Below are 243,793 nucleotides of genomic sequence, written 5' to 3'. Positions count from 1 at the left end.
AGAAGAGGACGGCCCGCTGTGAGACAGACGGAGGAGGGCTACGAGGCTTTGCCTCCAGGGGGCTCCTATAAAATGGTGGCCGGGGCAGACATCTCCAGGCTCCCCGGCTGGCAGAAAGGGGGACAAAACCCCAAGTAGGGGCCGTTGCAGTACACCATGAAGAAACAACCAACCTGCATTACTGCTGCCCCCATCCTAACTTCAGTTTGTCGCTACGATGATCCTGGCATGCAGGGCACTATTTCTCCTATAACCTCCTATTCTTGTTCCCGCTTGCTCAGTTTTCGGTGTCTTGCTGACACCGCTTAGCTTGGTTAAGTAGCACGACTCCGCTATAAAACTCAGGTACAGCCCTGTTCTAAGCAAGTTAGACCAAATGGCAGCTAAAACTCTGGCAACTCCCCGCAGCCTGCCTGCAGGAGGACTCTGACTTTTCCTGCCTTTGGTGGATTAAAAAATCAGTGGGAGGCAATTATTGTTATTTTTAGCAGAAAGCAGAGTGCAGGAACCATAAACTGGCTGGAAAGGTCTGAAATGTGGAAAATCTGAAATTATACAAAGGCTTGTTTTCAGTTCTCATTTATTATCATAAAGCAGCAAAACCTGATTCTCTTCCTATCACCGAAGCTTTCTTACTGACTAATCTGCCGCATCTCTGTTGGCGCTTCTCACCACAGGTGTCCTTGACCCAACGTTTCTATCTGTGATTCAAACAGTAATGAAGGAATACAAATATTTTAAATATCGAATTATTTTGGATTCAGTGTGATTTTTGAGCACTTTTGGATTGTTTGCCTTTAAAAGAAGCAATAAAGAAGGAAAAAAAAGAAAAAAGAATCTTTTAAATTTATCTTTCTGCACTAAGGTGATTAACTCTCTTCCATCCCACTTTCCCCAGTCACCCTTTGTTTTTACTGTAGTATTTGTATTACCACTTTGAGAATAAGTTCCTTATGATTTTGCTTTGTGGAAAACTATGCGCCAGCTTTAAAGCTTCTACAGTAAGTTTTTATTTATGAGTCATTTGTACCAAAACCACACACTTTTGGAACTGAATGCTGCCAAGTCAGGACATCTAAGGAAAACAAAACTGAAAATTTAACATTAAATCTTGTTAAAGTTCCTTACAATAATCTGACAGTAGAAAAGCTCCCGCCTCTTGTGATATTTAGAATTTCATATTTTGTCATATATTTGCCTAACTGTATTGAAGTAGTCAGACGTGATAATTTCAACTTAGGTACCATGCCTGTGCTTTTGCAACAACTTAAGCATTATTATACTTGAGATTTTAAAACAGGTGTTGCCAAGAAAATTTTTGGAGCAGTTGCCCTTTGGCCACACGTACACGTGTGCTGATGTGGGACAAAGGTTGTCTCAATGGGAGCCCATACTTTCTGCTCTACCCAAACCTATCGGAGACCTTAAAGAACATTTATTGTGCTGGTCTAAGTTGCTCTCTTTCTGTCTTGCCATGATGAGTGCAAGATCAGAGCAAGTGATGTCAAAACCCCAAAAGTTCATACCTGCAGCGCACTGTTATATAGTCCCGCTTTTTCCTTGGGTCCATCTCTCCCAGATGTACAAATCATCTTCTACATAGACAAGAAAATGAATGAATGCAATAATCAGTAGAACTTTGTCAATCAGAAATGACTTCTAGTGTGCGTTTCAATCCATCCTTTTGCAAGTGCAAGTACAAGTTTTTTTACTGCAAGGATGTAGGGAAGTTAATTAGCAGATGTGACAGATCTTATACTGATGATAATAAAGACTAAAAAGACTTACGGCTTTTCAAACAGGCAAAATCATATAACATGGTATTTCCTATTTGCATATTTTTAATACAAGACAAAGCATGGACTCTCTTGGCCATTCAGTTCCTCTTAGTTAATAAAATGCTTCTGGATTAAATATGAATTAATCTAAAAAGCTACATATGTAGAAAAAATAGGAGTCTCTCCACGCCTATTTTTTAATTTAAGACAGGATTGGGATGAAAAAGAAAGCCAAAACATCTCACAGTGTAACACAAAAAGAAGAAAATACATCATATCTTCATTAAGTCAATCTTAACAGCTTTACGCAAATATTTCTGAGTGACCATAAAGATTCTTAATATTCCAAAGGGAATGGGACAAAAATCACTGTTTCAAAGTTTCATGCAAATCAATTATACCTCCTTCCAAATACTCTGAAGTCTTTCAGAAGCAGAAAACTGGTTAAAAAATATTCTTTCCAGATCTTTCCATTAAATCTTTCAAACATTCACTTTGTCAGATAAATTGTACTCACTTGCTGAGCATAAAATATCTACACAAACATCGGTGAAGGTTTTTGCATTTGTGGAATTTAAGCTACTGCCCCCCAAGAGCCGAATGATGCAAAGTCACACTGGCTGTTGTTTTACTGGATTGCTCATTTGTTTGCTTGTGTGCATTTTTTTTTAGGCAAAACCTAACTTTTAGTATCTCCGTGGTTCCATCTAAGTAATTAGGTGCTACTGTATGGGACATACGTCACTACTTCTGTTTTTTATTATTTGCTACTATCTTTGTTTCTCATGAGGAATCCAAGTCACTCACCATGTTAGATGGAAAAATACAAGTTTACTGAAGGCTGCAACTGAGTTTTGACTCCGAGGAAATGCAGTTCTAACTAATTTCCTCAAGTGCCTGCCTATATATTTGGGGGTGGCCAAAATACACAGTTTATACCATTCAGGCATTCTCCAGACGTTCAAAGTGGGATGCAATTTTCTTTAATCCTAGATTTGCCCATTTTTCCACTTCGCCAGCCAAAAAAACGTGTTTAGAGGATGCGTTATAGGTGCCTGTGGCAACTGGGTATGTTTATCAGGGCATCTGTTGTTCCACCTTTTTACTGCTCTGTCAGAAAACTATTTCCTTTTATTACAATTGGAGTTTTCAGTTTTCTTTCAAGAAACCCCTCCAATATTCAGAGAGCCGTTCGGTGTGTGCTATTAGTGCCAAAAAATAAAGTTTTACCAGACCTCTTCCCAACATCTAATTTATATGCACCACTGCCTATTTTTTATTAGGTGTTATTTGGTATCTTTTCCACGCTATCCCTCCCCACACAAGAAGAATGAGTCAACCCTTTTCTCTTAGTCTCTGCTGCTTATACGTATTCAAGTTTCAGGCCAAAACTGGGCTTTGCAACCGTCATGCATTTTTTCCCATAAACACGCAAGCTGTAAATTGCCAGTTTTAACGCTACCTGTGCGACAGCACAATCTGAGCCTCCTCTGCAAGTCTACTGCCATTTGTCTTTTAATTTTGCAGTTATGGTCTGTATTTCTATAGGGAACCTCCCGATTCATTATCTTTCCCTGTACAGCGGGGCAGCCCTTCCTTTCATTGCGCCTTTCCTGGCGCTCCGATGCTCTTAAGCTGAGGGGAACTCAGCAGGAAAGGTTGTAGCAGAAATGGCCAGGGAAATCCCTGCCAAGGGCTGTTTGAAGGTGCTGTGTCCTTCCTGCTCCGATGTGTCGTGGTGCCGGGCTGGGTGCTACCACGGGCACCGTCCCCACTCAGCCCAAGGGGGAAATGGGGCTTGCAAAGGCTTTACTGAAGGTTGTAAAGTTCTGGTGGGGTTGGACCTCACTGGGAGGAGAGAGACAATTGAGCGGGCCAATCACCAGTCTCGCAGCTTTTTGAGAAAACCCTCAGATCTGGTTTTCTAGCTTGACTGCAGACTTTCCTCCACACTACGAACACGCTCGGTGATCGCTGGGCTGTGTAATGACCAGGGTGTTTGTCTCTGGACCTGATCCTGAACTGCAAACTCAACCTGACCTCAAACCTGTCTCATCACTACGGACTTGCCTGGTGATCCGGATGCTCGGTCAAACTCGGCTCCCGTCAACGGACCCTCACTGCTCATCTTGCCGCATCCCGGGGGCTGCGGGACGGTGCCCGCACCAGCCAGCTCTGTGCCCTGCCCCTGCCTTGCCACCAGCCTCACCTCCCGGCTCACCCTCCCTCGGGGGAAGACACCCTGCCCTTGCTGCTCCCCGACAAAGGTTTCCCCTCTGATCTAAACGCGAGGACACTGAAGCTTCTCAAAAATACTGTTTTTTAAAAATACAGAAAAAAAGCAACTGCCTTTTTCCTCCCTAAATTTCTCAAGAAGACATTTTGAATGAAACTTTTCAGAAATAAATCATCCCAAGAAGGGGCGCCTGGCCTGGAATGTTTCGCCCCAATGGCTGAAACATGGCAGGTCTAAAAATCTGCTCTAAGCGGCTCTGAATTTTTTCTAAACGCTTCCGTGCCATTTGGCAAGAAATGGATGCAGGAAATGAGGAGAAGGACGGGAAGAGGGGACTGGGCGAGTCAGTGAGGCATTGTGAAGGAGCCAGAGGAAGCAAAAGGAGCAGAAGGTCAGTCTTTCCTCTCCGAGAGCCCCGGTCACTCCTATGAAAGGAAAACGAGCTGAAAATTGACTCAAGGTGCTGCAACCAGCTTGGATTCACCAGCAGGGTGTAAGAGAGCAGGCAGGAATTTTAAGTGGCATCTTGACCAGTCATACTCAGAGCTGACATACTTTTGGGAAATATGGACGAACGCTCTGGTTTAGAGAGCTAAATATTATTCCTGCTATTGCCATGGGATTGTTTATGCAAGTGAATGTCATGCAGAAAGGGCTGAGAAGGAATGAAGAGTATGACAGCCTGTAAGTCAAGATACTAAACTGAGTAGCTGAAGTGCAAGTGTCTCTTAAGTCAGACTCCTTAACAGTAGCCTTTGTTTAAGTTCAGTGACTAATTTAACTATGGGGAAAAGAAAGCCTGTGTTAATGATTTAATCCTTTGCCTTTCACTGAAAAAGCTCGTGCATTTAATATACAAAACTCATAGAGCAACATTGAGAAATACTAGCCCTGGTGTTTCTTATATTTGCAATTCACATGTAAGTGTGTCATCTTAGCAGTAAAATGGAGCTGATGGTGCCTAAAGCAGCTGTAACTTTCCCTTCCCCACGTACCAGAGAACCAAAAACTGGAGACCTCCCTCCTGGAAAAGTAAATGTTTTCAAAAATACTTACTTTTCTGTGTTCTGTTCAGCAATTTTGCTTTTTTTTTTTTTTTCTTCTTCCTTCCTTCCTTCCTTCCTTCCTTCCTTCCTTCCTTCCTTCCTTCCTTCCTTCCTTCCTTCTTTCCTTCCTTGCTTCCTTCTTTCGCATGCAGCACAGACCATTTGCAAAGAGAATTACAGGTGGCTTCCTGAGAGTAATGATCCAGGAGAAGAGGAAAGGGACAGCAGCCTTAGGATGTTTTCTATTTACAAATCCTAACCAAGAGGTTTCTGTTCCCTCTCATGCAACTTTACAAAACTGTCTTGCAAACAACAACGAAGCCACAAAATTATTCAGCTACTACTTTTCCAATATTACTATGAAATAATTCAGATATTGCACGCCTTAGTGTTTTGGGGTTTGGGTGTTTGGTTTTGTTTTGTTTTGTTTTGTTTTTTTTTTCACTTGTGTTTTGTTAAAGAATGATTTTTGTAAGGCTGACCTAATGTATTTGTGATTTCCCTCTGGGACTCTTGAATGGAAGTGCTAGGGAGAAAAGCTTTTTTGTGGCTTTCCCTTCCCCATTTTTTCTGTGCTGATCTAAAACCATCTGATCTTGGCTTGTGCCTAAAGGCAAATAGACCAGAGCTGTAACTGCGGTGTAATGGTTTCAGTGATTTTACAGGAGGAGGTTTCATCACGATGTTCCCCCTTCTTCCCAAATCTTGAGTAACAAAAAAACATAAACCAAAGAAAACAACACTGCAGAGCAAGGTGAGGAGAAGCCAGGAAATGGTTTGTGGTGGCAGGAATTAGGGGAACTTAGTTGAAATTAGAGATGGTAACATGTATCGCTATCGCTCCATGACTTAATGAACTTCAACAACAAGCCTGAATCTTTTTAAAGGCCCTTGGGACAGCAGAAAAGAGGATTTCTGATCTCTGAAAACACCAAAGAAGTTTAACTGTCTTTTTTTCCCGTCAAATTACCAGCTGCTATGGTTAAAAACAAATCCTGCCATCATCTATTTTGTTAATTCTTTGGTTTTTCAGAAAAAGAGTATAACTTGTCGACCAAAACCTTATGTAGGTCACAAAGGTTGCATAAAATACTGTGTAAATGCTGTCATAAACCCAAACAAAGCAAAATTATTCTGCTGTAAATAACATGTGGTTACCATTTGTTTACAATTTAGCCCAGCTATCAAAACAAGCTAAAGATTTTGATAAAGGGTTCACAGTCATTTTGTAAAGAATGCAGATTAGGGGAGGTATATCCAACATCTGCTCTTCTAGTGCCAGCAGTACCGCTGAACCTCAGCTCCCTCTGCCTGGGCAATACGCAAGCTACCAGAGCGCTGCGGGGTCGGTCAAGCTACATAGGCGAATGGTATATGCTGCTCACCGCACTGTCCACTGATGAGCCGATTCCACTGAAGCCATCCCAAGAGTTTAAAGGAAAAGAAAGAAATGCAATGAATTCCCTCTCCGTTTCATTTAGTTCTTTATGAAAGAAAGGGTTTGTAAAGAAGAGTGGGATTTGGGGTTGACAACAGCACATCATTTTCCTAGCACGCAAATGACTTAAGATCGGCAATTGTAATTTGTCTGGAGGATAAACACGGAAATATTTTGTGCTAAAGAGCTGTTGGAAGTCATGTGCAGAGGGGGAATGTCTGGTTGCCTGTGGAGGCTGAAGGGAGGCTTGCTTCAAAGCCAAGTTTCAAAAATCATCTGTTTTCACTATAACACTATGTAACAAAACAAGCCCCAGTAAAATTTTCATTTAAGTGGGAGAGAATTTAATTGTTTTGCTTTTTTTTTTCACTGTCATCTCTCCTTGAATTCAGAAAGATGTTTGAAGGAATTTTGTTTGCTTGGGTCTCGGACATAAATAAAGAATGCGCACTGCTCAGGAACAAATGAAGTGCTGCAAAATGGAACTAAAAATGTAAACACGTTGGGAAGTTAGGAGCGTGTATGTGAGAACGTGTACCTGTGGATGCACTTTTTGTGAAGTGAAAGAGTTTATATAATAAAAACTTTCAGAATCTGAGGATAAACGTTCTGTCTGTAATCAAGTTAACCACCAACGAATGCTTTTTCTCTCTCCTGCTCACCGTATTTTCATACGTAGGCCAGAGAAAAAGAGATCAAGAAAAACTATTAAGCGAGGACTGGCACTTAAGTGAATCTGCTATGCAAACCTCAAATCAGAAATGCTGTCTGTCTTCTAGCAAAGTACGAAGTGCGCACGTTATTGGAGAAAGGACAGAAGTTGCATTGCTGGACAATTGCTTGCAACCAACAGATACGAAACCTGGAAGGGGTGAGGGAAACGACTGCTGATCATAAGTTTCTCTCTGAAGGCAGGGTGATACTCTTGGCAGGTGAGTCCTGTGAGCCTCACACAATAAGGTCGCATACTGAAAAACAGCCAAGGTATGGCATTCAGAGTTGCATGGCTAGTGCCTGAGCTGATCCTGTGACATTAATTGTGGCTGTAGCTTACTTGTATGCTCAGCGTGTGAAGAAAATGGTAGTTAAGTAGTCCAACGGAGACATACTAAAAGATAACAGCCAAAAAAAGCACCATAATGTCTTTGAAAAAAGGAAGCCCTCCCGGAGGAAGGTGGGGCTCATGGCTCCTGGGGTCAGGTTATCGGGTCCGCAGAGCCCCGTTGTACATAGTCTGGCAACCCCCCTCCCCGCCCTCCCCCCCCCGATAGCACGTCCATTACTTATCACGCTGCCCTCTTGAAGGCATCTGATGAAAGAATCCAGTGTCAAATACTTGGGGAAGATTGAGCAATCCAGTCCCCAGGAGAGGTGAGGTTAGCAACACGCGGTGCAGCAGCCAGCTGGGGCCTGACGGTCGGTAGCTGCGCGTCGAGCTGCTGGTGGCTGAGGCTCATGGTAACGCCTGGAAATCCTGTGGAGGGCAACAGCGTGTAATGGAGCAAAGGGACGGATGCCCGGGAGAGGCAAGTCCTGGAAAAAACAGCTAGTGCAGCCTGTGCTGATATGTATGACGACACAGATGCAATAATTGAAATGGAAAAAAACTGTCCAGAACAGGAGAAAGACAAGTTCGGTTACGCAACCCACTCTGTTTATATGGCAAAAGTAAAGTTTGTACTCCCACCTGACCTTCTGAGGACAGCCTTACACAACAGTAGCACAGCGTGGTCCACTTGTGAGCACAATATAAATAATTGCCAAAGAGAGCTGCCCTATTGTTCCTGTCCTCTCTGCCAAAGCTTCAGTTGCCACAAAAGCATGGCATCTCTCTCCATCCAAGCTGGTCACATTTTGAAATGTTTTCTGGTAACTGCATCCTTACAGCAAGAAGTTCAGGGAAATGAACAAGATTTGATTTCCTAGGGAGCTTGAGCATGTGCCTGATGGGCTTTGACTTCTAAGATGCCAGCTCTATGTGTACATTTCCTATAGCAGGGCTACCGACCGACCATGGCTTTAAGCTCATAGAAATCTGTTGGAGACAACGGAAACTCAGCTTAGCGAAGTTCAGACTGTAGATGCTGGGCAGACTGGTTGCCACTGGTAGCGTATCGGTATTATGCTGTTCTGCTGATCGACCCATTGCCTGAACAAAGAAAATCCAGGAGACAACCCTAGAATTGAGTTAGGGCTGTAACCAGGGAGGTCTAAAGGCTTTTCTGGCTGACAAGAGGGCCTAACCTTAAGGGAAAAGCAGAAACGGGGTCTTTATAACACCCCTTTCTGACATTGATCACCTGGGGTCTTAGGAGGCTTCAGCCAGGGATACAGCCTTTCAGCAGCTCAAATGCTATCACATTATCTCTCCCTTTTACCCAGTTATTTCATTTCAGCAAACCCACAGGGACACCAGTCTTTGAGACGTCTTCCTCTCTGCCCTACCAAACTGACTGAAACGAGCTGTGACTGAAACGAGCCAATAGGTTCCGAAAGTTGAGGAAAACTAAGGACAGACACATGTACAGAGTGATGGTGTACTTATAGTAAATCTGGCTGAAACACTTCCCACAATTAAAATACTATGCAGAAGCTATCATAGAGTCATCCTATAAAATGGAAGAGCTCAAAAGAGAGACTGGCATGGTTGTAAACTACAGTAACGGGTCAACTCAACAACGTTTGAAGAGCAAGGATGCCAGGAGGCTGGAAGAACAATAACAAAGCCTAACGTTTACAATAGAAGAGGAGGCAGACGCGAAAGCCAAGTCAGAGGCGAAGAGAAGTTACAGTAAGAAAAATACTATCACCCCCCACCCGCGATACTTTAACTGTATTCAGCTGCTTTGAAATTGTCTTCTCGATCTATGCTTTTGAGCAGGCAGGCCAGCTTTTCACATCAGTTCCTTAACAAACACCAGACACATGATAAAGCATTATGAACGGGTTTTTTTCACCTAACCCATTATTACAAAAATATTGGCTGCCGTCTATTTCACCCTTCATTTTTGATGATGCCAGGCATCATGCTGGGCAAGCAAGACAATGTTGTTCAAGGTTTCCTGGAAAAAAAATCTCTGTTATTATCATTTGGCAGTTCCCTAAAAGCACAGCACTGAGGAAAAAGCAAATGATGAAACAACTGAGAAAAAGACGCTCCTCGTTTTCTCTGTTCATCCCCCTCCCCACTTTACTCTACTTTAAAAGTAGGTGAACTGGATCCAGAAGATCAAAGGAGCATCTCTCCGTGCAAAGGGATTCCTTTTCAAAGAGCTGTTGGGAAACGGTATAGAGAAATCGACACTGTAAGATGTTCATTGTGAACAGTTTAGCTCTCAATAGGCAGCCCCTGAAAAATGGTGTAAGCTATGCTACAAGGAATCACAAAAGGCTTGCGGAATTTCTTGGGAGCACGGGGTCAGCTGAACGCTAGAAATCTCTTGTTTGAAAGCAAAAAGGAAAATCACAATTCTTAGGAGAGTTATCATTGAAAATGTGCCTTACAAGTTTTCCCCACTGTCCAGTTCTTCACAGAAGGGTTAATTCCGGTGTACTCAAGTTCTCACCACTACAAGTGACATAAAGGGTACGGTTTATTAAACAGTTGATGGTAATCACCTATAAAAAGAACTGTTAGTATAAATGTAAAAAATTACTCCCAGATCCCTTTCTTCTGACCCGTCCTTTTCAGCACTCAGATGCATGCTTTTTCCAGTAAAAGCCTGGTCCCCAGCCTAACATCCACTTTAATACAACTTCTGACTCCACGGACCAGGATCGAAGGTGATGATGAAGCACAAGAAGGGATTTCTAGCGTACAGGGAACAGCATGTCCTCAGACAGAGCAGACAGTAAGGTAGGACACACAAGAGCTTGATAAGCAAAAAGTATATTGCCTAAATCAGAGAATACTATTACTTACCATTGCATTCCTTCAGGTAGAGGATACCAGTTACAAAGTCACATGCAAAAAAAAAAATAAAAATCAACTGTCTGCAAAGTGAATGTTTGTTCAGAATTTTCCTTTCCACCCATTTACCTGAAAATGGGAAACACACTCAATGAGAAAATAATCCACTTGTTTTAGGTCAAGACACTGACTTAAACAGCTTTTTTTTAAAAAAAATCCAAATAAAACTGAGTGTTTCATGCTACATCTGTCCTCACCCAATGACCCGCATTTTAATTAATAGCCATTTAAACTTGCTTCCTCAAAATGAGCATAAGTATGTGGAGACACTTCCTATGCTCAGCTTGTTTCTGTCACTCATTTTCTGTGTGGCATGGGGTACGTTATATCAATTTTCTGCTTCGTTTCCCTCATAACGAACTAGCTCACGGAACTCCCTTAAAGCAATATTGTATTAACAAAGTTAGACAATCAAACACGAGGCAGGAATATCCAGAGCTTCCCAAATTAATGAAATCGTTTTTGGAAACACTAACAAACTTGTAATTTAGCACTGAACGTCGATCTTCGCTCACAGCTGGAGTAAAAACTTGGTGGCAGGAAAAGGGACTGCCCGAGCACTGCGGTACTCCTCACGCCTTCTGCTGAAGTATTGCTTTTTACCAGAGACAGAATTGCACCATGAGGTGAGCCACAAGCCTGGGCTAACGTGGCAGCTCTGGTCTTGCCCGTGAAGTGGTCTCAATGGAGACACCATCCCATGAAGTATCACGAATAGAGATATAGAATAGAGAATAATGCGTTGAGCACTAGTGCCAGCATTTGACCTGCAGTCGCCATTTGTCTCTGACGACAGGTTGCCAAATTTTCTCAAGAGTAAGAAAACACATGTTCTGTTTTGCAGACAAACCCATTGTAACGCTGTAACCTTGTATCAGCTTTTCAGAGATAAAACTGGATACCCAGAAAGCTTAAGACTGTGATGAACTTCGGCTTCTTGCTACATAACATCATGGAAAGCAAAATCGACCTGATGACGTCCAACTCAAAGTGCTGACCTTAGCGATATTCTCTTTTTGCAAGTACAGGCTATAGCTTCTCATGACTTTTTTTCACAAAACATCAAACTATACACTTAATCACTAGTGCAAATAACACACTGGGAAGAGAAACACGAGAAAGGAAGAGACCCAGCTAGGAAAAAAAAATCATCAATTTTCTTTTCAAATGTAGCTGAACAGGAGAGCTGAGAGGGACCAGATTAACGATTCAGAGTGCTAAACTAGGACTTCACTATAAAGTTATTATCATGTCCAGATGTTATTTTTGCATTTAACAGTTGTTTGAGGTTTCACTTACATAAATACAGATATGCATCTAGTTTTAAGGCACCTATGTGCCTTTAAAATGCCTGTAATATCTTTAAGAAGCTGACCTTTATACATTCTGCACTCCACCTGCAAAATGAGGACGATGGTGATGGGGTAAAAAAAAAGTTTGTTTAACCACTGAGTACATTATTTACTAAAAGTACATAATTAGTATTAACAGATGCGTCCAACAGTTACTCCAGCAACAAGCAGAAGTAGATCTCATGCCTACAAATTGTAATATTGCCCCAGATGATGATTTTAAATCCATGTAAAATGTGGGTATATTAGATGTGTACGACTGACAGGTCTTAATGTATACGGCATCTTTTAAAAGCTCATTGCTGTTGGAAGCTCTTTAAAAATAAAAGTCACTTAAAAATGGACTTCTGCCCTTGAAAGTACTATGTATATCTGATTACTATGCAGCCAAGTTGAAATACTCCCTCCATCTTCTATTCCAAAACAGATGGCAAATAATGAGCAAGTTGGAATATTCTCTGCTTATAGTATTTAGCTTGCGGTTAAGGGCTTTCCAACTTTCTGGGTTAGCACCATCTCACTAGAAAACGGCTGTAGATCAAGGAGGACTAGCACAGCTGACATAATTCAGCCTCAAACCAACCTTCCCATACTTAATAGCTTCTTGTGGCAGCATGTGTCCTAAACTGAAACATCTCAGAATGAACTTGGCTACAACCTAAAAGTACAAGGATGTATTTAGCAGAAGAGACTGGCAGGAACAGAGGAGTTTAATGCAGTCAGAGGTTCCGAAGGCAGTGGAAGCACTATGGCTGCTGATGCCCTGAAGGTAAACAGTGAAGGTTTTAGCTTTTTCTCCCTGGTTCCTCACGGTTCAGCCACTTGGATTTTTACTGTGCAGTGTGCCATCAGTTCAGTGGGAGAGGAGACAAAGTGGCAAGATTTTTCATAGAATCATGCAATGGTTTAGGTTGGAAGGGACCTTAAAGATCACCAAGTTCCAACCCCCCTGTCATGGGCAGAGACACCTCCCACTAGACCCAGTTGCTCAAAGCCCTATCCAACTTGGTCTTGAACACTTCCACGGATGGGGCCTCCACAACTTCCCTGGGTGACCTGTTCCAGTGCCTTACCACCCTCAGAGTGGAAAATTTCTTCTTAATACCTATTCTAAATCTACCCTCTTCCAGTTTGAAGCCATTGCCCCTCATCCAATCACTACATGCCTTTGTAAAAAGTCCCTCTCCAGCTTTCTTGTAGGTGCCCTTCAGATACTGGAAAGCCGCTATAAGGTCTCCCCGGAGCCTTCTCTTCTCCAGACTGAACAACCCCAACTCTCTCAGCCTCAGTTTCTTAACATTTCTGCAAGCCTACCCAGATTGCACTATTCCAAATAAACAGCTACCCTGAAAAAAACCCCACCAAGTCTTCAGCAATTAAATGCAGCATGCTTACTAATGAAATTGTTCCGTGACATATGAATATGTAATTACCAATTAATTATCCCTCATTATAACAAGTGACAGTAGGCTAGAGGTTTTCTTTTTCATTTCACATAAAAATACATCTGTAGCGGTGTCAAAGACAATCGATTTTAGTTTCTTCAGACTAAAATTACACAAACAGCTTCTTCAAAATTAATAACAATGGAAATCATACCTCCTTAAATGTGTTTCGGTAACCTCGTTTATTTCTTTTAAAAAATAATTAACTACTACGTCTCCAGTCAACTCTTTAAGTCATGCTTTTTCCTTACATAGATGAATACCAGTTCAAGGGCATCAAACATACAGTTCTCATTCATTTTGGTCTTCCTTAAATTTTCTTGTTAGAATAGCAGTTATGGGATGTTCAGTTCTCCTCTAGTCAAAGTGCTAACGGGGCTCAGGTGAAACTCCCAATTCCCTATTTTCAAAACACTCCCTGCTTCAGCTAGCAGACTGATGCAACTTCAGTATAACCAGTTTTGGAGAAACATGTATTACAGGGACTCTAGAAGAATTTTCATCGTGTTTAAAACAACATATGGGAATAAAATAGAACCACAACTTTGGTTTACAAAACATAGCTTTAATTATATAGATTGCTTCTATGAGTTTTCAAATATAGATTTCAAAAAGTCACCAGTGTTTTAATATATGCTTTCTGAAATAACATTCTAACATTTACTTTTGAAATATTTATTGCTAATATGTTAATATTTGCTGAGTTTTACCAAGTGTTAACTACTGAATATTTCTGTTTAAGTGTTCAATAATGGTTAACTCCTCATCGAAATGCCATTGCTAGACATTTGCTAGTGCATCTATGCTTTCATAGGGATTCAGGTATTACTCAGATTTACAGGTTATGAAGAGCTTAACTATGTCTGCTAGACTCAAATGGGAGCCATGCTTAAGTTACAGGACAAAAAAAGCAGCAAACCTACTGAAGTGGCATAAATAACTAAGAGAGAAGATAATGACTCGGTCATAAAAGCTAACAAATTCATATACTTAGAGCTTCAGTCTTAGTCTTTTCTTGGTCTCAGGAAGAACGTGAAATACCAGAAAGTGAATGATTGCCTGGCCCACAGCATGTGGTATAAACACAATAATCTGGGGAATTGAAATAGATTGTGAAGAATTTCATGTGGAACAAATTATATTAAAGAAGATTCTTTAATGAAACATCATTTTTGACTCATGCGGTAGATTAAGTACTTTGGAGGGAAGTCTTCAGGGCCAGTCAGGCTCCAAGTGGATTTCTTCATCTTGTTCCCCTATGCACACCTCAGGAGGCAGCAAGGCAGTTTTATCATCATACAAACTGAATTTTGGCTTCTTTGCTGAAATTATCAGCAAGGGCACTGATTTGGAGGTGCAAACTCCAAACCGCTCAGCCACAGCTCCTTTTGAATAAGCCCAACAGCAGTCAGAAAGTCGTTTCTCCTGACCCATGTGACAGTGAACAAGTAGTAAGAATCTGGTGTTCCCTTAATAATCTCCCAGTCGCTTGTGTCTTTCACAGTGTCATTTTCAATCTTTGAAGCTTTCTACACCTCTGTAACCTGAATTTGATAAATCAACTCTTCTACGGAGAAGGAATTTCATTAACAACTTCATAGAGACTCTAATGGGAAACAGCAGTATATACTTTGAAAACAGATTCACATTGGGTTTTAATATATTTTTCACTTGTATTTTAGTTTCTCTCAAAACAGAGTATCACTAATTTGCAATCACCATAAGATAGCTGACTTCTGTGTAATTCTCGTTCCGCCACTTCAGAATATAGTATATTAGAAAAAAATACAGTTCATCAGATTACAATTAAAGCAACTTCATTTTGAAAAGTTACTTTACCTGTATGTTATAGGACAGAAAGAAGGCAACTTAAGTTGAAAGTGTTACATAGCAAATCTAATAATGGATAAGAATGCAGTCTCAGAGACCTGGATGTTTAGAAGCGTGGACTTTTTCAAGTTTTACAAACTAATTTCAGAGAATCAGAAAGGCATCTGAAATGATGCAGCTTAAAATTGCAAGGATCTCACAATTAATTTACATGGTGGAAAGGATCAGGTTGAAACACGCTGCTTGTTCAAACTTTCTGGGAGCCAACATGGAGGATCTTAGTTCTTAAGAACGCTGTCAGATAAACCACATCACTCATGATCCCCGCAAAACCATTGTTTGCTAAAGCTCCAAATACATTAGCACTTAACAGAGGTTTCCAAAGGCTGAAATCAGTCTCTTTAGTCACTAAATGAAGATTCGCTATCAGAACTGTCTTCTGCTTTCCCGTCATCTCCCCAGGCAGGCACAGGGGCATCTGGGGTCCTGCAGGCAACAAAAACGTTCTATGTTGTAAATCCTGGAAGGCGGCTGAGAACACGAGCAACATAGCATGTAATGCTCATGTCCTTTCACCACAACTGCATGCACTTTATACCCACAACATTTAACACATTAACTGTTGATGATTTACAAACTCGCACCTTATTGGTATTGCTTCACTTACAACTGAAAGGTCAACACTAGAAAACGTTAAGTCACTGCACAACAAAACTCTGTGGACATCAGTTTGAATGCACACCTTTAAGGTTATAGGAAACAATGACAGATCACTAAGAAGTGGCAAACGCTTGTAGAAAGAGTTGAAAGCAGGCAATACTGATTAATTCTTTTTTTTTTTTTCAATTTTCAGAGGTACTAGGGCTGAAAGGAACATGCTGTACACCATTAAGCAGTGTAAATAGTACATGAAAAAAATAAGACAGGAAATGAACAATATTGTATCCAACTAAAACTGCAGGGATAATTTAGAGAAGCAAAAAAGAATTACTCAGAGTGGAATTTGGCTAGAACACCGGGTTAAATTTGACATGCAAGAGCAGCCATGGGATTTTTATTGACTATAAATGATTAGATCTCTTGTATTTAGTTTTGAAGAGAATATTTAAGATGGATCTTAACATCGTGTCAAAACATTTGCTCAGGGAATCTACTGGGAATGAAGGGAAGAGAAGCAAGCCGTCTAAAGACTAACTAACACTACTGACTGAAGATGCTGGCTCTCCCTGGAGCCTCCCTCCTAAGTACATAATGAGTTTGACAATACAAGCAAGACCGAGCCTGGTAAATTCTGAAAGCAAGGTAGAAAATACACACGCAATTACACTTGGGGAAGGGGAAAAATCTTTACAGAAACTAGCTTCCCATATGACAGTTAACTGCTCTCTGATAAAATACTACATTTTCAACTAAGCCAACAATTGTGTTATTTGTCCTGCTGTTACTTAACTTCAGGCTACCCCTGTGTCTCATGCCACAGAATTTCTTTTCCAACTTTAGCTCTGTTTCTTCTAATTTCTCTGTTGGAAATCCCTGAGGCACCTTTAAAGTGTTTCTAACCATTTGGGTGCAAAAATGATAAGTGCGTTAAAGAACTGTAAGAGAGTCTTCTCCCTCCCCCCTGCACACCTCCAAAATAAATTAGGAAAGCGTTTGCTTTCTCATGCAAATACCACTTCACAATATTATTCCTTGTTGCTGTGGTAATGACAAAACAGAAAAGCCGTGCAAAGACACGTGACCTAGAGAGACCAGTGCAAAAACTCTCCTCTAGTAAGGAGAGGAAGATGGCAATGAATTCCTTTAGTTCGTGAGGGCAGGACAAACTCTCCTGGAATCGCAGACAGGCAAGAGAGGAAAGATAAGAAACAAAAGTTAAAACCAGATAAATTGGGAGCTTGATCGATAGGCAGTTTTCAAATTCTGCAAAACGTTGAGAAAGGAGCAATAACAAAAGTAGAAGTAAAACAGCCAAAGGAAGAGCATATGAACAACTCCACATTATAAGAATTAGCATCTCTGCAGCCACCACAGAACCACACTCAGTCACTGGCAAGTAGCTGGGAGAGTCTGCAGTAAGTCACTGAGCATACAGCAATATGTACATTTTCCTAATTTTCACTGGAACTGAGTGAGCAGGCCTAAGGAACCTGAAGACACAAGAAATGTGGTGTCAACGGTAAGATACATATGTAAGTAAAAAGTCTATGATATTCAGACAAGAAAGCAAGAAAATTAAAAGAAGGGTCACCCCTGATTCCTTTAAATATTATGCATTATGCACCTGGCCAAATAACTAGCTTTCATTAACCAGGTAGATTTGCTATACAGTTTTCAAACCAATAACATTATAAAGAAAATCTACCTCAGCATTACTGTTGCACAGAATCTTTGAAGATGGACTTTGAGACTAAACACCAGACGTATTCCATGAGCCTCAATCCACAGTAACAACATTTCTGTCTTAACCCAAATCAGACAATCCAAAAGCAGGTATTTTTTAAAAAAAGCTTTTAAATTTTAACCTATTATCTTATTTTTGTCTACTATAAAAATCCATCCAAACATGAAGAAATAGCAGCATTTACAGAAAGGTATGGACCAGAAATGTAGAGTGAAAAATACAACACATTTCACATACATACAGTAAAACCATGTTTGATAAACCCATCTCAGACTTGCACAGGTCCTTCCTTGTGTTCTTTTTCTTATTTCTCATTTGGTCAGTAAAAATATAAACTGAGGAATTACTACTTTAGGCATATTTTGACACTAAGAAGTAGCTGGGAGATAAAGTGTCTCAATGTATGACGATACTTCAGCTTTCCTGTATTTTTTTATTAAGTATATTTTATTAAACACATTTTCCTGTATTTATTTTGTTAAACAAGTTGCTGGTTTCAGAATAAGCCTTTCCAAAATGTAAAAAGACTTCACTGGAAAGGAGAAGCAGACTTCCTAATACATTGACAGTTTCTCAAGAGGATGCGAAAGTGTTTCAAACAGTTTAGTGGCTGTAATGAAAGTTAATATTTTCATCAGTTTAACAAATTCTGTGAAATAGTACAGTAAAACTAAATTACATGTCAAATGTAAATTAAGCCTAAAATTCATGCTAATGGTCAGACAAGTAGCTTTGAAAATGAGTATCTATTCTTAGTAGTCCTCACAGCAGGTTAGCTCAATCAACAGTCACAATTTTGAACCGCTGACTTCAATTTACACTGTCAATGTTGAAGTCAAATTGTACACTCTACTGAGGGAATCTGGAAACAACGGTGTTGTCCCTCATGCATGCGGCAAAATAAAAAAGTCTGTTCTTATTACTTGACAATGATGACATTTTGTTATTGAAATGCTGAAAGAAAATATCTGGGAAAAACCTCATACTCTAAACAGCACAGTGAAAATGGCTACTGATGCATTATTTGATTCCTCGTCGCTAAATGCACATTGTCAAATGTCACCTTGTCATTGCCTGGCTTGGAAGAAGTCCTTCCGTTTCCTCTCAAGTCTCAATGGCGAAGTCCTGCAACTTTCTGTTTGGGAGGGTGCAGTACCTACCCATTTATATTCCAGTCTCTGTATCACCTGGGCCTTGCCTCAGACTCCACAATACTGCAAAGACAGCTCATACTCGAGACTGCACCCCCTCCTCCTTTGATATTAATGGCCCACTTCAGACCTATAAAATGCTAAAAACGCCTTTTACAGAGGACTTCAAAATCTGTTTTAATGCTGATAACTTAAATAAACAAGCCTTTCTAAGCATGCTTTTTTCCAAGTTTTTTAAACACATGGTTGAATTCCAGCCCTACTGAAAGTTACAAATTACTTACTCGAGAAGATCTGGATTTAGCCCTTCAGAAATCATTTTGTTTCGTATTGCCATTACAGGAACACCCTGTGTAGGAGTAGGAAGAAAAACATGAAACTACTAGACACAAATAGGTGAACTAAATTCCACGGGTGCTTCCAGGCTATGCTTTCATACAAATTTATGCATGTCACTTGTTGAACAAGAGCATGGAATGATAATCTCAGTTGCCATCAGTATGAACCTAGAAGCGAAAAATTACTAAGATCAAAGGCCCTTTTAATCTTTCTTATATTTATGGCAAAACACCTAGAGGAAGCTGCAGAAGGACTGGGAATGGAGAGATGTATTTGTAATTCATGCAGACAAAACCAGGAAGCTGAAGCTATGTATGTAGATGAGAACGTGAAGAAAGCACAAAGACAGCAGAGAACAATTGTGCTAAAAATATAAGGAAGACTCAGACGTGCTGAAGGTATAGCCAAAGAGGGAGGAAAATCAGGAAAGTGCATGCGCTACAGCTCTGGAACGATACCTTAAGGCAATGCTAAAAATTGGAAAAGTCTTTAAAAAGCACGCAGAAAAAGTCAAACGGGACATGAGAACAGAAGCACAATTTAGAAGTGATTCCTCTAATACAAGTGCTTCTACAGTCAGGCTTGAATCTTCTATGACTTGGGGACAGATTTTAGCCAACTATGTACGTGTTAAAAAAAATTCCTTCCCTTCACTGCAAGTCCTTCCACAGCTTCTGCACTTTATTTTATTCAGCAACACCTAAATATCCCCTCATCTTGGACTGCATACCCAAGAACACTTTGACCCACGTCGTCTTACGAGATACATTCCAACAAACTGCTCCTATGTTTCCACTAGAGTTGCTCAAAGACAACTTGTTGCTTTGCCATCCCCTGGTGCAAACCATCAGAAACACCACCTGGACCACTGCATGCCAAGAAAGGAGGGGGAAAAAAAAAATAAAATTGTGATTTCCAAGGGACAAAGCTACTGGTGGTTTAGGAAAGTCAGGAGAGGCCTCACAACCTAAATGAAAAGTACTGTAGGATTCTTTTGGCACAGGACAAATATCTGTTGTCCAAAGTAAGTAAAATAGTGATAAAATAAAGGGCAGCCATGATTAATGTTCCAGAGAAGCATGTGGTACTACTGACAGTTGCGGTAGCTAACCTGGCAAAGTGAGAACTAAGGTAGCCGTCTTACTGTGTTTTCCTTGCACACTTTCACAGTAAGAATCTCAACCAAGACTTTTGCTTGAAGATTCTGGAATAGCACACAGACAGGTACGCAGTTTTAGCAATCTACTAAGCATATTGCCAAAAATGTGACTCAAATAGTTGCGAGGCATTAGCTTGAAATAAAGAATTTCTCAGTAATTCACAACTAACGTACATTACAAAGGGGAAAGCATTTGAGTATTTCACGACGGTTTCAAATATTCACTTATTCTATTACAGATTTGGACATGAGGGATTGTGAGTCTATACACCGTCTCATACTATCTAATTTTTTTTCCTCGCTTCACTGCTTTTAGCGTTCCTTTCCCTAGCTTAGAAGTCACTGATGAAGTGTTTATGCATCCATTCAAACCATGTGAAAACCAGACTGAGTCAGATCAGGCAAAGCAGAATCGTATTTGCTCTCAATGAAACGGAGCTTGGGATATGAACTTCTGAGAATGGATTGGAAACCGTTAAGTTTTTATGTTCACACTTGGGGAAATGTTTTATTCCAAAATTGTATGCATCAAAATACGTAAGAAAAAAACCTCTCGCTACCCTCATATATCACAGATTTACAAAACTAATCTTAAGCGTAATCAAAATGCTCATTCACAGTGCACGTTTTCCCTGAAGGAAAACACGTAAGATTGTACCTATATCTGTTTATAATACAATTAGGGCATTACAATTACTTTATCCTTCATACTTTCATAAGTTTTAATCTGGAAAATCAGAGTCTGATATTGCTACGACCCTAAATCTTACTAAAATAAAACAGACAACTATTTTAAATCTAAACAGTAAGTAGACTGAGCAAACAGGAAATGGCACAGGTGTACTTTTCTAACATAGGAGCCAATAGTAAATTTCCACCGCATTTGTCTCTGCCCAGTTAAGATTTGAAATAATCCAAATCACTACACATTCAACACAGTGTACCCCAGCCCTACTCCCAGCCTGGTCCTGCAGCTGAGGAAGCGCGCAGTTCCTGGAGAAGCCATAGTTCAAGCAGCAATGTTGTTGCAAAATAGGTTTTGGTTCTCCACAGCGCAGAAAGAGGTGACGTACCACCAGTGCTGGCAACTCCTGAAGAGCAGTGCGCTCTCCATGTTTGGTTTTTAGTTCAGTCCTTTAAAGAAAGGATGAATCTGTATCATGACAGTCAGTATCTTAGCGTCTATGCAGTCATGTTTAGTGTTTAGAACCAAGTAAGAGTTTTTGTACTTTAAACATGAAGTTTATCTGAAATTGTAGACTGCTCTTCTCACGCTGTCAATAGAAGTGTTCTGAACATTTATTGCAGCAAGTATGATACTGCTTTTGTAAAGTTTGCTTGAATATTACTGTTGTATATTTACAAAAAATATTAATTTAGTATGCTCAACTACATTCCATTGAAGTAAGTTTGCTACTATTTCATAGAACATAAATGATCACTTCAAACAAATCTTCAGCTAGAAGCTTAATTTGGGCAAATAAATGACACTAACTGAAATAGTTGACTGGATGAGAAGACAAGTTTGGCAAATACAAAAACACACATTAATTTGTAGTATGTTAGTTTGACTTTCCTACCACACTGTTTACAACTGGCAGAGGAGTCACCAGGAACTGCCAGTACAAAGGATAAATGTGGAAAGTGAGATCTCATTCCTTTTGCAGTCACCAAAAAAAAAGTTGAAGTGATTATAGCATCCAGCACTTTCACATCGACTTTGAAGTCTGGCATTAAATCAATACACTAATATAGTGTTCTACTCTCTGCTACTACCCCACTGCTAGGTTGTCCAAATGGTTTGTAATAAGCTACCCATGTAGTGCCAACTTCTGATTCAAATGAAAAGTAAGGTCTGGAACATCATTCAAAGTACCAAGCACACTAATTGTAATAATTGCTCTGAAGAGGGAGTGAAGCCATGAGGTTAGTTAACACAAGCAACGTTTTACTAATACTATGACATAGTCGTATTTCCCAGAATTATAACATATATTTCAGAGGAAAATTTCCACTGACAGCTTGAAAATACTGATTTTTTTCTTTGTTTCCGATCTCATTATTAATTCTGTGGATGTGAAAAAAGAGCTCTTAAAAAACGTCCCCAAGAGCCTCCCATTCACCTTTTCTCCCCTTCATTAGTTTTCACTCAGGTTAATCCTGAGATTACGTTAATTTATTTCCTATTTATCTGTAGAACATCCCACAGATAAAGAGGCAGACAAAACCAGCATCATGAATAACAGGAAACTGAAGTGCAACCAAGCAGTGAAGCGATTCTTGTATCTCTATTTTGAACTCTACAGAAATATCAAATACTCCTGCTCTGGACTACAGTAGCAAAGCTGCATTTTGTATCCTCCAGCAAAATGAAACTGTAATCATGAATGACACCAATTCTGCCACAATAACTACACTTTCAGTGGCATCTTCTGTGACTCCAGCTAATATCACTCTACATTTACACATCTTCACACCTTCATTTCACAAGTATATTGGCAGTATTTGTAGAAAGATCTTGCGTGAAGCTGTCTGAGAGAATATATTACATCAACTCATTTATTAGAGAAGACGTGCTAGAAATATTGTGATGTTATCCGTGCTTAAAGATTACTGATGCAATACATGTCTTCAGACATTTAATGTTCACTTAGAGCTGTGTGTGACGTTCCACCTAAAAATAACGGAGTACCTAAAGAATGACAAGAGAACTGACTTACCACTTGTACCATTTTGAGATATCTGGCATATCTTGGATCCTTGGCCACAGTTCTGACATTTTCTGTTACTACCTCTGTTTTCTGTAACCCTTCTTCATGCATATTGACCTGCTGTATACAAAGAAGATAATACTTTAATGGTTAGGCATGCAGACCAGAAGCACAGAGAGATTTCAATCCATAAAATCTGGAATTTATGGGTAAAGTGCAACCCTTCTTACATCAAGACTATTCTGATCTATGCTCATGGTATTACAGATTTCCAAGATGTATGAAGACACAAAACTCAGGTCTTTCATTATTGACTGTTACAAGTGTGACTTTCTACTTTTAGTCACAACTTTAAGTTATTGCACAATACATGGAAAAAAAAAAAAAGGCCTATTGGCCCTGTTAAGTTTGTTGTATTTAACGAATAGAACAGAACTAAATTTTAATGTTCACTTTATAAAAAATATATTTTAAGGATCATAAGTATATATCTCTCCTAGTGGTCCAACACCTTTTTTCCTCAAAATATTTATTTGATTCCCTGACAAATGTTTCATATGGGTTACATAGCTTTTAAACTATACTTTTTAGTATAAACCATTAACCTAAAGGATAACATAATGAAATCAAAGAATCCTTAAGAGTAATTAAAAAAAATATGAAAAATTACAAGAAGCTATAGTATTACTTAAAGGACAACAGAAAACTGTGTATTTGCTACAAAACTAACCATTTGAAAGTAGCATTGGAAACCTTTCAGAAATATCTGTCCCTACTGTAATATCGGAGAGGACAAACAGTTTAAAGAAAACAAAATAACTGGCAGTACCTTTCTAACATGACTGAAACACTCAATGCTAACTGTCCATTCTATCTACCATGTTGTTGGCTGCAAATTAGAGTTACAATCTTTAACAAGCAGGGAAAGGCAGCGGAGTACTCCAGCTATTGCTGCTCCACAGCAACTTCCACCGAATAAAAGAACGAGCAGAGATTGGAATTGGAGATTCCAAGAAAACAAACTGTAATAGGAAATTGGGGAAAGAACTCCATCTACAAATGAGCCTTAAAGCCTCACACAGTGAAGTCGTGATCACGGGATTTAAGTCTGGATTAGAAAACTAACCACACACACACATACATAAAAAAAAAAAAAAAAAAATTAATTGCAGGGTAAAGATCCTAATGTTGATCGCTTACAATAACTGACATTTTCTGTATATAGATGATAATATATAGAAAACATTCACTGTAATAACATCTTTAAAGTAAAGTATGCTAGAAACTCCAACTTGAGCTGAAAGCTCACATTCTAAAAGGAGAAAAGAGTTGGAATTATGTGATTCAAACTGTTATTTTCATTCATGTCCTTCCCAGTCCCCTGACATAATTCACGTTCATATTTTAGTGTGACTGAAGAAGAGGAAGGAGGTGTCGACCATTAGATTTGAGTTACTTCTAATTATTCAAGCCACATAGTCAAGAAAGTGTATACCCTTTTTTTGTTTTAAGTCACTTGTTAAAACAGTTTCAATAGTGAAAAACATAGTTCTAGATCTTTACAGTTGATTGCTCTCTTCCGATAGACTTACTCCTTCCATCTACTTCAAATTAGACTAGCAACTTGACACGGAGAGGTATATTCCTTCAATGTATTAGTTATGCTTCATTACTTACTCCAGATGGAGGTGATACAGCTGTCTGTTGATCTGTAGTAGCTTGTGCCACAGGACCATTTGTAACACTATTCATATTTGCACTGGACGCTTGAAATTTGACATCTTCTAGGCCAGGAATAGAGGATAACTGAATGTACAAAAGATCATCAAATAAGCAATGAGCATATCATAAGTCTACATGTACAATAAAATCTGCAGTACGCTGCTTACCACATGTTCCCCAGGTAGATTTCACATCAGTAAAATTGTAAGTTTTATCACTAGTTTTGGTATTTCAATCAGAAAAAGGAAAAAAAAAAAATTCCGTTCAGGTAGCTTCTACAACCCCCCCAAAACACTCCATTGGAGCTTTCACTGTTAACACAGGGTTGCAATGCAGGAAAGGCTTCAACACCACCTCAGCATTTTGCTAGTGCACTTATCAGCTACACAAGAGCCGTGCCATCTTCTCTGCTACTTCCTCTACAGTGAAAGAAATCATGACAAGAACAGCTCTATTACCTAACAGATGGGAGACTGGTTACAGATTTTGCGATTTTCTACATCTTTCACTCGTTTTTAAGGAAATGCTGAGAGTGGATATTAAATATGATGCATATTTATTTGAAGGAAATTCTATTTAACATGATTACGAAGAATTCTGCAAAAAATTATCAATACTGATAATTTCTAAATACTTTGAAATAAATAAGAGTTGGTAAGCACCATTTGTACTACTATGGATTTTTTTTTTTTTTCCACAAAGATCTTAATGAAAGGTTTCAAAATGTCCTACCCCTGCTCCCAGAAAAGCCAACTGAAATTGCTTCCATCATTATTGAAAGAAGGATTGATTAAAACTGTACAGTGGGTGTTTTTTTGGTTTTGGTGTTTCTTTTTCTTTTAGCAAATTAAATGATAATACATGACTATATATTATATCCTTTTGTCATTTCAGCTAAAGAAGATACATCAGACACATTTGTGTTAGCTTAGATCCAATTCAGGTGACGTTTCAATATCAAAAGGTTTACAAGGCATCTACCTAGTTACTTAAACCAGTTGAAATCCTTATAGTTCACTAACACTTAGAAAGATACTTTTGTTTTACAAAGGGGGCAAAAATGTCTTATTAGAGCTTCCATGGCAAATGCAATTTTGTACTGCAACCCTGCAACACAAGTTGCACATTTTAATATCAGAAAACTTCCCTCCATGTTCTGTTTGTTCCTTTCTTCCATATCGACTACACGTTCAAATGTTACACAATGGAAATGGCGAGGCATGCAAAGAATTTCCCATGTAGGCGTTCTGTATTAGCTCCTTCAAATAATTATGAAAACTTATTTACTTAATGCAGACTATGAAAAGGAAGCTAGTTCACGCAATCTAGAAGGCTGCCACCGTTAGAAGACAAAGTCTGTACACATGCATACCTTTGCATCCAAAATATTGAGTGTTGTTTCAATTTGTTGGATACGGAGAGAAAGTGCTGACAATTTCTAGAATAGAAAACAATTTGGACATGAAAACACTCCTGTAGGCCACTTGCACATATAAACCAGTTCACATCTAGCTAAACAAGATCCCTTTTGTCTTCTAATCGTTGAAGGCAGAGTAGAGCGTAAACGATATGATAACATGATGAAAAAAAATGAAGCAATGACATCCATTTTAAGTAAAGTAGTTATACTCGTCCAAATTTTAAATAATTTTACTAGGCAGTTAGTTTTCCCAAATAATGACTGACAGAACTGAAGACAGACTATGTACAAAAGAAAGCCAAAGTAAATAGGGTATTACTTTGGGCAACCGGAGAATAATGACAGACATATAGTACCCTTGCAGTTAACCAAAACATCTTTCTTCAAAGCTTTTTCCAAATGTGGAAAATGAAAAGATATGATGTGTCTGTATGTAGCAGAGCAAATACAAAGTAGAAAAATCTGATAAAGAATACAGCCGGCGATTGAAAGTCCTATATAGTCAAAACGCACAGTGAATCAGAACGAACCAGAAGCTTTATATGCTCCAGGTGCACCTCAATCAAATTTTGACACTTTTTTTACAAAAAAAATACAACTTAAGTTTTTTTTTTTTTTTTTAAATTACTCTATAAGAACTGTCACTCTTTTAACTAATCACTACCATACTCCACCAGACCTGTCCAAGTGAAGTTGGCTAGCAAGCTGGCTGGCAGGTATGTACCACTCTGACAGCTTTCTGGCATGTTGGCAAGATTCTGCCTGGCTCTGAAGCAGAACTTTAACACCCTAAAAAAATGGCAGTTCTGCCAATATGCTAGAAAAAGTAAAAACAGACTGACAGGAGTTAGTCTTTTTGGATAGTGCACTGACTTGTTTACAGATGGTTCTTTGTTCACGAAGAAGAGTTAGTTCCTACTGAAAGGAACTATGTGCCCTACATGTAGCTGGGGAAAAGGGAGGAAAGATGTACAAAAGAGAGTTATATAACTTTACGGGTTAGCTTGACTAGACAACAGCCAAGAAATTTAGAGTTAAGGATGGTGTCAGTCCTAATTTTGAATTTTTTGGCTTGTGTTGATTTACACTGGGACCTTTTGCATTAAAAACACTTCTGTACTTCATAAATGCAAAAAACTTTTCAAGGAGTTTATAAAGAAACTATTTAGTCACTTGGGTAAAAACATGCTTAGGCTAACTAATAACTTTTATTAAGTAGACCTCACAGTGTAGCTGCGTGCTCAAGATGGCTTCAAATATATGTGTTCTGATCTCCACAGTGCCTATGTAAGAAGTAATACTGAGATCATGTGACAACTGATATTCAGACAGCTGACAACAGCACTGCTATGGAGTTACGCTGTCCCATATATCAAGTTACAATCAGTTCAAAAATCTAGGAAAAAATACTTTTTTCCTCTGAAGCTCTGCATATTGATGTGGTAGCCAAATTTTATACTTGTCACGGGTCTGGCTCTAACCTTTACTAACAAATAACAAAATTTCTCAGATTACATGACTTAGTCTAATTGGATTTGACTGCTGCCCTAGCTCTGCTGGCTAGGGCTCTATAGTAGTCTCTGTTGAATAAACTAGCGAACAGTTACCAAAAAACCACTAATGACAAAAAGGTTAAGCTCAAAGCCACATTAGAAAACACCCTTTCTAGAAGAGAGGAAGCACTCTTGTCCTGTTCAGTGGACAATTTTAGTCCTCAGTCTGGTATATTTCCATTGACACTAAACTCACCACAAAAACTTATTAACACTAAATATTTTTATTTTTCTCTTTTTTACAAGACATTAAAAGGAACTGCTGCATGCTCCATACTAATCACTTGCCGAAATATCTTTTCTTCTGCATTAAAATTATTTACATTCAGAGCTTACCGTATCACCCTTTTAAATTAAAGGTGGTAAAATCTGAAAGCAAGTTTTGATACAATATCCTAGGACACAGATGAGAGGGATACTGACTGTCAAAATGGATTCAGCACCATAGGAATACAGCATCCTTCTTCCAAAAGAAGATGATATCCACAGATGAAGCTGCTCGGTAGAAATTCCATGTATCAAAAAGTTCAAAGACTGTGCCAAACGCAAAAGTTTAAGGAAACATGATTAAGTGTGGTACAGTCAGCAGTTCATGTGGATATCTTAAGGAAAAATCTGTCTTAAGCACTTACTCAAGAGAAACCTTGAACAGAAAGCAGGCTAAATTTTTTGGTTTAACCTACCAGTATTATTGCATCAAAAATATTTAAGGGAATGGTTCTCATTTCTAGGATTTTTTTCATTGTATAAATTGACAGCTGGGAAAATAATAAAAGTACCTCTTCACAAACAGTAGAAAAGCGGTTGAGGAACTGCACTGTGTGAACCACAAACTGGTTTAGAAATGCTACAGTTCTTTTCTGCTGAATAGCAGGAACCTGCATTAAAAAATATAAGAAAATTAGATCATATATAGGTGTCAATTCTCACATTTGGATTTAAAGATCTGTTAAAAAATGCAAATGTTTTAGAAAAAAAATGTATTTTAGAAATCTACCATAAGTGTGCTCACTATGAACGCATATACATACAATTTTTAATAAATACACGTATACATGTATACAAATCCTTCTTCACTAAAAATCTAACAAAATGACAGTTGAAAAGTTGCAGGATACACAGCAAAGGCAACAAGATCCACATAAATGAACAACTGTTATCTAATTAAGTAAACACTTTTAGATGAAATTGTGAACATTCCTGAAAATCAGCGTCAAAATTTTTAAAAAACAGAGAGGAAATCACTATCTTTCCTTCTGAAGCTTAGGACGGAAAAGCAAACTCAGTCATTGATACAAATACTCAGTTACAACCAATGCCATAATCAAAAATAGAGAGTAGTGAAATCGCTGTCTCGGTCTTTAGTGGTTACCTATACTTTTTCTTGTTTGCAAGCCCAGACTATCCTAAAATTACACTTTAGTGTCATTCCTCCAAGTCAGATCCAAGGCACACATACTTTTCAGACTAAAAGGTAGAATGTTATGTTTGTCAAAAACAAGCGTGGTGCTCATAATGTAACAGACAGTTGGCATTTTTATTTAAACCGTTATACAAGACCGGAATCAGGATCATTCACACAAATGTTTATGCATAAAATTATAGTGCCTCGGGGTTAATTACCTTGGACAATTGCTAAAGTCTTAAACTTCACGCAAGAAATTACTCTGTTGAATCGTAATTGAAGGAAGTGAAGGATTTACACGGAAAAATATTTGCAACCGAGCTTCAGCTGCACTGAGCAACCGTTTGTGAATATAGCGACTCTCGAGTCTCCACTTCTTCTCTGGCCTTCCATTCGTCAGCGTGGCCATTCACTACACTTTGCCAATCTTAAGATGTCCTGATTTTTTGTGGCACTTCTGTTGCTATTAACTCAAGTTGTCAGTCCGTGCACCTGTATGGCAGTGTTTGCTAAAGTTCAATTCTGCAGTTCCAAACCTGTCAAACGCTGCTTATGACCTTATCAAAAATGTATGGGGGTAGCACAGAGCACGGAAGGATCATCGGGGCAACTGGAACTGTCCTATCCTTATCCTCTGTATTTGAAAAACAAAGCTAAAAGAATGTTTTCGCATCATTAAAAGACACGAACGAGCAGCTTTGCACGGGATCTGCTTCACGGTTCTCAGACTGAAACGGCTTAGCTCTTAAATATAACGTTATCACAGAACTTGGAGCCAAAGGCCTTTGGAAGACATTACTACCCGACTCCCAGAGACGCAGCTGAAGACGAGCCGAGCCGCCCGGTCCCGTCCGCCCCCGCCGCGGGCACTCGGCCGCCGGTACGAAGGCAGCCCCCCGCACATCGCCCCACAAGCAGCTCTCCGCGCCCCGGCTGGCCCAGGGCACCGCGGGGGGGTCCGGCGGGGCCGCGGCCGGGCCGGGCCGGGGAGCGGGGGGGAGGGGAGGGGGGGGGGAAGGGGGCTCGCCCAGCACCAGGGCCAGCGCAGCCGCCGCCGGGGGAGGAAGCGGGACAGCTCCGGACCCCCGGGCCACCGCAGCCCGTACCTTGGTGAGGTCAATGCCGGAGCCCACAATGGGCAGCCCGTCCTCGTCCATTCCCGCCGGGCCGAGGCCGCGGGACGCAGAGCAGCCCCGCAACCCGGAAGCCTCCGGCGCTCCCTACGCCACCTCTTGACCTCGGCCCGGAAACAAAACCGTCACTTTAGGAGGTGCGGAGGGTCCGTGCCCGCGGGCCTGCGCATGCGCGGTCTCCTCGACCAACGCAATGCACCACGGGAAGCGTAGTCCGGGGGGGTGGATGGGCAGGGGGAGAGCCGCAGGGCCGGGGCGAGCCGGAGCCAGTCGCCCAGCGGAGCGCTTTAGTCCTCACCTCCTCCGGCCTCAAGCCCGGCTCTTAGTGACTCGCCCTGTCGCGGCCAGATGCTCCTGAAGTGCTTTTCCTACAACTTGTGTGGTTTGTTGGTCCCTGCCGCAGCGGGAAGGGGGGGGGGGGGGAGGGGGGGGCGGAGCGAGGCGGGCGCCGAGCGTGGTCCTGCTTCGGATCCCATTGATTCCCACCGGTATGGACATGACAGCCTCAGGGCGAGGCCCCGGGTGATGCGGCTTGTGAAGATAAAGCGTCTTCCCCAGCGGTGAGACATCAAACTAGTAATGAGAAAAAACAGTGATGAAACTGTTTCTGTGCTCTTATGCATCATTCGGGTGGTGAAGGGCCACACTTTGAATATGGGGAGTAAAAATAACAAGCACCGAGTGACCCCGGGATCTTCTGAAAAAAGACAAAAGGAAAGATTCCTGTACTTTTAATGCTTACACAAAAGGAAAAAAGGGGGTATGCTAAACCTAGCAGTGGCCTGTCTAATGTTTTTGTTTTGCTCAGCAATACCTATCACTGCTTTCACTTGATTCTCAAGTTTAAGGTATAAGTTCCTTTTCAGCCAAGGAAAACTCAGAGGTACTAGGCTCCAGGAAAAGGGGGAATAGTCTGTAGGTTTGCAAATGTTCCTCTGGAAGAATTCCCTAACTGGAAAATAACCAACCTCTTTTTTTATCTTTTGAGTGGTTGCTTGTATTATTTCTCTCTACAACAGATTCAAAGGACTGATAAAACTACTTAGAAGACGGGTCAAACGACTCTAATGAGTTGTGTCATCAGAAAGGGTTTCCCATTTCTCTGTCTTGCTCCCCCACTGATGGCTTCGTGCACCCATTTTACCATTTATAGGTTATATATATTTACCAGTTATAGGACACTGCCTTCCTTAAGGCAGTTCAAATGGCCGTCTTGGCGGAGAATTAGCATTAGGGGAGGGTCTGTTTTCTGCTTGGTTCATGCATTGAATCAAATCAGCCACAGTGTGTGCTGTACACCAGTCTGGTGAGCAGCGTTACCGAGGCAGACCCGGCTAACTTTGGTAGCAAAAATACAGATAACTCTGCTACCTCATGCAACTTCACCTGTGAAATTTCAGGAGAACAGCAACAGAAGTACTTCTTTGTTGGACACACATCTGGTCTTTTATGTTGTGCTTAATTGAGCTCTACTGGCTGAAACTGATAGGCACAGCAAAAGCATAGGGAGGGGACCTGATCTCCTGGTACCGCCAATTTGTCTCCATCTGTGCTAATAAATTTTTGAATGTGATATCTACAGTTATACACAGTTATATAGAAGAGATAGTGAGCTGAGCAGAAAGTGTATTTGACCCCATCTTTTATAATATTAAATAATCTGGATTCTGCATCTTCAACAGGTCTTCTATGAGCTATGACATCTATTCTCTGGAACCGATTGGCCAGACAACTTACTGGGATCAAAGCCATTAAAGAACACATCGTTAAACATTTCAGGATATGTAGCCTGTATGGAGAGTCAGGAATGGCAACTACATATAGATCATGCGTCTAACCCCCAGGCTGATGAGCTAGGAATGAAAGATTTAGAGATGACTTTTAAATCCCCAAAGACATGGCTTCACACAGAGCATTACCCACACTTGCATTTGTTAGTAAACCCCAACTGGAACAGTATATTGGGTCATTCCATGAAAACTATTGTTGCCTCTCAGAATTTATTCTCACGTTAGCCAGGAATAATCAATTCAGAAAAGAATCTATCCTTTGGAAAAGGAATGGGATGTCAAACTGAACACTGAATTCCCAGTCCTGATGTCTGGACTAAGTTTTGGAGAATCTAGGATAAGCAACGAAAAATCCTAGAATGGTGATGTGTGCTATGTTTATTATAACACTGGAACAAAAGATTACCAACAGCTCAACCTGTTAAGTAAAACTTAATTTAAATTCTGAGGTTGTGTACTGCTGGAAGGAAAAACAAATCAGGGTGATTTGGGGTCCGTGTTTACAGTAGTGCATCCAAATAGAGTGTAGTAGAGAAAATATTTGGTGAAAATTCTTTATGGCTACATCTAAATACGGCTACATTAAATAAAAAACTATCTAAATTTAGAACAGTTAAGAATCTACCATAGTCTGAAGCTATCAGTAGGAAGCTTCTCGTGATGAGATAAATAAAAACACACTAATTACTTTAATACCTTGAAGATTAGAACCCAAATGTGCTATGCTACTTTTTGTTTAAAATTTAACAAAATTCTCAATTTACTTCCAAATTCCTTGATTTTGCTAAACATTTTACAAACCCATATACAGAATCCATGGTAGCTGTACACAGAGCACATTGATCTGTTACTCAAGTTTGCATAAAATTCTCATTTACGTACTGAAGCAGCTTTTCTTTGATTTTGTATTTATTACCTTCATAATATATTTATTACTAACCTGCTGTCATATGCACATCCTTATTACTCTCTTAGTAAAATACTATAGAAAAGTCTTTTCACCCACACTGTTTGAATTATTGAACAATCTGTATTTCATACTATGTTTTGGAGCAATGACACAGTTGGCAATTTCTCACATCTCTCAAAGGATGGGGGTTAGCCTACGAAGTTTACTAGGTTTAATCTAGCTTATAGGAATAGTGCAAATTTTTGTTAGGCAAAGGAGCTGTTTGTTTAAATTCTCTAAGTGAATTATCTTGCCACCTTAATTATCTCCCCACCCCCCCCACCCCCCCCTTTGTAGTAAAGAAGAATTAATCTAATTTACCATAAAATGTCCATGATACAAATTTTCCAGGCAGTGGCACAGAAATTTAGTAATGTAACAGCTTAGTCAAATCTTATCTGAATCTCTTGGTCTGTAAAGCTGGACAAAAACCTCACAAGAATATGCTCTTCTGTGAACTTTCTGGTACTTCCTGCTTTTAATTTGGCCAAAAATACTGCACAGAAAAGTGCAACACAGCAGTTTTTCTCCCAGCTGGAATTAGGAAATGCAGGGTATGAAAAGTGAAAAGCAGAGAGTAGAGGAAAATGATCCCAATTTTTCCAAAACCTCTTGAAAATGTTTTAATTGAACTAGTTTGTTAAACTGGAACTATTAACAACTGAACCCCCAACGGGTGGATTTATAAAAAAATAACTGAGTGATAATATCCACATTTACAGTGTGTATGATTTGAAAATGTATTTTGTACTACCACCCATACTGGATGATAAATGTCAAATTAAGGAATAAATACTGTACAGTACATAACTGATGGCAGTTTATACCCTATGTATGTGTACTTATATATGCAGGCACTTAAAGATACAGTCATGTAGCTCCACCTTTCAGTGAAGAAGAGATTAAAGAGTGTTTAACGGTTACTGAAATGCAGTTCAGCTGAACGTTAGTATTTTGAAGATGTTAACCTTAGAGATGCTGAGGCTAACTTGGAGTGCAAAAAGCTGCTTGTACAGAAAACTGATCAAAGCTTTGTCTTCATCATTAGTAAAAAATATTTTGTCTTGTGATCAGTGTACGCTAAAAAGTAAAGGCAACAGCATGCGTTTCAAAGCACTGAAACTGACCTGCTACATATATTTTTATATTGCACAAAATCAGAGCCTCTTGTCAATTGCAAAACAAAACTGCACAAGCTGAAAAAACTGGCAAGTGCTACTGTAACTTACAACATTCCTATGCATTTTGTATGCTTATATACTGTTACAGGTCCCAAGAGACAACATTCTGTTAGACTCAGCACAGAACTCAAATAGCTATACAATTGAGAGGCAAGTTAAACAGAAACAAAAAGCTGATCCAAAAAAATTTCCAGACATAGTGTCACCTGATCCTCCATAGGGGCAATCGTTGTTTTTACTAAGGTGGTCCAATGAACAGCTGAAAAGGTCAAAGTGTGGATTAACATTTTTTTGATTTCCCATGGGGTCTTCTAAAGCCATTCTTGCAAAGGGTATTCTGGCAAAGCTTTCTGTATGAAATTGATATTGCCTCAATGATTTTTCCCTCAACTGAATTAAAAAAAAAAGTCTATCTCAGTAATTTAGGTATGTCAGAATATGTACAAATTTAGCAAACAATATTCTGAGAATTACCAACCCTTGACAGACAGAATGAGAAATGCAAAATGTCAGGTGTTATGTAGGTTCATTTAAAAAAAAAAAAAAAGGAAATTAAATGATAAATGGTTTGCAGTTCTCTGAAAATGGCTCTTCGACTTTCAGTTTTCCAAGTACTGTGCTGAGGCAACATCAGAGGATTAACTAATTATTTTGTTCTGTACAGAAGAACATGGGGAACATGCTAAAAACATTAGCTGCTCTTTTTTTTTTTTTTCTAAATACCCATGTTATACAGGAAAGAAGTAACACAAAGAGCCTTGAACTTGGCAAGATCATTCCAATCCTTGGTAAATAATTTTAAGTAGTCCTTAAAAACAGAGTTTTAAAAACAAGCATCCCGGCTTCTGAATTAACTACAGAACAAAAGAATTTCTGCCCTCTGCCCCCTTGAGTTTTAAGCAATTCTAAATAAAAAAAAAAAGTCTTAGTCAAAATGCACCTGCACGCAAATTGCCTTTGTCAATATGGGTACTGAGTATAGCGTATGATATCCTGCATAGCTAGATGCTATGTAAAGCTTTGCTCTGAGAGTGGACAGGAAAAACCAATCTGTTTCAGTTTCACTACACATCCAGAAGGATAGCGGTGCCCCAGTCCAGTCCTTCCTCTCAGACCCATAAAGGCCTTTAGCTGTGTCTACGAGTGAATTAAACCTGTTAAACCTGTAATCTCTGGTCAAACGATGGATACGAGATGAACAAAGTGTTGTATCTTGAAAGATCCTCCAGTCTGCTTATTTTGGAGTTTAAGCACACACCAGTCAAGGCTGGAGTGTCTTCCAAACCCATCTTAAAGTTAAGAAGTTGTATATGTTCTAGCCCAGCATTTTCAAGTTTCCTGCACACTGGGATTTCCTTTTAGTTGCATATATTCAGCCAGTTGTTTTTAACTCTTTACTGCTCAAGCCAAAAAAGGGAAAACTTATTTTATGGCTCTTAGCCAGCTGAATGCACATCGCCAACACTTCATGTGTATCAGGCAAACAGAACATACAAGAGTTCTCCAAGGACCCGAGTCTTATAGTAACAGCAGTTATTTGCACCTCCCTGGAAAAGGTCCCCTGGATGGTGGCAGGGAGGGGACAAGTCGGACTGCTGCTCAGCGCGGGAGGCATATTAGATACAGTAAGTCCGCTTGCTGCATTACAGGGGAGGAGTGATGAAGGTCCCTACACCATGGCTGCTTATCCGCACTGTGAAAGTTTCACCTGTATGCCAGTGCGTCGTTTATGTGGGTTCTGCATCAAATAGCCAGTCTTCTGGGGGGAAACAATTTAAAGCACAAATAATACATTTCAGCTAGAAATAATCTGTATTCATTACACTCACCTGTAACGAGTATGGAGATTTCCACAGAACACAGGGCAAGTTCAAACCGCAGTGAGCAGCTGGAGGCCTCCCATGAAAGGGATCTTCTGTCGTCCAAGCCACTGCACAGCAGCTAGAGGAAGGTGGGGCCTGGTAATCAATATCTGTTAACTGAAAGCCGAAGGCAGTGGAAATTCCATCAACATCACAGGAAGAAGCAGCCCGAAATTGTCAGCAGATATCAGACAAAGGCAATTTAAAAATATTGAAATAAGTTTTGTTAGGATTACCACCACTTCTACTTTACAATGTAGCATTTTGAGATGGTTTCAGGTTGCAATCTTTGCATGGGTTTTGGCCAAAAAAATAATCAGTAACTTCTAAAGAGACCCATAGATTGAATAAAAACATTTTTGAAGTATTTGCATGCAGCTTTGTCATGAAAATCAAAGGAGGCCTATTTTTATGTCTCATGCCATGATCAAAAACATAACACGTCTCTTCAGAAGTCCTTCCAGTTCCGAGGGAGGAAGGCATCTCCCCAGGAGTCTCAGGGAAAAGTTATACACAGGTAAGGGAAAAGCTCAGATGAACCACAGTGTGGTACTTTGGCTCAAAATTAATGACTCACTGGACAGAGGAGATGATACCCAAAGGCATGATGATGCTGTTTGGGAAGATGCAGCTCCTAGCTCTTGCTCCAGGACCACTGCTTGCAAGTACAGTCCCCCAAAAACTATTCCAGGATAAAGGCAACAGGCACTGGACAACTCCAACATTAAGAGAAGCAATAAGAGGCTCAGTGAAGTGGCATGATCAAATGCAAACCATTCAGTCCAAACCTATAGGACCAAAGACTGTCCACAAGACAGATAACACTACAGGAAAGATAGTGAGAATACTAACTTTTGAGACCCATTTGCACTTTTATCAACTTTTCTGTGCTACTTTGCTTGTTCTGCACTTTTGATGTTTTCTTATAGCCAGCAGGGATACCCAAAAGGGTTTTATAAGGTCATCTTCTTTTTATTATTAAATCTGTTTTGGTTGCATTGTATGTGGGTGGGTGAATGATTTGGAAAGAAAAATTGCATGCAATTGATTCTGACTGGACACTACTGTAATACCAAAATATTTATTCCCATTTAAGTCTGTTGGATACCCTTACACCAACATTACTTACCCTATCTTTGTGGCATCCAGCTATTGGATTTAATAATTTCCTTGCTTTCTGTACAAGGATCTCAAATATCACTTTAATAATTACCTCTTTCATTGAAAGCCTAGACAAGTGCAGGGTCTTTCTGATTTCAGTATTTTGGACTCCTCCAATTTCTATCTGTAGAAGTTGTTTTAAATTGGGATTTGGAATTACTTTCCTCCAAAATGAGCAGAAATAAATTCTGTGATAATTTCAGCTTTAGCTTCCTTAGTAAGGATAACTGGATATGAAGCTGCAGCAGATGGTAACCCTGCTGGAGAAAGTAAAAAAAGGTCTTCCAAATAATTTGGAATTGTGCAATTATATCACAGTTTATGGAGACAGGGATATTATCAGCTACACAAATGAAAGCTCATGATCTATGCTAATTATTGCTTGTTTGTTTGCTTGGCGGAAATATTAAGAATAGTGAGAATGTTAACATAGAAGAAAATGATGAAAACACACAAAAAGTCTTTCTTGTCTGTCTTGTTTAGAAGAGGGCAAACAAATTAAATATAGAGTACATATGACAATCCTAAAAGGTTAAAAAGACCTTCCAGGGTTATAACAGTATACATTTAATAACTATAGATTTTTTCGGAAAGTATTTTACTTTGATAAACACAATCCAATGACTGTAGTTTCTTGGAACAGGTGGTAAGCAGTTTGTTGGTGACTTGTAAATCTATAAATACAGACATTAAGAGTTCATCTTCATTTGCTTACCCACAGGTATTAATTATTTTTTTTTTTTGCATTAGAATGATTTTTTTTTTCCTTAAAAAAAAAGAAAAAAAATTACTCCATAACCCAGAGTTACTTAAAAACTTTAACAGGTATCACAGTTAGAGGAACATGCTTTAAAAGTCCAGAAAAAGCCTTAGAGGATTGCTTTACACATTAGACTTTTTATAGTGGGCAGTCAGTAGAACACCTTTGTGAGTAAAATAAACAGAACTTTAAAACCTTTGGGAAATTAAGTCCTTTCTCCTACAAAGCATGAGATTCAATAAGCAATACTGAAAATAGTTTAATCTATGAGGAAATTTATATTCGTCTTTTAGGTAAATTTTGGTGGCAGTTGGAAAACAAAATTTCTCAAGGATAAGAAATTACAAGAAACAAAACATGGTCTTACTTTTCAAAAGGTGACTAATTTCACTTTTTGCTGTCCTAATTCTGGATTGGTTGTATATGTCCAGCATAAACAGGAAGAAAAGAATAATTTAAAATCTAACCGCTGCTAATAAGGATGGCTATGATGTTCTAAGGAGCAGTTACACTAACTGAAGGTCTTGATATCACTTCACTTGCAAAAGCATTCAAAAAGGACAGTGAAGACAGGAGTTGTCTCTGTTTGTTACTCTTTTCTCTTTTATTTCATTTCTAGGTCTTGTATGGGAGGGGCAAGAAAAATATGCTTCTAGAAAGCAGAATGCCTTTGATTTTCCTGTAAAAGGCTGGACGTAAAAGGCTGTAAACAGAAAAAAACCCACGTGCTGTTTGGCATACTTGAAGTAAACCCCTCTGTCACCTTAAGAGAAATAATACTTCTAAAAATTATCATTCTGATTATATCGTTAGCTTCTTCACTGTTAGTGGTAACTAGTTGATTCAGCAAATACACTCACAGACAACATTTTATGATAGTACGTTATTGCATTTCTCTCTTATAAGGTGGTGATGGTTGGGAAAGTTAATACAGAGACAGGTGTTCCTTCTGTAGGTACTCTGGACAATTTCAAAGTATTTGAGCTGTGTTAACTGAGAAAGACTGCCAGACTGAGATTGCTAGATACAAAATTTCTTAAAAAAACCCCCACTTTTAAGAATTCGTTTCACACCAAATACCGTGTTAAAAAAGTGTACATTTTATTTTAAGGGAAGGAACCAAGTACCAGATGTATGATAACCGATTTTACAAAAGCTCTTGTATTTGCAAAGTAAAAATCAAATGCAAACGTTTCATATTTTAATTGTTCCTTTCTTATGTTCTCCAAGTGAATAAATACCAGTACAAAGAGTAAATTCCTTTGTTTTACTAGAAAAGACACATTATGCTGTAAAGTTTCATATCGAAAGCAAATGCTTATTTTACATTTCAGTTACCCAGAAGAAAATTTTATGATCTCCTCCAACTGCACATAATGGAAGAGTTCTATGCCATGTCAAACCAGATCCTACAGCTGCAGTGCCAGTAAGAATGGGCTTAAAAAAAAAAAAAGAAAGAGAGAGAGAAATATCAATACAATTTACCATATGAACAATTTCTATACCACATATACTGAGTTGAATAGAGAAAAAAACACCATAGATTTAGTACTCCTTAATAAATAGTTAAAACACAACTGAAATCCAACTGAAAAACTTGATTATCTGCTACTTAGTTCTTTTAAGTAAGATACAGCAAAATAGTGCATGATAACAAACTGTTTCAACAATTTTCATTATTATTAACATTATTATTATTTTAAAGGCATACTTTCAAACTTAGAAATCTTTTTAAATGAAGTTACTTCCTGTTATTTAAACATACTCACAACTAGTATGCTTGGAGGTAATATTTTTACTGTAAGCATTCTGAATGTATACTAACTCCAACAAAACCAAAATATTTCCTATGCTTTGCGTTCATTGTCTCTGGATATATTTTCATTAATGATTTGAAATAGTTTTTAATTGTAGCTTTTAACTATTTATGAGGCTGATTTGAAGAGAACAGATGCAATTTCAGTCAAAAGCTGAAGTAAAAAATTTACCTGGGGATGTCCTAAATGATGAACAAGCAGTTGAGTAGTTGTTTTTCCTGGATATCCAGTGGTGGCAAATAGATTTTCATTCACTCGGGACCACCTATGAATAAAATGAATGTAAATGAACGTACTTTTCACATATTCCTATCAGACTATCAGAAGTACACACAAAGTGGAGTTCTCTCCCTTGTGGTTAACTGTGTTAAGCTGTCAGATATTCCACTAACACCAGAGAAATAAATTCAGAGAAATAGCTTGTAAAAGATCGACCACTTACAGCCCCATATGCATGTTGTTGTAAAACAGAAAAAAAAATCATGGGAATGTTACACATATATACTAAATGTAGGTCATTCACAGATTTCACAAAGTTTATAGACCAGGTCCCCCTAAAAATTACGTAACTGAGACGCAACCAGATCCCTAAACTCACAACTGCTTGCACATACATAGATTTATATAGACAAACCCCACAGAATAGAGACAACACTTATACCTGAATAATCTGGCTCGATCAACATGGACAGGTCTCTTATCCTGAGGATAACTAAAACAGACATTCAAGGTAAGAAACTGTTCTGCAAACAACTACAGCTTGTACAGTAAGTACCAAAAGTATGTATCATTTAAACAGCGAAGGGGACATGTCAACTCTCTGTGAAGAAGCTGAGGGAAAACTAGAGCATTCCTGCAGCTTACATCTCAGTTTGGAGTATGAAAACTGAAGTAGTTATCCAGTTTATTATGGTTCAATAATTACATATTTATGACTTGGAATTAAGTTAGCAAACACAGAATTTACAGTGAGAGGTAAACAGTAGTGAGGTACTGTCTCAAATGGACAAAAAGACAGACAATGTTATTTTTAAATACCAATAGATAAATATGAAACAAAGAATGCTAGGGAATGATCTGTATTGATTTCATAAATCCTGATGAATGCTCATTTATTTACTGAATAGGTAATATAATACATAGTGCATTTAAGTGCTGTATTAGCAAAGTAGCCACATCTCTTCACATACTGCTTAAGAATAGAATAAAGCAAGCCATCTCACGTATAAAAATACCTGGAGCGAGTGATATCCCAGATTAGCCAATCACTTCCAGCAACTGCTCCAATTTTCAGAGTATTTTTTAAACACCAGTCTGCTGACATCAGCGGCGTTTGTTCACACTCTAGGGAGAGAATGGCCTGCTGTGTAATTAGATCATAGAATCGTATTGTTCCATTCTTCTCTGCTACCATCAGCTGTTAAGAGAAATTAATAGAATGTTACTTAGCATGTAATGAATCTTAATATTGTTATTTGTAGTGACATCTTCATCAATGACATAGACAGTGGGATCAATTGCACCCTCAGCAAGTTTGCAGATGACTCCAGGCTGAGGGGTGCAGTTGGCATGCCTGAGGGAGGAGATGCCATCCAGAGGGACCTGGACAAGCTCGAGAAGTGGCCCCATGTGATCCTCATGAGGTTTAACATGGCCAAGTGCAAGGTCCTGCACCTGGGTCGGGGCAACCCCAGTATCAATACAGGCTGGGGATGAAGGGATTGAGAGCAGCCCTGTCAAGAAGGACTTGGGGGTTCTGGTGGATGACAAGCTGGACATTGAGCCAACAATGTGCGCTCGCAGCCCAGAAGGCCAACCATATCCTGGGCTGCATCAAAAGAAGTGTGGCCAGCAAGTCGAGGGAGGTGATTCTGCCCCTCTGCTCCGCTCTCGTGAGACCCCACCTGGAGGACTGCATCCAGCTCTGGAGCTCTCAGCACAGAAAAGACATGGACCTGTTGGAGCAGGTCCAGGGGAGGGCCACAAAAATGACCAGAGGGCTGGAGCACCACTCCTATGAGGACAGGCTGCGAGAGTTGGGGTTGCTCAGCCTGGAGAAGAAAAGGGTCCAGGGAGACCTTATTGCAGCTTTTCAGTACTTGAAAGGGCTTATAAGAAAGATGGGGACAAACTTTTTAGCAGGCCTGTTGTGATAGGACAAGGGGTAATGGTTTTAAACTAAAAGAGGGTAGATTCAGACTAAATATAAAGAAGAAATTTTTTACTATTAGGGTGGTGAAACACTGGAACAGGTTCCCAGAGAGGTGATAGATGCCCTGTCAAGATGTGCGGGGGGGAACATTCAAAAGGGGCTTATTGCAGGGGGCTTCGTCTAGATGACCTTTAAAGGTCCCTTCCATCCCAAACCATTCTATGATTCTACTCTATAGCAAACCTAGCATACTTTCAAGCAAATATTAATAATAGGTACAATTTTTCACTTTGTTCCAGAAAACACTCTCCTGAGCACTCTTCCACCAATAAATAAAAAGTACTTTAATTTATATTATTGCCACGTTATTATACATAGTGATTACATGATTCTGTCTATATACCTCTTTAGGTATCTATGTATATAATTTTAGCGCTTGGAAGCACCAGTTTTTAACCACAGATGCACTGTGCTTTTAGAATTGGAAAGCAAAAAGTTATTCTTTTAAAATTAAAAAGTTCATGTTCTGACTACAAAGAACTAACTGACAGACATAGTGCTGTACAAGGAAACAACAGTATTGATTAGTGTAACTGTAGAATCTGGATTCACGCTTACTTAACTTATATACCATCTCTTGCTTCATCCTATAACAGTTTGCAACAGATTTTATCTAAACTTTTCCTATTAAAGTAATATATTCAAGTAGTATTAAGTATTGTAGAAAGGGCTTTCTGATTAAATGATGAAAGAGCTTTTCTCCATGAGGTGGTTCTCAGATGTCATGACAATAATTAAAGCAGTGTTAAAAGTATTAAAGAAGTATTAAAAACAGTACTCCAATAACATCCGAGTTTGGAAGAAGAGAGGTGTCACCAAAACATGCTCTTCTGCAAACTAAAGGATATGGTGCAATAAGCATTTTGACCTGCAGTAAACTCAACCATCAGTCTGTCAAGTTTTACTAGCTTTTTGAAGGGGTTTTTCTTTACCAAAAAACAAACAAAAAAATATCCTGTGCCTACTCTTTGATAAAGGTCAAATAAAAGACAAGCTAATATGTAAGATTGGTGTAATATTGCAATATTTTTGGGCTAATCTAGTAATTTTGTTCTGCTAACAAAGTTGTCCAGTAGCAAGAGTAGCAAACACATTCAATTTTGATACCACCTGAATCAACAGTTTTCCTAGTTTTCTTAGTAAGGACCGGATATTGATATTGGTGGAAAGTGTGGTGAGAATAGAGATCCTTCTTCCCTATTGCTATGTAAATACTTTTTTATTATTTGACTGCTTTTCTCTGTTTTAAGGGGGTGTTTTTGTGGCAATCTGAACAACTACTTGGAGCTGCTTAAAGCAGTTATTGATTGGCACAACAGGAATAATAAATCCAAGATTGCAATGACTAGACCATTAATGAAGCTGAATATTTTGGTATATATCAGCTGATTAATCTTGCCTAGTACAATAAACAGATAAGTATAAAATCACAGTTTATTGATTTGTTTTGATTTTTTCAGCACATATTTCATATATTCCAAGCAAGAACAACAACAAAAAAATCCCTTTCTAACTTCAAACAGATTCTTTTCAAAACTTGGCACATGTTATAAGAGTCTATGTTATTGGTGAACTGTGTTACCACGACTGAAAAAAACTTGAACTTTTCTCTGGTAACTGTAAGTTAATATGCAATCAACAGAACAGTTATTAGCAACAATTGATGTATGTAATCATGAAGGAATATTTATGATGGGAGGAGTGAGGAACTGAGGGTAAAATGACGAGAATGAGAATTAATTTACAGTGACTTCACATTAGCAGAGCCAACCAATATCCAGTTACAATGTAAACTAGCTCCCCAAACTTCAATCTTACTACAGCATCAACGATTCACAGTTTAGATAAGTCTACTCTCCTGTTATTTTAAAGGTGGTAAGGGTGAAGAGCTGGAAAACACTACCTTAAAAGCTTCCTCAGGATGCCAGCAAACACTCATTCCAGGAGAACGTAAAACAAAATGGGCTTTCTCATTTCCTTCCAAATCCCAGACCCTAAAGCGGGGGGGGAAAAAAAAAGGCAAAGTATTAAACTATTTATTGCCATTTGACTGTGAATACATTAACTTTCAGTGCCTCAATACATTCGCAAAGGAAGCGACCAAATGAAACAGTGTTCATGCTTTATCACTTCAAGAAGTCAGTAAAAGTGGTCAGTGCTGAAGATAATGTATTTTAACACTGATGAACTAGGCAGAACCTCTGTTTAAAAGGGCAATATCCAAATAATTTGACAAGTTTAGTTGTCTAGACATGAAATCTAGCTGATACATTCCCACTTTATTCATAAGTCAACACTACAGCCTTTGTACTATACCATAAACTATAGTAAGACAATACAAAGCAGGAAGGTTGGCGTTGGTCTAGCTGATACAAGCAACCTAGAGTGAAGTACCAAGCAACTTAAATCATCCACATTACCATGTAAAGGATAAGACCATGCACTAAAGTATTTTGCTTGTCTAATATATGAATTTCCATTTTTTCCTGGTAAGAAAAGATTGAGTAATGGAAACATAAGAAACTAAAAATGAAGCTAAGGCAAACAAAGGCATACATGGCAGAGGTAACACTAGCCCGCAAAGGGTCTTGGCAAGCTTTCAACAAAGAAATCACATGTGCCAGTGCAATCTTTTCCTGTAGAAACACATACCGTACATATCAATCAGTTAAAAAAAAGTATTTAAAAAAATCAACAATATTTGGTCAATATGGATTGACAGGGAAGCGTATGCTGAAACACCAAAACTAGGTTAGGTGATGAGTGAGTTTTCTTTGGATGCATTCGATGTGAGTGTTAATGAGCCATGAAGCTACTTCATTTATAAAATACAACAAAACCAAAACTGAGACCATTTTACCTCTGCCACTGCTCAACTGCCTCTTTTCCTACAAAATCAGAAGCTCAGTTGTAGGACAAAGATGTCACAGTTGTGAACATCAGTCTGAACTATGAGGCTGCATACTATTTATACGCATTTTCACACCGAAACATACACATATATCCTTCCTCCCTGACACGCAAAACCTTAGAAACAGCCAATTTTTAAAGTAGTGTTCTGCCCAGTCTTTTGAATTAGATGAGTGGCTATGTACTATTATTGTTTATTCTAGAGGATTTTTGCTGACTTCCTCCAGACTTTTTCAGTTTATATCTCACCAGGGTGCTTAAAGCCTTATATTTAAGAGATTTCATAAAACTCTTAAATAATACATCATAAGTCTAGACAAAATATATGGGAATAAAGTAAATATATTTAATGAACAACGTTGTTTTCTTATGCCAAACCACAACAGATCAAATATTTGTTTTCCCTGTAGAAAACACAGGGTCTCTAATCTTGAAGGATCAGTGTCCTTATTAAAAAAAGTCAAAACAAAAACTTGACAACCGTTTAAAAAATGAAATATCTACTTGATTAGGTAATTTAGAAACATACAATACTTTCTTCTACTGCCAAAAATTTTGCCTTGTAGATTTGTCCAAGTCAAATCAACACTCTCCATGTGTATTTACTGTGCAGGGAGAAAATTATGATATAACAGAAGACGGTGAATCATTTTGGCCAAAGGAGCATGCCATCATGTTTCCTTCCCTGAAGTGAGTGAGGTTATTAGGTATTGAGACAGAAATTTATGCTTTCTACCTCTCTAACTTTGTTATTTATACAATGCCAGACTTGTATCTATTGCTTTGTAAGAAAGGTGAGATTGTTAGTAATAAAAACAGCATAGGATGGGGACAAAAAGGATAAATATCCCTCATATTTTCTTCTTTTTTTCTTGATAACAAAGATGGTATCATTTAGTTTAAAAAAAAACCCAAACCAAACCAACAAACCAAACCAGGCAATACATATCAAAACAGATCCTTGTCTGAATGCATCACATCCATGCTGGTATGGATGTTTACAATTACACATGTGTTCAATTAACTCCTTTCAATATTTCTTTGTGACTAACCCAAGTAAAAAATGTGCAAAGACCAAAAATTTAGCCAAACTGAATTTCAGTTACTCAATTACTCGGTAATCATAACCAAATCAGCTACAGATGCTAAAAAAAACCTTCGAGTTTTGTACACATTCCTATCATGTAAATCAATCCAAAAAGAGTAAGCATTTTGTCTCCCATTCAAAGCCCTTGAAACTTTACTAATATTACCATGATTTTATACCAAAGCAAACCAGTATCTACTTTTCTCCAAACATCCTTATTTTTTTGCAACCCCGCAATGTGTCACCCCTCTTACTTCTCCTCCTCCCCTCACCAACTATTGTTGTATAGATTTGTTATTGGGCTTGTGGTATTTTTTTGATATTTAAAAAAGCTTTCACAATAAATTTAAAGGACAAGAGTTTGAATAACAACAGTTGAAATAATGGTCAAAATTTGAATAAAAGCCTCAAAAATAATATGTAATCTGCTTAGTGCATTCATTACTTTTTAAGTAACTAAGGACCAAGAAATTATATGCTGCAGTGCTCACAAAATTTAAATTAACACAAAATACAGATAGTCGCAAATACTGTTAAAGAAAATTCAGTTAGTACATTTATCACACACATCCTATGATTAAACAAACAAATGACAACTGCAGTTATCTCAAACCACAAAGATATTCAAGCTATGTTGGAACAACTACATTGTATGTCTATGCATGAACATAGATAACATGCTGCATATACGCAGTCATTTTATCACACAATGGACTTTCATTAAGGTTGGCAAAGTATTCATTAGAAGAACATCTGAAAACCTGCCTTGTGGCAATGGAGATGATTCTTATTTTATATTCTAACTTTCTGAATTCTGAATAATTCTAACTAGAGACCAAAACCAAATCCTAACTGAATAAACCCCATAATTTGCACTAGTAAAAGAACAAAACCATATTGCAATGTTCAGGCATTTCTCAAATACCCAGGAGATGGAAGTAAAAAAAGTATTTCTTTCAATAGGTTTCCAACAATTTTGGTGAGTGGGGTTGGGGCTAGAACAAACCTTGACATCTGATACCATTCCCAACCACAAAGCATGATCAACTATACTTGAACCATTATTCATAGATTACTGACCTACTCTTAAAAATGCCCAACGTGTTGTGTTTTTGGTTTTTTTTTTTTTTTTTTTTTTTATAGTATCTTACTTAAATAACCCTTTCTGATGTTTCTTTATATCTCCATCAGATACATTCCACGTGTGAGGAAAATACTATCACCTCTGAAAAGCCTAAAGGACTATGGAAAAGGGAGAGATTCCTGTTACAGAGATCACACAACCAAGGTAGAGTGAAGTTGTTCCTCACTGAGCGCAAGGATTGAGGAAAGGAAGATCTCAGAAAAGGAAAACGGAAATACAGAGATGAGTTAACACTGTGGAGAATACAACCAACCCTGGCCTTGTCTCAGGTCTTCTGCCAACTCCATATGGAGGTGGTTATCAAAGATCCGAAGAGGATACTAGGTAGGACATGAAAGAACAGAAGGCTGAAGTTGAACTGTAGAGATCCCCTCTAGCTGTTCAGAGAAAGAGAAAGGGGTAATATTAAAGACAATTTCTAGTAATTTATTTTACTTTACTGACAAAATAAATAATTTAAGTTTTTATAAGTCAGGTAACACACTGCCCAACTACCAGTTCATGGCTACAGGATGTGCAGCAGAATTAGATCGCAGAACTCCTTATACAGCGCACGGTGCAAAACAAGCCACAAAAATGGTTGCATGGAGAGAAAGTGGAAATTCATCTGTGCTGCTTAAGCACTAGTCCACCAGGCACAGCCTTCTTAAACTTAAACACAGCCATCCTGACTCAGCATACAGGTTCCTAAATTTGTGCCTGTAGAGCATTTCCTTCATTGATTTTTGATCTGTGGAATAAAAGCCTTTTTGTAGAATAAATGTGTAAACACTCTTTCATACAGTTGACACATGTTCACCATTTTCTTTTGGTGGTCAAAGGAAATGTCAATGCCATTAAAGAATTAGTAATTAGAGTCTTTTGGATTTTGGCATTAAAATCCATGTTACCTATAGCTTCTTGTAATATCTACTTGGATACGCAAGCATTGATATATTTTTCACTGGTAACTGTGGGTTATAATTCTGATTATCCCCTGCAATGTTGGTAGAAGTAGGAGAGGCAGGGGAGCTGCACATGTACCATCTCAAGCATCTCAACTGACTGTTCTTTGCTAACATGCATTTCAGAACGTGCACACTCGGAAGTAAATCTAAGAAATACAACTACTACTGAAATACCCTTAAAGTTATCCAAAGCAAAGCCAGAGACTAAGCAGTATTTTTGCACAAACGTGAAGCTTCAGTTGTATGCTTTCAACCAAAGAAAAATTAGCTGTCAGAGTTACCAGCTTATTGTTTTCAATGTAGACATGGAACTAAATGCTTCTGTGGGGTGACTGTTACTAAGAAACTCAATTACAATCCTGCCAATGAGTTTCTAAAATACAAGGTAACTGCAAAATAAATCTAATGCAATGATTTCTACTTAGAACAATTTATAGGCTAGACTACATTCTAGGACTGTGTGACCCTTAAGATGTGTCATAATCTGTTGCATAGGAAATAGCAACCATTTCATCTGCATATTTTGAAGACTTCCTAACTAAAGCCTTATTCATCCACACTTGAGACCAGACTGTAGTAACGTTGCAAACATTTGATTCAGAAAGTGATTTTTAAATTTTTTTCTTGTAAGCTGACTGGATACTGTAACAGGAGACAGGTTAATACTTGCATAGTGATTGTGAAGTACAACAAAAATTGTTGGTTAATAGTTGCATCATGGCTGTAAAGTATGACAGAAATTGTGTAAGACTACATTTGGAGAACATACAGGAATGCATACAAAAAGTGTACGAAGTCAATGACTAGACTCTTAAATAATCAAAGACTTTCCTTTATTTTCATCAATTATAATGCATAACTAGCTTGATAATTGTAATCAGCATACCTCATAAAGGATAAATATTTTGGTATGACCTTTCTTATATGAAGAGACACTGGGGAATTCTATCACAACAAAGAGATAAAGATAGAACGATATGACATAAGATGCCTTTTTTTTTTTTTTTAAATTTTGGCAAAAACCCATTGTTGAGTGCACTAGGATTGGGAAGATACAAGTAAAATATAATGAGTGAGAACGGCAACTCTTCAGTATAGGCAAAGACTGAAATATTTATTGAATTAACAAGGTAAGACTCAAGTACAACAAGTGCTGGCAACACATTAATGAAGACAAGAAAAAAAAAAAAACCAAAACAATCCCAAACAAGTTACTATCGACTTTCCTTCATATTGTCTAGAGAAAGACCTACACAAAATAACTAAGACATCAGAGTACCATGTAAACAAATACACTACAGATTAAAAAAACCCCAAACCAAACAAAATACTACAAGAAATTTTGAGACTCTAGTTAATTTAGTTTCCAGTGATATCAAACCTTTCCCCTGAATCTCTGTCCAGGGAGAAAAACTAAGCTTGTAATGGACTGGCATTTGTTGTATGTGCAACAGAGAAGGCTGAACTTGACAGTGACTGATAAATAAATTCACAAATTCCTTCTCTATGAAGCAACATGAGCCATGGTGTAAGTAACTGAACAGAACTCAAAAAGGAATAAAAGGGCAAGTACCTTCATGGTTAAAAGTGGAAGACACGTCAACTGTGCATTCTTTTCTATCACATACAGAGAAAGAGAGGAAGATGTTGTAGTTTAAGGAAAAATAAAAAAAAAGAAAAAGAGAGAGGGAGGGAGATAGAGGGATGGATGAGTCATTTTCAGCTTTTTAAAATACCAGCCAATCCAGCACTTCATGATCATAAGAAATTGCTATGCTGCCATTATTAAGGGCCTGGCACTGTCAATAGTCTTTCAGTTCAATGTAAGGATGAAGCATGAGGTGTTTATCAATCAGATAATTAACCTTTTAGCAGTCAGAGATTAATTTTTAGCATGCATATGAGACTAGTGGGTTTTACCAGGATGGTATTTTGCAAGAAATACTTTAAGAAACATCAGATAATGTCAAAAACTACCAACAGCAGAGGGGTGTCTGTTAAGCTCGTGCTGTTTTCCAAACATTTCCTATGTTCTTTTTTGCAGAGGCCTCATTAAGTATCAGAACAAAATGATTTGTACATCCGAATCCCTGCAGCCTCCTATGTGTTCTAAATCATAACGAAAAAGCCAGCAATATTTTTTTTCCTTGATAGTGGTGCATGAGGAGTTGCACACACAGTTCTCATTAGCAAAGTGGGATGCGTGTATTCCTACACAGAATGCAAATGTTCAAAGCGTATAATGCTTTATAATTTTAAAGAATTAAATGAAATATTCCTTAAAGGTATCATAAATGATTTTGTCTTATTCATTAAACATGGTCTTGTGATACCAAGAAATGGATGAGCAAATTACTTTAATTACACATAAATATTATATAGAATTCTGAAACTGACATAGGAAAGATAGATCATGAAGAAAAAAAACAACTAGATTTGAAGGAAAACAATTAGATTAAATCAAAGAGATAATTTTCTTCTGTCATGACCAAGTTTGGCTTTCAGCAAAAATGTATAAATACCCTAAATTTGATTTTTTTTTTTATATATACACGAGATACTTTTATTTGGTTTTGCTTCAATTCTACACAATATGTTAACACATGACATAAATAAAACTGATTCAAATTTTTGTTTACTATAACAGTAGTTATTTTAGCTATTTCCTCTGCCGGTCTTTTACTATTTTCTTTAAATTTTGCAATCAAACTTGAAAAATACTTTTATTTTCTCTAAAAAAGAGAGTAAAGCAATTATGAAATGCATAAAAGTATGAAACAGAGGATACTATCCTGCAAGTTCCTCAATATTAGTCTACTATGTATAATAGTATAAAATAAGCAAAATTTGAAAATTGCAATATCCTGCCAAAGATACAAATTAACGATATGCTTGTGAACAGCTTCATCCATCTTGTAACATAGCAAAGGAATAATATATGATATTTAGGACCCCGGATGTGAGTTTTTCTATCAACCTTGCAGATATAATTTTAGCTACAGGAATTTTGACCTTTAATATAAATACAGTTGTGAGTAACGGCAACACAGTGGATTTAAGAGTCTTCCAAAGATGTCTTCTTTCAGAAAAGCAATACTTTTTAAGGTTAGATTAGTTTTGAGATTCTCAGTGCAGAGAAACGCACGGTTACTAACTTGTAGAGCATATTTACATACCAAGACCTCTTCCCTTGTCTATGAATGCACACAACACTTTTATTCACCACTACATAACATAGATGGCTACTGCAGTTGTTGTTATGCAAGAGTATTTTTAATTCAGTTCTACTTCACAGCTGGGAAAGAGTCTTGTGTTATGAGACCAACAAGGCCGACAAAGACTATGTGCAAGAAAGAACAAAAACTCCTGAATGACATAGCAGCAATTTTAACATTCAATGTATCACCACAGCCTCTTCAACCAATATCTGACTTACACTGTCTGTCTTCCAACTAAAATGACTGAAACCAGCTCTGAGATATCACTGTTGCAGCAGCTTGTGGCAAGATTTAGTGCATGAAAACTGAAAATTTGGTTCCTTAGAGATCTCTGCTAAACTTACTACTGAGTCAAAACCAGGGAAGATCTAAACATGTTTGTATATATTCTGTACATACTGAGACATTGTATTAAGACATTATTAAGATTTAAAAGTGGAACTCTAACAGAACAATACCCAAATACTCAAAACATGTTCTTGTACTAATTGTTCTAGAACTTTGTTCCAAAGGTATTAACAGATGATATATCCTGAGAACAATTTCAGGATAGAAACTCAGTACAGACAGAAGAATTATTCCTCTTCTTAAATTACTACTGAAGCAAATTACACAGTAAGTAAGGAATGATTTTGGTAAGTCCCAGGGAATGTATTTTCCATTAGTTTTGAAAGTGTAACCTTTAAATTCAATAAAAAAAAGTCTTCATGCTCCACATGCATGAATGGAAAAAATAAGAACTCAAGTAGCCAAAAAAAATCCTACTTATTTCCCATGGCTTTTAACCAAAGCCTTTATGGTTTACTGCATAAAATGTCTTTCAGAGTTACTAAGTTGAAATCTTGATAGTACACATTAATTATATCATTTTAATTTACTTTTAATTTAGTAACAATCAGACTACTGTTTTTAAAACAGTTCTCTCTCTCTCATCCCAGGACCACTGAGCATTTCCTAAAATAAACAAAAAAAGGCCACGCATTCAAACAGCTCTTTGCTGAATAAGCCCAATATTAGTTTAGATTTAATGAAGAAATTAAGGATAGGCAATAAATCAGAACAAGCTACGAATAAGTCATACATTTCTAGTATTCATTCCTAATGATTTTGTTAGGAATATGGACATGTCTATGGAAAATCCGCCTACTGGTCAAAGCAGTACTTCTGAGTTCCCTAAGGGTGTTAAAATCACAAGGCCTTTTAGATTTTCTATTTACGTAGGACAGAGTAGCTCAACTAAAGCCACTAAACTGTGATTTATACCAGCTGATGATCAGCCCTTCACAAAATCTCATACACAGAGTAATCATTCTAAGAGGTGTTCCCTTCTCTCTTAGCAGGTAGAAGATGTCTTAAGTGAAAAAAATGACAAAATGACGTTTTTTTTTTTCCCCCCTGAGTACTACCTGGACATTTATATAGGAACTGATATGGTGGTAACGTCAAAGAGAAAATATATAATTCATAATCAGAGAAAAAACTAAAACAGTTCCTTAATTGAGACACATTTTGAATTATCGCAGCTATTACAAAGTCAAAGATGATGCTTTCTCAAGACTCTTGCTGCTACTGCAATGACTTGCAAAGCCTGCATATTTGCCCTGCTGATCTCTCCAACTGTGAGCTGCATTGGAGGAATAAGAATAGCAGCTTTATAGATGCATGTGCACTATTAGAAGATGGAGATAGGGCACCTTTTGACAAGGAAAAACTCCTGTACTACAAAACTGCAACCACCATTTTTCAAAGTATTTAACCATGTTTCCCTTTTACTTCCAGTTACAAATAACTAAGTACATGGGTTTGAAGCAGCTATAATCATGGTATTATAAGATGCCAGTACCACTGTATTAATATGGTACTGTCTTTAGGCTATGTAATTCCATCTCCGAGTAAAGCTAGTAAATTTGGGTAAGCGGACAAGTTCACATACATATATTGGTTTTAAACTTGACTAATCTGATGACAGAATTGATAGAGAGGGTCTGTACAGTTCAGCACTGAGCTGTGCATGTCTTCTCTCTCCTGTTCTCATGCCTTTTATTCCTGTCTCAGCAAGGAAAATTATAATGTAAGTAATTCCACGACAAAAGTTTTCTTCACATTGTATCTAGTTAGTTCAAAATGATGTTTTGGAAAAAAGCAACCCGCAAGTCACAACAAAAAGCCAGTCCCCAACCTATTTAACAAGACCAGTCCACTTGTTGTCCTGTTAGTGGACTAGTCTTATTAGTGAGCTATGAAGGCCCAATAAAATAAATAAGTGGTTTTAAGCAAGCATATAAAGCCTATACACACAGAAAAATGCAAACACTACTATTTCAATAATGTTTTGAAGAAAACGCGTACCTGCAGGTGTGATCATCACTTACACTTGCAACTTCTTGGCCATCTTTGGGAGCAAATACCAGATCATTAATGTAATCTGAGTGACCATCAAATGTCTGTCAACCAGAAAAAAGAAATACTTTTAACTTAGAGCTGACTGTTCCATCAATCCACAATGTATTTAATAGATCCACTAAATGAAAGATATATGAGCATTAAGATAAAGCTATCATTTTATATGGAAGGTAAAAAAAGTATTTATCGGTAACTGGAGTTCTTTAAAATATCAAATTTATGTGTAGATTCATACTGTAGGTAAAAAGATGCCCTACTATTCCTTGTAGTTACCACAGAGATCATTGAATCGCACCAGAACTTTTTATCCTCCTTTCAACCACTGAATTTTGAAGGTAGAAGATAATGAATCTCAGAAAGAAAGAGGAGAACGAGCAGGAAGCGAATGTATGCAGCATCTACGTATCTTAAAGAACTGTGATTACAGGTAAGTTAACTCTTATCTCTGAACAGTGGTTTTTACTAGGGGTTCCTGCAAGCAGCAAGAGAGGTTTTTCCTGAAGAAAAAAAGCCACTTGTCCAGTATATGCCCTTTTACAAGCAGTCAGCACACTAATTGCCTGGGAGGATACATCCACTAAAGACGGCAGACCAAAAGTCTACCTTTAGAAAAAGCAGTGAAAAAACTCTCAGTGAAAGAAGATGAAACAGAAGACTTAAGACTTTAAGAAAACCAAAAATGAGGAACAACAGTATGAGCAAAACCAAGCAAGCCATACGACACCGTAGCAATTAAGCACAATTTCTATTAAGCATTTGAGAAGAACAGACACAGTGCTTTGTGTTCTCTGCTTTATACGCTGTTGTGCTGAAGAGAAAAAAAGACGGGGTATCGTGCACGCTCTTCTTTTACTGTGAATTAATAGATCATCCATTCTCAAATAATAAGATATGAGCACTCATGGTGTGAATGTGCATGTGAACTGTCACTCAAAAGCAAACACTTCCAGTTGTATCAGAAAACATAAAGTCATTTCACAGGGAACCTTGTACCTGTGTAATTGTTCTCATCTGAAGCTTCTTAATCACAACATTTTTATTTCAAAGTACTGAGAATAATTTATGCATAATAAGAACCAACTTAGCAGCACAGCTTTTCTTAATAAAAGCAAAATCCCAGTTTTAGTAAAAATTAGAAGCTAGATAATTTTTTACATATTTTGAAGGCTTTTCAGCTACCTTGGCCATAATATCAAGACACCTTTTTTTTTTTTCCCCCTCAATTCTATTAAGTGTTTTGTACTTATCTACAGACATCAGTCATCTTCTGAGGTTTACAATAGCCTCAAAAACCTAAGAGAAAGAACTTATAAACCTTTAGTATTAAGCAAGCATGCAAAACTCATCACATTTAGGGTCCAGCTGAAGTTTAAAGTACATTCAAATTTATTCACATGGGGGCTAGGTATGAATAAATCACCTCTGGTCTCATTAGAAAATTGGTAGCTAGTTAAGATACCAGTTTTCTCCATCTGATGATTTGCCCGTGTTATTTCTCATTAACTACATCTATGGTCTTTTTGACAGAAAATTAAAATTTTGTCAGGCAAATGTCCATGTGTAGATGTTGTGTCTGTTACTGTTCCATCCTCTTCAGTCCCATGGATTAAGTCTCAAGGAATAGCTGCTTTTGTTTTGCCCAGGAAGGTATCATAAAAAGGAGATGAAAATATCCTCTGGATAATAGCATGACATGGAGAAATTGCAGAGGAAAACAAGGTCAAATGAAAACAACCAGTTCCACTGTTTTCTGAAAGGAAAACACACTATCTGTTCTCTAAGCATAGCTATTCTGGGGAGCAAACACAGAAGTGATCAAAAAAAAAAAATTAAAATCTCTCAAGCATGCAAAATAACTAAATCCCCCTCTAAAAATTTTATGAATGCCTCATCAATTCAATACAGAAACATTTTCAGCAGCCAACTTAATTTTTTCCAATAGCTCATAATTTTATTAAAACCTCGTGGATTATACTAGAACTAATACATCCTAAGATGATGCTAAACTATTTAGACAGAAATGCCAAGTCTTTTGAAAATTTTCAGCATTCTGAATTCAAATATCCTGCCTCATTTTACTTCCACAGTTCTGATGAAATATGCTTTTTATTAAACAAAATTTGAAGCAGGAGAAGGAAGCCACAATTCATTTCCAAATGAAAACCTCAAAAGAAGAAAAAGATTTCACGAAGATCCATCAGTCATATTTTACCTTTTGTTTGTTGTTCTGGGCTTGATCCAACCCATAAATTTTGGATTACTTGTGTTGACAAAGTAATGGAAAACTCACTAAGCTTCAAGTTCCTTGTTGATAATTACATCAAGACAGTTTTTCCACTGGGAAAACAGAGTAAGATTACTCCGTGTATCCCTCCAGAAGCAACACATACTAATTGTTTACTATAAAAGACAAAATGTTCAGAGATTACACTTTGACTGTAGTCACATACTTCCTTCAGCTTTGTTTGCACATTTTGTACCTCGTCTGAAAATCCCATGTGTAAAGTGTACACCGTACAATGGATCAAAGTCTTGCATGTGTTCTTCCTGAGTTCAACCTCAGGTTTATGAAATAGCTTTTCTGAGGTATCAATTGACTGTTTCTGAGAAACCACTGTATCAAACTTTATTGAAAGCCAGCTCTGCATAGGTCACTGAATATTTGGGAACATCTGAGATTTTTCAAATACTTCGAATCAGTTAGATGTTGCTTTTTCCTTGACAAGCAGTGTATCGTAGAATGATCGTCCAGGTATGAGAAATTAAGATGATCACCCAAAGTATTTTCCACACTTTTTGTCAAAAAAAACCACAGAAGATAGTCTCAAAGACAACATTTTCACTGATATAAACACACTCGTCCACATTCTTCCTTTTCACTAATGTGTTCCTCACTATTAGGTAAAAATAAGTATTTTTAGCTGTTTTCGCATTATTTTTAACATTACATCAAGCCTGACCCAGTGACAATATGGATTTTTACTTTTTTCTCAGTCTCAGTACATCCTTAATGAAGTTCTTAGGTTGTTAATTCCAGTGATGGAACTGGCATAAACAAAGCTAACAGCTTTACTGTTAAATTCAAGCCAACGTTTCTCATTTGTACTGCATAAGCACCAAACAATCTTTAGTTTTCTGTAATGTCAAAAATAAAGAAGCATCCATGACATCTTCAGCGAACAAAAGTAAAATTCTATGATACTTCTGTCTACATTAGACACTAGAGGAACTTATCCGTATCAACTAGAGTTGAATAATTAAGATATTGTAATTGCTTGTTTCCTGCTGGGGCAAAATAACTTCTATGCTTCTAGTACTTACAGCTGTGGCTGTTCAGCCTAAATACCACATTCTATAAATACCAACACCTGTTCTATTAATGCTCTGTGGCCTCTACACTCACTACCTATCATAAAAAAAGATTCTGATGTGTTATGCAATGAACATACTTTTGCAATAGAAGTTTATAACTGCAAGTCGGACCATTTTGAGTAGAAAGAAGTCCTAAGGGTACATGACTCAGTTCTCCAACAAACCTTTTTGTATGAAAAATAATTACTATCTTAATGCAAATGTAAATGTGGCATTTCAAATTTATTTCTAGGCATCCAGTCAAAACTACTGTGTAATAAATTCCCCCAAATTAGAAGTGCATGTTTTAAAGTGTCATTTGTATTAGTCAGATACCAGAAAAAAAATCTTGTCAAACTGAGAAAACAATAACCCATCAGTGAAATTCTATTCTGAAAGAACAGCACTCAGCAGACTGTGCTACTGAATTGCCCCATTTGGTTGTAATATAGATCATGCATTGAGCTAGAAAAGAATCATCTCATTGGATATATCCAAAGTTATTGTTATTTTTAAAGTGTGTTGTTTGTAATCTCGTTCTAATTCAGTAATAAACAACTTACTAGAATTCTTCATTAGAATAAACTTGCTTATTTGAACTTGTATGTTAAAAGTTTAAGCTCATGAATTATCAAAGGTGTGTTTGTGTGAAGTTATAGTACTGGTTATTTCTCTGGAAGCAATTACTTCCTAATGAGTAAAATGGCAGATCCCATTGGTAATTTTGAGTGTTAAACCCGGGCCGTATCCCACATCAATGTGGAGAGTTTGAAAGCTGGTGTAGACACGAAATCTACTTTAGAAGGTATAAAAGAGCACCTTTTGCTAAGGACCAGGTGATGTAAGGACAGGAAGAGGTATGAAAGTTACAAACTACCACAGCTGTCATATTAAATTTTTGGCAAAAACACATAAAATTGTTGATCATTAATTAACCCCCAATAAAAATAATTAACAGCTCTCATATTTATTAAACGTGTGGAAAAAACCACTCATCTGTGGCTTGAACCAGTGTCAACTGAAATCAAGAGACTTCTCATTGATTTTAGCAGACAGTCCATCGGGTCCCTTGTGAATCCAAAACAAACAAAAAAATTTAGAATTTAGATGCTGAATTTAGCTGAATGGAGCCTGTAATACCAGGTTGATTCATATGTTTGATTATTTCCATTTATTAACCATCCATCATTTACACTGTTATTAATGATTTCATTGATTCTTTTTCTTCTGCATGCTTACGAACAGTTCTATAAATTTCTCAAATTGCAATAGACATACATAATTAATAAATAACTTTACATTCTGCTAAAAAGTTAAAAGATATAATACACAACATCGAAGCCTGTTGTCTGCAATATCATAAAACTGGCAGATATTATATAAATAGGTAACTTTAATAAGGAATGACAGATATCAACTCACAAGCAAGCAGCATTATGAACTTTTAGAAATGTTTTCTCAGAAGTGCCACCCAAGTTGATTGTAACAATGTCAGTTATCCCACTGCCTGGGTGACAAAGCCAATGTGATCAAACATGAAAAAGGGAAAATAAGGGTATGTGCACGTATGAAGTAACATAAAAGGCATTTTCTTTAAAGGAAAGATGTTCTGGTTTTTAGTAACATCCATCTTTACTTCTTATGACGTGCCTTTATTCATTCCATTATTAGTATGGCTACATAAGTGACATCTGCAATTCACTTAGTTTCTGTATGACAAATATCATTGTCTTACTAATACAAATTACCAAACCACAAATGAAAGTCTATTTTCTCCTTTATACTCACTACACAACTCTCACCAAAAAAGGCAGTATCATATTCCAAAGCACTAAAAAAGAAGGAACCCTTCTCCCCTGATTTTTTAGTACTAACTAGCCTTGTTCATTCTTGGCTGAGACCTCAACAAAACAAAACTGGTTAGCACAAATACCTTCTTAATATTAGTACTTGGACTGGGACATTGTTTCAATGGCAGAATTTTGAAGAATATGTATGCATCCAAGTATCATAGGAGTTTGCAAACAAAAGAAATCTCCAGAAAACCAATTTTCAGCTCATAAAGACATTATTTATACCTGGCTTCTTTTATATCACTGTTTTAAGAACACTACCACCTACACTGAAAGAAGGGGAAGTGAAATTGTGTTTGAAGTAGACATTTGCTTTGTTTCTATCTTAGAAATAAACAAGTGACAGCCTATGGGCATCTTTAGCATACCTGTCTGCAGTTACCTACTAAATTCAGTATTCTTTCTTTAAATTTTGTATTGTTTGAAAGATTTGATGTTCATGTTTCCCCATGAAAGAGAAATTACTAAATTTGCTTTTCTTATAGAGAAACAACCACATAAAATTTTACAGGTCTCTATATAATGGAACCTTATCCAACATGGTACTTGAAACTCACCTGTAGAACATTCTGTTTATGAGTGTATTTTAGATGATTCATAAGCCTCTACTTTATTTTCTCCAATTTGGTTAAATTGTTACATAAATACTTTTAAATCAAAAGATCATGTAGCTGATAATTACAGTTATTCCCACTTAAAAGACAGAAAGGTATATACAATGCAATGATTTTCCCTGGAGATGATGGATATGGGATCTGTCACAGTTCAATGTTCTATCTTATACAGTGCATTAAAGAAAATGGGGCAGAAGGGCAGTTAAAGATTACACTTTAAAGACTAAACCCTTACCTTAAACTCATTCTTGTCCTGCAGGTCAGAAGTAAATAGCCTTAACTTCCTATCAGAAGCCGCAGTACAAAACCTACACTCAACAGACAAAGAAAAGCCCTTCAGTCAATTAACACAGCAGTAGTTGAAGTTTTATCAGTTTCCCTTCAGTTTAAACCTGTAAAGTGATGTGCAAAGGAAAATTCAGATTTTGAAAAAAATCCAGTAGCTTCTATCTTAACTTTTCTGCTTTGGCAACAAGCAGAGTTATAATTGGAACTTATCTATAATATAGTGTGTATCAACTGCCAAGAATACTTTTTCATGGAAAGAAACACAAAACATTTTACAAAGCTAAATCTGAATCAACTATCAATTACCTAAAATATCTCTCATAACTGCCATTGAAACTTCCATTGGAAGAAGTTCAGTGGCAGAGCACAGAAAAGAACCCTCATTATCAGTGTTTTAAAATACCGAAACATAAACTCATAAACCAGTTTCTTAACATATTTTAAACAAAAGACTGTACAAAAATGCAGCAGTAAGTAACCATCAAATTTTGAACAGTTTACAAGCTATTGAGAACATTTTAATTCTTCAGTGCATATTTAATAGTTAACTATCTTTCTAGATTTATACCTCAACGGATCTCACAAGTAGCACCTTGTCTACTCTTAAACACAGCCCATATTATGCAGACCATTACAAATAGTTTTATAAAAGCAGGCCATTGCAATAGTCTCATCCTTAGAAAAGTTCCTAAAAGAATTCCTTCTTCACAGATGTACAAAGAACTAACTACATTTTACATACATTAAAATAATGAATAAGGAAAAAAAAAAATATTTACTGATAGTTCACTGGGGGGAGGGGCAAGGGGCACAAGAAGTAGAGCCAAAAGAACACCCCAAAAAAGAATGAAAATGTTGTTCTACTGGTGTTCAGAGACTTTGTCAGCTTGTCAGTGATTTCTAGAGAGTTAAGATTTTACCCATAAGCTTTAAACTTGGTCCAATATTAAGGAATTAGGGAAAACAGGTAAGAGATGAGGATTGATTGTACTCATTTATTATAAATACCTTATCTGGGGAGGTAAAGCATCAAGTCTAGTTTCCGGGCTCCATGCTATTGCATCAACTCGGATTCCATGACGAAATGTTTTTAGCGTCTTGTATTGAATGCCTTCTACTTCCACATCCTCTTCCTATAGAAATATTGTAGTTAGCTAATTCAGAACAACGTCTTGATGACTTCTAACAATTCAGATTGATATGAAATTGAAAGGCTTTCAAAATTACATGTATCTAGGAACTTTTTAGATTGTAACACCCTCAAAGTGAAAAAATGGAACATAAAGAAAGTATTAACTTGAAATATGTAAGTACTTAAAAATACATGAAATTATTGCAGTCTCAAGACAGAGGCCAATGCAGAGCACAAAAAATCAGAACTCAGCTACAAAGATGCTGAGCACGTTCTTTGGACAAGTAATATCTTCACAGATACAACTAAAGCCACTTATAACAGCATGCTAAGTACACACTGCTATGAGAAGAAACAATGGGAACAAAAGCAAGCACGTCATTTAAGCTGTCTTCTCTCCAAGTCGTTTCTACACTATGGAAAAATGCTAGCACTTCTAGAAATACATTCTTCAAACAGCAGGAGCTAGAAAGGTACGCTCTGTCATCTAATATGACCAAAATTACTAACTTGTCTATTCTTCCTGCTGGTGAGCACACTGGATGGCGGGAAAGATGAAACAAGAATTGTGGACTCAGTCAATCAGCTGACCACTAAAAAATTTTAAAAGTTTCCAAAACTTCTAATGGAGCACCTCAAAGGATACTTCTAGAAAATTTTCTCTATGTCACGATTCTGCTTTAAGGTAAAGAACCTCTCCGTATGCCCTCTGCATAATGTAGAAGCTAGGAAGAACCTAGCTGAGGAAGCATGAAATTATCCAGAGTTTTTCAATGCTTCTTGAAACAAGGAGCAAGAATAGCATTTTCTTCCCCTACTTTGAAATACTCAATGACTCCACATGTGGAAGAAAAAGGAGGATATGAAAATTATAGAAAAACTACCTTGTACCCGTGGTTGTCAAAATTTTAATTAGTTTCTTTTCAAGGCCTACACCAGAAACAAGATAGAGGGCAAGGCAGATGATAATAGGTTTTTGTGGTTAGCATTAGGTGCTTTTCAGAAAACTTCCAACAGTAAGACTTTGGGGAATAATAATAATAAAAAGACCGGTTATGCTGTTATTCATATTAGAATAAGTACAAAGATAATGCTGTATAATAGAGAAGTGAGTTGAAGAAAAAAAGCCTAAAAATAGATTCCAAAGATAACAGTTGTCTCCTATTGATTTTCAAGCATCTAGGCAAAAAAACCCCTCTAATTAAAAAAACCTTATACAGCATAAAAATATACAGTATACAGTATTTTACATTTTTAAAACTTTCATAATATGGTAACTCTCAATAATTTCAAGGTAAGAAAACACATTTTACTGTTTTAACAGTCTGTGAGAGAGATCCAATAAAAACAATAGGGAAAACAAACAAACAAAAGAGGTAATTATTACTATAGTCCTTCCTTAAAAGGCATATCTATAAAATTAACAGACACTTCAGTTGCAAAGTTGGAAGTAGTTGTAATCTTTGCTGTTTCACAGGCTAGCTGAAAGCTTTAGAAGATAATTTAATCTAAATAGCAAATGTACATAGAACAAAATATAACTGTGCAAAAAAGGAGCCAATTACCCTGTGATGATAAAGAACACACAGCAAATACTAAGTCACATATTTCCAAAGTCGCACACTTAAGTTCTCAAACAGCAGTCATCAACATTATCAAGAGATACTAAAATGGGATTACTCTTTTAGGAGAGCACTCCTATTTTCTTTGCAGTCTATTCAGAAAGTGCAGTGATAGGACAAGAGGTAACAGTTTTAAACTGAAAGAGAAGAGGTTTAGATTAGATATTAGGAAGAAATTCTTGACTGTGAGAGTGGTGAGACACTGGAACAGGTTGCCCAGAGATGCCCCATCTCTGGAAATGTTCAAGGCTAGATTGGATGGGGCTTTGAACAACCTGGTCTAGTGGGAGGTGTCCCTGCCTGTGGCAGAGGAGTTGGAACTAGATGATCTTTAAAGTCCCTTCCAACCTAAACCATTCTATGATTCTATTAAAAAAGAACTCGATACCAGCAGGATGATAATTTATACCAACATGTATTTTTTATATATACACTTATATACATTTATATATTTTCTTGAACAAATGTCCCAGACTTGTTGATGTAATGAACAAGTAAAACCCTCCCCTGATTACATGGCAAGGGGAGGAAACAGAAAAGCAACCATGGTCTTTGCGCAGTAGAGGCACTGGCAAAGCAAGTTTCAGGAAGCAACTAATAAAATCAATAATAGCACAAACTAACCTGAAATCTGCATGTCCCAACAACTACGTAATTATTACCACCATATGCAATAAGGGAACATGCATCTCCACTATCAAATGGATTGAATTTTACCACGTGCACATAATCTTCACAATCCACAGTATAAGCAATGTTTCTAGTAGAGTCTTGCTTCATTTTCCGTAGACTAAGTCAAGTTATCATGGAAGTGATGTCTTCTCCAGGATGAAAATCTACATTCCTACATAGAAAGTTTTAGAAAACATGCATTATTCATTTGCATGAAGAAAAAGTCTAAAAGGTATTTGTGGCACAACAAATCAAAGTTTCCTGTAACATCATATTTAAGAACACAAAAGCTGCATTTAAGGTCACTATTTTTAGATGTAGCATGTAGTTTTATCAATCAAAAGATTAACTAACCTAACTAATGTACATTCAAAACTGTCTCTGTAGCCTACAGTAATAACTGAAGATTTTGTGCTACTGCTGGCAACCCTACACCAAGACAAGAAATCAAGTAACTGTACACACCAGGAAAGTCACATCCAGAATTTTTAAATTTTCAATCAAATTACAAGAAATGATGCATTACTATCTTCAAATTCTCTTTATTTGTGTACCTCTTTCAGGACTGTATACGTCTAACTAAAAGCAAAGTTAACCCAGGCTGCAAAACTGTAAGTGAGAATACTGTCATGTGTAATATTTAAGCATGGCTTCATGACTTAAGCCACCTCAACTGTGGACAGAGCACCTATACCTCTATGTAACAAAGAACTTGTATTTTACTGTATTCAACCAATTTTAGAGAAAATCAGGCTCCTGTGCTAGAACACAAGAGACCGACATACACAACTGATTTCAGAATTGTGCCTTTCAGTCCCAGTACAGACTTGACACTAGCTTAAGCCTCTTTGGGAAATCAGACCTTTAGTCACACACTGCGTGGAAAAACAGCTTTAAATCTCAGACCTTTGACAGTCTTTGCTGTGTTAACGATCTGAAGGTCTCAGCATCCAAGACTGAATATTTTGCTTGGGAGCCAGCCAGGTTTGACACGGGCATCACTGAGGCACAAAGAGGCTCTCCATAGCTGCAATGTTTATTTATTAATTAATACGACAAACCACCACATTAACATAAATACCTTAGCCGTATAACTTGTATAGCTATGCTGCTAAGGCCAAATGCAAATTTTAACCCTATCTTTTCTTTCTTTAAGACTTCCCATGAACACAGGCTACCCGACCAGCTCGAAGAGAAAAATACCAAGAATACCATTAGCTTCACTCCTTCAGAAAACACAATTCAGACAAATCAGCCGTGTTGGTAGCCGTTATTCCCTCCTCCCCCCCTCCCCCCTTCCTTAACCTCCTACTCCCTCCTTTCCCCTTCAGGGCCCAGCTGCCACTCCCGAGGGAGGCCGCCAGACTGTGCCGGACCCGCAGCCCTACCGGCCCTCAGGCAAGGGCGAGGGCCCGGCTGGCCCCCACAGCGGTTAGGCCGGCCCGGCTCCGGGGTCTGACCGAGCGAAGCTCCGAGGGACGGGACGGGGCAGCCCCCCACACCCTCGCCTCACACGCACCCCCGCAGCCCCAAATCACCCACCGGCACTGCCACCGCCTCTCCCGCCAACAGCGCCTCCCACCCCAGAAGCAGCAACCTTGTGCTTCCGGGTCAACGGCTCCCACTCTCTAATTGGGCAGCTGCGGAGGATTTAAATTTAAACCGCCGGCGGGGGCAGTTCTGCGCTTTAACCGCCCCTCTGCGCGAGCGCCTCTGTCCTCCTCGTCAGGCAGGTAGCGCTGCTGGAGCAGCGGGAGCGCTGCTGCGCGCGGGGGGTGCTGAGGCCGTGGTTCTCCTCTCCTCTTGCTCCGGGGGAGGCGGGGGTGCGGCGGCTTCGTGTGGTACCTGAGGCCGGGGAGCTGCGCGAGGCTGGGCCGGGGTGAGGGATGAGGGAAGGCCTGAGGCGGCCGCAGCCGGGGGTTTTCAGCTGGGGGAGCGGGAGGAGGGCGGCGACGGTAATGGTAACGTCGGCTGGTAGGGTTTAGGATTTGGGGGCTTATTTTGCAGGGTTTTTTTGTTTGTTCGGGCTGTTTAGATGGGCGGCCGGCCCGAGTGACAGGTCTTGTCCCTTGGTAACCTTTTGGAGTTGAGGAAGGGACAGAAACTTACCTAGATAGATTTTTGTCTGTCCCATACTGACTTGCACCTGCCCATCTGTTTCATCCTCTATGGCCTGTATGTTTTGCTTATGTCTATGTAAAATAAAGTAGATTGTCCTTTGCAAACATTTTTGGAGAAAATTTTGGAGAACATTTTTGTTTCAAGAAAGAACAGGCTTAAAGAATGTGGATTTTTTTAAAGAGTCATCTGTACCTGTGTCTTCACAAATGCGAGAAGGTAAAAGAGACCAAAGCATGAAGTAGTCAAATTCAAAACCAATACTGACACTCATTGCCAAAGGAAATAGGGGAGATAATTCCTTATGAAATGAAAAAAAAAAATTTGTTAATAAGTTTTAGAAATATTAAAACTCGTTTCTGATAGGTACTGCTCTGCTTGTATAGTGAATGCAGATGCTATAGAAGATACTCTCTGGGGCATTCAGACTGGCTGCTTTCAGAGACAAAAGACTGTCATACTTGTGATAATGTTTATTCTTTTATGTTAGCATAATGTACAAGGAAAATAAGGGGTCTTCATGAAAACATGTCATACATAAGCACTTTTAACCCCTTCTCCTCATAGTTGCGCTGTCATTGTGAGGTGAGTTACACTAGACTATCGGTTTAGTGGGAAGAGTTTATTCCAGGAAATAAACTGGAAGAAGTTTATTTCTGGAAGAAGATAGAATAGGGTTTGCACATGGTTTGGAAGGTGCAGGTACACATAGGCCTCTTGCATAGTTACATTAATTTTTTTCTCTTAATTATTTCTATCTTCTACTCTAGACAATGATTGCTTTCCAGCAACAAATTTTAAACTTGATCAAGTGTTTCAGAAGACAATGGCCTTTATTTTCAAACTCTGAAAGGACTACTGTCTGTGGAGCAGACTGCATGTTGATGGCGTTACAACTGTCAATGGCTGAAGTCAGTAAACAGGTTAGCATTCTTTCAGTATGTTCTTGGGATTTAGCAGTACTAACCAAAGGTCAGGTGCAGCAAGGCACTAAAATTGATATGATTAAGCGCACTGTTGAATCAAGGCTTAGAAAAAGAACCGCAACACAGATGGGAAGATGGAAGTGGTTTAAGTGTATATTTGAGTTCTAAACTTTAATATTAAATATCAGTGTATTTTTCCTGATCATGTAACTTTTGTTTATTTCCATCAAATGTTTCTTCTGTGCTATAGATCAGGGTGTGAGAACTATGGCATCTAGGATGCATCTTTTTTGTGAGTGTTCTGAGCATGCTTTGGAATGACATGAGAAGAATATGAGTATAAAACTGATTTGGTATAGGCTGCACATGTGCTTGCAGCAGTCCGTTCTCGACTGGTGTTTTTTCTGAAGCTCTTCAGATGAAGACCTATACGTGTAAGTTGTGAGTGTGCATCTAGTACCAGTAGGAAATATGTGGCCTTCTTTGCATGTGTACAAGATGTCTGTCATGAAGAATAGGAGATGCAACCCTTGTGTGCCTTCGTAAGAAGCACTGTGGCTTGTCACAGCTGGAAGATTGGGCATTAGCAGTAATCTGAAACATATCTAAAACTACTGCAACATAAAGTCAGACTTTTGCATGTGTCTCATCTAATAAGAACAAGAGTCGCTCTGATAACCTAAAGATATCTTTTTAGGTCAATAAGGTCAATTATTGATGAAAACAAATTACCATTGTTGGAAGACTTACCCAGATGTTGCATAGTAAATTAAAAAAGTAGTATAAATCTTTAGTTTAAAAAAAAAAAAAAATCCACAAACAACAAAACCTCACCAAAAACAAATCCCCAAACCAGCAAACCCCCCAAACAGAAACCCTGCTTCAGTTTGTGCACTTGTAGTTGCCCCCAACATAGGAAAGCTAAAGCTGTCCCTCATGAATCCCACACTCTGAAGGCAAAGGGGAAGGTCTGGAGAGTGGAAGATTTTCCCTCAGTTGAGGAGAACCGTGTCAGAGACCACTTGGCCAAGCTGGACATTCACAAGTCCATGGGCCCTGATGGCATGCATCCGCGAGTGCTGAGAGAGCTGGCGGATGTTATTGCTAGACCACTCTCCATCGTCTTTGAACGGTCATGGAGAACAGGAGAGGTGCCTGAGGACTGGAGGAAGGCCGACATCACTCCAATCTTCAAAAAAGGCAAGAAGGAGGACCCAGGGAACTACAGACCGGTTAGTCTAACCTCTGTCCCTGGGAAGGTATTGGAGCGACTCATTCTGGATGTCATCTCCAAACACGTTGAGGAACAGGAAGTTATTGGAAGCGGTCAACACGGATTTACCAAGGGTAAATCATGCTTGACCAATCTGATAGCTTTCTATGATGTTATAACTGGTTGGCTGGATGAGGGGAAAGTTGTGGATGTCATCTACCTTGACTTTAGCAAGGCTTTTGACACTGTCTCCCATGACATCCTCATTAGGAAGCTGAGGAAGTATGGGCTAGATGAGGTGACAGTGAGGTGGATTGAGAGTTGGCTGCGGGACAGAACTCAGAGGGTTGTGATCAGCGGCACAGAGTCTAGTTGGAGGCCTGTAACCAGTGGTGTCCCCCAGGGGTCAATACTTGGTCCAATTTTGTTCAATATATTCATTAATGACCTGGATGAGGGGACAGAGTGTATCCTCAGCAAGTTTGCTGATGATACCAAACTGGGTGGTGTGGCTGACACCCCAGAGGGCCGTGCTGCCATCCAGCGTGACCTGGACAGACTGGAGAGCTGGGCAGAGAAGAACCTAATGAGGTTCAACAAAACCAAGTGCAAGGTCCTGCACCTGGGGAGGAAGAATGCTAGGCACCAGTACAGGTTAGGGGCGGACCTGCTGGGAAGCAGCTTGGAGGAGAAGGATCTGGGGGTTGTGGTAGACAGTAAATTATCCATGGCCCAGCAATGTGCCCTTGTCGCCAAAAAGGCCAATGGAATCCTGGGCTGCATAGGGAAGAGTGTGGCCAGTAGGTCGAGGGAGGTCATTCTCCCCCTCTACTCTGCACTGGTGAGGCCACAACTGGAATACTGTGTCCAGTTTTGGGCTCCCCAGTTCAAGAGGGACAGGGAACTGCTGGAGCGAGTCCAGCGAAGAGCAACTAAGATGATTAAGGGCTTGGAGCATCTGCCTTATGAGGAAAGGCTGAGAGAGCTGGGACTCTTTAGCCTGGAGAAGAGAAGGCTGAGGGGAGACCTTATTAATGCTTACAAGTATCTAAAGGGTGGGTTGAAGGAGGATGGAGCCAGGCTCTTTTCAATGGTTCCAAGTGACAGGACGAGGGGCAATGGGCACAAGTTAGAACACAGGAAGTTCCGTTCAAATACACGGAAACAGTTCTTTACGGTGAGGGTGAGAGAGCACTGGAACAGGCTGCCCAGGGAGGTTGTGGAGTCCCCTTCCCTGGAGATTTTCAAGACCCGCCTGGATGCAGTCCTGAGCAATGTGCTCTAGGCAATCCTGCTTTAGCAGGGGAGTTGGACTAGATGATCTCTAGAGGTCCCTTCCAACTCTGATGATTCTGTGATTCTGTGAAAGATATGGACCTGTTGCAGTGGGTCTGGAGGAGGGCCACAAAGATCATCAGAGGACTGGAGCAGCTCTCCTATGAAGACAGGCTGAGAGAGTTGGGATTGGTCAGCCAGGAGAAGATAAGCCTCCAGGGAGACCTTATAGCAGCCTTCCAGTACCTAAAGGGGGCCTACAGGAAAGATGGGGAGGGATTCTTTATCATAAAGAACCATTCTATGATTCTATGTTATTTTAAAAAAATCACCAGTTGTACCAGAAGAAGCTTATATGTTGGAGGAAATATTTCCAGAAGCACTCTTTAACCTAACTGAATTCATCACCAGAAAGAGCTTCGTAGACTAAAATGTCCAGAATGGGGCACTCTCTTGTCTAAACATGAAATATAAAACTAGTCAATTCATCCACACTGTAATAAACATTGCAGCAGAAATACCAGAATCCAGGGAGTCTACATTTGTACTTCATAGAATGTAATGTATTCCAGTGAGGATCCCAATGTCCTCACAATACTTATGGAAGTAAAATTAGAAAATGATTGTGCATCAAAATGAACTCTCAGAGAACTGATTAAGGACAATAATGCAAAAGTACCTGTGAAGGCAATCACTGTTTGTCATGTTTGTTGTGATTGTCAAGGGAGAACTACAAATATTTTCCAAACCCAACTCTGGGAACTCAAATTTGTTAATCTGTTGGATGCCAAAAGTTACCAACATGATAAAGATTATATTCTTAGGGTTCATTACTACTTCTTTCCTAACAGCTTACAATAAGCTCTTTCCTTTCCCTAGAGGTAACTAGTTTATTCCACTTTCTCTCTTTTTTTTTTTCTTCTTCTCCTCCAGCAAAGATTCTTCCCCTCTACAAATATCTTTTCTTTCAGAGATTTCTAACAAAAAATAAAGCAACTATTTTCAACTAATTTTATTTTGAAATAGACTGCTTTTACTTCAAATCTGAAGAAAGACCAAGTGCTCCAAACCTAATTTGTTTTTTCTGATTATACTAGTTGGTCTAATAAGACAAATTACCAGTGTATATATAAAACTGGTCTTGCATGTGTGGATTAAAACTGTTTTAGCATTTGCGTGTGCTGCCTCTGAAGTTCAATTTCTTCAGCTGGATGTCCATTTTGATGTTTATCATGTTTGAGTGAAATGTGGCTGTTTTATTTTGTTCTGCACTGAAACTTCAAACTAAGATGCATAGTATTACAGTTGTAGGCAAGTCCCTTGTTAAATCTCTGATTTAATTACAATAATTTTGCATTGTTAATGTAACACCTATAGAATAGAAGTCTATTATGATAAAGTCAATTGCTGCAAGAAAAATAATTGTTCTAACAGGCTATTCACTGGCTGGATTGAAAAAAAAAACCCACACCACAACAAAAAACCTCTTCTCTTTCTTTGGGAGGCTGGGCGATTTTAATGGATTAGGTATTTTAACTGTTATCTGTATCTGCAGTAGAAATGAAAAGTAACAAGGCTTTTTGGGGAACACCAGAAAAGTTTAAAAGTCTCATAATTTGTTAGTTTTAAATTTCACCAAGAATAAGAGTAGCAAACAGTGTGATAAACATTGATCAAGTAGCAGGGATAAAAGGGGGGTGAAATCTATGCTTTGAATTCATCTGAAAATACTTTGTGTTGTAGCAAAGTTGTAGTCATATGGCATAAAGACAAGTGGCATATGGTCTGTGGTGAAAGTTAATACCTTTTACCTACACTGATCAGTCTAGATCTAAAATCTAGGAGAACTTTCAAGAAGAAGTGTTCTTAAGGTTTGAAATAGCAATAGCACTTCTCAAGCTGAAGTTCAGTTGAGGGTAATTGCTTTAAGTTGACTATGTTTGCAGAAGGAGTAGAAGATGGTTATGAGGACAAATAATTACTTGTCATTTTCAGACCATGACTGTTGTAGCTAGTAGTGGGGGAAACTGAGACATCATATAAAACAATTGTTTTTCCTGAATCTGTGAATTTAAATTCTCAGACTTGTCTTAAATGTTTTGTAAATCTCTCTTCTAACACTGGGACTGTGAGACTGGCGGAAAAAGTGCTTCGTTGTTGATTTTAGAAATATATTTTCCCCTCTAGAAATTTGAGTTTCATCTCTTTCTGATTCTGGATGAAATCAGTTTTGGTGTGTGGTTTAGTTCTACCCTGTGCTTCCATGAGCACATTTTATATGCTGTTTGAAGAATATGATGTTCTGTTCAGTACCCTGTATTTCTTGAAATGTTTTCCTAAATCCTCTTTTTTCCGTGTTGGTAAGAAAAATGCACAGTTGTTTTACAGTATTACTGCCTTAAACTCCTGTGTCTGTCTTCCTTTTGGTAATGAGAGACTCCTACCAAAATTACTGCAAAGTTATATGATATGTTGCTGGTAGCACATTGTAATGATGCTACCAAGAGACTTTGTCTTGGCTTTTCTTCAGCATGATTAATTTTTCACAGAATCACAGAACGGTTGAGGTTGGAAGGAACCTCTGGAGGTCATCTTGTCCAACCCCCCTCCTCAAGCAGGGCTACCTAGTGCCAGTTGCTGAGGACCATGTCCAGAGGGCTTTCAAATATCTCCAAGGATGGAGACTTCATAACCTCCCTGAGAAACCTGTGCTGGTGCTCAATCACCTGCACAGTAAAAGAATGTTTCATGATGTTCAGAGGGAATCTCATGTATTTCTTTCAGTTTGTGCCATTGCCTCTGGTCGTGCTACTGGGCACCTTAAAAAAAGAGCCGGGCTCCGTCCTCTTTGCACCTTCCCTTCACATGTTTATATACATTGATGAGATCTTCCCTCAGCATTCTCTTCTCCAGCCTAAACAGTCCCAGCTTTCTCAGACTTCCCTCATATGTGAGATGTTCCTGTCTCTTAATCATCTTGTGGATGATTCACTGGACTTTGTTGGACTCTCTCGAGTATGTCAGTGTGTCTCCGTTATACCGAGGAGCCCAGAACTGGACAGAGTATGCAGATGTGGTCTCACCAGTGCTGAGTAGACTTCTCTACAAGGGACAGGCTCTTTTTCAAGAAAAAGGTTGAAGTAATGAATCATAGAATGGTTTGAGTTGGAAAGGACCTTAAAGATCATCTAGTTCCAACCCCCTGCCATGGGTAGGGACACCTTCCACTAGACCAGGTTACTCAAAGACCTATCCAACCTGTCCTTGAACATCTCCAGGAATATATAATTGGGTTTTTTTAAAAGCAAATGATATACTGAGACTGTTCTACTGTCTTTCCCATACCCTGTGTTACCAAATCGTAAGTAAAGTTATTGTTTCTTGTATTTTTGTGTTGCTTAACAGCTGGAGTTGTTTCATCTGTGTTAAGACTCTTAATACTTAAATCTTGAGGCATCCTCCCTAGCTTATCAATAGGACTTTCTTTTCTCCCTCCCACACCCCTTCACTATAGTATTACATGTTTCTGTTTTGAGAGGTGGAAGGGGAAGCAAGGATGTGGTGTGTGGGTTTGGGGGTGGTTTTTTTTTTTGTTTTGTTTTTTTTTTTTTTAACCAAGTGTGCTAAATTTTCTAGCTTGTTTTTATTACTGCTATAGTTTATAGTGTTGACTTTAGAAAGTAATAGTTTGCTTGGATGAGTACAACTTTTACTTTGTCTGTTTCAGGATCCTGTTGCAAATACTAACTGTTCTGCTGACCCATACATACTGTAGCTCTCCAGTTCTCCTTAATCAGAGCATATCTCAACTCTCTTTGATCCTGGTACTTTACCCTTAATACACCCACCCTACCCTGCCAAAAAAATAAAAGTTAAGTCCCAAATAATTACCTATGCAAGGTATACTGGCATTTCTCTAAGCTTAGGATATTGGCCGCTAACTTCACTGGCTTTGCTTCTGGCTGATTGCAGTATAACACCTATCAGATGCTTCTGTCTATACATTTGTGTTTATATGAACTGGTTTCTAAATCTGTGCATGGCACTATCAGCATTCACTGGATTGGCAAACTTATTCAAAATGCTGCTTTATACTACTTTAATGTGCTTTATGGACCACAGTTTGGGAACTTCTCTCTTGTACGAGAGCACACACAAGCATCAAAGGCTCAGTAGGACCAGAGGTGACAAAACTGCAGAATTGCACAACACGAGGGCAATGCCAGACAGCAATGCTGCATTCCAGGAGTATGCCTGAAAACAATAGCACTAGAGACAACACCTGGTTAGTGGTTAAGCACAGCAGTCTTGAACATACATATTCCAAAAATGGTTAGTGACTATTTGTTTGGGGAAGGCAGGAGAGGACATGATATTGCTGAAATACATGTAACTCTCTTTTTTTAAAAACAATTTTCTGTCAAAATAGAAGCTGCTTTGCTATGTAGTTAGCTCTAGAAAGCTTGCAATACCTACAAAATACTAAAAAAATGGTGTCTTTAGGCATGAAATGTTGCTACTGGATTTCAGATGTTCTGAAATAACAGTGCAAGGAAACAACATACTGCACTACCAAGAAGTGAAGATACTTAATAATACTTTATTATTTCTATGCCTCTGAAACGCAATACTTGCAATGTCTATCATGGAATGAAAGTAAGGAACTTTTTGAACTTTCTTAAGCTGTTAGCCAGTTGGCATATGCTTCCTGCAAAACACCACATTATTTTTTTAATTAATTTTAAAACCAAGGACTCTTGACAAATTGACTGTATAAGTAATAGAATACTCTGTCACAGTGAACACCTGATCATGAAGGTTAATATCTGGAGTGCAATTTTATTTGGATTTAAAATATTTTTACAGCACTAATGCAAACTTTGCTAATCTCTGCAGGTCCTTGATCTGGTGAGGAAAGGTTTTGATTTATTACATACCATACTGAAGTTGTACTTTAACTTGGTACTCCTGGAGGATTTTGTTTCAAAACAAAGTTAGAAGACAACATTTTTTTTTTTTTCCAACCTACTGCTGTTTTGATCTGTTTAAATTGGTTTATAACATAATTACATGCTTAATTTTTTGAGGGGCTGAAGTGGAAAACAAGTGCTTTTCAGAAAGTATATATGGGATTTTAATATTCTGCTAATCTGTGGACTAGCATGCAAGTTCATAGTGCTGAATTATCATAATCCATGCATAAATTAGAAGGAAAAAAGGGCTCTGAAAGTAATATGCATGAGTACTCTTTCATTTTGACTCATAGTTCTTTGTCTAGGCAATATCAAAATAGTTGACTCAGGGCTTCAGAATCATATATGTAACCAGGCCTATTGGGAAAGTTGTCTCTCAGTTGCAGGGCATTTATATCATGTTACATAATGAATTACATGACCATGTAATATTGCTCTTTTTTGCTGCCATATACTGGGGAATGTTTTAGATACCAGTAGTATGAACTCTGTTTCTTTGGTGAAAACTGGAAAATTGGCTACAGTTGCAAAATTACTTCTTGCATGTGTTCTGAGGTCCAACTCAAATAGAAGGACCTCAGCTGAAAAAAGGTCAAGATCAAAGAGCTGGGTGTGGATGAAAATGAGGAGTCTAGTTGGGAAAGAGGAGGGGATAAGAGCAAGTAGTAAGGAAGTCACAGATTTCAGGGGAAAGAAGAAGTGGTGGGGAAGCTGACATCAGGAAGATGTATAATATAGTAGTATGGAAAGGTCTGCAATAAACATGGCTATGAGAAAACAGAGATTGTGATGGACATTGGATGACACACCAAGATTAAGAGCAAGGTGAAAACAGAATATGATGAGGTATGGGTGTGTAGGGAGATTAGCAACTCAGCTAGAATTTTGGAAAGGCAGAGAACAGTACAGGAGTGAAAGTCCAGGGTCAGTGGTCAACAGATGAAAAACAGGTAAACAAGTAATTAGTGAATAAAAGGCCAAATTCTGAATTACTGAGGCCAGAAATACATATGTATTCCAGCATTCAAACCCCTGTGTTTTGTTGCTGTTACCTTTAGCACAATCTAATTAGTAGCAGAATTCACTATGTATTTTCACTTGTATAAGTAGCATCTTGATGCAGTTCTTTATTTGCGTGCATAGCTTGGTTTACAGGAAGTAAAACTGATTTTTCTGTCTTCCTCAGCATTGCCATCTTTAACCATTGACAATACACTCATCTCCTTTACTGGCAGCCACAAGACACAGGCTCAGATTTCTTCCAGTTCCTTGTACTCTCATGCTGAACAGGAAAACTTAATTAAAATGTCTGATGCTCAGTGAGCAGATTCCCCCCTCCCCTCCCCTGTGAATCACTTGGTTTAAAAAACAGTACCTTACTGAAAGTAAAATAGACAATGACAAAGATTAAACAAATAGGATTATATATTGTACTTAATTATTGCTTTCTTGGAGTGCATCAATAACTGCTCTCTCCTGTATCTTCGTACTGATACAACTGGATGGCAGCTGGCTTGCAATCTACTTCCTTCAGTAACACATCACTTGATTTGTGACTCAACTAACAGGACTTTGTCACTTACTTGGCTTGTTTTTAAATTTCTGTGAATTCCAGCTCCACTATGTATTCCTCTTTGCTGTAACATTTCCACCTTTTTGCTTGCCACTTGTGCCCTGCTGCCATACTTGTAACCTCCAACTATGCCAGGTTTGCTAACAACTTTGCTTCTTTAGTTACTTCTGCTTCATAAATGAGATTACATTTAGCGTTATAGATTCTATACAGTCCCTCTCATTCTTAGTCTTTTGTATTCTCCCATGTAGAGATAACTTTTAAAGAAAAGTTTATTCCCTTTTTTCCTTTTAGTTTAGAACTGCACAACAAAACTGCAAGTTTATTGCTTTACAATTAAATGTTCACTCTTTTAAAAGTGCTTAGGAATGATTACTTAATACTGTAGTAATAGCAGATGTCCCCACTTTGATGTAAATCCTTTGGGGAAAAAAATGATAAACTAACATGTAAATTAAACATTATTTTAGTCATTTCCTTTGGTATGTTTTCTGCTTCTGTCCACCAAAGGTCAACAGAGCACTCCTCTCAACAGTTGGAAAGGAGTAAGGGACTGCTAACTGTGATACAAGTCTCTTAAGTTTCTTTGTGATGAATTTGAAGTTTCTTTTTTGCCTAGAACAGGAAAACGTTCTTCAATTGCTAGTAAAATGCTGTTGGTTATTTTGCTACCCTTGTGTGTTGTTTTCCCACTTTATCTGCTCTTTTAAATTAGCTCTGTTAATCCCTACTAATTCTGCTAATTTTCTGATTAACTGTAATTGTTTTTTTCTTTTTGGAGGTTGGGGAGAAGGCAGAGGGGCACACAGAATGTAATCTAATAATTTTGACAGGGAGAGTGGGCCGGAAGCTGGGTATACAACTATAGCCTATACTATATAGTTAATGTTAGCTATGGTACTAGTAACGGATAGGTGTGCATTGCTTTAATGTGTTTTTTAAATCCGCATGGCAACACTGTCAATGTTATGCAAAAGTATGATTGTACTGACCCAGGGAAAAAGGCTCATTTTTTTTTGGATATGGCATATGTTTTCTCAGATTACTGCTTGAAGCAAGGTAATAGAGCTATATTTACTGACTTTGGGATGTAAACACCTGGCATGCCGAAAACTATTTCTGTAAATGAATAACTTTATGTAAGCAGTAGTCCTGTGAAAGTCAATATGTCTTTTCTTATGAGTAAAGTTGAATATACATACCTGGAATTTTAAAGATCAGGAACAAATACTGCATATAGCAAAACTCAGCTGTGAAGGCAAAGCACTGGAAGAAATTCAACTATAAGTAAAACGTTGTTTATTATAAACTTAACTATTTAAAGAGTTTTTAAAATATATATATATATGTGCAACTTGTTTTAAAGTTATTTTAAAAGCTATACTGAATACAAACCATAATATTTTTGCTTTTTTTTCTGTTCTATTAGCACCATGGAGATTTCACAGTATCACTTAGTGATGTGTTGGAAACTTGGAAATATTTGTTACATGACAAACTGGGATTATCATACAAAAACATGAAAGAACCTGAAAATTATGCTGATCTAAAAAAAGCCTATCATGCCTTCTTAGAAAGAAGCAATATGTTAGATCTAATAGACGTGTATCAGAAGTGCTATGGTCTTGGACTTGTGTCTGAAGATGAGAGCATAGCCCCTGTAAGTATTTTGTTTGTTTGATCTCTGATATTATTTTGACATATTTTTGATTCCAGTTATAGATTTGTGACACTTCTAAATATACACAGGAGCTCTGAATTATTTTCAAGTTACTTTTCTCTTCTGTTGGGGAAGCAGTTGAGTTTAAATTTTAAGGAGATCTTAAATTCATTCAAATAAATTCTTTCTGTTTTCCTGCTGGATGAGTGGGTCCCACAGCTCTTCTATGAGTATATCACTCTTTGCCAGAAATGGAACTGAAAAATGAACTGTAAAGATTTGATAAGACTGGAACAAAGCTCAGTGATTAACATGTGTCATGGAGTTTTGGTTGTATGTTGATATGCAGTCAAAATATTTTTCATCGTTATCATTTTAAAAATACCACACTCTTAAAAGCAAAAACTTCCCTATACTACATGTAGATCCATGTTAGATTTTTCCAGAAACCAGAAGAGGTTCCACTTCAGCCACTCAGCAGCTTGGTTGCAGTTTATTGCAGCTCAGATGTTCTTATGACACTGCATGTGAGCCGTGTTCTAGACTAGAAAAGTTCCAGTGTGTATTCCACTCTTGGACTATGAAAGTCTATGAAAAATGAATTTGATTAATCTCGATGTTTTTGGATAAAAATACATGTAAGCAGCAATTAAGATAAGTTTGAAACACAAGCATTCTGCATGATTTTATTTGATTGTGTGCTCTCTAGAGCATGGAAAGGTCAAAAGACAAAGGATACTGATACTGAAAAAAGGTTGGAATTAGACGCACATATTTTGACCTTCTAATGAAAATTAGAGAGGAGTTAATTGTCTGCTTTTCATGCCTATTCTCAACATTTCAGACTTAAACAAATTGCTGTTTATTTCATCTTCTGAATTTGACATATATTTAATTAGATGGTCATTTTAATATGAGGGAAGCTATATCAGTAACCGAACGTTAATTGAACTAAGGTATATTATGAACATACCATGAATAGCTAGTTACAGCATGATTAAAACTGTTTACCTTCCAGCCCTAGTAAGAATTAAAAGCTTTCTCCATGAAAAAGTGGTCAAACATTGGAACAGGTTGTCTGGAAAACATGTGGAATCTCATCTTTGGAGATATTAAAAATGTGGCTTAGCATGTCCCTGAGCAACCTGGTCAAACTGGTCCTGTTTCAAGCATGAGTTTGTACTAGATGATCTCTGTAGGTCCCTTTTAACCTAAATTATTGTAAGATTCCATGACAAGTATGCTGGTAACCAGCTTGCCTACTTCTTTAAATGTTCAGAGAACCAACACTCAAATGCTCATGTGATTATTAGGCACAAAAGAGATTATAAAGAGAACTGAAGTTCAGGAAGGGCATGGAAACTGCAAATTTTTTATATTTTTTTTTTTTTCTTCCCGTTTTCATAGGGAAGATAGAGAACTTGGGTGGGTTAATAAGCTCTTCCTAAACATTGTATAACATGTTAAATGTTCTTGCTTTTAGTCTGAGTGTATTGCATAACTGTTTGAGGTACCTTTTCTAAGTTAATTTGAGTCTTACACCTCATTTCCATACTAAAACGGTTGTACTTTTAAAGACTAAACCCCAAAGTAGGTTGAAAGGGCTGCATTAACCTCAAAATGCTAGCAAACTGGTGGAGACATAATTTCACCAGGCTTTAATACTACTTTTGCTTTCTAGTCATATTTTAAGTTTATTCTAATCTTTTTATTAAAGGTTCAACTGTTGGAATTTATTTCTGGCATAATGAATGTACAAGAAAATAATGGTTCTGTTCTTTCTACTCCTTCTACACCGGTCAAAAGACAGGGCCAGGAGAATGTGAAGGTAAAAATTATTTCTCTCTTTTGTAATGTTCTGTATATAATGAAAAGACGAAATATAACATAGTTTTCTTTTCCAATTATTGGTATTAATGTGTTGCTGGTTTAAAAAACTAGAATGTGTATTCAAACTCTGTATCACTTGAGTATATTGTAGGGGTATGTATGGGGCTAAGTGCAGAAACTTATATTCTGGAAGACAGTCCTTTTATGACAGGCACTCGATGTAGATTTAATCTGCCTTGAAACACCAGGGAATAAATTCTTCTACAAGTACACCATCACTCAAATGTTGTCTTGACTAAGAGTTAAATGATTTTTCCCAGTGTTGCAAAATGAAGTGGTAGGTGAAGTAAACTTCTTCGATTTCATTTTGTTAGCCTGTACTCCCTTACAAACGAAAGAAATCTGAATAGCCACTGTAGTGGTAGCTGTAGCAAAGCAAACAAGGTTTGGCTGTCCCAGTGGAGGACTTGAGGACTTTCTGGGAATAATAGATTCTTTTCTTTTACCCTTTCAACCCCAAAAGCAAGAATCTCAGAATTACAATATAACAGTGCTTGAAATGCTGGAGTGGTAGTGATTTCCAAACTTGCTTTTCTCATAAGTGGCAATTTCAATTTAATATTTGGGTACGACTCAAAATATTTCTGAATAAGAAAGTCTTTTTCTTATCTCAGAAAGAGAAGTCTCTTTCTCATCTCCCCTAGATAGCACTTCTACCACTAACAGGATGGCTTTCTTGCTGCTCTGACTTGCGTAGTAAAAATATTACTTGCTCTTTTTTCATTCTCTTAAATCTATCTTTTCAGACTGTCACACATGTATGCTTGTTTTTTTACTGCCTATGTTTTTCTTGTATACATCCCATTGGATAAGAAGAAAGTCCATAGCTAATATAGTTTTTTTCATTATTTTTCCTTTTGTTAATGGTCTGTTTTTGGTCTTTGTTTTCTTTGCTTGTGACAAAACTGTAAATTCTTCAATTCTGGGACTGTTGTTCTTACAGGGTCCAGAACAATGCTGCAATGTAAGCAATTACAATGTTATGTTTTGGTTATATAGGTGGAGCTGTGTCACAATTTATGTCCAAACTAAATCAGTGGAGTTCTGTGATTGAAATCCCCTGGGAGCCAAAGGAAAAAATACTGAACCTGGTGCAGAGCTGGAGAGTTGTTTAAAATCTAAGCCTATTTGAAGTTAATGACAAATCCTTATGTGGTTTAATAGTGCTAGTATTTTGCCATAGGATAGAAAAGGAATATCTGTGAAGAGGTTTCTAAGTAGAAATTGATAGCTAATTTTAGTAGCTAGCGATCCAACCCTCAAATATTTTGTGAATATTCAAGTACAGTATACATAATTTTAACATATTAATCATGCTTGCTTTTGTCAATACTTCCAGAATCCCCATACATAAAGTAGCATTTTGAAATTATGCAAAGTGAAATTCTTACTTTTCAAAAAAATCATATCAGTACATATCTAATTAGCTTTCAAAAAAAATGGAACATAATTTAGCAGCAGGATGACCGATTTTTGTGATGGTTTCTTATACAGGTGACAATCCTGGCAAAGAAGTGCATGTGTTCATATTTAAGCCTGTTGGTGAATTCTAAGGATGATCTAGCATTGGCTCATATTCTAAATGTTCCTGACAGAGGACTTGATAGAGAAGCCTTCACTAACCTAAAACATGCCTCACAGAAGAGAAAAATGTCCATTTTCCTGGTATGTGTGTCAAACAAAACTTGCTCTAGGCAATGAAATAGATCTATAAAAAAAAATCTTGCTTTAATGTCATGCAAGACTGACATTTGCAAGCTGAGTCAAAAAACACCATAAATATGGATGGTTTCTAGGTTAAAAAGACACAACAGAGATTCTATGGGAAGAAATGGGTTCTTGCTAGGTCATGATATCTGAAGATGCACAGAAAAATAATTGTATGCATGTGTACCTCTTGAGCTCTAAAATATGATATCGTAAAAACAGACATCGAGACAGTTCATCCCAGACAGTGACTGAAATCCTGAAAAAGTTTACTATCTTAAACATGAATATAAGTTATGCTTTGTATTATTGCTTTTAAAATTTTGAAAATTCAGTAAATAGTGTGAAGTGAGGTCATGAGTATGCATATCAAAGAAAAGATGGCATTAGACTAGATGTTGCTGCTTACCAAATACCTCTGAAAGTGATGAGGTTGGGTTAAATGAATTTCACAAATCAGCATTAACATTAACAAAATCAAGCCAGTAACAATGCATTACAATGCATTTCAGTTTTGAAGTGCTCTAAGTATTTTGGTTAAATAGGAAACCAGCATTTTTCTGTGCATGTTAAACTTGAGACATCTGGAACCTAAAGTATTTCTGTGTACAAATTGCTTTTCTTAGAGCAACCTGGTGACAAAACCTCACCTTTGACACGTACACTGGAACAGAGGCCACAATTTGAAAGGGCAGTATTGCATTTTTTTCAGCTTTGACTCAGATTTTGGGGAGGGTAGTGCTTTCTGGTCACTTGCAGCTTGATCAGTCTTCAGATACTCTTCACGATGTGATTGGTATGGGACGTACTTGCTCATTTTATTCTCAAAGATACAGACCTGGAAAAAACCCTCAAGACAGTGGTATAGTCTTTCCTCAGTGCCCTTGTGTTGGAATATAAAAAGCTACAGCATCAACATGTGGTGCTCACAGAGGCTTGTTGCTAAAGAATCTAGTTTGGTATGTGAGATGCATTTACACTTATAGTAGTTATAGTCAGTACAGAGCCATCTCAAAAATAGTTGGAATAAAATGAGTAAGAATTCTTTCTCCAAAGAACCACTGTGGTCCCTCATATTCAAAATAATCAAATTTTGCATGCACAGTGGCCTCAGTGCAGACAACAGCAGACCAAGGAAAAACAGTACGGGTATGTAACAGTCACTGAAGCAGCTGCATTCTCAGTGTTTTATGGTTGAATAAATATGGAAAATTTGTGAAATCTTAGTTCCAGGATTAATTATTTTAGCTCCTAATGCTCTGTTAACATTGTATAAAAAAAGTATGTGTTTGGACTGGATTTATTACCTCTTCCGAACAGTTGCCAGAAGGGAAACTTCTCTACCGTGTAAAGTCGTCTTTTCTGGCATCTGTGTCTTGTAGAAATCTTGCAAAGCCAGAATATTTTCCATTGGGAAGGCAAGGTCCTATGAACTGTACTTGATCCACAGGAAATCTTTAGCACAAAGGCAGGAATACTGGCAGGTTTACTTTCTTTGCTAGAGTAATTCCAGTTGTACTCTCTCTAGTTCTAAGAGCTTTATGATTTAGCTGTATAATATGAAATTAAAATTTATATGTAGAATTAATATTACTGCATCTTTGTCAACCATATTGGATTGTTATCTTTACTTTCACCTTTCTGGAGAACTGCTAAGTCTTTTATTCTGACTGTTGCTTTAAAATTTGAGGGGTTGTCCTTTAAGGAGTACTGCTTTTGGGACATGTCCTATTTTCAGTGTCTTTATAGTATATAAAAATGCATGGAAACTTTCAGAATTGGGTACCTGTGGTGATAGAAGCCTTAACAGTCATAACTTTTCAGAAGCTTTGAGTATGCATTATTTTTATTTGCACCTCTGAAAATAAATAGTCAACTTTCACATGCTTATATTAAAATTGTTCTTGGTTCATAGACAGGCCTCTGAATATGAGTAGTTTTTGTGAGATCAGCATAAGCATTTAAAAAGCAGCAACAACAAAAATCTATAGCCTGTGTTAATAAAGTTTTTTCTGAGCTATCAAAAGGTCAATGTAAATATCAAATTAGCTGGGTCATTTTTGCTTTGGCTTGAGGTATTTTATACTGCTGCACTATTTAAGTATTGATCTTGCAAATATTTACGTACAAAGCTTGCCATTAAGAGATATTCTATTGATTTCAGTTAAATTATTTCTGCTATCAACCAGCTGTTATATACTGTTTGCAAATCTGTAGGAGAAGCTCACTTCAACACGCGTACATTTCGCGTATGTCTACAGTTTCATATTTCTGAATATTTCTCCTAATAGATGGCAACATCTTTTATCCGAACCGTAGAACTTGGAGGAAGAGGCTGTGCATCTTCATTGTTTGATCCTTTAAAAGCCCACGTAAAGGGTCTTTCAAACTTTGTTAATTTTATTGACAAACTGCAGGAAACTGTTGGTGAAATCTTAAATCCAAGGTAATAGGATTTCTGTTATATTTTTGTCTTGTGGACCACCTTTTTTTTTTTTTTCTTGTTCATGTGTCTCAGAGGGGGAAAGAAAAAATCTAATCATTTACTTATTTAATAATTCAGAGTAAATGTTTAAAACTTAAACCTTATTAGAAAATATAAATATTAAAAAAATAAATGGGGTAAGCTTATAGATTTTTGAGGTTATTCTTTGTATTAAATTTCTGTCAAATCAGTGTATGTATGGCTATTTTGTTGGTTACCTAGCTGTAAATGAACTTTCAAATATTTCAATCTTTGGGTCTGGTAAGTACATAAACTGATATGTTCTTTACTACTTCTTGCTTGTTAATGACTTCCCTTTGTATATATCATTGTATATACCTTTATATGAAGAAGTCTTTATTGCTGCTGACAAATGACGACACTGGTTATTTAGCCTTTCTCTTCTCTTCTTTTTAACTACATAAGCAAAGCATAAGAATTATTTCTTAGGAAGGCTCTGGTGAAGTCACTGATTTTGAATGTTTTTGAAGACCTGAAGTTCATCTTTTGGGCAGGCTCATAAATGTGAGATTAATTAGAGATAAGTGTAAGTGTAACACAGGAATTTGAATTGGTAAGTACTGATATTAGTACAGAGAGAAGAACAATTTTCTTAAACATTATAGAAGTTGGTAATTTTTTTTCATTTATAGTCAGTAATTTTTTTGTACAAAACGTTAGCAAATTAGCTGTAATAGTTCTGTCCTTGATACTAAAGAATATTTTTGTGGTTTAAATTGAGTCTAATCCACACAGTTGAAAACAAAATGTTACAAGCAAACCATAAGCATTATATAAATCACTGTTCAGATTGCATTGAAGCTGGAAGCAGGAAGTATTTCTGAAGTAATTTTGCAGTTTTTGTTTTACTTTTTAATTCTGCTTCTTTGTTCTTTCATTTCAACATCCTGGATGCTAGAGACACACTGTCTGTGCTGTGATTAAAGAAAACTTTTGATTCAACATCTAATGTACACTTTTTTCTTTATTTAAATCATAAACTGTACATTGATTAAAAACAAGAAATGGAAAAACATTTATGTGCATGAACTTACTTTTTGGGGTGCAAAGACCACTTTTTTCAGGTATATATGGTTCAGCAAAGTGTAACGTAAAATGCTGTATCTTGTTAATTACCATTCTGTTTAAGGCGCATTTAAGAGAAAAATCAGAGTGGGATAGTTGCTGGGAATTATGAGTTTCTAATTGGGAGAATTCTCTGGAGCTTGGAAATTCTTTTCATTCAGCTATTTATTCTTTTGCTTTCTCTGCTGTACCTGCTGTCCCATTTGTTCTGGGATATAAGTGTCACTAATGTCAGATTTCTGGCATGTTCATTAGGTTGTATGTATACCTGTGTGTGTCGTTGGCTGTGTCACTGACCAAGAATGGATGTTAGCTGTACTGTGTGTTTCTAGTATCTATTGTACTCTATATGGGCTTTATAACCTAATGGTGTAAAATACTATTATTGTTTTTATATATGTATCTGTGTAGTAGCTCAGTGCTTACAGAAATATACAAATCGGTCTTTGAAAGAATTTTTCTTAGTATGCTGAAGTTCTCAAATATTATAGGGCTAGTATACAGCTAAGTGTCACAACACTGGTGAACAAAAAGATACTTAAGTGTTTGGTAGCCATATGAGCAAAGACTGTCTGTATGCTATGCCTGTGATGTGACAGTTGTTATGAATTCCAGAAGATGTAGTTTTAAACAAAAAAAATCTCTAGTTCTGTTACTACTGCAATCTAAAGAACAGTGTGTGTGTGGGGGTGGGGGAGTGGGAAGCAGCAAAGCAGGAAAAGTTTCAGTTGCTTATTCTTTAGAAGCCTGCTGAGAAATCTAAGACCAAACTGGACAACCTATCAGTGGTGTTGCTGTTTCTCTGATGTAGAGATTAGCCAAACTGCAAAAAAACAGGTCTCAGTATTTGCAATGTCACAGGAAAAATGCAGTATTTTTGGTTGTTTACTTAATGATTAGAAGTCTGTTATTTCAGTTTCATCTTGTTACAGAGGAGATCTTATGAAACTTGAACTTGCATAAAATACAAAGTAGCCAAATAAATTCTGGGTCACTGTGGAACACGTATTTGAAAGATGTTTTCTTCATCTCCCTAAGTCAAGTTCCTCTGCTTTGCAAACATAGGAACTGGATTGAAGATACTGGACAGTGATGGAATGTGCTTAAGAATATTTTGAACATAGGAGATATGGTGCAACCAAGTATCTGCTAACCTATGGAGAGTAACAAAAATGTATTTCTCATTCCCAAGTCATTGGGCTAAGAAAGTGAACAGTGGATGTGAGGGAAGGGATAACGAAACTATGGTGATTTGATTTAAACATGGCACAAAGTGTAAGCAGACCTGATAATAGAAAAAAATGGAAAGATATAATGAACTTTGGTAGTTTCAAGGTGTATTTGCTGAGCAGAACAAACATTCTGACAAATCTCTCGAATTTTGAAATAGTTCAAGTTTGCTTTCCCTCATATTCCAAATGTCTAAGATTAGAAGAAACAACTAATCTTTCAAGAATCAGTAGCATGAACATTCCTTAAAGTTTGGGGATGCTGTAAAAACTGTAACCCTAAAACTTTACAGATTCTGTACATGTAATACTTGGACATTGGGCAATGTTTACACAGTAAAAAGAGAGCTTGGATGTTCTACTTTTTGTGCCTGTTTCTTGACAAGAAACATATCAATGTTGTATTTGTCAGTGAACTGTATGATTATTATACACCTAAGAATCTGGAAACTCTTTTCTGTTTGTATAAATGAAAAAGTGCAGTACTAATCCATCGTTCTGGAAATCCTTCTCTTTTAGGCCAGATAATAATGCTTGCATCTGGAAAGAACTTATTCCGTTTCTGGAAGGACTTTTTTCAAGTTCATAAGAGGCATGTGACTTAAAACTGAATGATGCAAAGGCATTTTTCTTATTGGTTACTCTATTAGTTGGTTTATATATGTGTGTATGTGTATATATATACGTATATATATATACATATATATACTTTAAAAGTCCCCACTGATTTCGTAGAGTGGCAAAGTTGGTATGGGCAGTAAATTTTCTTGAATTGGGCCCTGACTTCTCTGTAAGTACTGACCACTAGGTGACACTATTGCACAGCTCACATTAGTAGCTGTGTAAATGTGAAGTTAGCTGTGTTGTTTTATTCAACACAGTTGAGCGAGTGTGGTGCTTTGGAGTGGGTCTTCATTTCAGGTCTGTGAGCAGTCTTCTACAGTTGACTGTAGAAGTTATACAGCTTGAATTGATCATGCCCGTGGATTAGTGTACTAAGCTTTCCCTTGACAGGGAAAATGCTATTTCTTATGTGTTGCCTTTGTGAAGCTGTGATTGCATCTGGAGATGCTGTAGTATTTTGGGAGAGAAAGCATATGAGACTTTATCCAGTCTTGTACTGAATGTTTGAGTTAACTGGATAGCATTCACGCAGCCCTGGAGTTTTGTGTTCTGAAGTTGCTGGAAAGTTGTGCAAGTGTGTGCAAAACATTGTCCGTAGGAGTCCTTAAACATAGGATCATAGAATAATTCACGTTGGAAGGAATATCAGGAAGCTTCTGGTCCAACATCCTGCTCAAAGCAGAGTCAATTATGGGGGCAGACTAGGTTAATCAGGGCTTTATCCAGTCAAGCTTTGTGCAGTCTTCATCCTTGGAGGTTTTCAGTCTCCCTCTTGGCAACCTGTTCCACTGCTTGAGTGTTCTCATGGTGAAAAGTTTTATTTCCTTGTATCGAGTTGGGACCTCTCTTGTTTCAGTTTATGCCTGCTGTCACTTTCCTTCCACTAACTGCTGGCATGAGGAACCTGGCTCCATCTTCCTGGTTACCTTCTTGAAGGTATTGAAAATCTGTTGGTAGATCCCCCTGAAGTCTTCTCTTCTCCAGACTGAACAAGCTGTTCCTTTAGCTGCTTCTCACAAAGCATGTCTCCCTGACCATCTTGGCAGCCTTCTGCTGAACGTGCTCCAGTTTATCAGTGCCTTTCCTGGACTGGGGGGCCCAAAACTGGATGCAGTATTCTAAACTTGGTCCAATGAGTGCTGATTAGAGAGGGATAATCACATTCCTCAGACTACTGGCTATGCTACTGTTGATGCAGCCAAGGATACTGTTGGCCTTTGCTGCCAAGGCACACTCCTGGCTCACAGTTAGCTTGCTGAACGTGTACCAAGACTCCCAGGTTCTTTTGCATAGAGCTGGTCCCCAGCCTGTATCATTGCAAGGGGTTATCCCTTTCTAAAACTTTGCATGAAATTCATGTTGAATTTCATATGGTTTCTGTCAGTCCGTTCTTCCTGTCTGTTTAGGTATCTGCGTGGCAGCTCTGCCCTCAAGCATATTGACTGTTCCATCCAATTTTGTGTCATCTGCAAACTTGATGAGCATGTATTTTTATCACTGAATCACTGACAAAGATATTTAAGAAAAGTAGGTTACAGGATAGGCCCCTATGGTACTCTATTTGTTGCTGGCCTCCTTATATGGTACACATTTACTACCTTCTGAGGCTGATCATCTGACCAGTTTTCAACTCATCTGGTTGAAGTCCATCCAGACTGTAGCATCCAAACTTATAAGTTGAGAGTATTATCTGACAGTGTTGAAAGCCTGGCTACAGTCAAGGTAAATGGCATCTACCATTCTCCCCTGGTCTGCAAAGCCAGTCATTTTATTGTAGGAAGCAAACAAATTGGCATAACTTACACTTGATAAATCCATGCTTACCATTACCAGCCACCACCTAATCCTTCACATGCCCAGAAATGTTTTCTCAGAGGGCTGTTTACGTTATTTTCTCAGGGAACAAAGTGAGACTGATAAACCTGTTGTTCCCCAAACTGTCCTTTTGGTCTTTTTACGTACATTTGCTTTTCCCCATTTGTCAGGGACCTCCCCTGATCACCATGACTTTTCAAAGATGGTATAGAGCGGCCTTATGAGGACATCAGCCAGTTCTATCAGTGCTCTTGGATGCAGCCTATTTGGTTCTATGGACTTACACAGGCTCATTTCTGTCAAGTAGACCCTGACTTCATCCTTAGCCTTAGTTTTGCAAACTTTCTCTAATCAGAGGCCTGGGAGACCATGTTGGTGAAGACTGAGGCAAAGATGGCATTGAGTACCTCGGTTTTATCTGTGTCCACTGTTGCAAAATCTCCTGCCTTTCAGCAAAGGTCCCTCATTTTCTTTGTTCAGCCTTTTAATACAAAAGCAGCAGATGAAGCTCCTTTAACATTCCTTGCAAATCTCAACTCCAGCTGAGCTTTGGCTTTCCTGAAAACATCCCTAAATCCCCAGGCAGTGTTTCCAAATTATTTTATTGTAACCTGTCCCTTCTTCACCATCCTGTGTAAGGCCTTTCTGCATTGAAGCTCTGTCATCAGTTCACTGTTTAGCCAAGCTGGTCTACTGATATTTCTACACATTTTTCTGACTATTGTGGTGGACTGTTTTTGTGCTTGTAATATGCTGTCATTAATAAAACGTCGGCTTTCCTGACCTCCTTTGCCTTTTAGAACTTTCTCACATGGGATTCCATGTACCAGTTCACTGAATAAGCTGAAATCTGCTCTCCTAAATTCACAGTCTATACTCTGCTACTTTTCCTTGTTCCCCTAGGATCTTGAACTCCACTAATTCATGATTGCTACTGCCAAGGCTCCCATTGGTTATTTTTGTCATTTTTTTTTCCTCTCCACATCCCTGACCAATTCTTCGTTGTTAGTTGTTGCGGCCAGGTAGAGGGGAGCAAGCACACCGATACGATGTATGTTAGCGTCAATCTCTGCTAAGCTCCGTTTATTGTTAACACTCGGGTTACATATATAGTCATTCATATCTTGTACACGCGATCACGCATTGTTTGATTGGCTGTCTCGCTTTGTGCATGCGGCGAGCACGCAGGGTTATTTCACCCATGATTGGTTAACATTAGCATATTGTTTAATCTTGCTCAAGCGTTATTTTTCTTGCTGACACCTGTTCTTGTTTTACTCTTTCTGCCAACTTTCCTGTTATCTAGTCTCAAGGTTAAGGCGTCCTTCACAATCTGCTATACACACGGTCTATCTTCCAAGGACTAGCTCCCACAGTTAGTGAATAGCAGACCCAGCTGTGTTGCTCATCCAGTATCCATGACACCTTCTAGAAATCTTGATTGCTTGTATCCCATTTTGATGCTCTTCCAGCAGATGTTGAGGTGGTGGTGGTGAAGTGCCCTGTAAGAACCAGGTTCTGTGATACAAAGCGTGCTGAGAGTTGCTTTAAAGAATACTTTGCTTCTTTCCTTACATGTGTTGGGTTGTCTATAACAAACTGATTTACAAGCTCTCAACGAGTCTCTTGTCTGTGCAATAGAAGAGCTCCTCCCTACCTCAGAGCTGCTCCAGCATATAGATGGCACTCCCTCACCTTGTCTTTTCTGAACAGCTGCTTGTATTCATCCTTTGTAGCACTCCAGCTGTCAGGCTGTCCCCCCAAGTCTTGGTTATTCCAATGAAGGTGTAGCTCTGTAATCACAAAGAACTTATATTCCTTCTAACTTTTTTTTTGTATGTTTTACTGGATTAATCTCTTTTTTACAGTATTTGCAATGTGCTGTTTTTCAGTAAAATACTGAGAATTTAGACACTCTAACCTGTTTCTCAACTCATAACACCATTGAAATTAAGAATACCTTGGTGTTTAAATATTTACAGTGAATGTTACTGATTATATAGAATGACCCAAATCAAGACTATATTACCATTCTACCATGTTAACAAACATTGTGCTTGTGACTTAATTAAAAATGTTCTTGTGTTTTGAGGAAATAGAAAAATATCAGAAAGGCTTATGTAAGAAAATAATTATTTAATAAGAAAAAAAATAGGTTTAAACCAGACTCTTAAAAAAATTTCACTGGACTTGTTTGCCACTTCAGAGACTAATGTGCTTTAATGTAATTTTGAAGTAAATTATCTGTTTTACCTACACATTTAACTTTATAATGGAAATACTGATATACTTTAATGTGATTGTCTTAATTTAAACTTAATGTTGAGAAAGTTTTAAAATATGTTTAGAAGTAAACAATTTTTAAAGTAAACTTAACTGTGGTTTAAATTGGATTTACAAGAAAATAGAAAACTCTGATTGAAAAAGCTGATCTTTTGAGGGTAATTCTGACTTGAGATATCGCAATTGAAGTGTGGTGTCTTGAGTGCTCCAACTGTACAAAACTGCATTTAATAAAACTGATTTTTTTTTTCCTCTTTCCTTAACTTCCTAATTTCACCTGGTGCTGGAGAATACACTGACCATTATGTCCTAGATATTGAAATTCAAGTATAGTCCTGTAATTAAAAAGAAGACATGGATGGTGTGGTTCTATGGCACTTTTATATCAGTGTTGGGTTGAAAAAATGCCATTATACAGATATCAAACTACGATTTCATCTGTTTTCATGGCCTGCCTTTAATCCAGATTTGAGAAGCAATTTGGCAGCTCCCTGCCCTTAATTCCAATCCTGATAACTTTCTGTAAATTGCAGGAAAGTGATTAAGTCTAGAGGGAACTATAAAGGTGGATACGTTATGGTGGAACAATGGAACTGTATCATGGAGTCCCTCTGGATTCTTCCACCAAGCTAAAAGATAGAATTTTTTGGCAATACAGCAAAAGCAGCAGCAGCAACATGGAAAAATACTTCTCAACGGGATTCTTTTTTCTGTGCTTTTTATTGTGTATGTAATAAACTCCAAAACTACAAAGGGCCTAAGGTAGGGTCTTTGCCTAATATTTAGTTCTGTATGGTTAAAAAAAAATAGAGTAATAATGTATGTGCTCATTGTTTGAGGTGGAATTTTTGAGTACTATGAATGTTTTGATATAGTTACTTTTTTCTTTTCCAGATACATTTAAAATCTAGATAAACTCACTAATACAATTTGATTGTTGAAATTTTGAAATCTAAATTAACATGATCTACTAATTTATTAAAATTTATGCATATAAAAATTACAAAAAGCATTGGGTTTGCTTTAAAGGCACAGTTACTGCTCTGTTAAGAGCATTTGTATATTGTATTATCCCTATCTTCTACCCAGGCAGATGAAGTTCCAGTTGACATCCTGCTTCCTTGCATTTGAGAATAGAATTAGATTGCTACTCTCTTCATGTAGTTCTAAATTCAAAAATTGGATAACAGTTCAGTTCTTATCAAGTTCCAAAGTCGTTTCCTAAATCCATAACAAAGAAAAAGGCTGTGATCCCCTGCCACCCCATGATCACTTGGTGTTTATAATCTGTTTTAAGATGTTTGTTCCCACTATATAAGTTAGCTAGCTATATATTTGTCATCTATTTTTTAACCTGTGTTGGAGAAGTTGAAATGAATGAATAGAAATGTTGACATTAGTATAATAAATTTTTGATACATTCTTTTCTGTTCTTGGAATAGGATTCAGGAGTCTGCTCTGCTTTTTATCAGGTTTCAAATGTTGTCCATATCCTCAACTCTCTTTTTTTTTTTTTTTTTCTTTATGTATGCTGCTTTAGTCTTTTCCACAAAAGGTGTATTTCTAGAAAATAAATAAAAGTGCTTCTGTATCATATTAACTTTGCACCCAAAGGCTGTAATTTTGTAAGAAGGGCTGTTGCCAATGTCATTTAGATTTTAGGTAAGCAGAGGAGCTTTTTTATGTGATAATCTCAGCAGGAACAAAATAGATAAGGCATGCAATTAATTTCTTATAAATTAGTTACCTCAACATAAGAAAAGATGGTTTGATAAGGAAAATGAGATAGAAATAGGTAGAACTGGGACATAGATGATTTAAGTTAAAAGGTTTCAAATATGCAGAAGATCTGAGAATATTTTTAGTGGAAACAACCTGTGACAGATACGATTTATACAATGCCTAGTAAACTGGTAGTTTTACACTGTACTATTTTTTTTTAACTCCCTTTAGAAGCACTGATGCAAATAAGGCATTTTTAACATGTGATTTATTTTATCTTTATGTACACATCTGTTTTTCTTTGGGTACCAGACAAGTGAGATGAATACCAGCTGAACTGTATACTCCTCTCTTAGTTCTGTTTCATGCTGAAGATGGTAAGGCATTCCTTCTGTCAGTCAATCTGAAATGTTTGGGAACTTGTTAATTAAAAAAAAAGTTAACTGAACATTATCTGCAAAACTAAACACTTAGAGGCTGCCAGTGAAGTTTTAATTTAGTCACCTGAGATGCATGCATTAACATAAACTTTAATTGTGCGATCATATGCTTTCCCCTCACGCACCCATCTGGCAGTCCTGGCTTTTGTGGATAGGAAATAAGAGTGTAAATTAAGACTGTAATGGAAAATGGTAGTGTTTGGACCCTTTCCAGTGGCTGAAGCAAATAAAGGCCAAAAATGCAGGCCATCAAAGAAGGGAAAGGGTGCTTGCTTCTGCTGTGGACTCACTGTGGAATACTGGACAGAAATGATGATGGTCACATTTTGACTTAGCTGAGTCCACTCAGTGCAAGATCACCACGGTACTGTTGTATTAGTGGATTAGGCTTTTGTGTCTGAACATTCCCTGACCAAATACAGTGGAAGGTGGTTCTTTCTAAAGGGTTTGGTTTTTTAGCCTTTACTATTACTCTGATGGATTTTCTTTCTTTATTTCCATCAGAGATAAAGATAACAGTGGGTAGCTGACAGAGTTTTACTGCTAAGCGGATTTGATAAGAGTCCTCCTTCAATATGATTTAAAAGACCATGCATGTGAGACCGAAGCACTTCATCCTAGAATAGTTCATGTTGGCAGCCTATGGTCTGAATGAAACATCAGGCACCCTGACTGGAAAGGGACAAGGTCTCTCCAATTCTGTATTGCCTTAGACAAATGGCATTGTTGTGTTTAATGTATCAAGTTCATTCTTGAATTCAATTAGATTTCTTGCTCCTTTTTCAGAATTATGAACAACTGAAATTCTTAACTTTTGCTGCTGTAAAAATTATCTGAAGGCAGATAGCTCTGCCCATGTAATTCCATATTCAAAACAAACTTTTGCTGCCCTCCTAGCTGTTAGGAACTGCAAAGTGGATAACAGTTTTCAACCTTATTCTGTTCATATAAACATTTGTTTTTCTAGTACAATGCCAGATTTTTCAATGTTCACGTAAATCCAACTGATTTTCTACATAATATAATCCTATAAGAGAGTAATATCAGAGCAATCTGGCATAGGGTCTCCCTTTTGGAGAGAAAAAAAAAAAAAAAAAAAACCCAAACAAACCCAAAACCAACAAAACCCAACACAAAACAAAACAAAACCAACCCCACCAAAACCCCAAAAGACCACAAACAAACCAAAAAGCCCCCAAAAACCCGAGTTGCATTTTTACCACATTTTCCTTTTATCTTCATGCTTTGACTTAATCCTTAATCTCTTTAAACCTCACTAGCAATGAAGTCCTATTAGTGGATCTGAAGGTGCTCAGGTAACTTATTTGATTTCTTTAAATAGGGACTATTATGTTTATTGTTGAATTAATTTATAGTTTCATCTGCAAGATGGTTATTTGTTGATCCAGTGAAGTTGTTTTTTGATCCAGTTAATTATCTTTTCTGGGAAAAGAATGATTCTTTTTACCACAGAAAGGACTGTATAAACACGGACAAAGCCCTAGCCCTCCATTTGTGCTCTAGATGAAATATACAATGAAATTGAAAGAATGCCTCTCCTACTGAGACTGGCTTTACCATACTTTTTAAAACTGCTAGACATGGTTAGTTATGGCTTTCTGTAGTTAGCTTTGAAATATTCATGAAATAGCAGAAATGATGCAGATTCAGTGTTTTATAAATATATTCAAGACTAATAAAACAAACCTCACAACATAACTTATTTTGTTATATCATATCCTGGTATAAAATGGCATAAGCTATGGCACAGTGTTTCAGTACTAATCCACACACATTAGATCAGCATTTTATGTCTTGGCTTGTTTATATAAATTCTATTTGAAGTATGAATAAACTTTTCCTTTTCTTTGCTCCAGTTAGTACAGTGTATATCTGATGGGGGACTGGAACTCTTTCCTGGAAAAGGAGGAGGAATATGGGGAGAAAAAGAGATTAAATGAACTTTACTTCTAATAGCAAATATCCTTAGTTGGCATTGGGCAGTAGAGGCAAAAAAATAAACATAGAAAATGTTTTTATCACATTTTTTTTTTCTCAGTGAAAAGCTACAAGGTAATCAAGTCACATACAAAGCGTAGTATTTAAATTAAGGGCATTATTATCTTAGTTAACCCAGGTCCAATTCTATACGTATAATACTTGTATATGTATGTAAAATATGGGGTAATTATAATGATGTAGGTAAGCTCAAGATATCTGTACACAGAAAGGACTGAACCTGGCTTTCAAAGACAACTTCAGTCAATCCCTTCACCTGCTTTGTTTGTTTTCGAGTTCTAGGTTCAGCGCAGTACTTATAGTACAAGTATTACTCATTTAATACAATGCTTTTCTAATTTGAGGGTATTATTTTGGAAAGTGTCAGTTTAGGGCTGGGGAAAATAAAGCAATTTGGAGAGAAGCAACAGGAGACTTGGCTACAGTTCCTATATGCATCTCTGAGACAGAACTTTTCTTCAGCAATGCTCTCTTCTTACCTCTTGACAACTTGCACTGGATTATTTTTGCTTTTTTTTCCCCTTGAACTTTTCATTCTCTTGTGGTTAGACTGAATTGTGGTTTTTGGAGCAGAGGTACACTAGCATATCCCCCCCATCTCCCTTTTTTTTGTGTTTCCCCTAACCTGTCCTTTCTAAGATCTGGATGGTTCTTGGTCTGTGTGCAGAGAGACTTCACATGGTGACTGTTCTTTCAGCTAAGTGCATACACTGAACTTAAATTTCTGCTAAGCACAAGTTTTTCTCTTTAACTAAGCCTGCAAATCTAATGTGAATTGAATAATCTTTAATCTGTAAAAGTTAAAGCTGAGAATTGTGTGGAAATATTTGGGTTTGACTTGGAAAAAAGCCAAAAAAAAGTTTCAAGTTAACTTCAGATTTCCTAAGTTATTTATGGGAGTCTTGTTCAGCCAGAATAAGCCAAAACAGCAAGGTCTCTGGCCCGGTTCCCTACATTTATTTTAACAGGAAACAATATAAACAAACTAGTTTTCCTCTGACTCAATTCCTATTCTTACCTAGCTCTACCCACTTATTTTATATGAATGTAGACATGCAGAGTTTCATTTGCTGGAGGTTCTCCCAACTAGAATTCTAAAATTTATCTTCAGATTTTAACATGTACAAAATATACCTTTATTTCATTTTGCAAGGTATCCTTTTGAGGTAAGTAGGAAGGAACATGGAGGAAGCCCGTAAGCATGGAAGAAGTTGAAAAATTAGGCTATGTCACCTGGAGTAATAAAGTCATTGCCATGGCTTTGGGGTTTGTTTTTGTTTGTGGGTTTTTGGTTGGTGTGTTTTGTGTGTGTGTGTGTGTGTTTTTGTTTTCTTGATTTTTTTTCTTTGCAAACCTGTGATCTAAAGCATCATGGATGTATCTAAAAATTCTTCTGTAGTTGTCAATGGCAGCTCAAGACTCCAGAGTGCGTGAATAAGTATTGAGTTATTTTGTACAGTCCATGGTATAGTTAAATCAAAATTATTGGTGTCTGAACTAGATGGAATGATGTTAGATTACACTACACATGCTGTATTTCTGCTTTGATAAACCTAACTCTTAAGAAAAAAGAAAAGGTAAAAAAAGTAAGACTCTGTAATTCTGCTGTTAAAGGTAGGATTTAACAGGCTACCTTTTTTTACAGTTGGCCATCTTATCCAATTATTAGATGTTGCAGGGAAGTGGCCAGTGTTTCTTAAAGTCTGGAAAAGAAACTCTTCGTTAGTTGGAAAGGGAAGATGGTTTATGAACCAGATTGGAAAGGAAAAATTCTTAGAGCAGGAGTTCAGAATGAACAGAATTGCTTTTGTTGCTTTTGCTGCTTGCCTGACATTATACTAAGGCTTTATTTTTGCTTGTTTTGATTTAATTTTTTGAGTCACTGCTGTCACCACAGAGAATCTATGTTACTTTAAGGATATGGAATGGGATTGTAGAACTTCAAAAGAAGGGCCCACAAGCACAGGATCTTGTCTCCAACCCTGGCAATAAATATGTGCCTTGTAAGAACAGAAGAAATGTTTATGACACTTGTCCTGAGTGCTGTCTCAATCTCTAATTTCAATTCAGGGTATTTTCTGAACACAGAGCTCTACCTGTTTTTACTGGGAATCAGTGTGGGTTTGTTTTGGGGTTTTGTTTGTTTGCTTTCATTTTAAAGAATGGGTCCTTTGTGCCTCTCATTATGATTCTGTTTTTTCCTTTATTCTTACATGTGTTATCAGCTGGTATTCAAAGGTGAAAATAACTCTGTGCGTGGAAAAAGTAAAAGGGGAAGGGAATACATTAAAAACAAACACCTATAAATTAGAGCTAAAAATAAAATATTGCCTACCATGCTGAAAAGGTTGAGGGAAAATAAGCAGAAAGACAAAATGTCACAGGGAAATACCGGAGTCCTTGTATATACGTAATATTAAACAGAAGATAAACGACTGATTGGTGGGGTGAGGGGAATCTTGCTTACAATCAACTTTATTGGTCTGGATCATGGATTTGTGTTCTGAGAAGACTGGAGAATTCATGATAAAATTTCGAAACAGCATGCAACTTTAAAAAGCTTTTGGGAGGAGATGCATTATGATGTAGGAGAGCTGAGTGGTTCTTGTAATGCTTTTTGTTATTTGCCCAAACTCAAGCAATGTTAAAACATACAGTCTTTCACTTAATGATTTATGTAGGTACTGGACAAAATTATTAAACATTTAACTCAAGGGGTTTATTCTGTCTTTCACTACATCTTTACTAAAGTAGTGAAGACACATTTGCTGTCTCAGTATAGTTTTTTATCGTCTCTGAGATAAGATCTGTGATCCCCTAGCTAATTTACTTAACCTGGTTCATAGTCATAGTTCATAGTAATGCCTCATCACTAGTAATTCCTACCTATGTACCTCCATATGGCTGTTGTAACGTGTGGTCAGTAGGTGCACTTGCAAAATGTGCGATTCACTCCTAACACGTGGATTTTCCATTCTTGTGATAGGACTATGCTCACTCTCATTATAAGCTTTAAGTTATTTTATTTTATTAATTTTGAGCATCATTGTTCAGGGCAGCGCTCTTGACCCCTGAGTGGAAAGATGCACTTATAAATGGAATTCTTGAATCTGTAACTGCTTTTTCTCATTCACCAGGTCAGGTAAATCAAGGCACACTGTCACAAGAGCCTCAGTTCTGTAGCCATTTTTTGAACTCGAGTTCTTTGGGTTTTCTTGTGATGCTTCAAGAATTGATTTTTTTTTTTTTTTTTTTTTTTTTCCTTCCTACTCAGGATAATGCAGTCTACCTGGCAGCCTGTTACATTTCCATTTTTATAGAATATGTGGATCTTGCAAGTCTAAGGGAGCAAGACATGGTGTAATTCTCTCAGTACTGCCCATTGGAGCATCATCTGTGCAACTGTAACTGCTAATCTCTCAAGAGTTTCACTGGGTAGAGACCTGGTGGTTCTATTCCAAAAGTGATCACAAAAGTAGTCTTATCATACATGCAATGGGAATGGTTGAAGGTACTGGACCATGATATGAAATTAACAGTCTAAACAGAGTTTAGGTGCACTCACAAATGCTGCCTTATCCTTCTATAAGAAGGGTTGAAATAAAGCCCCTATATCAATGAGATTCAATTATTTATATTTTTGATGTCAAACTGCATGGGCATTTCATAATTAAACTACAGAGTTCTTTTCTGTAGGCATTTTTTCTCATTGATGAAAAAGATTAATAAAAGATAATAGCCTTTATAGTAAACAGTGATGTTCATCTAGTCTAATTACTAACTATTTACATAAAATTGAAAGATTGATATTTTGAAGCACTTTCATGAGGTGCAAAAGACTCAAAAATCTAATAGTCGGTTAAATTGGAATGCATGTTACAGTGAAACATTTTGTTTACGCTTAACAACTTATGAGCAAAACAGTAACTGTAAGCTTAAAGAAAGTACTTTTCTTTGAACTTTTATGGAGAAGTTAGTTTTGTGTTGCAGCTTAGAGTATTACTAAATGCTGAATTCATTACCTTTCCTTATAATTTTTTTTTTTTTTTTAGCAAACTATTATGTTGGACAATACTTCTACACTGCTGTTTGATTGAAAAGATCAAAGCTGTTCTCTGAAGAGTTTTGATTAACTGTGAAGACTGGCTATGTTCAACACTAATAGGTATACTAAAGTGCTGCCAAGATTAATGTGGAAATGACCCTGTGCCTATTTTCAGAATTGCAGGGGGTCGAATTCTGTCAACAGTGAAGATGCATTTGATAAAAGGCCGAAGCAATGGGGATCCTTTCTGTCAGGCAGTAGAGGAAGTTGTACAAGATTTGGATTTGAAGATTAAAAATATTATCGATTCACAACATGATGTCTTGACTGCCAGCACTACTGGAGTCAGTCCAGCACGGGTAATGGGACTTCTTTTGTTCTTTTTACTATTTAGGTTTACAAGAAAGCCAATGTCTTTTGCCTGATGTGTTTCTTTTTTATATTTTTTAAAGGACATTATATAGAGTATTGTCTTTTCCTAACAGTACAGAACAGTGTCATTTCCTCTACACTGTGGTTTTACACTCATTGAAAGACTTATACTTGAGGATTACAGTGCTGATTTCAAAAAGCTGATTTACTTAAACTAAACTTCTTACTTCAAAATTGTAACAAAAATGCTCTTTAAAACTTAATATTTTTTTGTGCAGTTGTTATAGATGTACATGTAAAGTCTCCTTTTTACAGTCTGGGCATGGTTTAGGTTGGAAGGAACCTTAAAGATCATCTAGTTGCAAGCCCCTTGACATGGGCAGGGACACCTCCCACTAGACCAGGTTGCTCAAAGCCCCGTCCAGCCTGGTGTTGAATACTTCCAGGGATGGGGCATCCACAACTTCTCTGAGCAACCTCTGATTTCAAGTCAGTAGAGCTATAACAAATTTCCAAAGAAAAAAACCTCATAACAGTAGAATTAAGATTTAAGAACATCTATGAGTAATTTTCATTAAAATACACAGGTTTTATTAGCTCAGCATCAAGTATTTCTAAGGGTAAGGCATTCAAAATAAAGTTAAATATGAAAGAAGTCCAAAACATGGCTAAATGTGGAGTGGGAAGAGAATAAAAATAAAAACCCAAACAATCAACATATAAGTTTTTCTTTTAGTGTTTCAAGACGCTAATGAAACTATTTATTATTTTAGTTTAATGGAAGGAATCGGGATATTGGAAGTTCTTTAAGTCAGGTGTGGAGAGCAGAATACAGGGTTTCTATTTGTGGTTTCTGTACATAGAATCTGCTCATCTTAATATTATGATCTTTTTTTGTGATAAAAACATCAACTAGCTTTAATTTATTTTACATTGTTGATATATAAAACATCTACTGTCGTGTATTTTTGTCTAGGAAACTTTTTAAAACTTGTAGACACTCTGAATGTTTGTACATTGTTAGAATGCTTTGTTTTGTAAAATCACTGGAATTGCCCCATGGTATCATAAGATTTCTAACAAATTTTAATCAGACTTCCAATATGTTTTTTTCTTTTCTATGAGAGCTAAAATCAGCCAGACTCTAGTGGCTAAACTGGTTTAAATGTGTGTTTCCACTGAGCAGATGGAGTATATATTTCATCCTTATTTTCCTGTTTCCCCTGAATCTTTCATCACTGTATTTCTGTTTCCCTTTCATATCCTTCTATTTCTTTCTCTTCCCTATCTGAAAAATTGATCACCATTATCAGTTCTGTCTTTATTTAGCTACTTGTTTTATTGATAAAAAAATATAAAATTATTTAGATCTTTATAAGCCAGGTAAAACTATTTTAATAAAAACATATTCTTCAGTGAAATTCATGAAAATACCACTTTTCCAAAAGGGTTTGTGTTTCTTATTGTTCTCCATAGGTCAAGTTCATAGTCTAATGACCCTGTAGAAATGTTTACCAGTATCCTTGTTGAGGCATAAGATAGCAAAGATGGCTGTATGCCGATGTTGTTAGGAAATGTGGTTAAATACTTAATCCCATTGACAGCAGTGTGAAGTTAATATTTTTCTCAAAATGGGCACCTGAGGGCAGCTTATGAACTTAATTATATTACTTTGAATCTGTGATTCTGTCGAAGCTTTTGGCCAATTCTTGAGTTTAAGTTAATTGATTGCTGGAACATCCTGTCTACTTATGAATGGGCAGATTCTACTATAGCTGTCCTCAGTGAGGAAACTTGAGTACATAGCAGAGGATGATGGGCTTTAAGCTAATCCTTTTCACCATACTCACTACAGTACATCCACACTCCCTGCAATATAGATGTAACTGTGAGCCATCAGAGATGACTGTGGTCTGGATGTGACTGATGTGTTGCTTGGCTTGACAAATCTAGTGCTGTATTGGGTTTATGAGGCGATGTTTTGGTAGCGGGTAGGGCTGCAGGGATGGCTTCTGTGAAAAGACACCAGAAGCTTCCCCCATGTTAGACAAAGCCAGTTCCAGCTGGCTCCAAGATGAACCCACTGCTGGCCAAAGCTGAGCCAATCAGGGATGATAGCACATCTGTGATAACCTTTAAGAAAAAGTAAAAAATGCTACACAACAGCAGAGAGGAGCGAGAACACGTGAGAGAAACAACTATGCAGACACCAAGCACAATGAAGAAGGAAGAGGTGCTCCAGACAGTGGAGCAGAGATTCCCCTGTAGCCCATGATGAAGACTGTGATAACACAGGTTGTCCCTCTGCAGCCCATGGAGATCCACAGTGGAGCAGATATCCACCCTGCAGCCTGTGGAGGACCCCACACCAGAGCAGGTGGATGTGCCCTGAAGGAAGCTATGACTCTGTGGAGAGTCCACATGGGAGCAGGTTCCTGGCAGGACCTGTGGACCCATGGAGAGAGGATTCCGTGCTGGAGCAGGTTTGCTGGCAGGAATTGTGACCTCATGAGGGACCATGCTGGAGCAGTCTGTTCCTAGAAGACTGCACCCTGTGGAAAGGTGGAGCAGTTCTTGAACTACAGCCTATGGGGAGGACCCACACTGGAGAAGTTTGAAGGACTGTATCCCATGGGAGGCACCCACAAAAGAGCAGAGGAAGAGCATGAGGAAGGAGCAGCAGAGACAAAGCATTAGGCACTGACTTCAACCCTCATTCTCTGTCCCCCTGTGCTACTCAGGGGAAGGAGGTAGAAGAAATGGGAGTGAAGTTGAGTCTGGGAAGAAGGGAGGGGTCCTATTCTGATTAACTGGCAATGAGTTACTTTAATTTCCTTCAGTCAAGTCTGTTTTGCTCATGATGGTAATTGGTAAGTGACTCCCTGTCTTCATCTTGACCCCATGAGCTTTTCATTGTATTTCCTCTCCCTGTCCTGCTGAGTAGGGGGAGTCATAGAGCAGCTTTGGTAGGCACCTGATGGCTCGCCAAGTCAACCCACCACAGATGTTTGTGGTGCCTAATGTGGGGCCTGAGAAATTAGAGATAAGGACAGTAACTGGGAGAGGTAATGGACAAGATGTGGGCTGAACATTGTGAGAGAGCGGAGTAAGTGTGGGGAATTTTTGTTTAAGTAATTGTGGTGAAGGGATGAGGGGTGGAGTGTGTGTAAATTGTCTACCTTTGTTGTTGTGATGATACTACTTTGATTTTTGGTGTGGTGAATTATTTTTTTTTGATGTAAAAGAAGTTTGCAAAGATTGTGGGATGAATGTATATTTTAATGATAATTCTTAAATAATTGATTCACAGAGTCAAGGGGTGGAGGCTTAGACAAATGTTAAGAGACTGATACCAAATTACATATTTTAGTGGAGCTTGGTGTGGCAGTACATTTTACTAAGCATAGAGAGGGGTAGGTTAACATTACTAATCAAAAAACGAAACCAACCCCCAAAGACCTAAGTTTTCCAAATGAATTTGAGCTGTAGAAAAAAAAAAAAATGAAGCATCTGTATTGTTCCCTTAAGATCTCAGTGCAGCAAAGATTAGTGCTCTGTGCCAAGTTTCACGTATATCTTGGTTTTTTTTATTGTGTTTTGCTTTTTACTTTTTAAAGAAACCCTCAAACCCTGATGCTATAATTTTTTCAGAAAAATTGTTCTGTATTCAGAATAAGTTCTGGTTTTGATAGGATGTTTTTTTTCACGTGCAAGAGACTGAATAATTTCTCTGAGTGCAAATTTAAACTATGATCTTAACTGTAGAGCTGAAAATGATGCCTCCATTAGCTCCTGGAATGCTGCTTCTTCATAAAATGTACCTGAAAAGAGTTTGTTAGAAAAATATTTTCTTTTCTCCTGGCAGTGGCAGTTTTCTTCCATCATTGCTCAGTTTTCCTGCAAATACCTGTTTTATAAGAATCTAGAGCTCCAGGAAAAGTTATTAATTTATGCAGCAGGAAGCACTACTTTGTGTTGAAGCCTGCGCAAGTGACTAATAGGAATTATGATTAACTTCTTCCTGAGAAAATTACTACTGTAAATGGAATCTGGCTGGTGTTTTTGGAACTAACCAGAATAGTCTGGAATAGCTAATGGTCACTATCCTTTAAAGACTGATTGACTATTTTCTTGAAAAAATAATGTGAATCATAATTTTCAGCTTACTAATAAACAAGGTTTTTGTGGCAGGAATTGCTGTCTTGCAGAAAGTTCTTATTATGCCTTGGACAATAGGGTTTTATTTCATGATTAGTACACCAAGTCACTTGTTGTAGTACATGAGATTTCTGAAGTTCATCTTTTGGCAGTTAGGAGGTTATGTTATATTCTAAAGATTATTATTTTTTCCTTTGTGTATAATCAGTCAAGATGATGCCAAATTTGCACTTTTCTCATTTAGACAAATTTACCGTGACACACATGACATTTTATAAAAATCTATGATGTGGTGAGGTAATGCCTGAAGAGGTTCAGAATAAATTTTAAGGAAATTAAATGGTACTGAAATAGGCCAATTCTGTAAAGCCAAGTAACAACCATTTCTGTAATTGCTATTTCTAGCTATTGATTATAACTTATAGTAACTGACTGACATGTGTTGCTATGGTTTCTTGAAAGCTACATACACTAATTGATGTAATCAAATAGAGAGAGAAATAGAATTTGATCTTTTCAAGACTGTATTTAATAGCAGTTAACTGATTAGATAAATGCAGTTCATTGCTTGTCCTGTCCTGAACAAAGTTAGGCTATTCAATATTTCTGTGCATTGGTAAATAAGAATGCCTGTAGCTTTTAAAAGTCTACTACTGTGTGTTAAGCACTAAATTTCTCTGGTGAACTCCGAGTAATTTTAAAGAAAAATATAGAAAACTTGCAATTCTTGCAGTCCCGTAGTGGCTATGGAGTTCTACATCTGTACTGCTGACCATAGAATGGAGCACTTCCAGATGTGGATTATTATTTTCTTTAAGGAATTCTTTATTCTTGTGGAAAATTGTGAGGAATTCATCCTGTTCCAAACAACAGGAGATTGTGTCAAGTACCCCTCTTGTCAAATTTTAATGGAAATTTAACTTTTAACCAACTGCTTTAGCAGATTCAGTTAGTTGGAGCTGTTGGACTTCACCAGAATGTGTTTGTGTAACCCATAGCACTCAAATTGGTTGTGAGAAAATAATTTGTTAAGTTCTGCTGCATGGTTTCATCAGATTTGTACGTTTCTGTATGACTTGCTCATCAGTGTATACCTCCAGCTGGCAGGGATCTAAGCCCTACTAATTGCTTGGGTTAAGGAAGGAACTTTCCTATGGACAGGTGCCCCATAAATGCTTACTGGAAAGGGAAGGAGGGGATTCTCACACCTTGTGCTGATATGGGTTGCCTTTGGAGGTGGGCTATTGGACTGGCTTGCTGACCTTTCCTGTTGTATGTTCCTTTTAATTTTATTTACTTTCAGCCAAAATTGCATTCCATAAATCATGGCACGGTGTATTGTGGCAGAGATACTGTAAAGGTCTTACTAGTTCTTCTGGATGAAGAAGCTGTCAATCCTCCTACCCAGAACAAAGCAGAACTATTATATAATGATGAAAGCTTAAATGTGCTTGGAGTCACCCCTGTTTTGACACTCTTCAGGTGAGTACTAGAAGGTTTTTTGTGTTTTGTGCTGGGTTGGTTTGTTGTGGTTTTCTTGTTTTTTGTTTTGGTTTTTTTTTTTTTGGGGGGGGTGGTGGTGGTGGTGGTGTGTTTTTTTTGTGTGTGTCTTTTTTTTTAAGATCTTATACCGAGTGGCTAGCAAATGACTGAAGTGCAGTCTATTGTGAGATTAGGTGGAAAGCATTCTTCAAAGTCTCAAGTTCTCAAAAGTATTCTACCTCTTCATTCACATTTTCTGTATCTTCAAGATACTTTTGTAATATGGACTTCTTGAGCTAGTACATTTCTATGCTGCACAAAGCCCATGAAGGAATATCCTTTGCAACAAACCTAAATACTCACCCCTTAAGTTGAGTTTGAACTCCTAAGTTCAAATACTGTCTGTTCAGTAGCTAATTAGATTACTCTTCAATTTGAAGATGCTGCCTTTGTCTAGCTATGACACTAGAGATTTTTGGGTGACAATTTGTGAAGACAGTTTTTAAATAGTTAAATAGTTTTTCATGTCAATCAGGATAGTATTGCACAAAGAATGTTGAAACAAATTCACATTCTTAAAGCTTTATTAGTAGTGTCTGTAGCTGATGGCATACATTGACTCTAATGGTGAAAGATGCTTTTGGGGAAGAATAAAACCAAAAAAAGAGGGAGAGGAGAGGAAAGAGAAAACTCTCCCTGGTGGCTAGCTGGGAAGTAAAGCAGCCAGGCTTCCCAAACGTCTTCTGTAGTATAGTGTTTATTTCTCCAGTAATGCTTTTCCCAGGGTAACTATATTGTCTTCATAACAACCTGCTCAACCCCCTTATTGGTTGTCTTTGCTTGTGGTGATTGGAGCATCTGTTCATCAGGGCAGGGGCTGTGTGGCCATTTGCTTATTAAGCTCTGCATGCACGTTTTTGGATTCCCTAACATAAAAGAAGATCTACAATGAAAAGGGTAGGAAAAGTGGGGAAGAAAGGGGTGTTTCTTATGCTGGTGGCAGTCATTTCCCATAAGAGCCTACCATAACAACATTATCAGAGTGTGCAGGTGCAAGGCTGTGAGGATAACAGCAAGGAAAGAGGAAAGCAGTGATAGGTCCTAAATTGGAAGACGGAGGATCCTAAAAGTCAAAGAATTTAAGGGTTCCATTGAATTTATCATTCAGCCTCTTCTATGAAACTGAAGAAATAAGCACATTCTAATAAAACTTAAAAAAACTTCTTTCACTTAATAAGAATTCTAAATAAAACTGTAATAATTTTTAATATAAAAGGCAGCTTGTAACAACTTATAGTGGAATATTCTTTCACCTCTTAAATATCTGTAGATATCTGTATCTATACATTTCTATTTCACCAGGTAACAAGCTTAAAATAACCCTGATTTCAGGTTCTTATTTTTCTATTACTTCAGATTCAGGAAAACTGATCCACATGACTTTTTAAATTGCTTCATTAATTTAATAAACCTCACCATAGTTGTATTTTTATCAGAATGAAAAGGAACATAATCAGATTCAGGTTAATGCTCTATGTGAATGGAATCAAAGCCCACCTGAATTTCTTCACTGAAAGGGTTGTCAAGTATTGGAACAGGCTGCCCAGGGAAGTGGTTGAGTCACTATCCCTGGACACGTTTAAAAGGCGTGTAGATGTGTTGAGGGACATGGTTTAGTGGTAACTTGGCAGTGCTAGGTTAATGGTTGGACCTGATGATCTTAAAGGTCTCTTCTAACCAAAACGATTCTATGATTCTATGAATTCTTTCTGAATTAAACACTGCTATTATTCAGACCTAGGGATCTTGTTGGTTTTTTGTTTTGTTTTTTAAAGTAACTCTTTAATTAAAAAGACATTTTAAACCACTTATTTCTGAATAAGAGTGTCCACTGAGTGCTTTCGTTTCACTTGCCTCAAAATCATTTGATTTTTCAGCTGAATGAATTTTCTTGAATGTTCCCCCAAAGGATAAGACATTTGTTTGACTTAGTGTCTTCTCAGTTTAGGCGTAAACAGGTACCGCTATTTGGGAATTTATATTGTAATCTAGAAAATTCTTCTGTTTTCCTTAGTAATTCTTAGTGGTCAATTTGGATTAGATTTTATTTTCCAGTATATGGGTTTTTTTTTTTAATATTATCTGTGTGCTTCCATTTAAAAATTTGAGTTAAAAGTAATTTATTCAAAGTATTGAATTTATGATGCTAAATTATTGTTTTAGGGATAAAAAACTTTGCAAAAAATGAAATGAAACTTGCAAACAGCTATTCTCAACTTTTAATAAATATTTGTGTTCTGCATTTTTCTAGCAGCTTTAATCTAAGACTTCAGTTGCTTTATTAATGCTGAACACCTTAATACTGCACAGGATAGTAGCTAAGGTGTCAGTCTGATTTGCGTTGATGTACAGGCACCTCTATAGTACAGCACTTTATTGTTACTCAAAATTTTGATCTAGAGTCCTTGTGGTCTTTTTGCCAATTGATTGTTAATAGTATATCTGGAACATTTTAGAGCATAAATGACAGTACTTTTGGCCGTAAAGTCACTGCAGTTTTCAGATTCTTTTTGTTAATCTGATTCTGTTTGTCAAATTGTTGGTCACCTCATATGTTAGTTATTGTTCTATGTTTTTTGATCACATGGTAGTTATTGTTTTGAGGTTTTTCACAATGCTTTTTGCTATTTCTAGAGATTTCATTACTGAAGAATCCCAAAATACGTGTAAGTTTGTGAGTAGTTTTGTCTGAGTTCTGGTCAGTTTGAGAGCGCGATGTTAGTTTTCGGGTGCAGACTAAGGTTAAATAAGAACATGTCTTTTACAAAACTTCATCGTTTCAGGATTTTTTCTTGCTTTGTTTTCCTCTTTCAATAAACTTCTATATCAATTGGGTAGATTTATCTCTCTGCACTGAAATCCTGCAAAAATGCTACTGCTGAGATGCAGCTATTATGTTGTTTAACTTTTTGTTGGCTTTCTTTAGTTAAAAATATTTTCATTGTGATTTCTGAAATGCATGCATGTTTGGGAACTGAAAATGTAAGCAATACATCCTCAGTGTTGTGTTGGTTTTTTTGTGGGGGGAGTGTGTGTGTTGTGTGTGTGTGTGGGGGGTTGTTTTTGTTTGTTTGGTTTTTTAGGAAGTCCTAACCAAGCTGAAGTTTTTCTTAATCTGTCATTCAGTATATCGATCAAATATTTTCCTCCTCTAAGCACCTTATTTCGGTCTTCTGGAAAATATTCTTTTTAGATTTGCATTAAAGGTTCTCTTGCCTTTTTTTTTTTTTGTGTGTGTGTATTTTGAAGCTGGATACAAAGCAGAAGTGTGCTATTTTTCCTGTAGTATTTAAAAATTTTTTAAACAAACATAAAAATGTAGTGAAGGTATTGAAATCAAAGTAAGGTGATTCTGATAAAATTAAAAATGACATTTATATTTTAGAGTTAAATTTTGCCTGGCCATGTGTTCAGTATTTTTATAACTTCTTTTGCAGTAAAGATTCTTTTTTTTCTGGTTTTGCAGATTCAACAGGCATTCAGGGTTTGGGGCAACTTTGTTTGCTGCTGCTGCTTCTTATATCGTTGCCATCATCTTCCCATCCTATTAATATTAAAGCCAGTCATTACTTCTTGCTTGTTTTTCTTACCTTTTAAAAATTTCCTTCTATTTAAGGAATACCAATGTTGATCTGGTGTATAAAACGAAGACTCTCTTGAAAACTCATTTCTGTGGGCACTGAAAAGGAAACTAACCTATCCATGCACTAGAGAAGCAGTGATGATTTAATCAGTCAGTTGCTTATCCTGTGGAATCATCAGTTGTCGGAAAAGTGGGATGCCGAGAACTTTGTCATTACAAGTTACAAAGAGGACTCATGAACCAAAACAACAGTGTAGATGGCAGCATGCTGAAGCTACATATTTTGGCAATTTAAATAGCAAAAACTTTACAAGGTCCTGCAGAAGTTTTGCATCACAGACAAATGGAAATAAATAAAATAAAGAATGAGCTAAACAAATTTTATTTATGGAATAATTGAATAGAATGAGCTAAATAAATAAAGAGTGAGTTATTTTTGAAACAACTGTCCTCATGCACATTGGCCTGCCATGGGCATAAACGAAGTAATTATTTACAGATGCACAGATTAGTTCTTTTTATTTGAAGACCAAAATTTCCCCTCTTATATGCATCAATAATTTTTGCATAAAAGGCATCAAAATTTTTCATTCTTGTACATAACTATTCACACACTGAAATTCAGGACGGTGGAAGCATTTTGTTTGTGTGAGTACTTCTATTGAAAAGTCTGTAAATATGAAGAAAATCATTCTGGATGTCAACCAATGCTATGCAAGGCAGTGTAAGTAAAATGGTGACTTGGTAACTCATTATCAGCATTACAAATAATAATACCATGGCTGCAGAACTACAGTATTGTAAACATACTGCAAAATGATACCAGAAATGGGAACTGTAGGTTTGGTTTCATTACGCTGTCTTCAGTTGTCACAGTACACATGGTTAGGGAGAAAATAAAGCAAGGCTTGGAGAGCGAAGATACTTGCCTTCCTGTTTCTGAGGAACTTGGTATGGTAACTGTTTTTCTTAACTAATTGCTTTTACATGTTCTAAATATTTCTAAATCTCTTTTTAATATAGATCTCCAGCACAACCCAATGGATCTTCTCCAAAACCTCTTAGACAACGTATTCAGAAATCCATGGATGAAAAAAAAATTAAGGTACTGTGTAGACATCGCTATGTGACTATAGATGCACTGAATAATAATTCTAAAATGAGAATACCAGTGTTACATTTCAGCCAAGTATTTGAGAATTTTATCCCATAGCTACAGAAATGTAATTGTGATTAACTTGGGGTAATTGGTCCAACTTGAACAGTGTTGTCATATTGGAAATGGAAAGTGAAGCATCTAAAACTCCAGAAAGGAAAGGCTTTAAACTTTAAAAGTACTTCCTAATGAAGATGTCTTAATGAAGATATACTTAGTTAATCTATATCTCTTCATTTAATCATCTGTGTATTTCAGGACTATAGAAATAAAAGTGAAGCTATGTGAAAACAGAGATAAAACTGAACACGGGCACCTGATTTCAGTTCTGATAATATAGGCATTCCAAAAGTATAATAACCTTTTTCATTGCATTTTTTGGGGATGCTTTTTATTTGTAACATTCGGAGGACGTTTCCATAACATTGCTTTATGAAAAATAAAATAAAGATGCTAACGTATGCTATTTTGTAGATGAAATACCAACATACTTTTGTAGCGTTCTATTGTAAGTGGCACTATTCAAAAGAACAACTTCAATGTTTCTGAAAATTGCAATCTTCGTGTACTGCATTTTACATAGTCCTTTTGTCCGCAAAGTTGTTGAACCGGAACGTTGGTACTATGGAAAGAGGCAGAGCTCGTGTCTCCCACAGCATTTCAACAGAGAGTTAAATAAAAGTAGTGACTTAATATTTTTTATGGACTTAGTCCTGACAACAGGTAAAAACACAAATGTAATAGTATATAAGGAAGAAAACAGAGGTGTTTTAAGCCATCAGAATTAGTTATAGAACAGCACAATAGAAAATATCTTTCTGCCACTGGACATGAGGGGAATTTTAACATATTATATGTTTGAGAAATACAAAGTCATTATAAAGAAGTAAAATGAAAAGCACTGCCGGTATTTCCAGCATATGTTTTAAATATACTCCCACTTCATTCTGAGTGCTTTTTTTGGAATGGGGGTGGGGTGGATGATGGGCATTTTGGGTATATGCACTAATTATGGTGAGATTTAACATATAGCTCACAGGCAAATTATGAAAGATTTGGGCTGATAAAGGTACTACATTATATTAATTTTACAATAAACAGCATATTTAAATTGCAGCTTTACTCATCAAATAGCAAAAATGTGATATGCTGTTTGCATAATACATTGAAATAGTTTTCTTATCTAAATGAAGGTTTTGTAATTGAATTCATGAACAGCTGTGTTCATTATCAAAGTACAAGAATTATTATGTAAAAGTAATTACCTGTTAAGTTTGAGACCTTTACTGGAAACTTACAAGGTTTTTGACAGAAACTATCAAGAATATGAGTCCTGAGACTGATTCATATTATGAAACTATTTTAACTGTTTTTGGAAATAGTTTTTGCTAATCAAAAACAGCAGATGAGCTACCATAATTTCTGTGCAAATATTAGTTCTTTCAGAGGTCTCTGAATAATTGAATGAGCTCTACTTCAGGAGCAGGAATTGCATGCAAAGGTTCATCATGACATTCTCCTGTGCTGCTTTTGTAATGTCTGACTCTAATAAGGACTCTGTGACTCCTATGATCCTTGCTAATAAAATACAAGAATCTGTCACTTTCTGTAGGACTCTTGTCCTAGTGTTGTTTCACCATGATTGACAAAATAGAATGTACCTGTAGCAATATAGAATGAAACATGTAGTGTTTTTAGCCAATAATTTTTGAGGTCTTTCAATCAACTTCTAGAACTGATTTTGGCGCTCACCAGGTCCCTAATATAATTGAGGATGACTATATTGAAATATAAATGACCCTTTGTCTTACGAAAACCAAAATTAAAAGAGAACAAGCAACAGGTCTAAAGCCTGTGGTTCACACTTCTAAACTTTCTCTGGTATCTTAGAATACTGTAAAGCTTGCTTAGAGTGTTATCTTTTGTAGATTAAATCTGTAATGGTGGACTCTTCCCCTACTTTAGCAATGTGAATAGTAACATGATTAACATGTTAAACTGAATGGCTGCTTGGGGCTATACAGCTCGTATCTTAGAGCAATACTGAGGCTGCTAAACTGCTTCTAGTAATCACAATCAGTCTTCTTTATGGCTTTCTTCCAGTGTATCCTATTGTACCAGAGAGACAAAGTGCAGGATGGAACTAAGGCCAAATATCTCAAGATGTTTTTCCACTTAAAAAAGTTAAAATAAAAATCATGCGGTTCGGAGTGTACATGTTCCTCGATTTGTGTATCAGCATAGAGTCCTCTTACTCAAGATACAATATCCGAGTGTTTCATGTTATGTTTGTAATTCTCTTTTCTGTGTATCAGCCAAACATTGCCATCTAAGTTACACTATATTCCTGTGAAGTCTGGAATTATTCTTCTGGTGTTCCTATATTCACTTTAGTCTTGTTTTTCCTTCTAGTCAACTAAAAATGCTGTTGCCAAACAACTAATGACTCTTCTAACTACAACTCAGATAGCTGTCTGCCATTCATCTTTGTTCTCCATCCTCTCACATAAAATCCTGCTTTCTTTCTTGAAACGTTTCTTTCATTTTGTCTTTTTTTTTCTGGTTTTATTTCTACCTTTCTAACAATTCCTACAGCATTTTATGTGCATGTTTCTACTCCTTCCTTTTCATATGAAGACTTTATAGAGCCCTGTCTTTCTCTTCTTTCTTCTTTCTGTACCTTCTTTGTGGATGAATACATCTACAAGCATAAGTTCAGCTATTGTCTTTATATGAAGAGTTCACAGATCTTCATCTGACCTAAGTGTTCCTTCTGTCAAAATTGACGTCTTTTGTTACTTCTATACTATCCTGTGAATACCCAGCTTTTGATCTTGAGGTGGTATGTCTATCTTTCCTGGTATATTTAACACTGAGGAAAATATCCTACCTGTTACTTTTTTCACTCTAACACCTCTAGAATATATTCTTCTCTATCCATATGTCCACTCAACTATGATTTATTAAAATATCATTTTGCTTTTTGGTGTGCTGCTGTGCATTTTTCTTGGACTTGATAGTTGCAGCTTTGGCCTATCTTTCTTCACTGAGATTGCTGTACAAAAAGTTACCAAAGTGATTAGACGCTAGATGCCATTCTTCTGTTTGCGTCTCAGTCTATTCCTTTTAAGTTGTAGTATGTATAAGCTACTTGTTTTAACCTATCCCAACCTATTGATTACTTTTGATTTGCTGCTTTGAGATATCTGTCCCTGCTTACATTAGGCCTGCAATACCAATCTTTATTGTTTGTAAGTTTTCAAACTAGCTCTTTCAGCTGTCCATTTTATACTGTTTCTTATGGCTAAAGAGATTTCCTATAGGTATCTGCAGAACTCATCCTCCTTTAAAACCTTTTTCAGAACCTTTAGATCAACCTCTCCCCAAAACTTAAGTGTTTTGTGTTGAGATAGGTGCCCATTATAATGACTAATTTTAGTTCCTTTCTCTGTGAATCCATAATTTTCTTTTATTGGATTGTAATGTCTCTTTGTAGAAATAAATTTTGTTCTCTTTACTGTGCAGCACATATCACAATGAATTCAATTGCCCGTAGAATCATAGAATCATAGAATCAGTGAGGTTGGAAGGGACCTTTAAGATCATCAAGTCCAACCATTAACCTACCCTGATAAAAACACCACCACTCCTAAACCATGTCCCTAAGCACCTCATCTACCCTTTTCTTAAACACCTCCAGGGATGGTGAATCCACCACCTCTCTGGGCAGCTTATTCCAATGTTTAATAACCCTTTCAGTGAAAAAATGCTTCCTAACATCTAATCTAAACCTGCCCTGACATAACTTGAACCCATTTCCTCTTGTCCTATCACTTGTCGCCAGGGAGAAGAGGTCAGCTCCCATCTCTCTAAAACCTCCTTTCAGGTAGTTGTAGAGGGTGATAAGGTCTCCCCTCAGCCTCCTCTTCTCCAGGCTAAACAACCCCAGATCCCTCAGTCGTTCCTCATAAGGTTTGTCCTCCAGACCCTTCACCAGCTTTGTAGCCCTTCTCTGGACACGCTCCAACACCTCAATGTCCTTCTTGTAGTGAGGGGCCCAAAACTGAACACAGTACTCGAGGTGAGGCCTCACCAGTGCCGAGTACAGGGGGATGATTACTTCCCTAGTCCGGCTCACCACACTATTCCTGATGCAGGCCAGGATGGTGTTGGCCTTCTTGGCTGCCTGGGCACACTGCTGGCTCATGCTCAGCTGGTTGTCCACCAACACCCCCAGGTCCTTTTCTGCCAGGCAGCTTTCGAGCCACTCCGCCCCCAGTCTGTAGCGCTGCATGGGGTTGTTGTGACCCAAGTGCAGGACCCGACACTTGGCGTTGTTGAACCTCATACCATTGGCCTCAGCCCATCTGTCCAGCCTGTCCAGATCCCTCTGCAGAGCCAATCTACCCTCAAGCAGATCAACACGCCCCCCCAGTTTAGTGTCGTCTGCGAACTTACTGAGGGAGCACTCGATCCCCTCATCCAGATCGTTGATAAAGATATTAAAGAGAACGGGCCCCAGCACCGATCCCTGGGGGACACCACTCGTCACTGGACACCAACTGGATTTAACTCCATTTACCACCACTCTCTGGACACGGCCATCCAGCCAGTTTTTTACCCAACGAAGAGTATACCTGTCCAGGCCATGAGCAGCCAGTTTCTCCAGGAGAATGCTATGGGAAACGGTGTCAAAAGCCTTGCAAAAATCCAGGTAGACAACATCCACAGCTTTTCCCTTGTCCAGCAAGTGGGTCACCTTGTCATAGAAGGAGATCAGGTTTGACAGGCATGACCTGCCTTTCACAAAGCCATGCTGACTGGGCCTGATCACCCTGTTCTCTTGCATGTGCCGTGTGATGGCACTGAGGATGATCTGCTCCATGACCTTCCCAGGCACCGATGTCAGACTGACTGGCCTGTAGTTCCCTGGATCCTCCTTCCGGCCCTTCTTATGGATGGGCGTCACAGTGACTATAGGTCTCGTGCTGTAGTAATATTTGTCACCTTCTTACACTGCATATCAGTCTTTGTTCTTATTTCATACAGCCATCTTAAAATGTGTACAGGTTGCTTGTAAAATAAACAGTTGTAAATCTTTTTATGCATAATGCACTCATTTTAACAATTGATTCAGAAGAGATACCATACATTTGTCTTTTGAATCAGACAATAGCAACCTGATGTTTCTTCTCTATGTCAATGATTCTTCTGAGAAGTTTCTCATGCAATATGTGTGATGCTAGCAATAGTTCCATAAAATTGTCATTTTTACCGTGCTGCCTCTGACGGCAGAGGAAGTGAAAGGAGAAACACTTCTCTAATTTCTTTAAAAAAAAAAAAAAAAAATCACTATGTCCTCTCCATCCTTAAGATGAACTGATCTCAAAACTCCTGCAGAATTATGTGGAGGAGTGCATATTGATAATATTAAGACCTAGGGCACAACATCGTGTGTATGTGTTTAGTATTTAAAAATATGGAGAGTGGATAAAGTAGAAGGGTAGCTGTGAACTGGAATTGGTGTTTAAAAATAAAATAAACCTGTGGGTATTTCCATTGTGCCAAAACAAATTCCTGGCAACAGTGAAAGACAAAGAAATATTTTTATCTTTCAATCCTCATTAAATACTGGAAGAGATGCAGAAAGATCACCTAACTATAGCAGCATTTGTTAGGAGGCAAAGCTGTCACTCTTATCCCTTGGGAAGAAAGAAGCCTGGGGAACTAGCGTGTTGCATTTTTTCATTCCCTCCAGCAGAAGCAGGTAAGGGTAATAAGAGGAAGTTCAATCTTCCTTTCAGAGACAATATAGAGTTTCAAGTTTGTTATCTATTGTTTAAGTGAAATGTCTTCTGGTGAATGGTATTTTGTGGAAGGAGTCTTTAATTCTGAAAGGTCTATAGAACATCTGTTGAGTTATGTCTCTTGTAGTCAGTTGTCCTTATCAGTCCTTTTTGCTTTACAAAAATATGTAGAAAGTTTAATTGGACAGGAGAGAAGTATTTTTATCTAAAGAGGTTTCATCCAACCTTATGTCTGCTTCTTTGAATCATACTTCCATTTATCTGAAATGGCTAGATAACCTATTGTTTGACTACTTATTTGGTTGATTTCAATGGGGTAGAGTAAGCCCTGCTTGTTGGTGAGAGAGGAATGAAAGGACTGTTATTGTCACCTGCTTGTTTAGGTTAAAGAGAAACTTAACAACATTGTTGCATGATAAGATTTTTCATCTTTCTTGTGCACCAGAAAAGATTAATTGGACTTTTAATTTATATGTAAAATACAGTTCCTGAACTAATGGGATCGGGTGAAACTGCAAACGTTAGGCATTAAGAAGGAAGGCATAAAAGCTATTAAGCTGTGAGCATGCAATACATGAGAGAGTAACAGATCTTTTTTTGTAAACTTAGGATTGTTTTGGCCTTTTGATACATTGCTTTAGAAATCCTGCTGCATTGTTAACACATCTAGCCCAAAACAGCTGCAAGGACTTCAGTAGTTTGGCATATTTTTTTCTTAATGTAACTGGAGACAACCTTTCCTATATGAGGCACTATTTCCCTCCAATTGGGAACATAACTGTAGTTTTAGTTTTAAAAAGAATTTGTGGCTTAACAACTCTAACAAATCTTGGCATGCTTGAAGTTCATTGTAATTTTACTGTGTATAGAAATCCTTCCAAGGAAAAAGCTCCACAAAGCAAAAAAATCCCAGTTTGCCTTTCTCATGTGATTTGTTCATGCCTGTACAAAATGACTTAATATCTAGCTTCAGGCACTGCTGTTATTTTTCATTGCTTAGTTCTGTAAATGCTGTTACTTGAGAGAATTGTTTTGCCTATTTGTGATTCCAGTTCAAATAAACTGTGACTTGGAAAACTATCAACAGGAAGTTATCGAGAGTTTTCTGTATGCCCACTGTAATTGTGAGCAGAAAATTCATAGTAATAGAGAAAAAAAGTCTTCCTCAGGTAGTAGTCTTTTCTACTGTAGCAGGAATTATTTATTTTGAAGTGGAATATAATTATGGAGAACGTTAAGCTGACTAGTAGTTTCAATGTGTATGAAATATGCTAAAAATGAGTATTGGGAGGAGAGAGAGGTAGGGGAGAAAAACTTTGTTCAGTACGAAATCTGAAGAAAGACTTTATTATTAGTGTCAGATGATAAATCACACTTGTGTAGAAAATACCATTTTTCTTTCTACAAGACCCCTGAACTACTTTCTGAGGATCCATAGCTGTGAGTTTTAAGTACTTTCAAAACCCAATAATGAAGTTATTTGAGGTTAAATGTTCTCAAAACTGTAGTAGGTTAATTTGGGATAGCAAAAGGCTGGTACAATGTCATGCTAAAAAAAAATTACAGTTTCAGTATAATAAAAGCTTGGTATTACCTGAGATATTCAGGACATTTTTCATGTTTGAATAACATGATGCTTTGGTTTGGCAATGATACTTACCTTTTATTGTTTTGTTACTCTTCCCTTTGCACTCCCTTCCCTTTTTCAACTTTCTCTTTCAACTTACCTTTAATTTTATTTTTTTTCTAAAAGGACAAGGGTAAGGGTGGACGAAAGACATTTTCTCTTTTTATCTCTTTTCCTCTTCAAAATAGTACTCTAATCGTTTGGCTAGAAAGTAAAAACATGTGTTTGTTGTTACTGATGTAGGTTTTCAAATTCTATTATTTCATTCCAGTGTATAAAAACCAAATCTCAACATTCTTAGTGACTAAATATTGGCAGTACTGTCTGTATGCAGAATGCTGGAAGGAGATCTGGAATAGATTATCGAGTAACTTTTAGAAATAAATAGAGCATGCACCATTAATATTTCATATAAAAGTGAATGTTTCATGTTGGCATCTCAAACAACTGAAAACCTTCTCTAGATATAGAAGTCAAGGTGGGAGAATGTCCTGCTTTATATACTTGTTAGGACTGCTAATTGATCTACATGTGCTGAAACACTGTCTTAAATTGTATCATACTTTCTTCCAGCTGAACAGCTATAACAACAAACCCCTTTTTCTGAAATGCAGCAGAATTTCTTTGTTGAGGGATAGCACCAACATCCCACTTGCTTGTGAAGAGGAGAGGGGATAGGAAGTCCAAGTTGACTGCATGCAAATACTTGATTAGCAAATTGAGCTCCCAACATCTTTTGCTCTCCCGGAGCTGTGGGTCATTGGGGTGGTGCCCTCAAAGCCGTGGATTTCAGGCTATTTAGTGTAAAAGAACTCGAGCTATTTCAAGCTGTCGACAGGCTTCAGTATGTGTGCTTCAATCAAGTTAAGTTGCTTTTTTTTCTTTAAAAACATTCCAGTGAAGCTCTACTTTTTAATTCAGCACGAGACTTGTGCTCTTTTGTTCTGCCTTCAGGCTATTAAAATTTACTTATTGCTACCTCACTCTGTATAATACTTTTTTTTTTATTAGTGAATGTACATTCCTAGACTAGTTGGGACATTTGACTGCTTCAAAAAATTGTCTTGCACTCTTCATTTGTATACATCCTCTAGATTACTACTGGCATCAGCTGAAACAGTCATATTTGGTAGAGCTTTGTATACTGTTTGCACATAGCTAAATGGTATGTGATGCAATACACACTGAAGTTTTGAGGCATATTTGAAGCTTCAGTGAAGCTGAAACAGACAGGTGGTTTTGTGCTGCAAGTTTTTCAGTATTTGAGCTTGACTTCTGTCCTCTGACTCCACATATTCTAATGCCTGCAAACTAAATTAGTGCAGTGTTGGATGGGGGTGGTAAAAAGAAACCCTGATGTCCCAAAAAATGTAGAATGGTAAGTGTCAGGCTTTCTTGATCAAGTTTGATGTTCTTCATCAGCTCGCCACAAATTGTAGCTTATTTGCCCCTTGCAATATGAATATGTGATAGAACTCTGCAATTTATTGTTGTGTAATTGTTTGTGTGTAGCTTGCTGAAAAATAATTAAGAATTGAGGGAATTTTAAAGGATTAAGATGAAGTGTTTAAGAAACATAGCAAATACAGGAAAATATTTTTCATTAATATTACAGTAACCTTAAAGAAAATGTAAGCCCCTTATATTCTGAATATTGTAATTGTACAATAGGATGTTGATTAAATTTAAGATAGATTAGAGTTGCATTTTCAATTATTCAAATTCTTAAGCTTATTCTGCGTATAGGTTTCTATCCTTCAAAACACTTTCCGGAAGGAGTATAAAGTTAATGACATGCACTTAATGATGCAGTAAGCTAAGGCATAAACTTAAGCACAAAAAACCTTATAAATATCTATGTATATAGTCTTACTTTACAGTAAATTTTTTAAATACAGAGTCAATTAACACTTAAAGATTAGAATTGTTGAGAGTCAGGCTGGCTAGTTCTCCCTGTTAAATCTGCCTTTCTTCCCAGACTGTTATCTGGCACAGAGAAATGGCACTTTGAGAGTGATGGACAACTGGGAAAATTGGCTTTTTTTTAACTCTTGAAGGGAATGCTGAGTTTAAAGTAAAACTGAATATGTACAGACATGTTAAGTCAGAAAAAAGAACTATGTTTCTGTAAATAATTGGGATATTTTTTTCCAAAAAGACTAGTTGTGTTCACCTGGTCAACTGCAGTATCCTGAAGAGATACTTAGGTTGCATCTCAATGAAAAAAAACTGGAGTCTGGTATCTTATATGCATGAAAACTAAATTTTGTGGATCAAGGCCCCTGTGAAAGGAAGTTTCTGGGAATGTATTCTTTTCTTTCTTTCTGTCTGAATCTGAGATTTTGAGTTGGAAGAAAAATGCATCTATAAAGTCAGACCTGAACTGTAAGATTTAAAAATGCTTGTGTCAAGAAGAAAAGTAGACTTGCATAATGCAAACTTCTTAATCAGAAAAGTGGCTGTAAACTTCTTATTTGCCAAATCATTCCTGCTATTTATATATATATAGTGTATATATATATATTTCTTCTGTGACAGTTTCTTGTTCTTTCTTTTTACTGATATTTGTGCTGTAGCACCAGTTCAGCTCAAATTTATTTGGATTCACCTGTGCTGTTGTAATAGAATTATTTGCTAAAAATCCTAATATATTGTAATTATCTGCCCTGTGCTATGCCTTTCAACATATTTTTTTTTTTAATAATCCAGTAGATTTTCAAATGGAAGTGAGTGCAGAATTTGCTTTGCAGAGTCTATAGCATTTGTGATAAATTCACCAGAAACTACAAAGCTTGACCCTGAAAGTTTAAGCTGTTGTGAAGCTGTCACTTAAGTGTAAACTGAGGAAGTTTAACCTGTAACCATTGATTCCATTAAATATGGATATATTGAATATATAGAAAAATTCTATTTAATTTTTTGTAGCTGAGCCAAATACTTTTATTTACCTGTGGTATGAGACTAGGTTCCCTGCTTCCAAGATTAGGAAGTGGAGATGAGCATGCAGAACCGGGTACAATAGTGTTCTTCAGTACTGTAGATTTCTGGCAACTTACTCCACATGGGTATGTTTTCACAAATGTGGAGTAGAACACTGGCGTTCAATGAGGAAATGGCTTTATTTTTGTGGGTAAATGGGAAATCTGAAATTTGCCAAAGAAATATCTGAAATAATGCTTTATATTCCAGTTTTAAATGTAAGTATTTTGAAGCTTAGTTTGTTATGTATCATTCCTTTTCACTGTTGCTATTATGTTTTGTTCTATATATAAATTGGTTAAGTGCCGAGACTCTGCCTATACTTGGCACTTATGGGCTGGCATCTCTAAGATGAGCTGTAGAAGTATAATAATTGACTGTAGTGGCTATAACAGCTACTTAAAATGGTAGAGTCTGCAGTCTATCAAAAGAGGGGGCTAACTTCAACAGAAGATCTTAGATTGAAGCTTTAAAAGTTGGTGTGTAACTTTCTGACAGATGAAAAAATATTTAAAAATTATTTTAGGACTTTAATAGGATAATTTATTCATATTATTGAAAGCCTTTACACTTTGTAAATGAATACTTCATAAATATCTTTTATGTGATCATACTTATTTTTCTGGTATTTTATGTGATCTAAAGCTTTCAAGACAGAATAATGGGAAAATTTATTATTTTACTAGTCTTTCAGGTGTTGTCTTTTACTTTTGTAAATAATTAAAGCTAATACCAAATTGCTATTTGCAGATGAAGCAATCTTCAATCAAATCTCAGTTTGCATGTACGTATAAAAATGAGTTGAATGAAATAAAGGGTCAGCTTTTTCTCAGCAGTAACCAAATTCCAACCTGCATACCTCCTGAACCAAAGCAACTTTTAAAAGCTGGATATCTCTCAGGTAAGCTATAGTAGGACTGAATAAGTAAATGTGATGGCTGATATTTCAAATGTTATGAAACAATGCTTTATGAAAACTTAAGTGTAAATACATTTTCAAGAAAAAAATAGGCATGTCTCTTTGCTCTACAGATGCTGTGATCAGTTAAATGTCTTTGCATTAAAATTGTAATGCTAATGCTTTGAAAATCTAAATCTGAAAAATGTGTATTGATGCTATCTTGAGGTAAAAAATTGATACGTTCTACATACATTGCACAAAGTTTCTTCATATTTTACAAAAGGAAGCTAAGTGAAATTTGTATTTTAGTCATTAAAAAAGGGAAAAAATTGTTTTACTCCACTATAAACTGTATCATATAAATAATTTCTAGGCTGTTTAAGCATCTTTTCCAATATCTTAAAGTTATAAATCCACTTCCCTGAGTTAGTTGCTGTTACATGTTTTTAAGCAATGTAATTTTAATTTGGCAGTACACTTATGAACACATAGCAAATGTAACTGCAATGACCATCATAGGTTTGTTTTACTGATAAAGTACTAGCTTTGATTAAAAAAATCACATGACAGTCCTCTGATAGAAAAAAAGATGAATAAACCCAGGTAACTTTTTATTTCTTCACATATGTTTTTGATATTCTTGCATGACAGAAGGTATGAATTCATGTCTTGATGTACCAGTGCTTGGAACTATTTCTGAAAACGTTCATCCGACTAGAAGTTATACAGAAACGGGAAAGCTGAGTTGTCAGCCAAGAAACAAGGACTCCAAGAATGAACAGATGGATTTGAATAATGACAAAGTAATCTGTGATAAGGAAAGTGAACCATCTTTGCAAAAAAATGCTAAAAGACCTAAGACTTCAAACAACCCTCAGATGGAATTGGACAGCAGAATTGGTGGAAAAAGACAACACAGCAAAACTGCAAGCAAGAATAAGTTGATTGCTGGTCAGGCAAAATTAACTCACTTTTTTCGACTATAGGTTTTTATTTTGGCATACGTGGTACGTCGACCATGGTTCAGAAGTTCTTAAATTTTGCAAGAAAAAGGTGAAATTCATTAATTCCTTCCTTTCATACTCAAATAAATGGAAGTAGCCTGTGTATAATACCAGACAAATACAAGTCTATATTATGCAGAAGTCTTTATTTTTTGATACCAATACATCATTTACATCATTAGTAATTACAGCTATGTCCCTTTTTGGTAATGAATTATGTTTCCCTCTACAATGTGATGGGAAAGGATTTCTGGATGCACGTGTATAGCCACACTAAAACACAATAACTTCAAATTACATTAAATTCATAATAAAATGTTTAATGTTCACAGAAGGTGGTGTAGATCAGTAGTTTTCAGACTTGCCAACAAGGTCGATACACTCGTCCCAGCATACACCTGAGCACTGCAAGAAAAAAAACAAACCTGTAAGTTTAAATCATCAAAGAACTAGTATTCTTTATGGCCTCTGTAAATATTAATTTAATAAATTTAACAAATGCTTCCTTCCCTGTGCAGCAAGTCACAATAGACCCAGAGTTTCTAAATGAACCTTCATCAAATTGCTATATAGACATTGCATTACACTTTACCGAATGGAATAATTTTTGTGTAAAAATGAAAATACACTTACTGTCAAAATCTCTTCTTCCTATAGGGAATTTAGCTGAATTTTCTTCATCTGCAGTCTCTCTTTCCTGTATTGATTCAATATTTTGAATTTCAGTGTCAGCTGGAAAAGCTATGGCTCCCTTCAGTGCAAGATAAGGTAGTTGCTTTCTACCGAAGTTGATTGGCATAACATGATTTAAGAAATCATGTCTGGAACCTGTATCCTGTTTTAAGGAAAAACAAGAGTAGCAGTTTATCTTTATTTAAAAGTCAGTTGTGTTCACTTTTTATGCTTTATACTTAGAGTGCAAGTATTTTCTCTTTCAAGATGATATTTTAAATGTAATGATCTGCATTCCATCTTTGGCTGAAATGGTTTTATGGTAAAGAACATGATAAAATAATGAGTCTTATATTTGGTGAAGTTAAAGTGTGGCTGCATATTGGGACATGCTGAATCAAACATAAATATAGGTGCTTTTACCTACAAGTTTTGGCTACATATAGTTCTGTAAAAATCAGATTTCTTTTATTCAACTGTCCAAGTTACGCATTTAAAATCTTGAAATTAGATACTTACAGTTCAAAACTTATTCTTGACTATAGTAGGCTAAACTGATATTTTTGCATATTCACAAGGTTATTGCTTTAAATTATTGTACTTGTTTACTAAAGGGTTATAAAGAGGATTTCCATTTTACAATTAAGCCAAAACGTAACACTGAAAGCTCACCAAAAACTTCACGTTTCTGTCATCCTCTTCATCCAAAATACTGCTGTCTTCAGTCTTATAATGCTTCAGGAAAGGTATAGCTCCTCTGTTCACAGTTCTGTCTCCATTTCGAAGAGATTTTCCTAGATTTAATGTGGTTAGCAACATATCTTCATCTTCTACCTTTTGCAGAGATTTTGAAACTGAGAGTAGAAAACCTTGAGAAAAAAGAGAAAGAGAGAGAATTAACATGTACGATGAGATACACATTCTTAGTTACTTAACGCTTGCATAGAAGTTAAGCAGTTCTCAAATTTTAAGAAAGCTTTTCCAGTTGTAAATTAAGAGGTTCTCCATCTGTGCCCACTTTATATATTTCACAGATTGAATGGAAACTACTTCAATGGTTGATGAGTTCACTCTTTTAAAATGACTCATATTAAGGAGTAACCTTTTCTATAATCCTTCTAATCCCATCTGTTTAGAACTACTTAGACGTTTCTTTAGCATGGATAATTTGTTTCTTTGTATGTTTTTAGAACAGTACAGATTAGTTCCTTCTGATGGATCAGTATAACAAAGTTCACAGAAAAAGCGATGTCCATTTGTCTTGTTTACAAAGCCTTACTTCCAGTTAAGGCAATTTAAGAAATGGAACTAATCTACATAAGTAAGCAGGACTCTTGTAAAGGTGTGATCTATCGTAGTTCTTGATCAAAACTGATTCACTAGACATTTGAAAAGCTTAGGCTGCTACTGTGTTAAACCTGAAATCGCTAATTTGTATTTTGATGTCCATTATGTCAGGTTACATTATTTAGTGCTTATGTCTAGAAATCTTTATTAATACCCAATAATTATATTTGTCTGCATTTTCTTTCTGAAAACGGACCTTTCCCAGCTACAAATATAATATAGTCAGATATACTTGCTAAGAGTGTAGAAAGAAAAGTAAACTTCAGTTTTTCATTTAAAAGGTCTTTGAAGTTTGGAAATGTAAGAGTTTCTGCATAACATATTTTCTTTTTAACCTTATCTGGAAAGCAAATGGGGCTAGCTCAAATTAGCTAATCTCTTAACGTCAATGATACATACCATGTATTCAGTGGTTGTGTGCCTCTTAGCTCGTACCCATCTCTTACATTCATGTTTGGTTTAACCGTTAGGTTAGTGCAGGGAATCAAATGTGCCGCTAGTGAAGGAGATGCACTAGGAAATTGATCAAGAAAGTGCCTAAGCAGAAGGAGTACCGGTTGCCCCTTGTTTCTCTCCCTCACTCTCCATTTTACTTTTCCTCCTCTTTGTACTGTCATACACTAGGAGCAAAATGTAATTTTTTTTATTGGCAAAAGTGATTTCTTACAGTGGTAAGAAAGTAAGATTGGTAGTCACAGATAGCAATCAATGGTAGTCACAGATAACAGGCATAAAGACAAAAGGTGTACTTGCTACACAAACTCCAAGGAGGAAATGTGAGCGTTGCTGAGAGGTGTTGAATAGTCTTAAGGAAGTATGGAAAGAATAATAGTGATTCCTGCTGAAAAAAGGCAATGATACAACACTAATCCACAGACGGAGGATGTTATGTAGAAGAACTGACCAGCGCTGTTGGAACTGTGGTATTTTTAATCACTGTTCACTGCTAAACTTCCTGGAAAAGCAAACTGCCTTGCCAAAGTAACTTATTGGTAGGAAGTTTCGCGGGAAAATATGTCCTGCTGGACTAAGCAGACTTTGACTAAGAAACATTTTGGGTATGCCCGCTTCTCCCCAGATGAGGAAAGTGCATTTAATCCTTTCTGGGCAGAGCATCTCTGACAAATAAAATTATTGTTTCATTCTTTTCATTTCCGTGCTGTAGAGCCTGTACTTGCTTCTGGGCAATTGAAGTGGTTTCTTTCCTTTGGCTTTAGTTGCCTGGCTACAGAGGAGACAAATTTGAAAGTCAACTGTATATTGTTTTATACTTCTATGCAACCTCCCTTTGCTAATTTGTATTCTTCCGTCATATTCAGTACTTGTACAGTTTGGTTCATTAATACAGCAAAAGCCATGTATGCTCTGTAACGGTACTCTTCATTTAGCTCAGCCTAAGCAGGACAGGAGCGCTTTGGAGCTGCCATTGACAGCAAACCTTTCTCTTTATATGTTGTTACATTAATTAAGAGTTGGGGACCAAGCTGTCCACCCAGTAATTGTGCATGCGGCAAGAACTTCTGCTATCTGAAACTATCATACCCACAGGTACGCAGCATATATCACACAGGCTTGCTTTCAAATGTTTCTCTTTCATTTAATACAAAGTAGCTAAAATAGGAACTGACCTGGATCAATTGGAAAGTTGATCTACAGTGTCTATTTAGTTGTCTACTTTGTCTATAAGCTGATGTCTGTGGAAGAATATAAGATCAGGGCAAACTTACGGTACTCCCGCCAGTATCCTCTAGTGCTTTTTGAACTGGCTGTTAATTTTTAAGGATTGTTGAAGATCTGAGGTGATTCTAGTGATAATTAATAGATCCTCCTAATTAGTCTAAGAAATCAATAGCACATGTCTATAAATTCAGTGACTTTTCTGCCTGTTCAGAGCAGTAGATAACACTTGTACACCTGCAGATTTGCAGTGCACTGTGCACATCTCTTCATAATGCGTTTGTGAATCCTAACACTGTTTGCGTTTTTTCCTTTTCGTTGTGAAACTTGCAATTTTAGTGAAAATGTAAAATCTTTTAATATACCAGCTTCTGTGTTTTATCATTGTTCATCAAATGGGCTTTTTATTTTTATAGTAAATAATAACCTAGTGCTGCTTACAGAGCAATAACAATTATTTTTGGAAACTTTCCTTGCTTCTACATTGCATCTTGTTACAATGAAATATGAGCTCTTAAAATCTGAAATCTGATGTGTTATATGTGAGTAAATAAAATCTAGGTGATAATGTGCCTGAAATTTGTCTCATACTCATTTTGAATTGTTCTAGGAATGCGTCATGAAACAATTGTATTAGTTTTATTTGGTCTTATAACTACTGTAATTGCCATGTACAAGTGTTGGAGCCTAATGCCTAGTATTGACTGAACAATGAATAAAACAGGTGTATCTGGTATAAAGCCAAATATTGTTTTATTATTATCAGAATTTTAAAACTTTGCAATGCAAGAGAGAGTATTTAAATAACTTTAAGAAATCATTTTACAGACTCTGTCTTGGTTTGAGGTAAAACAGGAAAAATTTGGTTCACTAATTTTGCTTCTTTGCTAAGCCTCTTCTAACTACTGAAATTAACAGCATATTATGCAGACACTGTTCATTCACTCAGAGTGATAAGACCAATTGTTTATAGCTGATGCCCAGGCATGGTATGCAGAGAGACTCTTGCTTATACTTATTGCTATAACAGCCAAGGGCATCTCACTTTGTTACTTGCCCTGTTGGAGGGTCAGAAGTGGAAAAGCGCAGTGGGGTCCCACCTGCAGAGAGGAGCAGACAGAACAGGTGACCCAAAACTGACCAACGGGGTATTTCATCCCTTGTGCCTCATGCTTAGTGTAAAAGCTGAGGGATCAAAGGGTCACCTCTCTTCCATGGCCAATGCCTGAGGAGGACTCTGTCTGTTTGTCTGCCTGTGATCCAGATCCGGAATCCAGTTCCCGTCCATCACTGAGTCCAGCCTGGGACTGCCCCAGTGCCAGCCAGTGACGTGATTGTCATCCTGGGAGCCTGATACAGTTTTGTATATATTTCATTATTTCTTTTTATTTTATTAATATTTCATTAAAGTAGCTTAGTTCCTTCTAAACTCATAAGTCTCTCTTTCCTCCTCTGCCTCTCTCTTTGAAGAGGGGTAGAGGGGAGCATCTGTCGGTCCCATTTGGGGTCCCCCATGTCCCCAGTAGTTGATTCAGCCTAAACCATGACACTCTTAAAATAGCACAAAAATACCTGGTCAATGTTAATTTGCCCGGTAGCATACTACTTCTGATCTTAAAAGGTGGTGGGGTTGGTGGTTTGGTGTGATGGTGTGGTTTTTTGTGTGGTGGGGTTGTTTTTGTTGTTTTTGTGGGTTTTTTTTGTTTGTTTGGTTTTGGGTTTTGTTTTTTTTTAGTTTGGCTCTTGTAAATTTTATACAAAAAGATGTATTGCAGTCTTTTTTGAGTGCAGTTAAAAAATATTTGTTACTTGAACCAAGAGCCGCACATACTGAGACTTTGGAAGACACATTTAAAACCAAAGTCAAACTCCTCATAATGTGCTTGTTCATTTGTGGGATCCTCTAGTAGTAAAGAAGGAAATGGAGACTATCTTTTTTATCCCTACAGAACGTAAAAGCATGGAGTTATGTTCATGAGATGTGCATTTCCAGGTCACTTAAAACATTTGGCTAGTTTTGAGTAACAACCTAGCATTTTCTTACCTTGATAAATAACTGAATGTATTAATTTTTTTTATTAGAAAAAATAAATTTGTGGCACATTTTATTAAGAGATCCATTTTGGCAATAGTTAACCATATACTTTGTGCATTGGGTCAGAGACTTAGGTGAATCTGTTTTAATTTCTCAGGCATAGATTTATTTTTTTTTCCTAATCCTTTTTCTTGTGATCTTGGATAGAATGAAAAGAATCAACTGTGGTGGTATTAATTTATTTGTGCATTTTATTTAGCACTGAGATAAATGGAGGTAAAAAAAAATCCAGAAAGGATTTATTTGCTGAAGAACTGCAGTTCCTTCTTAAGCCTTAAAGAGGAATCCTAGATTTTCTATACTGTTTTTGGGCTAGCCAGTTGTTTTGCTTCAAACTGGAATGTAAATGGAATCTGGCTAGCACATTTGACATGAAGCTGGCTACAGCCAGTCAATGGGAAGCAATGAGGTTATGAGTTGTACCTGAAATCCCAACCCCTTCTTGGGTATTAGCTGTATCACTTATATTTACCCATATATCTGCTCATTTTAGATCCAGAGCCTGGAACTCCCTTTTGAAGGTGGACATTCTTTCTTTCAGTGACAGCACCCCATTGTGTAGACCATCTATCTTAAATACCTAAGTGTGTTAGTTCCAAACACCTCCCATCCCTGATCCAACAAGCAGGTGTTATAGTGGAGATTCCCTGTGCTGTTAATGGAAAGAACTTCTGATCACCAGTTCACAGGACATAACAGAGGTAATTAGCACACTTCATTATTGACTGTAGGAAGTTAAGACTCTTGCCTAGCACCAGTTCATTGTTCCTCACTGCTGAATTGGTAGTTGCATAGAATCAACAAGTTATTTAGCATGAAGTAGGTACTATGCTGCTTATAACAGGATAGCTCTGGACTTGTGCAGGAGCACAGCTCTAAATATTTGGACAACTTAAAGTTATCTTCTGTTTACGTGCTGGGAGAATGTACAAGGAAAGGGTGGGGATGAATCCCTGCAAACTACTTGACTTTTGCTGAATTTCTGCCCAAGATCTAGAATAGCCATTTCAGTCCTCTGTTGAATTACAGTCTATGTATTTATAGAATGAAATGTTGCATTTGTTTGTGTTACAAATAAATTTCACAGGTGGGAAAACTTTAAAATATTTTCTGCTGTTTGTTATTTTGAAAGGAATTTCAGAATTTCATTTGGAGGAACTGTGTAGAAACAAACATATTTCTTAAGGAATTGTACAGCAGAACTGAGTAATGCATGTATAGTTCCTTCTAGCAAAAGGTAATGGTAGGCATGTTGGTCACTGTGTATGTCCTTTCTTAGAATTCTTTCTACTGAATAAAATGTTCTGTTCCTCTGGGAATAATTTGCCAATGCTTGAAGTTAATTGATCTGTTCTTTTCATTCCTTTTTTTTTTTTTTTAAAAGGAAAAAAAAAAAAAAACCTGAAACCAATCCCCCCTCCCAACAGCTGTTTCTTATTCCAAAATCTCTTTTACAAAACAGTCCATATGCAACTCTATTAAGGGATTCCCAATTAATCAGTAAAGTGGAAAGAAGAAGGAAGATTCCTGTATAAAAGCTAGACCACTAGGCAAAAATTGAATAGCAAAATTATAAATATTGACATACTGATTACAGCAAATTCAAATTAAATTTTATATGCTGTTAGATTCAAGGTAAATCTGTAAGCAGAGAAGGTTATTAGTATCATAACCCAAGGAATAACTTTGGACTTCAGAGTATAGGTAATTTCTTAAGCTTTATTAAACTCAGTCTGGCTTTGCTATGTCTGCCAGAATGCCTGGCCTTTGTGTATGCTTTTAGACTATTTTGTTTCTCTTCAGCCAACTGTACCTCATCAAACAACACAGGTGCCCACCAAAGCTGCTCTTGTCACTCCCCTCCTCAGCTGGACAGGGGAGAGAAAATATAACAAAAGGCTCATGGGTTGAGATAAGGACAGGGAAAGATCATTCACCAATTACTCTCACAGGCAAAACAGACTCTACTTGGGGAAAATTAATTTAATTTATTGCCAATCAAATCAGAGTAGGGTAATGAGAAAATAAAACCAAATCTTAAAACACCTTCACCCCACCCTTCCCTTCTTCCTGGGCTTAACTTTCCTACCGGATTCTCTACCGCCTTCTTCTGAGTAGTGCAGGGGGATGGGGAATGGGGTTTGTGGTCAGTTTATCACACATTGTCTCTCCTGCTCCTTCCTCAGGAGGAGGACTCCTCACATTCTTCCCCTGCTCCAGTGTGATGTCCCTCCCACAGGAGACAGTCCTCTACGCGCTTCTCCAAAGTGTGTCTTTCCCGCAGGCTGCAGTTCCTCATGCACTGCCCCAGCTTGAGTCCTTTCCATGGGCTGCCATCCTTCAGGAACAGACTGCTCCAGTGTGGGTCCCTCATGGGGTTAAAATTCCTGCTAGCAAACCTGCTCCAGTGTGGGCTCCTCTCCACAGGTCCTGCCAGGAGCCTGCTCCAGTGCAGGCTTCCCACAGTGTCAAAGCCTCCTTTGGGTGCATCCACCTGCGCTTGTGTGGGGCCCTCCATGGGCTAAAGGTGGATCTCTGCTGCACCATCAACCTCTATGGGCTGCAGGGGGACAGCTGCTTCACCATGGTCTTCATCATGGGCTGCAGGGGCATCTCTGCTCCAGCGCCTGGAGCACCTCCTCCCTCTCCTTCTTCACTGACCTTGGTGTCTGCAGAGTTGCTCCTCTCACATATTCTCACACCTCTCTCTGGCTGTGGTTACTGTTGTGCAGGTTTTTTTTCCCCCTTCTAAACTATGTTATCCCAGAGGGGCTACCACCATTGCTGATGGGCTTGGCCTTGGCCAGCAGTGGGTCAGCCTTGGCCAGCAGTGGGTTGGACTTGGAGCCAGCTGGCATTGGCTGTATCAGACATAGGGGAAGCTTCTAGAAGCTTCGCACAGAAGCTACCCTTGCAGCCCTCCTCGTTGCCAAAACCTTGCCACGCAAACGCAATACAATTGTATATGTCCCTCTTTGCACTTGCATTTGTATTCTGTAAAAAGGGTTTGAATTAGTCTGTTTCGATGTAAGAATTTGCATTTCTGAGAGAAGTCCCTAGCGCACAAAATTACTGTGGATGAGCCACAACCAATTTTTCTGAAATCAACCAACAGCAGGAACTTCCTTATAAGAATAATACAGAAGCTAAACAAGACCAGGCCTCTTTTATTTGCAGGCAGATGAGAGGATTTCAGCCAAGAAAAAAAAAAAAACCACATGAAAAAGCAGGAGGTGCAATTGCAATTTTGAAGTTCATTTGAGTACAGGAGATCTGGGAGAGGCCGTGAACTGGCCATCCAGTGCAAGTCTGCTAGAACTCCTGTGATTTCTACACCTCTACTGCTCATACAGTTTTGATAGTGCTGAGGTGAGTCATTCATTTTGCGTAACTAACACTGAGGCAGAAGACTTTCTTTAGAAGTATTGCCCGTTGAAAGTGCTGGATGAATGCTCCTGGAACCATTAGTGAATCAAATCTCTGAAGGGCAGTGAATGCTATTGCTGATACATAACGATCATAAGACTGACCATGGTTTGCATTTGGGAGTGTTGCGTTCTTGTTTGCAACTTTATAGGACAGAAGTCTGGGTAAGGTAAAGAAGGTTATTACCAATATTGTCACAGGTCAAAAAGAACTGCATTTTCATCTGGGTTGTGTCTACTAATGTTTTGTTCCTATGACAGAGTATAAGCCTTGGGTTTTAAGAATCTTGTTTCTTGTGAAGCAATAACATTGCTTTATGAGTCCGCAAAGTATTTTTACGCTGCTTTGGATGTGAGGTACGTTCTTGAGATATGCGATTTTGTAAGTAATTCTTGAAATGAAAGGTCAGAGGTGTTTACAAGCAGCTGTGACGCCTAAAGAGAACACAGAAATGCTCTAGTATACTTTTCATGTGGTAAGCTGAGTCACGTACCTAAGGCATGGGTCTGGGTTTCTTCACCTGGGTCCTAGCATGAGGAATCAGATATCTTTTTATTCTGTTCTTGTGAAGTGAAATTCAAAACCTACAAAGGACCCACCTGGTATTCTCTCTTTTGTTTGCCAAACCAGTCCTCGATCCTGACTATTCTACTGTTTCCTCCTGCCTTTCATATGGTATTAGTACTGTGGTGTACAGAACCTTAGAATATTTGTGATCTCTTAATTACAGCAGTAGGTCATTATTGCATTGCTTGTGATTGTTATCCAAGGTCTACAAGTGACGCTATGATTTAATGACTATTGTACCCTTGCAACACTTTTTCTTGACTGGTACTTTTGCCAGCAATCTAGCCAAATTCTGTTATAGCAGAAGTACCTGATTCTGTTATAACAATTACAGTCAGATCTTCCTCCAAAGCATGTGAACTTAGTAGATGATTGAAACATCTGTCTCTCAGGCTCTGAGGAAGAGGAGTTGCAGGCTGCTAATCATACAGTTTCTACACTGCATTACCTACATCTGCAGATGAGACTGCACTACCATTGGTACTCAAATGTACAGCCAGATACTTATGAAAGTTTTCAAGAGGTACTGCACAGAATGGCAGTCACACTGGAGATTCCAATGGAAGCTGTCCAGGAGAAATCACATAAGGTTCTGGACATATTATGTACCTCTATGCCAGCATGCTTTGTAATTCCCATAAATTGAGGGCCTGTTGGAGTCAGCAAAATTGCTCTGGCAGATGTCTGGTTTTTTTAGTCTTGTCTATCCAGATGGGTGGATTGTTGTTATCCAGTGCTTTCAACAAGCTTTGAACAAGTCTATAAACACTGGCGCCGGGATTGTTAACTGTGGCAGCAGTCCACCGGACAGATGAGCATCCAGGTCTACAAAGATCAATGCCACAAGATAAAGAATTACACAAAAATTTAGTTAATTAGAAGCAAAACCAACCTGCTTTAAAATAATCTTGTTCTAGTTGTGAACAAATGCTGTTTTAATCAGGGATGTCTTTCATGGGAGATAGCATTGTTGTCAGTGAAATATCGATATTTTTTTGCATTGATATAGAATTGTGAAAGGTTTGCCTTAGCCAGAGTTATATATTTTGTAAGACTCAGTTAATTTCCTAGGAAAAATTTAAATATTTAGCCTAGTATATCCCTGTGTTTAGCACTTGTTTGGCATACCTCATATTTTGAATATTAAGGGTCATTTTGTCTAAAGGCAAGTAACATCAGCTGTCTTCTTTGGGTAGCGTACTGCTGCAATGACTTTTGCCAAACGTTATGACTTCAACTTGGTCATTCATTTAGATGCCAAATTTTGGATAAAAGTACTGTTTGCAGCTGAAATTACTCTATCTCACCATTTTGGGGGATGCCGTCTGCCATTCATAGCTGTATCCACATTGATTCACATTGAAAGAATAATTACTTGCTGACAGTATATCTGATTGTCTGAGATGCTATCAGCATGCATCCCAAAACATACTCCGTTTTCATATTTGCTGGCCCTGCCAGCTATGGACATTGAGTTGTAAGTGACTTTTAAGGAAGTAAGGATTCCCTGCCCTTTATGCTATACATGTGGGTATGAGGCAGCTAAGTATACATGATATTTATATAAGAGATCATAATATTTTTTTTAACATGGAAGTGGTACATGTACACAAAGAACAGAACCAATATGAATTACAGCTTCAGCTGGATGACTTACTGCTACTTTGCATGGATAGCGATTCTTTTTGGATATTTCTTCATATTTAATGAATGGCCAACAAATGCTTATTCCGGCAAGGATGGGGTTAATTTCCCCAAGGAGCCGGCAGGGGAGGCACGTATTCCATACCACGTGACCCATGCCCCGCTATAAAAGGAGCTAGCCGGGGAGCGGGAGTCAGTCGCCACTCGGGGGCGGGTTGCGGCGGTGCGGGTCAGGTCGGTGCGCTTCGCGGTGGTACTGTAATCGCGTTCTTGTATTCCTTTACCGGTGTTATTGTTTTTCTTTTTTCTTCCCTTTGTCTGTTCTGTTAAATTATAATATTTCAACCCACGAGTTTTGCCCTTTTCTGCTGATTTTTTTCCCACGGCTGTGGGAGTCGAGTGAGCGGCTGCGTGGTTCTCTGTTGCTGGCTGAGGCCAAACCACGACAATAAGGTTGTTGAGCATGAATAGAAACAGAAGTCGAAGAAAATACAGAGAAGTCAACTCATGTGGTATAGTTCCACACTTCTTGACAGTTTTGTATGAAGAATGTGACCTACTTGACTTCTGACTCTGACTTAATTTCTGATTTATGCATAATATGTAATATGGACTTCAAACTGAATATATGTTTTCAAAATCATGGAGTAACATGTGAAGATATGAAGGTGTCCAGGGTAGATGCCAAGGTGGTTCATTTGCCACCTCCTCACATAAGTAAGTTGAAAGACAGAAAAAACCCTAATGTTTCTTGCCACTATTATGATGTTTTTATAGTAAACTGGTGTTTAAGAGCACTTACATATTAGTCCTTATTTGGCCTCTCCTTGCACCATCACTTCTGATTACATCATCTCTCGAATGTTTTTGTAGGTGAAGTCATAGATAATCTTAAAAACCAACAGCATTTTGATGTTAGAAAAATGCATCAATTGCAATCATCTGGATTTTTTCCTGTTGAATTTTCTTTCACAAACAGGCAAACATTTCTAGAATGGTAAGGAAATTGTTTATCATCAGCATACTGAAATGGGTACAAAAGCTAAACAGTTACATATGTCATTGATTAAATTGAATAAGATCATCCCTGCAGTATTTGCCACATGGTGATTGTGCAAAATCATGCTTCCGATGACATACTTAATTGCAGTCTTTTAAATATATTTTCATTAGAAAGAGGCAAGCTCTACATTTTGCTAGGTATTGTCATTACCTTTACAGATTTTTGAGCGCTGTAGTGCTTAATGAAAAACTGGTTTTAATTATCAAGAAAAGCTTGTATAACATTTCCTTCCCATTTTAAACACTAACTTGTTACTTCTTGTAGTCATTTAGAGATGAAGCTTGTCAAATCAATAATCATTTTATCAACCAAAGGAGATCACTAAAGTTGAACTTTAATTATGACTTTGACATACACCTGTTTTAAGCAAAATATGACCATCAGATAAGGAACTAGAATGGTGAAAATGTAGTGAAATAGAAAGCAGGTTGGTTTTGTATCAAAAGTAATTGTTAATTATAGTTTTAAATATAAAGATAAGAAAATTATGTTGATGACGTATTCCATTGTTTATTTTGAAAAGTATGATACATGTCGAACTAAGCCCGCAAATTAAAATGCAGTGTTTTCTTACCTTTGTAAATGTGCCTAGATTTACAATAGTTTGAAAACATAACACGTCTCTGTCACACAGAAATTTCATGTGTGGGAGGTTGAGGTCTTATGCTCGTACAAATGTCAAATCTATGACATATATAAGTAGTGTCATTTAATATATTCTGTGTATACCATCTGCTATAGAACAGTTGTTTTAAGAATTAGAAACTCTGAATGCAACTTTCTTGCATTCCTTGGTCAAAACCGATGAGACTATTGAGTTACTATTAGTCCAAAAGAGCTCACAGAAGGAATATAAATGGTCTGGTATTGACCAGCTTTTCATCAAAGTAAAACTAACTGTGTAAATGTATACATAGACAAAAACATAGTGAAGTTAGTTATCTTTGAGTATTCTGGGGCTGGGAAATGGGTCTCATTGAGATTTTTGCATTGACTTGACATTTCTAGCTTAGTCATACAATGAAATATCTGATCTTACATGTTAAAATGTTACAAGCTTAAAAAAAAGTTGGTGTATGACTGATAGAACTCAGCCTGGAGTCTGAGTATTTGGGGGGAAAATTGACATGGGGAAATGTAAATGTTCCTCTGTCAAGTTATTTATAATACTAATAACAGCAGTTACTAGTATTACTTATTAGCTTTTTGGAATCCCCAAGTGCTAGTCATGTTAGCCTTGGCAAAGGGTGACAAAAGGCAGGTAATGCAGTCAAAGGTCGGCAATAAATTTTGTAATATTACATCACCTTGAAGGGTCTAGCAATACCGGACCTCGGAGACAGCTGGCTACTTTTATAATAGAAGAGTAAGGCATCAGAGATGTATTCTAACTGTGAGCACTCTAGCTTGCAGGAGAGAAAAGGGACGTGTTCGTTACTCTGGTCAGAAGAGCGTATGTCCTTGGAAGCTTCCCAAGGGAAAGCCTAGAAGATCGCTACCGCCAGCTGGTGAAGGTGGAAAGCATCAAGTCAATAGACTGTAAGACTGCTTTGTGATTTAGAGAAATTTGTAGGTCTTGCTGATGAGGAAGGTTTATGCTGTGAACTAAATGTAGCTTTTTCCCTTTCAAGCTGATCATATATTACATCCCGTTCCGGGAAGAGCGCTTATATGTTTTGCTTACTTGAGTAAGAGTGGTTCCTTTCATTACTACTAAATTTTTATGTTCATTTTTGACTAAAAGGCCTTTCTTGATGTGACCCCTGCATGCTGAACAAACAGAAGCTCTCCCTGCTTATTGATAGCACCTTTTACCTGCCTGTCTAGCATCATTTTTGCAGCTGAAAAGAGGATCATGATTCCTCTTCTCTTCACCTTCACAAAAATTGTCATCCTCCTTCATTTTCCTGTAATCTTTTCTTATAAACATAGTTTGGTTTTAAATTGTATGTTCTTTCCAAAGATGTGTGGTTAGTCTGTAAATTAAAATCAAGCTCGTTTATTAGCTCCAGTATCAATGGAACTGTATATTGTCTGATGATATTCTGTTTGCAGAACCTAGGAAAGGAATGCACTTTTTGAATCGACGTTGAGTTGAAAATGCAAGTTAGCTCTGGAAATTCATGGAAGATGGCTCTGTGCTTTTGGGAAAAGGTGAGATAGCAGTTCTTTCTTTGATAGATAAGTCTCGGTTTAATCAGAGGTTCATCTAGCCATGTATTGTAGATTATGAACATTCCATTCCTTTAAGTTTTCGAATTAGGATGAGATTTAATTGGGAAATAATGAATCAACTGTAATGCCTAAAATAAAAAAAGTACATGCAGAAATTTATTTTTTTCTCTGTTTTGCTATGTAAAACTTTGGTCAGCATGAAGTATGCTATCTACAGTTTTTTCTATATGGTGCTTGATAGTGACAAAACTAATGAGATGTCATCCCTCTTCAGTCTGTGCAGTCCCACGTGAACTATCCAAAAGGCTGTTCTAAAAGCAAGAAATTGCAACTGCACAGTAGTTGCCTATCAATCATGTTTAAGCATGACTGACTATATATTCAGCCATTGAAAAATGTGTCCTGTTTACAAAAGAAATACCTGTATAGGTGATTGGGTTCATGCGCACATATCCAAGTGTGTGACTGGAGCCCAGTATTTGATCTTTTTATATCAGCAAGAATCTTTGGAGTGAAGAGAATAGAAGCTATATTTTTAAATTGTAACAGTAACAACTAGAACTCTACTTTTATTGTTGTCCGTCTGCCATAGGTAGGTATGCAAGAGGTATTATATTTGATTTTGCATATATTTTTCTGGCATGCAACGTGCAAAAGTTTGCTTTCAAATGTTATGAGCCATTCCTTAACTTCTACAGCTTAACCTTTATTATCATTCCTCCATTAGTGTGACATGCTCCTGTATATGCTTTCTTTATAATTTATACTTGTAGAATTCTCTAAATGATTTCTGTATCTGCTCTAGTAACTTGCCATTTAGCTAGCATATTTCAAATTCACTTTCAAAAATCTTAAAATATGGGTTAGACTGTTTTAGCTATGGGTTAGTGAAGAAATGCGTGGGGTTTTTATAGTTGCCTATGTACACTGTGTCCAAGTGATAAGAAACAGAGGTTACAAATATTAAGATAATTTTAAAAGGATAAACTAAATGAAGATAAAAAGGGATTTGGGAGGATAATTTTGACAAAAGAAAAGTTAGGAGTTATAGAACATTTGATTCCTTGTTAATTCATTTGTTTACCACATAACATATTTGCAGTCCTTGAAAATATTCTGAGTTTGCAACACTATGGAGAATTTGGCCTTCTGAAATAATAAGGCAATGAGTAGTAATCCAGCTGTAGGAGTTTAAGCTACAAATGGAAATGTTTACAAGAGGAGCTGGAGCTGTAGTTAGCTAATAAGAGGTAAATAATATAACTAGATTTGGTGTAATTTATTCATGGATTCATGGGGTTCATTTGTCACTTCTAGAAGTAAAATGTGTTAGTTAAGCACTTAATAACAGAGTCAAAATAAGGCCTGTCTGAAGCATTCACAGACATACAATTATCACATTTTAACTAGAACACTTGTTATACTGTGACCTTTCACGTAAAATACATATATATGCAGCCATAAAAATACTTTTTGTTAAGAATTTGTTCTGTGAAAGTATGTTTGTGCTAAGTGCTCCTGAAAGTGAGAGACTACCGGTAGCAGGAATACTATTTGTGGAAAGGGTGACAAAGAACTGCTGCAAACGAGACTGTAAATAAACACATCTGCTTCATCCTGTTTAGAGAATAAAAAGAGAAGTGGATTCATATCAACAAAGCACGTAACCCCATTTCTAACTCATGCAAGTCAACAGTATAGCCAGTTATCAGCTCGGGCAACTCTTGCATTTTGCAGCACTGGTCCTGTGTTACAATGATTACACTGTTCTATTGCCATCAAAGTTCCTGAAATTGTTTTTAATGTCATTGTATACCTGTTCCTCAATTGCTGTTGCATAACTGGGGCAGGTAGTCTACTACAATAGGATTGCCAGTAACATTATAATGGCTCTTTCTCAGTTTCAGTTTGATGATTTCATATGTAATCAGGGAAATTTAGTACGATGATGGGGAATGTTAGTTCTTGTCACTGGCATTTAGTTTTACCCTCAAATGAAAAACCTACATTAGTGTAATTCAACTGTGATACAACCCCGCGCTGATTTGAAAAAACCCTATTCTTTAGCAGAACGCTGGGGAACAATTACTTTTCACTGACATACACCATCCCATTCAGTTCTTAGTTTTATATCTGGCTGGCTCCAGAAACTGATGGGAAGAGCATTTGCACTGCATATTTTACATGTGCCTCACTAGACCTAGGTAGTTTGTTCACCTGTAGATTATTCACTGAGAAATGTACTTGTGGCTTAACATTGTATCTGAATAGAAGCTGAATTTATTACCTAACCTTGTCTGATCTGCAAACAGGGGGCAAAGTTCACAATATGATCATGATGCTGTTCTTCTACCCATGGCCCAATGGTCAGGCAATTTGTATACTATTTGGTTTTGATGGAATATCTTTTAGTTTTCACCAGGTGAAAATAGTACAGTTGATCATGGCTCCTGTGAATGTCCTTTCCTACTCTCCCCTTAAGCTCATTATATAAAATACTAAGAAACCCCAACAAACTTGGGGCTGATTGAGCACAAGAAGGATGTTCCACAAGAAATTCTAAGTTCTCTAACACGAAGAGGAATGTTGAAATTTCTGACATATACCTGATGATTTTTAGCCTGACTCGTTAAGGAAATAAGACTTAGTCACACTGAGTGTGTAGATTTTGTCCAAGTATGTTGTTAGCTTCTACCTCTCTGCCAGTTTCGACCAAATTTGTTTGGAGCGTGGAGGAGACGTTTAGATCTTGCAGATGAATAACTTCCTATCAGTTTCATTAAAGTAGGTGGCTAGAAGAAAAGAGGCCCATTAAGTTTTCCAGCTGAAAGACAAGCTTCTGTCTGAGTTCGTGCATTCTTAGACTCTAGGGAATGAATGTGGTTGAGAGTTCCAACTACAGGAAAAGCTTCAACTAGAACTCATAATAATGACATAAGTTTGAAGCAAACTAAGCTTTGTTAGTTCCAATACTCATGGAAGTATTTGTTTAGGTTGAAATGGAGTACTAGCTGATGCAGCACTGTTTACAAAAATGAGCATGAGGTGGAAATTTAATCCCAGCTGTCCCAGTGATTTATTCTATGACACTGGACAGTTACTTTTCCTGATCCACCCACCCTCCCGCCTCCCTTATTTATTTTTTTTTTTTCTATTTAAGTATCCTGCAGCCCAGGAGACTCTTAGCCTTCTTTTGTAGCAAGGGCACGTTTCTGGCTCATGTTCAACTTGGTGTCCACCAGTACCCCTAGGTCCTTTGCTGCCAAGCTGCTTTCCAGACAGCTGACCTCCAGCATGGGGTGTATTCCTCCTCAGGTGCAGGACTTTGCACTTCACTTTGTTGAACTCCATTAGGTTCTGGTTGGCCCATTTCTCCAGCCTACTGAAGTCACTTTGAATGGCAGCACAACCCTCTGGTATATCAGTTACCCCTCCAAATTTTGTATCGTGAACAAACTTGGTGAGGATATACTCTGCCCCATCATCCAGATAATTAATGAAGATTTTGAACAGAATTTCACCTAGTACTGAAGCTGGTTTACACCCTGGGGTGCATGGCTAGTCACTAGCCTTTAACTGGACTTTGTACCGCTGACTGTCATACTCTGGGCCCAGCCATTCATCCAGTTTTCCATCTACCTTACTGTCTGCTCATCCAGCCCATATTTCATTGCCTACTCTCTGAGGATCTTATGGGAGACAGTGATGAAACCTTGCTCTAAAGTCTAGGTAGAAAATATCCACTGCTCTCCCCTCATCTATGAAGCCAGTCATTTCATCGTAGAATGTTATCAGGTTGGTCAAGCACGCCTTCCCTTTCATGAATCCATGCTGAGTACTTTGGATGACTTGTCATTCATGTGCCTGCAAGTGGTTTCCAGGATTAGTTGTTCCATCACCTTCCCAGGGACAGTTGACCAGCCTGTAGCTCCCTGGGTCCTACTTCCTGCCCTTTTTGAAGACAAGAATGACATCTGATTTCCTGCAGTCCTCAGCCACTTCTCCCAATTACCATGATCATTCAAAAATTATTGAGTGTCCTTGAAATGCCATCAGCCAGCTCCCTCAACACTAGGGTACATCCCATGAGGGCCAGTGGACTTACATATGTCCTGCTTGCATAAGTATTGCCTAACCGGATCCTCTTCCACCAAGGATAAATTTTCCTTGCTCCAGACTTTGTCCCTGGTCTCCAGGACGTGGGATTCTGGAAGGCTAATCTTGCTAGTAAAGACTTTGGGGAAAGAAGGCATTCAGTATCTCTGCCTTTTCCATGTCCTGGGGCACCAGGGCCCCTGCCCCATTCAGCTGCGGATCCGTGTTTTTTCAAGTCTTTTAACACTTCTGTACTTACAGCAACCCTTCTTGTTGCTTTTGGCATCTCTTGCCAAATTCAGTTCCAAACGGGCTTTGGCTTTCTTAAATTCATCTCTGCATGCTCAGACAGTGTCTCTATTCCTTCCAGATTTCCTGTCCCTGCCTCTACCTTCTCTATTGTTTCCTTTTTATGTTTGAGTTTTGCCAGGAGCTCCTTGTTCATCCATGCAGGCATCCTGGCATTTTTGCCTGACTTCCCGTTCATTGGAATGGACTACTCCTGACCTTGGAGGAGGTGACGCTTGAATATTAACCAGCTTTCTTGGGCTCCCTCTTCTCTCCACGGCCTTATCCCATGGAACTCTTTCAAATGAATCCCTGAAAAGGCCAAAGTCTGCTTTCCTGAAGTCTAGGGTTGTGATCTCGCTTTTTGCACTCCTCACAGGATCCTGAACACCACCATCTCACAGTCACTGAAGCCAAGGCTGCTTTTGACCTTCACATCCCCAACAAGCCCTTCCATGTTTGTGTGTATGAGGTCCAGCAGAACACCTCTCCTCTTTGGTTTCTCTGTCATTTGGCTCAGGAAGTTACCATCAGTGGTTTTCAGGAAACACCTGGATTACATATGGCCTGGGTGTTGTTTCTCCAGCAGATATTAGGTGGTTCAAGTCCCTCATAAGAACCAGGGCCAGTGAGCATGAGGCTTCTTCTACCTGTTTGCAGAAGGCCTCATCCACTTGTTCTTCCTTGTCAGGTAGCTTGTTGCAAACACCCAATATAATGTCACCCGTACTAGTCTACTCTTTAATGCTTATTCATAAACTCTTAGTTGTCTCCATGCATTCCAGCTGTTCTGACAAATAAAGGGCACCTCCACCACCTCATCTTCCTGGCTTGTCTTTCCTAAAGAGCCTATTTCCCTCCCCATTGCAGCACTCCAGATATATAATCCATCATACCGTGTCTCCATGATCATAACAAGATCATAGCCCTGCAACCCCTCTACTCCACTCTAATGAAACCCCACATGAACTACTGTGTTCAGCTTTGGGGCCCCCAACATAAGAAGGACATGGACCTGTTGGAGCGAGTCCAGAGGAGGGCCATGAAGATGATCAGAGGGCTGGAACACCTCTCCTATGAGGACAGTCTGAGAGAGTTGAGGTTGTTCAGCCTGGAGAAGAGAAGGCTCCGGGAGACCTTATAGCAGCCTTCCAGTACTTAAAGGGGGCCAACAGGAAAAATGGGATGGGATTCTTTATCAGGGAGTGTAGTGAGGGGTTTATGGTTTTAAACTGAAAGAGGGTAGATTTTGGTTAGATATTAGGAAGAAATTCTTTACTATGAGAGTGGTGAGACACTGGAACAGGTTGCCCAGAGAAGTTGTGGAAGCCCCATCCCTGGAAGTGTTCAAGGCCAGGATGGATGGGTCTTTGGGCAACCTGGTCTAGTGGAAGGTGTCTCTGCCCATGGCAGGGGGGTTGGAACTAGATGATCTTTAAGGTCCCTTCCAAACTAAACCATTCTATGGTATGATACTATATAACTGCACACAGATCTCTTAATTCCTCGTGTTTATTCCCCTTTCAGTGGTCATTAGTGTACAGGTTGGTTTCCCAGATAGGGTTTGAAGGTTTTTTCAGAATGTTTCTAGTAGGCACTTCCTTGCTTACATACAAATACTGAAGGTAATCCTGCTTAAGCTATTTTGTGTTCACTTCCATTTATGGCGTCCAGCAAGCTCTTCAAGATGAACATGCTACCCATGGGCACAAAACAGAATGAATTTCATACCATCTTTCCTGTCCTGAGATGAGATCCTGCAATCATGAAGTAAACGGACTTAAACTTTTGTATATAAACATAAACCGTAGATAAGTGACCTGCATGTATCCATATCACGTATATATATCTATGTGCCCGTATAGATTTGATAGATAAAAGTAATAGTAATCTGAGCAAGATGCAAATGGTATGGAATAAGGGGTGGAACGTCCTGGTTTGAGATAAAACAGGACCAATTTTGACCAGTAACTTCTCTTCTTAGCTGGGCCTCTTCTAACTACTGAAATTAACAGCATATTATGCAGACACTGTTCATTCACTCAGAGCGATAAGACCAATGTTTATAGCTGATGCCCAGGCATGGTATGCAGAGAGACTCTTGCTTATACTTATTGCTATGACACCCAAGGCCAACCAACTTCGTTACTGGCCCCATTGGAGGGTCGGAAACAGAAAAGCATAGTGGGGTCCCACCTGCAGGGAGGAGTGGACAGGACAGGTGACCCAAAACTGACCAACGGGGTATTCCATCCCTTGTGCCTCATGCTTAGTGTAAAAGCTGAGGCATCAAAGGGTCACCTCTCTTCCTTCAATGGCCGACATCTGTCTGCCTGTGATCCCAATCTTGAATCCTGAATGTAGATCCAGAATCCAGTTCCCATCCGTCACTGAGTCCAGCCAGGGACTGCCCCAGTGCCAGCCAGTGTCGTGATTGTCATCCTGGGAGCTTGATACAGTTTTGTATATATTTCATTATTTCTTTTTATTTTATTATTAATATTTCATTAAAGTAGCTTAGTTCCTTCTAAACTCATAAGTCTCTCTTTCCTCCTCTGCCTCTCTCTTTGAAGAGGGGTAGAGGGGAGCATCTGTCGGTCCCATCTGGGGTCCCCCAGGTCCCCAGTAGCCGATTTGGCCTAAACCACAACACCGCTCCAGACCCATTGTTCGTCAACTGGGTCCATCAGTCCCTCACACAGCTGCTCCCTCCCCTATCAAGATTGAAGATCCTGAATCTCTTCTGAAAATGTGTCTTCATTTTCTTTATTGCTGAGGTGCTTTTGTAAGTTTTACTAAAGGAAAGTTAAAAGCTCACTTTAAGCTCACTTATTTTAAAAAAAGTCTTAGTTTTATTTTGTCTCTTAATGACAGATAGCTAGACAGATATATTAGTCATTGATTGGCATCCAAGAGTCATTCACATCAAATGTATTGAATTCATATGTCTATATCTGGAAGACTGGAGAGGGCAAAGTTTAGCAGATTATGCTTTCAGTGACAACTTCTAAATTGTTTGTAAACATTTAAAGCCACAGGAGTTCATACATATCCCAGGTGGTAGAACTTCACTTACTGATTTATATACCAGATACATCTGTAAATAACCTTGAGTAAGGATCTTAAATATGACCTGTGTTCTTGTTTGAAGATTTAAAGGAGAAGACCCACTTTGACACTGTGCTTCTCATACAATTTTTTTTGAGTTTCTGATCATTATTTTCAATCTCTTTGTTGGCTAGCTAGTCAGGGAAAAAAAAGCAAAACAGTATTCAAACCTTTATCTTCCTACTGGAAAAAACTAAGTCAGCTATTAACCTTTGTTAGACTATACTGAATGGGTTTCTACAGTTCAGTGTCTAATGTAAAATCTAGATATTACTGCATAAATTACATAGTTTATTGTCATAATATAGCCTGCAAAAGAGCAATTGAACTTCCTTTGCTCTAAGCAGTGAAGTTTAAACTTCAAAACTTTCCACCAAAATGTACATTCAGATTATGAACTTCAAGAATTCTTACACATTGTATAATTCATTGTTATCCTTTCATTTTGATTTAATAGCATGCATAAGCTTAATATACCTGAAAGTTCGAACCTGAAAATTAAAATATTATTTTTGCTGTTGCTTACAATAAGGCAGATGTTATAAAACAGTAGAGTCATAAAAATAATAGAAAAATGTAATAAAAAAAGGGAAAGCATTTTTTGTGTTCTGTTGATACCCATTCAAATACATAAAAGGTATGTTAACTCAAGGTATGTTAACTCTAAAGTAGTATACCATATGCAAGAATGCCACTGTTTTCCAACTTTTACATCAAATCTATTCAGTATGACAATAGCTCTAGGCATGAAATAAAACTTTGATTGCTGTTATTTTAAACTTATATGGAAAGCTGTTTATTGTACTCCTTGAAATAAGTGCATCAAATTGCACTTATTTCCTAGATTTATATTGGGCTAAAAGAAGTCATTAGCAATTTGCATTTTGAGAGCATTGTTGGTACAATATGGTGGTGTGAGTCACCAAAAGCTTAGTGACATAAAGAATTACAGCCTGAAGGAAAAAAAAAAATACAGTTTGCCCAGAGTACTGCATCTGATTTTAGTATATTATGATCAGAGATTTGAATTGCCTTTTTATATCTTGTTTTTCAAAATACAAATTTAGTGCTGGTAAAGGGTACTGACTCAGAGTTTTGAAACGATTCCTCTGTGTCCTTGAACAGACACAGCACAGGCAGCAGCGATGTGTCTGTGAACATAGCATAGGCAGCAGAATTGTGATCTTCCCCACATGATTCAACCCTGTGTCTTGAATATGACTTTAGAGCAGTGATGGCAAACCTCTGGGTTGCATGTCGAAGTTCTCCTGTGTTCCCATTGCCAATAGAACACAGAAAATTGGTGTTTGGTGCCTTTACTGCTGCTGTGCCAGAGTTCACTTTTCCATTGTCTGTTGCTCTAATGGGCTACTAACTATGTGAAATTGACTGGGTGATGGCAATGTTAGCAGGTGACCAAATTAACCCTTAGTTCCTTTAAGAGGCAAGATAATGCTTTAGAGACTGGGCATATCTCCATTTCCGACTTACTCTTTGCTTCTTAGGCAGCCTTAACTGGGAATATAAGAAATGTAACCTCCAGCGCTTTCTGATATACACAGATCTTTCTTCAGAATTCGTTACATATATAAAATAAGCACTAATTTGGAACTGAAGAAGTGGAAGAGACTGATTTCATTTATGGGGAGCAAATAATTAATTTAGGGTCTACCCCATGGAAATATAGTTTCTGTTAATTGACTAAACTACAATATTTTGGCCAAATACGGATAAAACAAATTATTTTGGCAGAATAATAGGCTTTGATCATCCTACCCTAGAATTCACACAACAGTTCCAAGCGGTAGAAGTTTTATCTGCACAGGGAATTTTCAGTATAAATAGATGTGAACCTGTTTTAGCAGCAGATAGTTTGGGATCTTTAGACAAAATTACATCTAGAGTTTTGTTTACTAATAGCTATTCCATACAAATATATTTCTTATTCACTTCTTACAGAAAACTGAGAGGAAATCCCCCACACCATTTTTAACTTTTCAGTTGTTTCTACTCCAAACTTCATCAACTTTTATTCTACCCAGTGTTCACAACACTATCCTGGTTAGTTCTTTTTTCCAGGAGACTTTTTGTGTTTGTAGCCTTATGGAGCATGAAAAAGAGGGAATAGTATCAACTTTTTTAGCAGAGGACCGCCAGACTGCACAGTGATAGGAACGGCTGCTGCTGTAAACCTCTGCTGCTGAGAGGTCTCATCTACTCAAACTAGCACTGTTGAAGTCCAGCATTGACTTTGTAGATTCAGTGGTGTTAACATCATTGAATCTACGTATTTGTTGATGCTTTTGTATTCTACAATCATGATATACAGTGATACTGCTTCTAATGATGTTACTTCATATTTACAACAATTCTTGACTGATTTTTCATGACTAATTTTTCATAAGCATAGGCACTTTCATAAGCATTGAATGGAGGAGAATGTTCATTAGATAGCTTTGTTTCTTCAGTTTCTTGCCATAAAATGCACATGGCTGGAGGCCATGTAGAAACTTTGAATATTCAGGTATAGAGTAGTAGCAGTGCCTCCAGTATAAAACCTGATCTTAAATTATTTTGAAGAAAAATGCTGCAATACTGGGAAAGCACGTAGACTTTAAAAGATAAAAGTTGTAAAATTTAAACTGAACAGTTTGAAACAGAATAAGGTACTGGTTCCTATTTTGTATTTTAACAATATTATCATGATGACTCATCAATACTTGCAGACTACACAGGAGGAAAAGACAGCCAAATTGCTCTATGAAAACTTTCCTGTTTAAGTTTATAGTTCAGATTATAGCTCTTCTTTCTGTTGAAGCATTAAGAGGATCTCATTCTTCTACTCATTATTGTTACATAAAACTTGTAGAAACTTACTGTCTTTGACATTTCTACACCTTACCAAATTTCTTGAAATATGCAGCCTATTCAAAGTTGTTAGAAAAAGATAGATGCACTGCTACATGTATCATGACCATGTAAGATTTATTTCTCTATTAAACCAGTATAAAAATATTTTAATGAGGAAAACTTAGTCTTTTATAGGATTTGTTCCTTTGTGTTTTATAAAAATTATCACAAGCTATATTTCATAGAATCATAGAATCATACAATTATAGAATGGTTTAGGTTGGAAATGACTTTGAAGATCATCGAGTTCCAAACCCCTGCCATAGGCAGGGACACCTCCCACTAGACCAGGTCGCCCAAGGCCATGCCCAGCCTGGCCTTGAACACCTCCAGGGACTGGGCCTCAACAACCTCTCTGGGCAACCTGTTCCAGTGCCGTACCACCCTTAAAGTGAAAAACTACTTCCTGATGTTCAGTCTGAACCTGCCCTCTTCTAGTTTAAAGCCATTCCCCCTTGTCCTATCGCTACATGCCCTAATAAAAAGTTCTTCCCCAGCTCTCCTGTAGGCCCCCTTTAGGTACTAGAAGGCCGCAATAAGATCTCCCTGGAGCCTTCTCTTCTCCAGGCTGAACAGCCCCAAATCATTCAGCCGCTCCTCATAGGAGAGGTGCTCCAGCCTTCGGATCATCCTCATGGCTCTCCTCTGGACATGCTCCAGCAGGTCCATGTCCTTCTTATGTTGGGGACTCCAGAGCTGGATGCAGTACTCCAGGTGGGGTCTCACGAGAGTGGAGTAGAGGGGCAGAATCACCGCCTTTGACCTGCTGGCCACACTTCTGATGCAGCCCAGGATACGGTTGGCCTTCTGGGCTGTGATCGCACACTGCTGGCTCCTGTTGAGCTTCTCATCAATCAGCACCCCAGGTCCTTCTCCTCAGGGCTGCTCTCCAGCCATTCCCTGCCGAGCCTGTGTTTGTGCTTGTGATTTCCCTGACCCAGATGTAGGACCTTGCACTTGGCCTTGTTGAACTGCATGAGGTTGGCTTGGGCCCACCTCTGCAGCCTGTCCAGGTCCATCTGGATGGCATCACTCCCCTCCAGCAGGTCTACCTCACCAAAGAGCTTGGTATCATTGGCAAACTTGCTGAGGGTGCACTCGACCCCACTGTCCATGTCACCGACAAAGATGTTGAACAGTACAGGCCCCATTACCGACCCCTGAGGAATGCCACTCATCACTGCTCTCCACTTGGACATCGAGCCGTTGACCGCAACATTTTCAGTGCGATCGTCCAGTCAGTTCTTTATCCACCAAGTGGTCCATTTGTCAAATCCATGTGTCTTCAATTTAGAGACCAGGATATCGTGTGGGACAGTGTCAAACATTTTGCACAAGTTCAAGTAGATGACATCAGTTGGTCTTCCCTTGTCCACTGCTGCTGTAACCCCTCCGTAGAAGGCCACCAAATTTGTCAGGCTTATTATGTTATTAGTTTGTGTATCTTTCTACCAAAGAATATTAAAAAGAGTCCTTAATTAGATCCTATTAAAGAATTTTTTTTAATGCAGTTCAAGATGCTTTTTGCAAAGTGGGATTTTTTATTATATATTAGTAACACACCAGAGAGCAACTTCTTTTTCTGTCAAGGCAAATTGTAGCAGAGCATAAAGCTTGGCAGAAGCTTGTTCCTCACCATAGGTATTTCCACAGTTTTTCTTGTAGGATTCTGCAGTCTGAGAGAGAACTCATAGGACCAGCTGATCCAGTTGCCTAAAGGAGAAAGAAGATAGCTTTGTATACTAGTGCAAGGTCCTAACACCTGGCAAAACTACTCTTAGCATAAACAAAACACTTAAAAGAGTTTATACTATTCTAACATCTCTTACAATGTGTTCATGTGCATAGCATTGGGAGGCATAAATACTCCTCCTGAAGTTACTGTGGTTTTTAAATATATTGCTTTTACAAGAAAGGATATTAAGTTCTCTGTAGCTGCTTTCTGCTGTTTACTAGTGAATCTGGATGACTGTCAGAAATCTAGAAAGCTACTAGAAGTCTAAGCAAGAAAAAAAAAGGGTACTTAAACTACAGCTGAGTTTTTCTGGATAATATCAGCTGCTTAAACAGAAAATCCCCACCAGCTCTTTTCTGAAAAGTCTATGTAAGACTTATGACTGTGAGTCTACTTGATCTAGGTGATTAAACTCATTTTCTTCATGGAATGTTTTTTTGCTTCTTATCATTTAAGTTTGCTTTTTATGATGGTAGCATTTTGATAGCAACAAAAATGAACATTTTATTTTTTTCATTTGGTAATTAAAAGTAAGAGAGATTTCTTCCCCCCTCCCCCCCAAGTTTTTTGTGAAGTCTTAATTTGTTTCTATTTAACACCAAAGAGCTATTCAGAAGAGCATTTGCAATGTGTCTGCATATTTTGTAATTAGTAGAATAACCTAGTTTTCTTGGAATATTGTGGATTTTAGTGTGATGAAAAAACACTGAAAAAGATTGTAGGGGAAGGTCATAGAATCACCATCACTAGCAATCTCTGTCAGTCATGGCCATACCCATCAGTGCCCTTTATTTTTGTTTGTCAGTGCTTTAATGAAATCAGTGTCTAATCCTAGGATTGTCTTAGATTTTGAATTGTTTTGTGCCAGAGACATTGCTGTCTCTTGTCTGAATGAATGCACAGTTATGACAATTCATTAATAAATAATATATTTAGTCATATTTTGTGCCAAAAATAATTAAAATAACTCTTGTTATAATGTGGATCCAACTACTAGATTTAGTTTCATGCATTATTTCATCATTCTGACTCGTTATGTCTTTCTTTCTTTAATCTTAGAATACACTTTAGAGGTCTGTCCCTCTTGTCTGCCTATAATAACCTGTACTTACCAACTTTCCTAATCAGTAAAAGTGAAAGAATCAACTAAAGTTGTAAACAACTCCAGAAATGGTAAGAATGAATGATATGTATATACAAAAAAGAGGAAACATTGTTTGACTGAAATTTTGACTTTTATGAAAATGTAGTAAGAAACTTGTGGTTGGAGGAAATATTTTAAAGCATTTTAAAATAGACCATCAGAAGGGAAAAGCTATCTTTGATAGTTTTTCTTCTAGAGTTACTGTGTTGAACTTTGTCGTGATCCTAGGTCTTTGTTTTCTTTATTGCTGCTGAGAGTCACGTAGCTTCTGCTGCACGATCTGGCTTTGGCTGGCAGGGTGGGGACTTTGGGTTCCCAGGTGGAGGGCAGGCTCTGCACTCATACTGCATTTCAGAAAGTATCCCAGGGAAAACCTAATTGAATAACAGAAAGCAGGTAAAGGGGTTAAAAATCAGGGTTTGTTTTTTTAATCAGCTATTTTACTTTTAGAATTTAGGAAGTAGCCCACCTGTGAAGAGGGAAATCAGCAAGGTGGAGGTTGTGCTTTGGAACCCTTCAGCTGGTGATCTGTGGAGATACCAAGGTGGAATTTTCCTGAGGGAAGCAAAAGTACTTAAGGTCACTGAAGTTTTATTGCATCTCGTATGCTATCAGCAGATGGAAAAAAAGATTGTCAGGAAAAGAGGAACAGAAGGTCAAGTGAGGCCTATCAAAGAGTAGCTAGTGCAATGTGATGGCCAAGTACAGTCCTTACAACTAAGAGGTGGAAAGAAGTTATAAGACCTTAAATCAAGGCTCAGCCTCTGTTTGCACCTATTAAGATTCGTACAAAGTCTGGCAGCACCTTTGGCCTTGGTGATAGTGGAAAGATACCTGCAGACCGACCAAAACTGATCTTATTTGGGGAGGCTCACATAATATTACCTAGCCAAAACCAGGCACAGACAGCAAAGAGAAGTGATAGTTGTCTCGGAGTTAGATAGTACAGTTGTTGCCTTTCATTTCAGCCCAGAGGGCCTCTGACATCTTCACTTGTTGTCAGAGTCAGTGAATTAAGTGTTTAGGGATTGAAACTGCCCCAGCAGTGAGATAGTTCAGTGAGAACAAAGTTGAAGGCTTCTTTTCTTGATTTGGCACTCAACTGCTAACAAGAATTGCGTCTTGGACTTTAATAAGCTTTAAAGACTATCTCTTTTCAGGTTTTTCAGTAATCTCAAAACTGCTTTTGTTGACAGAAATTGTTGCTCTTCCCTACTTATCTGCTTGATTCTCCTTAAAAAGGTTGGACTCAGTCACACAGCTCAGGCATGCAGCTCATCCCATCAGTTTTGAGTAATATCAACTGGGTTAAAGAAATGTTCAGAAATGACACATTCTAACTGTAGTTTATATCAGACTTCTAAGAGCCTAGGTGAAAGGCACATAAATTCTTTACATGCCTTTTGGTGACACGATTTTGTTCTTGGTGATTCGAGTTTGTCTTAAAAAAGTGTTCATTTATTCCCACTTTTTACCCTCTCTTTTTGTTATTAAATGCATTTCTCTCTAGTTTAGCCAACGGTCCTTGACTATTCAAATGGAGGTGATCCAAACTATGTAATGCTCTCTCACCAAGGAATGTGAACTTCTTGCCCACAAACTATTTACCTAACTGGTGATTCACTTCCGAAACTCACTTTTTCTTTGTACAGAATATAAGATCTATGTTTGGAAACATTTCTTCATTCCCAGTTTAGAAGTTATAGGTTTCTTCAGAGAACTGTCACGTAAAGCAGCAGTGGTAATAACTATCTGCACATTTATCTTCACTGTACGAGTGTGATAAATTTTGAGAGACTCCACAAAGGAGTTTAGTTGAGTATCACTAATACTTTTTTTAAAAAAAGTTAAGTGTTACTATCAACGTCAGTATTTCCATACACATAAAATTTCGCATTGAGATTCAATTACTTATTTTTCCTAGGATGGCTCAACATCCTATATTTCCTCCAAGATTAGTATGAGTTCGTTCTGCACCATGTCAAATTATGGTTTTAATCTAGGCCAACAAACACTGTGTAAGAATACATTTTTCTCGAGTGCAAAATTGAAATCTTGACTATTTCTTGACTGGTATTTATTTTGCTTTTACCTGGAGTTTTTTTTTCCTTTTTTTTTTTTTTTTTTTGGTGTTGACATTTTCTGTGCAGCAGGAAATCTCCAGTTTTCAATCAAGTATACTTGTGTGTTCTAAGAACAATTAGAAGTGAAGAAGTTAGCTTTATTTAAAAGTAAGATATGTAGCTGTCAGTGGAAGTTAGTCTCAAGCAGCAGAAGTTAAGGAAAATGAAATTACTGTAGTAAATTAACTTAAGTTTAAGAAATCTGTACTTGGATGTTGTCTGCTTGCAATTCCGATTTCCTACTAGCTAACTGAAAGCTGTATATAATTTCCACCAGCACAGGAGTCTCAGCTCATATTGTTTGGCCCTTAGCTGGATTTCTTCTAATTTCTTTTCAATTTTAGTCAGAAACCCTGTTGGCATTTTAAGAGATTTGCAATCTGTAGCAGTCATATTATACAGAACAAGAGGAAGAGTCTGTGCTTGGTCTTCTGTTTAACAGGAAGGCTGTCTTCAACAGAAGTGCTCCACTGCTATTGCTTTTGCAACATATCATTACAATCAGTATCATTTGTTCCGTGCGTTTTCAGCATCTGTGAAGCAGCAGCTGGTTACTGCTTTCTTCATCATCAAAGTGCTTTCAAGGACATTGCGCTAGAAACTTCTAGGAGAATTTTATTAATTTGCAAACACAGGAATATAAGTATTTCAATGTTGGTTTCAAATGTAGGTCAAGTAAGATGTTAAAAATTATTGGGGAAGGCTCATCTGCCATGGGAATGTGTGTGTTGATCAAATACGAAAAATCTTCTTGGAAGCAATGGAATTTTCTTCTTGTAGTTTTAATGATTCTCCATTATTTTGATAATTTCAATTTTCTTTTTTATAATTTCCTTTATATAGGGATACCAGAAATAAAATTGGTGCCTTTAAATCTTCATGTCGACATAAAATATCTGCTTTTACTACACTTCACTCCTGGGATTTACACAGTTTTAACACAAACAAATCTTCAAACAGAAGTTGCTGTCTTAGCTAATCAGCAACTTCTTTTTAATGATAATTCAGCATAAACTTGAGGAAGAGAAGATCCAAAATCATTAAGCTGAAATGTTTTAAATAGGTAAGAAATGGTGGTAGAAGCACTACGGGACATAAGAATATTAGATCATCTCAGTGCTCTGTCATATTCTTCATTTACTTAAGGCCAACCCATTGCAAATGTTAACAATAGCTGAAGTCTGATGCAATCAATATACAGCTAAATTGCTTTGATGATACTTTAAGATGACATCTGTATGCTATTTGTTACACCTAGAAATGCAAATTAGTTCTTGATTTCATAGTTCTTTTAGAGTGGGTGAGACTGGTAATTTTGGAAAGAGACATAGCAAACTTTGCTGTTTGGATTTCTCCACCTGTCAGCATACTGGGTAAGGTATCTGTAATTCCACTGCACTTCCTTTCGTAAATATAAATTTAAGGAAGTACTTTAATTAGCTCCTGTAATTTTCCCCAGAGAACCTAATTTATTTTATTCTGTTGTTATGAAATTATAGACTCGCTGACGTGGGAAGGGACCAACCTCCCTACTTGAAGCAGGGTCAACTACAGCACATTGTTCAGGACCATGTCTGGTTGGGTTTGAATATCTCCAAGGGTGGAAACTTCACAACTTCACTGGGCAACCTGTTCTGGGGTTTGACTACCCTTACAGTAAAAAAGGTATTTTGTTATGTTCGAGTGCAATTTCCATTATTTTACACTCTATTGCCTCTTTTCCTTTCACTGGTTACCACTGGAAATCCTCTGGCTCTGTCTACTCTACTGCCTTGCATCTGATATTTATACACATTCATAAGGTCTCCCCTGAACCTTTCTTCTCATGGCTAAACAGCCCCAGCTCTCTCACCCTCTCCTCCTATGTCAGAAATTGGAAATTATTTCGGATAGGTGAGGAAACCATCTTTAATGTCTTTATAATACAATTCTAAAGTTTATTCCAACTCCCTTATTAATTTACTTTTTGTTATTAATAATAGTTTTATTATAGTTACGCCACTGCAGATCCTAGCATCACCTTCTTCCCCTTTTCCCACCTATTAAAATATCCCTTGTGTACTCTGCGTGTTTTTTTAGTGTGTAAAGTCATGTGTCTAATGATGTGTATAATCATCAAATATTTCTTATTATAGTTTGAAAAATTAAAAAATTACAGTAAGTGTCTGCAGATGTACTACATTTAAGGTGTAGTGATTAGAACCAATATTCTGGAATACTAAAGTACATTTATTTAAAAGGTCTTCTCTGCTTTTGATTTCTGCCACTAGGACTTGAAAACGGTTCTTTCAGAGAATCAGCACTTGGAAGTTCTTGTCTTGTTCAGTGCCTTTTCTAACCCTCCACCATCTTCTTTTTCTTTTTTTTTTTTCTTTTTTGGTAGAATAGGAATTTATTGTGTTTGGTTTTTCTTTGATAATGCTTCCTTAGTGTTTGTGGCTCACCCTGTTCACACAACCATTTCCTCTTGGTTGGTAATCTGTTCTTCCCCCCCTCAAAATGGCATAAAAGCATTTCCTCCCCTTTGCCATTTCCAGCATTTCTGCCTGACTTTAAAAAAAAAAATATATATATATCTTCCTCCAAGCTCGGCTTTCCAAACTGGTCACTGTAGCCCTGAATCCCCTTAAAGCCAAATGCCTTAAGGCCACTTTCATTCAGGGAACTGAAATTGCCCGGTAATGCCAAGAGCGAGGGTTATTCAAATGGCCCTGGGGAATTAGGCTCTCATTTCTTATTAAGAGACTTTGTGAGGACACCACCTCGAGTTCTTGGCCCTTTAAATTTGTCACTGTTGGTTAATATTGATGAAATTGCTCTTTTATTTAAGTGCTTTAAATTTCCAGCAAAACCACTAACAGAAGCTATCTATGCTTTTCCCTAATTTCTTTTTTCCTTCTTCAAAATTTCTGTCCCCTGAATTATTTGTAACTTCTCAGGAAAATATTACCCAATTGTGTTACACGCTGGAAGTTTGCACTCTTTCCTGCTCTCCCCTATGCACTGTCTTTCAACAGATAAAGGGCAGTGAGGGACAAGAAATGTGTCCTTAAATGAAAAACACCAGGCAAAAGGCATTTCATGGGGCTTGCATACAGTAGCAACTGCTAAATGTTAAGAGTTTTACTCTAATTCAGGTGCTTACTTCGGTATGTCTCGTTCTGGTCAAGCATCTTGAATCTCATTCTGCAGAAAAGTGTAAGAGGAGGTTTTCAGTCTCTTTCTTCCAAATCTTTACATCCACAAATGAAAACATAAAAAATCAATAGCAGGGCACTTTTTTTTTTTCCCCCCCCGTTGGAGTATGCCTTAAAAGAATAATTCTTTTATGCAAATTGCAGGACATAAAAATAAATGATAAAACACGATTATGAAATAAAACAAGGAATTGTAGTTTCCTAAATACTCAGGATTAGAGATAGTGCATCCTCACGTTTTTTTTTTTTTTTTTTTCTTATTGATTTGAAAATGAAGATATATGAACTCCATCTCTTTATTGTTTGTATATTCCCACACATTCCGATAGTAACGGAAATGAAGTCAGTTAACCACATCCCTGCCATACATTGTCAGGAACACAGAAAGGATAAAATAATGTTATTCTTATTCTTGATTCAAATGTAACATGTTTACCAGATTATTAGAATTTATCCTCTTTCTTCCTCTATTTTTTTTTTCAGCAATTACGCTTTTTCTTTTGATGAAGCGTTGCAAGCACACGCCTCAAGTACACCAAAGAATTCTTTTCTGGCAAGTCTTTTTAAGTCCATAGTGTTTCTCCACCCCCATGGTGGACTTTCCTATCCTTACATTTTTAATTCAGAGTTTTATAAGAAGGACGAGCAGTTTTTTAATTAAGGAAATTTAGTTATGGAGATAGAAGCTTTTATTTTCTCTCTTATTGATGAATGTTACCCATCTAAAATTTTTCAGTATCTGCATGATGTTTCATATCTGTTTTGCATCAATTACATTGAGCCAATACCTATGATTTCTAATCAGTAAAGTTCTTGACTATAGTGGGAGTTTTGCTCAATTTAAGACCTGCAGCATTTGGCCTGTAGTTTTGCCTGTACTAAAAGAACTTGATCGTGTTTTCATGAAATAAACCTGGTATTCTTTTCTATTGGTTTTCCTTTCCAGGATCTCATTTCCTCTAAGACATCTGGCACGTAAAATTGGCTGACAGGAATGTTGCCTGGTGCATGAGCCTTGGAACGTTAGCACTCTTAAGATCGGTGCCATATCATGAGTGTGTTTTTCATAATGTCAGGAAGGATGAGTTTCCAGTTTATTCTTGCGTACAGACTCATGATTTTTCTTTTAACAGTGTTGACCAGTTGTTCTATGTAGGAGCTGAACCTCTAGCTGGTAAAGTAGAGAGAGCAATAACCTGTTCAAGTAACCAGTCTCAAAACCAGACACCAAAACTTCAAGGCTCTCTGAATTGAATGATGTGAATACATTCAGAATGATTGTAGATGATTTTTCCCCAGCTTGTGTTTTTACTTATCTGTTGCAAGGTTGATGGCCTGTAAAAATATTTGCTTTGCAGAACAGTCAGCTTTGTCTTTCTCATAAAGCAAACAAACCCAAACTCCAAGTCAACCTAAAATCATTCTTTAGTTCCATTAATATGAAAGGATAGGTTTCCATTGATCATACAAGATTTTGGGTAGGGCTCTTAGGCAGGCTTATGGCTGAACTACTTTTAGTTTTCTAGTATAGGGAATGTATAACTGAAATACTTAGAGCTGCTGACACCTACTGCATGTGTGAGTGGTATTACCCGTTAGTCAGACTTGCACCACATTTGAGCTGTCACACGTTCAGCTATACCGAAGTCAGGGAGCTGCGGCTCCTCTCAAAACCCTGTAAAGGTTCTGTGTCTGTCATGTCAAACAGTCAGGTGAGTGCCAAATGCACTGAAGCTCACCGAACTGAATATATTGAGGCTACAATCGCTGCAACAAGTTAGAGAAGTAAAGTTACAAAGCAAATGGCAGTGGGGTGGAGGAGAAGGTGCCAAACGAGAAGGCAGGGCTGAAAGCAAGCAACCAAGAAAGCGTTTGTTAAAATCAATGAGGAGAGAAACTAGATGTGCGCTGCTTAAGCTTCCTCAGAGATGCTCTGGTCAGTCATCCCTGACATACTTTTCCTATGCATCAGTTTTTAAGGCTGTTTTCTCCTTAATATCACTGCTCTTCTTTTTTGCTCATAGCAGCCCGATACTTTCTAAAGTGTTGATTCCCACTCCACTGGCGTATTTGGCTTTCCCTTCCTGTCTGGTTGTCCTTAGTTCTGTGTTACGCAAAAATTTTGGCTTTTGGCTGCTTCGTATCTGTGGGATACCAAGGGCAGAAATCAGATTATTTTTTCCTAATCAACAACAAATATAACTGTGAAGTACCCTATGGGCCATGAATATTTTCGCACTGGAGCTGTAATAAGTGTGTTTAAACTATTAGGATTTCCATTGCTATGAAAGTAAAGAGTTTGCCTTGATTTCTGTGCTATTGAATGATAGCAAGTCATTAAAGTTATGCATTTTTATAAAAAGTCTCATTTTAGCGAGCAGAACATTTTGCATGTTGAACATAGCCTTGAGTGTCTGCTGAGAATTTGCACCAGAGACAGAACCTAAAATAATATAGCCATAGAAAGGATATTGAATCAATCTAAAATCTGTGTCTGTTTGAAATTTCAGCTACTGCTTTTGCACAAAAGAAATAGTTTCTTGTTTGTCAGGTGTAAAATAAGGCTTGCTGTGTTGCATATATGTCCAGTTTAGAGGAGCATTTTTTAAAGCCCTGAAGGTAGGTTATTTATAGTTTTCAGCAAATTAGGTAGTTTTGTCAGTATGCTGTGTGCATAGTGAATTTAAAAATTTACAGCAAAAACAGTTTTCAACTTCTATGCAGAATTAAAATGTGCAGAATATAAATTTTGAACTCAACTATGCATATCTGTAACATTCTGCTAAATGTTTATTATTTGTGTCTTGCACTGTATAGATTTCTTAATATCACTTGCCTGTCAGACAATCCAGTCAATGGAATGTAACAGTCTTTTAATATATTTTATTTACTCTGCCATCTCTTTCTAAGAGTAAAAAACCCCAAGCTTTTCATGTTTTCTTGTATGTCATGTTCCTAGACCTCTGGTTGGTTTTGCATCCCTTTGGGTACTTTTCATTCAACACCATTTATGGAATTTGATGCAAAAACTGAGTACAGTATTCCAGCCTTAACACTTCTGAAATTGCTATATTTTCTTTCTTCTTCCACTCCTTCTCCCCTCATTTGGAAGATGCATTTTACCATGAATTAGCTCCTTTAGAAATGGCATAAATAGTTAAGTAAATTTTTTTTTGTTGGAGATGAAGAATATTTCTTCTTGTATCATTAAATCTATGTGTAAAGTATTAGAAGAGCCTTTTTTTTTTTTCTTCACTGTGGTCTTTTTGTATTAAGATGTGAGAAATTCCTCAGCACAGGGCTTGTCATTTTGGATCCATAGCATCATGCTACATGAGTGATAAGGCATTCTCAGTTGCTATATAAGAAAGTTCCTCACAATTTCTCAGTCCTAGAATTTGTGCTAATAGAAAGGCGAAGCATTAATATTTAAAATATTAAGTTCCTACTAAGTTCACCTGATGTACGGTAGGACAAAATGATGACGCTTTCAGAGGACATTTTTCTCCACTGCTTAAAGGGAATGCCTGGAAACTAAAATTTTCAATAGTTACATGTAGGTGTGATGAATGACTGCAAATCCACAGTGGAGAAAGATGGGAACTTGGAAATTCCTCTCTCTATTTTCTCTTTAGGGAGTCAAGCAGATGCTAAGTTAAAGTTAGATGTTAAAGTCAGCGGAAATGAATTGTAATATAGAAGTCAGAAATTACTTGTTCAGTGTCTCATGATGTCTAAAATTCTACAGTGAGGTAGATGTGCATTTGTTAATATGGACGACCAAAATTAGTACTTGAATCCCAAAGCCGTAACTTGACGTTTAGAGGTGTCCCTGGCATTTGTCTTCAAATTTCTAGTGTAGATTAGCTCCTCTGCATGCCCTAGGACATCAAAATGAGAATTTTGAAACTAATGTTTTCACCTGAAAATGCTGCTTTGTCAATATGTAAACTACACACATAATCTTCTATTTCCCAATGTTTATTTCAATGACAAATTTAAATTCTTGGAATGTTCCATAGTATATTTTCCAAATATGTTTGAGGCAGTTATGTGATGCTTTTAAAAGTAGGAAAACATGCACTATAATTTCTTAGTTATGAATCTGGTCTTCTTTAGATCTTGAATTTAAGGTGAGATGAATGTTTTTCTTCAATCAATAATGAGATGCTTACGTGCTTTCACTGCTTTCTTCTTGACCCAATTATGTAAACAGAGATGTCATTATCAAGCCTTTAAAATAAGCAAAATTTTAGTCGTCTTCTGAGCAAAGTGCATGACAAATAATTGGCACGTGAATTTAGTGCGGTGTTGTCTTTTCCATATTCAAAAACTCTCAAAATCTCATTTGATTAAGCATAAAAAACCTCTGTGAATGCCATTAGAAGTATTGATGAATATTCAGTTTTTCATTGTCTCCTTTTGGTTTTGATAAGACATTGTTAAATTTCATGTTTGTCTTTCCTCTTATATGAATACAGTTTTATTGTTCAGAGACTGAAGGAATTGTCTTCATGGGGAGATTTTTTTTTTTAAGCATTTCCCTTTTCAATTAAAGTTGGAAACTTTAATCAGCTGGTAAATTAGTGTGTGCTTGTTACAGCTTGTTTGTCTGATGCTCTTGTTTCTCTCATAAATATATTACAAGACTTAAATCTCTACAGCCACAGGGTGGTTAGAAGAGGGGTCTCAGCAGTGATTAAAAAATTATTGGTTTGTTATCTTCCTGAATTATCTCATTTTTCTTTTTAGTCTGTTTTGAAGTTTTTGCCCTTTTGACAGAGAGTAATGTCTGTTTTGCAGCCCCACTGAGAGCCCAAGTGTTGAGAAATATATAGCAGTTGCTGATTTCTCCTTATCCAACATCACTTGCCTGCTTACATGACGTAAAATCTTGGTTTGGTCCCATCTAGGCATTGATTTCTCTGGAGATTATTAGCGATACGGAAACCCTTCACCATCTCTTTTGGTAGCTGAATTTCTGTCTATGTTTTTCCAAGAGACCAATAAGGCTACGTTTTGGCAGAGGAATAATAAAAATAAACCTGTTAGGAGTACATATATAGTTTGTATTGCAATTGAAGCTGCTACTTGTAAGTATTCATAGTGTTTGTAGAAACTGATATCTGGTTTTGTTTGTAAGACTTTTTAGAAGTCTGTGATATCTGAAGCCTGTACTATATGGTGTTTTCAGTAAGACTGATGTCAGGATACCAGCTTACTGTCTTTCAGCTGCTGAATTTGCCGTCCTGTAACATGCTGACGTCTGAGACTTCCATACTTTTAGGATGAAATGGTAAAAATGGGATAAATATATTCCCTATATATATATCTGATATGTTAATCTAACACTATGTTCAAATGAGTGCAATAGCTTAATTTTTCTTTGAAGTTACTCTGAAAAGTCTGGGTTGACTTTATGTATGTATTTTAGTACACAGGTTAAATTCTTCATCAACAAAGACAGAATTTGAAACAGTGGCAAGGAACAATTAAAAGGCAAATTTAAATAAAGAGGCAACAAAGCTAAATGTATGAAGTAGCATTGTCCCATGACATGTAAGGATAGATAACCTCTTTGTAACTGGAAAAGGATGTCATAAACATTTCAAAGGTCTCGACAATACTTCCTGTTGATTTCAGTAGCTTTCTCATCTGATCTATCCTACACTTGATGCTTTATTTCCCTAATCTAGAATAATAGAATATCTGTAGCAAGATATATTTCTTAACAGCAGATATAAAACCAGAGTTGGATTTCTCAAGCACTGCTCTTGGTTCTGTTATGGACTCACTGTGTATTTTTTAGCAAGTTAGCTAGAATTTGGTCTTTCACTTTCATCTAATGCAAAATGAAGATAATTCTGCTTCATTTTCTTCTGAAAAACACCATGAGATGTTCCATAAGTAGAAAGAATTATTCATTCATGATCTCATAACGTAATTATCTGTACTAGTTACTGTCAATTTTTTATGTTATGTTCAAATTATATGGCATACCACCTTGATAATGTGTTCAGGCTTCAGTAATTTGAGGCACCATATGACACATTTCTAAACTGAGAGTTTTAGAGGGGCCTAGAGTATTATATAATTACTGTTATGTTTCAGCTTTTACATTTTTGCTTTTGGCCTTTCAGTTTCCTGAAACTTTTGAGGTTAACAGTTTGCAGATTTATTCTCTTCCTGAGTAGTATCTGTAATTGTGTGTACGTTCTGAAATTGGGCGAGTAATAAACATTTCTCTGTAAGGGGGCAAGCTGGATAGGAAAAAATCCACTATATTATCCTAAATTATTGAGTATTGTTTTTTGCCAAATATTGAACATATTTTTTTAGAATGGGAGAGACATTCCAAATAAAAGTTGCCTTTGTTCGATTGTTTGCCTTGATAGATTTATGAACCTTTCAAATTTTTATATTGCACATTAAGTCAGCTTTTTGCGCAGCTGAGACATCCCTCATCTACACAAGCTTGTACTGCCTACATCCATGTACTTCTAATGATTCTCCCCCTTTCTGGTTCTTGAGAGAATTTAAGAAACTAATGTAACAGGTCAGGAAGAAATCAGAAGATGCTGGAGAAACACTGTGGTTTCATCGGTTAAACTCTTTTGTTTTTTTTTTTAATCAGGGTGCCAGGGACAATTTACCTGTATCTGACACTACTGTGCTGAGCGACATTGGGGAAGTTATTCTGTCCAACCAATAATAAAATGGAAACATCACCATTCATTTCCCTCATTTGAGGATGTGAGAGTCATAATGAGGGAGGTTTTGTAATATACTTTGGAAATTTTCAGCCTTAAGTAAATAAATTACAGTGTGTGTCTGCTGCTGGGAAGCTTGAAGGAATAATGAGCACTGCGAAGGGGAGGATGAAGTTTCTCCCTCATGGTCTAGACTTACTCTCACTCAGAAGTCTGATAGCATAGAAAATGCTTCCTGAAAGATTCTCTGGATGTATGAATACTTGAACACGAGGGATGGGTAAAGAATGTTTAGCACTGATATTTTTTATACAAAGAAACTTGTACACGCATGAAACAGCAGTTGAAAAAGAAACAGAGAGAGGAAGAAGGAACTTACAGTACTGATGAATGCTCAAGAGATGCCAGAAAGGATAGTTTCAGAACAAGATATGTAACTAATCACATTTTCTGAAGTAATAATTTGTAAATGCATTGAAAAAGTACTTTCAGATGACAATTTAAACACACGTTTATAGAGCATTCTTATCTTGGATCATTTGTGTTAGCTAAATGTGATTAGATGGATACTTTCTAGGAAGCTAACTTTAACAAATGGTGGTGGCAGCTTCTTAATTAACAATGTTACCTGAAAAGCAAAGATCCAACTATGTAAAGAAAGCCAGAGAATGCAAGGAAATTAAGAGTCTGTCAGTTGTTAGGAAACAGTGAAAAACCTTACTCTATGAGAAAAAAAAATCAGAGAAAGAATATGTGGATTTGATGGTTTTTGCATTGGATAAGGGAATAGAAAGGAGGAAGAAGAACAGGAACAGAGAAAAGTAAGACAGCATATATAAAAAAGGTAACTAGAAGATCAAAATCAAATCAAGGGATTTGCACTCTGACAGGGGAAAGAATCAGAGCTGTATGAAATATAGAAAGTCTGAAGTTTATATTTTTTTTATTTGTTTGAAAGGCATATAGTAATTTTAAATCCTTAAATAAAATAAGGTTTAAACATACCTCTTATTAAATATCGTTGAAAAAATGTCAGTGAAGGAAGTAAAAAAAGTATCAGAAAGAGAAATTAAAAAGAATAAAACTAATCTCATAGCTTTCTGTTGAAGTAACAAAAGGTATATCATGAGTTAATAAAGAAAAAATATATTAGTACATCTGTATTAATAGACTTACATTACATGAAAAGAAATGCTTATGGATGTAGGATTAGAATGATTTTAATAATACCACTTTTATCAATAAATATTTTAAATGGGCTTACTTACGGTGCATATTTACATACCGATTCAAGTACCTTACAGAATCTTGGCCAACGACTTAGATGGCATTTCTGTGCTGGTAATTCTGTTACTGCACTGGCACTTAGAGCAAATAAGTTTAAAGAACCAGTCCGTTTCCATATTAAAAGGAAATAGAAATGCAAAAAGACTGAAAGACAAATCAAGCTAACTAGAGATTTTCTTTATTTACTGCCCAGGAAAGTTGCAGTCCATCTCAGAACCGAATGGTTAGAAATCGGGTCTGACCTCAAGATTTCAGCAGTGTTTCAGATCCAGACTTGCTGGCCACTGGCATTCTACAGGATACAGAAATAGGAGCTTCAAACTGATATAAAGGAAAACTCTAGATATCAGTGGTTACCCAGAAAGGCAGTAGAAATGTCCCTATTTGAATATGAGACCTAAGTTTGTGAGAAGCTGATGAAATTCCTTGACTCACTGCAGTCCTTGGGGAGTGACAGAGTTAGGGTGCTGCAAGTTCAGCTATTAATCTGTCCTGATTTTGTGATTACAGACAGTATGGACACTGAAATAGAAAGAGCAAAACGTGAAATTAAGGATAGGAGGAAATGTTTTAATATTAACAGACGCTGTTCTGGCTGGCATAGCAGAGAACATGTGGTATTTGAGCTAAGTGAAATAGCCGGGTAAAAAAAGCAGAGTGCTGTTTAGACAGAACAAGAACAGCAGGGAATGTGTTTGCTAGTAAGTTATATTTGCAGAAAAGGCTAATTCAAGTGTTTTGTCTGAAGTCAATCACTTGTTTATTGATTACTAAAACAACAATGGGATATGCTTAAAGCAGTACGGGATTGTGTTCGGCATGTTAAATTACCAAGAAATTTACTGACTGATTTGGCTCTAAGAGCAAGGAATGAGTTATGTGTATCAAAAAGTATTTGAAGCTGGGAAGTACCAGCAATGGTAACAATATACAGATGCAGATCTGTAGGAAAGGCAATGATATAAAGTATTTTTGGAAAAGCAAGGATTTGAAGAATGTGAAATGAAGAAAACGATCTCCCTTGCGCAGTATGAATACAGATTTTGGTAGGGATTCTGCAGTCAAGTAGCTTCAATAAAATCCATATGAATCCAAACACAGGTAACGGACTGATACTTCTGTAATGTGAACTAGAATACAAATGGTGGACGTGACAGAAACATAAACTATTTGAAAGAATAAAAGAAATTATGTATCTGAAATACCAATGCCTAGATCAAAAATGAACAAAAGTTATCAGTTTCTCTGTGGCCTGGTAATGGTGGAACTAACTGATTTTCCCTGCTCTGTCTGCTTTTAAACCTAAAACATCTTTAAGTGATTAGAATTCTGTAGTGTGTTGTGTGCCCAGAGCTGTTCCACCTCAAGAATTATAACATGACTCTCTTTTGTGAGCCACACTGGGATCTGGCATCCATCCTGTATAGCATTTAAGTCTTCAAAGGTCTTGATCTCATTGGAAGGCTGAGGGCATGCTCAGCAGTGTAGTATCAGGCACCCAAAAAATGCTGGCATTGTTGCTTTTTTTTTTTTTTATTTTCCCTTTTCCAAATGGCAGGCTAATTGCAGCATGCATGCAATCAATGGGAGATCTGATTTGATTCCATTTTCAGCCTGATGGCATTCAAACCTTTATCTCTCACTTCTTGACCTCATGCCCAAATTGGTAGACTTGCTAGCTTTTTTTGTTGGAAGGCCTGGGAAGGCATTTGCTGCTTCTCCTATTGCACCGGATCACTATGTAGCAAGAATACGTGCTATATGGAACAGAAGGAAAAAGCAAACAAAAAGAGTAAAAACATTACTTCGTGGAGAGAGCACATGCCGAGAAGGCAAGTCCTGGAGGGCTTGGAGTCTGGTCTAAAGACCGGGCATTTTAATTGAAATGGTTGTATTAAAGGCTAAGTCCAAGCACTCCCCAAACAAACAAAACCGACCCAGTGGTAACCTGGAAATCCCGCTTTAATCTTTGTTTTATCTCAGTTTGACTAACGCTTTTCTTCCTGTTCTCTTCAATTTCTTCTCAACGTTTTGGTTGTCAAAATACAGAGATGACAAATGACTTCTTTTCAGAAAGCCAGCAGAAAATCTGTGTACCATTGATGCATAGTACAACATGTGCAAACTGTTATGAATGCTAATGACTCTGTCATCCTCTCAGTTGGTAAAACATACTTCTCAGAGGTAATTTCTTTCCACAGAGATGAAAGATTGGCTTAGAATCACCACTAATCAACTTTATCTAAAAAGTACGTATGAAACACACAACAAGTGAAAATGTAAGGTCATAAGCCAAAATTAAGACAATAATGTGTGAATAAAGGTATTTTTAACCAAGTGTAAAGCAGTATGAAAATACAGGACAAAACCACACATAGCTGAACGAAGTTGCCCAAGTGAAAAAAAAATCAGTTTAGTTCTCCACACACAATGTCAACTTTGCACTAATAAAATAAGAATTTCTTCCACAATAGTTTTAATTGCTGCTGTTGATAGTCCACATTTTTTTTTTTTTTCACTAATCTTCCAGAAGTCCTGCTGGCCTTCAAGTAGCAATGGATTTCTAAATGGATTTTTCTCTTTAGCTGTGATCTAAGACCAGTTCCCAGTGGGACAATAAATACAATAATTTCCCAGTAAGTCAATATCCAGGCTTGGTTAATCTGCAGCAACTCTTTGATCAAAAGGTTCTATAAATTATATTATCTGTATCTGAGGCAGTGAACAATTGAAGAAAAGAGCTGGCTACTAATGGTTTGATTTTTTATTTTTTTTCTGAACTATTAGTAATTTCTTAGACATTTTCTTAATCCTTGTGGACTGTTCTTATTTTGATTGTGTTAGCATGACTTACCATACAGTTGTATTTATTAACAAATACATGTTGTTCATGCAAGATTGAAAACTTGTAGTAATGTATGCCATGCCTATGATTAAAAATTGTGATTAAGATTACAAATGAATGGATTTTGAAAACGTTCCTTGGCCACGTTGCCAAATCCACAAGCTGCTGTAGTGTCCATTAACTGCATATCATCATCAAAAAGTAAGAATGAAAATATGTTTTTTATTATTGGGTGATTATTTTTAAACTGAAATCTCCATAAATTGCTCAAGTGTTATGATAAGGCAGTGTGGGTTTAAAAATTATTGGCTGTGAATATTTAAATATAAAGCACTTTGTGTGAAGGATATTACTTTAGGGATTGTGCGCTTAGAGATTTTGCACGTAGAGTCTAGAACGGCCACTAAACCAGCAGGATAAAAAAAGTCAGAGTAAAGATAAGATGGGGAAGCCAGTCCAGGAAACTGTTTTGCACTGTAGCCAAAATCAATATCTAGGGACAAATGCTAGAACAAGGCAACATGTAGTGAAACTTTCCTACCCTCCATTAATTTACAACTTAGGGACTTCCTGGGCCAGAGGCTTTTTTTCTGTCTATTTGCGTTCTCAGTGGTAAGGCTGTCCTCGGGCCTCCCAGAACCATGAGTTCACTGGCAGAGTCAAGCATTGCCCACAGGAAAAAAAAAGATGGAATTATGGAGCACTTAAGCCAAATAGAGATACACAAGTTCTCGGGATCACATGGGGTATATAGGAGGCTGATGAGGGAGCTATGCGGTGGTGTTGTGAGGCTGCTCTCCATCATATTAGAAAGATTATGGCAACTGTGGGAGTGTAGAGACTGAAAAAAGGCAAACATTGCACCCAGCCAAGAGGGCTGAGATCGGTGGAGATATGAGTTGGCCTCATTTCCTGGAAAGTTATAGAAAAAAAATTTCCTGGAAGCTGTTTCCAGCATATGAAGGAAAAGATGGCAACTGGGAACAGTCAGCATAGATTTACCAAGGCGTAATCGTGCCTGATCAACCTGATTGCCTTCATATCACCCATAAACTCAGTGTGCTTACCATTCACCCCTTCTCCAGCTCATTTAGGAAAAGATTGAACAGCCTGGGTGCTAGAATAGACTGCAGCAGGATTTCACATATGGTGCCCCTCCACTATCTACTGGCCATTTTTCCTGATGTATCTTTTCTGCTTTTTAATCAGTGGTGTGCACATATTAAGAACTTTCCTTTCCTTCCATGACAGTTTAATGTGTTAAAGAACTTTGGATGAGAGATGTAATTTACAAGAATTTTGGAAATCCGAGATCACCCCGATCTTTCTTGACTACATGCTTGTCCTTTCTTCCAAAGAAATCCCAATATATTTCTGAGGTTTAACTTCACGACCATCTTCCTTTACCTGCAAGATGCCATATTTATCAAATAATATTTATCCACATACCATCAGATTCTGTTCTTGAGAACAATTTAAATGATAGAGATGTAAGGCATAGTAGTTTGTAGTTCCTTAAATGTCCCTTGGATATCTTTGTAAGAGTCAGTATACATTAGCTACCTCCTAGTTCTCCTATAGCAAGGAGCTTTTGAGTGGCTGGCTGTATACCAGAGTTCAGATATCTTCATCTGTGGATGCGTACAGTTTGTTCCTGGTCATTCATTTCTATTAATTTTACCCATAGGTAAAATTAATTATTTTTAATTTTTTAAAATTTTAATTAATTTAAAATTTTAAAACATTTAAAAATTAAAATTCCTTCTGCTGATACTTCATTTTATGAAGGCTCTTGAGCCACTGGTTAACTTTCCATGTCAGTCCTATCTTAGGAGTGAAGCCTGCTCAGCCTGTTAAGGTATGTCCTGACTTCGGTGTGTTCTGAGAATTGAAATGTATATGCCAGGGAAGAGAAAGGACGAATGCAAATTACTGCAAAATCTATGCGGATGAGGAATTTTCAACGCATTTTTTATTAACCATAATCCTTTATTAGACCTCACAGAGGTGTAAACTATACATACAAATACATTAGAAAGATACCCTCTTAACAGTAATGCTTCACATTTTGGACCTGATACCAAGAGGGTTGCAAACATTTCAGTACATTCTACAAACCAAAGGGTGCATTAGCCTTTATGTATACAGAGTGACAAAGCCCTTTACTGAAATCAAAGTAGATAAAAGTGAAAATCAGTCAACTACCTCTTCCAACCTTTACCTACCATAAATGCATATAAAAGCCTTTAAAAGCATGAATACACTATTATTTATGGAGCAAAGTTTACTGTTCTAGACAGCTCATAGAGAGAGGGGAAGAGAATGGTCAAGATGGTATTACATGAACTGCAAACTAGCAAAAACTCTTGATTTTTTTTAATATTTGTACATATTAAGAGCTCCGTTTGTTGATTTATTGGTTGTTACTAGAAAAGCTTATAAGTGCTAAATGGGGAGAATAGCGCAACAAAGACATTGTTGAGGTATTTGGGGGATTCTGCAACACAATGATGTTACATACACAGTATGAAATATTATTTGTCATCAAGTAGTGACATTGTATTATGAGTAAGCACAAGAAAATAAAAAAGAAAGAATAAATCCAGTTAGAACTTTAATAGAGAGTTTAAATGGTTTTTAGTGAATGAACATTTAACACTTGTCACTGTTTGGTTATAATGACTTGAAATGTTAATAGTAGCATTATTCAGTAGTGAAATCAGAAATTCATGTATCCACATTCATGCTTGCATCATGGAAACCCCAGTTTTAGTCAGGATACCAATTGAAGTCCAACAGTGAAGAAAGGGAGTACAGTTAATACTCTTATTGGGAAGGGTGTCCTCCTGAAAACCGGATGCTATTGATCTCTTCATTTAGCCCTTCTGTGGGGCTTTGCAGATAGTTTGGGAGGAGAGAAAGCTGATGTATGATTCGATTATCAGCAGCAGGTGGTGCTGCTTCTTCTACTTAAGCTTTGTTTCCTAAAATCCTGAGGCTTGATAAACACCTTTAGCATTCAACCCAAAGACTCCAAGGATTAAGAAACTATAAAACAGAACCATCGCATTCTGACAAAAGCAACGTGAAGTATCAGACTACAGGTGAAGCTGTTCAGAACATGAAGTACTAGTACGCTTTCAGTGGAGCATTTTATGACTCATGTTTGATGAGACTTAGTTTAATCAGGCAACTATGATCATTATACACTTTTAACAACTGTTTTTTCATCTTGCACAGGATTTCTATAGAATTCAGTTGAACTAGTTCCTTGGAAATGGTAATAAATGAAAAGGTAAGATTTATATACTGTGTCATGCAGTGTAACTTGCATGTGCTTCACTATATTCAAACTTGTCTCTAAGTAGAAATAGTGAAGAGTATTATAATTCTTATGTAGTATTTATACCAATTTGATTTGAAATTCTCATCTAAAAAAAAAAAAACAAAGATAGAATTCCTCCCTGTGCACAAAATAAGGACATTGTACCTCTTCTGTTGGTAGCACTTTAGTCTATTGGTCTTGGATCCTTTGTCTTTGATCATTGTTTAAGTGGGCTTTTTCATACCATAAACCAGGTTAATGCCAGTAAAAGAGGAAGAGCGGAACATTCGTTTGATTTTAAAATTTAAAAAGTTAACTATTTCACTACAAAATATGAATTTCATGGAATCAGTTGTAAATATAGTTATCTGGTTAAACCTTTTTTTTAACACGAGTACATGAAGCAAGATCCTATTTATCAAGATGGAGTCCTTTTTGTTCTGCAGGTATTTTATTGTTGCTTTAGAGGAATGAGATGATACTAATGAATGTAAAATACAGTAAGATGGAATGTCTTTGATTTTGTTAAAAAAAGGTTCATACCTTTAAAATGTGAAAAAAATATATCTCCCAATCATATTTGTGCTGTTTCTTAAGAACTTCAATCGAGTGTGAATATGTAAATATTGTAGGTGGGTGTATGTGTGTTAAATATTTGCAGGAAAGAATGTTTAGCAGCAGAAGTATCATGTTGATGCTTTTGTGAGCCAAGATGGCAAAATAAAAGTTACTGAAGAATACAGAGAAATCAAAAATTATTATAAATAATTTGGGATATAGGAATTTACAGTGCTAAGTCTTTTCCACTTCTGAAATATTTAAGTGTACTATAGAGAGGTGTGAATTCTTCTTACAAAAAAGATCTAATTGACAAATGAATAATTGAGGTGATGTTATTAAATGACAGAATTTTTCATTCTTCTCTGTTTGTATTACCCATTATTCTTACTTTGAAGGGATGCTTACACTTAAAAAATCTCACTTAACAGAAGTTATCTGGAGAAGACTGAAAGAAAAGAAAATTTTTAAATCAATGTTTTCGTAATAAGGCCCTCAGAGTTAGTATTTTATATCTGTACTTAAACAAATACACACATTTGCCTTATGACAGCAAAGAATTGTCTTATGATTTAAAAATCAGGTCATTTCTTTAGGTGTGAAAAACAAAGGTAGGATCTAACTTGTGACACCCATGTTATACAGTGTTCTTCTAAGATTAGATTCCAATTGGATTACTGAATATAATCCATGAGAAATAATGTGTAAAAAGCAAGAAATTCAAATTTTACTTTAGAGGAAAAAGAAGAAAAGCATAAAATACACATGTGCACACACATGCACATACACATAACATTATATATATACATATATACATACATATGTCCATATATATGTATATATCTATATATACATACACACACTCTTTATGCAACTAATACAAGATTTCCTAACGTAAGCATCAGGGAGGTCCTTCTTGTTTTGGTCTCTGCTAGACTGGTATCTCTATACTGTACTATATGTAATCAAGTTTCAGATATTCCCATAACACCCTTCATGTAAAAAAATCAAAGAAGATTTATATATATCAGACACTGTGTGTTCGGACAGTTGTAGTCCAGTAGGATATTCCAATGCTGTGAGAAGCAAAATGTATAGTGTGGGATTAGAATGAGTAAAAACGTTGTGTTGATATCTTTTTCTCCTTCTTTCAAGACAACTTTAATCTAGTTGCTTTACTTAATGCTACTTGCACACATGAATTGGATAATTAGTAATCTCATAAAGGCAAATTCTTTATTTTTTTGTGGATTGTACCCAAGAAGAAAAAAATCTTAATCACTTGAAAGCCTCATTTCCTCCTCCCTGCCCCTGCCCCCCAAATCAAAACAAAGTGAATCAAAACAAAGTAACCCCCCCCAAACCAAACAGACAAACCATAAAATTATGTTGCAATAGTGTTTTAAGTAGGTTTGCTGGAGGGAGAGGGAAGGAGAGGGAGGAATGAATGTTGGTTTTGAATAGAAGTTTGGCATTTGGAAGACTTGTTTGCACTAAACAGTATCCTTAAAAGAGGGACCAGTATAGATTGAGTCCCCAAATAAATTATTACTTTTCAGACTAAAAATAAAGCATTTTAAATATATTGATTATACCCTCATCAGAACATAAGTATTCTATCTAGCCTATAGGTTCCAAGAATCTCTATTTGGGCTTAACTTACCATCATTTCAAAACAAAACAATGAAATGTGAAATTTTGCACATTAGGATGTTCATAGTGACCACATAAAGTTAAAAAAAAAAAATTCACAGACTTTTAGCCATATATTTCAACTTTTTCTCACAATTTGAAACTGGTGAGAATTAAAAATAACATCAGTTTCATGTTAAGAATATTTATTTTTTCATTCATTTAAACCAGATGCATTTCTTTGTGCTTTTTTTTTTTTAACAATATTGACTTTTGGGGGGCATGCATGAGTGAGAAGGTAATCAGGTAAAAATAAAAACATGTGCTCGATGAAAATCGCAATCATATCATGCCACTGACTTTAAGCCAAACTCTATTCTGATTTCAGGCTTGAGTGTGACTTAAAAATCTTTGGTATGATATAGGACTCACATTAATCTGAACAGTCTTTCAGTCATATCCATTGTTCCCTGACTTTAAATGCTTTTCTTCATCTGTATTTCTGACTTGGAGTAAAGATTCAGAATTGCATTGCAAGTCTATGAATTTTTGTGGCATTTTGACTCTTATTCCTGCCCCATCTCCATTGATTTAGGATTTCTTTGCTGTTGCTGAGTGACAAAAAGTTGAAAAGTTATGGCTAGTTGTATTTCTATTTTAATAACCATACGTATATAATTGTCATTTTCATACATTAAAAAAATATTTATGCTTTCTTTTATATTTTAGTCAAGTACTTTCTTAAACAAAACAATAGCACCACTTTGGCATTGTTGGCCAAATCAGTAACAGGTAAAGCAAATATGCATACACTTTTCTAAACTAGTCTTATCATGCACTTGCTTTTTAAAATGGAGAGCCAAGAAGACACGGTGCTTGGCCTAGCGTCTTCATTAATCAACTTTAATCATTGATACTAAGTGAACAACAAGCTCGTGGGGTAACTGAACATAGCTACTAGTTGTGTATAGAATTCAATTCTGTAAAGAAAGCCTGCCACTAATTTATCCTTTAATCTTAAAAAAGGAATTGACACTGTAATCTGTCTTGGGCAAAAGATTCCCACTGTAATGTATCTACACGGACTGAATGCAGTATCCCATTATTTGATTTTCTTTTCTCTCTTGACTGAATGGTACAAGTCTCTCACACAAAGTGTGTTCGTAAGTACATTTTGAGCAGAATATAGAATTTATTAATTTTCCATTTAAACTTTTAATGATTAATTATGGTTACTATGGAGATGAGGCTCAAATTTTGACACCTTAATGAAAGAGATATATTAACTTCAGTGCGTTTAGGTCTGCAGTCCTTTTTGAACTAACTGAAAATAATGAAGCTTAATTCGCTTTTTTTTTTCTGCTTCTGCATTTTAGTGACATTCTGTTTAATAATTGGAGTTTTATGTCTGTTCTAGAATGCAAAAATCTGTGACTTCTGTCATGTGATTTACACGATATGGAAGGATGGGGAGTGGGATTTTCTTTACCGCTTAAGTGATTTATGAGAATCAATGGCATCCAGTGGGAGCCCTGTTCCTAAATATCTGGAGTGCTTTTGAAAATCCAGCTGAACCCTTCATTTTCTCTAATTAGAAGTTTTCAAGTCAGACTGCTTTGTACTTTTGGGAGGGAGATGTTTTGGCTCATGCTTCAACTTCTTTTAAGTAGCGGATTTATTGAGATTATTAAGCTAATGCAGCCCTTTATCTTTCACACTGACCGATATATCATGTGCTCCCTGCCATATGACTGGAAATTTCTTATACAAGTATGCATTTCCCATCCATGCATTTCTCACCTCTGCGGTGGTTGGAGCTACCCTCCATTTTGTGATACCATTTATCCTCTAGTAAAGCAAAGCATTGCCTTTGAAGCTTGTAGCTATTCATTATTTATTGTAGTTTCTTTCAAGAATTGTGCTAATTTGTTTAGACAGTTGTCAAGTTCTGATGTTAGATATTGCTGTCTGAGTGACACTTTCTAATTATAATTTCTCAACAGGAGAAATATGGTGGCATGAATGTGAGTGCATGAATCCCAAGATCAAAATTTGAACTAATTTACAGGAATTAAACAGCATAATGATGTATGGTTATTCAGTTATGTTAACAGTACATCAGTAAAATGTCATCTACAAAAAAACTTGCCACCACAGAGATCTGCAAATTGCTTTTTGCGCTCACACCTTTCCTCCCTCCTCCCCTTAGAACTTCAGAGGAGGTAGGGACAGAAAGAGTCATGGATATGAAAAGGACACACGTATTATGTCTGTGACATCAAAATAATGGCTTATACTTAGAATGCATTTCAGAATTCTTAACTTCCCTCTCCATCCCCTCTGCCAAAAAAAGGCCTGTAAGAGCTGTGATAGATATGAGAATTGCTACCTCTGTTTATTGAATTGGTGGTAAATAATTTAGGTTAGTTTCCCCATCTGTTTCTCTGTACTTTCTTCCTTTTTCAACATAACTGTCTCAGTCAGTGACAGCTGTGACATATGCTTTTTATTCATTTACTAGTCTGCTTTTACATCACGATGGCAGCCTATTGTTCATATAAACATGTATTTCACAGAAAGCAGAGGGTTTAAAGAATTGCATAGGAATACATTGCACTTTCCTTGGAAAAAATACGGAACGCGAATTTTCTGTGGGAATGTAAAAAGGAGCTATAATAATTTGTTAGGCTTTTAGGACCTACCTTTCCTGTCTGTTTCACAGGAAACTATTGAGGAGCTGTACAATATGCAATCTGCAGATATTCTTCTCTTGTGTTTTAATCAATAGTTCAGTCATCTACTCCCGTGGATGTAGTAGAAAGTAAGGCAGGTCTGAGCCTTTAAAAAGAGAGACTTCCTTTACAGATCTCATCTAACACCTCCCTAATTGCTCCCTTCATACAGTATTCTCCCTGCCCTCTTTGTCCGAGCTCACCACGTGCAGGGTGATGGGGGGAAGTCGAGTGGAACCACGTTGCAGTTCTGGACAGGATGGAAGAGCGCATTCTCCCCTGCTTTCTCTTCCCTTCCCTCACAGAGAACTTTATTGCTCACCTTGGGACACTCTTGGCTCCCCATCCCCCTTTTACTGCATGGCCCACCTCGCACTCAGATGCTTTACAAAAATGGAGCGTAGGACACAGTGGTATTCGGGGTAGAATCAGTGCAGTACCTATCAAGGTTACATGGCAGAGATTATCCAGAAATACGTCTCCCACAAAAGTGCATGAAAAGCTATTGCGAATAGCAGTTTGAAGGATGTTATGGTTCATCTCTTCTTGAGGACTCATTCTACGCTGCAATTTGATGCTTAGATTAGCTTTTCTAATTTACAGAGAGATGCAGCATCCTAATTAACAGTCAATTTAGTCACATCTGATTGTGGGAAGAAAGAAAATGGCAGAGAACTTGAGTAACCCTATGTTACGTTTGACTAGAATGCTGATATTTCAGAAAGATTTAGGCCCCGATGGGCTGCCCTTTGAAGTCACTTGAGGGCTGTTTTTCAGATTGTCTTCTCTGTGCCTAGGCAGCTACGAATTGGTGTTCCACATAACTGTAAGTGGCAACACCAATATTCAAACATCTAAAGTAAAACAAGTATCTGAATTTTCTTTTGAAGATGGGAAAGTTATTTCCATGTTGGAATCTGAAGCCATTTTAGTTCATTTAAACTGAATATTTTTAAAACTGTTTTGTTATTTAATCTTTGGCTTGATCTTTCCGTATTTGCTTTTACCTATTACCGCTTTGGCCAGACCCTTTCGTGTAACAAACTATAAAATAGCACCTTTGTACTATAAAACAGAGATTTTTACATACTGTTTGATATATGTGTATTATTGATATGCTAAATTTTACATACTGCATTATATGGAGGAAGAAAGAAGTTACCTATACTGTTGCAAAATAATTACCTGGAAGAATCATTAATGGTTTGAGAGCCTATGTATGCTTTAACTGCTTTTAAAAATCTTTTGTCTCACAAATTGCAATAAACTGCATCTTTGCAAGAGAAGGAAAAATAAAACTGTCTTAAAACAGATGCGTCTATAACCCATATTCTGTCAAAATGCCACAGATGGAAGTAATGGATGTTTAAAACTGTATATGTTACCTTACTGCTGCTGTTACTGGGAATGTCAAACTGTGCAAATATGAAGGGGTAGACAAACAATGTTATCAGACACTGTAAAACAAACAGCCTGTTGCTTGTATAGAAGTGCAAATAAAAAAAAACACCACTTAGACAAGGCTGATGAATGACTCCAGCAGCCAGTGTTCATAGGTTAATTTAGTGCAATTGGATCCATCAAAGGCCCATAAATTTTTAGGCTTTTGAGGGGCACAGGACTTTAAGAGATTTTGTGCAGGACGTTTAAAACAGATTAACAAACAGTAATATATCAACCACAGAATTTTTTAGCTCTGGGCTGGTTAAAATATTCTGTTCTCTAAAGACTTAATATTGGAATGTTTAGTTGCATTGTTCACTGGGAGAATGCCCATTGGTTGAGATTGCATCAAGCTTATTAAACCATAGGTTTTTTTAAGTCTTCCAATGTTTAACAAATAATTTATTTACAGCAAAGTATCCTGCAGATGGCACATTCATTCTTCATTCTTGTGGATGGCGTGTTCTTACATTCTGTAGTTTCTGTTTCCTGTGTTCCCTCTACTTGTGTTCTTCAAATGCACTTCCTGAAGGTATAGAAAAAAGCCATTATTCCAGGTAGGTTTTAATATGCTGTATGACCACAAAACTTATAATAGTGAGAAAACAGTTATCATGAATGCAGGAATTGGTAGAGCCCTTCTGCCAGTTCAGAAAACTTAACTATGCAAAACTTCTGTACAATAAATTCCCGGTTCCCTAGGTATAAACACTTCGATTGCTCTCATTATTGATCTTTGCAGAGGAAACATCTGCATACTGGAACTGGGGTGGGCTTAGACATACAGCACCAAAGATTTTCTTTCTTTCTTTCTTTCTTTCAGAACAAGAACATTTGCAAAGCAGGATGTATAGGGGCCAGGGAACTTTAGAGTTGTAACTGCAGGATTTATGGAGCCTCCTGGCCTTTGGTACCCAGTGGTCGGAGGTTTTCAAAATTGCTGAGTGGGACTCGGTTACCTACTTTTTGCATAAATGGCATATTGGATGCGTAAGTTTTTGTTGGATAAGGCCTTTGGGAGGATAAAAAGTGTGGGTTCACTGCAGGAGCTGCAGCCAAATAATTTGTACTTTCAGAAAGAGACAGGGTGATGTGCCAGGCAAATCGAGAGGGTGTTGGAATGAACGGTGCCCTCAGTTCCCTGTCTTTCCATGCACAGGCCAGTTTCCAGCAGCAGCGATGGGTGTGGCATATATCTTTCAGCTTGATTTCCTTATTTGCAACGCTGGTAAGTGTTAGCTGGGCCCAAATCTTCGAACATTCTGTACCAAGCTAGAGGCAGAACTGTTAAGTAACTCCATATTTGCAATCCTCATCACAAGTAAAATTCTTACTTAACTGAAATCATGTCTGCTGTCCTAAGAAAAGCCAAAAATGAAACATCTCCCTGAGAACGGTAAGGTATGTGCATGCAGCTCTATCACTGCATTATCTACTATTTAATCTCTGAAGAAAAAAAAAAAAAAAGAAAGGTAGTCTCTAAAATTTAAAAAACAATGGCATTTTTGCCTGCTTTTCTGATGGACAGAAAGAAAATGGAAGCTGACTTGGTGCCTTACAGTGGTTTTGTGGGGTTTTATAAATGATTTCTGACATAGAATACTATTCTCTATATAACTTTTCCATTTGCCTCCAGTATCTATTAAACATCAAATAAATCAGAAACTTGCAAAGGATCATAAAACTTGAGCTCACCTCGAGGTTATTAATTTTAACTGGTTTTGGATTGGGGTCTGATGGATATAAGTTGAATTATTATTTCCAGAATATTAAAAAAAAAACCCAACCAAGCAGTACTAGGAATTGTTAAATAAATTATACCACCAAGTAAGAACATTGAGCCAAACTAAGATTTATCATCACTGACAAGCCAAATTTGTTAATAGCAAAGTATTCATAATGCAGAAATGTCTTTGTTAGGAACCTGCCATTCTAGTCTGAAATGCAATACTAAATGAGGAAGAAGAGATTAACCTAGATTAAGCATCTAGTCACTATTCCTGTGACCAGTTCAGTAGGATACTGATTTGTCTTCATCAAATTTTGCTAATACCGCTATAGAATAGTTTCCTTAGCATGGATCAAATACAAAAAGAGGAATGTCAACAGAATTCTGTTTATCCATAAATTAAAATATTTTTTGCTGTTTCATTGCCTGTTTCTCATCCACTGTTTACAAAGCTCCCTTTTCTGTCTTTAGTTTTGCCTAAGCTGTACCTTAGTTTTTACCCTGAAGCGCTCATCCTGGATGAACCCTTCAATTTTCACTGATTTTCACTAACATTATCATTGCAGCACTCCATGGGAGTCTGACATTGTTAAGGATCCTGCCTCATGTTGCAAATGCTTATACTGGTAACAATGAACTAAGAAAACAGGATTTCCTTGACTCATCTGCCCTGTTTTTTTTCCTCATGGCAACAAAGCAAAATATCCTCACCAATGCTGCCCCCTAGGTCCTCCTCTTTGAAGAAATTTTAGCGGCATGTAGAAAAAGTTATATGATACATTTTCTTTGCAGAAAGTCATACGTTCTTAAAGATTGCATCCTCGTGATCTATAAAGTGGACAGTGAGAGCCGTATTGTGAAAGAACAGCCACTTTGCATTGCAGTGGGTTTCAAAGTATACGTAGATTGAAAATTAGCTATATGTTTCCCAAATGAAAATATAAATTCTCTCCACTACTGTTGCTGTCTGACTTTAAAATGGCTTTATTATCCAAATAAAGCAAGTGCTAAGATGCAGCAGGGTTTCAGTTATAGCTTTTAATACTCACATGTAGATGGAAAAAAAAGCTGTCATAATACACAAGCTAGCTTTGAAATTGAGGGAAGGTGGCAGGTTACTTTTAGAACACTTTCTCCTCTGGAATCGACATGTTGATGAATAACTACAAAGAAGTGGCACTGGTGGTGGCAGCTGTAACATGCGTGCCAGAAAATACTTTGCCCCATATAGCACGTTTTTTCAAGTTTGTGATGTTGAGACCATTGGGGGGGGGGGCGTGAATGCTTGAATCAGGTTCTCAGAGCTGCATTTGCACTGGTATAGAAAAGCTTGCCTTATTTCTCAAGTCTTTGGAAAAAAGGAAATTAGAAATAAAATTGTTATCCGTGGTGCTTGTCTCATTATCAGATCCTCTGAGCTGATGTTCAGACGCAAAGCCAAAGACAATAAGCATTTTAAGACGAGAGATGCAAAAGGTTGACCTTGCGCAAGCGAGTTCCTGAGCAGAGAAGCGCAGGCTGCTAACCTACCACCTTACGCACAGATCTTTCGAGACAGGGCAGCCTTAATATAAGGATAACAACCACCTCAGTGATAGTGAAGGTCATTAAGACAGAAGTGTATTGGGAAGCACGCGGCAGCATTCTTATCCTATTAGGATGGACTTTCAAACCTCATATTGGCATTAAAAGATCTCTTGCTTTATTGGTAATAAGTGGAAAGTCTAATGTTTGTGGTAACAGGCACGATATCTTAGCTACGAACTCTCTGGGGTCTCTTTGAAAGCTTTTTAGTTGTGTGGGCAGTGGGATCAGTAACATAATAACCAGGCTGGAAAGTAAGCAACGGGAGAAAATAATTTTCTGAAGAGGCCAAGTTCTTCTATCTGTTACACCTAAACGGTTCCCTCATTGGCTTGGTAATGTGGCATGGCTGGAAGAGAAATTAGGATTGGTGCCTTTGTGCATATTTTGGCCTGTAAATGTATCTGTGACTTGATACCGAGCCAATTACGAAAGAATCTGCCAATCTTAGAAAGATTAATGAGAAATAATGCAATACTTTTTCCGTTTTCTTAGTGGCATTTTTTAAAAATAAAAATATTAACTTCTTTTCCCTCTCTCTTTTAATCCCACTTAGTATTTATTTAAATTTTGAAGAATAGATAAAATCTGAAACGGATGTTTGAGAGAATCTGCTTCCTATTGATACCTTGTTGGTATATGTCATTTTGTGTATTTTCCACACATGAGGACTAAAGAAGAATAAGGACTGAAAATCTGAGGAAGAGCAAAATTCTATCAAGATGTATAACTCCTTGATCCTTTTGCTCAGGGTGCAAGGGGATGGCATGGTACTACGTTTTTTTGCTTTCGCTCTTTATTTACTGGATTTTAAAATCAGCCTCACCAGTGTGCACGTTCATGTAATAATTTTCAAGGTATTTTGTAGTCTTAAATAGATAAGAACCTTGTGCCACTGGTTCTGTGACACTGCTTCATTCAGAAAGGTCACATTCTTCCCTCATGCACACAACTGTTGTGGAAGTAGCTCAATTTCCTTTGCTTGAACAGAGAACAGTTGTTTTTCTAAGTTCTAGGCACTGGTTTCCCAATTGCTGTTAAAACTTAATTCACTAAGGGTAAATAGATTAAACTTTTATTACCATTGCCTATATGAACGAATGAAAAGCTAGATGGAACCATGTACACAGAAGAATGAACTTTACTTCCCCTTCTTGCTCCTGTTTCACAGTTAGAACTCTAAACACAAACCTAGTGAAAAAGGGTGAAACCATTACTTTGCTTTCCAGCACAAATACTAAAAGTTTCTCCCTGGTCCTCACTCCTACCTTACCAGCTGATGTATTTGCTTATTAAATGAGATTTTAAACTGAAGGCAATGATGTCAATAGTTATTCTCATAGTTTTAGGTTAAAAAAAAATAATCTTGATCTGTAATGTGCTTTGCTTTCACACCTGTCCTCTTTGTTAAAAATTCAGGGACATCTTTCTTGAGTTTAGAAATGCCGGCATATGGAACAGGCTGCCCAGGGAGGTTGTGGAGTCCCCTTCCCTGGAGATTTTCAGGACCCGCCTGGATGCAGTCCTGAGTAATGGGCTCTGGGCAATCCTGCTTTAGCAGGGGAGTTGGACTAGATGATCTCTAGGGGTCCCTTCCAACTCTGAAAATTCTCTGATTCTGTGATTAAGTTGTCTCCTCTTTAATTATCTCTGCTTGTATACATAACTAACTGCAATTGGGGTAGAATTTTATAATGGATGTGTATTATACAGATGATCACTTCCTATTTTTTATCAGTTCTGGCAAGATGAATACCTAAGTATGTCTCATCTTTTCACAGTAATAATTCTACTGAAAGCTTTCATCAGAATATTCGAATAGCAAGCAAGTAAACAAAACAGGCTTTGGATAAGCATAATTGATGAGTGTCAGTAAATGAGTGAACAATAGATCCTGCAGGTTGGTTGGATTATTTGATCAAATGTTTATTTTTCCTTATTCTTTAAAAAATTATAATCCTTTCTTATGAGTTTTCAAATGAAATTTATTACAAAAGAAATTTGCTGCAAGACTAATAGGAATATTTGCTGGTTGTGATCCTGAAAAAAAATTACCTATTTGTTTAAATGTACAAGTGTTTTAATCAAATTGAATTTTTACAGTATTATAACTGTTTGTTTTACTGGGGTCCTGTTTTGAATAGTATTATACTTAATGCAAAATGGTGAAGTAGTAAATTTTAGTAGCTTAATTAAGATGGTCAGAAGCAAAGTAAAGGGATTTAAAGTAATATTAAATTCCTTGAAATTTGAGGAGACTGAAAGTAGCTTGATGAAGATCAGTTTCAGTACAAAAAGATAGAGCTGCAAGAAATCAAACAGCTTTAAGACTTCTTGAGATTAAAATGTTTTGCTTTGGAAATACCAAAATATTAAATTGCAATAGTTCCAATATGAAACTTCTGACTTTCCCTTTTCAAAACATCATTTTTTTTCAATCAGTGTGGTGAAGAGGTACAGAGAACTAATTAATGTTAATAATATACATATTTATAATAGAAAGGTATATACCTTGAAGTAAATTAAATAAACTGAAAAAAGAAAACCAACCTTTATCAACCTTAGTGTTGCAGTGGCATCGAAAAATATTCTATTCCCTTAGCTAAATAGACCAGAACAGTTGTCCTGAATTTTTATTTTTTTTTTTATTTCTTCAATCTGAACACTAAATCAAATTTAATTATCTAGCTTTTCTTAGGAAGCCTGTTAGAGAAAACCAATTGCATTACCTGTAATTCTTGCATATTTTATGTAATTTCCATATTTCTGGTCAGCTGCTTTTCTACTGAGGGATCTGAATGATCAGGGCAATTGATTATGTATTCATTTTGATTGAATGTGGATTATACGGGTAGATCCTATTCTGTCTTAAAGGAACGAGCTGCCTTTGCAGATCAAATTCAGAGGCACAGAAACAAAAGATATACAGTAAAAGGCTTACTAAATCTTAGCCAGCTTTGTTGTTTTTGTATAAAATCTGCTTCAGATATGATTGTTACAGCAATATGTGAAGGCTATTGAAAAAACTATTTGTATAAAACTAAAGCATTTTCTCATTGTCCAACAATTGTCCTGTTGTCACCAAGAAGTCAGCTATTTTTCTATGCCGGATTTGAGCTTCAAAGCAGACTTGCCACTTCACTGTGTATTTCCTATAACCCAACTTGGATATATTTATTGTTTCACGCTGGAGAAAGCAATCTGAATGCTCCAGAAGCCTCTCAAACTGCAAACAGTTTTTTCATCCCAGACAGGGTTGCTGACCCAGACGGTTAAGTGACCTCTGTAGGCTGCGACTCAAAAAATATGAAGTATTTCAGGAAGTAGAGGAGAAACTTCTCTTTAAGTAGGGGACACACACTCTGGTGATAGTTTGGTGTCCTTTAGATAGGTGTTTGAGAACGGTGTTTCACTGCTGGGCACTAATAGAAACTACGTATTACTGTAGTTCACAACTTAGCGAAGGCCCACAGTGCTGAAACCCAGCTGGAAAGAGTTACCCCATCTGTTCACTAAAGACTTTAGGGTGGTTAGCCTGTAGCTATTACATTCTGCTCCGACGCATACCTCATTTCTCTCTGCGAGCTATTACGCGTGTTTGTTGCATTCACTGGCTCCTCCAGTTTAAGTTAATTTAGTCATGGGCTGAGTGCAAAAGGGGTGGTGAAAGCTGGGCATCTAAATTATGATAGAGTTAAGGTTGGGTATGTGCTCTATTGTATACAGCAGCTGTGGCAGTAACAAAGTGCTTCCAACTGCCTTCATTCTTAATTTCTTTTTTTTTGTGAATCTGTGAAGCGTGCTGTGTATGTAATACCCTTAAGTATGTCATAACAACGTGTTTATTTTTTATTTTTCAATATACTTTTATATTTATTTGTGAGTAAAGGTCTTAGAACAGGACAAATAATGGTCCTATAGAGAAATAAATATTTTGTTCATTAGCTATAAAGAAACAGAACTCTGCACATGCAGTCTCTGTAATGGATGAAAACTAGTTCTTGATGTTGGCCTTAAAGCAGCAAATAGGCATTTTGGTGTTCCCAGCCCACATGAACCATTCATTGCCTGGCCCTCACCATTCAGATTTGTGTGTGTAGTGTAGCAATACTTGTTTGTAACGTAATGACTAAAGATCAGTATCAACATAATCTATAAACAGAAGAACAGCCCTGCTCCACTGAAGTAAATTATTCTAACAAGTTGTGCATAGGAGGAATGATCTGCTCGAGGAATTGGGAAAATAGACCACTTACAAAAACCCTTCAACCACAACCCAAATCCTGGATTTGTCTATTAAATAGGTTATGAGGAGATGCCAAATAAAAACTACATTAGAAGAATGAAAAGCATAAGAAACCGATCATGTATGAAATCTGGGAGTAACTGTACATCTTAGATATTCCACTTAATCCTGCCTTAAATGTTGTATCTAAATCAGAAGATATTAGAGGTCATATGTATTATCTTACATATATATATTCACTTTATATATGTATACGATAAGTATCTCCTATATAACATATAATATTAAGAGAGAAAAATATTCTAAGGCAGAAAAAAAATTCATAGAATCATAGAGTCATAGAATGGTTTAGGTTGGAAAGGACCTTGAAGATCATCGAGTTCCAACCCCCCTGCCATAGGCAGGTACACCTCCCACTAGACCAGGTTGCCCAAGGCCACGTCCAGCCTGGCCTTGAACACCTCCAGGGATGGGGCCTCAACAACCTCTCTGGGCAACTTGTTCCAGTGCCTTACCGCCCTTAAAGTGAAAAACTTCTTCCTAATGTTCAATCTGAACCTGCCCTCTTCCAGTTTAAAGCCATTCCCCCTCATGCTATTGCTACATGCCCTGGTAAAAAGCTCTCCTGTAGGCCCTCAGCTCTCCTGTAGGCCCTCTTTAGGTACTGGAAGGCCGCACTAAGATCTCCTCACAGCCTGCTCTTGTTGCTCAACTGAAAACTAATTTTACTTTAGTATAATTAATTTTTTAATTAAAATCAGTGACATATCAACACTATGAATTTGCTAAATGCATTCATATTGGGGGAGCCTATCCAAAGAAGAAAGTATGAAAATAGCATTATCTTTCTTAATAGAGGCAAGTACAGCTGCCTGCAAAAAGAAAAAGGAAAGAAAAAATAATTACATGAGAATATGTACCAGAGCTTTTTCACACAGAGTTTTTCTTCATGAATTCTTTTTCCCTTCTCTTCCTTTCTCTTTATTTTCCTTTTATCTGTCATAAATCTGAATAATAGTTTCTCCTACCCCTGCTCTATTTTTATTTCCTCAATCTGATTTTCTCCATCCACAGATATTAACAAAAATTTCAGTTTGTTTTTTTTTCCCCCAGATTTCTGTTATTTTATCGCCAAGTTCCCATCAAGAAGCTTTTATGATTTTTCTGCTACTTTTCATCTCTCTCCTCCTTTTCCCATACCTTTTCTTTAAAGGTATTGTTTTCTTTAATATTAAATTTTCTCTAATTTTATTTTCTCTCTTTATTTTTCTCAAAATTCTGTCTTTTCTATGTGATGCACCATGGTTCATTCAGTTCTTCAATATTTCTCATCTTCTCAGCCTCTTTGATCTAATTCCCTCCCCTGTTTTTTCCTCTGCTCCTCATTGTGTTTTTACTGCCCTTTTCACCTCTTGATTTTTTCTCCTTTTAATTTCCTGGATGATTTCTTTTGCAGCTAGGTTCTCTCAATCACTACATAGTCCCTCTAATTTTTTCCTTCTCCCAGGATCCCCTCTTGAACACTACTTCCCCTGCTGCTGCTGGAAGATGCAAGGCCTTTCTTCTGTTCCTTTCTCTTTGTAAGAAAAGTGTTTTGTTTTCCTGCCTATCTTTTGAACTGGGAAGAGGACAGCTGCCTAAAGGATGACATCGTTCCTTGGCCCTCCAAGGAAAGTGGTGTGGTGATCCATCAGTGAGCTGGCAGGTATCTTGTCTCCTTTTACTTGAAGTTACAGAATGTTTTACCCATCACCTTAGCAACAAGCATGGGAAGGAGCACACAGATTACAGCCTGTTTTCTTCTTTTCCCACAAGTCTTAAATATATGTGTGCCCAGACAGGAATAAACCAGCGGGTTTTCTTGTGTGTAGTTGAATTCTACCTGAAAAAGACTTCACTTGTTGTCATGTGTGCCTTTTGAGATGTTCACGGCTAAGGTGATACTTCCCAGGAAGAATCATACAGCCATTACTTTAAAAGGTTGAAAACTCTTGAGGAAGAGGTGAAATGATTCCATTCAATGGATTGACTTACAGAATAGAAATGAATGCTGGAACGATTACAATTGTTCTTTTCATAAAGATGATATTAAGGAAATTAGTATATAGTGCTGGTTTCCTGACTTCCTAGAAAATCTTCAGATTTCATGCAGTTTCATTTCTTATAAGACAAAATTTTCAGATAACTGTAGGAGTGGGGCCAGCATATGTGTAGGACAGACAGGGTCAACAGCAATAACATATATCATTAGAGGCTTACAGCAGATGACAGATAACATGTAAAACAGATGTGCAGAACTCAAATAGGAGAGACAGTTGGTCACGAGCTTGATGCTACCCTAGTCTAAGATGGGTTTTTTGAACTACAGGCTCTGTTGAAGAGAGTTGAGATTTAACTACATATATGTAGAGTATATGTAGTATGACAGCAACAAAAGTCTTGATACACTGAACTCCGTAGCTACACAAAGAGTACCAATGAAAATCTGAAGTTCTTGGGGAATATACATATTAAACATTAAGTAATTAAAATGAAGTATGTAATGATTGCAGTGACTATCCAGTTAATTTAGTTCTGATAAATAAAAAAAAAAAATGAGGAAAAAAACCCCGTTTGTTCATTTACATGTAAAATGAATAGCAGAAGAGTTGTGTTTTCCTTCTCTCTACATCTTCTATTCACTTTACACCTTCCTGACAAGGAAGGATGAGTGAAGTGGTTCTGGATAGATCCGTTGTTAAACATTCAGTGTTTGGTTTCTCTTTTGAAGGAAGTCTTAGGTGCTATTTATGAATGAACAATGTGAGTACTTGTCGTTTACTACCCAGTAGCAGGATAAAGCCTCACAACTACTATTTTAGCAATTCCATGTTTTATTTAGTGTTCTAAGACATGAGATAGAAAACACCATTTCCTACTTATTTCCTACCGTGGACACTATTTTGCAAAACCCCACTAAATCTCAGTGTCCCTAGCAGGCAGAACACATCAGTTGTTTGCTATGTTACCATCCTTGACAGAATTTTCCTTCCCTAAAAGAGGTAAAATATGTAGGGCTTTTTCTTTTTCTTTTTTTTTTTTTTTTTTTTTTTTTTGTCGACCTGGCCTACCTTTTGTGCTTTTGGCATATCAGTGTGGCGCTGAGCACGTACAGAGCGTGCAGATTTAGGTGGCTTTATTGGAGCACAATACATCTCCAGCCTCCTCAGGTCACAACTCTGGAAGCAGCATTCATCCACTATTCCCTTGTGGTGTAAGCGTCTACTGCTGGATCCATACCCTGTAGGCTTACCTATTCAAAACACAAATGGAAAGTTTTTACGTTAGAAAGAAAACGCAAAGATCTCAGCAGCAATCATATTAAGTTGCATTATTTTAACTGAATCACCAATGACAGTTGTAGAGGCTGCCTGTGTGTATCTATTCTAAGACCCTGTTCTCCTTACAGCTTTGAAAGATATTCCTGGAAATGGCTAGCTTTGATCTCTGTATATGAGTGGTTGCTAATTAAGTATTTGAGAAAAATTGTATCTTCTTAGAAAAGTATTATTAAGAGAGTTTCTTGAACTGTCTTGGCATTGAAAATGGAGAGGGAGGCAGTTGAAATCTGGCATTTGGAAGCCTTGCAAAGGAAATTTGCCCTTTAGCTTTTGGATGAAAACTGACTGTTGAGCTGACGGAGGTAGCTGGTGCTTAAAGATCATAGGCCATACCTGTGTTCTAGGCAAGTATTTTCTAATGAAAAGGGCTACACTGAGCCACTACGTGAAGCCAGAGTGTGTTCCAAAGGGGAAATAAATACTGTATACCACCGCACAGGTTGTAAGATCTGCAAAAACTAGTGGGAAGCAGGAAATAAGGTAACAACACAAGCAATGAAATGCAAAAATGGAAGAGTTATAGCTTTGCAAAAGATAGGAAATGGGACTGACATAATGTGGTCTTTCCTGTGTTTTGTGTTTGCACTGAGCCTCTGTAGAAACTATGTGATTGGTAAATGTTTTATATTTTTCACTCAGCTGCAATAAAGGGTGAAAATTTTATTCCTAGAACTCTTACATTTTTTTAATTTTTTTTTTTAGAGAATTATGATTTCTTTAGTAACCGTTGATTTCTCTGCTATACTATGCAAAGATTACAGACCCATTATTTCATGAACTTGTTTGTATGCAACTCGGTTGGATGTGCCGTTGCCCTGCTATGACTAACTAGAAATGAAGGGACAGTAAATTCACAAAAAAAAAAAAAAAGTAGTTGCTTACTTACTACATCTATTTTGAAATTCTGGTAGAATTCAGTTTCAGACTGTAAAATTCTGAAAAGGTTAAATGTTTTGTTTTGACAGTTTCAGCATTAAATGTTTCCATTTACAGAATGATCCACATTAGTTAAGAACCCAAAAATATGGAAAAAAAAAAGGAAAGAAACTTGCACCAAGATCCAAAAAATGAAGTAACTCAATTCAGTCAGCTCTACCAATTTTTTTTCTTTTTTTTTTTTCCCCTGTATTTTTCCCCCCCCCTTCATTTTTATCACCGAAACCAAAAATCTGTTATTCACAGAGTTTGGCAGGAGTTTACATTTTAAGAAATTACTCAAGCTAGGTAAAGGATAAGGGTACCAAAAAAGATGAAAATTCAGTTTCTCTTTGGGAAACTATTGCCTCCAATGCTTATACAGCAAATTCTAGGTTAATATCCATATACTTGTCCTGCAGTTGTCAATTTGAAGACAACACAGCATTTTGCAATTCTCTGTGATTAAAACATATGTCCACTGATGAAGAACCCTCGAGGCCTTAGTACATCCATAAATGAAAAGACCTCTAGTGGTAAAATATGTCTGACATTTTAGCCAGCAATACAGTCAGCTAAGAAATAACTATCCCTGTGAGCTTTGTAAACCCAGACAATAGGTTTTTGAATGTCTTTTCTTCCAGGGACTATAAATTAAGCAAAAAGAAAAACATGCTTGCTTAGTATATTGCAATCCACTAAGGACCTCTATACTGTACATTGCCTGCTAAATTAATTGTTTCATAAGACTGAACAGAACAGCAAGCCAGGAGTAGATTACAGTAATATGTTGATATGTCTGTGTGTGTGTGTGTATGTTGTTTTCTATGTATCCCTGAAAAATGTTATAAATATTAAGACACAGAATTTTGTTTTGTTTTGTTTTCCAGACTATTTTCACTCACTGAGTTACAATATAAAGTACAAGCTTTTCCCTGGCATTTTTTCTGAAATCTGTTAATCAGGTTGTCTTAGCCTAATACTTTTAAAATTTAGCAGTCATGATAAAATGTGGAGTGTCATTACTGTGAGGGATACCCAGAGCTGTTCCACATTTTGTCTTGCTCCCATTGAAAGCATGGAAGGGCAAATTCTGTTCCTAAATATGCAGGTGTAACTCTTCCTAATAGATCCAGCTGAACTGTAGGTACAATTAGTGGATTAGTTAGCTTACTTTTCTTTTCTCAGTCTGCCAAGTTTTCATAAGCAAATACACTCTACAAACTTGTTCAAGAATTTTTCTTTAAATGATATTTCGTAGCGGCTTACAGGCATAGGGGTTTAGTTGTTTCCCTGGCTACTGCTAAAAGTAAAAATAAGGATGGACAGATTATTGGTTAGTTTCATCGGCCTTATTGTGACCTTTCTACCTCGAAAAGAAGTTACCTATTAAAAAAAAAATCTATCAATCCAATAGAAGATTTCAGGATTAGTAATCATAGAATCATAGAATTGTTTAGGTTGGAAAAGACATTTAAGATCATCAAGTCCAACCATTAACCTAGCAATGCCAAGACTCCCACTAAACCATGTGCCTAAACACCACATCTACACATCTTTTCAATACCTGCCAGGATGGTTACTCAACCACTTCCCTGGCCAGCCTGTTCCAAGGCCTGACAAATTTTTTCCGAATATCCAATCTAAACCTCCCCTGGTGCAATTTGAGGCTATTTCTTTTTCTTCTTTCACTTGCTACTTGGGAGAAGAGACTGTTATAGTATTTTGAACTTCTAAGAATCTTACAAATGTTAGCTCCTCATGACATTCATTCTAGGTAGATAATATTACCTGCAGGTGACAAAATTTAGAATCAATAATATGAAAGATGTTGGCCAGGAACTTCCATGGTTTAACAACAGAACTTTGAAGAAATCTTCCTTCCTTGAGTAGCAAGAATATAAATGTTTAACGTGTAAATCCATTAGCAAAGCAAGTGTCCTTGTTCCTTACTGAAGCCAATTATCTACTCTGTAGAGTACTTATTGGGGTATTTTTTCTTAGTGGTATGTTTTGGTCAGAATGATCTTCTAAGAAGGACTAATGACCGATAGTGCCATTTTTTGGTATATAAAGGAAATAGTCAAATGAAAAGTAAAGTTTGAAAGATCTCAAAATTTTGTTGTTTAGTATGGTTAACATTTAGTTTTGTCATGATTAAAGCCAAAGATGAAATTGTGAGTAGAGGTGATTTGTTTTTTAATTTTTTCATCTCTTTCAACAATCAATAGTTCTTTCCAATTCGTCTGTGTTTAGCCTGTACTTATACAGCATCCCTTGTATTTTGCCATTTTTAATTTAGCTCAATTATATAATCTGATGCTTTCTTTCTTTAATTATTTTTTACTCAAGCCATAAGAAGAAGCAATGGCACGCAATGGGTTATATAGTGTTCTACCAGTTTAGCAGTATCATTGCTTGTAAAAAATTTATGACTTTTTGGTAAATACAGTCATTTCAACAGGAATATGTTTGATTTTTCTTTGATTGTACATAAGTAGAGGAACTAGAGCCCTGTACTCTAACTTTTAAGAAGATCACTCATTTATTTGTGTATGATGTCTTCCCAATAAGTCAAGCAGGAACTTATGCATTATTTTTGTTAGTTAGAGGCTGTCAATTCTGAGTTTTATTCTCATCTAGCTACTGTCTTGTTGTGTGATTACATGGAAGTTATTTTACCCTTCAGTGTCTGAATTTACCATTTATAAAGTTGATAAAATACCTTGAATAACCCATGAAGCACTGCCTGCCTTATTTAGTAATCTGTAGCAACATTTCTCCTGCATTATCATATGCATAAATAATTAATACACATCCTGAATTCTGGAATCTTTTGAGTGAAAATCTCAGTGTACTTCAAAATTATTTTTATTGTAGCCAGACCAAAGACTTCTATGAGTTGTTTTTCTTTCTGACAGAATAATAACTTTATGAAGGAGGATATATCTTCTAGCTCTTTAAAAAACCTCTATATACATGTAACAAGTCTGGAATGGAATCACTAACGCATCAGTGATGTGGTCAGCGATGAGATTTGACTTTTTTATATATAGACTTAAATATTGATGTATTACATGTCATACTAACTGCTCATCCTCCACAAAAAGATAACATTAGGACCGTGAAGTCAAATAGGTTTTTTTTTTTCTTTATAATATTTTTCCCCAGGTTTTTGAAAGACCTGAGCAATCAAGTGTACTTAAAATTTGTATGAAATAGAAAGGGATATTACCTGAATTGCTATACAAAAGATAGAGAGAATAAATAGAAAAAAAAAAAAAAAAAAGATCATTATTCTTTTCCAGTAATCATGATTGTGGACTCTACTTTTGAGAAGTATCCAGTGTCTAGATTAATTTTAAACAAATAGATTTTAAATTGCTGCTGTCCTCCAAAGTGCCACAGTATACAAAAGATGCTATCACAGACAAACATGAGATAAAGAATTACAAGGAGTTACTATCACTTCTACAAATATTATCAGTATTTGGCCCATCTTCTGGAAGGACTGCAGGATCAGATGGCCCCAGTTCATCAAGTTACCAAACTATCCACTTAGATCTAGGCAAATGTTCAAGCTCCTACACGGTCTGGTGGACTAAAGCAGATATTCAACAGTAAGCACATGCCTAAGTGTTCTCCTACATAGGGACTGACGTAACTAAGCACTTAATTTCTACATCAAAATCCATATTAGTAAATAAATGTCTAGTGGTTCGGCACATTTAATACCAGTTTTCTGTTCCTTAATTATTTTTTTTTATGATATTGCCTTAAAATACTGACTGATCCTGCTGCGTCAGTATACTGGGCACCCATATAGTTCTTTCTCATCTTTCAGACACAATTTGAGTGCTGCCTTCCAGCTGTTATCAAAAAGTTCCTTATATTTACTCAACCTTTAAAGTGCTGCCTGTGGACATATAACAGTCCTAGGCATTCCTTTTTGCTGACGTACACTGATTTCCTTGGAGGTTTCTTTCCTTTTTTGTCAGTTGCTAGCTCAAAAGAGGTTTCATATCATGTAGGTCAAAGTTTACTTAATAGAATTTTTGGCTCTCATTTAATCTACTGTACCAAATATGTGAATGTTTCTTTCCATGTGCTACAAGCCGATAGAAAGTCTAGTCACACTGTTCTGAAGTCCCCTGAAAGCAGGCCAAAGTATAGAATTCCAATAGTTAAACAGCTGGCTTCTGTACTAACAGCACTTCCCTTTAAATAATGCAAAGTCAGTGGAGTAATTTAGTAGGGCTTGTTTATGCTTGATTTCTTTGTTCCCCCCTTTTCCTTCAAAATACCTCACTGGCGCTGCCGTTGGTTCTGCTCTACTGATGGTTTCAATGTGAGAAGCACTGCTGTAGGTGGACTGTAGAAGTTTCGATTGTCAAACTAGCTAGGGATTCTGTGGAGAACGATAATCTACTGTTGTGGCATTAACATTAGGAAATTACGTGAGAATAGCCCAGAGTAAACACAAAGCTAATCTACTGTTCTGAGGACTCCAGGAAGAACTGGAGTAACATGATGGGATGAAACGAGGAAAGCCAAGGCCTCCTTGGAATCAAACCTGTCAAGGGATGTCAAGGTCAACAGGCAGGGTTTCTCCAAGTACATTGGAGGCAAAAGGAAAACTAGGGGAAAAGGGGGCCTGCTGGTGAATGAGACAGGTGCCGTGATGCAGATAAGGCAGAGTTACTGAATGCCTTCTTTGCTTCAATCTTTACTGCTCAGGCCAGCCCTCAGGAGTCCCAGACTTTGCAGGTAACAGAGGAAGTCTGGAGGAAGGAAGTCTTTCCCTTGGTTGATGAGGATGAAGTTAGAGATCAGTTAAGTAAACTGGATATCCACAAGTCCATGCGTCCTGATGGGATGCACCCGCGAGTGCTGAGGGAGCTGGCAGAAGTCATTGCTCGCCCACTCTCCATCATCTTTGAAAGGTCCTGGAGAACAGGCAGGGTGCCTGAGGCCTGGAGGAAAGCCAATGTTACTCCAGTCTTCAAAAAGGGCAAGAAGGAAGATCTGGGAAACTACAGGCCAGTCAGCCTCACCTCCATCCCTGGAAAGATGATGGAACAGCTCATTCTGGGCATCATCTCAAAGCATCTGGAGGAAAAGAAGATTATCAGAAGTAGTCAACATGGATTCACCAAGGGGAAGTCATGTCTGACTAATCTGATTACCTTCTACAATGGCATGACTGGATGGATGGATGAGGGGAGGGCAGTGGATGTTGTCTACCTAGACTTCAGCAAGGCTTTCTACACTGTCTCCCACATCATCCTCACAGGCAAGCTTAGGAAGTGTGGGTTAGATGAATGGACAGTGGGGCAGGTTGAACAGTGGCTGACAGATAGAGCTCAGAGGGTTGTGATTAGTGGTGCAGAGTCTAGTTGGAGGTCAGTAATGAGTGGTGTCCCTCAGGGGTCAGTACTGGGTCCAGTCCTGTTCAATATGTTCATCAATGACCTGGATGAAGGGATAGAGTGTACCATCACCAAGTTTGCTGATGACACAAAACTGGGAGGGGTGGCTGATACACTGGAAGGCTGTGCTACCATTCAGCATGACCTGGACAGGCTAGACAGTTGGGCAGAGAGAAACCTTATGAAATTCAACAAGGGTAAGTGTAGGGTACTGCATCTGGGGAGGAATAACACCATGCAGTGGTATAGGTTAGGGGCTGACCTGCTGGAAAACAGCTCTGTGGAAAGGGACCTGGGAGTCCTGGTGGACAACAGGATGACCGTGAGCCAGCAACGTGCCCTGGAGGCCAAGAAGGCCAATGGCATCCTGGGGTGCACCAAGAAGAGTGTGGGCAGCAGATCAAGGGCCCTGGTGAGGCCACGTCTGGAGTATTGTGTCCAGTTCTGGGCCCCCCGGTTCAAGAAGGACAGGGAACTGCTGGAGACGGTCCAGCAAAGGGCTACTGAGATGATTAGGGGATTGGAACATCTGTCTTATGAAGAAAGGCTGAGGGACTTGGGTCTTTTTAGTCTAGAGAAAAGAAGACTGAGGGGGGATCTTATTAATGCTTATAAATACTTAAAGGGAGGGTGCCAGGGGGATGGCAACAGTCTTTTTTCAGTGGTGCCCAGTGATAGGACAAGAGGTAACGGGCACAAACTTGAACACAGGAAGTTCCATCTTAACATGAGGAGGAACTTCTTTACTTTGAGGGTAGCAGAGCACTGGAACAGGCTGCCCAGAGAGGCTGTGGAGTTTCCCACACTGGAGACATTCAAACCCCACCTGGATGCCATCCTGTGCAACCTGCTCTAGGTGACCCTGCTCTGGCAGGGGGGTTGGACTAGATGATCTCCAGAGATTGCTTCCAACCCCTATCATTCTGTGGTTCTGTGAACATGTCCTGGAGCTTTTATGTGACTCTCTATATTTGCCGTACCTAGCGTCATTTTTAGCCCAGTATTAGAACTCAGGAATGCCATTTAGACTGTCATTCAGAAAAACATCATAAATGTGAAAAAAGTGAACTTATTCCTAACCTGCTATTAGAATGAATCTTCAGCTATAACTGCACCTTTTAAAGTAATGTGAAAGCCTATTGACCTATTAGTGCACTATAATCTTGTACGGAGAAACTCAAAATGTTTCTATCAAAACATCAAGGTAATATAATTTGTACAATTTTGAAACATTGATAGCAGTTTTGGGGTACCTTTGTGAGGGATCCTCCAGAGAAGTGAGATGACAAACTTTTTTTTTCATTTACCACTGTGTCCAGTTTGTAGCTTATAGTACCTGGATGTATGTAAGCATACTATGAGGCAGTAGTTCAATCAGACAGAACTTTTCTGTGGTCTGAACAGCAAGGTTGCTATATTACAATGTAGTAACTGGACAAGCACATCCTGTATGCTACATCCAGACCGGGAGCTGGCGGCTGGAGAATTTTTGAGTTGCATGTACTATCTGCCTTATGATGGCACAGAAGATGAGGGATGCCGAGTTTGAGTTTCATCTTCCTCAGCTTTACTATCTGAAAATTTGGGATCTGGTTTAAGATAGTCAAGTCAACAAGCAGGTGTGTCTGGAGAGTGACTTACTCCTGTTTTGAATGCTTTGTTTAAATTGAAATTGATTGTCCTCTGAAAGATCCCGTGTTCTTTCATCAACTACAGATAAAGATACTTTATCTAGGCATAGAGTATACGCACAACTTCTTCTAGGTAACTGAAGTCGAAGAAAATTAATTCCACTGTAAGTGATTTGTCCTAAATCACAACATATGTGTCACTGGTGGAGTACAAAGCCATTTTCTTTTGTTTCCATTTTAAAAATTAAATACAATGACAAGTATTATTCTAAAAAGCATACCAGCCAGTCTACTGTTTAATTATGTATCTTCACACCTCTTCAACCATGTTCCGTATATCAGGCTAGTATTCTGGTCTGGTTTTGCATTATAAATGCATGCATATGCAAAATAAGAGATTGTTGATATCACTTTTCATCTCGTGATCTTAGACAAACTGTTAAATGTTATATTGATAATACTTCTTGAGGGTACTCCGGAATTTTTAATCTGTATTTGGAAAATTATGAGTCAATGTTCAATCAGCAGGAAATGCCTGTATTTTGATACTTCTATGAACTGTTAAAACAAACAAACAAACAAACAAGCAAACAACAAATCCTGTGAACTGTTGTAAAGTCCCTTAACTGAAATACCTCAAGGTTTAAATGTTGCAAAGTAGGCAGTCTGATTTTCATGTAAATAAGTTGCATGCATTTTGAAGCTACAATATTTAATATTTAGCTTCCATTTTCCTTCAATGTTTTGTTAGTGCCAAAAAATAATTATGCTTAGACTGATTTTTGTTTGTATTCATCAAAATGAGCATATATTAGCATTTATAAATGCTCAATGAGTGAATGCTTTAGCTCTGAAGCCTAATTTAATATGCATGAGAATAGAGGATAAGCTTTATCAGTATGCACAAGTAAAATCTTTGTGAAAGCATATGCATTTGTTAATATTGAGATATTGCACTAGGGCTACTGCTTTGTGGAACACTGGGTTGCATTAATTATTGAGTCTAAGGCAAGATATTTGCTCATTGCTCTGAAATTCTAGGTGAGTAATACTGGGAAAGAAAGCATAGGCACTCAGCTAGTACTGATCTATAAGAGAAATCTATCAAGACTTCACAGAGTGGTTTGCCTGAATAATTAAGATTTATAAGCTGGACTTTATGAAAAAACGAAAACCTTTTGATGTTTCAAATAGAGAGTAAAACAACTATTTCACTTCTTTAAAGTCAGTTAGCTGACAAATGTAGATTTATTCCAAAAGGTGTTTTAACTTTTAATTGTATGTCTGTGTTTAATTAGTCTGCCACACAGTTGAAGAAGGTAATTTTTTCCTCTAGAAATATGCTTTCAGAAGCATTTCTTTTCTTCATTGTGTATTTAACTGGAAAAAAAAAAAATCCTCTTCCCCTAAACTTGTTTCCAAAGTACGGCACTTGTAACAATTTCCTCTCACATATAGCTGCACTGTACTCTGCCCTTTTTATGGAACGACTGCTTTGGAGGCCATTAAGTATACTAAGCATGTGATAGAGCCATTATGCTTCACACAGTAGTTCCTAAGCCAGTTGCAACGTGTGAAGAGAAAGACCTAGAGGTTTGTGAATATTGCACTGGGGTACGAAACGGAAATTTCAGAGTTTAGAATTCTTTTGAGGAAAAAAAACAGCCGAAAGAGTGGGAAACAATATAATGTATTATTTTACACCAATTCAGTGCTCTAGAGGGTGAAAACCTTGCCAACCTAGCACAATTTACAAGCCTACGTCAGATTCCAGGGCTGGAAAGTGCCAGATGCTGCCAAAAAATATATACTTTGGCAAGGGAAATGCTTTGCTCGAAAGAAATTCACTATTGCAAGAATAGCCAGGTTTATCAGGGTTTAGGACAAGATAATTAGAAACCAGTAGGTCATTGTTACATTTGAATATTGCCCCCTATAGTGCATCAAGAAGGACAATGGTAATACAGTCATCCATCCATAATGAGAATACATTCTCTCCTCTTCCTGCATGGGCTCTCACAGTAAATAGCTACTGCTTACCCTTACTGCTTGTGCGTGGTGGAAGGATGATCGGTCACGACAGGACCTTTCATACCCTTCTTATCTCATGGCCAACATAAAACTGCTTTTTATTTGGATTACCAAATGAATAACAATGCAAACCCCCTAATTGGGTGAAATGCTAGTATCACTGAAGTCACTGGGAAATCAGTGCACTCAGGATTATGTCCTGATAAATCAGGTGCCAGAAGCTACATATATATAATGTGATTCGAGGTCTATTGAAGTCAATGAAAAGACTTCCTTGTCCCCTAGTAGGCTTTGCATCAGTCTGATAATGAACAATCACTTGCTTTGTCTTCCAACCTTACAGTTCAGTGAGTAAATACTATCTTAGTGGCATCTGGAAAGGTTTGCAGGGAATGGATGTGATGCGTTTACTTGAAGGAGGTAAGAACAAAAGAATACTGATGTGCAATGAATGGGAAGCCAGATGACTGTATGTAGTTAATGCCACTGACCACGGAACAAGCAGTACATTGCTTTGCTCTGTGTAATCAAGATTTTTATCCCTGTAAGAACTCTTTCGCAGCTGTATTCTGAGAAATGACAGCATTTCAGCAAATAAATGGCAAACACGGTACTCTTGTTCCTGCATTTTGGAATTGCCATCTGATTAGAGGCAGAAGGTGCGAACGGCCGTCGCATCAAGTAACTGCTGACTAGTAGGAGTGCACCTATTGACACACGTTACAATCGTTATTTCTATTTGTACAGCAGTAGCACTTACAGAAGGGTAAGCAGTTGAGAGCAGGCCACTGTCATCTTATCTACTAAAGAGGCAAACAATTTTCATCCCCTTATTAGAAAGAAGTGGGGCAATAGAAAAGAAAGCAGGAGGGAGAAGGATGATAACAGCAAGGGCCTGGCTCACTTCTCACGCTAGTTTTGTATTTGTCTAATGCAGTCAACTTCAGTGGGTTTACTCGAATGTGCTCTAAGCTCCAGAGCTATAAGCTCTGGTTAGTAAGATCTGGTATCGTTGTCAAGGGCTTCGTCAGCAAGAAGCATCCAACGTTGAACAATGGTGCAGCAACAGAATGAGGAATAAACAAGATTCAGCTTTGTACCTGTGCAGTATTGTCTGAATCTTGTTTAGACTGTCAGTTATTGAACCTTTCTGTACAAGTCTCGTACAAGTCAACATTACTTTTAACTACTTCAAAAATTACTTTAAATGTGGTAAGACGAGTTAATGCTTTCGATAAAAGTCCAGCATGTAGTTTGCTTATGGACAACATTTTAAATGTGAATTATTTTCCAGAAAACTTATTTTTGATTGTCTTCTACTTTTGGCATATTGGGATACTTTTGCTTGTGAAGATTGATTTACAAGATTCCTGTTTAGCAAGGACAAATTAACCACCACATTCAGAAAGGGAATTTAGACAGAAAGATTAAGGCACAGATTCTTTTATCTTCACTGATGTTAAACAGTACTTTATCCTAAATTAAAACAGCTCTTTGCAGAGAAAGATAGTGCTTCATTTGAGTAATATTTGTGGAGTCTACCTATCAATTATTTGCACAGGAGAAGGCTGTGACAGTGCCAGGAACTGAACCCACATCAACTTAAGCACCAGGCCAATGCTTTAACCATATACCTGTCTTCCTTTAACCTTATTTTTGAGTCAGTAGGGCATGTAAAAATCTAATCTTGAAATGAAATATTCCTTTGAGGTCACGATGCTCCTGTTAAACTTGTCTAATGAGATAAAAAAGAAGTGAAACTTTCCAGTGGAGTACATAGCCATTAGGGAGTGAGGATGAAGTCATTGGGATGAGAAAGGGACAGTGAGTTGTGTCTGGTCACAAAACCAGAACTAAACCTAGCTGAAATATACGGTTATGCTTCATTCACCTTTCACTCACACTGGTTTTCTACCAGTTGGAGCTCCATTCTTTAGTGATTTAATACTGCAATAGGAGCTAGGAGAATCAGTTCTAGTGCCAGGAACATAAAGAAAAAAGAAGTCGCTGCTGAAAAATAAATGAAACTACTCTTCTCCTTGACCGTCCAACTCACCTTGTTGTTACTGAAGACATGGAGGGGGATTATAAAGGAGCACTGGTATAGTGCAGGCAGAAACTGGTTCCAGTACAACATCTTAAATACCAAAACTGCAGTTTCTGTAGGATCATTGGAAATGGAAGTGCTTATAGGCAGTAAAACTGGTTTATGAAGCAAACAGGAAGTAATCCTTTTACAGGACTGACTATGCCCGCTCCAGTCACAGTTTTTAATAGGGAGTGTGGTTTCTGAGTAAATTTTTTTAAGTTCTCACTTGCTAAGTTTCAATAGCCTCTTCAGGGAAGTTCAAAGGTTTTAAAAGTTCATTTCCACTTAAAGAGAAGTTTTTCTAAGTAACCAGAATTATTCCTTTTTTTTTACTATTTCCTTTCCAATTTGTTTAGACTTGATTAATGATTGAAACCTCCGCAACAGTTAAAGATGTTTTTCAATGGCTTCTCTCATTTGGCAATCTTGCTGTCCTTTTGTTTCACTAGGTTTGTTCTGGGGGTCATACAGGAATACTATAAACTTGAATAGTAACAACTGTGGCAATGTTGAAGGTGATCTGGCTTTTAAATTCCACATACTCACTGACTTTTTTTGAGCGACAACTTTCTGCATCTACAATCACTTAAGCCAGGGAACCCAGTTCAGCAGGAAAGAAGTAGGATGAAGTAGTATGCTTAAAATGGTGTAGACTTTGTAATTTATCATATTGGTGGACTGATGGGTAAGCTTAATGGTGACTCTGTAAATACTAACTCTGTTAGATGTGCTTCGGTCTACAAAATTGTTCTTCCCATAACTGGGCCGGTGCTTTTGCACCTCATGACATCCATTTCATCGGGCTGAGCCTATCCCTGCTCAAGACCTATGGTCGTTATACAAAAAATAAAAACCAAAAAGGTATTGTGGAAAAATTTTAAAAAAATACTTGTCTTAAGCATACATGGCCAGTGGAGGGCTTACACAGTATCAGAGAATACAAGAAAGTAGAAACAAGTAATTCCTATGAAATGCATTTCTAAAGAAACTCTTTTATTCCTGTATTGGTTATTAGAAATCATAGCCATTTTTAGTTCTCAAGCTTTCGACATCTATTGTTCAATTTTTATTCCTTTAAATTTTAATAAATCTCAAAGCCTGGAGGACTTTGACAAAAGCTTTTGATCATCTGAAAGCATAGATTCTGAGTTGTGTCTGAAGATATTTCTTGGACATAGGTATCAGTATTAAGGCCTTTTCAAATATTTTTTTGTGAGTCTTTGGATATTTAGTTATGTAGTTGCAAGTTAATAAACTGTATTTGAAATTAATAATCCAGTATTAAAATATGAGATTAAGAGTCAAGCTGTACAAAGGAAAATTATGTTCAGGCGTACTCTCTTGGTACCCAAAATTTGACTTAATAAAATCACAAATATTTTCAAATAACTAGCGTTAAGTAGTTAACTGTAACTAATACTTCCATTAAACTTGATGTTGATATACATAAACCAAATCAAATAGGATAGAAAACAATGTTTCCACACAATATTCACCAAAACACCAAAATCCTTGTAATTTTTTCTTCTTTGCTTCTTCTATCTAATTTGATACAACTAGAGGAATGGGCAAATGTCCAGGGGAGGTTAAGTAACTTTCAGATATTATAGCAGTGCAGTTAAAAATTGGATTTTTCTAATAACATATTCAAATTAACTTTATGATTAACCACTCAAATGTCATTAAAAAGTGGAATAATCTATACAATTTCCTCTCACTCTGCCTCCTAAAAGTGCTGTTTGTGATAATACTTGCAGCCTCCTGCATTTTTACTACTTGTACACTTTGAGTTTGAATGTAGATGTCAGCAGTACAATATTTCTTTCATTATTTCTTAGTCCTTCTGCACCAAAACTTCTTAGAGTTCTTTCTGTTGAGAGTGATTTTTGGATAAAATATGACCATTGCTCTCACTGAATCTTTGGTCAAAATATATACCAAATGAAAGTTTTCTGTGGTTTGGGAAAATTGGATTTCCCCCCCGCCCCCTCCCCATTGATTTCCATCTTGCATTCCTCTGAACTCCTCTTTGCTAGCCAGAAAAAGAAGTGCCAAAATAACCCAAGGAGGCTGTGCAGCCTGTCTGGAAGTGGTAAGTTCAGCAAGTTTAGTGAGAGTGGCTGTTCACATAAGGTTTCCAGCGTAAGGGCCTTAACCACATGACGCTTTAGGTTTGAAGCACTCATTATCCCCGTTTGTGAAGTTCAGAAACGGTTCAGATCAGCATCCAGGACAAAATCCTAAATGGAAGTAAAATGAAGTCACTTTCACAATTCTGTTTGTCTAAAATGGGTCTGAGCTTTCTCTTCTTTGCTTCTAAATGATTATCTAAACTGCATCTCTTGTGATTTTGGTTAATTATTTGCAATCTCTCCTCATCTGTCAGTTGCTTATGCCTCTCGTGTTACTTTTTGTCGTCTTCTAATATCATTTCATAACTTTTCAAATGAATTTCCTAAACTCATTTCAGCATTCTAGTATTCTTTGTTTATCCCTCTAGCAGTTAGACAGCAGGGCATTAAGTAAGTTCTTACCAATTTAAACTTCATAATTGTTTTGACTTTCCATCCAGCACCATAAAACTGCTATGCAATCAACTGTGATCACTCTAAAGATTAAGGATTAAAAACACAAAAATAAACTATTGCATATGGTTTTCTCTATACAACTTCAGAACGGTATTGGGTTTAGACCAGATAAATTTAACATATATCTCATTTAGAATTAGTGACAATAAAATACAATCAACGTAAGCACCACCCTTTCAGTTTTGGGAGTTTTTTTTGGTGGTGGTTTTTTTTTGGTTTTTTTTTTTTTACTTTGTGATACAAAGTATAAACCAAAAGTTTTGGTGCAGGAAATAGCTGCATATTATTGACCTGTGTGGGACTGAATCTCTAATTTTCTCTCTTTACATGTGCGCCTCTGCTTGCATTACTGTGATACTTTTCCAACAGCTACTATGCAGTATCTTCATAGAATACTACAGGTACCACGGGGGCATATGCTGCCTCTCCAAAGGCTTTTTGTGTTTTCAACTGTATATATATTAAGGGATTATGACATGAATTATATGCTGTATAGAATTTTTTTCTATATCATATAAGATAAAGAGATTGAGCTGTTGTAATGAAGCTGCAGCAGCAACAAGTAGATCTGAGCACTGGAATTTCCTGGGTATTGTTTATACTATAGAGCAAACTGCCTACACCTCCGGAAGGTTTGAGCGATCAGCACATAATAGATAAAATTTACTCTAGTATACAGGGTCCATAAAAAGGTTGTTGAAAATATGGGCAGTAGGTTCAGTTTCTTTTTTACACTAGAGGGCTCCTTCACACTTGGTTAGCACAGTGGCAGCACCTACAAGCCGGAGGAGTGGAAACACGCTGCAGCGTGGGGGTATGTCCGTGCTATGGGGTGTAACAGGCTCACTGTGTCTTCGCTTCAGGGGAATTGCTTCTGGGTATCATGATACTGTCAGCTCATGAGCAGTATCGGAGGCTTGTGACAATTGTCCCTCCTTCTTACCACATAACGTGGGAAGAGCAGAAACTTTGTGGAACTGTTTCTGAGCAAAGAGAAGTTAAGATTTGCTCCCTTTTCCGTTTGCACATACACACGAGAATGGTAAATGCTGTAACCAAACCAGCTGGCAAACTGGAAATCTTACCTTGAAAGTTTCCTAAAATTATGGTCACTAGGTAAGATTTTTGGAGGCTATTGGAAATAACGCCGACTTGTCTTTCTGCTGTTGGAGTGGCTGAGTTAATTTAATTTCAGTAGTGGGACCAGCATTTTTACAGGTTGAGGAAAATGCTTATGTTAGCTCTGCATGTTGCAGTAGATTTTCCTGTCAGTATTTGGATCTTGGACTACAGTGGCTCAAATACCAGACAAGAACTAGAAAATGAGAAGAAAGCGTAACTGTTGGAGGAAGGCACCTCCATGTGATAACTCCTCTTGACCTTATTAAGATGAAAATTTCAGATAAATTTGACCAGTAAATACAGTTTTGGAATTTGAAAAATAAGTTGCTAGAGATTTGCAATTCTGGAAGTAAACCACTTCTCAAATATCTGTCCTGTACTCTGTCCTTTGGCCTCTTTTCTGCATTATTAATAGGTTTCTTAATTGTCTGTACAGAATTTTCTTAGTATTAATCAGGCTAGGCTTTCTTCATTTCTATTTTAATTGAAGTATTATGGTAGAAAGCCAGGAAATTTACAGGCAAAATAACCATGTGCTATAGTTTAGTAACCTTTTAGGTTTCAAAAATAATTGCACTCTCTTCAGTGCAAGGGGTTATGTAGTAAACAGTGTTGTCCATTCAAGTAACGATATCAGAAATTGTTCCCAAAACACTGAGTTACGTTGATATTTTAATATATTGCTACTGATCTCCAACAGCTTAAGCACTTAAGCCCTACCCTGCTCTTTGTCAGCTTCATGTTTGGGAAATGTCACTGGAGTGACAGCTGGTGGAGTGAAGGCAAAGAGCAGAGAGGAGGCATTGAAAAATGCTTGGAACGTGTTGCTGTATTGTAGGGAGAAAAGATACTAGAAATACAGAAAACAATATACGGCTTTTAAAATCCACAACACGTTCCATCCTGTGTAAAGGACTGTTTAGTATCGGTTGTAATTAAACTTATATGCATGGTGAGCAGTATATTTCTCAGAACTCCTGCCATCCTTCAATAATGCAGCAACAAGGAAGATTATCCTTTCCCCTACTCCAGGATGACGTCATTGTACTGATAAGTAGGACTTAGGAAAGGTTTATGTTCTTAGCACTAGAATTAAAGAATATAATACTCCTTTTAATGTAGTAATTTCTAGCTCTACTAATTTTCAGTGTTTATCTTGCAAGATCATTAGGAAATTCAGAAATCATTTCTCTGGTTTGAGAGAAAAAGAGTGGGGTGATCTAAGGATAAATAAGATGTCTGTTGTAGTGTTCCTCTACCGCTGTATCACATCTGGCAAGTATCTACAAGGTCTTTCAAAGTGATATGCTGTAAAATTGCTAAGAAATGCAGTCTTTAAAAATTCAAACATACTGTTAACATTTTAGTGTTGAAGCTGGTAGTAATTATTGAGTACTCTATTTGTTTCCTAATAGAACAGACGTTCTTAATTTATTATTTCACATTGTAAGTTTTCACATTTGACACCATACTGGCTCAAGATAGAGTATCAGTGATAGGACACTTGTTCTTTCTCTTAATTCAGAAGAAACCAGACATTATTGCACCATGTCCTGTATCTTTCTTAGATTCTTTTTGACTCATTTCCTTACAGAAATCGCTGAAACCTCTCCAGAGTTCTTCATGGACCATTCATTCATTATTGTCTCAGTGCTCTGGCACAATTATATAAAGTCATACTTAGTGGATGTATAAGAAGAAAGATTAAGAGTTAGCTCTTCTGGATGGGCTATATGGCATCTGGTATAGCTCAAGCTGGAATCAGTGAGGGGCAGCCCAATCCCTAAAGAACAATTCATCCTGTCTCATTGCACAAAGTGCATATAAGTGTTTGAAAATTAAATACTTCTGCAAAAGCAAACTAAATATCACATAACACTATCATCAATTGAGCAGCAGAACACGAAGTTTGGTAATCATACATATAAATTATGATTGTTTGGCACCATAACATTGCCATTGATGCTGATATTTGGAGCAGGTAACAACACCTAAACTTCAGATTGCCTGTCACTTTCTGTTATTAATCTCTGCCTTAACGTTGTTATAACTTAACCAAACCTTAACTGTCTGGGTTTCAGGTTTTGTGCATTGAGCATCTTTGGTAAGTTTTTGAGGCTTTTTGTTTTCTTCTTGTAAAGGAACGGGAGAGAGAAAAGTGCAGCTAAAACCTTTGAGTAATTTTTAACAGTAAGATTAGAAGCCACATGGTTTTGCCCCTATTAAAACATAACCCCCTCCTCTCTGAAGTGTATGGCTGTTTTACTGGATATCTCTTGTGCTTCTGTGATGTGAAGGTGGAATTCAGGGAGGAGGCAAAAAGAAAATTACCTTGGTTCATGTATGGGCACTTGTGGCCTCTGTGTAGAAATTCACCTAAAAATTTGCAAATTTCCAAGGTTTTGAGGTTTTTATCAGTAAAGGTAGGTACGGGTGTTTATCAATCCAGTATTAGTATTTGTCAGTTCAGTTCTCTAGAGTTGGCTGCTGCAAGTGTTTTTCTTTTTATACCCCCCTCATTATAATTTCAAGGAGTTGTCATCTGGCAACTCTCCTGTTTTTTGGAATGGCTGCTATCAATTCTTACTGCTGCCATAACTGAACCTGCTGTCTGATACTGACATTTCCCCACCTGAACACTGAGGTGAGGTTTCTCTTAAAAACATTTTTTCTTGGACTCTGCTGAGATTGAAGTTAAACAAGATGTAGCTACTTTGGGATTAGGTGATCTGGTGTGGGTATTTCTACAGAGATGCTCCACGGTACGCTTCACAGTTTGCGCTAGCCAGGGCTGCAAGATTGAGACTTGACATGCAATTGCTAGTACACGCTGCAGTCACCGCCCAACCCAGATCTGGTAAGAAAAATTGGCCGCAGTTGCATGTGCTGTGCGTTTGTGAGAGATGAACTGTCCTTGAAACCTGGTTCAAACATGATTCACCCTCAAAGGAATCAAAGTCCTAGTTCAGGTAAGGTAGCTGCCAAATACAGAACTTTATTAGCAACTTTTAAAGGCTCCTCTGTCTTAAATTATGTTTTCTTTTGATTCATCGTTTTTACCTCTTTCCAGATGAAATTCTTCTGTTTTGCTTGTAATACCTTTCTCTTACTGCTAATTCTCGCCTTCTTTAATTCTGCATGCAATTCTGATGTACAGCGGCTGGTTTTAAAAGAAACATACCAGAGAATTGACTCCTTTAAATTAATGATGGATATCTCAAAGCTCACACTAAGGTTTGGGGTTTTTTTTCTACTGTTCCTGCCTTAACAATACTGGAAACTTTTGAGCAATGTTTCTATTTAATTTGAAAGAGCAAAACTTTCCTCAACTGATTTTCCCAAATCGAAATTACTTAGTGATTCTGAAAAAGAATACCTTCACAATTCATTAACACAGTATTGACCCAGAACTGACAGATATCCTACCTGCGGGGAAGTCACTGACTTCAGGGAAGTTAACCTCATGGGAATATTGATAGAAACAGGGCTAGGAAAAGAGCGTGCAAGGCAAGTGGGCTCTGCTCTGAGGCGACTCTTTTGATTTATTGCCTCATCTCTGTGTTAGCATTGGCAGAATGTTGTGGAGAGTGAAAAGAAATTGCTTACTAGGCTCTACCACTTTATTGACAGGATGCAAGGGAAAGTGGTGTGAAAAGTGGAATGTGTGGGGAATCAGAGCGAGAGCACAGTATTCTGTTGCTGGCAGATGTCTGCTGGGCTTTACCATTTTACTGGGCTGGTACAATTCAGTTGTTATGACACATCCAGGAAGAAAAACAGAAAACACGAGCTGGAGGCTCGGAGAAAATTAAATGATGATGACTCAGAACTTACACCCCAAACTAAAATGATGATTGAAACGCTGCACCAATTTGTTCAGGGGAGGAATCTGAAGCACACATGGAGAAATGAGCTTCCGATTTATTGAAGCTTTGCACTGATCTTCAGATGAAGAGGGTAATATCAGAAAGCTAGTGTCAAGGTGAAAGGCAAGAATGATTACAGATAAACTGCGAGCTGAGCTTATATTTTTGCTGCCATCCTCTTTTCAAAATATTCTTTTGGTTCAGTGTGTAGTCAGCCCCACATCTGCTTCTGCTGAAATCCAAGGAAAAGTGTTTCAGCGCCTAGAAGTGTTATTGTTTGACTCCTTTGGCTGGGAGAATGAGTCTCAAGTAACCTATGAACTCTGTGCCATATACTTGCAGTAAGCAGAGGGCCTGCTGGGGTGATCTACTTAACTTGCCATTAAGTTTTATGTAACTGTTATAGTATTGTTTAAAAATGGCTTGAGGGATTCTCTGCAGTAAAATAGCATACATTAACTTCTAGTTTGAAAGTAGCAGCCAATTTTTATCCCTTATGTAAACAGATCTATTTTTATTATATTTACTGAACTGTCTTCCTAAGTCTGATAGACTATTACCTATAATTTATCATCCTTACTGCAATGTGTCATTTTTCTTAAAACTTTAACCCTTCCAGTGGCTGAGTTATACATGGGTGAGCTTCTAAAAAGTAGTATTTGGAGGGATCTGAATGGTTACCTGAACCGGGGGATTTCAAAAGCATTTAAAAGGCAAATAAATATCATTGCCTCATTTTCACACACGGTGAAAGTAATACAAACATAGATAAAATTGGTTTGTTCAAGGTTATGTAAGCTAGTTAGTCCCAGCACTAGAAATAGCCATAGCCCTCCCAGCTGCTTTATTCTTTATCCATTGCTTATCTACAGAAGCACTTGGTCTGTTCTCTGAAATATAAAAGGTGAGAGAGAGTTTACACCAATTAGGCTTCTTGTATTTTGGAAGTCTTGTTTCTGGATTCATTCATTGCACAGAAAGGGACTGTGATAGCCATAATTGTGTACTGCTGGACTCACGCATTTCAACATCTCACCATTTCTTTATATAGGTGCAAAATTTATAAATAAATTTTCTGTATGTATGAGAAATTGGTTAACAGCACAATCATCTTATGCAGCATATATGCAGCCGGATCAGAGCAATCCCGGTATCAATACAGGCTGGGATGAAGGGATTGAGAGCAGCCCTGCTGAGTAGGACTTGGGGGGTCTGGTGAATGAAAAGCTGGACATGAGCCGGCAATGTATGCTTGCAGCCCGGAATGCCAACCATATCCTGGGCTGCATCAAAAGAAGCGTGGCCAGCAGGCTGAGGGAGGCAATTCTGCCCCTCTGCTCCACTCTCGTGAGACCCCACCTGGAGTACTGCATCCAGCTCCGGAGCCCTCAGCACAGGAAAGAGATGGACCTGTTGGAGCAGGTCTGGAGGAGGGCCACAAAAATGATCAGAGGACTGGAGCACCTCTCCTATGAGGACAGGCTGAGAGAGTTGGGGTTTTTCAGCCTGGAGAAGGGAAGGCGCCGGGGAGACCTTATAGCAGCCTTTCAGTACTTAAAGAGGGCCTACAGGAAAGATGGGGACAAATTTTTTAGCAGGGCCTGTTGCAATAGGGCAAGGCATAATGGCTTTAAACTAAAAGAGGATAGATTTAGACTAGGTATAAGAAAGAAAGTTTTTAAGATGAGGGTGATTAAACACTGGCACAGGTTGCCCAGAGAGATGGTAGATGCCCCATCCCTGGAAACGTTCAAGGTCAGGATGGACAGGGCTCTGAGCAACCTGATCTAGTTGAAGATGTCCCTGCTTATTGCAGGGGCGTTGGACTAGATGACCTTTAAAGGTCCCTTCCAAACCAAATTATTCTATGATTCTACATGAAGAAATCAAGTGGCTGTGGGTTTGATACCGGAATCAATCTGTGTGCAGAATTCTTGTGCACTTTAAGTAGCAGTTATATTGCCAAGTGTTGAAAGAAAAGACGGTGGTCTTGTTATTTGTTACCAGAGAAATTCAGATTCTTTTCTCTTTGCCAAAGAAGTTGTAATTCAGTCTACTGCAGATGACGGTGTTTTATGGGGCATATCACCTCTTCTCTTGTGAAAGCATAGCTACAAAACTCATTGAGTAGTATGCGGCCTATGGGGTGTAGTAAGCCTTTATTTCATTTATTTAGGCATCGTAAAAACACTGTTAGTGGTCTCCTCAGTGGATCATCAAGAGGAGAAAGGCTACGTTACACCACTACTGATGACTGTGATCACATAAAGGGACAAACAGTCCAACATAGCACCTCCTATTTACAGCTCCAGTATACTGATAGTCTAAAAAGACAAGTAACAGACAACACCAGATATTCCCTACCGCATGTCACTTGAGGCAAAAGGTATGTGTCATTCCCTTTACTAGTACTTGGCAATACTGAATTCTGTTTATCACCAGCCACTTGGCCACAAAAACTATTCCTGGTCAGAGCTTTGCTGCTGCCCTGCACAGCAGCGGCTCTGGAATTTCTGCAGCTCGCAAGAATGAGGCAATTTCTGTTACTCCAGTGAGAGCAGAAAGAGGCTAATGATTCTTTGGATGGGTGCTTAGTTTTGAAGAAAGGGTGAGGAGGATTACATTTCTGGTTTCTGATACATGCTGTTCCCCATCACTTATAGTTGTCAGGCCTAACCTATGCTGTTAACTTGGACTGATACATAGACCATTTACTCAGCAATTTGGGAGTACTATGCTGTTTATTGACTGCATACATTTAGGTGCATCGTGGCCCTTTTGTAATGTAGAACCCCAAGCTTATCGTCATCCATTAAAACGATCAGGATTAGCTCTCTTACCAGATTATATCACTATGAGTTATATTGGTGATGAAACCTGTTGTTACTGGGTCTGTTGTCTGAATCCAGGCTTCCAGTGTTAACATTGGCATAAGAAGCTTTACATTTTCTTTTCCCCTTATAAAAAAAATATGAAGAGCTCATATTTCAAAATAAAACTCCTGAATTGTACTTTATTTAACATCTGACAGAGTTGAGATTTTAAGCTGCTGAATGCATATATAATGCTTTTTTAAAAGTGACATTGCTATGGTTATGAGTTACACAACAACATGATGTCAGCCCTCTGATTGGTGTCATGGTATTTAGCAATGCCACTTGGATGGGAAAGTTTACACACAGAAGCCTGTCCAACAGTTCTAAGAATTTTATATCTTTTGAAGTATTCAATATATTTCTTTATGTGTTGAAGCAAAGGCCTTCCAAACCCTTGTTTTTATATTCCAGCAATCTCAGTGAACTTGGGGTCATTGGATTGCTTGCTTTCTAACTCACTGCACTGAAATCAAGCAGCCATCAGCTAAATTACTGTAGTTTGAATGTGTCTAAAATGAATTCAAAGCAGTACTTTAAAACAGCATTATGACTCTGCTTTCAACGTGGCACGAGGATATAACGCAAACCGAAGAGGTAGACGTGTTCAAAGAAAAGGTGGATTTTCTGTACTGGTTCAAAATAAGAAACAATAGGACTTTCAGATTTCAATTGCCTACTTCAGCCACTAATTTTTTGTGATTGTAGTTGTTTCAGCAAGAAAACAGTCTACTGTTGATACAAATTAGGTCTCAGTTTTCCAAGACATCTCTGTCTCCTGAGACTATAGGGAAAGTGCAAAATGAAAACTTTATCAAAATACTATTGTTTAGGTTGTTCAGAACAAACACTTTTCCAAGTGTTGCGTACAACATGTTGATGCAGAGCGGGGAAAGCAGGAAAAAAAACAAATTGAAAGATAAAGTGGCTTTTTATTTTGTAGACTACTGTCCATTGCCAACAAGGCTTGGTATGTGAAAAACATTATGTTTATATCGTGACTGTTGAGAAATGCATTGGTGGTCTCTGATAACACTCACATAATAAAATGACTTGAATGAATTCTTATCCAGTTGGTAGTTTCAATTAACTATCCATGAATTGATAAGCCTAATTTATATTTTCATTACTGAAGATAGGAAATGACTTATTCCAGCTGAAGGTTTAGCATGCAACTCTGAGAGGTGTTTACACAACCACAGCACTTGACGAACTTTTTGTGAACGTATATAGAGCTTTTCTGTATCACCTTTCATCAGCCCTTTCACTAGCTGAAAAGGAAAATAAATGTTTTTATGTTCTTTCTTAATTGTTTTTAACCTTTTCATCTAAAATCAGATATATTGACCAAGAGATTTCAATCATTTAAAATGTAAAATGATTCTGCACCGAATTCTATTTATCACCAGCCACTTGGCAACAAAAACTATTCCTGGTCAGTGCTTTGCTGCTCCCTGCACAGCAGCTGCTCTAGAATTTCAGCAGCTTGCAAGGATGAGGCAACTTCTGTCACTCCAATGAACGTGGGAAGAGGCTCATGATTCTTTGTATAGGTGCTTAGAGTTGACCAAAAAGAGAGGAATATTACATTGCTTTTGTTTCCAGCTTTCTTGGCAAAAGTGCTTTGTTATCTCAGGTAGGATAGGTTATATACTGAAGCTGCTTATGCCTTCTTGCTTCAGTTTCCCCTATATAAAGGGAAGGTACTACTTCACTGTATCTCCAGGTTAAATTCATTGATATCTGTATTCTGTTTTGAACATACAAAGTACTAGCAGAAATGTTAAAATCACTTTACAAAATTAATCCTTGCCATCTCCAGTTGGATATGCAATTACTAGGGGAAAAAAACCTTACAAATGCTTAGAGAAACAGATGATTTCCTGGGAAATTGTAGGGTATAATGTATTTGTCCGAGTGCTGCAATCAAATACTTCTATGATGAGCACTCTAGAGGAGTTTATGTGGGAAATATTAATTCTTATTGTCTGCAGTGTATGGATCTTGGAAGTCAACAGGGCATGAGACCACCCATCATATAGTGAAGACAGAATAAATATTTGAATTATTTTTTCCTTCTCCCAAGAAGTATGTAACCTGCATAACTACAAATACAATTTTTTGTTAAAGGTTGTAATCACTTAGTGATGGAATGTATCATAATGTAAAACTGATCAGCCTGTGTCCAAAATTAAGGCTAATATTCCCTGATTTTAAGGGATTCTCAAGACCACAGCTTAAGTCACTTGTTCTTTCATCAAGCCCTTCTGTTTGAGTGGCAGCACATTTAAAAAATGTGTTTAATTCACTCATTCCTTCATTATTTGTGGTTACACAAACTAATACTATTTAATAAAACTTGCATATTCTCTTTCTCCTTATATTACAATGTATTTAGAATTATTGCAGTAAATTTGAGTGCTGTCTCATTTCAGTGGTGACTAGGTCTAAGTCACAAGTACATGAAACTCCAAAATAAGAAATCTTAAAGAAGTTTGAGAGATTTTTAGTTATGTTTTTCTGATCAGAAGACAAAGAAAATAATAAAATATGCATTGTCTCCAACTTCCTGCGATGATCATAATTTTTCTCATGTTCAATCTTTATCCCATATTGTTTGCGGTCCATGTTTAGGCTTTGGCATCTTGCAAATGAGTTTAGCAGAAAGGTAGCATTCACAGTACTTATTAATGACTGTCTGTTCCACAATGCCTCTTAGAATATTTATTCAAATTCAGCCTTCATTATTTTTAGCTCACTTGGGAAATTATTAGCTTTCATCTGATGCCTCACATATTTATGCTAGAAATAAGAAGATTTCATACTAAGCGTATTAGTATGTTTAACGTCAGAGAGGAAGACAAGTCATTATGCCAATTCTTATTTTAAAGAGCTTTTAATAGTGATAGCTTTTTCACAAGTATTCAATAAGGTACATAAGCAAAATTTAGACCAGTAGCTAAGGACCCTGACTCATATTTCCAAAGATACTGAGACAACTAAAAACACAGGCATATACCTTGAAGGATTTTAAAAACACAACTTCCTAGGACCACCTTTCATTGATTTTGGTGGAAATTAGATAAATTATTGCTTTTGAAAAAATCTCTTGAGCATCCATCTGCCTCTTCAGTGCCTGAAAAACATTGAAAATCTGCCTCATGTGCCTTTAGGAGCCTCCAAGGTCTCATTGACTTTTCACGAGACTCGTACTAATTTTTGAAAATAGATTAACACTACCAAAAAGTTAGTGCTCTAGATATAGCCATCTACCTGCCACAAAATCAAGACCAATTTAGGCACTTCAGCAAACACTTATGTATGAAAAACCGATAATTTTTAATAGTTTGTACCATGAATGATAGATGTACTTCAAAATTACACAACAAACCTTTCAGGTTGGTTTGAATGAATGCCAAAAATGATTTTTTTTGATGTGCATGTACCTTTTTCAAATCAGGCACAATTAGTACCTATTGATTGCTCAAAAGAGCCTTTATTTGCTATATTTATAATACAGAAGGAAAAATATCAGAAGTTCAGCTGGTAGTTCTTAGGAAAAACAGATGACTAGTTAGAAACCAGTGGGAATCCAGTCAAAGGAAAATATTTGTGGTGCAGTGATACTTATGGCCAAAAGACCTAGGAAAATCAATGATCAATGTTTTCTTTAGTGAGTGTAGAGAATTCCTCAAATTAACTCACACTGTCCTCAGTGCACTGAGCCAAAGCCAATTGAATTTAACAGATAACCTTAAGTAAGTATCCATGGACTCCTGATTGTGGATTATGAAGTGAAGAAACTCCTGGACAGGGCCAGCCTGGATTATTAACATCACTATTTTCCCCTTCTTTGGTATCATTTTTGTCCCTTCTTTATTATAGCACATGCCAGCTTTTCCTTGACAATGTCTCTCTTTTCTCTGCCATATGAAACTGTAGATATACTCTTTTTTTCTTTTTTTTTTAATACTATATCCTAAAAAAACCAAGGGCACTCCCACTTGATTCATAATCCAAAGATAATTGTTTTGCATTCAAAATCTGTTACAGGTTATTTGGTTCTTGATGGGGGGTTCCAGCCTGATTTATTTAAAAAGTTTTCACTCTTTTTTTCACAGACCTGGGCTTCATCTGTTTCATATCAGAGTATAGATTTCTATTTGAAAAGAGCAGCAGAAAATAAGAATATCATCACTTATGAATTCTGCTCATTTTATTAGTCTTCATCTTAGTGATAACAGGAAATAGTTAGCTTTTATTACATCAACTCCTACTGCTTGCAAAAACTAAAATAAGATGACTACGTAACAAAAATTATAGTGGGGGATTTGTTTTTTTTTTTTTTTAATGGCCTTTAATGACCACTCCACTTTTTGAAATTATTATGTCTTGGGATAGTTATATTAAATCTAGTGCATCTAATTCTTGAAATAGTGGTGCGACTCTACAAGTGTTTGAAAACTGTTGATGTGGGTATGTCATACAAGATCACCCTTCATGTCTTTTAAATGCAGAAGTCAATCCGTAACAGTGAAGTGAGAGAATGTTGTGGAAACACTACCCTCGTTTCTGCCCCATTTCCCTCAAGCCAGACCAACAGGGAATGGTACAATGCACAAGATTAACAGTAGCTTGAAATAAGCAAAATCATATACATATTTATTCATAGGAAATGTAAATAATCCTTTTTGGTTTTTAGTGCTGTACTCTGATTGCTTCAAAACAATATGGTTACTGGAAAAGGTTTGTCAAGATCTGAACAACCTAAAGTTCAGTTCCTACCCCCCATATCAGGTTTGGAAATTTTAACAACTGCAATACTCCTCCCTGCAAAGGAATCACTTTAGAGAAGACCATGGAATGCAGTTATCTTTGAAGTGGTTCTGTACTGTTTCTATATTGCCTTGGATGAAGAAGGTACTGAAGCGAGGAAGGGACTTGGTGCTGTTGATTCAACTCATTGAATGGCTAACAACCTCGGGTGGGGTTCTCTCTTACTTCAGTCATGTTATTGCTTTCATAGATGAGCTCATTAGGTCAGCAGTAACTATTTTTTAAATCTTCAGATCGCCTGAGTATCTCAAAACTGTATGCCCATTGTATCGATGAGTATCTCAAAACTGTACTTCAGCACCATTCTGTGTCCTTTCTCCGTGATGATACTTCATGGCAGAACGGAGAAATGCTTCTTCAATGACATCTGATATTTAGATGTCACTCTAGGTTTTTAATATTATTATTGTCTCAATTTCTTAAAAAACTGCTGGGCCATGTATATTCATAGGAATAGAAACGAACCTGTTTGAACAGCAGTGTAAAAAATTGTTTCATTATTTATGCACGGATAAGTGTATCTTGCCTCATTACGCAGGAATAAAACACGAAGGAATATTATTTGTTACAGCATGTAAGAGCATATTCTATTAACTACATTAAAAAAGAAAGAATAGATAAGCTTTTCCCTTCTGCTTTTACTGTCTTGGAGTGGAGTGCTTTCTCCAGCAGGATTCACACTTGGTCAGACTACGGCCTGGGAGTTCTTAAAGGCCAAAGAGGCAACTCTAACTGGTGTTACCTGCGTAAGGGCTTTGCTTAACTGTATTATACCACGGCAGCTAAAATAGGCTCGGATTTGCTTTGATCAGAAATGTGGTCCGTGTGAGTGCATCCTTACCTTCACATTGGGTTTCACTGCGTAGTTTTAAATAGGTTCATCCCACCGAAATTTAGGGACTTAATGGAGGGTCCTTACTCAATTGACTTAATTAACTTAAGGACACAATTGCCATAGCTTCCGTGCTTAATTTAGTGGACAAGGAAAAGTACGTCCTACGGGATATTCAGAACTTAATAAGAGCTCTGAAAGTTTCTAAATCCTCTCATTGACTGTAGAATGAGCTTGAGTAGGCTTCTAACTCAGATACCTTATTTATGTGCCCAAAAGTAGATGGAATGAATCTAAAGCAGAATCTCCTTGTGTATATTGGATCAAGCTCTGTTTAGTCTTTATAATTCAGAAGGTTCAGTCTGTATGTGGATAAATGAAAATGGTGTTTGTCACAGACGGTCTGTCTAGAAAGAACTGAATTTAAAAGTCTTTTGTCTGAAAAGAGGTGAAAGGAACAATACAGTCAACAACACAAAATATAAATGGGAGCTTTTCTGGTACATCTATCCTTCTCTATATGAATCATGGAGGTATAATAACATCACCTATTCCTCCTACACGTCTATCCTCCCTTGAAAGAAAGAAGAAAAAAAACACCAAAACATATCAGTAAGGAATACTTTTATATTACTGAATTCCAAAATCTAAGTAGGGTCATAATGCAAATTATTTCAGTAGCACCTCTGTTTTTGTTCCGTGCCCATTGATTTAGAGTAAAATGCCAGAAAGAGTTAGAAAAAACAGAAGTGTTCTAAAGCAAATATATATGGTAGTTTTGCATTTAAACTTAGCGATATATTTCAGGAATAAACATGGCTTTTATTCAGGACATGTATTTGCCAATAATACATCTGATTAAACCATGAAAATTAGACATACTATCAGTAGCTTGCTCCCAAATTACACAAGAAGAAATTAGATACATTTTCAGTAGCTTGCTCTCAAATCTCTTCAGTCTATGAGTCACCAGATTCTTCCTGCCAAACTAAATATGTCTGTGAAAGGCTGGAAACTTTAATGGAAAGAAACATAAAACTTGAAATACGTAGGAAAAACTAAGTTTTTTTCATGGAAGACCTGTTGACTAGTAATTCAGGAATTCAGGGGATGTAGGAACAAGTCATTACATCTTACTTGTCTACAGAAGTTTCAAGGTATGAAACGTATTCAATTTAAACCTGCTATGTTAACCTAAAATAAATGTCCTTATTAGTTTTCATGTAAACTAAAGTAATCAATGAAGACTTATAAAAAGAAATTGTAAAAATTTTGTTGTAATAGTAGAAGTCATTTTGATGGGGTTGAGTTAAAAGAAACCTTCAGTATAGTTAATGCAAGTCTGAAAAAAATCCCTCTATTGTAAATTGGATTTATTAGACATAGTACCACACAGCCATCAAAGCTAATTAGGAACGTACTCATCTTTTCAGATCCACAGCCATAACAACATCCTCTCTACCATTTGCCCCACTTATATTTTTTCTACATTCTTTAGAATACTGACTTGTTGTGGAATACGGAGTTTTTGTACGTAATTTAAGCTTTTATCCATTGCCTTTGCAGGATATGTCTGTTAATTAACATTCTTTTGAATTGAAAACAATTTTCAGTAGTATTTACTTTCCTTAAAAGTTGTTGTTTATAGGAGCTGGGGGTCTTACATAAGTGCTTACTTGTTTGGAGATAGAAATAGTTAATAAGTATTGCTAGAATATTTGTTTTGAGAAAGAAAACAGTTTTGTTCACTGAGCTGGATTGAGTCAGAATGGTCTGAGCCAACCCCTTCTTTATTCTGCATACTCAGCCTTGTGTAAATTTCTGCCCAACACACAAAAGACATAAACACTATAAACAAATAGTTTTGTATAAAAAAAAAATCATATAATTTCAGGTTTGGGCGTGAGCCATAATTTCCTAATGGAAGTGCTTTAACAGGACACTCTTTCCTAACTTCCACGCTTTTATGGGCACACAAGGAAGCAGAAGCAGCACACAAGTCTGCTGTCTGGAGGCATTCTCTTTCTCTAAAACAGTTATATTGCACAGATGGGAGAACTGGGATCACAGCTGAATTTCAAAAGTAAGATGGGAAATATATAAATATGCTGTAGACTCAGGAAAAAAAAAAAAAAAGAGATGAGCTCTAAATTGTTTCTTTGATAAAAGGAAGCTATTCCAGTTTTCATTAGCAAAGGATTTACCATGAGGTAAGCAAACAGTTTCCACTTTGTCTTACAAGAGCAAGAACATTGAAAACATGTTAAATTTGACTGTACATGGGATTGAATCAGAAAATACAGCAAGTATCTCAGTCTTGTGGGTGATTTTGTAGGAATTTAAGTTTACTAAGGAATTCAAAGGAGTTTTCAAGGGAATTCCAAACTGTTTTACCAGGAATTTATATTGGAGAGGCAATCAGAAATTTAACCTAAAAGTTGTTCAGATAAAATTGACTAGATAAGCTCAATATAATTTGTCTAAGTCTGAAAAGAAGGTAGCGTTTCACTTTTCTTGCTTTGATACAGTAAGAAAAGCAATTTATCCTATTATTCTGAAAGTTATGTGTTAACATGTGCCTAAGGTACAGCCTTTTGGTTGAAATAGGCATTTTACTGGATTCAATTTTTTAAATTTTTACTTACAGTGACAATGCAAAATTTTCTATCAGTTGGAGCGACCCACTGGTCAGTATATGTTATGCACCTCCAAAGGTTATGGAGGTGTTAAAATTCCAGTTCTCAGAACCTCATTCACTGGTGCAAACATGAAACATACCTATCGTTACTTAACAGTTAAATCCAGTACTTGGGCTATATCTTGCATAGCGATTTTGCATTCAATGCACCACAAAGACAGTCTGAATTAATGGCTTTTTCTTCTTTTTGACATGGAAGTTCCTGTGGTTATTACCAGATATCATTTTAGCATAAATTCTTCAATAACATACATTTGTGGTATTTCTTTTGTCTTGATTTCTAGACTGAGAAATTACTTAACTGCTCATTACCCCTTTAATTTGTTGTCATATTTTTGAACAATTAAGCTTTTGTCGTAGGGAAACATTGACATTTGGGTATGGTTTAATAAACAAGTTCAGATCCATCCTTTTTTAGCAAAGCTCTGAAATGAAAACGGCGTTAAGTCTCTCTTTGATTTTCAGCGATGTGAGAGGGTTTGAAACATGCATAAGAGCTAAAGTGCTGAATAAGCTCTAGAGAAATGGCTGTATGAACTTCTTTCTTTGAATGAGCATTCTGTATGGATTGCCCTAGATGCTCAATTAGTTAATGCAAAATTTTTTAATTAAGAGACTCTGTGGTTCTGCTAAACCGAATAATTCGCATTGTGAATCTTGCTGCTGTTGACCAAATATTGCAAATGCGTTATTAATACCAGAACAAACGAAGAGGTCCATATGCAAAGGTTTTGGCTGACTGCATAAAGCTAATGCCAAAATTGAAGTCAGTGAAGGGTTTTTCTTGGTATTTAAGATTCAGTGGAAAAGTAAGAAGGGTAGCTATGCCAAGAATTAATGCCGATCTTGCCAAGTGCTTCTTTGAGTGACTTTATCCAACATAAGACTAAACAATGTATTAAATACACATATAGCAGTTAGGGAATCAAATGTCAAATAACAGCTTTCTGCTAGTTGAGACCAAATTTGAAACTTGATCTAGTGCATAGATAAAGGCAAACATCATAAAAACATTAGCATCTCTAACATCTAACAGCACCAAGGACACATATAAATTAAACTTCTAGAGAAACTGTACTTATTTTGTTTTGGTAGTAGAGACCTTTTGCAGAGGTGCTTCTTGTTGAAATTTTGATCAATGTTTTGCTTCCAGTCACCTCATTAAAATTATCATTAATACTACAGTCCCTCTTAATGAAAAGGTTGAAAAATTATGAAATCCTTGCTGACCTGAGAACTAGCTGGAGAGGAGACCTGTTTGGAGAGTCTAAATTTAGTGTGTTTTAGAGGCTAAATACTCCTAGACTCACTGTGTGATCCATGGAGAAAGAAGGCGGAACCCCCGTCTCTGTTATTAAAGAGGTAACTTAAGAAGATTAACCTCACTAAACTAAGGTTAACCTTTATGAACACTCCCTAGCCTTTCTTAGTGTGGTAAAAAAGGACAAAATTCTTTCGAAGACTGGCTTATTTTCAGAGACCTTCCTCAATGATTACTACCAGGGGCAACAAAGCACACACCAAACTTACGTATCAGTTATTTGATTATACAGTGATACCATTCTGGAAGCCATAGCTGTCTTTTTTCTTGCAGAGAAATAACTGTGCCTATAGTCCTGGTTCCCTGAGCACTGACCTTGCCGGCCTGGCTAAAGAACACCTTAGCTCCTTTCCAGGCTAGCTTTCCTGTAAGAAGTAAGGAACCTGTGGATAAAGATTGAGGAATACACTCAACTCGTCCATGGGTACGGGATTTGGACAAGAATGGGGTATGTAGGTAGACGAAGGAACTTAAAAACTCCCTCAGATCTTGCTGTGTGAACATAACCAAGATGACCAGCATTTCTTTGCAGAGATTTGTAAGACTGTCACTGACACCACAGGCTCTGTGTGTCCACTGCATCTTTTCAGCATGCCTCTCCTAGGCTTGTAACATTAACATTCCTTTCAATCAGGGACACAGAGAGGAGCTAATGACTCATAGCTCCTACAGGTATGGAGTAGTTAAAGAACTGAGTGCCATGCCACCTCTTGTAATTATGTTGATAGGTTTGACAGGCCTAGAAACTTTAATAACGTCTTAAAAGCAGACTTCCTGAAGTAAACAAGAAGCTGTTAACTAAAGGGAAATGGAAGAAGCAAAACGTAATTGCCTGTTGCCATGCCCTTTATTTCCTCCTTGGTAAGGCAGCAGTTCCTCCATATATACCTTAGTTCCACAAAGCAATGAGATCTGATGACAGTTCTGATTACCCAAAATTGTGTTCACTGTCTTATCCCGTTTTTCTAATGATTATAAACCAACAGTCTTATGTTGTGCACAGCTGGGGATATTCCCAAGGACAACACACAATTCCGATTGTCTTAGTGGAAAAAAAAGTAGTAAAAATCTGTAATGATTCTCCGTAAAGCAGTTGACAACAGGGACCATTAGGCTGGATACCAGAAAAACCCATCTTTTATGGGATTCACTCTTTAACATATGGAAGCATGTGCTAGATCATTCTCCATTCTCTGAAGAATATCAGAGGAACTCCATTATGTCAGGTATCTAAACAACTTCCTTCTTTTCTATGCAAGTGAAGCTTCAGAAGATTCACCATAGGCCCAAAGCAGTTTTTTTAACAGGAAAAAAGGTGTTATTTTAATTCATTAAATTGATTGCCATAGTTTCAAATAAATATTGCCATCTAACTTGGGCTTTAGAAATTAGAGTGACCAAAAGTGTCTAAGGAAATAAGAAATACATTTTTGCATATTGTTAGCCAAACTCTTGTCCATTTATTGGAAAAGGAAAACGTGTCTTTTCAAAGAAGAAACGGGATAAAAAAGAATATAGCATTTGCCCCTTAGAGTAAACTACGTTTGCTTTCCTTTCTCATGGTAGTAATAGTCCTGAGGAAACAACATGAGCAAGGATGAATGATTGTCCATTAAATTCTACTTGTATGAAGTAATAACCCCCAAAAGTTTTATTTTGATTAATCTACAAAATAAATTCCTGTGATAAGACTAGACTATTTCAAGTAAAATTTACCCCCTCCTGGGCTACGACTTTTGTAAGTTTCCTGTAATTTGTTCTTTCAGTTTTTCTGACATTGTCTGCCCTCAGCATTGTTTTGTAATAGGAGTGACATGGTAGACCTTTCTAGGCATTAAAATTCAAATGGGCATAGCAACCATCCCATTTTGCTTCATGACTGTTGAAACCAGAGTTTTTGAGACTGGAGAAACATTAATTGAGATGAGTTGTGTCTAAGTGTAACCACTTGTGTAGCTGTGGCCAGGCTCTCTGTTGGCTTCTCCTAACCTAAGATAGCACACAGGAACCTGAGTGGCAGAAGTTCTGCTAGAGAGGTGTTGCTAGATAAAAGGTGGCAAAAAACTGCTCTTCACTGCAGAATCATGGGAGAGAAAAAGCCTTCCAAGAATCAGCCAGTGCTGGCTGGGGTTACATGTGACCAATGGAAAAAGCAGATGCTCTATTTTGGGATCTGTGCAGTGTCCTCCCCTAAAAAAACTTTAAAAAATGTCCCTTGCCACTCTACTTCATGAAGAAAAGGAGTGCTAGAAACCACATTTGACTTCCTCTTCAAGTCAATACTTTTCTTTGTGTGTGGTAAGCAGCTGGGGCATATCTTCAGAAGCTGTAAAGAATTTCCTTTTATAGCTGGGAAGTTGGGCAGAGTAGACTATATAAAGGAATATTTTTTTTTCTTGCAGTCCGAGCCATAGATATAGCCTTGTGGTTGTGGAGTACAGAGTTTCAATAGAAAGTAACTCAATTATTTCTATCTTCATTTCCACCCACAGCTCCCAACGAATAGTCAGCTTTGACCTTGAATCTGAACCAGGAGTCACCTCAACCAAAAGGTATTCTTTATATTGGGAGTCCCTAGTGAAATACAAAATGATGGAAGAAAAATCTTTCCTCACAGCTATTTCCTGTGCAAGTTAAAGGCAAACATTACCATTGATTATACTTTATATAAAGGAAGCAGAGTATGAGAATAGAAGGCTTAAAATACAATTTAAATTGGCATTCTCTTCACAATAAAAGAAAAAAGTTCACCAGACTTTTACTTCTGCAAATGATAGAGCATTCTTAAAAAGTCCCATGAAACGGAGCAACATTTTTAACTTCCAATAATATGCTGCATTCTGTAGTACATTTGATATAAGGATCACAAATCATTTTAGCAATGTTACTGGATTTACTTTTCTATAGTTCTATATTTTAGATTAAACACTAACAAATAAGAGGGAGAAGGCTAAAACAGATTAAATCACCACCTCGTGAATCAGAAGTAGTCAGGTAGAGGACACACGTTACTTAGCATCCAAGGGCCATGTATCAACTTCATAAAATTCCTGTTGAATGTTGCAATTGCAGTCTGTTGATTACAATAGTGCAAGACTTTTCTAAAACAGGGTGGTCATTCATTAGTAAAACCCATCGTGGTGCTTCATACAAAACAAGGTAGACCTTTATGGTGTCAAAAATTACATTATCTTCAAGTGAAAACTCAGAATGTAAGAAAACAACAAAGAAAACTAGAGAGAAGTTCTTTACTGACAGCAAATAAAACTCAAGATTGCAAGGGTAAAGATCTCCTTTAAAGCTTCAGAAACCCATCCTGGCATTTTAAAGTAAGGATGGTCTAGTTTAGGGAACACAGGGGTTTGAAACAGATTGTGCAACCTCAGAGATGCAACTGAGATGATTGAAAACAAAGAGTTATTGCCGATGACTAGTATTTCACAAGTCCTCTTACCTTGAGGGACACAAATACACATAACAGTAAGTCTGATTGCTTGGCAGTAACAGCCACTCTTGTCGTAAGCAAGTGTGATAGGTCTCTGAACCAGAAGCAAACATTTTTCTAGGAGAGGAATGGCTGGGAAAATGCCTAAGATACATGCACTGTAAAAAAAAAAAAAACAAACCAAAAAATGCTCTGCTGTTCTAAGGATGCAGTATATTGTCTCATTGTTTTCTGGTGCAGAAACAAGTGAGGGAGGTAAAAGTCTTCCTTTACATTCCTTCCAAACATGAAGAGAGAGTATTTGTAGGACACTCAAATAGCACCTGAAGTGTAACACTGCTGATAAATGTAACAGCTTTTGGTGTTCCAATAGACACAGAAAGAGTTGGTAGAAAAATATAAATTCCTTTATGAGAGATTCCAGTATTTTTAATATTGTGTTTATCACCAGAATATTAAGTTAAAGAGCACCCTAGAGTAAATGTTAAGTAACTATAGCTAAATTGTTAAATACAGAAAAGAAGGGTTCTTTAGTGAATTACTTTGCATACATGAAACTAAGGCTCCCAGTTTCAAAGATAAACTAACAGAAAGTGCCAAGAAGATACTGAAAATGTCTGCAGTTTGTATGCTGAGGAAATCAGGATTTTATGTAAATGAAAGGTGCAAGAATCTGGATTTCCCTAATTCTATTTTTGTTGCAAGCAAGGACAAAAATATTGAAAGCAATAACTCCACTAATAGAAATTAATACGAATGGTGTGGATAAGATCAGAAAAACAAAAGTGATAGCTTAGAAGGCAAGAATTATTAGGATAAAATGAGGATTATAAAAGTAAAAAAGAAAAAAAAGCTAGACCTCACAAAGAATATAAAAATAAATAGAAAAAAACCCCTTCAGTTAATTTCTTGTCTTTATAGCCTAACCACCCCGTATTTCCCGTTCTTAGTTATATTCTTGTTTGGAAAGGTAACTGGGGCCCTGAAGGAGGGCTAACTTCAGACAAGAACTTCAGACAAGTACGTATTATTGTTCAAAGCAAACACTATCTTCAGAGGCTCTAAAGGCACGAATTCTTGCATGTTTTGAATAAATATATTAATGAATAAATTCAGAATGAATATATTCCTAGCTAAAATTTCATTAACTTTATGTCCTCTGAGTAGCAAATAGCTGAAAATTTGAAATAGATTTCTATTATTTACAAGTTGTGTATTTCTTGATCTTGACAGCACTTGTAAGAAGGTACCAAGATAAAAGAGTTACTTATCTAGCTACTCCAGCTTTGCACAATCTAGAATACAATAATGTGATGTTCAGTTCCAAAGTGTAGGTCTTGCTCCAAAAAGTTATTTGAGTACTAATATATCCACACTATTGCAGACAATTTTATCTGTTGTCTGTACTGGTGTTAATCTTTTTTATCTCAACATGCATGAATTTTCCTTCACCTGTATGTAACTGGTGAGGCACGTGGATACTTGGACGTGGTAACTTTCTTCTTGCTGCCTTCCAGCTTTTCTTTTTTTCAAACCAGATGTTGAAGCTCAGTGTGTTTTTAATATGATACAATGACTACTTAAACTGTTTATGAGTAATCTGACATAACAGGTACATGCAGTTCTGTCTGAGTATCTTGGGTCTAGTGTGTACGTTCATTCACTTAGTTTCAGTGTCAGGTCAGCAGAAAGCAGTAAAATAGCAGGTGGAATAGCAGCAGCTGGAAAGAGGTTATAAACAATAACATATCTGAAAAGCAAAATTTGTCAGAAACTCAGAGAGGCTGAACACAAGCAGCACAGCTCTATTCTTTACTGAGACTTCATGGTCACTGAAGACTTGGGCACCTCCAAGAGAGAGGATACTAGTCATACTCAGCAGCCTGTTTTGATCATTTCTCAGCTGCTTACCGCAAACTCCAACAGATTACATGGAAACGTTTGGCACTTGAATGAAAGAAAGGGCTGACTTACTGAAGTAAAAGCCTCTGTCTCCACACACAAACTGAAGAGCATCAACCAGCTCAGCACCACAGAGTGTTTCTGGGCCAGCAGCAGCAGAACTGGTTAAGGTAAGCAAACACAGGCCAAGGTAGAAGAAATGAATGTAGGACACAGTGTGCATCTTCACCTGCCAAGGAAGCAAAAACAGCGTCAGCATTTCCCAACAGAGTCCTAAAGAAAATGACCCCTGCACCCTTGCGAGTTGAGAACGCGCGTGTACTGTACTTTGTTAGACAATAAACGCAGTATCGGGAAATGCCTCACCATAATTTTGCAACTGTCTACACATTCTAGTCCATATATTTTGTAAACTGATTACTTCCTCGGGCGAATATTCTTGGTTCACATTCACACGTAGTTAGAGAACCTTGTAATAACTATGATTTATGATTGCTCCTGTAAAAGGAGGATATGGAAGAGTGTAGTAGGCAGGCAAAGGAAAGCCCAGAATAACTAGAGTAAGGAAGATCAGACAACCTTGTTTTGTCTGAGACCAGATAGGCTAAGAGGGAATATGACAGTTGCCTGCCAATGTACTGTGGGAGACGGGGCTGGCATATGACAGAGAAGAGCTATTTAAATTAAGGAACGGCACTGGCACAAGAATAAATGACTGTAAATTGGACGGAAGGAAATTTGGTCCAGTAGGAAAAGGGTCCATAATTAGTACTCCATAGTTCTCCAGCCACCTTAGAAAGGGGAATAGCAGGACGACATAAAAGAAGTTTCAAGGTAGAGCTTGCCAAAGTTACAGAAGAGTTAATGTGGGACCTTCTGTAGTAGGGGACCACATTCAATGACTTACAGTCTTCTGTTACTAGCAAGTTAACATTTGGAAGCATTCAAGAAATTAAGGGGAGCACTAGTGGGAGTGTTAAGGAGTTAAACTTGATGGAAGCAGCTATACCTTCTCTGACCCACATTATATCCTCTTAGTCAGGTTTGGCTATGAGGTATACACAGAGGTGATAATTCTTTTTTCATTTATCTTTGGTGACAAACTATCTTTTTCCTAGACTTATGATTGAAGAAAGGCCAGTCCTGAATAGGTGGAAATTTACACCATTCATTTTATCCACTTCCTTTTATATCAATTTATATTAACCAAAGATCTTACCCAACATGTCAAAGAAGATAGCATTTTTTTAAAATGCTAGGAAAAGCTATTTATAGTTAGTAACAGGACAGTGAAGTGTGTGCTTAATGCGTATTCTGAACTGATTTAGGTCACTTGCCAAAAAAGCTAGTTTCAAAAGGTGTAAATTTGCATTTGATTTTATTCTCTTTCAAGGTTAATGTTAGTATTGCAGTCAGGTAAGAAGTTACAAATCTTTCTTGCACATACAGTTAACCTTGGCTTAAAACTGCTTTATATTAGCAGAGTAGTACAAAGTAATTGGGCTAAAATGATTAATCTTCCATAAAGTTTCTTTTAGCGTTTCAGGGACCATTTAATCTTATTTTTTCATTGAACTTTTGAAAAACCGATGAAATTATCTATTGTCTGCTCATATGGGATCTCATCCAGTGGGATATTGAGCCTTCTCTAGTCAATAATTTTTAAGATTTCTTATTTTCTTGGCAAGGGATCTTAGCACCTTGCTGGATGAATCCCCTATTTCAACTTAAGTCAAAGCTGAATAAGAGACAAATCTATAAATAAGTCAGAATTTATCCCTCTTTTTTTTCCTGGTATTTCCACTGTGAAAACAATGAACGAATCTAAATCCCATGATATATCATAAAAAGAAAGAATAATTATTTTCCCATTCACAAGAGTATTGAGCCAACTTTGCCATGAAAAACCAACAAGCTTTAATGTACAGACAAGACCTCAGTGGCAAATGGAGGAAGATCAGACTAAAAATTAATGATGATAACACAAGGTATTATTTCCTGTAATGATTCCATATCTTGACAACATCAATTTCTTTTTTGCCTTGCCGTAATTTTGCATTTCTAAGGTAAATGTGATGCACCTGCAGTTTAAGATGGTTCCCAGTTCTGAGGAGGTAAAGCAGAGAGCTGTTTAGCACTCCACCTCAGAAGGATGACATTACAAATACAAGAACATTATGTATTTAACAATTTGTTCTTGTATGACATTTTGGCCAGAAATAAGCATAAATCTTAGCCATTTAACAATTTTGTATTTTTCAAGACTTTTCAGCTGGATTGCATTTTCAGATAAATATCAGCACTGAACTACAACAAAACAGATTATCTACTGTTTTTCCTCTAGTGGAAGCCAAAAAGGCTGCACAGTATAAACCACAGAGAATTTCTAGCTTTATCTCCAAATTTAAAAAGTCAAGAACTTTCAAACAAGTAAAAACTTTGGGGAAAAGAAAACAGACTCACATACTTCTAGGGCTCAATCAATTATTTGTTAAATTCAGCGCTGTTTCATCAAAACTAACTCCAAAACATAATTTTAAACTTGAACTTTACTTCATCACTTTAATTAAACATAACGTTAGTTGATTCAATATGTTCGTGATAAAATCAAAGTTCCCATTTGTGTCTGAGGGGAATATTCTTAAGAAAATACAAAGTTGTAATCCAATATTGCTTCAGGTTCTTTACAAACAGGCAGGGTGCTTGCAATGTCCCCAGTTTGACTAGAAAGTTGAGAGTTTAAAAGAAAACGCATTGGCATGTGGGTGGGGTTTACTGAAGCATCTAATTACATTTGGAAATTGAATACAGGTTCAGGATGAGCCTGGTTAAGCACTTCTTTTAGTTGCATAGAATGACTGACCATATTTTCACAGCTGGAATTTCCTCTTTTTTCAGTAAAATAACCAGCTTTTGCTGCATTCCTCTTTTAATGGTCCAGAAGAGTGGCACCACAGAGGAATGTCATATATGAACACTCTACATCTCTTTTACTTCTTAATTCTTCTATATAAGTCCTCTTCGTCTAATAAACTATCAGTTGGCATAAGTTGTACATGAGAATTCTTCACATGCTTGGTCATTTTAATAGCATATAAGAACATCTACAATAATTATAAATATCTTGAAGGGGGCAACATTTTTATGGATAGTATATGCTATAGAAAAAAAATCAAGAGTTATATTCAAAATTACATTTTGCTACATAGAGGCTAGACCTGATTTCCAAGCCACAGTAGAAGTATGTAATTAGTATGTAATAACAGTATTCACTAACAATTATTATATAAATAGAGCATATGTACCCTAGAATGGATCAAGGTTTAAATACTGCTAACTTTGATTAAAGAATCTGGGCTACATCCTAACCTAAATCAATATGTTCCATTGATTCCAAGGAAGCTTGGCAGAATGCACCAGCTGAGGAACTAGCACATTACTTTTATGCCTCTTAGTGCCTTGCTCAATACTTAAAAAAAATAATCATCTTCATCTTTCAAGTATGTTGGAAAGGATGCCCATTTATACATTAAGAGAAGGGTTTCATCTATTGCAATTACAAAACTGCACTTTTGAATCCCATTAAGGAATGAGATAAGTGGGTTTTAAGTGTAAGACACTGTAAAAAAATAATTAGGCCCTAAACAATTAAAACAGAAAAATTCTGTCAACTGCATAAGTGTCCTTGCAAAATGTTAAAGAAAAAAAAGTTCTTGAAGGGTATAAATTTGCTGATAATGGAAAGTTGAACGAGGGCCAATTGACAGAAACAGAGGTCAATGCACCTACTGAAGCCAAATTTGCTTAGAGACAGTTTGTATTAATGTGTAGAAATTATAGGGTCATAAGATGAAACTTCACATGCAAACTTTCCTGCAACAGCCCTCCCTGCAAGGGAGAACTTAGAGATGAACATGTAGGGGAATTTCCATATTCTTTACGCACAATTGCATAAAGAAAGCATAAGCTATACAAATATGCAAGGTCAGCAAGAGTCACAGCTGGTTTCTAATGTAGAAAACAAACTGAACTTCACATTTACTTTTCATTTATGAAAGCAAAAAAACAAGTAAATGTTACAATGCTGCCAGAAAATTGCTGCAGTGACAACATCCCTTAAAAGTTTCCCTGTGAAAGCATGAACATTTTATCTATAATTGTGTATAATAAAACTGCAGAAACTTAACATGTGAATAATACCTTTTTTCCTATAAAATCCTGCACCTGCAGAAAAGAGCTAAAAGTTCTTGTTTTCAGAAGCATTAATTAACAATAGAGACAATGATGTAATTGGACACTTTAATAATGACATAACTGAAATATTGCAAAGTTCTCTGAATAGAAGTGAAATTTAAGACATCTATCTGCAACAGTTTACCCTTATAGTTATCTATGTAATTGCAACTATTACATACAGCCATTTTCCAGATCATATAAAATTGCATGTTCAGCAATTTATAAATAATTCTCAGTTCTAAAATAATGTTATTGAAAAGTGCACAATACTCTTCAAACCAGAAGCAGACAATACACAGTAAAATAAAACTAAAAAAAAATTATTTGAAATAGTAATAAAGATTTACCTTCAAGAAATCACAAAAGCAGCACTTAACTAATTGTGTTGAAAGACTGTTGATTTTTTCCATTGCTTCTTAAAAGTGCAAAGTCTGGAAATGAATTTGTTAGCAGTAATGATGAGAAAAAAGAAATCCAGAGAGATGTGAGATGTTGAGAGCAATGTCACATTTCAATATTGAGGACTTTATTCCATTGCGCAGGCTCTATCTGCTCTGATTTTAGCAGTGACAGTGAGATTTAGCAAACAGAAGAGGGATTTAGAGAAAATCCTCACATTTATCTACATTACACAGACACTGTAGACAGGAAACAGCTGGGGGAGCATTTGCCTTCTCTCTCTCTCCCTCTTCTGGCAAAGTTACCGAGTAAGGACTTTTTTGGGCACGGTGACAAATAACATCATACCTTTGCATTTTAAAACTAGAGCACAGAAGCATATTTTTTTCCCTTTAAAAGAATGTGAATTAGTGACTGAGGGGTTAGCAGACAAAAAAGCCTGTGCTGCCATGAAAAATAAGAAAATGTATTCTGGTTAACTTTCAGATAGCTATGTGTGCATTGGTATTTTTGCGTGTGCGTGTGTGTGTCTGCATTTCAAATATATAAAAACTTACACACCTAAGGGCAGTGTTTGTATATATGCATGCCTTTGTATATATGTACACACTTTATTTATGCATAGAGGCACAGGTATTTTATTTACATGGTATAGAAAGGCAGGCAGCTGGTTATCTACTTTTTTCTTAATGCATCTTTACGTTATTAAACTTGGCACGCCTATATGCTGAGTAACAATTAAAGCCTCCGGCTCGCTGTGCTATTAACCCTAAAATAGCAGTTTGTCATTTGCTAAAAATAACAGAATTGTTGAGCAGTACTTGTAAATAGGGGAAAATAGCTTTGTGATCTTTTAGCAACCACAGAGGAGAAGTCGTATCGTTTCCTAGAATTTACAGTACTATGAATATAGTAACACAAGTAGACCAGTTTGGGGGGCTTCCATGACATTTATCTCGAACGGGCTGTTGTAATTATAAAGCGGTTTCCCCCCTTTTCTGTAGTAATCTTCATAATTACTCTCGGTAACAATTTAAATGACACTGGGAAGGAAAGAATTCCACTTCGTTAGTTCTGCAATACCTAACTTTTGCCTTTTTATTTTTCCTCAATTATGAGTATATTATAAATAACACCAGCTGGCCAGCAACATGCTCTCACGGGTTATGATGTCATTCAAATCCCTCAACTGTGCTAGTGGCTTGCAATGTGCTCCAAGCCAGCTGTTTTTCTATTTATAATGTATGCTTGCGTTTCAATACTCGGCTACGGAGAATAAAGTTGTGATGCTGTTTTACAGATACAGCTTGTACTTGCTACCCGTTGGGTTCGGAAGATGGCATTTAGAAGTAGAGGATTAAACAGGACTGCAGCTCCAGCGGCCAAATACATGTCACAAACAATGCATGATTTCCATAAAAGCTGTTTCAGAACATTGCATTTTGTTCCTGTCCTCTTCCACTCAAGTGAGAGTTGCATGCTGAGGTGCTAGCTGTACTTATTACCGAAAATAACAATTGAGATCATGTTGGCCCAGGTCCATTCTCGGTTTTCAGATCCACCTTGAACTATATGGTGCTTGCCAGGCAGAAAGGACATATTTAGTTATTTGTATCCTCTCTGAATGGCTAATACTCTGCTCTGTGCAGTTTTAAACGGTGTACGGTTAGCTAAGCTGATTAATCTTTGGAAGGGATTTCTTCTAATGTAGCACAATGGCAGAATCACAGGGGGCTTTGAGGTAAGTTTGGTTCGTTCAGGTAAAACCAATATTTCGAGTATTCTAATACACTTTTGTACTGCAGGTACTGTATTTTACTATTCTGCTCTGTTTTATGCTTCCCTCTGCATTTCAGGGGTCATCGCGTAGCAGCACCATTCTATACATAGCTTGGCGTAGCCTGCTGCAACTGGTGGTACGTGCACCAATTATTTCACCAGCCTAACAGAAGAATGTGGGAAATTATCAGAGCTCTGACTTTTACAGTACTACAGATGGGTGCCCATACTTCTGCCTTTTTCTTCCTAAATAACAGGAGGAATCCACTCATTCATTGGTTCCCCGTTGCCTGAGCTTCAAACCCTTGTTTCACGCCTCACTGCTTGCCTTCTCCCAGGTTTCGCCAGACCTCTCTGGGTCATGAGAGCAGCATGCAGTAGAAGACACAGGTTCGGCTTTCAGGGTAGCCAGAGCATCGTGTGGTGTCTCTACACAACTTCTAATCCTGTTTCTTTCCATGGAGCCGTTCTGAACTCCTGTCCTCGTTCCACCCAACCAGCCTCAGTTTCTGAAGCACTTCACTTCTTTCTTTTAGTTTCTGTTTTAAAGTGGTGTTGCGAAAAGGCAGGAAAACTGAACAGATTCCAAAGAGGTTTTTGGTAGTAATTACTGTTACTGCAGTACTTTTCCTCACTAACAAGTAATTCCTTTTTTTTTTTTTCCTAAAAAATTAAACATTCCTCAGGATGTATTGATCCGGGGATGACTACTTTCCTAAAATATAACTTCTCCTCTGGTGATAATATTCTAGTCACTATAGCAGTCTGTTAACTTTATAAAGCATTTAGAATAAAGTACTGTATGATTACTACTTTACGATGAGTGCTTATGCAGTTACATACATTCCCTTGAGTACAATGCCCCTGTAAACCACAGAGCGTGTGGTAGTCATCAAAATACTCACAAAAGATGTCCAAGTCAAAAAAAATTATGTGATTGGAATGTGCATAGCTATTCTACACTAAAAGGCAATAGCATATATATCTTTCTTTGGCTTCTTAAGTATAACCTGCAGTGATATAATAGCCAGAAAGATATACGAAATGTGAGAGAGAGATAATCAGATATTTAGGAATTTGTGTGTTCTGATCCTCAGCTTTTGCACTTTAATATTCCTATGATATCAATAACATGCTGTAATGCTGCAGAGCTCATGCGTCAGTTTTTCAGGGAAGACAGTTAGCAAAACTACAACCAATCAATTATCCTAATTAATATATTACCCCTCCTTAAATCCTTCCTTAAAAGGTGGGAACGTTGCCACAATGCCTGAAAAAATCTGAACTGTAGTAATGCAACCAGTATGCCATCCTCCTGCACTTTCTTCTATATTGGATCAATGTTACCTACAAGCAGTTATTCGTTATTTGTAACTGTTGCTTCTTTCCTTACGTTGGGATTACAAATTTTCTTCAACCAAGGTAGAACCGCTATAATAGGTATCACCTGAGAGGGTGATAGGGCTGAGAGCATGGTGGAAGACGGGATGGAAGGAGGAAATAAGCACAGTGGCTGTTGAACAGCTGTTCTTCATTACATGAAAACAGAAGAGACAAGATTGCCTTTTATTTTGTTGTTTTCGGGACATTCATCTTGCAAAAACCATACATGAATGCAGTAAAATTCATGCGGTGTGAACAGATGATTGAGCTATATTGAATGCCATGGCTAACGTGTCCCATGTCCTCTCCACCCCCACAAAAAAGCAGAAGAGCCTTTTAAAGGAATGATGCCTTATCAGTTTTCCCTTAACTTACTGACTGGTTGCTGAATTCAGCTCACTGGGCCAATGGGAACTGTATTCTTTGTGTCTTTTTTGGGTTTTTTTGAGGCCCCTGTCATGATATTAGACATTAAAGACATTGTTGATTTATCTAAATCTAGGCATCTAGTGTCATTTCTAGTGCTGCAGGATATCCTGTATGCCCCCAGCTTCCACTACAGAGTGATACTTATTTCCCATAAGTCTCTGAGTCCTATCTGCTGACCTCATATAGATTTCTTGCATACTTTAGGGCATCTCAAATGGCCTTCAGCACCTGCAGGTAACTGAACCCCACCATAAGGCCTTCTTTCGGCATGCTGATCTGGGATTCTTGTAAGTGCGGCCTTTGGCCTGAATATTACCTTTGACTTCTTCATAAATAGAGATACTCTGTGTTCTGTCATTTACTATTTTTGTGATCCATTTGTGAAGAGATTTTAAAGTGGGGAACACAACAATTTTCATTTAATTTCATGCATGATCTGAGTGTATATTTTCCTTATTCTCTTTTGCTTAGTCTCCAGCTTAAGCTCTTTTGGTTTGGAGCTGTCTCTTTTTATTTGCTTCATAAATCATTTTGCCTACTTTTGGATAATATAAAGTGTTATTTACAATGTTAGTATTATTTCCTGAAACACACAAATGATCGTTTAGCTCTTATAGTCTCTAGTGAATTATTTGTAAAATATTATGTGTTTGCTATTGGAGAAGTTTGGCTTTCTTTTTTAGGAAACAACTTTGGAGAAAGGGGTGAAAGGGAGCATTTTGTTAATAAGGAATGTTGTGTCGAAGCTAGTAAAGTACATGGTGGAAAATTCCTTTCATCATGTTAGAAGTTAGGAAATCAAGAAAGAAATCATTTTACTAATTCATTTGAGGTAATGAACTGTTTAAAAAAAAACCTCCAAACACCTTTTCTCATGGTGGCCTAGGTAGCATCATCACTACATGAAAAACAAGTAGCAAATTTGGTGGGGAGGATGAGGGCATGCAATTCAAACTGTCATTACACTGGCGATCATGAAGAGACACCAAGGAGAAAGCAGTGCCATGAAAAGTAGTTTCTCACTTTGGCAAAACAGGGAAAATGCAAATTTCGTGACTAAATGAGGATCAAGTAAATTGAAACCTCTCGTATGTGCTGCTCAAGAAAAACCATGAGTGTTTCAAGAGCAGGATGGATGCGTGAGAACCTCAGTCCAGAATTGCTGCTTATAGGTAGTAGTGATAGAAATAATTGGTGCTAATAACAGGTCAGAATTGGTCCATGGACTTGTAAACTTAAAGAACCCAGGACTTCACATTGAATGGAGTAAGAATAATAGCTTTGCTAAGGTCACAAGGAGGCAAGGACTTTATTGCTTGCGACTAGGATGCAGAGAAAGTGTGTGGTTAGAATGCTGCGATGAAAAAAAAGAAGTCCCGTATAATTTTAAATTATGGCACAAGTTAAAGGAGCTACTGTTTTGAATATCCTTGTATTAGTATGTTTGTTTCCCCAGGTTTTAGAAACAATTGCTGGTAAAAATAATACAAAGCCAAATATTGGTCTTATTTTCCTTCTCAAATGAATATAGTTCAACGATTGGATATATTGTTTTCACTATTTAAATACTTAGTTTTAAAAATAATTTGTTATGGAATTTACTTATTATTAAGCGGCATGAGATGACGTGTAGATATGACTGGTAAAAAGAAGCCAAATTATGAAAAGTAATATTAAATAAACAAAACTAAAAGCTCAAACAAAATGCGTTTCAACATTTTTGAAAGCATTTTTTAGTTTTTTTAATTTCTGTTTTGTGGGAAATTTTGAAATAGTTTGTTCTGATTCAAAATAATCAGAATACCAGAAATTTCCATTAAACTGGAAATTCCCAGTTTCAGCTGTCTGTAGTCTTGCTCTCCCTTTCCCAATTTTAAGCACTGAATAGATCATCTTTGCTCCAAAAAAATTGCTTTCTGTCTTATTCCTAAAAGAAGCAAAAAGTCAGAATTAACAAAGAAAGAAAACTGAGAAATATGACTGCATAAGCTCTGTTTTTGCATGCACAGAAAGAACGCAAAACAAGTGGGAATTCTAATAGGCTGGGGCTTACGTATGTGTGTATAGCCTCCTGGTAGATGAAGGATGATTTCCAGGAGTCACGTAAATGTCTGTATTGCAGAGAGAAAAATGCACGGTCTTGGATATTCCTTTCATTTCCGAAACTTTTACCTTCACATTTAGATGAAATGTAGAGGCATATTTATTTTTTCCTGAGTCATCTCAAGGCTTAATCTGTGTTCATAGATTTTTATAAAATGTGGTCTAGCAGTTATATTTAATGGTATTCTGCTTTTTCCATAAGTTTGCTGGCTCAGAAAGGACTGTAAAAGAGACCAAACTGAATACTGTAAATTTTATCACAAGCAGGTTGCATATTTCCATACAAAGCCGACAGTGTGAGGACATGGCAAAAAGGGCTATTTATTTTATATTGGCCTGAAGAGATTTTGCATAAGTTACAATAAGGAATACTTTCTGAAGTCTATACTTATAAACAAACACTATTTGGAGGTTAAATAAGATGTCGCTAAACAAAAAGAACATCTGCTTAGTCCATTTTTTACTTCTTTAATTTACAGTTAATCTGGCTCCTACTGCATTACCTAGGACTCTTTCTTCTGGTTTCACTTCTCTTCACTTCCATGATTTACTACACAGAAGGGGCTTATCTCATAAAATTTATACAGTGTTTTGTGGACTGAAGCCAGTACATTTTGTACCTTCAAAGACTAAGCTCTCTTATTGACATTTTCACTTCTATTTTCTTCAAATAGACGTTACAGATACATTAGTCACCTCTAGCTTGACCTACTAGTTACAGTGATACTCTGGTTTATTTTGATCAAAACATTAAAATCTAATGGAAAAAAATAACCTAAACCCATAAACAACCTCACCTAATTATAATGTTTAGATTTGGTCAACTACACTTTCATTAAGAAACTACTGAATAATTCATTTAACTACTGAACTACTAATAGGAACCCACAGAATGTACTTGGCATACAAGTATCTAAAGGGTGGGTTGAAGGAGGATGGAGCCAGGCTCTTTTCAATGGTTCCAAGTGACAGGACGAGGGGCAATGGGCACAAGTTAGAACACAGGAAGTTCCGTTCAAATACACAGAAAAACTTCTTTACGGTGAGGGTGACAGAGCATTGGCACAGGCTGCCCAGGGAGGTTGTGGAGTCCCCTTCCCTGGAGATTTTCAAGACCCGCCTGGATGCAGTCCTGAGTAATGTGCTCTGGGCAATCCTGCTTTAGCAGGGGAGTTGGACTGGATGATCTCTGGAGGTCCCTTCCAACTCTGATGATTCTGTGATTCTGTGAATGACAAAGTTGCCCCAAATAAAAGCTATTTATTTTCATCTGCTTTGTCATTGATAATGTTATTTTGTCTTTTGGGTATGTTTTTAGGTTTTCTGAAAGGCAACGGGGGCCTAGGCCTTTGAGTCTGACTTTGCAGATCTGTGGGTATGGATTTCAGGGCATTCTCTATGAGAATGCATTAAAACAAACCAAAATGCATCTTTGATCTCAACAGATCTTAAATACAATTGTGTATAACTTGGCTCTTTTTATCATTTCTACCTCTGAATTACTGTATTACCTTGAGCCATTTCTCCAATCAGTTCCATATTTTCCTGTCTGTGAAACAAGAATATCAGTTCCGAAAGGTTTTGTAATGTTCTTTGAGTCTCATAGAGCGGAAAGTGGAGCAAACCACATTATGTATTTTTTGGAAAACACCATGGTGGCCAAAAAACACCTCTGCATGTTTATAGGAAGTGACAAGTTACTGTGTTAGCCTTGTGCGTATTATGTCTCTGTCATCTTCCAAAAGTGTGAAGCATAGCTGGAAGAATTCCCAACACACGCTCCCTTTAATTTATTTTCTTAATTTTTCTTTTACATCATTCACAAGTGTTTTTGTCAAAGACTTCTTTGCAAAGCTGTTTCTGGAATGGTTGGTCTTTATACGATACTAATATTAAAGTATGATAAAAATTTCTGTTTCATTACTCTGCTGTTTAATAAAGCAATGCTGTTATTTAACCTTACGTAAGCGAGGCGTGATATATCTGAAAAAGGTGAAATGTAACTGGAAAGGGAATTGCATCCCATGAGGTGGCGGACACCAATGGCTCCCTATGTATTGCTTGGGATGTAGAGGGAACAAATTAATAAATAATCCTTGGTCTAAATATGTACGCATGGCTGATTTATAGAAGAGAGTGCTGATTCTACAAGCAGACTCATTAGCATGAAACTTTTTTCCAGTCTCTGAACCTGTCTATGGGTTGAGCCACGTCCCTGTGCAGAAAAAAACCTTTGCTGGCAAGGTGGCCACTCTCTGGGTTGCTTGTCAGTGATAATGAGCACTCGGAGCACTGACTTGACTTTTTTTGATGCTAATAGGTGGTTACCATTTAAGATTGGTAAGATAGATTTGAATCTTACATACCCTTTCTGTAACAGTTTAGCCTCTTTTCCTTCAGTGCTATGTAGAATATTAGATCTTTTTAAAAAAAAAAAAATGAAATGGTTTATGACATGAAAAAATGCACAAAGAAGTAAGAAAACATGCTTTATCTTTGTTAGAGGGGCATGTTCTGCGAGAAGTATAATGTGTTAGAATTTTAGATGTTGCAGAGAAATAAGAGTCTTAAGCCAAATTATTTCATTGTTTAGAATTTTAGCTTTTCTCAAAAAAGATTATGAGAAAGAGGACACATCTTCATATTCTGTGTTATTTATTTAAACAGGACTTTCCTGTTTCTGTGTCTACTTTTACAGCTATTACATCTTTAGTTTGCTAAATCTTTCTTTTTCTTGCATGTTTTTTTGTTACATAGGATATTTTCTAGATCAAAGATTATTATGGCTTCTTTAGAAAAATGTTAGTTTAAAATCTTTCTTTTTATGGGCAACAGCATCATCATTATGCTAAAGAACTGAATATCGGTGCAGTTTTGTGATGCTTCCAAACATCACCAGTGTTTCAAAACACTCCTCTAAGATTTGAACAGCGTAGCAGGCTGTGGAACATATTTTATCAGCGAAACAAAAATCTTTGCTTGTTGTTGGATTTAAAAGATTTCTCTTTCTCTATAAATTTCTATTTCCACTCTTTAGTCTTTTGACAGAAAAGAAAGCATACAGACAAGCATGGTATCTACCTATACTTTGCAATATTTGTGGTGGTTTTTTATACTTATCTGTCTTTTGGTGAATGACTCAGATTTTTAAAAGGGTTGCTTTTACGTTTCTATAATCATTAATACGGGATCTATATGCTACTGGGTCATTCAGAAAGACAAGTCTGAGCCAGATCAGCTGTGAACACAAGATCCCATCTCAGCTGAACAAGGCAGAGCAGAATTGACTGTTGATGTGATTTTTATGCCGGTTGCGGAAGGAGACATGGTATTTTATTCTTCGTAACACTAGAAGGGTGCAGGCAATTGTTATGTGAACTGGCATAAAGACTGCAGGTACAAAATCAGTCTGTCAAAACTTGAGCAAATTTGAACAGGCACAGTGAGTTTTGTTTGAAGCTTTGTGTCATGTATGCCTGGAATATTTTTATGTAGTATTGGAAGCCTTAAAACTGAGTGTACTAATCATTTGACCATGGACTTTAGCAAGATTGGAACGTACTGGCTTAGAATCAGTCACATTTTTTTTATTTTAAAAATTATCTTTGAATCTTTTTGTAGATTACAGTGCTCTGATAGGTGTGTTAGGTTTCTGGGTTTTTTATTCTAATCTTTACTGATAATTGTTATCATTTTCTTCTACTCTTATTCTATAAACATATATTGTTTATATGGCAACAAAAGTGCTAGGTGCTTTTCTGTCTACTTTTTGTTGTGATAGATATATGTCATTCTAGTCATATTGAAATACATGTGCATTTACTGTTCAATTCTTTGCTGGAAGAACATATGTCTGTTTTGCCAGTGTTCCTTCCATTGGAAGAATCTATAACATTGCTACTATATAAAAATAACATCCCTCCCCTCTAAGTTAAATAAGGGGATTTTATGGTTGAAAAATCCATCACATGATAGGAAAAAAATAGGATTTACATTTGCACCTGAACCCTTTCATCAGCCCCCACCGTACATTCAGTTTCTTCCCTGAATGGAGAAGGAATTCTTTGGGGGAAATACTCTGTGGTCATGTAATTACAGGCTAATAAAAGCATGGACTCAAGGCTACATGAGTGGCCACATGGTTGGCATTTCCAAGACCACTTTCCAGTCTTGCAAAACATCCATCTGAATCACAAACATGTCATTTCTTGGGCTTTGAGCATGAGACTCACTCCTTTTGCTCATACTTTACGCCTCCTGCCACAAAAGCCGTGTCTCATCACTGTTTTGTAAAATTATTATTGCTTCTCTGTGGCTGCACATGGCATGGAGTGCCCAAAGATAGGAAAAAACAGTCAAAAGCAATGTTGGGTTTGGAGGCAGTGTCTACACTTCATAAAGCAGGCACCCACTTTCTTTGGAAACCACAGAAAAGACGGGTGTGTGCTCAGGTCTTGACTCAAGGCTCAGGATGTGCACCTCGACCGGAGAACTTACAAGTGTTTCTCAGTTTCACTGTCCATATGTAGTCACAGGAGCCTCATTGACTAAATATTGCCTGGGAAACAGCCTCCTATAACTTTAATGTGGATCAGTCTTCCTGGAGGCAACCAGGAGGAACTGACGTGATCCAGATGCATTGTGTACTAATTACTTGTACTTGCAAACTGCTACGGGGTTTTAATAGCTGTCAGGTGAGTTGAGAAATCTAGAGCAATCTTCATTCCAAACACATCAAAACCTTTCATAGTTCAGCAGGCGCATGGCCTTTGGCTATCACACTACTATACCTGACAAACTAACTGAGGTGTTCTCACAATTTAGTTGGGAAGCTCTGTCAGGAAGATCTGTCTTCTAAAAGAAATGGCTTAGCTGATACTGTTTTCTCCATAAAGGTATGAAGGCATACACTGATGCCGAAAGAAAAGGTTTTAGCAGATGTTAATGATGGGTCCTAGGTCCCTGATTTTATCCTTGCAGTTACAGATAGTTATGTTTTTCTTTCCTTCATATCTTGCACTGATACACCGTGCTGTGCATAGCGAGGAGAGAAAAAAAAAAAAAAAAAAAGCTGTCATGTTCCACTGGGGCTCTGTAAAGAGAGACATTTTTAACGTTCTTATAGACCCTTCAAGACATATACTGATTATGAACAGTTATTAATTTATTTCAAAACTAATTAAGTCTGAATTTGGTTTTGATCATGTGTGATTCGTTTTTTAAAGACAGTGTTTGAATAATAGGTGAGGCAGAGTGGTTTTATAAAAGGGAAAAAAAATGCTTTTGTCTCTGATCGGTGGCTTACTTACTACCTATAGAACTGTAAATATGTTTACATTTATGCTTAAATACTGTTCAGTGTGGTATGGGTAGTGAAATCTATCCTCAAAATAACTGCTGGAACTGGTAAATAATCCTAATAATGAAAATGGTCTCAAAAACATGTTTTACAATACAGTATTTTAAATATGCATTATGTGAACACTTCTGGTTTGAGTTGATTCATGTGTTATAAGAACCAGCTGAAGTTCATGATGTAACCATGTTAACACTTTTTAATAGCTTTTTGAGAAGGCAACACAATTGTGTTAATGATAATCAGTTAAAGACTCTATTTGTTCCAGATGTTACTTTCCTAGGCAAAAAAAAAAAAAAAAAGATTAAAAAACCCCAATTTATTCTATGTCCCTGTTTAATATCAATTACTCAGGAAAGTCCTAATGTAAATGTAATCTCTTTCTTTAGATAACATACTAGCAAGACATAGCTTGAATTGGAGCTGTGAATACAATTGTAAAAGAAACAGAGATGCCTAGAAAAGCATTTTATTTTTCTGGCATGAGCCTTTGGTTCCCAGTGGCCTAAAGTCCCACACCACAAAATCACTATAATTGGCACGGCTGGCAACTTCTTCTCTCATTGTCAAACAGATCCTTTACAGTAAATTTGTAGGAACTCTGAAATTGAGCTAATACCAAAAGTATCAAAAGGAAAAAAGAAAGCAAACCACACACAGATTCAAGCATACCATTAAATGGCTGACTTTTGATAAACCGTAAGATTAAGTGACCTATATTAACAAAAAAAAATTCATTTATTTATTAGTTGCTTATATTTCAAAGGTTCCTCCAAGAGAAACTTGACATTAAATGCCTCATTGGCAACTTGGATACATTTTACTGGACTTATGTTAGATAGACATGTCCAGGCTTGTTCATGATGTTAAATAAACATTGCTCTTAAGGGTTATAACTTCAGGAAAGAAAGGAATCAGAATCTTGTGAGGTGGTGAAACATTATGCATTTATCTATGTTCCAGTAGTAGCTGGAAAATATATTTAGTCATTTCAATAGACTGTAAGAAATACCTATTTCTGGGACTTTTCCTCCCTGCATAAATTAGGAAAAGGTATGATGGCCCAGAAACTCTTCTGCACTAGGACAAGCTCAAAAAACGAAGTTATTTATGGGTCCTAGATTCCTATATTTACGTAGCTCCTCCACGCTGCTCTAGAGGATCTCCCCAGTAAGGATATCTCAGGCAGAGGACATGTACAAGACCACGATGAATATCCCATGATTTTCAACCACACCATTCATGTTCGTAGGTTATCCTTGGGGTACAGTCTCTTGTAGCACTTCTTGTAAGGATACTTGCTCTCTTTGCTCTATACCGCAAACACTCTGTAGCCCATCATGCTATTTTTCCTAATGGAGCCTTCTCACTGTTTCCCTTCAACATTGCCATTGATCTTTTTGTGATTGCATGTTCTGATTTGTCATGAATAACAAGGTTGGAGAGGAGTGAGGAAGGAAGCAGGAGGCTCCAAGGAAGGAGGTGAACCTACTGCCCAGAAGTAGAGCAACAGTCTTCTGCCCTCTGCACATACGGTCACTCTATCTCGAGGACTGTGTCCTTACGGACAGTGCATGTTCTGGTCAAGCTCCAGTTCCTCTTTACTGCACTAAGAACATAAGAGTCCTGACCAACTGTGTCTCAGTTGTTCTGGGTATGCATTGGGAGCATCCTTGGCACTATCATACGATAAGACTACAAGGAATTTAGCTACATGGAACAGCTGCCCCATATCTGCTGAGTTTTCCTCTGGTTCACTCAAAGCACAAAGGCATTACCTCTGAAGCAGGTGGACTGGCAGTGTGGAGAATGCTATAAGGACCACTCAGGACTATAGGGTTCTTCAAAACACCGCTAGGGAGAGCATGGACTGTCATTGTTTATTCCAACGCAGTGAAGACCTTGACCTCGTTAGACACTGCTCTTGCAAGGTAAGGGAAATATACCATCTGTATCAACATATATTGGGCATTCAGCCAAAATAATAGAGTGGTTTTGTAAACGTCAAAGCCTTTTTTTTATTGGTTAAGTGTAAAATTCACTTCTGTTATCCAATTTAAGCAGATTTTGTTAGCCTTAGATGGAGAAAGAGAGTCTTTAAAAAAGCAGTGAAACCTGAAAGACAGACCCTTTTTTCTCTATTGTTAAATACAAACACTCCCCTTGCAAAAGACCGAAAATGTTTTTTGCCAGTATGGTCAGAATCTACATAAAAAGGCTTCCCATATTAATCACAGTCAGATTAAGCATTGACTTTTTACAGAAACACTGTGACACGTTCATGCCCTTGATGGGCTGCCTTATTTGGATGTTTTCATAGTGTTAATGAATTTTTGCAGTTTGATCGGGGGAAAAACTGAAAATTTAAATATGAGTCATGTAGTGACAAGTTTTTTCAAAGTATTTCAGAAGAAAAGCATCCCCTAACAGCAATGTGTTTTTGTGGAAGAAAAATAGGCAAAGAGCGAGTGCCACTAGCCTTCTCTGTCATACAGACTATCGAATTCTCCACTGAGTATTCGATATAAAATGTCTGTTATCACAGTTCCTGTATGTGACTGCAAACAGGACATCCTGTCTTACAAAAAACAAAATCAAGAGTCAAGAAGAACCCCTTCTCCGCATCTGTCAATAATCCTTTGGGAAAGCTGTACCTAGCAGTCACTTTACCGCTCAATGTTGAGGATATTCTGGGTGCCCCCTCTGTAGTCCTCTTGGTCACGTGGGCAAAATCACTTGCCTGGGCTCCCTGGTGCTGTATATGTATAGAACTGCAGTAAAGAGACAGGTGAGGTGAGGTGAGCTCAAGTGCTGCTGCTCTGTGTTTAATCCTATTAACAGTGGCCAGTTGAGTCTGCGCTGTTTACTTTTGCTGAATGGTGATCCTTCCGACCAGGACTGTCCTCGTGCCTTAGCAGGAAGGGGACTGTGGCCATACAGATAGGAGAGCTGTTCCACTGCCTTTGTCTGCATCCTCACAACTGTAGACCTGGGTACCTGCCTCTTTACATTTCCCCTTCCAGGGCATGATGTAGTCCAGTTCCTCTTGCTTGTCCCTGAGGTCGTGATCACACCCTTCTCCCAGTTGTGGACATCTTGTCTCCAAAGGAAAAAATGCCTGTCTTATGAATTTGGTCTGTTCAGGAGGGTTTTGAAGGGACATATCTTGTGTAGAGGTATGGGGGTCAAGCAGTGTGATATGAGATTGGGGCAGGATGGTCTATGCTGTGTTAGGCATGACGTTTTGGAATACTGGGGTATGCTGGCGGGAGTGCAGATCACCTAAACTGTGTAAAGAATTCAGAGCATGCTGGAGGAGACCTCTCTCAAGGTTTATTTCTTGACATTAAAACTGCAATGCTCTCGGTTCGACATAAAGGAGATTCAAAGTGCTAGACAATGTGGGCAGTCAGGGAATCTGGTCTTGAGCGCGCTGCTGAAACTGTAACAAGACAAACTGTAACTGCAACACAGCAGTTGACTTGACTCGTTCTGGCCATAGCCCTGGCATGGCTGTTTTAACATGTGCCAAGCTGATTATAGTCTGCAGGAAACTATGTGCCAACTGAGAATTGCTGGAAGGCAGGCCAACATCAAAACAGTTAGAGGGTAAACTGCTTGTTGACTTTGTGAGTGACTTCTGGGAAGAGGGGCAGCCTCTGGCAACCTCTGAAATTGCTGAGAATGGAAGGAAGTAGCGTCCTCTCAGAAATGCAGTTCGGGGTGGTTATGAGAAAAAATAACCCTTGTGCCTCTTTGAGACAACAGTTGTGGGAAAGATAGAGTGAGTTCATGGACTTAGTGTGGGGGAAGGGAATGAAGAAACTCGCTGGTTTTGTTAGGAAATTGGTTAGTTTTTCCTTGCTCACTCCAGTTCAATCCAGAGGATTGGGGCCCTATATGAGGCAATGAAGTCGGGATGGTTTGGAATACATTGTCCTTATTGGCCACAAAAGCCAAAAAGGGAAGGTTTTTAAGTCCACCCTTTTAGTAGAAAGGGGCACAAATCACGCAGATAACCCTAGATTTTATTCTTTCTACTAGTAATAGGTTGACCAACACCCCTCACTTGATCATTGCCAGTCTTCTTAATAGGGTCTGAAATTCATCAGCCATAGCTGTATTTCTTGGCTTTGGTCTGTGCTTAAAAGCATTACAGATAGAGCAGGAGTTGATAGGTAAACTTGTGGCGCTTAAATCCAGGCACTTATTCATGATAAAATGCATTTTGTTCATTAAATCAATCTCTCCCTGAGCATTTTTCCTTCTGCCCTCGATTCCCTGTATCAGTACGACCAAAAGGAGTTGTAGTGTCTGCATGTTTTCAAAATAAACAGAAAAATCCTTGATGGTGCTGGACTAGATGTTCCTGATAACATGTTGCCAACAGAAAAGTTCTCATCCTTGAAGAAAGTTTTTCAAGTGGTCATGACACTCTCAATCACGTAAGCCTCTCTTCAGAACAGACATTCGGTGCCCTCAAATGACTCTTCAGACTTGGCTCAGAAACAGGCTG

General features: G+C 37.4%; 5 protein-coding genes and 1 long non-coding RNA gene across 10 annotated transcripts; 1 reads left to right on the top strand and 5 right to left on the bottom strand.

Annotated features, from left to right (window-relative positions):
- Positions 1-1,403: 1,403 nt before the first annotated feature.
- Positions 1,404-7,281, bottom strand: LOC309671821. Its single transcript, XR_014269194.1, has 3 exons — positions 7,248-7,281; positions 5,071-5,248; positions 1,404-1,595 (listed from the first exon to the last, which is right to left on the bottom strand). It is a non-coding gene; the product is annotated as an uncharacterized lncRNA (long non-coding RNA).
- A 6,057-nt stretch (positions 7,282-13,338) lies between these two features.
- WASHC3 (WASH complex subunit 3) lies at positions 13,339-30,177 on the bottom strand. 4 transcript variants are annotated; one of them, XR_014269586.1, is made up of 8 exons: positions 30,066-30,177; positions 28,334-28,432; positions 25,954-26,019; positions 24,537-24,665; positions 22,869-22,979; positions 18,935-18,999; positions 16,838-16,926; positions 13,339-15,581 (listed from the first exon to the last, which is right to left on the bottom strand). XR_014269586.1 is itself a non-coding variant. In XM_082488817.1 (7 exons), exons 1-7 carry the CDS (start codon positions 30,114-30,116, stop codon positions 15,497-15,499), a joined length of 606 nt encoding a protein of 201 aa, XP_082344943.1. In that variant the 5' UTR covers positions 30,117-30,177; the 3' UTR covers positions 13,339-15,496. The 4 variants fall into 4 exon arrangements, 3 of the variants coding, with proteins under 3 accessions (XP_082344943.1, XP_082344945.1, XP_082344944.1); XM_082488817.1 differs by lacking the exon at positions 16,838-16,926; XM_082488818.1 differs by lacking the exons at positions 13,339-15,581; positions 16,838-16,926 and adding an exon at positions 18,072-18,109.
- An 8,703-nt stretch (positions 30,178-38,880) lies between these two features.
- Positions 38,881-64,629, bottom strand: NUP37 (nucleoporin 37). 2 transcript variants are annotated; one of them, XM_082479956.1, is made up of 10 exons: positions 64,608-64,629; positions 63,018-63,237; positions 60,648-60,772; positions 59,587-59,659; positions 53,480-53,574; positions 43,728-43,818; positions 40,848-41,029; positions 40,274-40,324; positions 39,784-39,877; positions 38,881-39,232 (listed from the first exon to the last, which is right to left on the bottom strand). In XM_082479956.1, the coding sequence occupies exons 2-10, from the start codon at positions 63,171-63,173 to the stop codon at positions 39,119-39,121; spliced, it is 981 nt and encodes a 326-aa protein (XP_082336082.1). In that variant the 5' UTR covers positions 63,174-63,237; positions 64,608-64,629; the 3' UTR covers positions 38,881-39,118. The 2 variants fall into 2 exon arrangements, with proteins under 2 accessions (XP_082336082.1, XP_082336081.1); XM_082479955.1 differs by lacking the exon at positions 64,608-64,629 and adding an exon at positions 63,972-64,100.
- A 1,327-nt stretch (positions 64,630-65,956) lies between these two features.
- On the top strand, positions 65,957-121,259 carry PARPBP (PARP1 binding protein; the record flags this gene model as incomplete). Its single annotated transcript, XM_082481980.1, has 10 exons — positions 65,957-66,106; positions 76,573-76,803; positions 78,521-78,631; positions 80,188-80,358; positions 82,692-82,846; positions 98,324-98,507; positions 103,982-104,160; positions 108,827-108,908; positions 120,123-120,273; positions 120,925-121,259. 10 exons carry the CDS (start codon positions 65,957-65,959, stop codon positions 121,257-121,259), a joined length of 1,749 nt encoding a protein of 582 aa, XP_082338106.1.
- A 373-nt stretch (positions 121,260-121,632) lies between these two features.
- PMCH (pro-melanin concentrating hormone) lies at positions 121,633-122,870 on the bottom strand (the record flags this gene model as incomplete). Its single annotated transcript, XM_082480497.1, has 3 exons — positions 121,633-121,682; positions 121,911-122,112; positions 122,622-122,870. 3 exons carry the CDS (start codon positions 122,868-122,870, stop codon positions 121,633-121,635), a joined length of 501 nt encoding a protein of 166 aa, XP_082336623.1.
- Positions 122,871-185,666: 62,796 nt separating this feature from the next.
- Positions 185,667-228,269, bottom strand: IGF1 (insulin like growth factor 1; the record flags this gene model as incomplete). Its single annotated transcript, XM_082499441.1, has 3 exons — positions 228,176-228,269; positions 223,665-223,821; positions 185,667-185,926 (listed from the first exon to the last, which is right to left on the bottom strand). Exons 1-3 carry the CDS (start codon positions 228,236-228,238, stop codon positions 185,667-185,669), a joined length of 480 nt encoding a protein of 159 aa, XP_082355567.1. The 5' UTR covers positions 228,239-228,269.
- Positions 228,270-243,793: the final 15,524 nt, after the last annotated feature.

The sequence above is a fragment of the Vanellus vanellus genome (genome assembly GCF_965231255.1).
Source record: "Vanellus vanellus genome assembly, chromosome: 1".
Lineage (NCBI taxonomy): Eukaryota > Metazoa > Chordata > Aves > Charadriiformes > Charadriidae > Vanellus > Vanellus vanellus.
The sequence above is the reverse complement of the archived record's forward strand: the minus strand, read 5'-3'. Positions and strand labels throughout refer to the sequence as shown.

Coding starts and splice junctions, on each gene's coding strand:
- WASHC3 (XM_082488817.1), bottom strand. CDS start 30,116: ATGGACGAGGACGGGCTGCCCATTGTGGGCTCCGGCATTGACCTCACC. Junction 28,433..30,065: donor CCGGCATTGACCTCACCAAG/GTACGGGCTGCG, acceptor TTTTTAATGCAG/GTTCCTGCTATTCAGCAGAA. Junction 26,020..28,333: donor TTTCTACTGTTTGTGAAGAG/GTACTTTTATTA, acceptor TTTCTATTCTAG/AAATTGTCAGCACTTTCTCT.
- NUP37 (XM_082479956.1), bottom strand. CDS start 63,173: ATGAAGCAAGACTCTACTAGAAACATTGCTTATACTGTGGATTGTGAA. Junction 43,819..53,479: donor AGTGATGATCACACCTGCAG/GTACGCGTTTTC, acceptor CCCCCGCTTTAG/GGTCTGGGATTTGGAAGGAA. Junction 39,233..39,783: donor ATCATTTAGGACATCCCCAG/GTAAATTTTTTA, acceptor TTTTTTTTTAAG/CCCATTCTTACTGGCACTGC.